Below are 278,914 nucleotides of genomic sequence, written 5' to 3'. Positions count from 1 at the left end.
GTGAGTGGTTTGACTCATATTACATTCAGTTCAAAATTATATTACCTCTTACAACACTCTTATGAAGAGTACGTAAGGATCATTATCGTATACTCGTGGTAAATAATTCACATTTATTAATGGTAATTTATGTATCGGATATCGCTACTACATACAATAGTGCGCAATATAACACCTGTAGGCTGTAACACGATAATATTTTGATAGCGTCTTAGTAACAGGCAAGAGCTCAAATTATTAAAAAAAAAAATGTCTAGCACTCGGAGATTGCCGCGGTAAAGCTATTATTCGCATACGTCTATATATCGTCACGATGTTTGTGTGCGTGCGACTAGATTATCCTATCCTATTATCGCCGCGCTCTAAGCCCGCGTAAAAGCTATGCAAATTGCAATAGTTTGAAAAGGAATAGCCATGCTTTAATTAAAATAAGGAGGCAAATATTATATACAACATATCAAGCGAAGTCCAGTTCCGATATCATCTTGAGGGTAAGGCCAAATTAGCCTCGAAGAAGCTTGGCGTTCTTAACAGAGCGAGACAGTACTTCAGTCCGGACCAACGCCTACAACTCTACAAGGCGCAGGTTCGGCCTCATATGGAATATTGTTCTCGTCTCTGGGCAGGGGCGCCAAAATACCAACTGCTCCCTCTGGATCGTATCCAACGAAGGGCTGCTCGAATTGTTGACTGCCATAATGTTTTAAACAGGTTGGACCCCCTGGAATTACGCCGAGATGTTGCTTCACTCTGCATCCTCTATCGGTTGTATCACGGGGAGTGCTCTGAGGAACTGTTCGGAATCATACCACCTGCAACTTTTCGCTATCGTCCCACGCGAAAAACATACCATCCTCATCACCTTGATGAGTGGCAGTCTTCCACAGTGCGCTTTTCGCGTAACTTTCTGCCGCGCACTGTAAAACTCTGGAATGAACTGTCACCAGCAGTATTTCCGGACCGATACGACCTGCAAACCTTCAAGAAAAGAGCGTATACCCTCTTAAAAGGCCGGCAACGCACTTGCAGCTCTTCTGATGTTGCGAGTGTCCATGGGCGACGGTAGTTGCTTACCATCAGGTGACCCGTTTGCTCGTTTGCCCCCTTATTTAATAAAAAAAAAAAAAAAAAATACAAACGAGCTTTTGCCCGCGGTTTCGCTCGCGTTAAGAAGTATTATTATATACAAACTTTCATCCCCTATTTGAATCCCCAAGGGATTCTTCGTTGGAATTTATCAAAATCCTTTCTTAGCGGATGCCTACGTCATAACATCTACCTGCATGGCAAATTTCAGCCCGATCCGTCCAGTGGTTTGGGCTGTGCGTTGATAGATCACTATGTCAATCAGTCAGTCAATCACCTTTGAGTTTTATATATATATATATATATATATATATATATATATATATATATATATATATATATATATATATATATATATATATATATATATATATATATATACAGGGTGTAATAAGACCACTTCCGATAACTTTGGGGTATGATTATACTACATTTTCTGATTACGAATATGTATTTTTTTTTAATTTTTTTTTTATTTTTTTTAATTTTTTATTCTTTATTTTTTTATAATTAAAACCCTTTAAACATGATAATAAACCACATAGAAAAATATTTTAAAATATTTTTTTAAATTTTATTATTTTTACCCCAATAAGCATTTGCAAGCGCGCGGTCAACGTTCTCGTGTTCCGAGTACATACCCGAGAACGTTGACCGCGTTAATCAGCTGTTAGCTCCGCCCTACGCACGCTAAGTCGAAAGGTCGTATGCGACGAATGACGATACACTACGAGTTACGACTTACGACAGAACACACAGAAACCCTAATGTATGTCTTTTCAATTTCAAACCCATGAAGGTCACCATGACGTGGAACTTAGAACTCTGACCTCTGACCTCTCATCTAAGCTACTTGCAGTGTTAAGAGTTTAATGGTAGCTCATGTAGAAAACTGTAAGTAACTGTCTGTGCATGTGTAACAACTTACGACAGTATGGCAAACTTCTAAGATTATTAGACTAGTTAAAAAGTTCATCGTAAGTAACGAAACCTATGCGGATGAACTGTTTATCCGCAATCGTCACTTATCAATCGAAATAACAGATGATACACGAAAAAACCTCATACATAAAACTGGCAATTAACTTACGTGAAAAATGTTGAGTGCAAGTGTTCTTACTTCTTTATGCATTTTGAAAATAGTCCTTAACACCAAGCAATAAGACCAGTCACCACCAAGAACGTCAAAAAAACTTCTCGTTAACGAAATGTATCACACCACAAAGTATTTTATTACAACTGAAATAATAATCAATTATTAACACTTTACACAATACTACCACGTTTTGATACTTGAAGTAATTGTTAAAAAATCAAACTTATCTCCTAACAACTCTAACAACCTATTACCTCAATGCTCAAATGGCTACTAAATTAAAAAATCTATTTTAATTTTTGAAATAATGTTCGTCGTGTATCGACTTTCGGAAGTAGTCAAAGGACACCGAACGGCGGCGGCTTGCTTTGATCGCGGCGCCGACAAAGCGCGCCGCTGTGCAGGTGCCCGACGCACGTGTCGCTAATCCATTTCAAGGACAATCTAAGTGTTGTACCCTATAAATTCAATACTATTTAGTCGATATTTAAATTACCATTAAATAATAAAAATTATAACTATTATTTAGTAGATCTCATCTCATTTTTTTAAATTCGATACCTACATTACCGTGATAAAGTGATTGTTATACCGTGGTACGCGTTATGCGCGTCTAAAATACTTTAATACCTAATTAATTAAATAACTTTTAATTATTGTCGCTTTTCTTAATATTGAGTAGGTATTTGTTTATTTTTAGTTTGACAGTAATCAATACGTACTCGTATGTAAAACAATTAATACGATTTATCGATAAAAAAATTATCGATTACTCAAAATATTCACATTGCACAGGGATACATCCCTATTATTTTACAAAGTTTTTTCTTCAATTTTGTTCAGTCGGCTGTCTAACACGCGCCGTGCTGGTGTAGGTACTGTGACGTTTTTGTTTAAGTTTTGTAATTTTACGTTTAGATGTTGTCATATTATTGCTTGTTTTGTGTATTATTAACTATTTTTTTTATGTTTGTAATTAATAACGGGCCGTGACAAGATACGTCCGATGAATGTGCGATGCTTTAAGGAACAGGTGAACATCGTCGTCGATAGACGATAGTGCGGTTTAAACAGTGGAATAAAAAGTGTTTAAAGAATTGGAATGTCTCCTGTAATTACTTTTGTTAAGTGTTGAATAACTCTGCAATCTACATCGAGTTAGATGGATCATGGAGCACAGTTCGAACTGCATTTCATAAAAGCAGACAGCTGATCACAGGTCAGTGAACATGTTATCACGTATGTTTTCCATTGATAGGTATTGATAGGTGCAGTAGGTAACTGTGTATGTATTTTTACAGATGTGTAAATCGGATGATGATCGGATGTGAATTATGATTTCTTTTCCTTTTTGGCCGGAAGTAAAAACTGAGTATTTTTGAGTAAAAACCTGAGAAACGGTAATTAATAAATTGTAAAATTTTGTTAAATCGTGTAAACTATTGTAATTTAATAATCATTACAATATTGGTGGTTTATTCACTACCTACGGGCTAGGGTATAGGGCACACCACGATCAGCTGTTTTGTCTTAACTCATGACTAGCGCAGAGCCGCGCGCGCGGTATTCGGCGCGGGCGGCGCGGGGGGGCCGGCTCGGCCCGGGGTTTCATTCATCGGCGGCGGGCGATATTATCGCGCATTAACTGCACGCATTATACATTGCGTGTTGAAAATTTTGACTATTTTAAAAACTGGCGATTACATGAAAATTTCTTGCACCAATGGATATATCTCATGCCCTATAATAACCCCACGAAGTTATCGGAAGCGGTCTTTTGACACCCTGTATATATATATATATATATATATATATATATATATATATATATATATATATATATATATATATATATATATATATATTTATATATATATATATATATATATATATATAGATTAAGATTATTATTGACATTTTATAAAGTTTGGTGACTCGATTCGCCGTTTGGACTGCAAAATGTATGCTTTCAGTTTTATTTCATTACTTACTACAAGCATGTACACTGTACAGTACATAGCGAGACCGGAGGCGTGCTGTGATAGGAGATGATCAGATGACACAAATTGTGCATAAATGAAAATATTTATAGCGTGGGTTGCACCAACTTACTTTAACTATAACTTTAACTATTTCAAAATGTCAAATGATCTGTAAAATCCCTAGTAAAAGTACTTGTACTATTATCTATTCTGTGGTAAAAGTCAATAATGGACGTCATATTTGACGATAACCTTAACCTTCACTAACAAGACCTCTGGTGCAACCCACCCTAACTGTCTAGTGTCTACTGCTGTCAAGCATAAAGTTAATATACCTAGTGGAATAGAGAAACAAATCCTGACCACTCTTTTTTTGACGTCCAGTCGGCACGTACCGCACGTTGACAATAATTTATTCTCATAGATTTCATGTTCAATCTTGCTTGTGTAAGTGTATACGTACACATATTTTTACACACAGATGAAAACAATTTCGGTTTCATTTGACAGCTCGAGATTGTTGCTCTATTCCGCTAGGTATATTAACTTTATTGTCTAAAGTGAAAACATTGCAGTAATACAAATTATTGCAACCTTTTTTGTGGGAGGTACAACCCTAAACACACACACAGCACATAACAGTAGATTTTTTTTAACGGTAATAAAATATTTAGCGCAAAGTAACTGTTTTTTGGCACTAGGTCATGCTATTAACAGAATAACAGTTATCAACTTATCACTTATCGTCACTTAGATGTTTTCAGAATACTCGTTTTATTTATAATCGGCCAAGTGCCAGTTGGACTCGAGCACGAAGGGTTCTGTACCATTGTAGAGAAAAAATAGGGCAAATTTTTGTTTTTTGTATGAGGGGCTCCCCCCTCTTAATTTTTTATTTTATATTAATATTATTATAGAGTAAACATAAAACTAAGGATTGTGTGAAAAATTCTAGTACCTACCTGTTGCTATTATTGATATAGAGCAGAAAAGGCCAAAAAATAACGTTTGTTGTATGGCAGCCCCCCTTAAATATTTATTTTATTTTGTTTTTAGTATTTTTTGCTATAGCGGCAACGGATATACACAATCTGTGAAAATTTCTACTCTCTAGCTATTACCGTTCTAGAGTTACAGCCTGGTGACATACAGACCGACAGACGGACAAACAATGAAGTTTTAGTATTAGGAACCTACATATTTTTTTAGGGATAACCTACTAAGTACTAACTAACCTAAAAAAATATGTAAGTAAGGGTAAGTAATAGGAAAATAATAAGTACTTACTGAAAACTTTACAAAGTGTAATTTTTTTTTTACATTCTTATTTGAAGCCATTAAGGGGCCGGGTGGCGTATTTACAAAGGCTATACCATTAGAGTGAAAGCGCGAACTGAACTGGCTTAGCTTTTGTTACACAAAAACTTGACAAAACCCTAATCTATTACAGTACAGAAAATGATCGAAATCGCCTAGGCTTTGTTAGCTAAATTCTTTCTAACATTACAGCTATAAATGCTGCTGCAATGCAATTTGATACCGATATGATAAATAACGTCATCGTTAGCTTTAAAAATATGTAGGTGGATAGTTACATGGAAATTGTTATTATTTTATTGTTAAATTGCATGTTTCTATATGTACAAATAATAATAAAACTATAATATTAAAATACAAAACGCAGTCTACAGTGTGTAACAAAAATAAGTGACGATCCCGAGCGTTACGAGTTTCCCCATACAAAAGACTAAAAAAAATTTTGGTCTTTCAGCGCTGCTACTTTCACAGTGAACTCTCTACATTGAACACGTACACACCCCAAAGTATTATCACCTATTTTTGTTACACCCTGTATAATCATTTTGGTAAAGGTTTGGAAACCTACCCAAAGATTGATGGGGAGCGGAGGTGAGGGGAGAGTGGGGAGGAGGGGTAAACACCCCCCGTACCAAATCCTCACTGAGAAATCCCCTTAGTTTTGGAGCTACTAACCTTTGAAATTTTCGGAATTCTGAGGCGTGTTTTGTGACGGTCGCCGGCGGTCGCCATAGTAAGTAAGTTACACATAAACACCAGAAAACAGATGACAATTGTAAATTTCTCCTAAATGGAAGGTGGGAGGGGTTTCCGGGGCTGGAAGTGGCATGAGGAGGTTTTTCTAACCCAAAACATCCTTCCTCAACCCATGTGAGCACCAAAAAATTGGGGTAGGTTTCTGAACCTAAGCCATCATTTTTATCAAATTTACGATTAGCTTAGTATTTTTATAGGTTTTGTTCGTACGTAATGTTTGAAAATATATCGACAAAAGCTTATCTATTTGAGTGAATTTGTATAATACAGTACTAGGTTTTGTCCATGCATTTTCTTATAAAAATTATTATTACTTATATAAAATTTCTTCAAAATATCAAGGCAAAAAGCTAATCCACTTGAGTCAATTTTTTTACTGAGATAGAATAGGTATTGTCGATGTGCATAAACAAAAGCTCATCTATTAGAGTCTGGCTCGTGACTCAAATGGTTTATAGCCTTTGTAAATACGCGGCCGGGTGCCATCGAAATTCTAATACATACGTAATAAGCATCAAAATCATTTTCTCATACGAAAATATTTAACGTTTGAGTTATTTTTCAGCTTGAATTTTAAAATAGTAATTACCTAGGTTCCAGCGCAAAAATTTACTACAAAATATTTAAAAACTAAAAAATATTTTTAGTACCTACCCTTCCTTACCCAGATTACCCAAATAGTAAAAATGGGATCTTGTTAAGTAGTTGATCTGATCACTTTTCATGAACCTAAAGTTGTAGATAAAAACGCCAATTTTTTAAAAAAGTCCCGTCAAAATCGCTCCAGCCACTTCAGAGATTAGCCGGAACAAACAGACAGACAGACAGACAGACAGACAGACATACAGACAAAAATTGTAAAAAATGTTGTTTTGGTGTATGTATCCTATATACATTCATATGCATCTAGTAAAAAACAGTTATGTGCCAAAAAAAGTCCCGTCAAAATCGCTCCAGCCACTTCAGAGATTAGCCGGAACAAACAGACAGACAGACAGACAGGAAACCCACCTAAGGAAAAGTAACTCCGTCAAAAAACAAGCTCCACAATACTTGTCAAAAGTGTACCTTAGGTACACATTTCAATACAATATTTGCAATATTTAGGTGCCTTGAGCGGTACTAGGCTGACGTTACATGACAGATCAAAAGGAACCAAATTTAAGACGGTAATAGTGTATGGGAGTTACGATTCCTTAGTTTTTATTATTCGTAGCAATTTTTAAATAATTCGACGTAAACCCGACATGTTGCACTGTGCACACGATCATATTATCAGAATAGTGACAAAAGCGTTGTCGAACGTCGAACAAAACTTTTTGTTTACTGTCTATACTGATGCTGCCTCTATTAAATTAATTATTTATCTAAGCAATAATAAAATATTGCATTATATTGTATGCATAAAAATATTTTTCAACACGCCATCCTGCCTTTTGCTATTACACGTTGACAGGCACTTTATTAATTTCTCGGTTAATTTTATAATTTACTACCTGTTCCAGCAAACGTTGTTTTGCTATATAAAGTATTTCGCCCATATTATTTTATTGAAGTGACTAAACAAGTATGTCACCATGGCAACGTCCATCGCTATCCCGTCGCGTCGCACAAACAATGGTCACTGACTCGCTGTCAGTCTCGAGTTGTAATAATTTACTATTATTTATTCAACAAATGCACTAATCAATATATATAAAGTACCCAGTAGCCGATTCTCAGACCCACTGAATATGCATTATATAAAATTTGGTAAAAATCAATAAGTACTTAGAGCCGTTTCGGAGGAGTACGGTAACTAACATTGTGACACGAGAATTTTATATATAAGAAGATTTAAGCGCCTAAAACATAATATTATCAATCGTGAAAAACATTTTTTAAAGAAGGTAGGTAGTAGGTAGGTAGGCCTAGGTCTACGTCATTCGTCAATATTTTTTTTAGAAATTTTACGAGAAAACCAGTTAATGAATGTAGCAAGCGATTAACATAAAATAATATGATATACATAGTACTTACTCATGATAAACTTGAATATTTTCAAAGTTAATACTTAAAATGCAGATCATTACTAGACAATGTGTTAACTCGGTAAACTTTTAACTAGAGAAAACTTTCCCTAGAGAAATTTTAATAGGAAAAGTTGAGCTTTTAGGGATTATAAATAAAATTTTTAGGGTTCGTAGTCAACAAGGAACCCTTATAGTTTCGGTCTGTCCGTCCGTCCGTCCGTCCGTCTGTCTGTCTGTCTGTCTGTTCGCGATTTTGCTCAGAGACTATAGGACAAAGCTGTAATTTGGCATGAATGCACATATTAATGATGCCGACAAAATGGTATTTACATAAAATCTTAAAAAAATATTTTATCTATGGTACCTTCCCTACACATCAAGCGGGGATGATTTCTTTTTCGCGTCCACGCCATCGTATGGGGGACTGATAGGTTTATTAAAAATATTATGAGTATTCATAGATAATTTTTCGCTTTATTGATCCGTTTGTGAAATATTAAGACTTAAAGTAGAAAAAATCGTTAGAGTCCCCCCCTTCTATCAGCTAAACGGTTGCATATGGAAATGTGAAAAAATTCACGGGAGAAGGAAATATGCTGAATTTAAAAGGAAAACTATCACGGCTAAGAAGACTTCTTATGTTATTGAGTAATGGTCGATCAACTAAAAAAAATGTATTTAGCAAAGTATAAAGAAACTTTTCGTTCAAATTCCTTTGAAAGTAACTGAGATGATGTTGTTAGTAGTGTAAAACACGTTATAAACGAACATTCATTGACCATACAAAAATTAAAACTAGCGGTATTAGGGAACACTATATTGCGCGTGGCCGACACGCACTTGGCCGGTTTTACATGTATTTACTAGAAAAAATTATTCAATACATTGTATAGTTTGAGATAAGTACAAAAATTGATACTTACAGAAATTAAAAAGAAAAACAATGGTAAGTATTTAGGAAAAAATCCAAAGAAGCCAACATAAAGAAAAGAAATAATTTGTAAGATGAAAAGTTATATCTATTTTGCAATGAATTTCACTTGTGGTTTCACTGTATTTTTCTTATGTTTCATGTTATCGTCACTGAGGTTAATCCCGATTTCACTAACTGCTGTTAAAGTTAATTAATTAAACAATTGTGCCATCTCTTTCGTTCTTCGTAATATGAAGGTACATAATCTGGGTAAGTTTGGACCATAAAGTTAATATACCTAGCGGAATAGAGAAACAAAGGCCTGAGCAAGAGAGATGTCACTATCAGTAACACTGCGTGGTAAAAAGAGATGTGTGAATTGTGATACATGACAATTGACAGCAGCACTCTTTTTTTCACGTCCAGTCGGCACGTGCCGCACGTTGACAATTGAATCTCATAGAATTCATGTTCAATCATGCTTGTTTGTGTAAGTGTATACGTATACAATATATTTTTCATACAGATAAAAACCAATTTTGGTTTCGTGTGACAGCTCGAGATTGTTGCTCTATTCCGCTAGGTATATTAACTTTATGGTTTGGACACAGGGTTTAGTCCAGATAATTCAAATTAACAACAAAAGAGGTTTTTGTTAAACAAAAACCTCTTTCTACTTTTCAGTTCCTTCGTTGGAAGCTTCCTGCTAATCTGATTAAGAACTTATTAACACTCTAGAATAAACTACGTAATCAAAGGCGAGGCGTGTGTTTATGAAGTTTTTATGTTCGTTTCATCAGCGGGATAAATAAAATTTACATTTTCATTTGCAGCATCGTGTGTGTTTATTTTTCATTTATAACCTTGGAATGAAATGAACATTCTGAGCTTTCTGTGGATTAAAATGCATTAAATTTGCATGACTTAAATTAAGGAAACACTCCTACTTGTTTCTAGAAGAAAAATACAGAGAAACATTAGATGTAGGCCGGCCTTTATTTTGAATTAAATTAAAAATGCAGCGCTGCTTCGCATTACGTCGCTGTGGAATCTCACCCTTATAAAGGTGTAACAAAACTAAGATAAATCTTTAGGGTATGTATGGGTACCCTATATCGAGTTCGTTGTAAAAGTAGCAACGCTGAAAAAGTTACTTTTTTTACTTTTGTATGGGAAAAATCGCTCGGGCACTTGCCTCCTTATACAGTTTTGTTACACCTTGTATATTTTTAAAGGTGTTATTCTCTATATATTACTTAGGTCAATGACTTCATAAACGATGGCACACCTTGGGAGTAGGATGGCTGCTTGCAAGGCTACTACATTATTGTGACTTACAATATGTACCTATCACAGACCTATGTATGTAATTGACATTGTATAATTTTAAGTTACAGCCTACGAATAATAAAAACTAAGGAATCGTAACTCCCATACTATTGCCGTTTTAAATTTGGTTCCTTTTGATCTGTCATGTAACGTCAGCCTAGTACCGCTCAAGGTCACCTTTGCAAATGTATTGAAATGTGTACCTAAGGTACACTTTTTTGACAAGTATTGTGGAGCATGTTTTTTGACGGAGTTCCTTTTCCTTAGTTTTTATTATTCGTATGTTACAGCATTGTATAATGTATATTTTATTTTAAAAGATTAATTTTTTATCTCGCTTTTTTTGGTAAAAAAGTGGGCCCCCTGTGCGGGCTGCGAGTTTCTTACGCCGGTTCTTCTCGCCAGGATGGTTCCCGAACCGGTGGTAGGCACCGTAGTATATCAACGTTCTGAAAGTATTTTCTTAAAATCTATTCAGAAATAAAACAATTTTTATTTATTCATTATTTATTTATCTGGGGGCACGGGAGTGCCCCCGCCAAGATGAGCCAAGCGAAGCGCGCAAGTATACTATTCTGGAAAAAAGGGATACCCATTTTTTGCAAACGAAGTCGAAGTAATAAATATAGCTGGCATAAGTGTATTGTTTCAGAGTGCTGTCGAATTCAAGAGGCGGAAAGCCGATTTGTCTGCTCAATTTATTTGCAATATGGCGTTTTCACGAAGTTTAATATTCTGTAGGTATGTTACAAGTTGCAAACTTATTTTACTATTTTCTCTCCGGGGCACGCCCTGTCTGAAATTTTCATACTAAATGTTGAAGCGATTTGGATAAAATTTTGAGAAAAATCGGTTTTCTGAAAATTTTCAGAAAAATCGGTTCAGCGGTTTGAGTGTGAAGAGGTAAGGAATAGACTGACACGCTTTCACAGTTTTAATATTAGTATGGATATGGATTAGTAAATCGAACATAATAATGCTAGGCTGAGGATTGAGATGAAGAGAACGGGATTATCGGGAGGGGCTGTAGGAAGGCCGTTAACGGGGGGCTATTCTGTAACTCTATTATTTAATATTTTAAAAGTGTAAATTTTCAAAACTTGGGATGTCGTGCCATATACCCATAATAAGGGCCGATTCACACCGGAATGGCAGCGGCGAGGCGAGCACTTTCAGCGTCATATGATTTTAAACTTTATCTTCATTATTGTAATAAATACTTATTTATTAAATAGTATCGCTTGAGAAGTCTACGGCCGCCGGCGGCCGCGATTTCTCAAGCGATACTCGCTCGTGTGCTCGCCTCGCCGCTGCCATTCCGGTGTGAATCGGCCCTAATATTATTTAAAATGTGAAAATGTATTGGACTGTCTGTCCGTTTGTCTGTCTGTCTGTCTGCCGTCTGTTTGTCTATTACCTCTTCAGGCCCAAACCGCAGAACCGATTTTGATGAGTATGGAGATACTTTGAGTCCCAGGACATAGGATACTTTTTATCCTGGAAAAATGTACGGTTCCTTCGCAATAGACAAATTTTAGCGCAACGGAGTTACCTAGATTTATAATAAAAAAATTCATACAAGTAAAACCCATGCCGTCAATGTCATGGTAGAACAACCATATTATATACTTCTTAGAACGGCTTAACTTTTAGTACCACGCTCTTTGTCATTTCATGTCACGTCTATTATAAATAAGACCTTTTAGTACCACGCTCTTTGTCATTTCATGTCACGTCTATTATAAATAAGACCTTTTAGTACCACGCTCTTTGTCATGTCATGTCACGTCTATTATAAATAAGACCTTTTAGTACCACGCTCTTTGTCATTTCATGTCACGTCTATTATAAATAAGACCTTTTAGTACCACGCTCTTTGTCATGTCATGTCACGTCTATTATAAATAAGACCTTTTAGTACCACGCTCTTTGTCATGTCATGTCACGTCTATTATAAATAAGACCTTTTAGTACCACGCTCTTTGTCATTTCATGTCACGTCTATTATAAATAAGACCTTTTAGTACCACGCTCTTTGTCATGTCATGTCACGTCTATTATAAATAAGACCTTTTAGTACCACGCTCTTTGTCATGTCATGTCACGTCTATTATAAATAAGACCTTTTAGTACCACGCTCTTTGTCACGTCATGTCACGTCTATAATTATAAATTAGACCTTTTAGTTCGAGTTGATGTGAGCTAAAAATCTCCTTGAATGTTTAATTATCACGAAATTTTCTCATGAATCTCTATGCTGATTATTCGAATTTTAATAATTAATCTTCTTATTACATAATTCCGTAACACTTCAGTATTTAGTTTTGTTAAATAATAAGCTTATAATTATAGTTCTTTAATGACCAAACATATAAAAATGTTAATAATATCCCACAAAACGTTTTTAGCTATGCGATAAAATATCGCGCGCTTCGGAATAGCCCCCGCCCGCCTTAGCTCGTGACATGACAAAGCTTTCATGATTACTTTCATTTGGGATACTTGTAGGGCTGCAGGAGCGTTTTTCCGCAAGCCCCGGATTTAACGGAAACTCCGGATCCAGCCTTTTCCGTTTTAAATCATTCACTTATCTTAAGAGGCTAATGCTTCGTAATTTTTTTTTAGTAAAGGGAGTGAAATAATAACAATGATGTACCTATTTACTCGTTATTATGTATTGTACGTATGCCTGTAAGAATTAACTTCATAGTTAGGCACGTGAAACTGCTTTTTAATATTCTAGATATTATCTAGGGCAAAAAAAGTCATAGTAAAGAAGGCATCATAGCGTTGTGCTGTGTGCAGTGTATTTTTAGGGTTCCGTACCCAAAGGGTATAACGGGACCCTATTACTAAGACTTAGATGTCTGCCCGTCTATCTGCAAGCTGTATCTCAAGAACCGCTAGATATAGCTCGACATAAAATCTTTAAGATTATTTTATGCCTAAGCATCTATAGATAAACAAAATATTCTCTGTATTTTAAAACAAATTATACTTTTTTATCGTACTTAATACAGTAAAAGTATAAGCAACAATTACCTTTAAGTTTAGATTAAATTTTCAACTTTAAACTACACGGTTACGTAGTTAAGTTATACTGTAACGCGTAAGAGTTTATAGGTTAAAGTATAAAAGTTAGTTGTAATATAAAATTTTATTCTCTATATTTTGAAGTAACTCGTTTCATTTTATTTGGGCAATCAAAATTTTAAAACGTATTAAGTATAAGCTAGTACTCATAAAGTTAGGTATTAATAATATTATAATCTATTATAATCTCGTACATTTTCTGATCTCAAGTACATAATACGGACGTTCGTACGGTAAAGGAAAACATAGTGAGGAAACCCGCACATAGTTGGTCCCAGACGTATTCACTAGTTCTTTCCTCTGGACTAGGTCGACTATGATGCGAGAATGCCGTATGCGCTTGGGCAAACATACGGACATTTAAAAATCTTGTCCCAGGCACTACAGTATTTGAGGAGTGGTTACTTCGCTCTGAAAAATACTGTATAAATCATCCACAACGGATGTAAAGGCCTAGTTTTTTTAAATATAATCTCGTGTTCTAAATTTTTTGTGCTCCATGACTCGTCTTTACCATGGGCGTAGTCACACTGGGGCGAGCTGGGGGGCTTGCCTGACCCTGGTTTTATCCTATTATTAAGGTGCCTAACTAAACAAAAAAAATTGTTTTTTCAACTAACTACAAAAACATATCCGTAAGAAAGTTACACAAAAAAAAGGGATGGGGGGGGGGGGGTTGGGTAGGTTGACTGCTGCCCCACCCTGAGCCCAAGGCTGGCTACGCCCATGGTCTTTACGTAGTTTGAATTAAAGTAAGTATGTCTCTTTCTTCCCGATGCATTCGTACTGAAGAATTAATATTCTACGATAAATTAATGAAATATAAATTTTGTCGGCGTAACATGAGAAATAAGCTGAAAAACTAGACTATACTGATGACTGATGAGCTAGGAAATATGGTGATGCCTATTTTCACCTTTTTGTGAACGAAGTTTAATATTAAACCAAAATTGAACCTGATATCATGTTGTAAACACTATCTTTTAGAACTTATAATATTTTACGAACATAATATAAAAAAGATTAAACTAGCTAGTATCATAATATTATATTATAGGTTACGATGCAGCGATAAAGAAGCCATGCGATAAATTTGAAGCATTAATTTGTCAAAGAAAATAGGATTTTTTATAGTCAAAGAGCGGTCAGCACTCAGCACACACTAAAATCAGCCTTCACGTTTAGGTATAATTCATGCTATACAGTATACATATTATACGTTTTTTATAGCATATGGAATCTCATACATGTCCCAAGGTTTATTCGAAGGGCATAAAAGGAAATATGCCCTCGTACTTTCCTTGGCATACCGCAGAGGAATGTTAGAGTAGTTCTTAATTAAGAAAATACTGAGATACCGACCTCTTTTATTTAAAAGAGTAGTAGTTTGTAAGTAAATAATTATATTTCTTACAAAATAAGCTGTTTCGATTGATTAATTTTCCTTCTGAAGTTGTAAAAACCTTTAAATTCTGTTATTAATTTACTTTTATAATTTATATCTACATAATCGACTAGTAAGTAAGTAAAGTAAAAAATCAATCTAACAATATTCGTCTTGGGGGTACATAAAAATATTTTTTTTTATATTGAGTGAGCAGATTTTGTTGAATATATATATATATATATATATATAAACAGCTATTTCGGAACTACTGAATCGATTTTGATTGCCTCAGATATTAAAATATAACTCGGGGAAGGACATAGGCTATACCAGTCTTTCCCAAAGTGGTCGATCGTGGAAAAACGAGACACAATATAGAATTTCTATTGTGTCTCGGTCACCAGTGACCGTATGGGGCTTGATCTACGAAGAATTAAATTGAAACAATGGGGGCGCTAAAACTTTCTTTTTTCAAAGTGTCAAAGGCAGTCCGCAGTAGACAAAATAAGTTTGGAAATCCTTGGGCTATACGAAAATATTTTTATTGTGTTCGAAAACGCTTGTTTTCATTGCTTGATCCATCATGGGTCGTTGTAATTCGAACATCAAAATGTTCGTATGTGAAAGAGACAAGCAGCTACGATTTTTAGGTATTTGCAAGGTTTGACCTGCCCCGTTCTGCGCATTTTTGCTGCAAAATCATAATTAAGTTCAGCTACAAGCCGTAACAAACCCAGAACCACAGACATAGATCAAGATAGATACCGCATGTCGCTTTGTATGAAAACGAGCGTGCCACTTAGCTACTGTGTCGTACCGATGATAAGAAAAGTGCCCATTATCTAGGCCAACGTTTCTATTTGAATTTCTACAGCTCAATACGGCACTTTTAGGCATTTAGGCATTTTTAAAATTCCGATTGACGTCCGATTCCGATAGCAGACAAAAGAACAGACTTTCGAAAGATGAACATTGCTCGTCGTTTGGGAGCGCGATATGGCACGCGAAGTACATACACATGCGGTATCTATCACGATCGATGTCTGTGCCCAGAACTAAAAGGTTAATCCTACTGTCTGTTTAAAACTATTCTACCTTTATTTTACCTCTATGTCGACGACAGAAGGATTATTTTCCTGGATCCGCTAGGTAAAATAACAATAAATAGACTACAGTGCAGACGAGTGTTTGTCGTTGGATAAGTTGCATTTAATGGTGTACACATTCGTGTTAGTAAAGAAAAACGCTCTAACCTAAATAAAACATGCATTTGCTTACAGAAAAACTTAACCCTATGTGTTTTTCATATAAAGGATCAGTACCATGGTCAAATCGCATTTAATAATAATTGGGAAGATCGAAGTTAACATCATACGTGTACGGTGTACCATCAACACAGAATATATATTAAGTAGTACCAAAGTAGTAGTACCAACCAGCCAGAAAATTGATTGGCAGTAGACGGACCTACGTCATGTGGGCAGCTTATGTCAATTCAATGTTAGCATGTGACCGGTCGAATGGTTTAACTTAACACGACCAAATTACTTACGTCCGTATCTGCCTAGGAATCAACTCCTCTGATAGTACACATTGCATAGGATTTTATATAATACATGTAGAATGGCGCTTGCAGTATTTTAAAATTATGTCAGCACTCAGCTTATAGTACGAGGTCGCCATACAGTGGCCGTTTTAGAAAAGATGTTGCGTCGAGCTGGAGGCATACCAACCAGGCTGGGCGCTGACTCAGGAGCAGGAGCTGATAAGTGGAAGACTTTCTGCTAGGCCTTCGCCTGGGACAGCATAGGCTAGTTATAACACATACATATTCGCTGTCGAGATAATCGTATTCAACCTGACAAAAAACTCGGGTAACAGGCAGGAGAGAAGTCATACGCAAAAGCTAGTGTTCTTCATAAACACGTACGTAATTGCAGCTTCGTTAAACCCGTCTAAAATCTCGAAATACTGAATGTTTAACGGAATAATCCAACCAACAATAACGCAACCAGTGCTTCCCTCTAATTTCCAGCACAATGCGAATTGCCTGGCGTTCCAGAATAGTTGTGCAGTTTGACGCATGCCGGATTTTGCGAGGTACATTATTAAATGTGGAGATTTGGAAGTTAAATTCCACAGAAAACGTTAGCTACGTTTTTAAATATGGGGCTATGGAAGTTTAAAAAATGCGGTGATGTAAGTAGTAGACAATATTTAAAGCGTAAGTACTAAGTATATTAGATTAATCGATTGATTATTTAAGTAAGGATTAAAGCTTAACTGCCGCAATCAGAGACAAATATTAACTACATAATTGTAATTAAATTAAGCGAAATGAGTAATTAATTAAAAAAACATGTATGAATGTGAAAATTATATTTCTAATAATTTTGTTTTAATGATTTATTTAAATATTTTTGTGAAAATGGAGTACTTGTAGCTATTATCATTTTCTTTATTATGGATTATCTTTCTGGATGTGAATTGACTGTATTGTAAAATGTTACTTATTTTTGTATAATATTTTGTTAACTGTATTACTTACTTTGCTGTCTGTCACTATACCAAATAAATAAATAAAGATTTCACGTGAGCCCCATACATAATCTGTCAAATTCTTCATTTAATTCACTATAGTTTGTGCGTTCTAAGATGATATGGGTGACAGTTTTCATGTTCCTTGCTACGGGTTTTTTTTACAAGAAAACAAAAAAAAATCAAAATGTAATAAGTTATATTCCATCTACAAAAACAAATGTTTCCTATAATTGTAAATGTATAAAAATGAAAAGATGCTAAATGCCAACTTATTAATAAAAATTATAAATATTAACTGTGAAATAGGAGTATACAATTATTGTTACGAAAACATTTGAAAAATGTCATATGCATGAAACGGAACAACGGAATGTCAATAGAGATTGACTCTGTTGAATCGAAATCAAATCGATAAAAATGGGCGGCCATCTTAAATCGCCGGCACCACTGAAATGTCAGTACGAAATCGATAATTTCGATTGCCAAGGGCGTCGCCAAGGGGGGGCAGGGAGGGGCAGCTGCCCCCCCCCCCCCCCTAGAGATTCTAAAAAAGTTGCCAAAATTAAATATAATACAAACAACGACCACTATAATATTAAAATCTAGTAATAGATTGAAGGCTCGTTGTACAAGTGAAAAGCTTCATCTGCTGTCGACTTTACCTACAATTCATACCTACTTTTCTCATATAAATAGAATGAGCAAAGTATGAATTGTAGTAGGTAAAGTAAACTTGCCCCCACCTGCGCCATCGGCTAGCGACGCTCTTGTCGATTGCAATTCCTTTACGAAGTGATTCGATATTTTTAAATGATCGATTAATTTTTGTTAGGTAACTTCCCTACTATTTGTCAATTATAATGTGTCACGCATATCGTCATAAAACGCACAAACTATAAAGTAATTAAGGCGCTGTGGTTGTTGCAACTACGTAAAATTTTTTAAAACACGTTTTTAGTAATTAGTACACAATTTGAAAAATTCTGCTCGATAGAAAAAAATCTCAATGATGACAGTCATCTTATATAACGCTGTTTTTCATAATTAAATCATTTTATCGCTAAATTACACACTTTCTAGAAAAAACAAAAAATGTAGTATATGTGTCGTAACCTAACGTAAACGATTTGATATATTTGATTTGTGTAATACTAAAAAAACAAAAGGTTTTTACTCCTATTTTCTATTATCAAGGCACGCGGCGAGCGCGTAACAGCCACTGTACAAGGCGCGCTGATATGAATGTTATTTTAATGTACATAACGTCGATATTCGTACTGACAGACATCGACCTGCTTATTTTAGGGACTACTGGGCCTTAATATTCGTCTTTCAGTGCCGTGGAAGGATGCGTTTTCAACAGAGATGTGTTCTGAGGAATATTATGTGACACAGAAAACCGGCGTGAAACAGCGCTTGCGCTGTGTTTCGCCGAGTGAGTGAGTTTACCGGAGGCCCAATCCCCTACCCTATTCCCTTCCATACCCTCCCCTATTCCCTTCCCTCCCTACCTTACCCTATTCCGTATTAAAAGGCCGGCAACGCACCTGCAGCTCTTCTGATGCTGCGAGTGTCCATGGGCGACGGAAGTTGCTTTCCATCAGGTGACCCGTTTGTTCGTTTGCCCCCCTTATATCATTAAAAAAAATGTTTTTGAGAACCAATATTATATCACTTCATGTACTCTATCTTGCTCAGCGTAGCGATGCCACTGGATCTTTACACACTCCCCGCAACAAATCCTGATGTTTGAAAAGAATGTCTAAGGGCCTGGTTCACCACTTCCTGATGAGTGCCGAATAGGCTATCCAACACTTAACTTGACAGATCAAGTATGGAGTAACTGTCAAAAAAGTTGTGAATAGCCTATTCGTCACTTATCAGGAAGTGGTGAAACAGGCCTTTTAGTCTATAAAATGTTGGTATACAATATAAGGTAGAGTCTAATGAAATCTTATTCTAAATTCATTCTGATATATTATCAAAATAGCTACTAAATCTACTTAATTCCAATTTAGCTTCCATATAAATTGGAATTACTGATTTATAATTCAACGAATAGAATGATCATCATCAAAATATTTCGAATGAATATATCGTATTTCATGTTAGTTATGAACAAAATGACCATGGAGGATTTTTTTATGTATAAAGACGTCGTAAAGTTTTATTTAGGAGGTTATTTTGATACTTTGAGATAAGTGCAGATCGCATTATGCTTTTAATATACCATTAAGAAGAGAATATTGATTTCAATGATGTATTAAACAACAAAATGTAAGACAGTTGTTACTTAACTATTGAAGTTGCAACACGTATTTTTAAATAAATTAAACTCAAAAGTCTTGATGGAAATATTCTATTCAGAAACATTTTTAATAGTAAAAAAAAAGACAATTCTAACAAGTCGGAGGCTGCAGCAAAAGAAGAAGATTAGATTATAGTTGATCAAACAATCTTAGGAGAAGATATTGAAGGAATATGGCAGCTATAACAACGAATCAGACATTCGCCAGAAGGGCAAAATGCTCACACATTTGGCGAGACAGTATGAGAAGCAAGAACAAGACGCAGAGGAGGATCACAAGAACAGAGGTGACAGTTGGTACGCAGTGGCAGTATATACCTGCTAACACCAATGCTGGGCTCTGGGAGGCGAGTGTCAAGTCTCTGAACTACCAACAGTACCAGCAGTATCAACATTATGGAACTGTCAAGGAAGTCAACGTGTACCAGGCAAACGTAAGAACCATGTATAACGTTTGGGATACTCTGTCTCTAGATGAGTCCAAGGAAGTGAAAGAGACAGAATGCAATATGACGAAATGGCAACATACTCAGAAGCTAGTTGGGGATCTGTGGCGGAGATGGAAGAGCGAGCTGTCAAAAATAAGCACTAAATGTTTGAAGAAGGAAAAGGATGGGGAATATGTCTTTGTGAAAACGGCGAACATCCAACCTAGGAAGTGGTATTTTGATACGATGGAGAAAACGCCAAAGGCTCAACAAAAGTATTAAAGTGAGCCAAATTTTTGTCATATTAAGGGCCTGTTTCACCACTTCCTGATAAGTGTGGATAGCCTTTATCAGGAAGTGATGAAACAGGCCCTAAGTATAGAATCATTATAGAATATATTGTATGTTTAGTTGTTGGTTTTATAGATATTATATTGTAAAGGTGCGTCCCGATTAGATGTGACTGTGACTGGATATTTCAAGAACTTGTGTAGGTAGGCACGGTAGATGTACTTACATATAATATAGAGGTACTTACATATAATATATATATAGGTAGTAGGTACTATATGTCACGACATACAATTTCTGAGTTTTCATCAATCCATCCGCTGTATGCCATAATCATTCATAATATGCAGATGAAGTGGGTACCTAACAATTTGAAATTTGGGGCTTGAAAAATGATTTGAACTCACAAAAATGTGGATTTTATGTATAGCCAGATATAATTTGTCCTAACCCACAATTTTTTCGTTGTTAAATTTTGATTGCAGTCTTGTTATTAATCATATAAAGAACATAACTGCATTCATAACTCAAAACATAATATTTTGTGGGTTAATACACGAATCCTTAACAGCAGCCATAATATATGAGATGATGCAGTTAAAAGGTTGGTTCAAATTATAAGGGAAGAAACTAATAATTGTCTTTATGTTATACATAGTTGTCGTGTTAAATATTAGATATCTACTTTCTCCACTTATGTCTTTCATCCCGAAAACCGTATGTAAGATGACAGTCATCTCACGCACATCTGAACGCACCCTGAGATAATATTAGAAGGTAATTATTATACAGTAATATTGTAAGGTAGATTGTAAGGCTATTATTAACTATATAATTTTGATATTGTCAATGTCTGAGATTGCTAGTCTTATTAGTAGTAGTTATATTATACAAAATAATTAAGATTATGTTTTTTTTTTTTTTTTTTTTTTTTTTTTTTTTGAAATAAGGGGGCAAACGAGCAAACGAGTCACCTGATGGAAAGCAACTTCCGTCGCCCATGGACACTCGCAGCATCAGAAGAGCTGCAGGTGCGTTGCCGGCCTTTTAAGAGGGAATAAAATAGGGGAGGGTAGGGATGGGAAGGGAAGCGAATAGGGGAGGGTAGGGAAGGGAATAGGGTAGGGGATTGGACCTCCGGTAAACTCACTCACTCGGCGAAACACAGCGCAAGCGCTGTTTCACGCCGGTTTTCTGTGAGAACGTGGTATTTCTCCGGTCGAGCCGGCCCATTCGTGCCGAAGCATGGCTCTCCCACGTATAAAATGTGTGAGTGTATTATTTTTATAAGTCAAGAAAATAATAATAATTATCATTAGTTAAAATTTTTAAATAATAAAGTATGCTTTATTTTTAAGTTTATTATAAAATTGTGACGCCAAAGAAGTTTAACCTTTTATTTCTTATTGAACTACAATCTACAGAACACAATCGATGTAAATATCCAAGAAAAGGCATTTTTATGGGCGCCGTGTAAGAAAATATGTGCATATTCAACCCTTGTCGAAATAAAGAAATTGAGGACATGAGTGGATCAAGTGGGTAACTAACAATTTACAACTTACGAGCAATTACTATTTTGTTCCTTATAATTTGAACATACCTTCTTCATCATCTAGATCAGCCTTTTCCAAAGTGGGAGTTCCCCTTGTGGGCGCTGAAGGTCTGAAGTTGTGGGACCCCAAAAAATGCTGGTGTTGTGTAGAGGCCTGGGAGGTGATTTATTTCATCTGGATGCATTTTAAATTGTAACAAAGGGGGCGCTAAAACACAATTTGTTCTCCAAGTGGGCAGTAGACAAAATAAGTTTGGGAACCTCTGATCCTGAACCTCTGATACATAGAATCCAATTTTTTTTGTTTTCAAATCATTTCCCCGGCCCTAAAGCCTCCATTTATGCAATAAACGTCAGTTTTCAAATTGTAAGTTACCCACTTCATCCACTCATGACTTCAATTGTGGACCTAAAAATAATCCGATATGTCGCGCACTTTATTGTCACATTGTTCAACAAATAGGTACAATTTACTACGGGCTCCGGTCCCTCCATTTTATTCCGCCGTTTCTATAAATTAAGTTACAGGTGCAGAATTATCTGAAATATAGAAGTTTGATCCGATAAACCTTTTATACTCGATTATAATAATATTATAACGCTATGAATTCAAACATATAACTATGATAAGGAGTAACTCCCTGTCAGGCTGTCACACATACGTAATATAATAATACTTATATATGTACAGGGTGTAACAAAACTAAATGATACTTTATACTTTAGGTTGTGTACTGTGTATGTGTCCACTATTTAAATAAAGAGTTCACTGTCAAAATAGCAGGCGCACTGAAAGAGCATCTTTTTTTAAACTTTTGTACTTATGGGAAAATTCGTTACGCTCGGGCACTTGCCCTTACAAATCACAAAACAATGTTTGCTTTTTCAGCGCTGCCACTTTCACAGTGAACTTGACACAGGAACCCATACACACCCTAAAGTATTTTCATTTAGTTTTATTACATTCTGTATATTAGTCAGGCCCATTGTTGAGTCAACTAGTAAGCTCTTAAAACAATTAAGATCTATCATATCAGCCTATAATCGTCCACTGCTGGACACAGGCCTCTCTCAATGAGCGCCAAGATGACCGATCTCCTGCTACTCGCATCCAACATGGGCCTGCAACTAAGCGGAGATCGTCGTCCCACCTAGTTGGAGATCGACCTACATACGTAAGATCTATATACTTACTAATATTAACAATGCGAAAATGTGTTCGTCTGTCTGTCACCTCTTCACGTCCAAACCGCTGAACCAATTTTGCTGAATGGTATAGTGATACTTTGAGTCCCCGGAAAGGACTTTTTCCGTCCGTCCTCGTACGATAAACGATTTTTGGCGCAACGGAGTTGCGAGCGTCATTTCGTTTTAAAAATAAAACTGTACTTTCACAAACATAATGCATAAATAAATACTTAATACATAAATTAGGATCACGGACCTGTTTATGTTCATTTTGGAAACACGCAAAGAACAGCAGACAGAAATAAAACAGAAATGGCTGCAGTTAAAAGTTTGCGTGATTTTAAAAGCTGAACCTTTGGAGACAATGTAGTTTAAAGTTTTTTGACTCTATCGAGCTATCTGTCGTTAAGGTTGCAATCTTATGGCACTCATGTATAGATATCATCTGTTATAGGTATTTTTACGCCGTAGACTGGACGTCCATACTATTTACTAATATGCCTGTCTGTTGCCACTTCACGCCCAAACCGATCCGTGCGAAATACGCCCGTTGAACCGATTTTGGTATTTAGTATGAAATTAAATACTTACTTTTAGTTCCGGGAAAGAAACATATTATTATTAAGTTTAACGTAAATAATATATTAAAATATCTAAATGTTTGGAAGTTTATAATTAGGCAATAATTTTTTTACGCACAAAATATGCAGTGGCTTATCTCTTTTAAAAATCATGTATACCATACTTATAGTGTCTAAACACACTCTGCCGAAGTAACGCGGCAGAGTTACGCAGTGTGTTTAAGAGGATTCCACACCGCCATTTTTTCCATACAAACGTTGTCCCCTGTTTCCTCCCTGGATAATGCTAGTAGAGTTATAATTTTTTTCCTGAATATCTACGGCCACTAATACAATGTCCCTATGTTTTCTTTTTTTTCATAATTTAATTATTAAATAAGATATGAACGTTCAAAAACCCAAAAAAATGGCCAGATTTTCCACTGTGTTCAAACGTCCAGAAAACAGATTTGGATAGATTATACAAAAAAAGCAAAACATAGGAACACAGCTCAAGCCTTTTTTTAATCTTTAATGAAAAAAGTACTTAAATCGGTTAAGTTTTGGAGAAGGAATCAGGGGACAACGAATCGTTGATTTTCTGGATTTTCTGCAGTTGTCTCTATCGCGTTCTGCGGTATAGGCTTGAGGTAAGGGAGACAGCTATAGATATTACACGTACTTTTTTTTAATTTTTCTAGCCGCTGTTGTATCCTCTTAATACACTTACACAAAAAAAAGCAAAATTTTTTACGAGATTTCGACTCAGCTGATTTTAGCACTGCTTAAAAGTAGTTCCCACTTCTGTGATGAATAAAGTAACACAATATGTAACACAGGCTCTACAGAAAGAAAAATGCGTGTACCTAAATATTATATCTGATGTTCGCTCAAACAGAATTGTTTGAATAAAATTATATATTAGACGGATTAACAGTATGAAAGCGGCTGTATATTCAGGAAAAAATATAGACGCAGAAGTTTGTAAATTATACATTAAACCCGTAACTAATAAAAATATCTACACCCATAATATATATATACGATACGTGGGAGAGCCATGCTTCGGCACGAATGGGCCGGCTCGACCGGATAAATACCACGTTCTCACAGAAAACCGGCGTGAAACAGCGCTTGCGCTGTGTTTCGCCGAGTGAGTGAGTTTACCGGAGGCCCAATCCCCTACCCTATTCCCTTTCCTACCCTCCCCTATTCCCTTCCCTTCCCTACCCTCCCCTATTACCCTATTCCCTCTTAAAAGGCCGGCAACGCACATGCAGCTCTTCTGATGCTGCGAGTGTCCATGGGCGACGGAAGTCGCTTTCCATCAGGTGACCCGTTTGCTCGTTTGCCCCCTTATTTCATTTAAAAAAAAATTACATCATATAAGCAAAAGTGTGTCTATCTATCTTCTAACTCTCACGCCCAAACCGCTGAACAGATTTCGTTGGGTAGACAGATAGTTTGAGCCCCGGGAACAGTCACAAGATAATTTTTATGTACGCTTAAAATCATAAGTATCTGATCTGGGATCCTATCTGGAAGCACGGCAGTGCCCCAGCCAAGCTTTTTAGCAAAGGCACAGCCGTAACATACTTTTCTCGAAGCGGTTCGAGGCTATTTTACACCCCCCTTATCTTCGATGTTAACAAAGCTAAGGATTTAGAATTTCGGTCACTAGGAGCAAGTATTAAACCCAGCTTAACCTCCAAATTACATGAAATTTCGATAAATAGTTTAATAGTTACGGATGGTCAAAGTTACTACATTTGTCACTCATTGACTGAAAGATCATCAAAACTCTAAGGTACTTCTAGCAGACTTAGAACCTTGAAATTTGGTACCTACATAGATATTTATTGACAATGAAAGGAAAAATTATGAAACCGGCCAAGTGCGAGTCGGATTGACGTACATAGGGTTCCGTACCGTAAATTTGTACGGGTGCCCCCTTAAATAATAAGTTTATTTGATTTTTATTATTAATTATTAAAGTTAAAATACAATTGAGTACATTATGTATAATATTTAAATTGACATAAAAATGTGATACTCTTGACTAAAATGAAATACTGGATTGGTTAATATGTAGAAATAATTTTGTATAAAAATATCTAATTAATTTATGAATAATGTTAAATTTATTTTAATTTGTTCTGTATATAGTAATGACATTCACACACCATTGTTATGGTAGGATATGTAAGAACTATTATAACCTTTGTTACCCTTTTCACTACATATCTGTGAATAAATGATCTTGATTCTTGATTCTATGAAATTTTAAAAAAACCTTACTGTTACCATTATGGATATAGAGCAAAAAAGGGGAAAAAAATCGTGTTTGTTGTGTGAGGCCCCCCATTAATAAATTTATTTTATTTTAATGGACTATTATCTTTTATAACGACACTAGAAATACATAATTTGTGAAAATTCATCTAAAAACTTTTTACGACAGAAGTATTGCATAGCTATGCAATATTTTGCTTGGCTCCTTTTACATTTCATGTTTTTGGTGGGATATATATTTTTAGGTTAAACTACTTACTTCGCATACAGTACAAAGATATTTAAGGAACTGCAGTTAAATCTTACAAAGTTAAGTCGTTTTCGGACTTGCACTAAACTACAGTTACAGTAAACTTAAATGCTTAGTCGACTGAGTATTTTGTACAATTTTACATCTAAAGGTAGCTTTACACATAAGCCATGATGGAAAACCATGATTGTCACCATGATTGGCAAGTCTATAGTATGCATGATCGTTCATCGATTATTATTATTATTATTATTGGCTAACTTAGACGGATATGCCCTTCTGTGGCCTTAGTATGGCCACAGTAGAAATGCGAAAGAATAGAAACACTGTAGACTAAAGGTGCTGTTCCGATCTTTATCGCGGCTAACTGCGACCGACAAAAGTTAAAATAAAATACCACTTTATATGACATATACTTTAGTCTATATTTTATGTCATAAAGTGGCATTTTATTTGAATTTTTGTCGGTCGCGGTTAGCTGCGGTTAAGATCGGAACGGTACCTTTAGTTTATCTCTACAGCGCGCAGCGTTTCCATTCTTTCGCATTTCTACTCACTAGTCACTACTATGGCCTTGCTAAAGTCGCCGGACGTTTCTAATTTCTTGTATTTCTTGTATTGTCTATATTTTCTTAGCCTCCTTACAATTCGGAATTCGGTATAATATGGTATGAAGTTAAATTTTAATCCCTTAAAATCCGGAATGAAGGATTTAAAATAGAAAAAAATGTTTCTCGAAAATTTTTTTCTCACGAATTTCTATGCGACCAAGTTGCGCGAAAAACTTTTTTCAGGAATTCCTAGGGGCCATTCATTAAGTAGGTCACACCTAAATGAGGGAGGTTAGGGGTTCAATAATCATGAAAATCGTGTGACGTAAATATGGATGGTCCCCTATGCGACTAGCTGCCGCACTTAGAGTGGAAAATAAAATATTACTTAAATGTAATTAATTTAACATTTTGACGTAAGCCCCATACATTATCTGTCAAACTCTTCATTAAATTGAAGGTTAATCATAATTAAATGTCCCGTACGGCTGTAAGCTGCGGGCATCGTGTTGTAATGTTGAATAGAAAGTTATAACCTATAAGGTTACGAAGGTTCTCGCCGATCAATCAATACCTTGCTAATATTTTATGTCCAGTTTGTGTACATGCATAGGTAACTGCCTGTCAAAGCGATAAGTAATAGTATCACCAGTCGTCGACAGAATTACAGTGCACTGTAGCAAACAAATTTAATATTTATTTTGTTTTCTATGATAAACAATATAATAAATAAATAAATAATATGTATACAGCATATTTTACAATAATCTAAGAAACAAATACTGTAACAATAAGACCCCAGTGGCCCAAACAAATATTATTTAATCCTTTGTTAGCGATTCAAAATCGGGATTTATGTAATACCTTATTTACTTTGGCTTAACCTTCGCTTGTTTTTGGACGTTGTTAGAGTTATGATAACCCAGGGTTAATTTTAACCGAGCGTTGTACAAATGCGCCTTAAATAACTAAATAGAAGGTTCGATTTCGGCTACACCGCGAGATCACAAGCAAATTGTAGGTAAATAGCCGCGTAATTACCAACCGAGCAGCCTCGCGAGGCAGAACACGCTCGGTCGTTCAGGAAGTGCCTCGCCCGAGGAAAACGCATGCGTGGCCTCGCCCGAGCGTGCCGCAGCCTTGAGTCGAGCTTTGTCGATGCGCCTCGGTAAGTTTGCCGCGCTCTCTAGGCACGTCCTGAGTCCTGACCGATCGAGCAACTGCCTCGCGAGGCTGCTCGGTGGGCGCGACCGCGCCGCTATTTAAATAAATTGTTAGGTACATATATATTTTGCTCGTGTTGTCGCGATGTAGCGGCCAAACCGCGCGTTCACGCGGACGTAATAAATCCAGCCTAATAATAATTAATTTTACGCCGTAACATAAAATTAACTAACGGATCCAACAGACAGAGAGCGGTCACGCGGTCAAGCGGTCAGTTTTGCGTTCTTTGTGTTGTACTACGTTACATAGATCATATTAATATTGTTGTCTCAAACAGGGGGCGTTCTGAACGCGTCAGAATTGCCCCCGTGTGACTGAGTGCTCGAACGTGAAATGCGAACGCATAACGCTTGAGCACGTGACCGCTCTCTGTCTGATAGTTCCCTTAGTCTGTCCTTGACTACCTACTTAAAGTAAAGTAGATTACAGTTTTAAATAACTAGATAATGTTAGGTATTAAAAATGCCTATCCTTGGACCTAGGTAATGGTGTATAGGTATTACATTTAATCAATAGTCATACATAAAAAATGGGGCTCGAGCTCTGTTATGTCCGTTTATGTAATAAAATTAGTTACTTGTGTGTAACTTTAGTCCAAGTATAAAATAAAATTTTCTCTCTGACTCCATCAATCCCCAAACGGCCTGCGGCACCCGGCTGCCGCATACATAATAATTTAAAATCTATTGTGTCTGCTATTCCCACGATTTAGGTGTTAAGAATTGATTAACGTGTCCTGATGCAAGTTTAAAATATTTTATCCAACCCAAAAAAGTGCAGAACGCCTGTAAAAATTTTTCAAAGAAACTTCAAAAATGTAAATTAAAACTACTGTAGTTAAAAAGTGATATTATTAAAAATACAACTTAATCAAAATAAATGAAAGAGCAACAGTCATATCTAGCTTGGTACTACTATGATTATTACTTCTAATATTATAGCTAACTTTATACAATAACGTTTCAAATCTTGTCGTAACAACTTGTTATTTTTAAATATTTAATAATCTCATGTTACTGGCCAGTTGGTCTCTAGTCGTAACTTTTAATGGCTCTGAAGTGGATTAAAACCATTGACTTATACACTACATAGCAGGGACAGGGTCCTGTCTAAGGCCTAAGCATCGAAATGTCTCCAACACAAGTGTCCCATTGGGGCCAACGCGACTGCTCAATATAGTTAGGTACGTCTCGCATGACGAGTCAAATTGTACTCCAAGAAAGCCAATTGTCGAATCAAATAATTTCCACAATAACATCAAATCAAATATTTTTATCAAGAAAAAGTTTTGAACAATTTTGTTTGGTCCGGTGACCCCGGTTCGGGGTCTAGACTCTAGCCTGGCGAAAATGTTCCTAGAGTCTCATCTTTACTTTCGAAACATCACCTGTTTTAATATCTTACTAATAGCTCTTACACGATTAGTGCCGTCAATTTTGTTCGCTTTTTTCCTCGGTTAAGTTGATTAGTCAACAATCATCCATCGCATATTTAGGTATAATTTTGGAAAGAGCCCGCGTTCATTTTTCATATTTATTTCTATAGCCTTAAGGTTTACTTGCCCTACACAGCGATTGCAATTTCAGATCAGATTATGCCATATCCATAGAAAATCCGACACTGTCTCTCACCTCTTCACATATAAACTGCTGAATTTGCGCCAAAATTCGTTGATCGTGTAAACGCCGTGCATATTTCGAGGATAAAAAGTATCCTATGTCATTTGGGACTCCAAGTATCTCCCTACCGAATTTCGACAAAATTGTTTCAGTGGTTTGGGCATGAAGAGGGACAGACAGACACAATTTTGCATATTTTATAATATTAAGTATGGATAAAGTTTATGCATGTGACTCCTTTGATGATGCGTCTGTCCCTTTCCCGTTTTATGTTAAAAGTACGTTTTTAATTAAAATTAGAAACGGAGGCTAAAGTAAAAATTTTATTAAAAATTTTCAAGCAAAAGTAGCAAAGTTTTAATATAGTCAGTCCTAATTCACAAACCTAAATAGTCACCGAAGATGTTTCGAATCATGAAAAAAGTTTCTCTCAATAAGGAAAAAGTTATGGCATCGTTAGATACTCGAGTACTTTATCTACGAGTATTCAGTAAGTTATTATTAAAAAATTCCCAATTTATTCGGGTCTTAATAAAGAATTTATTTGGGTCTTCTTAACATTTTATAGGTAGTAGAATTATACAAATTTTATTCTTATTGCTGCACTCATAGACGAATATTATTTACATAATAATTATTGTAATTAAAATTAACTAAATCCTACATTTTGACGTGAATGCAACAATTATCTTAAATCTAATTTCTTTTTAGTTTTTACGATATTTAAATTTCCTATTATGGACGAGAGCCTCGAAAATATCTGGACTACAGAGCTCGCTTACATTTCAAGTGAAATTGGCAGCTACTCGTTGAGGCTCTGATTCACAAAATAATATCGGATGAAATGAAACTGTTTAGTTGGACGTTTTTAGAAACCACCAATTGAGACAACACAAACGGTCTTATCACAAAATATTTAAACATCTATCGAACAGTTGTTTTGAGACCTTTAAGTACTGAATTTTTTCCTAATCAACTGTTCAACAGGTGTTTAAATCTTTTGTAGTAAGACCATAAATGTTTAACATAATGTATTCTATGCACTTATCTGTACAGTTTTCGGGAAATACCTCCGTGTTCTGGTGGTTTATAGATCGGCTCTCGAATCCGGAGGTCGTGAGTGGTGACTCGTGGGAAACTCCGTCTCCGTCCGTCTGGGTTATGAGAGTGAGAGGAAGAGAGAGTGCTCTTGTGTACTGCGCACACACTTGGGCACTAAGAAAGTACTCCTGCGTAATAGACCTCGTTTCAATAAAACTGGCCACCGTCACCGAAACCGGTGTGGGGAGTATTATTTGTTTCGTAGACACTACAGTTTTCGTAGACAACTTTACAGTTTCAAAGACAGGTAAATAATTCTCGTAGCAACTTGTACAATTCTCGTAGCTAACTGCACAGTTTTTTTCGTAGCTGCCTGTGAAGTTCTCGTAGTTATACCTACAAAATTTCGTAGACATTTGTAGATAAATTACAAGGTTTGTTGAAATTATAAGGGAAAAAATGAGTAATTTGTCTTATGTTATGAAGACATGAGAAAAATGAACCGTGTAGGTTCATTTTTCTCATGTCTTCATTTCGCCAAGGCTCTGCTCGTTCGCGTGTGAATCAGAAGCTTTATACTCGGATCGGTTTCATGTCGATTATCTCTGCCAAGATTTTAAATCCGTTTTATAATATTTCCAATTCATCATCACTAGCATTTTATGTATCTCAAGCGCTGAAAGAAGGGCCTAAGTTAAGGGTTGGTAAACTGATGCTTTTCATGAAAAATATACAGCCTAACATAGAACCTTTCTCCTTTTTGGAAGTCGGTAAAAAGGCTGAATAAACTTCGACAAAGATGTTCCTTCTTTGCTTTTGCGTTTAACATTTATCACTGTTTGTGTTTTTTTTTTTTAATTAAAATTATTAAGAATGCAGGGATCAAATTGTTAAGAATAAGATCGAAATATTATTTTGGTCGACGTTGACAGTCATCCGAATAAATAGCTGATTTGTTCATCCATACTTTAAACTATACCAAGTTTAATTAAAATTAGTTAAGTACTTTTCGTTAGGCAGTGGGTGGATGTGTGTCATTGTAAATACATGTAATTATTATTTAACGTTGTTTTTATTTGTTTGCAATTTAGTGAAACCAATGGAAAGATCTTTAATATAAATCTGTGAAATGTGCGTGGTAGCAAAGGAAGATCTTCCGACCGAGCGAGGTGTTATGCTCGGTCAGGCCGAAGCCCGTACGTGATACATTTCAGCTGTCGTATAATATATACCGACGCGCTTAGAAAACTTCGATAGCGCGATGCAGGATTGTTAGGCGAATTGTGTGTACCGCCACAAATCTATACAGAATTAAATAAATTACATTGCCAAAATTCAAAATTGTATAGAATCTGAAAGTTGCTCATAAAGCTTTTGGCTTGAGCTTATTTACATGCAGAGGTTGCCAAAAACATAAAACAAGCGAGAGCTGTAGCCAATAGCTGCTTAGAGCCAATTTGAAATAGAATTTAGGAAGGCATGACTGGTAACTAGCTAAAGGCCAAGCTTTGTGAGTGCTGGCGTCGTTTTTCTGCGTGGTAATAAACTATAAGGCAGTTTTTATATTTTATTAGTACCTAACCTTGACTGATCGATGATAACATAATTATATCTACATAATATAATTAAAAATTACTGTGTTAAAGCACAAATCAATAGGTGTGATAGTTTTTCCGTAAAATGTACCACAAAAGTGCTCAGGTTGTGGAATATACTAGGATTTGCTTTGCTCGCCCTGATGAAACTAAGGAGATCGTCATCATTATTTGTGCGGTTTGGCGTTGGATACCCATGATTGTGAAGTATACACTGTGTAACAAAAATAAGTTATAATACTTTAGGGTGTGTACGTGTTCCTTGTAGAGAGTTCACTGTGAAAGTAGCAGCGTTAAAAGACCAAATTTTTTTTTCACTTTTGTATGGGGAAACTCGTGACGCTCGGGTCCTTGCCCATACAAAAGTGAAAAAAAATTTTCTTCTTTCAGCGCTGCTACTTTCACAGTGAACTCTCTACAAGGAACACGTATACACCCTAAAGTATAATCACTTAATTTTGTTGCACACTGTATAGCATGCATAATCGTGATCAATTATATTGCCTCTCCACGTAGCTTTATGATGGACAAATATAGGCGATTGGAACATGTGCAGGGCATATCCATACTAATAAAATAATAAATGCGAAAGTGTGTTTGTCCGCCTGTTATCTCGTCACAGTTCACGCCTGATGATTAAACCGATTTCGATGAAATTTGGCATGGAGGTACTTTGAGTCCCGGGAAAGGACAAAGGATACTTTTTATCCCAGAAAAATGTACGGTTCCCGCGCGATAAACGAACTTTGGCGCAACGGATTTGCGGTACACAATTAAACAGAAAATTTTACCAAAATAATATTGTGGTTTAAAATATTGAAATAATTTGTTTGCGCGCAGTTTAATATATTCACAAGTAATTAACGAATTTGCACGTCTGTAATTTTCATTTTATGTTATTTAAAATCAAATTGGTCTGTTTTTTAACCGACTATGGTAAAGCCAAAATTAATTTTGAGCAGTTTATGTTCACAGCATGTTACAAAATTAAGTGGTAATACTTGGGTGTATGGGTCTCTTGTATAGAGTTCAATGTAAAAGTAGTAGTGCTGAAAGCGTAACTTTTTTAAAACTTTTGTATGGGACGCATGACGACACGACGACGCAGAAGCGCTTGGCCATATAAATCACAAAAAATGCTCTTTCATCGCTGCTACTTACACAATGATCTCTTTACAGGGGACTCATACACACTCTAAAGTAATATCACTTAGTTTTGTTACACCCTGTATATGTTTATGTAGTTTGTTTAATCACAGAGTCTGCCGCTGTATAATATTATGCTTTCATACACTTTAAAGTGTGAAATGAAAGCCAACTTTAACGGTGGAGTAGGGTAAAAATTAACCACGGTTTATTTTATTCACAGATTAATAATAATAAAATAATAATTAAACGTTTATTCCCTTCTGATATGACATTCTGATCTATGATCAACTTTTGGAGAAAATAATTGAAAGCTGCCGATTGCAATATTCTTCCCACAGACATAGATCAATAGACATAGATAGATACCGCATGTCCCTCCATTTGTATGAAAACGAGCGTGCCAATTTTTTTCCTACCTACTGTGACGTACCGATGATAAGAAACCTGTAGGACAACGTTTTTTTCGAATTTCTATAGCTCTAAACGGCACAATTTGGCATTTTTTCAACCCGATTGACCTCCGATTCCGATAACAGTGGAGATGGAGAAAAGAACAGACTTTCGAAAGACGAGCATTGCTCGTCGTTTGGGAACGCGATATGGCACGCGAAGCACATACACATGCGGTATCTATCTTGAACTATGTCTGTGATTCTTAACCGTTTCTCGAGGATTTATTTAAAGACTGGTGGATTTCCATATCATTTTCTCCGAAAAATTAAGCAGAATCTTGGCGGCATTGCAGAAACAAATGGAAGTCTTAAAATACAATTAGATTTGTATTCATCGAGGGGCCGTCTCAACAATACACAATTGATTGTATAAAACGTTCAAGTGCGTAAGTGTATACGGCGTGAGGTTCCGTACCTTATTATAAAAATCTAAAATTTATCATACTAATAACATAAATTCTGTCTGTCTTCATACTTTACTACTAAACCGATTTTATTGAAATTTAGTACGTAGATATTTTGAGTCCTCAGAAAGGACGTAGCATATTTTTTATCCCGATATGTTTTTTTTAATGAAATAAGGGGGCAAACGAGCAAACGGGTCACCTGATGGAAAGCAACTTCCGTCGCCCATGGACACTCGCAGCATCAGAAGAGCTGCAGGTGCGTTGCCGGCCTTTTAAGAGGGAGTAGGGTAATAGGGGAGGGTAGGGATGGGAAGGGAAGGGAATAGGGGAGGATAGGGAAGGGAATAGGGGAGGATAGGGAAGGGAATTGGGCCTCCGGTAAACTCACTCACTCGGCGAAACACAGCGCAAGCGCTGTTTCACGCCGGTTTTCTGTGAGAACGTGGTCTCCGGTCGAGCCGGCCCATTCGTGCCGAAGTATGGCTCTCCCACGTATGATGTACGGGTCCCAACGAATTTTTGCGCAATGGAGTTGCGGTAGGTACTCTAGATATCTCTATTATTATCTATATAATATTCCCCATAATTATATTCTTATATTGACGGTTCAAAATAATTATATTCTTCCATTGAGATATAAGTAGTACGTAGTACTTATACAGGGTGTAACAAAAATAAGTGATAATACTTTAGGGTGTTAACATGTTCCTTGTAGAGAGTTCACTGTGAAAGTAGCAGCGCCGAAAGACCAAAAATTTTTTTCACTTTTGTATGGGGAAACTCGTGACGCTCGGGCCGTTGCCCATACAAAAGTGAAAAGTTTTTTTCGTCTTTCAGCACTGCTACTTTCACAGTGAACTCTCTACAAGGAACATGTACACACCCTAAAGTATTATCACTTATTTTTGTTACACACTGTATATCTCAATGTATTCTTCATATATATTTTAGATTCGAAAATTGTTCTATCCTGTTCTATTTTTATGTAAATACTTTGCTTAGTACGGCATTGTCATTTGAAGCCAGCGTCTGTGTTTTACAGTACACAATAGTTTAACGCTAACCCAGAAGGAAGGTTTTGTTTTTGGTTGTATTTTTCTGTGAATATATTTCTTTAGGTACACACATTTATTTTCGCGTAATATTTTAAAATAAATATTCTATCGTAATTCATCTTATTTCGTCACAAAAAATCGTATATTTGACTACGGAACCCTAAACGGAATCGAAGCGGAATAAATGAATCGCCGCAGATAATCGGAAATCAATCTCTGTCGCAGTTGGGTTCCGTAATTGTACAGCCCGGCTGTCATCCGATCATATATTAACTCTTAATGATTCCTTAATAACTAGCTAAAAGCCGAGCTTTGTGAGGGCTCGCGTCGTCACACCTTGACTGATGATAACACATCTACATATAAATAAAAATTACTATGATAAAGCACAAATCAATAGACGTGATAGTTTTTCCGTAAAGTGTACCACAAAATGTACAGATTGTGGGATACACTAGATAATATAGCTCAATACTTAATATTATGTAATTAATTAAACGACGGAAGTTTGATCGACGAGACGAGTCACGAGACCCATAAAGACGTAGTATGTAAATAAAAATAATTTGAAACTTGTCGTTTTTTGCCATGGAGGCTTTAAGATCGGGATAATGATTTGAAAAAAAGTGGATTTTATGTGTAGCTATATTAGCCAGTTAATGAAGTAGGTAAGTTACAAGGATTGTTCAAATTATAACGGGAATAATGAGTAATTTATACTTACTTATTAGTTATTATAAATGCGAAAGTGTGTCTGTCTATCTGTCTGTCTGTCTGTCTGTTACCTTTTCACACTCTAACCGCTGAATCGATTTTGCTGAAATTTGACATGGAGATACTCTGAGTCCCGGGACGTCAAAGTCAAACGATATTTTGTAACTAATATCTTTACTTTAGGGCTAAAGAAACTAGGTTTGAGAGTAAAATAAGTAAAGGTTTCGTTATATAATAGAATAAATCCACAATTCCCATTGGGAAGTTAAAAAATAAGGTTTACATGAGTCGAGAGGATAATAAAAGTTAAGCGATGGCCTTGAAAACTTGGCGGCCTCTCGGAATTGGAAGACGAGATTTAAATACACGTGCGGAGTTGAAAGTATCTTTTTAAGTGCAGGGCCTGTAGACAAGTGGCAAAGCGCTAACGCTAACGCTAATGCTAGCGCTACAAAATGTATACGATTTGACATAAGTCATCGCTTCGCTAGCGAATACTAATGTCAAATCCATACATTTTGTAGCGCTAGCGTTAACGTTAGCGTAAGCGTTTTGCCACTTGTCTACGGGGGCTGAACAACATGTAGAAAAAAGGATTTATTCTACAAAGACGATTTAGGCTCTGTTATAACTTAACAAGTCAAATTTAGAGCTTATAAGCTCTAAACGTAGTCAAGTTTAGAGCTTATAAGCTCTAAACTTGACTACGTGTAAATTTGATTGGCTTTATGATAATGTAACACGGGTAACATCTTCTATTATTATTCTCGTGTCACAGTGTTTGCGCAAACTCCTACAAAACGGCTGAACCGATTTTAATGAAATATTGTATGTATATTCGTTAGGCCTGAGAATATGTTTTTATCTACTTTTTATATTGATACTAGTAATAATTTATACGGCAAAACAACGTTTGCTGGGTCAGCTAGTAAAATTGTATAGTATTATGAAGTTTTTTGAGCCTCATTTCTAAAACAATCGTGAAGGAAGGTTCTAACGGAAAACATTCCTTAAACAAATAGATTTCTTCAACAAAAACATTCTTTTGACCCCGTTTTATACGTGGGAGAGCCATGCTTCGGCACGAATGGGCCGGCTCGACCGGAGAAATACCACGTTCTCACAGAAAACCGGCGTGAAACAGCGCTTGCGCTCTGTTTCGCCGAGTGAGTGAGTTTACCGGAGGCCCAATTCCCTTCCCTATCCTCCCCCTATTCCCTTCCCTTCCCATCCCTACCCTCCCCTATTACCCTATTCCCTCTCAAAAGGCCAGCAACGCACCTGCAGCTCTTCTGATGCTGCGAGTGTCCATGGGCGACGGAAGTTGCTTTCCATCAGGTGACCCGTTTGCTCGTTTGCCCCTTTCATAAAAAAAAACCCCAAAATTATAACAAGATATTTACAGAAAGACAAACGAAAAACCTTGTCTATAATTTTCATTTTAAGTTTCATTTAGATAGGGCGAGTCTGGGAGAGTACAACTATGAACAGGTGTTGGCCTCTAATCAATTTAGGACTATATTAAAAGCACCCTTATAACTATGTTAATTTATTAACGGATAAAGGTTGAAGACCCCTGCCTAATTACTTCTTAAAGGAAAAGGGGAAGCCTCGTCAAGTAATTATAAATACCTTGGCCAGAGTTTCCGAACCTTTGAACCGGATGGCCAGTAAAGGAGGGTAATGTTTTTTAAGAATTGTGTAGTACTTAACAGTTTGTTGTAACTAATAATTAATTTTGTATTTTTAAATATTTTGTAACAATAAGCGATAATATTGTGAAGAGACAAAACGCATTAACGCTTACATATTATATTTATCATTAATTATTGTTTATTATTATTGTTAACACATGTAAGTATACAGGGTGTAACAAAAATAAGTGATAATACTTTAGGGTGTGGACGTGTTCCTTGTAGAGAGTTTACTGTGAAAATAGCAGCGCTGAAAGACCAAATTTTTTTTTTTTTACTTTTGTATGGGGAAACTCGTGACGCTCGGGCCCTTGCCCATACAAAAGTGAAAAATTTTTTTTTGGCCTTTCAGCGCTGCTACTTTCACAGTGAACTCTCTACAAGGAACACGTCCACACCCTAAAGTATTATTACTTATTTTTATTACACACTGTATAAGATTATAGATCCATACTAATAATATAAATGCGAAAGTGTTTATCTGTTACCTCTTCACGCTCAAACCGCTGAACCGATTTCGCTGAAATTTGGTATGGAGATACTTTGAGTCCCGGGAAAAGACAAGGATACTTTTTATTGTGGAAAAAACTACGAATAGCTTTAAAATAAAACGCAATAATATTCCGGTATAATCTTATCTTATATCTTTAAACGAGCAATTCTTGTATATATTATATATAATTGGAATCTCGGAATCGGCTCCAACGATTTTCATGAAATTTAGTATAAAGGGGGTTTCAGGGGCGATAAATCGATCTAGCTAGGAATCATTTTTAGAAAATGTCATTTTATTCGTGTTTTATCGAACACCGAGCAAAGCTCGGTCAAATAGCTAGTATCACTTATTGTCAGCACATAATATGTATAGTTATGACATAAAATATTAAATATGGATTAGATATGGAAACAATATTAACTACTACACTGGTTTCGGTGACAATGGCAGGTTTCATTGAAACTAGGCCAGGTACGCAGGAGTAATTTGTTTATATTTATAGTGCGTCATGTCAATTTGTTGTTATTCTTTTGTATTATAAACTCTGGCTGTGCTCTGCCCTTGTATGTTTAATAAAGATTTTATTTATTTATTTTATTTCTAATTTTATAGCGCCCAAGTGTATGCGCAGTACACAAGAGCACTCTATATTCCTTTACTCGCATAACCCACTGGGACGGACGACCGACACGACTGGCGAGAGATCAGGCGCCGGTCCTGCGCCTTTTTACATGCCCATCCGACGCAAGGATCATCTTACTTGTCAGACAATCAGGTGATCAGCCTGCATTGTTCTAAACTAACTCGGAAATAATAATATATTATTTACCAACGCGGTAATTGAACCCACGACCTCCGAGTCAAAAGCCACGTTCTAAACCACTGGACCACGGAGGCGTTATAAAGATATGGAAATACCATTGCATTATTACATGTTATGTCAATATACATTCCCTCGCAGCTCTGTCTGAACGCTGTACCCATGTCAAAACGCGACAGCTTAATTACAGAAAAACCTTTTTGGTATAAATGTCACTTTATTAAAACTAAATGTGGAATTATTCCTATAACTTGGTAACACCCTCAATTCCGTTTCGCCAAAATCGGCGGAACCGTACATTTTCAGAGATAAAAAGTGTCCTAGGTCCTTTCCCGGGACTGAAAGTGACTCCGTACCAAATTACAACAGAATCGGTTCGGTGGTTTGGACGTGAAGAGGTAACAGACAGACTTGCTTCTTCATTTACAACATGTTTTACTAACGTCGTGCGGCTGAAATAATATAATCCTGCATAAACTGGACACCTTTTTGTGACAAAAGTATAGTCATTGCTCTTTACTTTACGTTATTTTTATGACGATTTTTGTGGCTCAATGGTTAAGCGTGATGTCAGCGCTCAAGCCGGGGGACGCGGGTTTGAATCCAGTCATTTTGGATTTTATCTACCAAATAAACGAAACATTTTATAATAGACTATGCAAATGAAGTTACTACAAAGAAGTAACAAATCATTAACTGAAAATAAACTTACTAAAAGATGACAGTATTTTTTTATTATATTACTACCATGTTAACATAATATTAATTCATAATATACCATGGATAAGATGCATTTATTTCTATATTAAACATGTCTGGATTCTTGTAGTAAGTCGTGATATTAATAATTATAACTAGCCGTCCCGACATTCATTGATCTGTTGTACTTATGACGTATGAAGTTTATGTCATTTTGCCTGTAATAATTAGGAAACACTTGATATTCTCTAATCAAACATTTTATGGCACCGTTACAAATATTTTATGTCTAGACTCCAGACGTAGACTTTTAACACAGAAATTAAGTTTTTCTAACCAAAAACATGTAAATAACAGTGTTTTTTAAGATGTGGCCTACCTGGTGTGAAAAATATTTCACGACTCCCCACTCTTTGTTTCTTTTATCATGTATGTATCTTATATCTTTATGTATATATATAATTGGAATCTCAGAATAGGCTCCATCGATTTTCATGAAATTTAGTATATAGGGGGTTTCAGGGGCGATAAATAATCGATCTAGCTAGGAATCATTTTTAGAAAATGTCATCTTCATCGAATACCGAGCGAACCTCGGTCAAATAGCTAGTGTTTGTATGTTTATTAATATTTTGTTAAAATTCTCTTCATATATCAATTGTTTTATTCCTTATTGTTATTTCTATTGAAATAATTCTTTCGACCTTTGGCGATCAGAAGCTTCACGAACCCCCAGGTCGCGACCCACAGGTTGAAAAACACTGTGATACAAGAAAGCTTTAAGCCCGGCCGCACATTGTCCGAAATTTCTGATCAGAAACAGTTGAACGTCCGCGCTGTCTCTTACATTTTGTACTGAGCCGAGTGAGCTCGAACTCGCCGGAAGGATATTTCAGATAGTGTGCGGGGTGGCGGTCCGGCGAAATTCAACTGTTTCTGATCAGAATTCGGACAATGTGCGGCCGGGCTTAAGTGGAGCTTAAAATTGTTACTAACTAAAAACAATTCGACAACAATTTCATGCTCCCAACCTGTCTAACAAATAATAAAGTCAATATAATATATAATTATTTAGACAATAGAATATCAATGGGAAAGCGTTGAAATTTGAAATTTATAATTTAATTATTTTTTGAGGTAGAATTTCGACCATTGGCCCACAATAGACATAACTACCAGTAGTTCGACTGCAAAGAAACGGACAGGTTTCAATATCTGTCAAATTCGTCGGGTTTCACTAAGATTATGGAATGTGCCTCGCGCTGACTGATATAATTTATTTTTAAATATTTAAAACAAAGATTTCAAAATTGGATTCTGACAATTTTAATCGCATGTGCCGAAACACAAACAACAATACGACCAAAGAGGAACAAGTCCAGCGAATAAGTCATAGTTTTAAATTCGTAGGTAACTATTTAACAACCCTGGCGACGATTTTCGTCATAATACGTCAAATTTAAAAATTTCAACATCAGTTCTAAGTCGGTATACTCTATCATTCTGTCTACTCTGATTGGGCGATCTCTAGTACTAGAAAAAGTTGTAAGTAAAACTTCGCGCGTACATTCGTAGCCAGTGCTACAGCGTCTACGGGCGTAGCCGCACGCTATGCCGTAGCGACGAGTGCTACGGGTGACGAATATTATTACTTTCGTCGAGTATTATTACTTTCGTCGAGAATTATTACTTTCGTCGAGTATTACCAGTTTCGTCTTATAGTGCACTTTAATAATGACTTACACAAACTTAATGACTTTTAACTTTTAAGCGATTTTAAAGTTGATATGGTGTGAATGTGAATAAACTGAAAATGAGTTCTCAACTGTTGACAAAATTGGTGTACGAAACGAAGAAAGAGATTGGTGATTACAGTAAGTTTTTCTATATAATTTATTTACATTTTTTGTAGACATGTAAAAGTTTTAATAATTTGTTTATTTTCCTTCTTAGTACTTAATAAAAATATTTTATATCAAATTAATATACCTACTTATACGTGTCTTTGCCTGGCATATTGAAAAGTCACGCGACAGACAAAAACAGCCGACCTTGAATAACTATACGATGCGTTTTATTAAGCTATTGCATTATTTAGGGCTTTGAGTGCGGCGCCCGAATCAAGAAATTCCGTTACGAAAATAAACCTAACTCGTCGGCACGGTGTTTGTGTGCGTGTGAACGTATGCGAATTATAATTGCCTGAGTTAAAACCCGCGGCATTCTCCGAGTGCTTCACGTATTTTTTTATTTTACTTTTACAAGGTTACGCGATAAAATATGAACATAATTTATTTGAGTTTTATTAGATAAGATAGTAATATTTTGGTACGTTTATAAACACTATACATTGGAATTTGTTTCTAAGTGTTTTCTAGCGTGCCCAGTATTTTGGACGATGACGCTTAGCTGATAGCTTATTCAACGTCAGAAAAATGATGCAATTACAAAAAAAATACTTATAATAATGTTGCACCACGATTATATCTAATACGATGCAATATAATAGTATTATATTGCATTGTAGTAGACATTATCGCCAAGCATATATCTCCATACTAATATTATAAATGCGAAAGAAATCTGTCTGTAAGACTGCCTTGGAAGACAAGCCCAAACTGCTGAACCGATTTTGCTGAAATTTGGCATGAAGGTACCTTAGTCCCGGTACGGTTACTTTTTATCCTTGAAAAATTTACGGTTTTCACGTGATTAATGAATTGTGGCGCAAACGAGTTGTGGGCGTCATCTAGTATGAAAAGAGTTGTTAAGAGTTGATCCGGAAACAGAAATAATTAAAAAATAAAATAAAAACGTTTTATTTCTGAAAAAAATTGAAACAATTAATGTTCTCAGAACGTCTACAATCTACATGTTGCCTACCACCGGTTGGGGAACTAGCCCGGCGAAAAGAACCGGCGTAAGAAACTCGCACGGGCACGCAAATAGCTTTTAACGTGGGAGAGCCATGCTTTGGCATGAATGGGCCGGCTCGACCGGAGAAATACCAAGGGCTCACAGAAAACCGGCGTGAAACAGCGCTTGCGCTCTGTTTCGCCGAGTGAGTGAGTTTACCGGAGGTCCAATCTCCTACCCTTTTCCCTTCTCTACCCTCCCCTATTACCCTATTCCCTCTTTAAAGGCCGGCAACGCACCTGCGGCTCTTGATGCTGTGAGTGTCCATGGGCGACGGAAGTTGATTTCCATCAGGTGACCTGCTTGCTCGTTTGCCCTCTTACTACATAAAAAAAAAAGATAAAGAGTTTAGCGGAAGTAAAACTAACAAGCGCAACGAAAGCCTAGCCTATAGCCTAATAGTATTTTGTATTGTCAAGGCCTGCTTATTGAGCGGCAATTGACTGAATTATAAACAGACACGCACAGCTCGACAAGCAATTTCAATATTATAGCCATCTTCGTTCAATGTACCATCGAAGAAATGGATTCATAGCAGATGGCGTACCTGCGTCATTTGGTTGGGTTATGTCAATTCATTGTTAGTCGTGATCTGTCCGCTGGATTTGATATAATGCAACCAAATTACGTAGGTCCGCCAACTGCCTATGAATCAATTTAATCGATGGACATAACTACCAGTAGTTCGACTGCAAAGAGACGGACGGACAGGTTTCAATATCTGTCAAATTCGTCGGGTTTCACTAGGATTATGAACGGAATGTGCCTCGCGCTGGCTGATATAATTTATTTTTAAATATTTAAAATAAAGATTTCAAAATTGGATTCTGACAATTTTAATCGCATGTGCTAAAACACAATATAATACTACCAAAGAGGAACACGTCCAGCGAATATGTCATAGTTTTAAATTCGTACGTAACAAGTTAACAACCCTAGCGACGATTTTCGTCATAATACGTCAAATTTAAAAATTTCAACATCAGTTCTAAGATGGTTCTAAGCATAGACAATTATAGGTTTATGGTTCTAAGTCGGTATACTCTATAATTCTGTCTACTCTGGTACAACGAGCCAAAGTACACTTGAAAGTTTAAGAGTCTCGAGCCCTATTTGACAAAACGTCTTATTTAAAAATAGATTTCAATTTGAATATTTCTTAAACCCCTAAAATAGCTGGACCGATTGTAAAAATTTTGGCTTATTCTTGGTCTCAAAATAAACAAAAGGAATATGAAATGCCTCCGTGGATCAATGGTTTAGATTTTAGAGATTTTAGAGAGTTTGTGGGTTCGATTACCGCGTTAGAATATTATATAAGTAAGTATTTTTTCTTTGTAATTTTTCAATTAAACAGTATATTTTCTTTACATTGTTTCTTTTTTATACTTTTGAAATGTAAGCGCTCATGATATTAAATGCTTGATACACTTTTCATTCCGCTGTAAACGGGCAGCTTCCTGAGATCGACGGTTCCATCAAAAATATATTATTGCGTCGTTAGGGGACAATATCGCGTGACATTTGCAAAATAGTGTCGTGACGTCACGTCGCAGTTTTGTACTGTCAGAGAAGTTGATTCAGGCAGTTGACGGACCTGCGTAATTTGGTCGCGTTATGACCATAAAGTTAATATACCTAGCGGAATAGAGAAACAAAGGCCTGAGCAAGCGAGATGTCACTATCAGTAACACTGCGTGGTAAAAAGAGACGTGTGATACATGACAGCAGCACTCTTTTTTTGACGTCCAGTCGGCACGTGCCGCACGTTGACAATTTAACCTCATAGAATTCATGTTCAATCATGCTTGTGTAAGCTTTAATTTTCAAAGTTATAAAGTTAAGCTAATAGCTAATAGTCACACAAACAGCCCCCACACGTTACAAGACAGCGCTGTAATTACTACGCTAGAGTTGCCAATTCCTCAAATAAAAGACTGCTCTCAAAGTACTAAGATTTTGTATACGAACGAGACATTTTAATTAGTAAGTATCTTTTAGAAAGAAGCAGTAATGTTACGGAAATACAAGTCAATCCTTTTATGTGTTCTATCAATTAAATAAAATTCTCGTGTCAGTGTTCGCGAACACCTCCAAAATGGCTCAACCTTTTTTAATGAAATTTTGTATGTACATTCTCGTTAGTGCTAAAAATAGGTTTTTAGGGTTCCGTAGTCAACAAGGAACCCTTATAGTTTCGGTCTGTCTGTACGCGGTTTTACTCAGAGACTGTACCTACAAAGCTGTAATTAGGCATGAATGCAGATATTACTAATACCGATTAAACGGTATACAAAATCTTATAAAAATATTTTTATAGTACCACCCCTGTCCATCAAGTGGAGATGATTTTTTTTTTCGCGTCCACCCCACCATGTGTGGGTTGTCGTTGGATAGGTTTGTTAAAAATATTAAGTTCGAGTAATCATAGATCATTTTTCGATTTTGTGAAATATTATGAAATTTCAAAGCGGAAAAATCGTTAGAGTCCAGTGCCCTAAGTTAAAATTATCACGGCTAAGAAGACTTCATAACTTATTGAGTAAAAGTCGATCAACTAAAAAAAATATATTCGCCGAAATATAAAGGAACTTTTCGTTCTAATTCTTTTAAACGTAACAGAAATGATGTTGTTACTAGTGTTAAACACGTTATAAATGTACATTCATTAACCGTACAAAAATTATCAAAAACTAGCGGTACTACGGAACCCTATATTGGGGGTGGCCCGACACGCACTTGGCTGGTTTTTTATCTACTTTTTTATTGATACTACTTAGAAATAATTTATATGACAAAACAACATTTGTCGGGTCAGCTATATATTTTTAAATAGAGACTTAATATTATGGTGATGTCTGCTTTCAATACTAGACTACTGCTATAGATTTGAGAATAATACTCATAAGTTCCGGGGGAGGCTCCCGAACGAAGCGCGCATCACGTGGCCGAAAGAGACTTTACGTGATAAAGTGTAGTGTGATTGTGTGTGTGAATGTGTAAATAATATATATTAGGATAAAATTGTTCGGCGTGCATCCGTTGTCTGATTGCCATAACACAAGTTTTACTTAGCCCATGCTAAGTAAAACTTGTGTTATGGCAATCACGTCATCTAATCCCATGATTAGATGACGTGATGTACGCTACCTAGCTTTTATACTATTGTATATTATTGTATGCTTAATAAAGAATTTGAATTTGAAAATAATTTGAATTTGAAAGTCATAAATTGCCTATCAGTGAATAGTAGTAATAAATATTATTCCTGTTGCATAAATTATTGTTATCAGATGATTGTGTGGTCCCGTATTCGCCACGTGATTATAGGCATTGTTATTGTACAGGCATTGATGTTCATTATTATTGGTTGGCTATTATTAGTAAGCGCGGATTCAGCTAGTTAATATTATATAAAATTCTCGTGCCACAATGTTAATTACCGTACTCTTCCGAAACGGCTTTACTGATTTTTACCAAATTGTATATTATGCATATTAGTAGGTCTGAGAATCGGCTACTGGGTACTTTTTATATTGATAAGTGCATTTGTTGAACAAGTCTATATATTAACACGCAAGTAAAAAACTTTGTATCCCTTTTGACGAAAAATGCGTAAACGTAGGTGAATGAAATTTTGCACAGTTATAGTTTATATGGTGAAGGAGTGCATCGAGCTAATATTATTTTGAAATTATACTTTTATCATACATTTTTTTAACAGAGACAAGAGTTGAAAAAAATATGATAAAGTCAATATTTTTATACAAATTAAACGTAGTAGTCCTAATGTCGTTGAAACTAAGGTCGAATTTCGACCATTGGGCGATCTCTAGTATTGGTAAATTATTACAACTCGAGACTGACGGTGACCATTGTTTGTGCGACGGGATAGCGATGGACGTTGCCATGGTAACACGCTTATTTAGTCACTTCAATAAAATAATTCGGGCGGAATGCTTTATATTAGTGTGAAAAAAAGGGTCAGGGCACGGACGTATAAAAGGTTAGGGTTGAAAAATTAATTAAATAATCATAAATCATCTTCGATCACTAATATACAAGATACACAGTCCGCGGCAAAAAACGACCTCACTAAAAGAGCACCAAACGCAACATTCTGGTGGACTTTCGATTTAGTAGTGCTCGAACGTTCCGCTGGGAAACATGTCCCAGTGCTCGTTCAACAATTGTAAAAATCATACGTTTAAAACGCAAAAAAAGGATGGAATTTCATATTTCCGGTAAGTATTAATTTTATCCTAATATATTTCATACAATTGTATTATAAATATTGGTATTTCGTTATGAAATCAACAAAAAACAGTTTTAAAATTAAGTTGTAAATAAATCAACACGAAGTATAAACCATCTCAATTGCGAATACTCATACTAAAGGTACTTATCGTAGTTTATCATGCCCACTTGAAATGTTCGGGTTATACACTGTGTTTCTGTTCCATTTGGTGGAGTCCCTATTAATTATTATTTATTTTATTGAGGAATATATTTTTTTTAGGTTTTTTCGAGATGCAGTTAGATGTGGAGATTGGATATCAGTTATAGCACGGCAAAGATGCGAACAATTTTTCAAGCCGACTTTAGCGAGCGTTGTATGTTCTAAGCATTTATATTCAATGTATACACGTATATTTTAGTTAACTATAAAATTAAACATGTTAGAACAACATAATTTTACAAGTAAAAATAATTACTCCACACTTTATACATTAAACTTTGGAAAAACTAAAAAATGGACTATTAAAATTATTACAATCAACAAAAAATGTTGAACAGTTCGACTCCACTCATACTTCACTTCACCCTGTTCCAGCGGCGACGTGCGGCCGTAGAATTATTGAAGTGCTTTTTTGGAATTGTAATAATTTAAACTTTAAGACATATACGCGGATGGTTGAATTTAGTTTGAAGCGTGCGTCGTTCGTAAAAATTTATTGCTTTGTAAACACACATTGTACATTGTTTTATAAAAAGATCTTTAATAACTATTATTAAGGTTGATTTTAGATAAATGTATACTTTTTTAAACTCTTTTACTCGGCGACAGATTTTCGAGAGGTTTTGTATGGGACTGTGTATCTTGTATATTAGTGATCGAAGTAAATCATGAATAATAAATTATATTCAAAAAACTTTTTGAAAAAAAGCTTTTATTTTAAAAACACTCTTAAAAGACGAAAATAAATTTCTCCTTGAAATGTATATTAAGGTATAACCTCAATATACTGTACAATTTGCATGATAAGAAAAGCTTGTCGCGCGATTTGTGAATAAACTACCAGGGTAGCTACCAATTTAATTAGGATTAAATTGATATTATATTTTTTATTTCAATACATTTATTAAATACTGACAGATCGTTAAGTTTCGCGACAAGCTTTTCTTATCATGCAAATTTTACAGTATATTGAGGTTATACCTTAATATACATTTCAAGGAGAAATTTATTTTCGTCTTTTAAGAGTGTTTTTAAAATAAAAGCTTTTTTTCAAAAAGTTTTTTGAATATAATTTATTTTTTGATTTTTAGATATCTCTGGGTAGATTTATTAGCCTGTTAGTCTGTTCTTAGTTTTGTTTTGTTTCAAGAATTTGTTAAAATCTGATTAACTTAAGTCCTTTAAAGAAATCGTACTTGATTTTAATCAGTGAAAAAACCCTGTCTATATCTAGCGAGTTGTTTAAATATTCCGTTTATTTCTACATGACTAAAAATTTAAATTTCACTTAACAAAAATTGTCTAAAACCAGACTGGATTTGACTTGACAAAACATGTCATGACACGATACGACACGATACGACACGACACGACACGACACGTCACGTCACGTCACGTCACGTCACGTCACGTCACGTCACGTCACGTCACGTCACGTCACGTCACGTCACGTCACGTCACGTCACGTCACGTCACGTCACGACACGTCACGTCACGACATGACACGACACAACGACGCTCAATGAGCCCTTTTATTTGATACCCATATTATTGCAGAAGTGCTTTAAAACGAATTATTCCCCTATCTTGGATGAGCGTCCATTTTGTATGTAGAATGACATTACATTCGTTTCCGAGTTACTCTCAATGAGCCCTTTCATTTGATACTCATATTGCAGAAGTGCATTAAAAATAACTATGTATTCCCGTGTCTTGGATGAGCCGCCATATTGGATGTAGAATGACAGTACATTCGTTTTCATGATACTCTAAATGAGCTCTTTCATTTGATACCCATATTGCAGTAGTGCATTAAAAATAACTATTCCCCTATCTTGGATGCGCCGCCATTTTGGATGTAGAATGACATTATTTTCTTTTCCGAGTTACTCTCAAAAAGCCCTTTCATTTAATATCCATATTGTAGGACTGCATAGAAAATAACTATTTCGCCATCATGGATGGTCGTGCATGGTCATCCAAACTAAACGTGTATGCAAAATTTCAGCTCAATCGGTTAAATATATCTACTTCAAAATTGAGTTCCAAAATTCCACCGTAACATACATACTTACATACATACAGAGCAAGTTAAATAAAAGCTTTTAAAGACATTAATACTTTATATCATAAAGTTAATATATTCCGCTAGGTATATTAACTTTATGCTTTATATGGCAAAGAAACGTTTGCCGGGGCCCGGGATAGCTAGTACCTAAATATATAAAATTCTCGTGTCACTCGCAGTGTTGGTGGGCAAACTCCTCCAACGAACGAATGATCGATTTTAAACTATCATTCCCCAGGCGGCACCCGGCTGTCAAATAACAATTGAAAATCTATTGTGTCTGCTATTCCCACGATCGAGATATTAATGAAATTTTGTGCGTACATTCGTTAGGCCTGAGAATAGGTTTTTATCTACTTTTTATAAATTGATACTAGAAATAATTAATATGGGAAAACAACGTCAGCTATTATTATAAAGATACATAAAGATAGCTAAACGTTCGCCGAGTGGACCCTTCTCACGGTAAGTGGACCGCAGCGGAGGTCGACTTCTAAAGACTATTCAACGACCTTCAAGATTACACCAAAATTTTTTTGCTTAGAAATCTAGTAGGAGTCAATTTTGTAAGTACGTAGTAAGTATTGATTACATTATTTTAGGACGTCTAACCGCCTTACTCAGAGATATTTAATTATGATTAACCTTTAATTTAATGGAGTTTGACAGACAATGTATGAATCTTATGTCAAAAATTAAAATTAATTTAAGCTACGAACATGGGCGTACCCAGGTTGTGGTGTTGGTGGGCCAGGGGGGGGGGGGGGGCAAATTACCCAGGTTCTGGTGCCAGGGGGGGGGGGGCAAATCACCCAGGTTCTGGGCCAGGGGGGGGGGCAAATCAGATTTTTCATAAGCTAGGTGTTTATAAAGAATAAAAAATTAATAATTTTTAGTTGTAAAAATATTGTATTGCAAGCAAATGCCCCCCCTGCCCCCCCCACGGTACGCCCATGGCTACGAATAATACATAGTTTTTATTATTCGTAGCATTTGTTTTACTCTCAGTGCGGCAGTAAGGCAGGCAGGTTCTCTATCTTATAGGTATACGTATGTAACAAAACTAAGTGTTATCACTTAGTTTTCCACACATCCTAAAGCATTATTGCTTTAGGATGTGTTCCACTGATATAGATTTTACTGTGAAAGTAGCAGCGCTGAAAGACTTCATCAGCATCATGACTTTGCCCATACAAATATAAAAATATCTTTATAATGTACCAGGCACTACAAAATACGTTCTCTTCGTTCAAAGCATGAAGTGGGTAACAAAATTTCATACATTGAAGACATTTCTTTACAAATAATGTAAGTCGTCAAGCTTATAGCCGGTTTATATTATTCCAATTCAGAACTGGATTGCTACTGGAATATTGAAAACGGGCACTGGATTGTTCTGGAATACAATGTTTTCCAGTGCGTTTTAGTACCCGTTAACTTTATTCCAGAAGCAATATTACAGCAGCAGTGCCGGATTGAATCACTGGTGGGATCTGAACTGGATTTATGATATAGATATTTTTTTTTTGACTAAATTACCGATGTCGTTGAACCAAATCTATTTTTATCTTTACCCAAGGCACACAACAATCGGTGTAACACAATCTGAAGTGTCAGGCGTTTGAGAACTCCCCTGGGCTTCAGCCTTCAAAGAGCCTTTCACGCCATGCGACACGATATTTACCCGTTGACACGATATTAAGTACTAAGTAGGTAATACTGGATTTGTTTGCGTCCGCCCTTTTTCGGGTATGTCATTTAAATATACATACTTTGCTTGTCATCTCGCGATGAAGCTACCAAACCGCGCGTTCGGCTGAACACATAATTATATTATGTATTATAAATCCAGCCTAAAATGTTTGAGAAATCCCGAGCATTTTTGTAAGCAAGGGAAATACCTCAGAAAGAGCATAGGATTACAATTTTAATCTATGTGTTCATCAAATCCAGAAAAATCGGATTCGCTGCAACTAAACATAATATAGTCTTAATTTAAAAGTATAGTTTTTAATTTAAAAGTTAAACAATTAGTCATAGTAATAACCATGATTTCTTTATTTACTTCCGCATAAATGATACACAGACTTCCCCGATATCGTGCGGCGATATCGTAACGGATGTTGTAAAAACTGAGCTATCGACTGGAGGCTGTACTGTACACGATTAATTCAATCTTACATGTCCCGTATCAGAGCCAAAGCGATATGACATAGCCAGCTAGTAACCTTGACATTATGAAATAATATTGTTTGGAAATGGGCGATCAGCTCGATCGAAGAGCGGTTTTTAACCGACTTCAAAAACAGGAGGTTATCAATTCGACCCGTACGTATGTAATATTTCTAGAACTGCCCATTTTTCGTATGTTAGTCTGTAACAGCGTCTGAACAAATGTGCAAAATTTCAAAAGTTTTATCTGTGTGTGTGTATACTGTATATTGTATAAATGTATGTATATTTTTATGTTTGTGTTCGCATAATTATCTCCGGAACTACAAGTCCGATTTAAGTAATCCTTTTTTGTTGAATACTGCAAGTTTATCAAAATCGATTAAGTACTTACGTAAAATTTTAAATTTGGTTTTATTTTTTTATTTTTATAAAATTATTACTTAGTATGACGATTTTACTACCTCGTTCGACGACCAACAGCTTTTTTAGACGAGTTCGTCAAAAAGACTTTATGTTTCTATTTCCTGTCTCATGTCATGTCTCATATAATTGTTAAGACTGACTAAAGACTATCGTATCTTAGAAGAGCTATAACTAAAAGCCTTTTACGCGGAACGATATTAAAACTGCATCGGAACTGCATTATTTCATGACTATAATAACACTCCGTTGTGCCAGAATGCGTTTATCGCGTGGGAACTGTACATTTTCCGAGATGAAAAGCATACTATGTGTTTTCTCGAGACTCAAAGTATCTCCATACCACCATACATATTCCTCTATTTCCATACATAGCAGAACCGATTTAGCACTTTAGGCGTGAGGAGGTTATCAGACAGACAGACACGTCCAGCATTTATAATATTAGTATTTTTTTATTTTTATTTTTATGAAATAAGGGGGCAAACGAGCAAACGGGTCACCTGATGGAAAGCAACTTCCGTCGCCCATGGACACTCGCAGCATCAGAAGAGCTGCAGGTGCGTTGCCGGCCTTTTAAGAGGGAATAGGGTAATAGGGGAGGGTAGGGATGGGAAGGGAAGGGAATAGGGGAGGATAGGGAAGGGAATTGGGCCTCCGGTAAACTCACTCACTCGGCGAAAAACAGCGCAAGCGCTGTTTCACGCCGGTTTTCTGTGAGAGCGTGGTATTTCTCCGATCAAGCCAGCCCATTCGTGCCGAACCAAATTACACAAACAATAACAAGTATGGATTTTGTGAATCGACTTAAGTAACAAATTGAAACCTAGCTTTACAAAACTTATCTGCTGACTAATTGGAGTTGGAATTGAAACGCTGTTACTTGTAGCACTTGACCTATTTTACTGGCGAACTTTATTACTGCGTGTTTTAATCCTTCCTCAGAGCGTCCGTGGCTTAGTAGACCTTTGGTTCGCACTCGCAGAGGATGCACGTTCGATCCCGGGTGGTGTACCGGGCATTTTCAGTAGCTCTACCATGAGTTTACAGCTATAGTTTTTATCGATACTCTATACCGACTACGTAAATTTTTAGTATGGCAAATCTTACAGCGCCTCTAGCGGTCACTTGCGGAACTAAAATCGCCATACTAAAAATGTATGAACGCGTTCCATTTCTTTGGTGAAATCGCACCTAAGTAGACAAGTAGCAAGCGATTATCGTAAACGCCAACGCCAATGCCACAAAATGTATGGGATTTGACATTAGTATTCGCTATCGAAGCGATGACTTATATCAAATCGCATACATTTTATTAGCGTTTACGATAATCGCTTGCTACTTGTCTACTTAGGTGCGATTTCACCAAAGAAATGGAACGCGTTCAAAGCACTCTGAACCGGTTCAAAACGTATAAATACATAACGCATAAACACGATTATAACATCGAAACGCATTTCACCAGCAGAAACGGAACGCTTTCACAGCAAATCCGAGTTTTATCTTCTGAACGCCCAAAGTCCGAAGTTTAACGTCATAAAACCCTTTCAAGCCCTGTCATGGCGGAACGAAAAACATAGACAAAAGAAATGTCAAGATGACAGTTTTGACACATGTGTTTATTAGTTTATGTATTGTTTCTTGCTATTTTGTAGTTAAATTAACGTGAAAAGGCTTTAAAATGATGAAAACATGTAAAATAATCGCGTGACGTCACGTAAACTTAGATTTAATAAAAGCGATCAAAAGAAGCTTGTGAAATCCAATCGAAACAAAACGAGATGATGAACGCGTTCAATGGGAACTAAGTTTTATAAAACTAAGTTTTATGTGTGTTTGGTGAAATCCCACCTAAGGCTGCATCATTAGGCCGATTATATGACGACCTCTGTGGCTCAGTGGTGAGCGCGTCGGTAGCTCAAGCCGGAGGTCGCGAGTTCGAATCCCGCCGACGGAACAAAAAGTTTTCAATGTTCCCGGGTCTGGATGTATATTAAATATGTGTATGATATAATAAAAATCTTAAATATATGTATAGTATAAAAGTATTAAATATATTTCCGTTGTCTGGTACCTGTAACACAAGTCCTTTAGGTACTTAGCACGGGGCCAGACTGACGTGGTGTGAAGCGTCCATAGATATATATATATATATATATATATATATATATATATATATATATATATATATATATATATATATATATATATATATATATATATATATATATATATATATATATATATATATATATATATATATATATATATATATATATATATATATATATATATATATATATATATTGCGAGAATGAAAATAGAGAGGAATGAACGATTCAATACGTCTGGGACCAATGTGCGGGTTTCCTCACGATGTTTTCCGTCACCGTACGAGCGTCCGTATTATGTACTTGAGATATGTAGGTAGCTCTACCATGAGTTTACAGCTATAGTTTTTATCGATACTCTATACCGACTACGTAAATTTTTAGTATGGCAAATCTTACAGCGCCTCTAGCGGTCACTTGCGGAACTAAAATCGCCATACTAAAAATGTACGTAGTCGGTATCGAGTATCGATAAAAACTATAGCTGTAAACTCATGGTAGAGCTACCTACATATCTCAAGTACATAATACGGACGCTCGTACGGTGACGGAAAACATCGTGAGGAAACCCGCACATTGGTCCCAGACGTATTGAATCGTTCATTCCTCTCTATTTTCATTCTCGCAATATATATATATATATATATATATATATATATATATATATATATATATATATATATATATATATATATATATATATATATATATATATATATATATATATATATATATATATATATATATATCTATGGACGCTTCACACCACGTCAGTCTGGCCCCGTGCTAAGTACCTAAAGGACTTGTGTTACAGGTACCAGACAACGGAAATATATTTAATACTTTTATACTATACATATATTTAAGATTTTTATTATATCATACACATATTTAATATACATCCAGACCCGGGAACATTGAAAACTTTTTGTTCCGTCGGCGGGATTCGAACTCGCGACCTCCGGCTTGAGCTACCGACGCGCTCACCACTGAGCCACAGAGGTCGTCATATAATCGGCCTAATGATGCAGCCTTAGGTGGGATTTCACCAAACACACATAAAACTTAGTTTTATAAAACTTAGTTCCCATTGAACGCGTTCATCATCTCGTTTTGTTTCGATTGGATTTCACAAGCTTCTTTTGATCGCTTTTATTAAATCTAAGTTTACGTGACGTCACGCGATTATTTTACATGTTTTCATCATTTTAAAGCCTTTTCACGTTAATTTAACTACAAAATAGCAAGAAACAATACATAAACTAATAAACACATGTGTCAAAACTGTCATCTTGACATTTCTTTTGTCTATGTTTTTCGTTCCGCCATGACAGGGCTTGAAAGGGTTTTATGACGTTAAACTTCGGACTTTGGGCGTTCAGAAGATAAAACTCGGATTTGCTGTGAAAGCGTTCCGTTTCTGCTGGTGAAATGCGTTTCGATGTTATAATCGTGTTTATGCGTTATGTATTTATACGTTTTGAACCGGTTCAGAGTGCTTTGAACGCGTTCCATTTCTTTGGTGAAATCGCACCTAAGTAGACAAGTAGCAAGCGATTATCGTAAACGCTAATAAAATGTATGCGATTTGATATAAGTCATCGCTTCGATAGCGAATACTAATGTCAAATCCCATACATTTTGTGGCATTGGCGTTGGCGTTTACGATAATCGCTTGTCGCTTGTCTAGGATATCATTAGGCCGATTATATTGCGAGAACGCCGTATGCGCTTGAGCACCCATACGGACATATAAAATCTTGTCCCAGGCACTACAGTATTCGAAAAGTCATTATTTTGCTCAGAAAATCCATGGTAAATAATAATATTATACAGGTGTACTGTATATTATTGTATATGTACATACCTACTACATGTGCATATGTACATCGTACATTCATGCATGTGCAGGTGAACAAGTGGAAATACAATTATTAATAATAACATGTTGTGTAACCTTGATTCTTAAAAAATAAAAGTAATTGTTAACTTAAAATGTTATGTAATGTAAGAGAAGTCATAAAATAATATTATAATAAAGTAGTGAATTATAGTATGTAAACAGAACGTCTCTCCCAAACCGATAAACCGAAACTAGGTCATGTTTTTCTTGTATATATTGTAATGCTTTGAATAAAGGAATTAATAATAAAAAATAAAATGAAGGTTTTGAGGAGCTCCAGAGCTCCAAGGACCTATGGCTATATGTATATGTATGGCTGCTATGCTTTACTGGAGTGTGTCAACTCAGAGAGGCTCAGGCTTCTTGAGGGCCACTCGCTCAGCCGAAAGATTCTGTTTGCTGGGGCTCAGTAAAGTATTTATCTTTTATTAAGTATTTATTTCTGATTATAATTTTGTAAAATATTTACGCATGCGAATTTAGTAATTTAATAAAAAAAAAGAAAAAAAATATGGCTGCTGTAGATACTAGATACTAGTTATAGTCACGTAATCGAAACGTTATCGAAAACAAAACGTCAAATGTCTGGAAGCTATCAAAATGACCTAAATGTAAACTGAATGTATAATATAAATATTTATAGTAGAGTAACTTAACCGATCCATTGAAATAAAACTACCTCAACGTACAAGCGTTAAGCAAGTATTAATGCATATTAATTTAAACTAGAGATCGCCCAATGGTCGAAATTCGACCTTAGTTTCAACGACATATTTAGGACTACTGCCTATATTTTGTAAAAAATATTTACTTTATCATTTTTTTTCAACTCTTGTCTCTGGGACTCAGCTGACTGGCCGTGTAAACATTGTCTAATAGTATCTTAGATTCAATAAAAAAAACTATAATCCATTTTCAATTTGTCAACTTGTTGTCAACAGACTTCAACCATTAAGTATAATTCGTATGTATAGGCTTGTCACTCAAAAATCTGTCATTTCTCATGTAGGTGTGTTGTAGTGTGTGTAATGATTTATTTGTTAAAAAAATGTATGATAAAAGCATAATTTCAAAATAATATTAGTTCAATGCACTCCATCACCATATAAACTATAACTGTGCAAAATTTCATGCACCTACGTATCCCCATTTTTCGTAAAAAGGGTTACAAAGTTTTTCGTTCGCGTATTAATATTATGATGATGATTTTTTAAGCTCCCTTCCTCCTCCCATCTAAAATCACACTCATGTGTTCGTGTACTGACTCTCGCGGTCTTCAATGAAGATGTTCTTCTGTATATGTTTGTATTGTGGTATTTTAGTGAATATAAGGCGAGTCACGAACCGTCGAGAATTTGTGTTAACGATTACTATTGGGTATATTTGTGGAATGTTAATGAAATGTTCATATAACTTCCACATAACTCACTCCTACTAAGGAAATAGTTGAGGATATAGTTTATTTTATAAGCTATACCCTCAGCTTTATAGGGCTAAGTTATCCCTACTATTATAATTCTCGTAAGGACGTTTGTGCACTACACGGAATTTTAGCATCCGGCGCGGCGCGGCATCTCGATTTCCTACCTTATTTATATGGCAAACATGAAAGGTATGGACGCCGGACGGTAAAATTCCGTGTAGTGCACAAACGCCCTAAGGCTGGCCGCATTTTCCGTATGCGTTTTCCTACTGGCGCAAACGTTCGTTTTTTTTTCGAACTCGCCGGCATGCACTCGAAAGGTACGTGTCGCGTGCGGAAATTGATCCGTTCTGAAAAAAGCGAACTTGTGCGCCAGTTAATGTATTTTCTACTGATACTATGCATTCCGAATACAAACGAATTCGGGAATCGTATGTGGAAAAAGTGCGTATGCGGCCAGACTTATGCTGTGACCTGGCGGTAACGGTCATTGCCCCCTTGTCAAAAAACTAGTTAGATTTCATCGTTTTCTATACTTACTATACAAACTGCGATTGATAATGAAATGACAGATGTTTCCAGTATGAAGGGTGATATTATCATATTTTGCATACTCAGTTGGAACTAAGTATATGTAGTTAATCGCTTCGAACCTTCGATCACTAATATACAAGATACACAGTCCCATACAAAACCTCTCGAAAATCTGTCGCCGAGAAAAGTGTTTAAAAAAGTATACATTTATCTAAAATCAACCTTAATAATAGTTATTAAAGATCTTTTTATAAAACAATGTACAATGTGTGTTTACAAAGCAATTAATTTTTAAGAATGACGCACGCTTCAAACTAAATTCAACCATCGACCATATGTCTTAAAGTTTAAATTATTACAATTCCAAAAAATCACTTCAATAATTTTACGGCCGCACGTCGCCGCTGGAACAGGGTGAAGTGAAGTATGAGTGGAGTCGAACTGTTCAACATTTTTTGTTGATTGTAATAATTTTAATAGTCCATTTTTTTATTTTTCCAAAGTTTAATGTATAAAGTGTGGAGTAATTATTTTTACTTGTAATATTATGTTGTTCTAATATGTTTAATTTTATAGTTAACTAAAATATACGTGTATACATTGAACATAAATGCTTAGAACATACAACGCTCGCTAAAGTCGGCTTGAAAAATTGTTCGCATCTTTGCCGTGCTATAACTGATATCCAATCTCCACATCTAACTGGATCTCGAGGAAACCTAAAAAAAATATATTCCTCAATAAAATAAATAATAATTAATAGCGACTCCACCAAATAGAACAGAAACACAGTGTATAACCCGAACATTTCAAGTGGGCATGATAAACTACGATAAGTACATTTATTATGAGTATTCGCAATTGAGATGGTTTATACCTCGTGTTGATTTATTTACAACTTAATTTTAAAACTGTTTTTGTTGATTTCTTAAATACCAATATTTATAATACAATTGTATGAAATATATTAGGATAAAATTAATACTTACCGGAAATATGAAATTCCATCCTTTTTTTGCGTTTTAAACGTATGATTTTTACAATTGTTGAACGAGCACTAGGACATGTTTCCCAGCGGAGCGTTCGAGCACTACTAAATCGAAAGTCCACCAGAATGTTGCATTTGGTGCTCTTTTAGTGACGTCGTTTTTTGCCGCGGACTGTGTATCTTGTATATTAGTGATCGAAGCTTCGAACCCATAAAAAGTTGGATTATTGTAATTCTAAGAGTTATAGTAAAGTAAGTACTTGGTTCTATTACAAGCCTATTATAATATACAGGGTGTAACAAAAATAAGTGATAATACTTAAGGGTGTGTACGTGTTCCTTGTAGAGAGTTCACTGTGAAAGTAGCAGCGCTGAAAGACCAACATTTTTTTTCACTTTGTATGGGGAAACTCGTGACGCTCGGGCCCTTGCCCATACAAAAGTGAAAAAAATGTTTGGTCTTTCAGCGCTGCTACTTTCACAGTGAACTCTCTACAAGGAACACGTACACACCCTAAAGTATTATCTTTTTTTTACACACTGTATATTCATACCAAGCTTGTTATAAGGTATTATTTTGTTCATAATATAGTACGCCCTGGGAATAGGATCCTTTGTAAAGCTGATTCGATGTACTCTATACTCTGTTTAGACTATAAATTGGGATGTTACTTTGTTTACAATGAATATTATAATTTTTTCAAAGTCAATTTGCTGTTGTTCAAAGAGGCACCGTTGTGTTAAAATGTTAAAGTGTCTGTCTGTAACTGCTAACTCTACTGACTAAATTAAATAAAAGAAAGGTGGCTAAAGGTCAATAGCCTAATTTCTCCATCACCCGCGTCCCGACTATAGCTACCTGCTCGTTTATATTATAGTATTTTTCTTATTCTAGGTAGCTTAGCGCTTTGCAGACGACGGGGCGGGGCGGGCTTTTTGTCCGCGGACATGCCGCGCCGCCATTGCCGGCCGGGCACCTGTAGCGCGGTCTTTTTGCCCGCCGCGTTAGTTTAATATAATAGGATTCCCTTTGTGCTATGGTTCGCGGCGAAATTGACCGACCCGCCTCGCCCCGTCGTCTGCAAAGCGCTTTAGGTTCGATTTATTATAAGTGTCCACCCAAAAGCGAGCTTTGAAGGCTGCACCGCCAGATCACAAGCAATTGTGCGTAAGACATCGCGACCGCGCCGCTATTTAAATGAATCGTTACATTTAAACTATTGTGTTACTATTGTATAAGAATTATATAATATAATGTCTATGGACGCTTCACACCACGTCAGTCTGGCCCCGTGGTAAGTACCTGAAGGACTTGTGTTACGGGTACCAGACAACGGAAATATATTTAATACTTTTATACTATACATTACATAAGATTTTTACTATATGATAGTTGATACACATATTTAATACATCCATCCATCCATGACCCAGGAACTTTAAAAACTTTTTGTTCCGTCGCGCGTCGGCGGGATTCGAACCCGCGACCCCCGGCTTGAGTTACCAACAGCCCACCAACTGAGCCACAGAGGTCGTCAAATCCAGCCTTAGGCGTTATAAATAATAGACATAAAACCGGACGGACCACAGAATAGGGTTTTAAAATAGACGCTCTAGAAATCTAGAAATGCTTTGTTAGCACTAGGAATGTGTATTTTAATCCTAAGCTAAGCTTTGTGCGCTGTAGAGCTGAAATTATAGTTTAGTTTAGCTGTTATTATGACAGATTAATTTAATGTTAGGATAGGTTAGTGTACTTTTGAGTTTTTTTTTCTTTCCCCAAAATAATCAAAGCTTTTTTGCTTTTTACATTTAAAATACTTACATTTTAATTATTATTTTTTCCATTTTTTGTTCCTCTATTGTAAGTATGGATAGCTGTTACCTTCTGCCGTATTTAAACTTGACGAATTATACTTATTTCGAAGGAAAAGGTCTTGATTGACTGTTGGTGAAATTAGTTTTGTTTGAAGTAAGTATATTTGTAAAACAAAGAGAAATAAAACAAAAGTTTTTAAGATTAAAGTTAAGCGCGTGTCTTGCGACGTTAAAAATTCCAATATCTATATATATATATATAAAACTCAAAGGTGACTGACTGACATGGTGATCAATCAACGCACAGCCCAAACCACTGGACCGATCTGGCTGAAATTTGGCATGCAGGTACATATTATGACGTAGGCATCCGCTAAGAAAGGATTTTGATCAATTCCACCTCCAAGGGGTTAAAATAGGGGATGAAAGTTTGTATATGATAATACTTCTTAACGCGAGTGAAGCCGCGGGCAAAAGCTCGTTTAGAATAAACAACCGAGGCTATCCCCAAGGGGTCACGGGATAAAAGGACCTTTCTCCACCAGTTATATAATATGTGAAATATTGTAATAATAGAAGTATGTTTGTTACACTTTGATAAAAAAACTATTCTACAATTTTTATCATATCATACTTAATATTATAAAGGCGAAAGCTTGTGACTTTGTATGTTTGTTACTTCTTGATGCCCAAACCTAATAAACCAAATATCTTGAGTCCCGGGAAAGGACATGGGATACTATTTTTCCCGGAAAAATATCCCGCACGATAAACGAGTTTTGGCGTAACGGAGTTGCGGGCGTTATCTAGTTACTCATATTTTCCCTTATATTGTGAAAATTATATTTGAAATGTAAGTATAGAATTTTTTCCCTCATGTCCGTTTGTTCCCTTTATTCTTTAAAACTACGCAACGGATTTTTATGATTCTTTCAGTGTTAGATAGCCCATTTATCGAGGAAGTTTATAGGCTATATTTTATCACGCTAAGACTGATAGGAGCGAAGAAATAGAGGAAAATATGGAAAAAACGGGGAAAATTATTTGAAAGGGCTAACTTGAACGCGCTAATCTCAGGAACTACTGATCCGATTTGAAAAATTCTTTCAGTGTTAGATAGCCCATTTATTGAGGAAGCCCATTTATTGAGGAAAGAAAGGTTATATTTTATTACGCTAAGACTAATGTGAAAAAAACTACTGCTAACTACTGGAGCAATTTTTATGTTATTTGGCACAGATAAGAAGTAGACCACGTGAAGGATCATAGGCTATCGATTTTAATAATTTTTTCAGTGGCTATATATTTTATACCCGTGCGACGCCGGGGCGGGTCGCTAGTAAACCCAGAAGGGCGTAGTTATCGTCGGCTCATGTATTATGCGAGGGATCGATACGCGACTGATTTGTTTAACTCTGTACTTACAACCTTTTACAATCCCTCCAACTCCCGAAGGTTTTACGTGGCCCTTTTACCTTTCGTAACGCTATCATCCTAATAGAATCTTAAACAATACCTTTCGAATAGGAATTCGTGGATAATATGGACAAAATGACGTTAGCTACAATAGTTTAAATAAAAGCAATAAAGAACAAAAACACACAAAAAATGGTTGTAGGATAAGATCTTGATCGCTCTGTCGTGTCTTCCTTTAAATATCTTAAAAATATTCCCACCATAGCACATGGAAAAAAATCAATGTTTGACGGGTCATCTATAGTCAAAATCAAAACCATAGGAGGTATCATAGGAGCGCATTGCCGCTTGGGGATTGATGGGTTAAATTCATGTCTTGTATTTAACTTATAATTATTGTTTTTCATCGCCCGAGGTCTGTTTGGCTTTGTAGAACTTTCTTCATTATATTTCCCGAGTTCTTTCGTCTCGAGGTGAGCTAGTTGATAGTCGTTCTTACCTCTATAAGGGTCGTATACAGGCAATCTTTCAGCTTTTATACAATAGTGAAAGTATGGCTATCGCTGGCTCTTGGTCACTAGGATCACCAGTATCGACGTCATCAGACGTGGTTAAATCGATACAAATTAAAGATAAAATGGCCCCAAAGTGTTCCAATTGTTTACATAAGAGTTTTAGACTTTACAAACTTGTGCGAAACGAATAAAAATACAAATCACAAAAAATTTGCTCTTTCAGCATTGGTACTTTCACATACTTACCTTGAATTATTATCACTTAGTTTTGTTACACGTTGTAAAAGGGACACATAACATATTACACGCTCTAAAGAACACATAGTATTGTATATTAACTACTTCTTGCTGGAACTCGTATAGTACAAGATCCGATGTCTATTATAGGACAGGATCCATTGTCTGAATACCTCACTGAAGCGTCAGATCGTTTAATAGACAATTCAATAACAACGAAGAATTTCATTTCAAAAGAATATCAGCCCTCTTTCGCAAAGAGGCCGAAGAAAGCTGTATTAAACATTGTTATTAACATACAAATGTACTTTTTGGCTCTAGGGTTAATATAAAATAAGATTATAAGATGGTAGGGATGACGCTTGTCTATAACGATGTAAGTTTTGGAAAATTATTTTTAAGATACTAAAAAAACCAGCCAAGTGCGAGTTGGAGTCGCCCATGAAGGGTTCCGCTTCCGCAGCAGCAATAAGGTTTATTTTTATAAAATGAAAAGGTTTTTGATTTATTTTTATATTTCAGTTGATTTAATGAAACTTAAATTAAGGTTGGAAGTGAATTAAAAATAACTATACCTCTATCTTGGATGAGCCGCCATGTTGGATGTAGAATGAAATTACATTCGTTTTCGAGTTTCTCTCAAAAAGCCCTTTCATTTAATATCCATATTGTTGGACTGCATAGAAAATAATTATTTCGCCATATTGGATGGTCGGCCATATTGGATTTAGAATGATGTCACATACCATATCGTGCATGGTTATCCAAACTAAATGCGTATGCAAAATTTCAGCTCAATCGGTTAAATATACTACCTTACAATTCGGTTAAATATACTACCTTAAAATTGAGTTCCAAAATTCCACCGTAACATACATACTTACATACATACAGAGCAAGTTAAATACTTTAGGGTGTGTAAAGTGTACGTTTTTTTAGAGGGTAGGTACACTGTGACAGCTGTAGCAGCACTGAGATACCTTTTTTTTAATTGTATGGACAAGCGCCCCAGCGTCATTTTCTTAAGAGTTTTTCCATACAAAAGTAAACAAAAAGCTCTTTCAGCGCTGCTACTTTTACAGTGAACTCGAGTCTATACACGGGACTCATACACACCCTAAAGTATTTTCACTTAGTTTTGTTACACCCTGTAAACGAATTGAAAAACCTCCTCCTTTTAGGAAGTCTGAAAAAGTGTAATTAAAAATTGAGAATAATAACTATCATGTTATCTTATTTAGGATTATTTCATATCTTCGTAACACTACAAAGTCAGTTCAGCTTTCAGCTCAGATAGTACAGACTTTACGAGAAAAAAGTAGGTATCAAAAAGACCAATTAGATTATAAATAGATTATTATCAGATTGTGAGAGATATTCTATGTCCTCTCCCGGGACTCAATGTATCTCCATATCAAATTTCAGCAAAATCTGTTCAGAGGTAACAGACACATAGAATGTAAGACAGACAAAAACACACTTTATAATATTAAGTATGGATATAAAAGGGTCAAGGAATCATTGCATCCTTTAAGGATATTGATGTAATTTTGGTTTATTCAAGCGGATAATAACGTTACAAATTGAACTTATTTTCTTTACATCCATATTATATTTATACGTGGAAGAGCCATGCTTCGGCACGAATGGGCCGGCACGACCGGAGAAATACCACGTTCTCACAGAAAACCGGCGTGAAACAGCGCTTGCGCTGTGTTTCGCCAAGTGAGTGAGTTTACCGGAGGCCCAATCCCCTCTCCATTCCCTACCCTCCCCTATTACCATATTCCCTCTTAAAAGGCCGGCAACGCACCTGCAGCTCTTCTGATGCTGCGAGTGTCCATGGGCGAAGGAAGTTGCTTTCCATCAGGTGACCCGTTTGCTCGTTTGCCCCCTTATTTCGTAAAAAAAATCAAAATTTAAAATTGCACGTAGCAAAAACTATCGATAACACAATGTTTGCCTCCCTATTCCGTAATTCGAGATTTGATAAATCTTTTAAGTCCGAGCTTAGCACTTTCTTGTGATGTTAGCGGGACTGTGGATAAGTCTTGAATATTAAATAATGTTCATCTCAACAGCTAAGATGTGAATTCATTTAAAATGTAAGCAGAATTCCCAACCAAGCTACCTCTATGCTGCGTGACTGGTAAGACATGTTCAATACTCGAGGACGTGATATTTGGCTATTATATATTAGATGCAAAAAAAATATATCAATTGATCACTGAGTAGATGTAGCTTAAAGTTAAATAATTATTTACCCAACGCATGGACACCGCGTGCGGGAGGGGTACCGGCGCGGCGCGGTGTTTCTTTGGTGGACTTGCCTGACTTTGCCCATACACAACAAGACAACAGTTTTTGTCACAATTATTATTAGCAACAGTCATGGGCGTAGCCACACTTGGGCAAGCTGGGGCGCTTGCCCCACCCTGGCTCTGACCTATACGGTGCCTAACTAAACAAGAAAAAAAATTTCAACTAACTACAATCATAATATCCGTACAGCTCGACAAGGCTTTAAACGAACGTGGCGAAAAAAGGAACTAACGCTGCCATCATACAATAACGTCATTTTTGACAGTTCTCCTTTACCAGCAGCGCTCCCGCCGCTTCGGTAGGTTGACTGCTGCCCCACCCTGAGCCCAAGCCTGGCTACGCTCATGGCAACAGTTGAACCGTAGTATAAGGAGGGGAAGTAAGTTATCTTCGGCACCGCGCGCGGCTTGTATGTGTGCGCCATAGTATCAATGCGTCGCCACGTACGGCACACAACAAAATCTCGGCCAGTTTTACTAGGCTGGTACCGCCGAGATTTTGTTGTGTGCCGTACGTGGCGACGCATTGATACTATGGCGCACACATCAAGCCGCGCGCGGTGCCGAAGATAACTTACTTCCCCTCCTTTTACTATGGTTGAACATAACAAATACCAATATTATCTTATCTTTAGCTTAGTATTTTCTTTTTTCTTCCTCCTATTTTCTTCTGATCCATTTCGTTGCGGCTCCCAAGACAGCTTTAGCATGTCCCTCGGGCTCCCTGAGATCACATCTAAGGGTTTTCGTGGTTATACACCGCTGTCGATCCTAGCGGCACAGGAGATACAGTGGTGGGCCAAAATCCATTAAAAACAAATTGCCCATACAAAAGAAAAAGAAAACTCTATCAGCGCTGCTACTTTGACGGTGAACTCTATACAGTAGATTCATACACACCCTAAAGTATTACCACTTTATTTTGTTATACCCTGTATAAACATAATATTTATATGCTGACGAATCAGGTAGTAAAAAATTTGAGAGGTGTCAAGGGATACCCGAATGGAACGAAGTTATTTCTTATGTTCAAAAAACCTGTATAAATAATACACTAAAAAATATTTAAAAAAACGCCATCTATTGTCGACTAGGAATACTAACAGCGGGTCGCTGTTTATTCTCAAAAAAGAGAAAACTAGTTGGACGCACAGGAATACTATCAACGCCCTCTGTCCCTACCATGCACGTACTAATAAAGAAGTGTCGAGGTCAAATATCGTTCTGTCTAGCCTCCTTTACGCCGAACGCGCGATAAGGAACTTAGTTCCAAAAACCCTGATGACAGTGGACGATGCGTTGGCATAATATACCAAACTTGAAAATAACACTTTATAGTGCTACTAAGGTGGAAATTGAACCTCTACTGCAGTCTACGTCAATCTCTTTGCAGCTCTGCTTTATACTTTCGAGTGTTTACCAGAACATCACAAAAGTATAAATTTCGATCACAGATGTTATTAATCAAAAGGTAAATGACCTAAACCAAGTATCGATTTATGCTAGATATTAACGTAAAAGATATCGATTCCACGCCCACCGAATTCATATCAATAAATAATTATCAAAATTGTCACGCACAATTATTTCAACAAAGGGTAGATGTAAATAATTTATGTCCAATTAAATATGAACTCTACATGTTCAGTGTTATGGTCGGTATTCATTTGACGGAGGAAGTTTTAATGACCGGTTCGGTTTCGCTGAGCGAAGGTTACACGTGGTATACCGCATAAGGTCAGTTAAGGTGACGCCGCGTTAAAGTAAAAAGCCGTGTTGGATATGTTCATAGAAAACAAGAAATGGAACAGCAAGAAATGGAAAGGGCGTAAGCGACAAAATGGTTTTTGTCGCGTAATTTAAAACCATAAATAATATATTTCATATAAGCTATGGGCAAATTAACGTGTATACTTGAACCAATCTATCTACAAAGAAAGCTTAAATCACTCTCCTCTGTTGGCAAAATTAGAATCCCTTTTTTTACAGAGGTTTTTGTGATTGATTATTATGTGTTATAAAAGATGACCAATCGTGTTATGCTATGTAAATATTATGGGTATTCAAAGACAAAGACATGATGAATACTGACAATGAACTTTAATTTCATTTCATTACTCAGCTTTAGTAATTGCTGAGAAAAATGGATATCGCTACAGCCAAATTATCAAGGTGTCGCCTTAAAACAATTGCTTCAGATACAACAATGATTATAGTAAATTTGGATAAACCTTTTAGATTTATTTGTATGTAACTGAATGTTTAGGGGCGTTTAACTATGAGGTATTTGGTAATATTAGAGATCGCCCAATGGTCGAAATTCGACCTTAGTTTCAACGACATTAGTATTACTACCTATATTTTGTAAAAAAATATTGACTTTATCATAATATTTTTTTAACTCTTGTCTCTGGGACTCAGCTGATCTCAGACTGGCCGTGTAAGTATTGTCTAATAGTATCTCAGATTCAATAAAAAAAAACTATAATCCATTTTCAATTTGTGACCTTGTTGTCAACAGACTTCAACCAAAGATAAAAGAGTATAATTCGTATGTACAGGCTTATCACTCAAAAATCTGTAATTTTTCCTAGTGTGTTTGTTGTAGTGTGTGTAATGTTTTATTTTTGACCGACTTCCAAAAAGGAGGAGGTAACACGTTCGGCTGTATGTATCTTTATTTTTTTTTCTTTTTTTTTATGTATGTTCAACGATTACTCAGCCGTTTGTGGTCCGATTTACAAAATTCTTTTTGTGTTGTATTATGTATAGGGTTTGACTCGAATTTGGTACCATGTTCATAAAAGTGGTGACCTGATGATGGGATCCATGAGTAATCGAGGGAACTCCTCAAAATTTATATGGAAACATATAGCGATTTCGATTTTTTCTGAAGTATTTCAGGCATATAGGTACTATCAAAAAGTAAGATTTTGCACCAGGATGTACCCTGGTTCCGAAGGTACCCAACAGAACTTTTGAATCCTTATAGATACAAGTTCGAGGATTTTGGCTTTATTTAAACTACTCCAAGCAAAAGCCAATGAATCCTACATTATTTTTGCTGAACATAGGCTAAATTTTATTTTGGAAAACATAGGGAATCGTAACATATTTGGGTTTTTCGGACGCCAGGTGTAAATTCAACCAGAAAAGTTACTCATTTTGCGTACGCTGCCGAAACTATAAAAGATAGAACCATAAAATGTTTTAAGTAATTGTAGATCTTATAAATATCTATAAAAAAGTCCGCGACACACTATACTTATCTATGTCGAGTGAGGCACAATAACCATTTTTTTATTTAAAAATTTTGAATTTTTTTTGGACTACATTCAGTACATTTAAACGCGTTTATATTACTTATGCTATTAATCCTTATGAAAATAAATTATTTCATGACTAAGTACAGTTTATGTTGATAACATTTGGTTTTTGAATGATTAAAATTGGACGTTTAGTTTTGAAATTATGGCGAAATTAAAATATAACGATAGTGGGCGTCACCAATCGGGGGTGCGTGTGCGGGAGGAAGACAATCTGTGCAGTGTGCACTATATGCATCCCTTCGGATAATTACTGCGTCCGCGTCGTCGATGTCAGTGTTGGAATTGACCTGGGAATCATTTTGCTGACCGAGGCTTTCCTGGGTAGGCTTTTTGCAGCCGTAGCCGACATCCACGCGGGTGGAGCCGCGGGCGACCGCTAGTAATAATATGTACAACTCTAAGACAACAAGCTATAATATAGCCTTGTGGTCTCATAGGTAACTAAAAAGGGTAAAATTATTATTTTTTAACAAAAATATTAATTAAAAATATGTCTGATAAAAACATAATTTCAAAATAATATTAGCTCGATGCACTCCTTCACCATATAAACTATAACTGTGCAAAATTTCATTCATCTACGTTTCCCCATTTTTCGTCAAAAGGGATACAAATTTTTTGGCTCACGTATTAATATATAGATATACTTCCATTGTCCACACTAATATTACAAATATGAAAGCGTGTCTGTCTGCCTGTCTGTCTACCTCTACAGCTCACGCCCAACCTACTGAACCGATTTTGCTGAAATTTGGTATGGAGTATTCGAGTCCCGGGAAAGGACATAGGATACTTTTCATCCCGGAAAATGTATGTTTCTCGCGCCATAAATGCAATTTGGCGCAACGGAGTCATAGACGGAGTTGCGGAACTACATGGTGGTAAAAGTTCGTATCGCAAACCTTTTCGGACATTTACCATTAGGAATTGGTAGATCTTAGGTTTTACTAGAAAATCTTAGGATTTACTGCAGTTCAATCTTTTACAGTAACATAGTCGTATTATATTATGGAAGTGTTGTATTTTTTAAACAACGCCGTAACCCCTAAACATGTATCTAAGGAGTCAGTTCTGCTCATCACCATGGTATGCCAGTATGCAAAATACTGAGTACAGAGTTAGAATTTGTTCGTTTCAGAATCCTATTGTTTTTTCCTTGGAAGTCGGTTTCAATTTTTAAGCTATTTTATAGCTTTTATCGCGGCGCGGCGACTGAATCAAGAAAATCTGTAACGAAAAAACCTAACTATCCCCCAGTCCGACCGGAACAGCGGTGCGGCGTTGCCAGAATTCGGCGCGGTGTTTGTGTGCGTGCGACTAGACGAATGTGAATTATAATTACATAAGTTGATAAAAAATACCATGCAATAGCTATACCGCGGCAATCCCCGAGTGCCACGCGTATTTTTTGTTTAAAAAAATAATTTATAGGACTTTATTGTTTGGCTTTCCACACAGAACAAAATTTAAGAGCAATAAAACATAATTTTGTAAAGCCACAACGCTGCAGGCTGTATTTCATACAGTTCAAATAGCTGTGCCAAAAATGTTATTATTTATTTCATATACCATTTTAAATGTTTTATTGTGCAGGCTTAACGAACATTCCATTTGAGTATATCTGTTGAACCTAGCGGAATAGAGAAACAAAGGCCTGAGCAAGAGAGATGTCACTATCAGTAACACTGCGTGGTAAAAAGAGTTAAGAGACGTGTGATACATGAGAGCAGCACTCTTTTTTAACGTCCAGTCGGCACGTGCCGCACTCTTTTTTTTCATAGAATTCATGTTCAATCATGCTTGTGTAAGTGTATACGTACACATATTTTTCACACAGATGAAAACCAATTTCGGTTTCGTTTGACAGCTCGAGATTGTTGCTCTACTCGTATTCCGCTAGGTATATTAACTTTATGATAATTACTTATTAGTCGCACGAGTATAATAAATAATTACTATCATGGGACTACTTTACTCTTTGAATTTACTTAATATTTCAATAAAATTGAAAATGATCGTTGCGGAACCGTTCGCCACATTGCTGAATGGGAACCAATTTGGTATTACATAAGATAGTATTAGTAATTGTTAAGTATTATTTTTGTGAGATGTTATAACTTATACCAAATTTTATTTTTCTTTCTTTCTTTCAAAAATATCCTCGTTTGCAAACCAAGTTACTCGAAGAGTATAAAATGAGATAAGATGTTAATTACAGTTCACAATGACTTAATTTACTTAACCTTAATACACAATCATCTATTCTGTTTTTAACCCCCACAATTGGGGTCTGTCTGTCTATATATTATTGTGTGTCTGTCCGTGGCATCGTAATTCGTAGCATCATAAGGGGTAGACCCATTTTGATCTAGTTTTTTTAATGCTGGCATGGTAAATAGTGAAGCCAAACGAGCGTAATTTGTGAGTTGTGAGTCGCAGAATTTCGGCTGGCAGAAATTCTGCTGCATTCAGTTTTATACAAAAGTCCTGTTTGATTAACACGAGCGTAATTTTGTGAGTCATGATTTGTATGAAAATATATTTAAAGCGTGTTATTAGCTACAGTTCATCATCGTCAGCCCGCTCAGTGCTAGAAATTTGGGCTTAATTTACTTAAAATTTATGAATCGCGTGTTGTGGAGTTTATTTTACCCTACCCAGTCACATCAATCCTTTCTTATTATATGAGTGCCTACTTAAAACAGTTATTGAATTAATAATCAGCCAAGTGCGAGTCGGACTCGCACACGGGGATTCCGTACCATTTAACAGCAAAAATATCCAAAAAATATATTTTTTGTATGGGAGCCCCCTTTTAATTTTATTATTAACGAGCTTTTGCCCGCGGCTTCACTCGCGTTTGAAGGATTATTATATACAAACTTTCATCCCCTATTTTAACCCCTTGGAGTAGGAATTGGTCAAAATCCTTTCTTAGCGGATGCCGACGTCATAACATCTACCTGCATGCCAAATTTCAGCCCGATCCGTCCAGTGGTTTGGGCTGTGCGTTGATAGATCACTATGTCAATCAGTCAGTCACCCTTGAGTTTTATATATATAGATTATTGAAGTACAAATACTTGTTAGTATTTTGTGAATATAAATTCAAGTGCATACGTGTAGCTATTATCTATACTATAATATTATAATTCTGCAGAGTTTGTTAGTTTGTTTGTTTGTTTGTTTGAACGTGCTAATCTTAGGAACTACTGGTCCGATTTGAAAAATTCTTTCAGTGTTAGATAGCCCATTTATCGAGGAAGGCTATAGGCTATATTTAATCACGCTAAGACTAATAGAAGCTAAGAAATAGAAGAAAATGTGGAAAAAACGGGGGGAAATTATTTGAAAGGACTTATTTGAACGAATCTAATCTCAGGAACTACTGGTCCGGTTTGAAAAATTTTTTCAGTGTTAAATAGCCCATTGATCGAGGAAGGCTATAGGCTATATTTTATCACGCTAAGACTAATAGGAGCGAAAAAATAGAGGAAAATGTGGAAAAAACGGGGGAAATTATATGAAAGAGCTTATTTGAACGCGCTAATCTCAGGAACTACTGATCTGATTTAAAAATTTTTTCAGTGTTAGATAGTCTATTTGTTAAGTAAGGTTATAGACTATATTTTATCACGCCAAGACTAACAAGAGCGAAGAAATAGAGGTAAGTGTGAAAAAAACGGGGGGAAATTATTTGAAAGGGCTTATTTGAACGCGCTAATCTCAGGAAGTACTGGTCCGATTTGAAAAATTCTTTCAGTGTTAGATAGCCTATTTATTGAGAAAGGCCATAAGCTATATTTTATTATTCTAAGACTAATAGGAGCAAAGAAATAGAGGAAAATGTGGGAAAAACGGGGGAAATTATATGAAATTGCTTATAATCTTAAGATTCTTAAGAACTACTGGAGCAATTTTTATGTTATTTGGCAAACATGAAGAATAGACCACGTTAAGGGACATAGGCTATTTTTTTGCGGAAAAATGTACGGTCGCGTGAAATTCCTAAATTACGCAAGCGAAGCCGCGCGGAACATCTACATAATATAATAAAATCGTAGGAAAGTCAATTCTGTCCATTGAATTTTTTTTGTACAATTAATAATACTTGGGACGTGATCTATTATACTAACGCGGACGAAGTCGCAGGCAACAGCTAGTATTATATATAAAGCAAAAAAGTCCATAAACGTTTATTTTGTTTTTAGTTATAGCGGCAACAGAAATACATAATCTGTGACAACTATCTAGCTATCACCGTTCTTGAGATACAGCCTGGAGACAGACAGACGGATAGACAGACATGAAGTCTAAAAATCTAAAAAAATAGTTTACGTCATAAAATAGGATTTTATTTAAATTTTTAGACTTTATAAGTCTATATATCATAAAGTGGCATTTTATTTGATTTTTGTCGGTCGCGGTTAGCCGTCGTTAGGGTTGACAGGTTGCTAGACCGAAAAGCCGGACAAAGCAGTCAGCTTGGCCGGACATTATTACATATTACTTTGCTATCCAGTACTTAGAATCTAAACTTTTGTAGATCTACCAGAATCTGATGGCAAAAAGTGAGAAAATTGACTCTAGCAACACCGGGGTCATTGGAATAAAACATTTTGAACCTTTTTTTCCTTATAGCGGCTTATTCGGTGTGTGAAATATGCAATTATATAAACATTTATCCAATGATCACGGATATTTTTTGAGAACCTTCCAACAAATTTTGCCATCAGATCCTGGTAGACCTTTATTAGTATCGCAATACATTCGGTAGCGTGTACAGATTTTCTGTTATATTAAAACAATTTAACATCTGATAGCTCCACAATTTTACATCTCATTAGGTCCTCCGTCAACCGTCTATTTGTAGGACTTTTATGTAAAATTATAATTTCTAGGCTCTACAAAAGCCGGACTCCCATTAATTTTGGCCGGACACGCAAGCGAAAAGCCTGACTGTGTCCAGCTTTATCCGGACGCCTGGCAACCCTAGCCGTGGTAAAGATCGGAACGGTACCTTCAGTTCATCTCCACAGTGTTTTTATAACTAAAATTTAGTTTGATATTATTTTTAGCAATATTCCGCGACATAAACCTCAACCTTTAAGTAAATGAGTGAGTGTACGCATAGGCATGCATACAGCACCTCCCTCCTCTCCCACATGCCTATGCGTACACTCGCATGCAAAAACCTGCAAACACCACCACCACACAAGCAATAATGTTGGCAAATCCGCAAGGCCCCTCACTACCATGCAGGTTGAAAACCTCGATGCGCGTTTCGCATAATATTAAGTTACGAACCTTGCAATCTATATCCTCACTACCTTCTCCTAATTTTGAGCCTTTCTTTATTGCCCCTGTCACCGAGACCGAGATTAAAAGGCACATAATGTCTATTACGTCGAATGCAGTCGGGGACGACGGCATTAGTCGTAGTATGGTCACTCCAATTTTAGACATCATTTTGCCCATTCTCTCACACATATTTAATTCCTGTCTAGAGTCCCTTACCTTTCCTGATGCCTGGAAAACCGCATATATTATTCCCTTACCTAAGTCTTCCTGTCCCAAAACTCCGTCTGATTTTCGTCCTATTTCGATCCTTCCCTATTTATCCAAAGTCCTGGAGAAAATTATACATCAACAGCTCACAAAGTATGTCTTGCACAATAATCTGCTTACTCCGTTGCAATCTGGCTTTCGCACTGGTCACAGTACGACCACGGCTTTAATTAAGGTAGCAGACGATGTGCGACTAGGCATGGACCAAAAGAAACTAACTGTTCTCATGTTACTGGACTTTAGCAACGCTTTTAACTGTGTAGACCACGACATCCTTTTAAGCAGACTAGCGTCCTGTAACATCTCGCCAACAGTAATTGGGCTGCTTCGTAGCTATCTTGTAGGAAGGCGACAGAGAGTCAAATCATCCGATAGCTTTTCTGACTGGAGTAATATACTTGCCGGCGTACCACAGGGAGGAGTATTGTCACCGCTTTTATTTTCTCTATTTCTCAACGCTATTATAACCTCAATTACATCTTCTTATCACTTGTATGCTGACGATCTGCAAGTATACATCCAGTCAGAATTAGACGGCCTTCATTCAGCTATTGGTAAATTAAATAACGATCTGTTGACGATCTGTGAATGGAGCAAGAATCACGGCCTTGTTATAAATCCCACAAAAACACAGTTAATATTAATTGGCAGTCCGGGGCTGGTCTCCAGGATTGACTGTAACTCCTTACCTCCCGTCCTCATCAATGGTACTACAATCCCATTTAGTAAAGTTGTAAAAAATCTCGGTGTGTCTTTCGATGACAACTTAACTTGGAGGCCACAACTTCAAGAAATCAGTAGGAAAATATTTTCAATTTGGCATTCCTTAAAACGTCTTCGATATGTTCTTCCTACACGAACTAAAGTAGTCTTAGCACAGTCTTTGTTCCTTTCCGTGCTAGATTATGCCGATGCTTGTTTTATAAATTTAACTGAGGATCAACTAAATAAGCTCGAGCGACTACAAAATCTTTCATTAAGGTTTATTTTTGGTTTACGAAAATATGACCATATCACCGAATACCGCATCAAGCTTATGTGGCTCCCAATCCGATATCGCCGTGATTTCCGTGTACTCTCCTTACTCTATAACATTTTATTTGATCCCCATTACCCTACTTATTTAAAAAACAATTTTGTGTTTCATAATTACGATAGAAAACAGCTCCGTTCCTATTCAAAACTTCTCCTTAACGTTCCCGCCCATAATACTAAATATTTCAATTCCTCCTTTACTGTTAGGTCTATTTTACTCTGGAATTCCTTACCAGATCATATTAGGCAAGCTGAAACTTTGAATCGCTTTAAGTCGTTAGTATTTAACCATTATTTTAATATGTCTATCAATCAATAATAGTTACAGGATACACACAGTATAGTATGTATTATTATTTAATATGTATTAGTATTTATAATATATATTATATACACTTATTATGACTATGCATATTATAGTATTAGTCGAATGTATGTATATTTTATTTTTTTATTTTATGAATATATTATACTATATTATATATTATGTATACTTTTGCACATCACCACTTTCCTGAATTCATCATCTCATAAAATTTGTTAAAGGGTTGCCTGGAAGAAATTGCTTTCAAGTAATAAGGCCGCCCTTGTGTACATGTCTCATTTATTGTTTCTGTTATTGTAAATTTTACTGAATATGTCTGTGCGCAATAAAGTATATTTGTTTGTTTGTTTGTTTGTATTTTTATAACTACTTTTGCATTTTTACTGTGGCCATGCTAAAGGGGCAGGTGTCGCTATGTAGCCTTGGGGTCTATCGTGTCGATGCATATTGTCGTGACATAATATGACAGCTATATCGTGAAACATGTAAGCTATATCGTGACATATGACAGCAGTTTGACACGATAGACCCTAGGGCTACATCTCAGCACCTGGTGGGAAATATAATTTCATAAAACCTCATTGGTTTTTCATTCAAGTGTATTCAAGCATTTTAAATTCGTAAAAATCTGGTGGCTAACTCAAAATTGACGCTGCCACATTTCAAACCAGAATTCGTTGCATTTAAATTCAAAAGTTTCATTTTAAATATTATTCACTGGTGTAAAACTTTTTTGCGATACATTTTGAAATGTCGAGGATAAAATGTGATAAATGCTTGAAAGTCTCCACCGACAGTTTATAAATATAAAATAAGCCTATGGTCTCCACTTTGTTAATTTTGAGAAGATTTTGACATTTTTGACTTTATCTCGCTGTAACTAGTCAAGAGTCAGAGTAATAAAATATATTATTTCCCTATGACGAAGAGTTGCCAGGTGAAATGGCCCTTGCGCGTTCGATATTAATATATGATGTTGACTTTCGACTCGTGTAATGTCAATTACATACATTTTCATCGGCGATTCTATAAAGAAGCGGTAAAGGAAACGTCTTGGCTAAACGGCCAGTTGTTTTAATTTAAAAACAGTCCGGTTTTCAGATTGTTAATATTTTATTTCTGATGATATGTTTATTGATGTATTTACTGTTACACAATTTTTAATTACATTACAATAACATTACACCACTTACTAATTACATTATCCATATATTAAAATAAAGAAAGGAAAGAAGTGGACAACAAGGTATTGTGGACTGTATGATTTTTGTTGATATTATTTATATATCTATATTTGAGCTTTGATGACTTTAAATTAAATCACTTTTAACTCTTCACTTCGATTTATTATATTAAAATTAAACTTTGTGCACTGTACCAAGGCAAAAGGCGGAGTACTCAATATTTATACTCGTTACACCCGTAATCTGACCTATCGGAGCAATTTATATCCGTCCGATAAGAATGGTGTTCTCTGACCAAGTTCCGTCAGAGTTTCTGGAGTCGTAGTTGCCGTATGAGTCCTATGCCCAATTACTATTCTATCACAACGCCACGACGCAACGCCGACCGGCCTATTTATACGTCTAAGCTTCACTCCCGCCATGCGCTAGCGCAGAGGGAGAAGACCCCGCCCACTTATCCCGGTGCGGGGATATACGCAGAAGCCCCCGCCTTATTTCTATCGCGCGGAGATACCATTTCAGCGTACACCTATCTCTTTCCTACCCATTGCTATGACACTGTGCACTACACAATACAAATTACATACACAATAATTATTCAATACATATGCAATACAACAATTTCAATACCATGATATTATGTTCTTAATCTACGTAACATAATATCATGACTCACAGATCAGAGTCTTAGATTAATATACATTATACAAATTAAATCTAATTCAGATGTGTACTAATTAATCACATTCGTATCTAACCCCAAAGGTGTTCCATATTACATACGATAGCCTAGTCTTTATTTATTTGTACTCTACACATATTCCAATACACATAATCAAATAAATAAATCTACCGTAGACAATAAACTAAGCATCTGCTAGCTTTCTAAAATTCTATTCTCACGCTAGTTTCTCAGATATTGCCGAACGTCTGTTCCTAAATATCCTTTATTTATTGTTCTGACAAAGACAATGCTTTATTACTTTTTAAGAGAAACAGCTTTACTCGTTACTAATTTTTAAGGAACACAATAACGTATTTTAACTAACGAACCTAATACAGTCAAAGGGACCGAACATGTGGCGATTTCACTTTAACAATATCTTAGAAATACACTACTTAACTTTCTAAAATATGTTCGCCACCCTTGCCATCGTTGTGTCCACAACATTTCTCCCCCCGGCGCAGCTTGCGTAGCCTCTCCTCCCTGTAGCTCCAGCTTCCTTCCAGGCCCCCGGAACATCCTCGTCCGTGTTTGGACGACAGCAGGCCGTACTTCTCCATCTGGTCCCGGTGCGGTGTTCTCGGCGATATCCTTCGGACCGGGTGTTGCGTGGCGGTGACGTGCTAACTTTTCTGACGTCACCACGCTGGATTGGTCGCTCGTTCTTTCGCGCCTCGCGTCGGGGTACCAACTTAGCCGTAAACCTTTTCAACTTGCGCCGCTTGAAATAATATCCAGCGAACGCAGGATCGGCACTTATTTTCTTTTTTCCGCCTTTCAGTCGAAGAGACGCATCATAGTCGTATGGGAGTTTCAAATCTTTTTGGCGCCATGAAAGTCCAACTTCTGATCGCTCCCGGGTCGGTCTGATAGATCTTGTGACTATCTCCGGTGCTCGCTGGTCTTCTTTACTCTTCCTCTTGGCACCAAAGCCTGATGCCTCCATCCTAGAAACGCTCTCTCGTGGTAATTCATCTTCTTCGATGGGGCTAATCTTTTCATATACGTGCAGCACTCTTTCTGTGTCAGGCACAGCTTCGGACTCCTCCACCCTCTGCTGTAGTTCGGCATTATGCAGCTGATGCGCTGACCTGCATTTGGGATAGCCTTCGTTGCTCTTCCTGTCTCTGACAAACGTTGCGTAAACCTTCTTCTTTTCCACATGCAGCGTTGACCGTATTTCTTTTTTACTCGTCGACATTGACGGCGCATACGAATACCGGAGGGCATGGTCTGCTTCTCTCATCAAAAACTTTGAGAGCATAACTATTTCCGGCTCGGCCGCTCCTTCTCTCTCGTGAGCATAGTCGCACCAGCGCGTTCGTAGGTGCGGACTCAACTTTTCCAACACGTCTCGTGTGAGTAGAGGATTGTGCAGATAGCCTCTTTTGCTCATCGCTTCGAGAACGCAGACGATGTTCTGTAGTTTTATCGCGAAGGCGTTGAGCTCAGTTGCGACAGACCCAGGCCTCTGAATCTTCTTCAAGTCCTCCAGAGCGCGATCAACTATAACTTCTGGTCTTCCAAAACATTGCTCCAATGTCTTAATTATCACTTCCGGATCCGTGGCGGTGTGTAGTAATGCCGCCACGGCATTTCGTGCTTCTCCCTTGAGGCAACTTCTTAGCCTCTGTATATTTTCAGCGTTCGATACATCGTACATCTTCGTTGTGTCTACATACGAAGCCTTGAAGGGGAGCCAATCGGTTATGGAACCGGTAAACGTCGGCAGGTCGCTATGATAAATTCGAGGTCGCGCCATTCGACCAATAGCATCGGCTAGTTGCTCGATATCTGATTTATTTCGAGCAGCGACTGGCTCTGTGAACTGCTGCACTCGCTGATCCTTTTGGCTTCTTTCCTCCCCCCGTGGGGCGACCGGGTTTGTTCGTAGCCAATCTTCAACCCGTGGTCGATCTTCCTTCGTGCCCACGTCCTCAAGGATGTCTTCCTGCTCGTCTTGTATGACAAGTATTTCTGTCTCCAAACGCTGCTCTACAAGATCCTTTTCAATAGCCAGCTCCTTCTTCCTGATAGCTGCCATTTCTTCAGCGGCTTTCAATTTTGCTAGCTGTATTCTCGTTCTGACGCTAGCCGCTGAACTATATGAGGCCACTGACTGCGTCGGTGACCGTAGACGGCGCTCCGCCTCACTCCTGCTCACTGTCGCAGGTACTGGGCTTTTTTCTATGCCGGGGCGTAGACGCTCGTATTCTGCTCTACTTGCACCCGGCTGCAGGTACTCACATTCCGACCTGCTCGTTCTTGTGTCTTGACATTCATCTTCACCCGCTGCATTTCCCTGGCTGCGTGTAACCACCATCCTGCTACGTGAGTCGATAATCGGCACGCTTTTTAGTTGCGATTCACCGACGCGTCGTTCACGCACTCGACGTCACGTAGTGCAACCGTTCGTTGTTGCGATGACTATTCCATTACACGCCTCCTCGCTTGTTCGCGACGCAGATGAAGTTTTGCGGAGTCAGCACACAGACGTTGCGTGGACTCAACGGCAAAACGAATAGACGTTGTCGTTCGAGGGATTCAACGTTACAACGCTAGACGTCCGTTTCTTCAAACCTCTTCGACTTGGTAAACTGGCACTGACAAGTACTTCGTTCTTCGTATTCTTGCGACGAAAACTTGCTGATTATTTTTCGTTCTTGAATGGCTGGTTTTCTTCCTGGTTAACCAGCAGCTCGTTCTTCTTCATCCGGTTCGAAGGACCAGACAATATTGTGGACTGTATGATTTTTGTTGATATTATTTATATATCTATATTTGAGCTTTGATGACTTTAAATTAAATCACTTTTAACTCTTCACTTCGATTTATTATATTAAAATTAAACTTTGTGCACTGTACCAAGGCAAAAGGCGGAGTACTCAATATTTATACTCGTTACACCCGTAATCTGACCTATCGGAGCAATTTATATCCGTCCGATAAGAATGGTGTTCTCTGACCAAGTTCCGTCAGAGTTTCTGGAGTCGTAGTTGCCGTATGAGTCCTATGCCCAATTACTATTCTATCACAACGCCACGACGCAACGCCGACCGGCCTATTTATACGTCTAAGCTTCACTCCCGCCATGCGCTAGCGCAGAGGGAGAAGACCCCGCCCACTTATCCCGGTGCGGGGATATACGCAGAAGCCCCCGCCTTATTTCTATCGCGCGGAGATACCATTTCAGCGTACACCTATCTCTTTCCTACCCATTGCTATGACACTGTGCACTACACAATACAAATTACATACACAATAATTATTCAATACATATGCAATACAACAATTTCAATACCATGATATTATGTTCTTAATCTACGTAACATAATATCATGACTCACAGATCAGAGTCTTAGATTAATATACATTATACAAATTAAATCTAATTCAGATGTGTACTAATTAATCACATTCGTATCTAACCCCAAAGGTGTTCCATATTACATACGATAGCCTAGTCTTTATTTATTTGTACTCTACACATATTCCAATACACATAATCAAATAAATAAATCTACCGTAGACAATAAACTAAGCATCTGCTAGCTTTCTAAAATTCTATTCTCACGCTAGTTTCTCAGATATTGCCGAACGTCTGTTCCTAAATATCCTTTATTTATTGTTCTGACAAAGACAATGCTTTATTACTTTTTAAGAGAAACAGCTTTACTCGTTACTAATTTTTAAGGAACACAATAACGTATTTTAACTAACGAACCTAATACAGTCAAAGGGACCGAACATGTGGCGATTTCACTTTAACAATATCTTAGAAATACACTACTTAACTTTCTAAAATATGTTCGCCACCCTTGCCATCGTTGTGTCCACAACACAAGGCTTTAAATTTTAGTGTAATTAGTAAAATTAGTAATAGTAAAATTTGACAAATTGAAATTGAATGTAGTGTTTGTAAAACTAAACAATAAATAAGGCATATATTTAGTACCACCGACGGCCTGCGAGATATTGCTGTTTTGCGTCCCCGCTGTAGTATTATAGACTGCAATATTCACTGTCGTGTTTTTATAAACAGACCCGAGAGTTGAGGTCTGCTCCATCGTGCTGGTCGCTGGGGTGGTAATTTCATTTATGTTCGTTGTATTCGTTGTATTGTTTGTATTTGATTCTACACATGTACTCTTAACAGGTACTGACCAAAGCCTATAATTAAATATTTTGCCATCATAATCTGAACTACTGGTGACGACCCAGAGGGAGCCATTTCCATGGAGTGTTATATACTCCACGCCATCATCTATCGTTTCGATGCTCGCAACGATTTCGTCTTGGCAGTTTGAGCTACATCGCTCGCTTGTCCAGCAGGGAATGGCGTGTATTCTTTTGTCGTGGATATTAAAGTAGTAAAGAACATTACTTTTTGCATCTAAAGCCGATAAAGCCAAATTAACGATCACATTCCTGCTCCGGACAAGTTCCCTTATATCGGTTTTGTTACTCTTATCTCTTAAGTGTGACGTGGATATGTAGTACACCATGGGTGTGTGATATCTTACGTTGTAGTAGACGAAACCATTCGGTGCCAATATCATCGGGCCGTTGATGTCAGAGGTATGGCGCCATAAGTCTCCCTCCCAGGAGTACGTCCAGATGCCGTTAGCGCTGGAGATGTAGATATACTCGTTATCGCAGTCGAAGTCGTCGACGATCATGTCGAAAGTGTACTCGAGGGTGTTAATATAGTCGCGTGATAAAACTTTATTTCTCACGTATTTACCGATTATTAGATCGAAAACCATCAAACCTATTCTAGTGCCTCCTGATAGCACCCATAGTCGGTCGCACCGATCGACGCGGACTATATGCGGGTAATCTATTAAATATTGATCTGTATACATCGGGTACGGTCGCAGCAGCGGTGACGTCGAGTTGTCTGTAAACATCGAATAATAACAGTGGCAGTATAGTGTATCAGGGTAAGTTCGGATACAGGGAAAGGTCGGATGATTCGAATAAGGCTTCTTACAGGCACGTGTCGGCGGCAGTCGTCGGCAGTGGACGGCAGCCGTCGACAGCTTATTACGCTAGCAGGGGCCTACCACGACCTTTCCTAAAACTATCATGTTTCCAGAACAGTTTGTTGTAAGATTACAATAACATTACCGTACTCACTTTTCAAATATAATTTTACTAAAAAACACTAAAAAATGCAAAACATTGTTAAATTCGCTGTGAAAAATCAACGTTCTTAAGATCGCTAATTTGACGTTAAAGTAATATTGCTCATCTGTCAAATGGTGTCGCTTAGAAGAGGTTGTGGTAGGCCCCTAGTTGTGACGTGCCGCCTAAAGGTAAGCGTCCACGGGTCGGTATCGTACGCAACGGACGTCTCGCATCAAACGGATAATTTTTTCACAGTACATCTGTCACCGTAAGATTGTAAACACCGCGAGATTGTAATATGACTAAGTGATAGATTGTAAGCAACCAGTTTTCCAGTGATTTTTAATTAATTATTTCGTATTTAAAATAACTTCAATACCCAATGGTATGAGATGTATAATATAAAATTTAGATATATTTAAAGTGCTGTTTGAATGTTCGGTTACTAAAATTAAGCGTTGCGGAACCGTTCGCCACATTGCTGAATGGGAACCAATTTGGTATTACAAAAGATAGTATTAGTAATTGTTAAGTATTATTTTTGTGAGATGTTATAACTTATACCAAATTTTATTTTTCTTTCTTTCTTTCAAAAATATCCTCGTTTGCAAACCAAGTTACTCGAAGAGTATAGAATGAGATAAGATGTTAATTCAGTTCACAATGACTTAATTTACTTAACCTTAATACACAATCATCTATTCTGTTTTTAACCCCCACAATTGGGGTCTGTCTGTCTATATATTATTGTGTGTCTGTCCGTGGCATCGTAATTCGTAGCATCATAAGAGGTAGACCCATTTTGATCTAGTTTTTTTAATGCTGGCATGGTAAATAGTGAAGCCAAACAACCGTAGTTTGTGAGTAGTGAGTCGCAGAATTTCGGCTGGCAGAAATTCTGCTGCATTCGGTTTCATACAAAAGTCCTGTTTGATTAACACGAGCGTAATTTTGTGAGTCATGATTTGTATGAGAATATATTTAAATATATTTAAAGCGTGTTATTAGCTACAGTTCATCATCGTCAGCCCGCTCAGTGCTAGAAATTTGGGCTTAATTTACTTAAAATTTATGAATCGCGTGTTGTGGAGTTTATTTTACCCTACCCAGTCACATCAATCCTTTCTTATTATATGAGTGCCTACTTAAAACAGTTATTGAATTAATAATCAGCCAAGTGCGAGTCGGACTCGCACACGGGGATTCCGTACCATTTAACAGCAAAAATATCCAAAAAATATATTTTTTGTATGGTAGCCCCCTTTTAATTTTATTATTAACGAGCTTTTGCCCGCGGCTTCACTCGCGTTTGAAGGATTATTATATACAAACTTTCATCCCCTATTTTAACCCCTTGGAGTAGGAATTGGTCAAAATCCTTTCTTAGCGGATGCCTACGTCATAACATCTACCTGCATGCCAAATTTCAGCCCGATCCGTCCAGTGGTTTGGGCTGTGCGTTGATAGATCACTATGTCAATCAGTCAGTCACCCTTGAGTTTTATATATATAGATTATTGAAGTACAAATACTTGTTAGTATTTTGTGAATATAAATTCAAGTGCATACGTGTAGCTATTATCTATACTATAATATTATAATTCTGCAGAGTTTGTTAGTTTGTTTGTTTGTTTGTTTGTTTGAACGTGCTAATCTTAGGAACTACTGGTCCGATTTGAAAAATTCTTTCAGTGTTAGATAGCCCATTTATCGAGGAAGGCTATAGGCTATATTTAATCACGCTAAGACTAATAGAAGCTAAGAAATAGAAGAAAATGTGGAAAAAACGGGGGGAAATTATTTGAAAGGACTTATTTGAACGAATCTAATCTCAGGAACTACTGGTCCGGTTTGAAAAATTTTTTCAGTGTTAATTTAGCCCATTGATCGAGGAAGGCTATAGGCTATATTTTATCACGCTAAGACTAATAGGAGCGAAGAAATAGAGGAAAATGTGGAAAAAACGGGGGAAATTATATGAAAGAGCTTATTTGAACGCGCTAATCTCAGGAACTACTGATCTGATTTAAAAATTTTTTCAGTGTTAGATAGTCTATTTGTTAAGTAAGGTTATAGGCTATATTTTATCACGCCAAGACTAACAAGAGCGAAGAAATAGAGGTAAGTGTGAAAAAAACGGGGGGAAATTATTTGAAAGGGCTTATTTGAACGCGCTAATCTCAGGAAGTACTGGTCCGATTTGAAAAATTCTTTCAGTGTTAGATAGCCTATTTATTGAGAAAGGCCATAAGCTATATTTTATTATTCTAAGACTAATAGGAGCAAAGAAATAGAGGAAAATGTGGGAAAAACGGGGGAAATTATATGAAATTGCTTATAATCTTAAGATTCTTAAGAACTACTGGAGCAATTTTTATGTTATTTGGCAAACATGAAGAATAGACCACGTTAAGGGACATAGGCTATTTTTTTGCGGAAAAATGTACGGTCGCGTGAAATTCCTAAATTACGCAAGCGAAGCCGCGCGGAACATCTACATAATATAATAAAATCGTAGGAAAGTCAATTCTGTCCATTGAATTTTTTTTGTACAATTAATAATACTTGGGACGTGATCTATTATACTAACGCGGACGAAGTCGCAGGCAACAGCTAGTATTATATATAAAGCAAAAAAGTCCATAAACGTTTATTTTGTTTTTAGTTATAGCGGCAACAGAAATACATAATCTGTGACAACTATCTAGCTATCACCGTTCTTGAGATACAGCCTGGAGACAGACAGACGGATAGACAGACATGAAGTCTAAAAATCTAAAAAAATAGTTTACGTCAAAAAATAGGATTTTATTTAAATTTTTAGACTTTATAAGTCTATATATCATAAAGTGGCATTTTATTTGATTTTTGTCGGTCGCGGTTAGCCGTCGTTAGGGTTGACAGGTTGCTAGACCGAAAAGCCGGACAAAGCAGTCAGCTTGGCCGGACATTATTACATATTACTTTGCTATCCAGTACTTAGAATCTAAACTTTTGTAGATCTACCAGAATCTGATGGCAAAAAGTGAGAAAATTGACTCTAGCAACACCGGGGTCATTGGAATAAAACATTTTGAACCTTTTTTTCCTTATAGCGGCTTATTCGGTGTGTGAAATATGCAATTATATAAACATTTATCCAATGATCACGGATATTTTTTGAAAACCTTCCAACAAATTTTGCCATCAGATCCTGGTAGACCTTTATTAGTATCGCAATACATTCGGTAGCGTGTACAGATTTTCTGTTATATTAAAACAATTTAACATCTGATAGCTCTACAATTTTACATCTCATTAGGTCCTCCGTCAACCGTCTATTTGTAGGACTTTTATGTAAAATTATAATTTCTAGGCTTTAATTTTGGCCGGACACGCAAGCGAAAAGCCTGACTGTGTCCAGCTTTATCCGGACGCCTGGCAACCCTAGCCGTGGTAAAGATCGGAACGGTACCTTCAGTTCATCTCCACAGTGTTTTTATAACTAAAATTTAGTTTGATATTATTTTTAGTAATATTCCGCGATATAAACCTAAACCTTTAAGTAAATGAGTGAGTGTAGGCATAGGCATGCATACAGCACCTCCCTCCTCTCCCACATGCCTATGCGTACACTCGCATGCAAAAACCTGCAAACACCACCACCACACAAGCAATAATGTTAGCAAATCCGCAAGGCCCCTCACTACCATGCAGGTTGAAAAGCTCGATGCGCGTTTCGCCCCAACACCGGAGCATCCTCAGGATGTGGACTCTACGAAGAACGTCTACAGGTTTTTGCATGCGAGTCAGTGAGTCGAGTGTACGCATATGCAGTGTGGGAGAGGAGGGAGGTGCTGTACGCATGCCTATGCGTACACTCACTCATTTACTTAAAGGTTGAGGTTTATTTCGCGAAATATTGCTAAAAATAATATCAAACTAACGGTCGTATGAATAAAAACTTAGCGAAGGTTTACAACAGCTTTATAAGCCTGTTGTAAAATTTAATATGAATAAAGGTTCTCTAACAGTGCTCTAACACCTTTTTAAGGTGACAGCTGTCAAAAAATAGCGCGCCTGTTTTAAACCTATTTTAAGAACATTATAAGCATAATCGATATGAATAAACGTTTGCTAACATTTGTTTAGGCGCGAAACGTCAAATAGGAGTTCGCAAACTTTAGTGAAGCCTCGGACCTACTTTAAGACCATTTTAAGAGACTGAAAATGGACGCAATATCGAATATTATCGCGATTTCTGACATTATGGCAATTTCAAGAATCAGTAAGGGTCTCTACAGACGGACCGCATTTCAACTGCAATCCAACCGCAAATTGCAGTTCAAGTGCAGTTTAAATCCAGTTGACACGATTACGGGTCTACACAGACGGACCGCGTTTCAACTGCAATCCAACCGCAAATTGCAGTTCAAGTGCAGTTTGAATGCAGTTGACACGATTGCAATTCGACTGCAATAGAACTGCAAACCATACAGTTTACACGACTGCACGCCAACTGCAACTGAACTGCAATCCGACTGCGCGTTTAGTTTGCAGTTCTATTGCAGTCGTATTGCAGTCGTGTCAACTGCATTGAAACTGCACTTGAACTGCAATTTGCGGTTGGATTGCAGTTGAAATGCGGTCCATCTGTGTAGACCTTACAATAGAACTGCAAACCAAACGCGCAGTCGGATTGCAGTTCAGTTGCAGACTTGCAGTTGGCGTGCAGTCGTGTGAACTGCATACTGACTGCATCTAAACTGCACCATCCTACCCGCCCGCACGGTCCGCTCTCCAGCAGTGCAGTTTGGATGCAGTCGGTATGCAGTTCACACGACTGCACGCCAACTGCAAATGAACTGCAATCCAACTGCGCGTTTGGTTTGCAGTTCTATTGCAGTCGTGTCAACTGCATTCAAACTGCACTTGAACTGCAATTTGCGGTTGGATTGCAGTTGAAATGCGGTCCGTCTGTATAAACCCTTAGATACATTGTGTCAAATGCACTAATTGTAGGCCTCAAAAGTAAAACAGAATAAAATAGTATTTTTAGTTATCTTCTCCTTCTTTTCATTATTCTTCTTCTTCTTTTATTATGGCGGCCTTAGTGAGTTGCCAATGTCAAAGTCTACTTTGCTCTATGATTTATAAAATCCATAAAGTACATTTATTTTTTCTTTACTCTTTATTTTTGACACATTGAATACAATTTTTAATCTGTGGAATACAATAAATTGACACACTGCCAACATTACCAAAAAAAAATCTTATAAAACGTCATCTAAAGGTATTTTACCTAGCGAAGGCTTAGCAAGCGTTTATTCATATGGAGTGTTATAAGACGGTTTTTAACTTTAGTGAACATTTTAGTTAGAAAGCTGTTAAAACGTTCACTAAGATTTTTTTATTCATACCACCGTTAATTTACAGCTATGGATTTTCGCATTTCGCCTGATTCAATTAACTATTTTTATAACTACTTTTGCATTTTTACTGTGGCCATGCTAAAGGGGCAGGTGTCGCTATGTAGCCTTGGGGTCTAAATTCAAATTCAAATTCATTTATTTTTGCATATGTGTGTTACAATAATAGGTCTTAAAATATTTTATATCAAGTTCAACACATAGGCCTCTGTGGGCATGCAAAATTAAGTACATAATGAAAGTAATGTCATAAAGGTAAAGTTTTAGTTATGTAAAAATAAAATGTCAAAAAATAAAATAAAATAAGTCAAATTTTATAAATTTAAAATAGTCTAAGCAATATGTCATTAATTTCATTAAGTCAATTGGTATGGAATCTACCGCCGGTCTATCGTGTCGATGCATATTGTCGTGACATAATATGACAGCTATATCGTGAAACATGTAAGCTATATCGTGACATATGACAACACTCAGCAGTTTGACACGATAGACCCTAGGGCTACATCTCAGCACCTGGTGGGAAATATAATTTCATAAAACCTCATTGGAAGCTATTCAAGTGTATTCACTCATTCAAGCATTTTAAATTCGTAAAAATCTGGTGGCTAACTCAAAATTGACGCTGCCACATTTCAAACCAGAATTCATTGCATTTAAATTCAAAAGTTTCATTTTAAATATTATTCACTGGTGTAAAACTTTTTTGCGATGCATTTTGAAATGTCGAGGATAAAATGTGATAAATGCTTGAAAGTCTCCACCGACAGTTTATAAATATAAAATAAGTCTATGGTCTCCACTTTGTTAATTTTGAGAAGATTTTGACATTTTTGACTTTATCTCGCTGTAACTAGTCAAGAGTCAGAGTAATAAAATATATTATTTCCCTATGTCGAAGAGTTGCCAGGTGAAATGGCCCTTGCGCGTTCGATATTAATATATGATGTTGATTTTCGACTCGTGTAATGTCAATTCCATACATTTTCATCGGCGATTCTATAAAGAAGCGGTAAAGGAAACGTCTTGGCTAAACGGCCAGTTGTTTTAATTTAAAAACAGTCCGGTTTTCAGATTGTTAATATTTTATTTCTGATGATATGTTTATTGATGTATTTACTGTTACACAATTTTTAATTACATTACAATAACATTACACCACTTACTAATTACATTATCCATATATTAAAATAAAGAAAGGAAAGAAGTGGAAAACAAGGCTTTAAATTTTAGTGTAATTAGTAAAATTTGACAAATTGAAATTGAATGTAGTGTTTGTAAAACTAAACAATAAATAAGGCATATATTTAGTACCACCGACGGCCTGCGAGATATTGCTGTTTTGCGTCCCCGCTGTAGTATTATAGACTGCAATATTCACTGTCGTGTTTTTATAAACAGACCCGAGAGTTGAGGTCTGCTCCATCGTGCTGGTCGCTGGGGTGGTAATTTCATTTATGTTCGTTGTATTTGTTGTATCGTTTGTATTTGATTCTACACATGTACTCTTAACAGGTACTGACCAAAGCCTATAATTAAATATTTTGCCATCATAATCTGAATTACTGGTGACGATCCAGAGGGAGCCATTTCCATGGAGTGTTATATACTCCACGCCATCATCTATCGTTTCGATGCTCGCAACGATTTCGTCTTGGCAGTTTGAGCTACATCGCTCGCTTGTCCAGCAGGGAATGGCGTGTATTCTTTTGTCGTGGATATTAAAGTAGTAAAGAACATCACTTTTTGCATCTAAAGCCGATAAAGCCAAATTAACGATCACATTCCTGCTCCGGACAAGTTCCCTTATATCGGTTTTGTTACTCTTATCTCTTAAGTGTGACGTGGATATGTAGTACACCATGGGTGTGTGATATCTTACGTTGTAGTAGACGAAACCATTCGGTGCCAATATCATCGGGCCGTTGATGTCAGAGGTATGGCGCCATAAGTCTCCCTCCCAGGAGTACGTCCAGATGCCGTTAGCGCTGGAGATGTAGATATACTCGTTATCGCAGTCGAAGTCGTCGACGATCATGTCGAAAGTGTACTCGAGGCTGTTATTGTCGCGTGATAAAACTTTATTTCTCACGTATTTACCGATTATTAGATCGAAAACCATCAAACCTATTCTAGTGTCTCCTGATAGCACCCATAGTCGGTCGCACCGATCGACGCGGACTATATGCGGGACTATATAATCTATTAAATATTGATCTGTATACATCGGGTACGGTCGGAGCAGCGGTGACGTCGAGTTGTCTGTAAACATCGAATAATAACAGTGGCAGTATAGTGTATCAGGGTAAGTTCGGATACAGGGAAAGGTCGGATGATTCGAATAAGGCTTCTTACAGGCACGTGTCGGCGGCAGTCGTCGGCAGTGGACGGCAGCCGTCGACAGCTTATTACGCTAGCAGGGGCCTACCACGACCTTTCCTAAAACTATCATGTTTCCAGAACAGTTTGTTGTAAGATTACAATAACATTACCGTACTCACTTTTCAAATATAATTTTACTAAAAAACACTAAAAAATGCAAAACATTGTTAAATTCGCTGTGAAAAATCAACGTTCTTAAGATCGCTAATTTGACGTTAAAGTAATATTGCTCATCTGTCAAATGGTGTCGCTTAGAAGAGGTTGTGGTAGGCCCCTAGTTGTGACGTGCCGCCTAAAGGTAAGCGTCCACGGGTCGGTATCGTACGCAACGGACGTCTCGCATCAAACGGATAATTTTTTCACAGTACATCTGTCACCGTAAGATTGTAAACACCGCGAGATTGTAATATGACTAAGTGATAGATTGTAAGCAACCAGTTTTCCAGTGATTTTTAATTAATTATTTCGTATTTAAAATAACTTCAATACCCAATGGTATGAGATGTATAATATAAAATTTAGATATATTTAAAGTGCTGTTTGAATGTTCGGTTACTAAAATTAACCTAATTTATAATTCAAACTGCACTTTAAATACATCTTAATTTTATTTAATGTTATACATTAAATTTTCAGTCGATTGAAGTTATTTTAAATACGAAATAATTAATTTAAAACCATCGGAAAACTGGTTGTTTACAATCCATCTCTTAGTCATATTACAATCTCGCGGTGTTTACAATCGTACGGTGACACATCCACTGTATCGGCAGCGTACGGATTACTAACTAGCCTAGTAAATTAATGCTCAAAACCGCCTAAGTGCGTGTCGTGCCACGCGCTATATAGGGTTCCGTAGTACCGCTAGTTTTTGATAATTTTTGTATGGACAATGAATGCACATTTATTACACTACTAACAACATCATCTCAGTTTTCTACGAATACATTTTTTTGGTTGATCGACTATTACTCAATAAGTTATAAGGTCTTCTGGCTGTGATGGTTCCTTTTAAATTGAGCATAATATTTCCTACTCCCGTGAATTTTTTCACTTTTCCAGAAGCAACCATTTAGCTGGCAGAAGAGGGGGGGGGGGGGGGGGGGACGACGACACTGGACTCTAAACGATTTTTTCCCACTTTAAAACTTCATATTTCACAAATGGATCCCTAAATCGGAAAATGATCTAAAACTCATAATATTTTTAGAAAACCTATCCAATGACACCCGACACACACGGTGTGGTGGACGCAAAAAAAAAAATCACCCCCGCATTGATGTGTAGGGGAGGTACCATATTTTTTTTTTATTCCAAGATTTTATATACCATTTGTCGGCATCATTAAGATGTACATTCATGCCGAATTACACTACTACTTTGTAGGCCTTATAGTCTCTGAGCAAAACCGCGGGCAGACAGACGGACGGACAGACCGAAACTATAATGGTTCCTTAATGATTACGGAACCCTAAAAAGGGGGTGTGGATGAAAAAGTCGAAAGCAGGTCTTTTTGATAAATTATTCTGTGTTATAAAAGTTGACCAATCGTGTTATGCTATGGGCAATCCAAAGATAAAAGACATGATGAATACTGACATTGAACTTTAATTTCTTAGCTTTAGTCATTGCTGAGAAAAATCGATATCGCTACAGCCAAATTATCAAGGCGTCGCCTTAAGAACTTTGTTTGGACTAATTAGGAGATAAACATACTGGCTAGTCGATAATCCGTACGCTGCCGATACAGTGGACGTACTGTTGAAAAAGTTATCCGTTTGATGCGAGACCACAGAAATGCGAGACGTCCGTTGCGTACGATACAGACCTGTGGACGCTTACCTTTACACGGTACGTCACAACTGCGAACGTGATAAACTGTCGACGGCTGCCGTCGACTGCCGCCGACACGTGCCGTCGCCTGCCGTCGACTGCCGCCGACACGTGCCGTCGCCTGCCGTCGACTACCGCCGACGCGTGCCGCCGACACGTGCCGTTCGTCTGTAAGCGCTAACTTCTAAACCTGTGCGTATTTATTAGTTTCGACAACACAGCGCGAGTCGCCATCTCATCATGCCCCGCCCCCCGCGCCGCCCTACAGCCCGCGCCTCTCACTGCGATGCGTTGGATGTGTTCGGTGTGCAAAAAATTAAAATCATAACTTTCAAGCAGATTTTCGGCAGATCCGATATTCGACCCGGCAAGGTTTTTGTCAGTTTTCTGCTGATAGACCAGCACGGCTCGGCGCATGAGTACCGAAAACTATTCCACCTCAATTTGTTTATGCGATCCTCTTTAAATTGCCCTCCTGATGATATAAATGCATGTTGCCATGGCGCAACCCGGTAAACAAAACAATTGCAAGGAATTGTTATTTCAACCGGACATTTTTTTTTATATTCTTCATTGAAATACCAATAAAAAAACGTCCTATGATTTTTCACGATAAAGTAAATATTTTTAGAGATATGAATTTTTAAAAGTTAAAAAAATCTCAAAGGGTACTTTCGACCCAAGAAAAATATATTAAAAAAATAATAATGTCTAAGTAATATTTTTTAAATTCTCTACACAATACTTAATAATGTTATTATTAATAGAGATTTAAAAAAAAACATTGTTTATATATTTTTTTTATCTTAGCAAAAGTAGACAAAAAATTGTTTTTGTATGGGTATGTTAAACATTTACTTTATTTTAATTTTATTATTACTTATTAAAGTACTTACAAATATAATTAGGGATTTTGTGAAATTTTCAAGTGCTTCGCTGTTACTATAATTGATCACGAGCAAAAAAGGCCAAAAAAATCACGTTTCTTGTATGGGAGCCCCCCTTAAATATTAACTTTGTTTTATTTTTAGTATTGGTTCTTATAGCGGCAACCGATATACACAATCTGTGAAAATTTCAGAAGCCTAGCTATTACTTGAAATTTTCACAAAATCCTTAATTATATTTGTACTTTATAATTATAAATATAATTAAAATAATGTAAAATTACAAATATACCCCTAAAATTTTTAATAATTTTTCCATTTTTGTATCAAAATCTTAATTATAAAATCTTAAATCTTAAATCAAAATAAAAGTTTACAGACTACATCTACTTACCAATTTTCAATCGTATAGCTCTTATAGTTTCAGAGGAAAGTGGCTGTGACATACGGACGGACAGACAGACAGACAGACATACAGACAGAAAGACAGACATGACGAATCTATAAGGGTTCCGTTTTTTTGCCATTTGGCTACGGAACCCTAAAAAGATGTACACAATGAAATTTTTTAAATCTCTGTTAATAATATTATTAAATATTGTATAGAGAATTTAAAAAAAAATATTACTTGGACATTATTATTTTTTTAAATATATTTTTCTTGGGTCGAAAGTACCCAAAATTGAGATTTTTCAAACCTTTAAAAATTCATATCTTTAAAAATATTAATTGTGAAAAGTCATATAGGGTCTTTTTTTGTTGGTATTTCAATAAAAAATATAAAAAAAATTGTCCGGTTGAAAAATAACAATTCCTTGCAATTGTTTAATTAAACAATATTGCACCGGGTTGCGCCATGGCAACATGCATTTATATCATCAAGAGGGCAATTTGAAGAGGATCGCATAAAAAAATTGAGGTGGAATAGTTTCCGGTACGAGTGCGCCGACTCGTGCTGCACTATGAGTATTGTTTCTTTTTATTAACATACTATGAGTGTTATATTATTTTGTATGAAGTTGTTTGCAGTTTGCAATTATTACAAATTATTTAAAAAGTGGTATGTATGCTGAGATCCGATCTTTGCCGTAACGGTCGAACATCGGATAATATAAATATTGCCAAAGTAAGCAAATCCTTTAAAGGCCAATGTATACGCCTATACAATAAAATCCCAGAAAATATTCAAAATCTACCCTTAAACAAATTTAAATAAGTAATCGGCCAAGTGCGAGTCGGACTCGCGCACGAAGGTTTCCGTACCGTTATAGAGCAAAATATGGCCAAAAATTGGGTTTTTGTATGGGAGCCCCCCTTAAATTTTTATTTTATTTAAATATTTTTATTAATTATTAAAGTACACATATGTATTAGGGCTTTGTGAAAATTTCAAGTGCCTACCTATTGCCATTATTGATATAGAGCAATAAAGGTAAAAAAAATCACGTTTGTTGTATGAGAGCCCCCCTTAAATATTAATATTATTTTGTTTTTAGTATTTGTTGTTATAGCGGCAACAGATATACACAATCTGTGAAAATTTCAGAAGTCTAGCTATAGCCGTTCTTGAGTTACAGCCTGGCGACACACAGACAGACAGACGGACAGACGGACAGACAACGAAGTCTTAGTAATAGGGTCCCGTTTTTACCCTTTGGGTACGGAACCCTAAAAAGCAGTTAAAAAACGTTTGTGTGCTAAAGCGTATTATAAAGTCAATGATTTTATCGAGGACAGCACACCTTGGGAATAAGGTGGCTCCATGCAGCTTACTTTTCTTTTATTTTGTTACATAGCTGTAAGCCATAACATTGTAATTTTCCATTTTTAGGGTTCCGTTGCCAAATGGCAAAAAACGGAACCCTTATAGATTCGTCATGTCTGTCTGTCTGTCTGTCTGTCTGTCCGTCCGTATGTCACAGCCACTTTCCTCTGAAACTATAAGAGCTATACGATTGAAAATTGGTAAGTAGATGTAGTCTGTAAACCGCATTAAGATTTTGATACAAAAATGGAAAAATTATTAAAAATTTTAGGGGTCCCCATAGGTACAACTAAAACAAAAAAAAATTTTTTTTCATCTAACCTATGCGTGTGGGGTATCTATGGATAGGTCTTCAAAAATCATATTGAGGTTTCTCATGTTATTTTTTTCTAACCTGAATAGTTTGCGAGACAGACTCTTCCAAAGTGGTAAAATGTGTGTCCCCCCCCCCCTCTAACTTCTAAAGTAGGGGCATGATAAGTCTAAAAATAATATATGATGTACATTACTATAAAAACTACCAACGAAAATTAGTTTGAACGATATCTAGCAAGAAGTTTTTTTTATACGTCATAAATGGTAAACCTTAAACCAAAAATTTTTTTTTCATGTAACCTATGCGTGTGGTGTATCTATGGATAGGTCATTAAAAATCATATTGAAGTTTCTTCTATAATGTTTTTGTAACCTTGAATAGTTTGCGAGAGAGACTCTTCCAAAGTGAAAAAAATGTGTGCCACCCCCCCCCCTCTAATTTCTAAGGTAGGGGCATGATAAGTCTAAAAATAATATATGATGTACATTACTATAAAAACTACCAACGAAAATTGGTTTGAACGAGATCTAGCAAGTAGTTTTTTTTATACGTCATAAATGGTAAACCTTAAATTAATTTTCATTAAATCAACTGAAAAATAAAAATAAATCAAAAGCCTTTTAATTTCATTAAAATAAACCTTATTACTGCTGCAGAACCCTTCATGGGCGAGTCCAACTCGCACTTGGCCGCTTTTTTTAGTAAAAGATGGCCCCGTGCGAGTTTCGACAACACAGCGCGAGTCGCCATCTCATCATGCCCCGCCCCCCGCGCCGCCCTACAGCCCGCGCCTCTCACTGCGATGCGTTGGATGTGTTCGGTGTGCAAATAATTAAAATCATAACTTTCAAGCAGATTTTCGGCAGATCCGATCTTCGACCCGACAAGGTTTTTGTCAGTTTTCTGCTGAGTATTGTTTTTTTCTATTAACGTATGAGTGTTATGTTATTTTGTGTGAAGTTGTTTACAGTTTGCAATTATTACAAATTATTTAAAAAGTCGCGACCGAGCGAGGTGTTATGCCCGGTCAGGCCGGAGCCCACGTGATACACTTCAGCTGTCGTATATATACCGACGCGCTCAGAAAACTCCGATAGCGCGATGCAGGAATGTTAGGCGAATTGTGGGTACCGCCACAGTGGTATGTATGTTGAGATCCGATCTTTGCCGCGGTCGAACATCGGATAATATAAATATTAGCTCCGTGATATAATCCGATCTTAAGCGCAAAAAATTATCAAACTCAACCTAACCTATCCCATCTCCTTGATATAGAGGGGGGATGTTAGTACGAGATACCTCCGTTTCTTGTGCTACATAAAAAATTAAAAATAGAGTATAAAATACTTCTTGTGCCAAAAAAAAATACCTGTTAGCCATGAGAGACCACAGGCTCACAGAAAACCGACGTGAAACAGCACTTGCGCTGTGTTTCGTCTAGTGAGTGAGTTTAGCGAAGGCACCCTATACCTTATTCCCTATCCCTATTCTCTTCTGCTTATTCCCAGATATATACACAATCTGTGAAAATTTCAGAAGTCTAGCTGTAGTGGTTCTTGAGATAGAGCCTGGAGACACACAGACGGACGGACGGACGGACAGACGGACAGACAATGAAGTCTTAGTAATCGGGTCCCGTTTTTAGCCTTTGGGTACGGAACCCTAATAAGAAGTTAGAAATGTTACCACTCTTATTTTTTTACCAAGTGCAACTAGGTATTCTGTCATTATCTTTCCGTGATCCTTGGGGTCAATTAAGACCGCAACGCGACGAGGCGAGGCGAGGCACGGCGCGGCATTAATTTGTATAGATTTGACAGATTTCAATTGCGCGAGGCGACATGACAATCTGTCAATTCAGTACAAATGCATCTACGCGTCGCGTTGCGGCCTGAACTTTAAATTAAAACACAAGCCAAAGTTTGTAAACCTCTGTCGTAGTTGTACAAGGGTAAGATCGGATTATATCACGGAGCTAATAATAAAAATAAAATAAAATATCTTTTTATTCAAAAGGTATTTTATTGACCGGGCATAACACCTCGCTCGGTCGCGACTTTTTAAATAATTTGTAATAATTGCAAACTGTAAACAACTTCACACAAAATAACATAACACTCATACGTTAATAGAAAAAAACAATACTCAGCAGAAAACTGACAAAAACCTTGTCGGGTCGAAGATCGGATCTGCCGAAAATCTGCTTGAAAGTTATGATTTTAATTATTTGCACACCGAACACATCCAACGCATCGCAGTGAGAGGCGCGGGCTGTAGGGCGGCGCGGGGGGCGGGGCATGATGAGATGGCGACTCGCGCTGTGTTGTCGAAACTCGAAACTAACACGCACAGGTTTAGAAGTTAGCGCTTACAGGCACGCGTCGGCGGCAGTCGACGGCAGCCGTCGACAGTTTATCACGCTCGCAGTTGTGACGTACCGCGTAAAGGTCGTCCACAGGCTTACTTCCTTATCGTTACTTATATTATAAATGTGAAAGTGTGTCTGTCCGTCTGTCTATCTGTATTTGTTATCTCTCTACGCTTTAACGGCTAAACCGATTTACATGAAATTTTTAATGGCGATTCTGTGAGAGACGTTTGCAACTCTCAAGTAACTTTCTATATACAGTATACAGGGAGTAACAAAATAAAGTAATGAATAATGGTACTTTATATTGTGTGTGTGACCCTTAATCTGGCATTCTGATCTTCGCAGCATACGACCTTGATTTAGAAAATTTAAATAAAATTCAATTTTAAGAACTAGGCTACATATTTTATTACCGACCTTTGTCAAGCGACCGAAACAGTCGCTGCTTTGTAGTGGCACAGACCAAAATGAAACCTATTGTCTAGGTCAGAAAGTAGAATTTTATTTGTTTTAGTCGGTTGTGGTCGCATGCTGCTAAGATCAGAATGCTAGTTCTATATTATAATAGACTGAAAATAGCAGCCCTGAGAGAGTTACTTTTTTAAATGTTTGTATGGCCAAATTCATGATATTGGGGTGTTTTGTTATTCCCTGTAGATCTACAGATAACTGTTTGACTTTCAAAGTTAACCAAAGTACCTACCTGTGAGGTAGAGGTAAGCCAAATAATTATTTATCCCTTCAAACTCGCGCATAGTAACGAACAATATCTTGTCATTGTACATGAGCATGGACTTGATTTGAGAGGGCGGGATTGAGTAACGTGTAGACTTGAAATCTTCCAATGTAATCTGCAAGTTAAACGATCTCCAAGAGTGGACTTCAGACAGCTGCGTCAGACACACGGAGACGTATGCCAGCTGGACGCAAATCACGAGCTTTATATGCCACCTGAAACATAGAAGCAGTAGACTGTAGAGCAGGGGTCGGCAAGTAATTTTAGGTGAGGTCCGGATACTGCGGGAATATTTTAACGAGCGCGAGGTCCAGAAAAAAACACATTAATTGTCCTATGTAGCTTAAAATATTTTAATTAATAAAGGTATCGTATACCTTATCTATGTATTCATTGATACTTGGTATAAAAAACATTCGCGGTCCGAGATTCGACCTTTCGCGGTCCGCATACGGACCGCGGTCCGCCTGTTGCCTACCGCGGCTGTAGAGGATCCGAACTAAGACCTCCTAGCCAAGACGTTTTCTTTATCATTTCTTTATACAAGGTATACCATAACTAAGTGATAATACATCATTTACAATATAGGTTTCGCTGTGAAAGTAGCAGCACTAAAAGTGTTTTTTTTTTACTTTTGTATAGGAAAATTAGTGACACTGGGGCGGTCTTTCAGCGCTGCTACTTTCACAGTGTACTATATACAAGGAAAACATAGATACCCTAAAGTATTATCAAATCAAATCAATTCAAATCATTTATTTACATCAAAGGCTCATATAACAGATACCTTAAGTCTAACATACATATTAATTACATAATAATACATACCTTTAAACTAACATACATAAAAGTCGTCGTTACATAAAAGAGTAAAAATCACGGTCTTTCTATTAATCCCATCAAAACTCAATTAATTTTAATTGGCAGCCCGGGACTGGTCTCCAGGGTTGACCTCAATTCCCTACCCCCCATCCTTATCAATGGTGTTACAATCCCTTTCAGCAAGGTCGTTAAAAATCTTCGATGAAAATTTAACTTGGAAGCCACAACTTCAAGAAATTAGTAGGAAAGTGTTCTCAACTTGGCATTCTTTAAAACGTCTCCGGCATGTTCTTCCCACACGAACTAAAGTAGTATTAGCACAATCTCTTTTCCTTTCTTTACTAGATTACGCTGACGCATGCTTCACTAATATTACTGAAGAACAACTAAATAAGCTTGAACGCCTACAAAATCTATCGTTGAGGTTCATCTTTGGTTTACGTAAATATGACCATATTACCGAATACCGTCTTAAGCTTCAGTGGCTTCCAATCCATCACCGTCGCGATGTTTGCATTCTCTCTCTACTCTATAAGATTCTATTTGATTACCATTATCCTAGTTACTTAAAAAACTGTTTTGTATTTCATAATTATGATAGACAAGAGCTCCGTTCCTGTTCAAACATTGTCCTTAACATCCCTATCCACCATACAAAATATTTTAACTCCTCCTTTACCGTTACGTCCATTTTACTCTGGAATTCTTTACCCGCTCATATTAGGCAGGCGAAAACTTTAAATAATTTTAAGTCATTGCTATTTAATTACTATTTTAACGTATCTGTCAACGATAATAATTATTGTCCTTCGTAAAGTATATATCTTATAGTATGTTTGTATTTATAGTATGAATTGTATTATATTTATTAGTATATTTATATTATATTATTTATTTATTTTATTATATAATATTATTACTTTATTTAAAATCAAATGTTATGTATTTTGTTTAATTTAGTGCTTCTGTTAGATTCTTAATTAAAATAATTAACATTAATATTATTTATAATATGGGCTTCTTTGTCTGAAAATAAATTATTTTATTTATTTATTTTATTTATTTATTTATTTATGTATTTATTTATACTTTTGCACATCACCGTGTTCCTGGATTTAACACAGTTAAGAATGTTAAAAGGTTGCCTGGAAGAAATTGCTTCAATGTAATAAGGCCGCCTTTGTGTACATGTCTGATTTATGAATAATATTGTTGTTTATATTTAAGTTTTATTGTAACTTTTGTGCACAATAAAGTATATTTGTTTGTTTGTTGTTTGTTTGTTTGTAATCCTCGTTTGATAAATTTGACAAAACCTCAGTACCTCCTGTGACCGCATAGTGAATAGTCGATCGAAATAAAGGTTATGTAGCATCAAAATCGCGCGGACTACCATAGTAGTCCGCGTATAATTGGTGTACTAAATTCAAGCATGTATGTTTTTAATAATAATTAATTAATTATTGAATAATAACGTTATTATTGTTTACGATTATTATATATTTTATATATTTAAATGCTAAAATGCGTTAATGATAATTTGATTACAAATACTAAAATTGGATTTTTATATTAAGTACTTATATTGACTTAGATGTCCCGCGCGGCTCTGCCCGCGTAAATTAGGAATTTTACAGAAACCGTACTATTTTCCCATAAAAATAGATATACTTCCTTCACGTGGTCTACTCTATATCTGTGCCAAATATTGCCATGAAAATTGCTCCACTAGTTCGTGAGATAAACCCTTTCTAATATTTCCCCCGTTTTTCCCATGTTTTCCTGAGTTTCTTCGGTCGTATTAGTCTTAGCGTGATAATAATTTAAAGCCTATAGCCTCACTCGATAAATGAGCTGAGTATTTATCAAAGCTGCAGTGAGTGGCCTATACCTAATTAAATTTTGTTAAGCACTCAGAGAATAAGCAAAAAATCATTTTAGTGTCGCTAAAATTGGATTTTGTTTGATTTTGTTGCACTCCCCCGTCCCCCGCTTCGGTATCCGTGGTAAGCAGACCTTCTGTTAAGTCTTTTCATTAATAATGAAATGAAATAAAATATTGAAATGTTTTCTCTGCTGACCGAATCGTGTATAATCTTGCTGACCAAGTAATTATTCTGCCGAGTGACTGTTTATTTTGCAGATACATAATAAAACTCGCTGCCAGTTTGTGTTTAAAATTGCTGACCATTGTCATGATTATTTACAGAACACGGATTGCAGCCTGATTTTAATTATTGCTAACAAAATGTTTCTATGCTGACAAAATGATTTATTAACAGTTATTTCTTGTAAACCAAATTTTGAAATGGCATACGCAATTAATTACTTCTCTATAATTAATCAATCAATAAACTTTTTTGTACTTTAAGCAATAAAAATAATTGTGTTCATAAATAGAACAAACGTTTCATAAGCATTTCATCTAGTATAGTTCAGGATTTTTTTAAGAACTTAACATAATTTAGCCCCATCAATAAGACGCATGGCGCGATGTGAACGCTGCATGGTATCCCGGTCACCAACAAAGTGGTGCTAGATTTGAGATTGCTGCCTGTATTCCTGTAAGTAGGATTGAATCTAGGATAACATAAAACAAACAAAATTCTAGCTTATTTTAGTTTCACGAAAGAAAATATGTACGATGTTTGATTTCATCAGTACGATTTTCATAGAAACTATTTTTGTTGATTTTTAGTTAATTAAGTAATTATATTTTTGATTCCATTTGTCGTTTTATAAAATAATAATTATTATTAAAAAATTAGCATTTTTAAAATATTATGGCCTTCCATGGCTACTGGCTAGGCCACGCGAATACCCGTGTAAAAAAAGGGGCGCGTGTATAGTCCGTCAAGAAAGTCATGACAGGCGGGAAAATTTTCTAAACGTAATCACGCTTATAAGGCGTATTTTTTTCTTTGTATTTTCACAGAGAACGCTTATTACATTTTAAATATTTTTAAATACACCTTGCACATTTTTATCTCGAATTAATAAAGTTTTCATATTTTTTATTTCATTTAAAAAAAATCCCGCCTGTCATGACTTTCTTGACAGACTATACTGTTGTTCTCACTTTGTTTTGTTATACTTGCACTATTAGAATCGCCGATCAAAATGTATGGTATTGACATCACTCGTGTCGAACGTCAACTTCATATTATCGAGTGCTTAAATATATCAATCCCATACATTTTGATCGGCGATTCTATAAAGAAGCGATAAATAAAACGTCTTGGCTAAAGGGCCAGGTCGACCTTCATCATTGTGGCAACTAGAATATGGCAACCCCATTAAAATATAATACTTAATATGTTCGGTAGTGGTTCGGTAATATTATTAAAATATACACTGTACAGGGTGTTTCAAATAAGGTATACTAAGCCGAAAGGGGGTGAGTCAGGGGATTATTCTGAACACCTCCGTGATTCTGAACAACTTTTATTCTATGACTTTTGGGAATTCCCGAAAAATTGCTTTTCCGTAGTAAAAAGTCACGTGACCAACAAATATAGTTTATATGGAGAAACAATCTTTTTTTTCGCGATGGCCTTTAGTGGGCCAGCATGGACCATTGTGAAGAGGCACCTTAAGAGCATATCGTATCTTGGAATGCATTTTAATGTAATTTAAATATTAAATTTAAATAGTTTGCTAATAATAATCATTCGTTTATACGAATGATTATTATTTTGTTTTGTTTGTTTGTTTCAAAAACTATTAAAAAACTGTAAAATGAATATGTTTTAACACGTCTTAATATCTTTAAATTAAGTTTATTTTCAGAACACACTTACCCCATACTGGACCAACGCGGCTGCCGGGCTACTACTGAGCTCGCCCAAACCAGTCGGTATATATTATATGAGTATACCATCCAGGATAAATGTTAAGTAGGTACTTGTCGCATTGTCGCAAACAACATATTACGGCTAAATTATTATCAGTTGATTAGAATTAAGCATGAAAATAACACTTTAATTAGCTTATATATCGAATCCTGTGTGTGCCGGACAATATCTGGGGGCACGGTCGTGCCTCCGCCGAGACGAGCAAGGGCACTACCTACCTTTTCCCGAGTGTTTCGTTGTTTTTTTGAACCCTCATAGAGTTGGTTTCCGATGCACCGGATAGTTCATATTCTCAGGATATGATGTCAATAATATATTTATTAAAAATCCAAAATCTCAATTGAATAGCTCTTATACTTTAGATTTTATTGATAAGTATCTAAAATACACCGATTTCGTCACTGACATACTGATGATCTTCTTCCTGAAGTGATTTATCCTTTGAAAAAGATATGAGATCTCATGAATTGAAATTGAATTTGTTGTTGAAAAAAAATAATTTGTTGAAGTTAGGGTCGGTAAGTTAGGCCGTGTAGATTCAGAAGCTTGGCTCTGTAGAGCTGATATTATCTTTTTCACAGTTTTAACCTTATGTGGTCGTCTCGGCAACATTTTACATGAAATGTTTTTAGTGGGATTGTAATTTGTAATCATGTTTCCTGGTTAGTGGTTACCCAATTTGAGTTTTGGCAAACAATATTATTGTAGTGTTTCCTCCTAATATAATAACGGTTTTAACTTTTATAGTTAACGAGCTTTTGCCCGCGGCTTCGCTCGCGTTAAGAAGTATTATTATATACAAACTTTAATCCCCTATTTGAAGATCTTGGGGTTGGAATTTATCAAAATCCTTTCTTAGCGGATGCCTACGTTATAATATCTACCTGCATGCCAAATTTCAGCCGGATCCGTCCAGTGGTTTGGGCTGTGCGTTGATAGATCACTATGTCAATCAGTCAGTCAGTCACCTTTGAGTTTTATATATATATAGACGAACAATATCTATACTTATAATAAAATCGTAGAGGTAAAATTTTTGTACATTAAAAATAAACTTGAAAAAACGAGTCAGGGGCATATTAGAAGAGTAGTAGAATACATTTTAACTGTTTTTGAAATTTTTGTTTCTCTGTCTGTTTGTCTGTTTGTCTGTTTGTCTGTTTGTCTGTTTGTACAGGCTAATCTCTGAATCCGCTGGACTGATTTCAATAAAATTTGGCATGATGATACCTTACATCCCTGGTCAACATCTTAGATACTTTTTTTTAACCGACTTTAAAAAAAGGAGGAGTTAATATTTACTTTGCTGTTTGTGGTCAGATTTTCAAAATTCTTTTTTTGTTGTATAGATTGCCCGAATTTGATACCATGTTTACAATAAAATCGGCCAAGTGCGAGTCGGACTCACGCACGAAGGGTTCCGTTCCGTTATAGGGAAAAAATAGGCCAAAAGTTGTGTTTTTGTATGGGAGCCCCCCTTAAATTTTAATTATATTCCAATTTTATTATTAATTATTAAATAACACATATATTTAAGGATTCTGTGAAAATTTCAACTGCCTGCCTGTTGTAATTATTAGTATCGAACAAAAAAGGCCAAAAAATCATGTTTGTTGTATGGGAGCCCCCCTTAAATATTGATTTTATTTTGTTTTCAGTATTTGTTATTATAGCGGCAACAGATATACACAATCTGTAAAAATTTCAGAACTCTCACTATAACGGTTCTTAAGATACAGCCTGGAGATAGACAGAAGGACAGACAACGAAGTCTTATAGTAATAGGGTCCCGTTTTTACCCTTTGGGTACAGAACCCTTAAAAACGGTGACTTGATAAGTAATGGAATTGAAGAAACTCCTCGGAATTTACAACGACAACCAAAGTGATTACCAATTCTAGCAAAGGTCGATCTTTAAAACTTTTCCTAATATTCGTAAACGCTTATCCAAACACTGGATGGATATTGACCACTGCGTATCTCAATTCGTTACCAGCCATGGAAATTTTAAAATCAAACTTTACGGATCTAAGTTACTAGCATAGGTCGAGCACATAGGTAGAAATGGTAGAATATATACGACCGAAGGCAGTATGTTTGAATCATGTTCTCTGGGAGAGTTTTTTCTGCCAAGACGAAAGAACTACAATGCTAGACAACCTACAGTGTAAATCTGATGTCGCATACTACGGTGATCGTGGACAGCAGGAAATTAATCCGTGCCTTCAAGCGTTTTTGTCATAATTATTATTGGCAACAGTCTAACACAACAAATTCCAATATTAATTTAGCTATACTGAGTACAGTTACAATTTTTATAATTATAGTTTATTTTCGTGGTGCATTAAAAATTTCGTGTGTAATGTAGATCCAAATAAAATAGTCGTAGATGGGTGTTCAATTTTGTAAATCTCGATTTTAATAACATACATTCACGCGGACGAAGTTGCGGGCAACAGCTAGTATATAATATTTTCAATTAGAACAGATCACTCGAAAATCGAGATTTGTATCGATTTCTGTTCAAAAATATATAACATATTATTTACCAAGTTACGAATCATAATATGATTCAAATTATGATACATAATATGATTCACAATATGAATCATAATATGAATCATAATATGATTCACAATAGGAATCATAATATGAATCATAATATGATTCACAATATGATTCATAATATGAATCATAATATGATTCACAATATGAATCATAACATGATTCACAATATGATTCACAATATGAATCACAATATGAATCATAATATGATTCACAATATGAATCATAACATGATTCACAATATGATTCACAATATGATTCACAATATGATTCACAATTTGATTCACAATATGAATCATAATATGAATCATAATGTGATTCACAATATGAATCTATATACTTATAATAAAATCGTAGAGGTAAAATTTTTGTACATTGAAAATAAACTTGAAAAAACCAGTCAGGGGCATGTTAGACTCTTCTAACATGCCCCTGACTGGTTTTTTCAAGTTCAACTACTCTTAGTAGAACACATTTTAACTGTTTTTGAAATTTTTGTTTCTCTGTCTGTTTGTCTGTTTGTCTGTCTTGCTTTCACGCCAAAACTACTGAACCGATTGCAATGAAATTTTGTATACAGTTATTCTAGAGTCTGAGAAAGGACATAGGCTACATTTTGATGTGGGAAAATATCTTATTTCCATGAAAATATCGATGAAAATGAATTCGCATTGCGCGTGGCCAGCGCTCATCCCGGGGGTCCTGGGTTCGAGTCCCGCAGGCGGAACAAAAAGTTTTCAATGTTCCTGGGTCTTGGATGTGTATTAAAATAAAATTTCAAAAATCTTAAACATATTTTATGTATAATATTATAAAAAATCCAGAAATATATCGATGGAATGAACATTTTAGTTCTAATAGGATTCAACAGATGGCGTTTTATTTTTTACTTTATTGTAACATAGAACTTGGTATAATAATAATCAATCTATCTTATCTTATGTAGAACTCCTACTGCATTTCTAATCCATACTATCCATACTAATATTATAAATGCGAAAGTATCTCTGTCTGTCTGTCTGTCTGTCTGTCTGTCTGTCTGTCTGTCTGTCTGTCTGTCTGTCTGTCTGTCTGTCTGTCTGTCTGTCTGTCTGTCTGTCTGTCTGTCTGTCTGTCTGTCTGTCTGTCTGTCTGTCTGTCTGTCTGTCTGTCTGTCTTGCTTTCACGCCAAAACTACTGAACCGATTGCAATGAAATTTTGTATACAGTTATTCTAGAGTCTGAGAAAATAAAAAAGAGAAAAAAACTGATGTGGGAAAATATCTTATTTCCATGAAAATATCGATGAAAATGAATTCGCATTGCGCGTGGCCAGCGCTCATCCCGGGGGTCCTGGGTTCGAGTCCCGCAGGCGGAACAAAAAGTTTTCAATGTTCCTGGGTCTTGGATGTGTATTAAAATAAAATTTCAAAAATCTTAAACATATTTTATGTATAATACTAGCTGTTGCCCGCGACTTCATCCGCGTGGACTTTAGTTTATAGCGCGCGGTGTCAACAAAATTTGTGTCAAATTTAAAAACTTTTTAAAACCCTGGTAAGTGGTACCCCTCTTAGGGCCGCGCTACACCGGAATGGCAGCGCTGAAAGTGCTCGCCTCGCCGCTGCCATTCCGGTGTAGCGCGGCCCTTATTAATCAAAACAGCTGTGCAGTGTGCACATAATCTATACTAATATTATAAATGCGAAAGTATCTCTGTCTGTCAGTCTCGCTTTCACGCCAAACGCCAAAACTACCGAACCGATTGTAATGAAATTTTGTATACAGATAGTCTAAAGCCTGAGAAAGGACATAGGCTACTTTTTTACTGGAAAAAGGGGTTGTAAGGGGGTGAAAATGCGTAAATTTGTTCAAATTGAGTTAGTTCCAACAATTCATAATATATGGCGCCGTGCGTCTTCTGCATCGCGCTGACGCTTGCTCAAAAGTCTTTCTATAAGACGTGGTATCATCTTACATTTAAGTTTCGATTTTTTTCGATTGTTATATTTATTCTACGGTATTAAATAACTCAGTACTTTATCTGTGTAGTGACGTAACCTTAAACCTATCAATGATAAATAGTTTATGGGTAAAGTTTTGTAATTGGGGGCTAAAAAAGCTTTAAAATTTGGCATAAAATATAAAGTTTAATATAAAAAATGAAATACTTATTGTGTGCACACTGGACAGCTGTATTGATTTAAGGGGTACCAGGGTTTTTTTATAAAAGCTTTTGACACCAATTTTGTTGACATCGCGCTTTATAAACTGAAGTCCACGCGGACGAAGTCGCGGGCAACAGCTAGTTGTATAATATATTGAGGTTATAACTTAATAGTTAGAATTTTTAAGGGGAAATTTATTTTTTCTTTTTAGAGTATTTAAATAAAAGTTTTATTTTCAAAAAGTATTTTGCTTATAAGTTATTTTTTGTTTTTTTAGTTAAATCTCTGACTAAATCTCTTAAGTCAAGCAGACTTAAGAGATTTAGTCAGAGTTTGTTTTGTTTCAAGAATTTGTTTAAATCTGATTAACTTAATTTAACTTTTTAAGAAATCGTACCTAATTTTACGACTAAAAAATTAAATATCAACCAGGGATTTTCTATGCCCGGCTGGTTTTGACTTAACATAACAAGACACGACAGGACACGACACGACACGACACGTCACGTCACGTCACGTCACGTCACATCACGTCACGTCACGTCACGTCACGTTACGTCATGTTACGTCATGTTACGATATGACACGATACGGCACGACAGGACACGACATGACTTTTCAATTTACTCTCAATGAGCCTTTTTGTTTGATACCCATATTGCAGAAGTGCTTTAAAAATAACTATATTCCCCAATCTTGGATGAGCCGCCATATTGGATGAATAATGACATTACATTCGTTTCCGAGTTACTCTCAATGAGCCCTTTCATTTGATACCCATATTGCAGAAGTGCATTAAAAATAACTTTATTCCCCTAACTTGAATGAGACGCCATATTGGATGTAGAATGACATTACATTCGTTTCCGAGTTACTCTCAATGAGCTCTTTCATTTGATACCCATATGGGTATATATATACAGGGTGTAACAAAAACAAGTGATAATACTTTAGGGTGTGTACGTGTTCCTTGTAGAGATTTCACTGTGAAAGAGGCAGCGCTGAAAGACCAAAAATTTTTTTCACTTTTGTATGGGCAAGGGCCCGAGCGTCACGAGTTTTCCCATACAAAAGTGAAAATTTTTTTTGGTATTTCAGCGCTGCTACTTTCACAGAGAACTCTCTACAGGGAACACATACACACCCTAAATTATTATCACTTGTTTTTGTTACACCCTGTATATGGGTAATGCAGAAGTGCATTAAAAATAACTATACCTCTATCTTGGATGAGCCGCCATATTGGATGTAGTATGACATTACATTCGTTTTCGAGTTACTCTAAAAAAGCCCCTTCATTTAATATCCATATTGTAGAACTGCATAGAAAATAACTATTTCGCCATCTTAGATGGTCGGCGATATTGGAATTAGTGACATACAATATCATGCATTGTCATTGTAAATATATCTACTTCAAAATTGAGTTCCAAAATTTCACCCGAACATACATACTTACATACATACGGAGCAAGTTAAATAAAAGCTTTTAAAAACATTAATACTTTATATCATAAAGTTAATATATTCCGCTAGGTATATTAACTTTATGCTTTATATGGCAAAGAAACGTTTGCCGGTGCCCGGGATAGCTAGTACCTAAATTATATAAAATTCTCGTGTCACTCGCAGTGTTGGTGGGCGAACTCCTCCAACGAACGAATGATCGATTTTAAACTATCATTCCCCAGGCGGCACCCGGCTGTCGCATAACAATTGAAAATCTATTGTGTCTGCTATTCCCACGATCGAGATATTAATGAAATTTTGTGCGCACATTCGTTAGGCCTGAGAATAGGTTTTTATCTACTTTTTATAAATTGATACTAGAAATAATTCATATGGGAAAACAACGTCAGCTATTATTATAAAGATACATAAAGATAGCTAAACGGTCGCCGAGTGGACCCTTCTCACGGTAAGTGGACCGCAGCGGAGGTCGACTTCTAAAGACTATTCAACGACCTTCAAGATTACACCAAAATTTTTTTGCTTAGAAATCTAGTAGGAGTCAATTTTGTAAGTACGTAGTAAGTACTGATTACATTATTTTAGGACGTCTAACCGCCTTACTCAGAGACATTTAATTATGATTAACCTTTAATTTAATGGAGTTTGACAGACAATGTATGAATCTTATGTCAAAAATTAAAATTAATTTAAGCTACGAACATGGGCGTACCCAGGTTCTGGGCCAGGGGGGGGCAAAGTACCCAGGTTCTGGTGCCAGGGGGGGGGGGGGGAAATCACCCAGGTTCTGGGCCAGGGGGGGGCAAATCAGATTTTTCATAAGCTAGGTGTTTATAAAGAATAAAAAATTAATAATTTTTAGTTGTAAAAATATTGTATTGCAAGCAAATGGCAAAAATTCGTTCTTAATTTTTAATTTTTATAGATAAAAGTACTAGATAATATACTTAGTAGGAACGTCAACATGATCCAGGGGGGGGCAGCTGCCCCCCCTGCCCCCCCCCTCGGTACGCCCATGGCTACGAATAATACATAGTTTTTATTATTCGTAGCATTTACGAGGTAATTGATTGTTTTACTCTCAGTGCGGCAGTAAGGCAGGCAGGTTCTCTATCTTATAGGTATACGTATGTAACAAAACTAAGTGTTATCACTTAGTTTTCCACACATCCTAAAGCATTATTGCTTTAGGATGTGTTCCCCTGATATAGATTTTACTGTGAAAGTAGCAGCGCTGAAAGACTTCATCAGCGTCATGAATTTGCCCATACAAATATAAAAATATCTTTATAATATACCAGGCACTACAACAAAATACGTTCTCTTCGTTCAAAGCATGAAGTGGGTAACAAAATTTCATACATTGAAGACATTTCTTTACAAATAATGTAAGTCGTCAAGCTTATAGCCGGTTTATATTATTCCAATTCAGAACTGGATTGCTACTGGAATATTGAAAACGGGCACTGGATTGTTCTGGAATACAATGTTTTCCAGTGCGTTTTAGTACCCGTTAACTTTATTCCAGAAGCAATATTACAGCAGCAGTGCCGGATTGAATCACTGGTGGGATCTGAACTGGATTTATGATATAGATATTTTTTTTCTGACTGAATTACCGATGTCGTTGAACCAAATCTATTTTTATCTTTACCCAAGGCACACAACAATCGGTGTAACACAATCTGAAGTGTCAGGCGTTTGAGAACTCCCCTGGGCTTCAGCCTTCAAAGAGCCTTTCACGCCATGCGACACGATATTTACCCGTTGACACGATATTAAGTACTAAGTAGGTAATACTGGATTTGTTTGCGTCCGCCCTTTTTCGGGTATGTCATTTAAATATACATACTTTGCTTGTCATCTCGCGATGAAGCTACCAAACCGCGCGTTCGGCTGAACACATAATTATAATATGTATTATAAATCCAGCCTAAAATGTTTGAGAAATCCCGAGCATTTTTGTAAGCAAGGGAAATACCTCAGAAAGAGCATAGGATTACAATTTTAATCTATGTGTTCATCAAATCCAGAAAAATCGGATTCGCTGCAACTAAACATAATATAGTCTTAATTTAAAACTATATTTTTTAATTTAAAAGTTAAACAATTAGTCATAGTAATAACTATGATTTCTTTATTTACTTCCGCATAAATGATACACAGACTTCCCCGATATCGTGCGGCGATATCGTAACGGATGTTGTAAAAACTGAGCTATCGACTGGAGGCTGTACTGTACACGATTAATTCAATCTTACATGTCCCGTATCAGAGCCAAAGCGATATGACATAGCCAGCTAGTAACCTTGACATTATGAAATAATATTGTTTGGAAATGGGCGATCAGCTCGATCGAAGAGCGGTTTTTAACCGACTTCAAAAACAGGAGGTTATCAATTCGACCCGTACGTATGTAATATTTCTAGAACTGCCCATTTTTCGTATGTTAGTCTGTAACAGCGTCTGAACAAATGTGCCAAATTTCAAAAGTTTTATCTGTGTGTGTGTATACTGTATATTGTATAAATGTATACAAGGTGTAACAAAAATAAGTGATAATACTTTAGGGTGTGTATGTGTTCCTTATAGAGAGTTTACTGTACTTTGGTTTTATTTTTTTATTTTTTTAAAATTATTACTTAGTATGACGATTTTACTACCTCGTTCGACGACCCACAGCTTTTTTAGACGAGTTCGTCAAAAAGACTTTATGTTTCTATTTCCTGTCTCATGTCATGTCTCATATAATTGTTAAGACTGACTAAAGACTATCGTATCTTAGAAGAGCTATAACTAAAAGCCATTTACGCGAAACGATATTAATAATACTCGCCACACAGGTTTCGGTGACGGTGGCCGGTTTTATTGAAACCAGACCAGGTACGCAGGAGTAATTTTATAGTGCCCAAGTGTGAGCGCAGTACACAAGAGCACTCTCTATTCCTTTACTCTCATAACCGAGTGGGACGGAAGACCGACACGACTGGCGAGAGATCAGGCGCAGGACCGACTTTTTACATGCCCATCCGACGCATGGATCATCTTACTTGTCAGACAATCAGGTGATCAGCCTGCATTGTCCTAACCAAACTTGGAAATAAAATGTTTCCTCCTCCGGAGTCGAGAGCGACGCTCTAACCACTAGACCACGGAGGAACGATATTAAAACTGCATCGGAACTGCATTATTTCATGACTATAATAGCACTCCGTTGTGCCAGAATGCGTTTATCGCGTGGGAACTGTACATTTTCCGAGATGAAAAGCATACTATGTGTTTTCTCGAGACTCAAAGTATCTCCGTACCACCATACATATTCCTCTATTTCCATACATAGCAGAACCGATTTAGCACTTTAGGCGTGAGGAGGTTATCAGACAGACAGACACATCCAGCATTTATAATATTAGTATTTTTTTATTTTTATTTTTATGAAATAAGGGGGCAAACGAGCAAACGGGTCACCTGATGGAAAGCAACTTCCGTCGCCCATGGACACTCGCAGCATCAGAAGAGCTGCAGGTGCGTTGCCGGCCTTTTAAGAGGGAATAGGGTAATAGGGGAGGGTAGGGATGGGAAGGGAAGGGAATAGGGGAGGATAGGGAAGGGAATTGGGCCTCCGGTAAACTCACTCACTCGGCAAAAAACAGCGCAAGCGCTGTTTCACGCCGGTTTTCTGTGAGAACGTGGTATTTCTCCGATCAAGCCAGCCCATTCGTGCCGAAGCAAATTACACAAACAATAACAAGTATGGATTTTGTGAATCGACTTAAGTAACAAATTGAAACCTAGCTTTACAAAACTTATCTGCTGACTAATTGGAGTTGGAATTGAAACGCTGTTACTTGTAGTACTTGACCTATTTTACTGGCGAACTTTATTACTGCGTGTTTTAATCCTTCCTCAGAGCGTCCGTAGCTTAGTGGACCTTTGATTCGCACTCGCAGAGGATGCACGTTCGATCCCGAGTGGAGGCGTGTACCATGCAGGCATTTTCAGTAGCTTATAATATAGTTTTTAATCGATACTCGATACCGAATACGTAAATTTTTAGTATGGCAAATCTTACAGCGCTTCTAGCAGCCACTTGCGGAACTAAAATAGCCATACTAAAAATGTACGTAGTCGGTATCGAGTATCGATAAAAACTATAGCTGTAAACTCATGGTAGAGCTACATATCTCAAGTACATAATACGGACGCTCGTACGGTGACGGAAAACATCGTGAGGAAACCCGCACATTGGTCCCAGACGTATTGAATCGTTCATTCCTCTCTATTTTCACTCTCGCAATATAATCGGCCTAATGCAGCCTTAGGTGGGATTTCACCAAACACACATAAAACTTAGTTTTATAAAACTTAGTTCCCATTGAACGCGTTCATCATCTCGTTTTGTTTCGATTGGATTTCACAAGCTTCTTTTGATCGCGATTATTAAATCTAAGTTTACGTGACGTCACGCGATTATTTTACATGTTTCCATCATTTTAAAGCCTTTTCACGTTAATTTAACTACAAAATAGCAAGAAACAATACATAAACTAATAAACGCATGTGTCAAAACTGTCATCTTGACATTTCTTTTGTCTATGTTTTTCGTTCCGCCATGACAGGGCTTGAACGGGTTTTATGACGTTAAACTTCGGACTTTGGGCGTTCAGAAGATAAAACTCGGATTTGCTGTGAACGCGTTCCGTTTCTGCTGGTGAAATGCGTTTCGATGTTATAATCGCGTTTATACGTTTTGAACCGGTTCAGAGTGCTTTGAACGCGTTCCATTTCTTTGGTGAAATCGCACCTAAGTAGACAAGTGGCAAGCGATTATCGTAAACGCTAACAAAATGTATGCGATTTGATATAAGTCATCGCTTCGCTAGCGAATACTAATGTCAAATCCCATACATTTTGTGGCACTGGCGTTGGCGTTTACGATAATCGCTTGTCGCTTGTCTAGGATATCATTAGGCCGATTATATTGCGATAATGCCATATGCGCTTGAGCACCTATACGGACATATAAAATCTTGTCCCAGGCACTACAGTATTCGAAAAGTCATTATTTTGCTCAGAAAATCCATTTTAAATAATAATATTATACAGGTGTACTGTATATTATTGTATATGTACATACCTACTACATGTGCATATGTACATCGTACATTCATACATGTGCAATGTGCATGTGCAGGTGAACAAGTGGAAATACAATTAATAATAACATGTTGTGTAACCTTGATTATTAAAAAATAAAAGTAATTGTTAACTTAAAATGATATGTAATGTAAGAGTAGTCATAAAATAATATTATACTAAAGTAGTGAATTATCTATATAGTAATCACGTAATACGTGTGCCAAAAACTTTGTATCCCTTTTGACGAAAAATGGGGAAACGTAGGAGAATGAAATTTTGCACAGTTATAGTTTATATGGTGAAGGAGTGCATCGAGCTAATATTATTTTGAAATTATGTTTTTATCATACATTTTTTTAAACAAATAAAACATTACACACACTACAACACACACACACTAGGAAAAATGACAGATTTTTGAGTGACAAGCCTATACATACGAGTTATTTATGGTTGAAGTTTTTTGACAACAAGTTGACAAATTGAAAATGGATTATAGTTTTTTTTTCTATTGAGTCTTAGATACTATTAGACAATGCTTACACGGCCAGTCTGAGATCAGCTGAGTCAAATATAGATAGTAGTCCTAATGTCGTTGAAACGGTCGAATTTCGACCATTGGGCGATCTCTAGTAGTATGTAAACAGAACGTCTCTCCCAAACCGATAAACCTTTTTAGGTTTTTGTGTGGGAAACTATGTCATGATTTTCTTGTATATTGTAATGCTTTGAATAAAGGAATAAATAATAAAATAAAGAATAATAAAATAAATAATAGAATAAAGAATAAATAAAATGAAGGTTTTGAGGAGCTCCAGAGCTCCAAGGACCACAAGTATGGCTGCTATGCTTTATTGGAGTGTGTCAACTCAGAGAGGCTCAGGTTTCTTGAGGGCCACTCGCTCAGCCGAAAGATTCTGTTTGCTGGGGCTCAGTAAAGTATTTATCTTTTATTAAGTATTTATTTCTGATTATAATTTTGTAAATGTAATATATAATAATAATAAGAACATTGTAACCAATTTCTTGGAAATAAAGACCTACTTACTTACTTACTTACTAAAACGCGTGCGAATTTAGTAATTTAATCAAAAAAAAGAAAAAAAAAATGGCTGCTGTAGATACTAGATAGTCACGTAATTGAAACGTTATCGAAAACAAAACGTCAAATGTCTGGAAGCTATCAAAAATGAACTAAATGAACACTGAATGCATAATATAAATATTTATAGTAGAGTAACTTAACCGATCCATTGAAATAAAACTACCTCAACGTACAAGCGTTAAGCAAGTATTAATGCATAATTTTAATTTTTTAAGCTCCCTTAAGCTATTAAAATCACACTCATAATATACAAGATGTTAGTGTAAACACCGTTATCCTTGAAAACATCAAATGAGCCTGACAAAATGAACAACCTGGGAACTCAAAAAAATCCGTCTTCATACCCATACAAATTGGCGGTCCGGGCCTCCGTATGGGTATGTAGACGGTTATCATCTCTATGGTAGACGGCATATTTTTTTTGAGTTTCCAGCATTGTTCTCATAGAAAAAGTTGTTCATTTTGATGGGCTTATTTGATGGTTTCAAGGATAACGGTGTTTACATATTATAACACACTGTATTCGTGTACCGATTCTCGCGGTCTTAAATGAAGATGTTCTACTGTAAATGTTTGTATTGTGGTATTTTGGTGAATATAAGGCGAGTCACGAACCGTCGAGAATTTGTGTTAACGATTACTATTGGGTATATTTGTGGAATGCTAATGAAATGTTCATATAACTTCCACATAACTCACTCCTACTAAGGAAATAGTTGAGGATATAGTTTACATATCCCTCAGCTTTATAGGGCTAAGTTATCCCTACTATTATAATTCTCGTAAGGACGTTTGTGCACTACACGGAATTTTAGCATCCCGCGCGGCGCGGCATCTCGATTTCCTACCTTATTTATATGGCAAACATGAAAGGTATGAACGCCGGACGGTAAAATTCCGTGTAGTGCACAAACGCCCTAAGGCTGGCCGCATTTTCCGTATGCGTTTTCCTACTGGCGCAAACGTTCGTTTTTTTTTTCGAACTCGCCGGCATGCACTCGATAGGTACGAGTACGTGCCGCGTGCGGAAATTGATCCGTTCTGAAAAAAGCGAACTTGTGCGCCAGTTAATATATTTTCTACTGATACTATGCATTCCGAATACGGAAAACGAATTCGGGAATCGTATGTGGAAAAAGTGCGTATGCGGCCAGACTTATGCTGTGACCTGGCGGTAACGGTCATTGCCCCCTTGTCAAAAAACTAGTTAGATTTCATCGTTTTCTATACTTACTATACAAACTGCGATTGATAATGAAATGACAGATGTTTCTAGTATGAAGGGTGATATTATCATATTTTGCATACTCAGTTGGAACTAAGTATATGTAGTTAATCGCTTCGAACCTTCGATCACTAATATACAAGATACACAGTCCCATACAAAACCTCTCGAAAATCTGTCGCCGAGTAAAAGTGTTTAAAAAAGTATACATTTATCTAAAATCAACCTTAATAATAGTTATTAAAGATCTTTTTATAAAACAATGTACAATGTGTGTTTACAAAGCAATTAATTTTTAAGAACGACGCACGCTTCAATCTAAATTCAACCATCGTCCATATGTCTTAAAGTTTAAATTATTATAATTCCAAAAAATCACTTCAATAATTTTACGGCCGCACATCGCCGCTGGAACAGGGTGAAGTGAAGTATGAGTGGAGTCGAACTGTTCAACATTTTTTGTTGATTGTAATAATTTTAATAGTCCATTTTTTTATTTTTCCAAAGTTTAATGTATAAAGTGTGGAGTAATTATTTTTACTTGTAATATTATGTTGTTCTAATATGTTTAATTTTATAGTTAACTAAAATATACGTGTATACATTGAATATAAATGCTTAGAACATACAACGCTCGCTAAAGTCGGCTTGAAAAATTGTTCGCATCTTTGCCGTGCTATAACTGATATCCAATCTCCACATCTAACTGGATCTCGAGGAAACCTAAAAAAAAATATATATTCCTCAATAAAATAAATAATGATTAATAGCGACTCCACCAAATGGAACAGAAACACAGTGTATAACCCGAACATTTCAAGTGGGCATGATAAACTACGATAAGTACCTTTAGTATGAGTATTCGCAATTGAGATGGTTTATACCTCGTGTTGATTTATTTACAACTTAATTTTAAAACTGTTTTTTGTTGATTTCTTAAATACCAATATTTATAATACAATTGTATGAAATATATTAGGATAGAATTAATACTTACCGGAAATATGAAATTCCATCCTTTTTTTGCGTTTTAAACGTAAATTACGTTTAAAACGCAAAAAAACGTTCAACAATTGTAAATATCATACTATGATTTTTACAATTGTTGAACGAGCACTAGGACATGTTTCCCAGCGGAGCGTTCGAGCACTACTAAATCGAAAGTCCACCAGAATGTTGCATTTGGTGCTCTTTTAGTGACGTCGTTTTTTGCCGCGGACTGTGTATCTTGTATATTAGTGATCGAAGCTTCGAACCCATAAAAAGGTGGATTATTGTAATTCTAAGAGTTATAGTAAAGTAAGTACTTGGTTCTATTAAAAGTTGCCTATTATAATATACAGGGTGTAACAAAAATAAGTGATAATACTTTAGGGTGTGTACGTGTTCCTTGTAGAGAGTTCACTGTGAAAGTATCAGCGCTGAAAGACCAACATTTTTTTTTCACTTTGTATGGGGAAACTCGTGACGCTCGGGCCCTTGCCCATACAAAAGTGAAAAAAATGTTTGGTCTTTCAGCGCTGCTACTTTCACAGTGAACTCTCTACAAGGAACACGTACACACCCTAAAGTATTATCACTTTTTTTTTTTACACACTGTATATTCATACCAAGCTTGTTATAAGGTATTATTTTGTTCATAATATAGTACGCCCTGGGAATAGGATCCTTTGTAAAGCTGATTCGATGTACTCTATACTCTGTTTAGACTATAAATTGGGATGTTACTTTGTTTACAATGAATATTATAATTTTTTCAAAGTCAATTTGTTGTTGTTGAAAGAGGTACCGTTGCGTAAAAATGTTAAAGTGTCTGTCTGTAACTGCTAACTCTACTGACTAAATTAAATAAAAGTAAGGTGGCTAAAGGTCAATAGCCTAATTTCTCCATCACCCGCGTCCCAACTATAGCTACCTGCTCGTTTATATTATAGTATTTTTCTTATTCTAGGTAGCTTAGCGCTTTGCAGACGACGGGGCGGGGCGGGCTTTTTGTCCGTGGACATGCCGCGCCGCCATTGCCGGCCGGGCACCTGCAGCGCGGTCTTTTTGCCCGCCGCGTTAGTTTAATATAATAGGATTCCCTTTGTGCTATGGTTCGCGGCGAAATTGACCGACCCGCCTCGCCCCGTCGTCTGCAAAGCGCTTTAGGTTCGATTTATTATAAGCGTCCACCCAAAAGCGAGCTTTGAAGGCTGCACCGCCAGATCACAAGCAATTTTGTGCGTAAGACATCGCGACCGCGCCGCTATTTAAATGAATCGTCACATTTAAACTATTGTGTTACTATTGTATAAGAATTATATAATATAATGTCTATGGACGCTTCACACCACGTCAGTCTGGCCCCGTGGTAAGTACCTGAAGGACTTGTGTTACGGGTACCAGACAACGGAAATATATTTAATACTTTTATACTATACATTACATAAGATTTTTACTATATGATAGTTGATACACATATTTAATACATCCATCCATCCATGACCCAGGAACTTTAAAAACTTTTTGTTCCGTCGCGCGTCGGCGGGATTCGAACCCGCGACCCCCGGCTTGAGTTACCAACAGCCCACCAACTGAGCCACAGAGGTCGTCAAATCCAGCCTTAGGCGTTAAAAATAATAGACATAAAACCGGACGGACCACAGAATAGGGTTTTAAAATAGACGCTCTAGAAATCTAGAAATGCTTTGTTAGCACTAGGAATGTGTATTTTAATCCTAAGCTAAGCTTTGTGCGCTGTAGAGCTGAAATTATAGTTTAGTTTAGCTGTTATTATGACAGATTAATTTAATGTTAGGATAGGTTAGTGTACTTTTGAGTTTTTTTTTCTTTCCCCAAAATAATCAAAGCTTTTTTGCTTTTTACTATTAAAATACTTACATTTTAATTATTATTTTTTCCATTTTTTGTTCCTCTATTGTAAGTATGGATAGCTGTTACCTTCTGCCGTATTTAAACTTGACGAATTATACTTATTTCGAAGGAAAAGGTCTTGATTGACTGTTGGTGAAATTAGTTTTGTTTGAAGTAAGTATATTTGTAAAACAAAGAGAAATAAAACAAAAGTTTTTAAGATTAAAGTTGAGCGCGTGTCTTGCGACGTTAAAAATTCCAATATCTATATATATATAAAACTCAAAGGTGATTGACTGACATGGTGATCTATCAACGCACAGCCCAAACCACTGGACCGATCTGGCTGAAATTTGGCATGCAGGTAGATATTATGACGTAGGCATCCGCTAAGAAAGTATTTTGATCAATTCCACCTCCAAGGGGTTAAAATAGGGGATGAAAGTTTGTATATGATAATACTTCTTAACGCGAGCGAAGCCGCGGGCAAAAGCTCGTTTAGAATAAACAACCGAGGCTATCCCCAAGGGGTCACGGGATAAAAGGACCTTTCTCCACCAGTTATATAATATGTGAAATATTGTATTAATAGAAGTATGTTTGTTACACTTTGATAAATAAAAAACTATTCTACAATTTTTAACATATCATACTTAATGTTATAAAGGCGAAAGCTTGTGACTTTGTATGTTTGTTACTTCTTGACGCCCAAACCTAATAAACCAAATATCTTAAGTCCCGGGAAAGGACATGGGATACTATTTTTCCCGGAAAAATATCCCGCACGATAAACGAGTTTTGGCGTAACGGAGTTGCGGGCGTTTTCTAGTTACTCATATTTTCCCTTATATTGTGAAAATTATATTTGAAATGTAAGTATAGAATTTTTTCCCTCATGTCCGTTTGTTCCCTTTATTCTTTAAAACTACGCAACGGATTTTTATGATTCTTTCAGTGTTAGATAGCCCATTTATCGAGGAAGGTTATAGGCTATATTTTATCACGCTAAGACTAATGGGAGCGAAGAAATAAGAGGAAAATGTGGAAAAAACGGGGAAAATTATTTGAAAGGGCTAACTTGAACGCGCTAATCTCAGGAACTACTGATCGGATTTGAAAAATTCTTTTAGTGTTAGATAGCCCATTTATTGAGGAAGCCCATTTATTGAGGAAAGAAAGGTTATATTTTATTACGCTAAGACTAATGTGAAAAAAACTACTGCTAACTACTGGAGCAATTTTTATGTTATTTGGCACAGATAAGAGGTAGACCACGTGAAGGATCATAGGCTATCGATTTTAATAATTTTTTCAGTGGCTATATATTTTATACCCGTGCGACGCCGGGGCGGGTCGCTAGTAACTCATAACCCAGAAGGGCGTAGTTATCGTCGGCTCATGTATTATGCGAGGGATCGATACGCGACTGATTTGTTTAACTCTGTACTTACAACCTTTTACAATCCCTCCAACTCCCGAAGGTTTTACGTGGCCCTTTTACCTTTCGTAACGCTATCATCCTAATATAATCTTAAAAAATACCTTTCGAATAGGAATTCGTGGATAATATGGACAAAATGACGTTAGCTACAATAGTTTAAATAAAAGCAATAAAGAACAAAAACACACAAAAAATGGTTGTAGGATAAGATCTTGATCGCTCTGTCGTGTCTTCCTTTTAATATCTTAAAAATATTCCCACCATAGCACATGGAAAAAAATCAATGTTTGACGGGTCATCTATAGTCAAAATCAAAACCATAGGAGGTATCATAGGAGCGCATTGCCGCTTGGGGATTGATGGGTTAAATTCATGTCTTGTATTTAACTTATAATCATTGTTTTTCATCGCCCGAGGTCTGTTTGGCTTTGTAGAACTTTCTTCATTATATTTCCCGAGTTCTTTCGTCTCGAGGTGAGCTAGTTGATAGTCGTTCTTACCTCTATAAGGGTCGTATACAGGCAATCTTTCAGCTTTAATACAATAGTGAAAGTATGGCTATCGCTGGCTCTTGGTCACTAGGATCACCAGTATCGACGTCATCAGACGTGGTTAAATCGATACAAATTAAAGATAAAATGGCCCCAAAGTGTTCCAATTGTTTACTTAAGAGTTTTAGACTTTACAAACTTGTGCGAAACGAATAAAAATACAAATCACAAAAAATTTGCTCTTTCAGCATTGCTACTTTCACATACCTTGAATTATTATCACTTAGTTTTGTTACACGTTGTAAAAGGGACACATAACATATTACACGCTCTAAAGAACACATAGTATTGTATATTAACTACTTCTTGCTGGAACTCGTATAGTACAAGATCCGATGTCTATTATAGGACAGGATCCATTGTCTGAATACCTCACTGAAGCGTCAGATCGTTTAATAGACAATTCAATAACAACGAAGAATTTCATTTCAAAAGAATATTCAGCCCTCTTTCGCAAAGAGGCCGAAGAAAGCTGTATTAAACACTGTTATTAACATACAAATGTACTTTTTTGGCTCTAGGGTTAATATAAAATAAGATTATAAGATGGTAGGGATGACGCTTGTCTATAACGATGTAAGTTTTGGAAAAATATTTTTAAGATACTAAAAAAACCAGCCAAGTGCGAGTTGGAGTCGCCCATGAAGGGTTCCGCTTCCGCAGCAGCAATAAGGTTTATTTTTATAAAATGAAAAGGTTTTTGATTTATTTTTATATTTCAGTTGATTTAATGAAACTTAAATTAAGGTTGGAAGTGAATTAAAAATAACTATACCTCTATCTTGGATGAGCCGCCATGTTAGATGTAGAATGAAATTACATTCGTTTTCGAGTTTCTCTCAAAAAGCCCTTTCATTTAATATCCATATTGTAGGACTGCATAGAAAATAATTATTTCGCCATATTGGATGGTCGGCCATATTGGATTTAGAATGATGTCACATACCATATCGCGCATGGTAAACTAAATGCGTATGCAAAATTTCAGCTCAATCGGCTAAATACTACCTTACTTATACTACCTTACAATTCGGTTAAATATACTACCTTAAAATTGAGTTCCAAAATTCCACCGTAACATACATACAGAGCAAGTTAAATACTTTAGGGTGTGTAAAGTGTACGTTTTTTTAGAGGGTAGGTACACTGTGACAGCTGTAGCAGCACTGAGATACCTTTTTTTTAATTGTATGGCCAAGCGCCCCAGCGTCATTTTCTCAAGAGTTTTTCCATACAAAAGTAAACAAAAAGCTCTTTCAGCGCTGCTACTTTTACAGTGAACTCGAGTCTATACACGGGACTCATACACACCCTAAGGTATTTTCACTTAGTTTTGTTACACCCTGTAAACGAATTGAAAAACCTCCTCCTTTTAGGAAGTCTGAAAAAGTGTAATTAAAAATTGAGAATAATAACTATCATGTTATCCTATTTAGGATTATTTCATATCTTCGTAACACTACAAAGTCAGTTCAGCTTTCAGCTCAGATAGTACAGACTTTATATATGAAAAAAGTAGGGATCAAAAAGACCAATTAGATTATAAATAGATTATTATCAGATTGTGAGAGATATTCTATGTCCTATCCCGGGGCTCAAAGTATCTCCTTAACAAATTTCAGCAAAATGTAAGACAGACAAAAACACACTTTATAATATTAAGTATGGATATAAAAGGGTCAAGGAGTCCTTGCATCCTTTAAGGATATTGATGTAATTTTGGTTTATTCAAGCGGATAATAACGTTACAAATTGAACTTATTTTCTTTACATCCATATTATATTTATACGTGGAAGAGCCATGCTTCGGCACGAATGGGCCGGCACGACCGGAGAAATACCACGTTCTCACAGAAAACCGGCGTGAAACAGCGCTTGCGCTGTGTTTCGCCGAGTGAGTTAGTTTACCGGAGGCCCAATCCCCTCTCCATTCCCTACCCTCCCCTATTACCATATTCCCTCTTAAAAGGCCGGCAACGCACCTGCAGCTCTTCTGATGCTGCGAGTGTCCATGGGCGAAGGAAGTTGCTTTCCATCAGGTGACCCGTTTGCTCGTTTGCCCTCGTTTTTATTTCATAAAAAAAATCAAAATTTAAAATTGCACGTAGCAAAAACTATCGATAACACAATGTTTGCCTCCCTATTCCATAATTCGAGATTTGATAAATCTTTTAAGTCCGAGCTTAGCACTTTCTTGTGATGTTAGCGGGACTGTGGATAAGTCTTGAATATTAAATAATGTTCATCTCAACAGCTAAGATGTGAATTCATTTAAAATGTAAGCAGAATTCCCAACCAAGCTACCTCTATGCTGCGTGACTGGTAAGACATGTTCAATACTCGAGGACGTGATATTTGGCTATTATATATTAGATGAAAAAAAAATATATCAATTGATCACTGAGTAGATGTAGCTTAAAGTTAAATAATTATTTACCCAACGCATGGACACCGCGCGCGGGAGGGGTACCGGCGCGGCGCGGTGTTTCTTTGGTGGACTTGCCTGACTTTTCCCATACACAACAAGACAACAGTTTTTGTCACAATTATTATTAGCAACAGTCATGGGCGTAGCCACACTTAGGCAAGCTGGGGCGCTTGCCCCACCCTGGCTCTGACCTATAAGGTGCCTAACTAAACAAAAAAATTTTTTTTCAACTAACTACAATCATAATATCCGTACAGCTCGACAAGGCTTTAAACGAACGTGGCGAAAAAAGGAACTAACGCTGCCATCATACAATAACGTCATTTTTGACAGTTCTCCTTTACCAGCAGCGCTCCCGCCGCTTCGGTAGGTTGACTGCTGCCCCACCCTGAGCCCAAGCCTGGCTACGCCCATGGCAACAGTTGAACCGTAGTATAAGGAGGGGAAGTAAGTTATCTTCGGCACCGCGCGCGGCTTCTATGTGTGCGCCATAGTATCAATGCGTCGCCACGTACGGCACACAACAAAATCTCGGCCAGTTTTACTAGGCTTCTACCGCCGAGATTTTGTTGTGTGCCGTACGTGGCGACGCATTGATACTATGGCGCACACATCAAGCCGCGCGCGGTGCCGAAGATAACTTACTTCCCCTCCTTTTACTATGGTTGAACATAACAAATACCAATATTATCTTATCTTTAGCTTAGTATTTTCTTTTTTCTTCCTCCTATTTTCTTCTGATCCATTTCTTTGCGGCTCCCAAGACAGCTTTAGCATGTCCCTCGGGCTCCCTGAGATCATATCTAAGGGTTTTCGTGGTTATACACCGCTGTCGATCCTAGCGGCACAGGAGATACAGTGGTGGGCCAAAATCCATTAAAAACAAATTGCCCATACAAAAGAAAAAGAAAACTCTATCAGCGCTGCTACTTTGACGGTGAACTCTATACAGTAGATTCATACACACCCTAAAGTATTACCACTTTATTTTGTTATACCCTGTATAAACATAATATTTATATGCTGACGGATCAGGTAGTAAAAAATTTGAGAGGTGTCAAGGGACACCCGAATGGAACGAAGTTATTTCTCATGTTCAAAAAACCTGTATAAATAATACACTAAAAAATATTTAAAAAAACGCCATCTATTGTCGACTAGGAATACTAACAACGGGTCGCTGTTTATTCTCAAAAAAGAGAAAACTAGTTGGACGCACAGGAATACTATCAACGCCCTCTGTCCCTACCATGCACGTACTAATAAAGAAGTGTCGAGGTCAAATATCGTTCTGTCTAGCCTCCTTTACACCGAACGCGGAATAAGGAACTTAGTTCCAAAAACCCTGATGACAGTGGACGATGCGTTGGCATAATATACCAAACTTGAAAATAACACTTTATAGTGCTACTAAGGTGGAAATTGAACCTCTACTGCAGTCTACGTCAATCTCTTTGCAGCTCTGCTTTATACTTTCGAGTGTTTACCAGAACATCACAAAAGTATAAATTTCGATCACAGATGTTATTAATCAAAAGGTAAATGACCTAAACCAAGTATCGATTTAAGCTAGATATTAACGTAAAAGATATCGATTCCACGCCCACCGAATTCATATCAATAAATAATTATCAAAATTGTCACGCACAATTATTTCAACAAAGGGTAGATGTAAATAATTTATGTCCAATTAAATATGAACTCTACATGTTCAGTGTTATGGTCGGTATTCATTTGACGGAGGAAGTTTTAATGACCGGTTCGGTTTCGCTGAGCGAAGGTTACACGTGGTACATACCGCATAAGGTCAGTTAAGGTGACGCCGCGTTAAAGTAAAAAGCCGTGTTGGATATGTTCATAGAAAACAAGAAATGGAACAGCAAGAAATGGAAAGGGCGTAAGCGACAAAATGGTTTTTGTCGCGTAATTTAAAACCATAAATAATATATTTCATATAAGCTATGGGCAAATTAACGTGTATACTTGAACCAATCTATCTACAAAGAAAGCTTAAATCAATATCCTCTGTTGGCAAAATTAGAATCCCTTTTTTTACAGAGGTTTTTGTGATTGATTATTATGTGTTATAAAAGATGACCAATCGTGTTATGCTATGTAATTATTATGGGTATTCAAAGACAAAGACATGATGAATACTGACAATGAACTTTAATTTCATTTCATTACTCAGCTTTAGTAATTGCTGAGAAAAATGGATATCGCTACAGCCAAATTATCAAGGTGTCGCCTTAAAACAATTGCTTCAGATACATGACAATGATTATAGTAATTATGGATAAACCTTTTAGATTTATTTGTATGTAACTGAATGTTTAGGGGCGTTTAACTATGAGGTATTTGGTAATATTAGAGATCGCCCAATGGTCGAAATTCGACCTTAGTTTCAACGACATTAGTATTACTACCTATATTTTGTAAAAAAATATTGACTTTATCATAATATTTTTTTAACTCTTGTCTCTGGGACTCAGCTGATCTCAGACTGGCCGTGTAAGTATTGTCTAATAGTATCTCAGATTCAATAAAAAAAAACTATAATCCATTTTCAATTTGTGACCTTGTTGTCAACAGACTTCAACCAAAGATAAAGAGTATAATTCGTATGTACAGGCTTATCATTCAAAAATCTGTAATTTTTCCTAGTGTGTTTGTTGTAGTGTGTGTAATGTTTTATTTTTGACCGACTTCCAAAAAGGAGGAGGTAATACGTTCGGCTGTATGTATCTTTTTTTTTTTTTCTTTTTTTTTTATGTATGTTCAACGATTACTCAGCCGTTTGTGGTCCGATTTACAAAATTCTTTTTGTGTTGTATTATGTATAGGGTTTGACTCGAATTTGGTACCATGTTCATAAAAGTGGTGACCTGATGATGGGATCCATGAGTAATCGAGGGAACTCCTCAAAATTTATATGGAAACATATAGCGATTTCGATTTTTTCTGAAGTATTTCAGGCATATACTATCAAAAAGTAAGATTTTGCACCAGGATGTACCCTGGTTCCGAAGGTACCCAACAGAACTTTTGAATCCTTATAGATACAAGTTCGAGGATTTTGGCTTTATTTAAACTACTCCAAGCAAAAGCCAATGAATCCTACATTATTTTTGCTGAACATAGGCTAAATTTTATTTTGGAAAACATAGGGAATCGTAAGATATTTGGGTTTTTCGGACGCCAGGTGTAAAATCAACCAGAAAAGTTACTTATTTTGCGTACGCTGCCGAAACTATAAAAGATAAAACCATAAAATGTTTTAAGTAATTGTAGATCTTATAAATATCTATAAAAAAGTCCGCAACACACTATACTTATCTATGTCGAGTGAGGCACAATAACCATTTTTAATTTTTTTTTGGACTACATTTAAACGCGTTTATATTACTTATGCTATTAATCATTATGAAAATAAATTATTTCATCACTAAGTACAGTTTATGTTGATAACATTTGGTCTTTGAATGATTAAAATTGGACGTTTAGTTTTGAAATTATGGCGAAATTAAAATATAACGATAGTGGGCGTCACCAAGCGGGGGTGCGTGTGCGGGAGGAAGACAATCTGTGCAGTGTGCACTATATGCATCCCTTCGGATAATGACTGCGTCCGCGTCGTCGATGTCAGTGTTGGAGTCTGTGAATTGACCTGGGAATCATTTTGCTGACCGAGGCTTTCCTGGGTAGGCTTTTGCAGCCGTAGCCGACATCCACGCGGGTGGAGCCGCGGGCGACCGCTAGTAATAATATGTACAAAGACAACAAGCTATAATTGAGGTTTAGGCGAAGTCTGAAGACGGCAGTATAATAAGGAATAAGAATTATTTGATTCTTTTTAGATTATTTTTAAGAATATTACTTTTGTTTTTACCTTGGAAGTTGGTTTTAATTTTTTGTTAAAAAATAATAATTAAAAATATGTCTGATAAAAACATAATTTCAAATTAATATTAGCTCGATGCACTCCTTCACCTAAACTATAACTGTGCAAAATTTCATTCACCTACGTTTCCCCATTTTTCGTCAAAAGGGATACAAATTTTTTGGCTCACGTATTAATATATAGATATACTTCCATTATCCACACTAATATTACAAATATGAAAGCGTGTCTGTCTGCCTGTCTGTCTACCTCTACAGCTCACGCCCAACCTACTGAACCGATTTTGCTGAAATTTGGTATGGAGTATTCGAGTCCCGGGAAAGGACATAGGACACTTTTCATCCCGGAAAATGTATGTTTCTCGCGCCATAAATGCAATTTGGCGCAACGGAGTCATAGACGGAGTTGCGGAACTACATGGTGGTAAAAGTTCGTATCGCAAACCTTTTCGGACATTTACCATTAGGAATTGGTAGATCTTAGGTTTTACTAGAAAATCTTAGGATTTACTGCAGTTCAATCTTTTACAGTAACATAGTCGTATTATATTATGGAAGTGTTGTATTTTTTAAACAACGCCGTAACCCCTAAACATGTATCTAAGGAGTCAGTTCTGCTCATCACCATGGTATGCCAGTATGCAAAATACTGAGTACAGAGTTAGAATTTGTTCGTTTCAGAATCCTATTGTTTTTCCTTGGAAGCCGGTTTCAATTTTTAAGCTATTTTATAGCTTTTATCGCGGCGTGGCGACTGAATCAAGAAAATCTGTAACGAAAAAAACCTAACTATCCCCCAGTCCGACCGGAACAGCGGTGCGGCGTTGCCAGAATTCGGCGCAGTGTTTGTGTGCGTGCGACTAGACGAATGTGAATTATAATTACTTATGTTGATAAAAAATACCATGCAATAGCTATACCGCGGCAATCCCTGAGTGCCACGCGTATTTTTTGTTTAAAAAAAAATAATTTATAGGACTTTATTGTTTGGCTTTCCACACAGAACAAAATTTAAGAGCAATAAAACATAATTTTGTAAAGCCACAACGCTGCAGGCTGTATTTCATACAGTTCAAATAGCTGTGCCAAAAATGTTATTATTTATTTCATATACCATTTTAAATGTTTTATTGTGCAGGCTTAACGAACATTCCATTTGAGTATATTGTTGAACCTAGCGGAATAAAGGCCTGAGCAAGAGAGATGTCACTATCAGTAACACTGCGTGGTAAAAAGAGTTAAGAGACGTGTGATACATGAGAGCAGCACTCTTTTTTTAACGTCCAGTCAGCACGTGCCGCACTCTTTTATTTCATAGAATTCATGTTCAATCATGCTTGTGTAAGTGTATACGTACACATATTTTTCACACAGATGAAAACCAATTTCGGTTTCGTTTGACAGCTCGAGATTGTTGCTCTATTCCGCTAGGTATATTAACTTTATGATAATTACTTATTAGTCGCACGAGTATAATATATAATTACTGTCATGGGACTACTTTACTCTTTGAATTTACTTAAAATTTCAATAAAATTGAAAATCAGCGTTGCGGAACCGTTCGCCACATTGCTGAATGGGAACCAATTTGGTATTACAAAAGATAGTATTAGTAATTGTTAAGTATTATTTTTGTGAGATGTTATAACTTATACCAAATTTTATTTTTCTTTCTTTCTTTCAAAAATATCCTCGTTTGCAAATCAAGTTACTCGAAGAGTATAAAATGAGATAAGATGTTAATTACAGTTCACAATGACTTAATTTACTTAACCTTAATACACAATCATCTATTCTGTTTTTAACCCCCACAATTGGGGTCTGTCTGTCTATATATTATTGTGTGTCTGTCCGTGGCATCGTAATTCGTAGCATCATAAGAGGTAGACCCATTTTGATCTAGTTTTTTTAATGCTGGCATGGTAAATAGTGAAGCCAAACGAGCGTAATTTGTGAGTAGTGAGTCGCAGAATTTCGGCTGGCAGAAATTCTGCTGCATTCAGTTTTATACAAAAGTCCTGTTTGATTAACACGAGCGTAATTTTGTGAGTCATGATTTGTATGAAAATATATTTAAATATATTTAAAGCGTGTATTAGCTACAGTTCATCATCGTCAGCCCGCTCAGTGCTAGAAATTTGGGCTTAATTTACTTAAAATTTATGAATCGCGTGTTGTGGAGTTTATTTCACCCTACCCAGTCACATCAATCCTTTCTTATTATATGAGTGCCTACTTAAAACAGTTATTGAATTAATAATCAGCCAAGTGCGAGTCGGACTCGCACACGGGGATTCCGTACCATTTAACAGCAAAAATATCCAAAAAATATATTTTTTGTATGGGAGCCCCCTTTTAATTTTATTATTAACGAGTTTTTGCCCGCGGTTTCGCTCGCGTTTGAAGGATTATTATATACAAACTTTCATCCCCTATTTTAACCCCTTGGAGTAGGAATTGGTCAAAATCCTTTCTTAGCGGATGCCTACGTCATAACATCTACCTGCATGCCAAATTTCAGCCCGATCCGTCCAGTGGTTTGGGCTGTGCGTTGATAGATCACTATGTCAATCAGTCAGTCACAATATATAGATTATTGAAGTACAAATACTTGTTAGTATTTTGTGAATATAAATTCAGGTGCATACGTGTAGCTATTATCTATACTATAATATTATAATTCTGCAGAGTTTGTTAGTTTGTTTGTTTGTTTGTTTGTTTGAACGTGCTAATCTTAGGAACTACTGGTCCGATTTGAAAAATTCTTTCAGTGTTAGATAGCCCATTTATCGAGGAAGGCTATAGGCTATATTTAAACACGCTAAGACTAATAGAAGCTAAGAAATAGAAGAAAATGTGAAAAAAAACGGGGGGAAATTATTTGAAAGGGCTTATTTGAACGCGCTAATCTCAGGAAGTACTGGTCCGATTTGAAAAATTCTTTCAGTGTTAGATAGCCTATTTATTGAGGAAGGCCATAAGCTATATTTTATTATTCTAAGACTAATAGGAGCAAAGAAATAGAGGAAAATGTGGGAAAAACGGGGGAAATTATATGAAATTGCTTATAATCTTAAGATTCTTAAGAACTACTGGAGCAATTTTTATGTTATTTGGCAAACATGAAGAATAGACCACGTTAAGGGACATAGGCTATTTTTTTGCGGAAAAATGTACGGTCGCGTGAAATTCCTAAATTACGCAAGCGAAGCCGCGCGGAACATCTACATAATATACTTACTTAATAAAATCGTAGGAAAGTTAATTCTGTCCATTGAATTTTTTTTGTACAATAAATAATACTTGGGACGTGATCTATTATACTAACGCGGACGAAGTCGCAGGCAACAGCTAGTATTATATATAAAGCAAAAAAGTCCATAAACGTTTATTTTGTTTTTAGTTATAGCGGCAACAGAAATACATAATCTGTGACAACTATCTAGCTATCACCGTTCTTGAGATACAGCCTGGAGACAGACAGACGGATAGACAGACATGAAGTCTAAAAATCTAAAAAAATAGTTTACGTCATAAAATAGGATTTTATTTAAATTTTTAGACTTTATAAGTCTATATATCATAAAGTGGCATTTTATTTGATTTTTGTCGGTCGCGGTTAGCCGTCGCCCGTGGTAAAGATCGGAACGGTACCTTCAGTTCATCTCCACAGTGTTTTTATAACTAAAATTTAGTTTGATATTATTTTTAGCAATATTCCGCGACATAAACCTCAACCTTTAAGTAAATGAGTGAGTGTACGCATAGGCATGCATACAGCACCTCCCTCCTCTCCCACATGCCTATGCGTACACTCGCATGCAAAAACCCCACCACCACACAAGCAATAATGTTGGCAAATCCTGCGAGGCCCCTCACTACCATGCAGGTTGAAAACCTCGATGCGCGTTTCGCCCCAACACCGGAGCATCCTCAGGATGTGGACTCTACGAAGAACGTCTACAGGTTTTTGCATGCGAGTCAGTGAGTCGAGTGTACGCATATGCAGTGTGGGAGAGGAGGGAGGTGCTGTACGCATGCCTATGCGTACACTCACTCATTTACTTAAAGGTTGAGGTTTATTTCGCGAAATATTGCTAAAAATAATATCAAACTAAATTTACAGCTATGGATTTTCGCATTTCGCCTGATTCAATTAACTATTTTTATAACTAAATACTTTTGCATTTTTACTGTGGCCATGCTAAAGGGGCAGGTGTCGCTATGTAGCATTGGGGTCTATCGTGTCGATGCATATTGTCGTGACATAATATGACAGCTATATCGTGAAACATGTAAGCTATATCGTGACATATGACAGCAGTTTGACACGATAGACCCTAGGGCTACATCTCAGCACCTGGTGGGAAATATAATTTCATAAAACCTCATTGGAAGCTATTCAAGTGTATTCACTCATTCAAGCATTTTAAATTCGTAAAAATCTGGTGGCTAACTCAAAATTGACGCTGCCACATTTCAAACCAGAATTCGTTGCATTTAAATTCAAAAGTTTCATTTTAAATATTATTCACTGGTGTAAAACTTTTTTGCGATGCATTTTGAAATGTCGAGGATAAAATGTGATAAATGCTTGAAAGTCTCCACCGACAGTTTATAAATATAAAATAAGTCTATGGTCTCCACTTTGTTAATTTTGAGAAGATTTTGACATTTTTGACTTTATCTCGCTGTAACTAGTCAAGAGTCAGAGTAATAAAATATATTATTTCCCTATGTCGAAGAGTTGCCAGGTGAAATGGCCCTTGCGCGTTCGATATTAATATATGATGTTGACTTTCGACTCGTGTAATGTCAATTCCATACATTTTCATCGGCGATTCTATAAAGAAGCGGTAAGGGAAACGTCTTGGCTAAACGGCCGGTTGTTTTAATTTAAAAACAGTCCGGTTTTCAGATTGTTAATATTTTATTTCTGATGATATGTTTATTGATGTATTTACTGTTACACAATTTTTAATTACATTACAATAACATTACACCACTTACTAATTACATTATCCATATATTAAAATAAAGAAAGGAAAGAAGTGGAAAACAAGGCTTTAAATTTTAGTGTAATTAGTAAAATTAGTAATAGTAAAATTTGACAAATTGAAATTGAATGTAGTGTTTGTAAAACTAAACAATAAATAAGGCATATATTTAGTACCACCGACGGCCTGCGAGATATTGCTGTTTTGCGTCCCCGCTGTACTATAGACTGCAATATTCACTGTCGTGTTTTTATAAACAGACCCGAGAGTTGAGGTCTGCTCCATCGTGCTGGTCGCTGGGGTGGTAATTTCATTTATGTTCGTTGTATTTGTTGTATTGTTTGTATTTGATTCTACACATGTACTCTTAACAGGTACTGACCAAAGCCTATAATTAAATATTTTGCCATCATAATCTGAACTACTGGTGACGACCCAGAGGGAGCCATTCCCATGGAGTGTTATATACTCCACGCCATCATCTATCGTTTCGATGCTCGCAACGATTTCGTCTTGGCAGTTTGAGCTACATCGCTCGCTTGTCCAGCAGGGAACGGCGTGTATTCTTTTGTCGTGGATATTAAAGTAGTAAAGAACATCACTTTTTGCATCTAAAGCCGATAAAGCCAAATTAACGATCACATTCCTGCTCCGGACAAGTTCCCTTATATCGGACGTTTTGTTACTCTTATCTCTTAAGTGTGACGTGGATATGTAGTACACCATGGGTGTGTGATATCTTACGTTGTAGTAGACGAAACCATTCGGTGCCAATATCATCGGGCCGTTGATGTCAGAGGTATGGCGCCATAAGTCTCCCTCCCAGGAGTACGTCCAGATGCCGTTAGCGCTGGAGATGTAGATATACTCGTTATCGCAGTCGAAGTCGTCGACGATCATGTCGAAAGTGTACTCGAGGGTGTTAATATAGTCGCGTGATAAAACTTTATTTCTCACGTATTTACCGATTATTAGATCGAAAACCATCAAACCTATTCTAGTGCCTCCTGATAGCACCCATAGTCGGTCGCACCGATCGACGCGGACTATATGCGGGTAATCTATTAAATATTGTTCTGTATACATCGGGTACGGTCGGAGCAGCGGTGACGACGAGTTGTCTGTAAACATCGAATAATAACAGTGGCAGTATAGTGTATCAGGGTAAGTTCGGATACAGGGAAAGGTCGGATGATTCGAATAAGGCTTCTTACAGGCACGTGTCGGCGGCAGTCGTCGGCAGTGGACGGCAGCCGTCGACAGCTTATTACGCTAGCAGGGGCCTACCACGATCTTTCCTAAAACTATCATGTTTCCAGAACAGTTTGTTGTAAGATTACAATAACATTACCGTACTCACTTTTCAAATATAATTTTACTAAAAAACACTAAAAAATGCAAAACATTGTTAAATTCGCTGTGAAAAATCAACGTTCTTAAGATCGCTAATTTGACGTTAAAGTAATATTGCTCATCTGTCAAATGGTGTCGCTTAGAAGAGGTTGTGGTAGGCCCCTAGTTGTGACGTGCCGCCTAAAGGTAAGCGTCCACGGGTCGGTATCGTACGCAACGGACGTCTCGCATCAAACGGATAATTTTTTCACAGTACATCTGTCACCGTAAGATTGTAAACACCGCGAGATTGTAATATGACTAAGTGATAGATTGTAAGAAACCAGTTTTCCAGTGATTTTTAATTAATTATTTCGTATTTAAAATAACTTCAATACCCAATGGTATGAGATGTATAATATAAAATTTAGATATATTTAAAGTGCTGTTTGAATGTTCGGTTACTAAAATTAACCTAATTTATAATTCAAACTGCACTTTAAATACATCTTAATTTTATTTAATGTTATACATTAAATTTTCAGTCGATTGAAGTTATTTTAAATACGAAATAATTAATTTAAAACCATCGGAAAACTGGTTGTTTACAATCCATCTCTTAGTCATATTACAATCTCGCGGTGTTTACAATCGTACGGTGACACATCCACTGTATCGGCAGCGTACGGATTACTAACTAGCCTAGTAAATTAATGCTCAAAACCGCCTAAGTGCGTGTCGTGCCACGCGCTATATAGGGTTCCGTAGTACCGCTAGTTTTTGATAATTTTTGTATGGACAATGAATGCACATTTATTACACTACTAACAACATCATCTCAGTTTTGTTCCTTTGTACTTCTACGAATACATTTTTTTGGTTGATCGACTATTACTCAATAAGTTATAAGGTCTTCTGGCTGTGATGGTTCCTTTTAAATTGAGCATAATATTTCCTACTCCCGTGAATTTTTTCACTTTTCCAGAAGCAACCATTTAGCTGGCAGAAGAGGGGGGGGGGGGACGACGACGACACTGGACTCTAAACGATTTTTTCCCACTTTAAAACTTCATATTTCACAAATGGATCCCTAAATCGGAAAATGATCTTTAATTACTCATAATATTTTTAGAAAACCTATCCAATGACACCCGACACACACGGTGTGGTGGACGCAAAAAAAAAAATCACCCCCGCATTGATGTGTAGGGGAGGTACCATATTTTTTTTTTATTCCAAGATTTTATATACCATTTTGTCGGCATCATTAAGATGTACATTCATGCCGAATTACACTACTACTTTGTAGGCCTTATAGTCTCTGAGCAAAACCGCGGGCAGACAGACGGACGGACAGACCGAAACTATAATGGTTCCTTAATGATTACGGAACCCTAAAAAGGGGGTGTGGATGAAAAAGTCGAAAGCAGGTCTTTTTGATAAATTATTCTGTGTTATAAAAGTTGACCAATCGTGTTATGCTATGGGCAATCCAAAGATAAAAGACATGATGAATACTGACATTGAACTTTAATTTCTTAGCTTTAGTCATTGCTGAGAAAAATCGATATCGCTACAGCCAAATTATCAAGGCGTCGCCTTAAGAACTTTGTTTGGACTAATTAGGAGATAAACATACTGGCTAGTCGATAATCCGTACGCTGCCGATACAGTGGACGTACTGTTGAAAAAGTTATCCGTTTGATGCGAGACCACAGAAATGCGAGACGTCCGTTGCGTACGATACAGACCTGTGGACGCTTACCTTTACACGGTACGTCACAACTGCGAACGTGATAAACTGTCGACGGCTGCCGTCGACTGCCGCCGACACGTGCCGTCGCCTGCCGTCGACTGCCGCCGACACGTGCCGTCGCCTGCCGTCGACTACCGCCGACGCGTGCCGCCGACACGTGCCGTTCGTCTGTAAGCGCTAACTTCTAAACCTGTGCGTATTTATTAGTTTCGACAACACAGCGCGAGTCGCCATCTCATCATGCCCCGCCCCCCGCGCCGCCCTACAGCCCGCGCCTCTCACTGCGATGCGTTGGATGTGTTCGGTGTGCAAAAAATTAAAATCATAACTTTCAAGCAGATTTTCGGCAGATCCGATATTCGACCCGGCAAGGTTTTTGTCAGTTTTCTGCTGATAGACCAGCACGGCTCGGCGCATGAGTACCGAAAACTATTCCATCTCAATTTGTTTATGCGATCCTCTTTAAATTGCCCTCCTGATGATATAAATGCATGTTGCCATGGCGCAACCCGGTAAACAAAACAATTGCAAGGAATTGTTATTTCAACCGGACATTTTTTTTTATATTCTTCATTGAAATACCAATAAAAAAACGTCCTATGATTTTTCACGATAAAGTAAATATTTTTAGAGATATGAATTTTTAAAAGTTCAAAAAATCTCAAAGGGTACTTTCGACCCAAGAAAAATATATTAAAAAAATAATAATGTCTAAGTAATATTTTTTTAAATTCTCTACACAATACTTAATAATGTTATTATTAATAGAGATTTAAAAAAAAAACATTGTTTATATATCTTTTTTATCTTAGCAAAAGTAGACAAAAAATTGTGTTTTTGTATGGGTATGTTAAACATTTACTTTATTTTAATTTTATTATTACTTATTAAAGTACTTACAAATATAATTAGGGATTTTGTGAAATTTTCAAGTGCTTCGCTGTTACTATAATTGATCACGAGCAAAAAAGGCCAAAAAAATCACGTTTCTTGTATGGGAGCCCCCCTTAAATATTAACTTTGTTTTATTTTTAGTATTGGTTCTTATAGCGGCAACCGATATACACAATCTGTGAAAATTTCAGAAGCCTAGCTATTACTTGAAATTTTCACAAAATCCTTAATTATATTTGTACTTTATAATTATAAATATAATTAAAATAATGTAAAATTACAAATATACCCCTAAAATTTTTAATAATTTTTCCATTTTTGTATCAAAATCTTAATTATAAAATCTTAAATCTTAAATCAAAATAAAAGTTTACAGACTACATCTACTTACCAATTTTCAATCGTATAGCTCTTATAGTTTCAGAGGAAAGTGGCTGTGACATACGGACGGACAGACAGACAGACAGACATACAGACAGAAAGACAGACTTGACGAATCTATAAGGGTTCCGTTTTTTTGCCATTTGGCTACGGAACCCTAAAAAGATGTACACAATGAAATTTTTTAAATCTCTGTTAATAATATTATTAAATATTGTATAGAGAATTTAAAAAAAAATATTACTTGGACATTATTATTTTTTTAAATATATTTTTCTTGGGTCGAAAGTACCCAAAATTGAGATTTTTCAAACCTTTAAAAATTCATATCTTTAAAAATATTAATTGTGAAAAGTCATATAGGGTCTTTTTTTGTTGGTATTTCAATAAAAAATATAAAAAAAATTGTCCGGTTGAAAAATAACAATTCCTTGCAATTGTTTAATTAAACAATATTGCACCGGGTTGCGCCATGGCAACATGCATTTATATCATCAAGAGGGCAATTTGAAGAGGATCGCATAAAAAAATTGAGGTGGAATAGTTTCCGGTACGAGTGCGCCGACTCGTGCTGCACTATGAGTATTGTTTCTTTTTATTAACATACTATGAGTGTTATATTATTTTGTATGAAGTTGTTTGCAGTTTGCAATTATTACAAATTATTTAAAAAGTGGTATGTATGCTGAGATCCGATCTTTGCCGTAACGGTCGAACATCGGATAATATAAATATTGCCAAAGTAAGCAAATCCTTTAAAGGCCAATGTATACGCCTATACAATAAAATCCCAGAAAATGTTCAAAATCTACCCTTAAACAAATTTAAATAAGTAATCGGCCAAGTGCGAGTCGGACTCGCGCACGAAGGTTTCCGTACCGTTATAGAGCAAAATATGGCCAAAAATTGGGTTTAATTATTAAAGTACACATATGTATTAGGGCTTTGTGAAAATTTCAAGTGCCTACCTATTGCCATTATTGATATAGAGCAATAAAGGTAAAAAAAATCACGTTTGTTGTATGAGAGCCCCCCTTAAATATTAATATTATTTTGTTTTTAGTATTTGTTGTTATAGCGGCAACAGATATACACAATCTGTGAAAATTTCAGAAGTCTAGCTATAGCCGTTCTTGAGTTACAGCCTGGCGACACACAGACAGACACGGACAGACGGACAGACAACGAAGTCTTAGTAATAGGGTCCCGTTTTTACCCTTTGGGTACGGAACCCTAAAAAGCAGTTAAAAAACGTTTGTGTGCTAAAGCGTATTATAAAGTCAATGATTTCATCGAGGACAGCACACCTTGGGAATAAGGTGGCTCCATGCAGCTTACTTTTCTTTTATTTTGTTACATAGCTGTAAGCCATAACATTGTAATTTTCCATTTTTAGGGTTCCGTTGCCAAATGGCAAAAAACGGAACCCTTATAGATTCGTCATGTCTGTCTGTCTGTCTGTCTGTCTGTCCGTCCGTATGTCACAGCCACTTTCCTCTGAAACTATAAGAGCTATACGATTGAAAATTGGTAAGTAGATGTAGTCTGTAAACCGCATTAAGATTTTGATACAAAAATGGAAAAATTATTAAAAATTTTAGGGGTCCCCATAGGTACAACTAAAACAAAAAAAATTTTTTTTCATCTAACCTATGCGTGTGGGGTATCTATGGATAGGTCTTCAAAAATCATATTGAGGTTTCTCATGTTATTTTTTTCTAACCTGAATAGTTTGCGAGACAGACTCTTCCAAAGTGGTAAAATGTGTGTCCCCCCCCTCTAACTTCTAAAGTAGGGGCATGATAAGTCTAAAAATAATATATGATGTACATTACTATAAAAACTACCAACGAAAATTAGTTTGAACGATATCTAGCAAGAAGTTTTTTTTATACGTCATAAATGGTAAACCTTAAACCAAAAATTTTTTTTTTCATGTAACCTATGCGTGTGGTGTATCTATGGATAGGTCATTAAAAATCATATTGAAGTTTCTTCTATAATGTTTTTGTAACCTTGAATAGTTTGCGAGAGAGACTCTTCCAAAGTGAAAAAAATGTGTGCCACCCCCCCCCCTCTAATTTCTAAGGTAGGGGCATGATAAGTCTAAAAATAATATATGATGTACATTACTATAAAAACTACCAACGAAAATTGGTTTGAACGAGATCTAGCAAGTAGTTTTTTTTATACGTCATAAATGGTAAACCTTAAATTAATTTTCATTAAATCAACTGAAAAATAAAAATAAATCAAAAGCCTTTTAATTTCATTAAAATAAACCTTATTACTGCTGCAGAACCCTTCATGGGCGAGTCCAACTCGCACTTGGCCGCTTTTTTTAGTAAAAGATGGCCCCGTGCGAGTTTCTTACGCAGGTTTTTCTCGGCGGGGTAGTTCCCGAACCGGTGGTAGGCAACGTAGTTTCTTCGTTAGACTTTCAAAAAGTGTATCATGATACCCCTTTTGAATAAAAAGATATTTTATTTTATTTTTATTATTAGCTCCGTGATATAATCCGATCTTACCCTTGTACAACTACGACAGAGGTTTACAAACTTTGGCTTGTGTTTTAATTTAAAGTTCAGGCCGCAACGCGACGCGTAGATGCATTTGTACTGAATTGACAGATTGTCATGTCGCCTCGCGCAATTGAAATCTGTCAAATCTATACAAATTAATGCCGCGCCGTGCCTCGCCTCGCCTCGTCGCGTTGCGGTCTTAATTGACCCCAAGGATCACGGAAAGATAATGACAGAATACCTAGTTGCACTTGGTAAAAAAATAAGAGTGGTAACATTTCTAACTTCTTATTAGGGTTCCGTACCCAAAGGCTAAAAACGGGACCCGATTACTAAGACTTCATTGTCTGTCCGTCTGTCCGTCCGTCCGTCCGTCTGTGTGTCTCCAGGCTCTATCTCAAGAACCACTACAGCTAGACTTCTGAAATTTTCACAGATTGTGTATATATCTGGGAATAAGCAGAAGAGAATAGGGATAGGGAATAAGGTATAGGGTGCCTTCGCTAAACTCACTCACTAGACGAAACACAGCGCAAGTGCTGTTTCACGTCGGTTTTCTGTGAGCCTGTGGTCTCTCATGGCTAACAGGTATTTTTTTTTGGCACAAGAAGTATTTTATACTCTATTTTTAATTTTTTATCTAGCACAAGAAACGGAGGTATCTCGTACTAACATCCCCCCTCTATATCAAGGAGATGGGATAGGTTAGGTTGAGTTTGATAATTTTTTGCGCTTAAGATCGGATTATATCACGGAGCTAATATTTATATTATCCGATGTTCGACCGCGGCAAAGATCGGATCTCAACATACATACCACTGTGGCGGTACCCACAATTCGCCTAACATTCCTGCATCGCGCTATCGGAGTTTTCTGAGCGCGTCGGTATATATACGACAGCTGAAGTGTATCACGTGGGCTCCGGCCTGACCGGGCATAACACCTCGCTCGGTCGCGACTTTTTAAATAATTTGTAATAATTGCAAACTGTAAACAACTTCACACAAAATAACATAACACTCATACGTTAATAGAAAAAAACAATACTCAGCAGAAAACTGACAAAAACCTTGTCGGGTCGAAGATCGGATCTGCCGAAAATCTGCTTGAAAGTTATGATTTTAATTATTTGCACACCGAACACATCCAACGCATCGCAGTGAGAGGCGCGGGCTGTAGGGCGGCGCGGGGGGCGGGGCATGATGAGATGGCGACTCGCGCTGTGTTGTCGAAACTCGAAACTAACACGCACAGGTTTAGAAGTTAGCGCTTACAGGCACGCGTCGGCGGCAGTCGACGGCAGCCGTCGACAGTTTATCACGCTCGCAGTTGTGACGTACCGCGTAAAGGTCGTCCACAGGCTTACTTCCTTATCGTTACTTATATTATAAATGTGAAAGTGTGTCTGTCCGTCTGTCTATCTGTATTTGTTATCTCTCTACGCTTTAACGGCTAAACCGATTTACATGAAATTTTTAATGTCGATTCTGTGAGAGACGTTTGCAACTCTCAAGTAACTTTCTATATACAGTATACAGGGAGTAACAAAATAAAGTAATGAATAATGGTACTTTATATTGTGTGTGTGACCCTTAATCTGGCATTCTGATCTTCGCAGCATACGACCTTGATTTAGAAAATTTAAATAAAATTCAATTTTAAGAACTAGTCTACATATTTTATTACCGACCTTTGTCAAGCGACCGAAACAGTCGCTGCTTTGTAGTGGCACAGACCAAAATGAAACCTATTGTCTAGGTCAGAAAGTAGAATTTTATTTGTTTTAGTCGGTTGTGGTCGCATGCTGCTAAGATCAGAATGCTAGTTCTATATTATAATAGACTGAAAATAGCAGCCCTGAGAGAGTTACTTTTTTAAATGTTTGTATGGCCAAATTCATGATATTGGGGTGTTTTGTTATTCCCTGTAGATCTACAGATAACTGTTTGACTTTCAAAGTTAACCAAAGTACCTACCTGTGAGGTAGAGGTAAGCCAAATAATTACTTATCCCTTCAAACTCGCGCATAGTAACGAACAATATCTTGTCATTGTACATGAGCATGGACTTGATTTGAGAGGGCGGGATTGAGTAACGTGTAGACTTGAAATCTTCCAATGTAATCTGCAAGTTAAACGATCTCCAAGAGTGGACTTGAGACAGCTGCGTCAGACACACGGAGACGTATGCCAGCTGGACGCAAATCACGAGCTTTATATGCCACCTGAAACATAGAAGCAGTAGACTGTAGAGCAGGGGTCGGCAAGTAATTTTAGGTGAGGTCCGGATACTGCGGGAATATTTTAACGAGCGCGAGGTCCAGAAAAAAACACATTAATTGTCCTATGTAGCTTAAAATATTTTAATTAATAAAGGTATCGTATACCTTATCTATGTATTCATTGATACTTGGTATAAAAAACATTCGCGGTCCGAGATTCGACCTTTCGCGGTCCGCATACGGACCGCGGTCCGCCTGTTGCCTACCGCGGCTGTAGAGGATCCGAACTAAGACCTCCTAGCCAAGACGTTTTCTTTATCATTTCTTTATACAAGGTATACCATAACTAAGTGATAATACATCATTTACAATATAGGTTTCGCTGTGAAAGTAGCAGCACTAAAAGTGTTTTTTTTTTACTTTTGTATAGGAAAATTAGTGACACTGGGGCGGTCTTTCAGCGCTGCTACTTTCACAGTGTACTATATACAAGGAAAACATAGATACCCTAAAGTATTATCAAATCAAATCAATTCAAATCATTTATTTACATCAAAGGCTCATATAACAGATACCTTAAGTCTAACATACATATTAATTACATAATAATACATACCTTTAAACTAACATACATAAAAGTCGTCGTTACATAAAAGAGTAAAAATCACGGTCTTTCTATTAATCCCATCAAAACTCAATTAATTTTAATTGGCAGCCCGGGACTGATCTCCAGGGTTGACCTCAATTCCCTACCCCCCATCCTTATCAATGGTGTTACAATCTCTTTCAGCAAGGTCGTTAAAAATCTTCGATGAAAATTTAACTTGGAAGCCACAACTTCAAGAAATTAGTAGGAAAGTGTTCTCAACTTGGCATTCTTTAAAACGTCTCCGGCATGTTCTTCCCACACGAACTAAAGTAGTATTAGCACAATCTCTTTTCCTTTCTTTACTAGATTACGCTGACGCATGCTTCACTAATATTACTGAAGAACAACTAAATAAGCTTGAACGCCTACAAAATCTATCGTTGAGGTTCATCTTTGGTTTACGTAAATATGACCATATTACCGAATACCGTCTTAAGCTTCAGTGGCTTCCAATCCATCACCGTCGCGATGTTTGCATTCTCTCTCTACTCTATAAGATTCTATTTGATTACCATTATCCTAGTTACTTAAAAAACTGTTTTGTATTTCATAATTATGATAGACAAGAGCTCCGTTCCTGTTCAAACATTGTCCTTAACATCCCTATCCACCATACAAAATATTTTAACTCCTCCTTTACCGTTACGTCCATTTTACTCTGGAATTCTTTACCCGCTCATATTAGGCAGGCGAAAACTTTAAATAATTTTAAGTCATTGCTATTTAATTACTATTTTAACGTATCTGTCAACGATAATAATTATTGTCCTTCGTAAAGTATATATCTTATAGTATGTTTGTATTTATAGTATGAATTGTATTATATTTATTAGTATATTTATATTATATTATTTACTAGATGTCCCGCGCGGCTTCGCCCGCGTAAATTAGGAATTTTACAGAAACCGTACATTTTCCCATAAAAAATATTTTCCCCGTTTTTCCCGCATTTTCCTGATTTTCTTTGGTCGTATTAGTCTTAGCGTGATAATATATTATATAATATAGCCTATAGTCAAACTATTTTTAGAAATAAAATAAAGTTTTTTTTTTAATTATCACTTGACAAACTCGAGTCTCGATCTAAAAGACTATGAAATGGTATAATATGGTAGTGATGATGATGATGATGATGATGAATGTAATTTGCATAGTAGCATATGGTTCCTGTTCTTAAAACAACGCCGAAACTCCCAAACTTGTATCTATAAAGAATCAGGAGTTCTCTCAGCACCTTCCGAACCACGGTATACCAGGTATATCTCGGTGCAAACTTTTACTTGTTGGTAGCATATGCTTAGAATACTTCTCACGAAACCGAAGTCACCACTCGTTTCCCTATAAGTTTTGAGGAGTTCCCTCGATCCTTCATCAGATCACCACTTTTGTGGATATAAAAATCGGGTAACATACGGCGGAGTAATCGTTGAATATAAGAAAACGAACATAACACCTCCCCCATTTTGAAAGTCGGTTAAAATTGTAGCCTATGTGTTATTCATCAGAATAATATACACACATCAGTATAAGCTATATTATTGTAAAGTTTCATTAAAATCCGTTCAGTAGTTTTTGCGTGAAAGAGTAACAAACATCCATACATCCACACATCCATACATCCAAACAAACTTTCGCCTTTATAATATTAGTAGGATGTAGCCTATAATATATTATCACGCTAAGACCAATAGAAGCGGAGCACCAATGAAGAATGTTTCAAAATCGGGTGATTTTTCCTATTGTGCTGCGTAAACGATAAAAGTTTCGCAAAAATTGGCAGAATTTTCTTTATTTACCCATGAATTAGTTACTCTCTCGGGTCTGTGGCTGTTTGGTTGTTCGTTTTGTTCGGTGTTGCTATGTGTCTGTGTGGATGATTTTCTTGCTCTCTGTATTCGATGCCTATCCCTTTCCTGGCTGAGGCGAGCCTCATGCTCTACAGATGATTCTCTTTCTCTCTGTATTCGATTTCTATCACTATTCTGGCTGAGGCGAGCCTCACGCTCTACAGACGATTCTCTTTCTCTCTGTATTCGATTTCTATCACTATTCTGGCTGAGGCAAGCCTCACGCTCTACAGACGATTCTCTTTCTCTCTGTATCCGAATTCTATCATTTTTCCGACTGAGGCGAGCCTCACGCTCTACAGACGATTCTCTTTCTCTCTGTATCCGAATTCTATCATTTTTCCGACTGAGGCGAGCCTCAAGCTCTACAGACGATTCTCTTTCTCTCTGTATCCGATTTCTATCACTATTCTGGCTGAGGCGAGTCTCACGTTCCGTTGACGATTCTTCATCTCTTGCTGAACGTGCTCTTTTGGCATTCACTGTACTACGACCTATGTTCGAACGACGACGTCTTCCAGGCATGATCGTATAGTAATACCCACAAAGCAACAAATAACCCAATCGCAAAGCAAAAACAAAAGTCCGTTTTTCTAACCAAGTCAAATATATTTTTATCGACAATTCAGAAACCAAAGAACCAGAAACAATAAATATCTGAAAGAAAGCGCTGTGGTTGCTCCTCTGCGTTACCGTCTGCACAACCACACAATGACGAAATACACTATCTACTACAATAACATAAGCCCGAAGCTTATGAGAGCCCCCGGCCGGTTCCGCCGTAACCGCTATGTCCCTCGGCCGCCGCCGCGCGACATATTTTTTGATTCCGCGTAAGTTTATACGTTTGAAAACTTCTAAAGTATTGATCGAAATTGTATAGTATAAAAGACAATTATAATCTACATTTAATGTCTTAGCTTCCAAACATGTTTATTTGGATAAGGGTTAATGTTGTAAATTGTTAAAATCGCTTCGTAAATAAGCCATTAACAAAAATGGCTATTGTGAGTTATCCCTAAGAAATAGACATATACCATCGCGGACTTTTTTGTTTACCTTATTAAGGTGTACAATACTGTAGTACATTATTTTGATCTATCTCGTAGGGTTTAGCCAGCGTTTGCAATATAAACGCAAAAAAATGAATTTATTTACGACATAACATTAGAAACCTCTAAAATTATCAGTGTTTCTCTACCATATTATGCATATGTTATACATATAAACCTTCCTATTGAAACACTCAATCTATTAAAAAAAACTGCATCAAAATCCGTTGAGTAGTTTTAAAGATCTAAGCATACATACATACATACAGACAGCGGAAAGCGACTTTGTTTTATACTATTTAGAGATTTATTTTATTATATAATATTATTACTTTATTTAAAATCAAATGTTATGTATTTTGTTTAATTTAGTGCTTCTGTTAGATTCTTAATTAAAATAATTAACATTAATATTATTTATAATATGGGCTTCTTTGTCTGAAAATAAATTATTTTATTTATTTATTTTATTTATTTATTTATTTATGTATTTATTTATACTTTTGCACATCACCGTGTTCCTGGATTTAACACAGTTAAGAATGTTAAAAGGTTGCCTGGAAGAAATTGCTTCAATGTAATAAGGCCGCCTTTGTGTACATGTCTGATTTATGAATAATATTGTTGTTTATATTTAAGTTTTATTGTAACTTTTGTGCACAATAAAGTATATTTGTTTGTTTGTTGTTTGTTTGTTGTTTGTTTGTTTGTAATCCTCGTTTGATAAATTTGACAAAACCTCAGTACCTCCTGTGACCGCATAGTGAATAGTCGATCGAAATAAAGGTTATGTAGCATCAAAATCGCGCGGACTACCATAGTAGTCCGCGTATAATTGGTGTACTAAATTCAAGCATGTATGTTTTTAATAATAATTAATTAATTATTGAATAATAACGTTATTATTGTTTACGATTATTATATATTTTATACATTTAAATACTAAAATGCGTTAATGATAATTTGATTGCAAATACTAAAATTGGATTTTTATATTAAGTACTTATATTGACTTAGATGTCCCGCGCGGCTCTGCCCGCGTAAATTAGGAATTTTACAGAAACCGTACTATTTTCCCATAAAAATAGATATACTTCCTTCACGTGGTCTACTCTATATCTGTGCCAAATATTGCCATAAAAATTGCTCCAGTAGTTCGTGAGATAAACCCTTTCTAATATTTCCCCCGTTTTTCCCATGTTTTCCTGAGTTTCTTCGGTCGTATTAGTCTTAGCGTGATAATAATTTAAAGCCTATAAGCCTCACTCGATAAATGAGCTGAGTATTTATCAAAGCTGCAGTGAGTGGCCTATACCTAATTAAATTTTGTTAAGCACTCAGAGAATAAGCAAAAAATCATTTTAGTGTCGCTAAAATTGGATTTTGTTTGATTTTGTTGCACTCCCCCGTCCCCCGCTTCGGTATCCGTGGTAAGCAGACCTTCTGTTAAGTCTTTTCATTAATAATGAAATGAAATAAAATATTGAAATGTTTTCTCTGCTGACCGAATCGTGTATAATCTTGCTGACCAAATAATTATTCTGCCGAGTGACTGTTTATTTTGCAGATACATAATAAAACTCGCTGCCAGTTTGTGTTTAAAATTGCTGACCATTGTCATGATTATTTACAGAACACGGATTGCAGCCTGATTTTAATTATTGCTAACAAAATGTTTGTATGCTGACAAAATGATTTATTAGCAGTTATTTCTTATAAACCAAATTTTGAAATGGCATACGTAATTAATTACTTCTCTATAATTAATCAATCAATAAACTTTTTTGTACTTTAAGCAATAAAAATAATTGAGTTCATAAATATAACAAACGTTTCATAAGCATTTCATCTAGTATAGTTCAGGATTTTTTTAAGAACTTAACATAATTTAGCCCCATCAATAAGACGCATGGCGCGATGTGAACGCTGCATGGTATCCCGGTCACCAACAAAGTGGTGCTAGATTTGAGATTGCTGCCTGTATTCCTGTAAGTAGGATTGAATCTAGGATAACATAAAACAAACAAAATTCTAGCTTATTTTAGTTTCACGAAAGAAAATATGTACGATGTTTGATTTCATCAGTACGATTTTCATAGAAACTGTTTTTGTTGATTTTTAGTTAATTAAGTAATTATATTTTTGATTCCATTTGTCGTTTTATAAAATAATTATTATTATTAAAAAATTTGCATTTTTAAAATATTATGGCCTTCCATGGCTACTGGCTAGGCCACGCGAATACCCGTGTAAAAAAAGGGGCGCGTGTATAGTCCGTCAAGAAAGTCATGACAGGCGGGAAAATTTTCTAAACGTAATCACGCTTATAAGGCGTATTTTTTTCTTTGTATTTTCACAGAGAACGCTTATTACATTTTAAATATTTTTAAATACACCTTGCACATTTTTATCTCGAATTAATAAAGTTTTCATATTTTTTATTTCATTTAAAAAAAATCCCGCCTGTCATGACTTTCTTGACAGACTATACTGTTGTTCTCACTTTGTTTTGTTATACTTGCACTATTAGAATCGCCGATCAAAATGTATGGTATTGACATCACTCGTGTCGAACGTCAACTTCATATTATCGAGTGCTTAAATATATCAATCCCATACATTTTGATCGGCGATTCTATAAAGAAGCGATAAATAAAACGTCTTGGCTAAAGGGCCAGGTCGACCTTCATCATTGTGGCAACTAGAATATGGCAACCCCATTAAAATATAATACTTAATATGTTCGGTAGTGGTTCGGTAATATTATTAAAATATACACTGTACAGGGTGTTTCAAATAAGGTATACGAAGCCGAAAGGGGGTGAGTCAGGGGATTATTCTGAACACCTCCGTGATTCTGAACAACTTTTATTCTATGACTTTTGGGAATTCCCGAAAAATTGCTTTTCCGTAGTAAAAAGTCACGTGACCAACAAATATAGTTTCTATGGAGAAACAATCTTTTTTTTCGCGATGGCCTTTAGTGGGCCAGCATGGACCATTGTGAAGAGGCACCTTAAGAGCATATCGTATCTTGGAATGCATTTTAATGTAATTTAAATATTAAATTTAAATAGTTTGCTAATAATAATCATTCGTTTATACGAATGATTATTATTTTGTTTTGTTTGTTTGTTTCAAAAACTATTAAAAAACTGTAAAATGAATATGTTTTAACACGTCTTAATATCTTTAAATTAAGTTTATGGTCAGAACACACTTACCCCATACTGGACCAACGCGGCTGCCGGGCTACTACTGAGCTCGCCCAAACCAGTCGGTATATATTATATGAGTATACCATCCAGGATAAATGTTAAGTAGGTACTTGTCGCATTGTCGCAAACAACATATTACGGCTAAATTATTATCAGTTGATTAGAATTAAGCATGAAAATAACACTTTAATTAGCTTATATATCGAATCCTGTGTGTGCCGGACAATATCTGGGGGCACGGTCGTGCCTCCGCCGAGACGAGCAAGGGCACTACCTACCTTTTCCCGAGTGTTTCGTCGTTTTTTTGAACCCTCATAGAGTTGGTTTCCGATGCACCGGATAGTTCATATTCTCAGGATATGATGTCAATAATATATTTATTAAAAATCCAAAATCTCAATTGAATAGCTCTTATACTTTAGATTTTATTGATATCTAAAATACACCGATTTCGTCACTGACATACTGATGATCTTCTTCCTGAAGTGCTAGAAAGCTGAAATTTCGGAAGTAATCTTAGATTCGTTTATAACAAACAATAATATTCATAAACTTATTGAGGATCAAGGAGTTATATGAGATTTTCACCAATTTTATGAATGATGACATAAGAGTTTACACGGGATTGTAAACAGTAACTAAAAATATTTTGTAAGTACCTATTAATAGGTACTTACAAAAACCAAATTACAAAAAGAACTGAAATCCCACCAAAATCATGTAAAATGTTGCAGAGGAAACACTACAATAATATTGTTTGCCAAAACTCAAATTGGGTAACCACTAACCAGGAAACATGATTACAAATTACAATCCTACTAAAAACATTTCATGTAAAATGTTGCCGAGACGACCACATAAGATTTATCCTTTGAAAAAGATATGATATCTCATGAATTGAAATTGAATTTGTTGAAATGTTTTTAGTGGGATTGTAATTTGTAATCATGTTTCCTGGTTAGTGGTTACCCAATTTGAGTTTTGGCAAACAATATTATTGTAGTGTTTCCTCCTAATATAATAACGGTTTTAACTTTTATAGTTAACGAGCTTTTGCCCGCGGCTTCGCTCGCGTTAAGAAGTATTATTATATACAAACTTTAATCCCCTATTTGAAGATCTTGGGGTTGGAATTTATCAAAATCCTTTCTTAGCGGATGCCTACGTTATAATATCTACCTGCATGCCAAATTTCAGCCGGATCCGTCCAGTGGTTTGGGCTGTGCGTTGATAGATCACTATGTCAATCAGTCAGTCAGTCACCTTTGAGTTTTATATATATATATATAGACGAACAATATCTATACTTATAATAAAATCGTAGAGGTAAAATTTTTGTACATTGAAAATAAACTTGAAAAAACGAGTCAGGGGCATATTAGAAGAGTAGTAGAATACATTTTAACTGTTTTTGAAATTTTTGTTTCTCTGTCTGTTTGTCTGTTTGTCTGTTTGTCTGTTTGTACAGGCTAATCTCTGAATCCGCTGGACTGATTTCAATAAAATTTGGCATGATGATACCTTACATCCCTGGTCAACATCTTAGATACTTTTTTTTAACCGACTTTAAAAAAAGGAGGAGTTAATGTTTACTTTGCTGTTTGTGGTCAGATTTTCAAAATTCTTTTTTTGTTGTATAGATTGCCCGAATTTGATACCATGTTTACAATAAAATCGGCCAAGTGCGAGTCGGACTCACGCACGAAGAGTTCCGTTCCGTTATAGAGAAAAAATAGGCCAAAAGTTGTGTTTTTGTATGGGAGCCCCCCTTAAATTTTAATTATATTCCAATTTTATTATTAATTATTAAATAACACATATATTTAAGGATTCTGTGAAAATTTCAACTGCCTGCCTGTTGTAATTATTAGTATCGAGCAAAAAAGGCCAAAAAAATCATGTTTGTTGTATGGGAGCCCCCCTTAAATATTGATTTTATTTTGTTTTCAGTATTTGTTATTATAGCGGCAACAGATATACACAATCTGTAAAAATTTCAGAACTCTCACTATAACGGTTCTTAAGATACAGCCTGGAGATAGACAGAAGGACAGACAACGAAGTCTTATAGTAATAGGGTCCCGTTTTTACCCTTTGGGTACAGAACCCTTAAAAACGGTGACTTGATAAGTAATGGAATTGAAGAAACTCCTCGGAATTTACAACGACAACCAAAGTGATTACCAATTCTAGCAAAGGTCGATCTTTAAAACTTTTCCTAATATTCGTAAACGCTTATCCAAACACTGGATGGATATTGACCACTGCGTATCTCAATTCGTTACCAGCCATGGAAATTTTAAAATCAAACTTTACGGATCTAAGTTACTAGCATAGGTCGAGCACATAGGTAGAAATGGTAGAATATGTACGACCGAAGGCAGTATGTTTGAATCATGTTCTCTGGGAGAGTTTTTTCTGCCAAGAGTCAAGACTGAAATTATTATTGGCAACAGTCTAACACAACAAATTCCAATATTAATTCAGCTATACTTAGTACAGTTACAATTTTTATAATTATAGTTTATTTTCGTGGTGCATTAAAAATTTCGTCTGTAATGTAGATCCAAATAAAATAGTCGTAGATGGGTGTTCAATTTTGTAAATCTCGATTTTAATAACATACATTCACGCGGACGAAGTTGCGGGCAACAGCTATATTTTCAATTAGAACAGATCACTCGAAAATCGAGATTTGTATCGATTTCTGTTCAAAAATATATAACATATTATTTACCAAGTTACGAATCATAATATGATTCAAATTATGATACATAATATGATTCACAATATGAATCATAATATGATTCACAATATGATTCACAATAGGAATCATAATATGAATCATAATATGATTCACAATATGAATCACAACATTATTCACAATTGTAAATCATAATATGATTTACAATATGATTCACAATATGAATCATAATATGAATCATAATATGATTCACTATATGAATCATAACATGATTCACAATATGATTCACAATATGAATCATAATATGAATCATAATATGATTCACAATATGATTCACAGTATGAATCATAATATGATTCACAATATGATTCACAATATGAATCATAATATGAATCATAATATGATTCACAATATGAATCATAATATGATTCACAATATGAATCATAACATGATTCACAATATGATTCACAATATGAATCATAACATGATTCACAATATGATTCACAATATGAATCATAATATTGTGAATCATATTCACAATATGAATCATAATATGATTCACAATATGAATCATAACACGATTCACAATATGATTCACAATATGAATCATAATATGATTCACAATATGAATCATAATATGATTCACAATATGAATCATAATATGATTCACAATATGATTCACAATATGAATCATAATATGAATCATAATGTGATTCACAATATGAATCTATATACTTATAATAAAATCGTAGAGGTAAAATTTTTGTACATTGAAAATAAACTTGAAAAAACCAGTCAGGGGCATGTTAGAAGAGTAGAACACATTTTAACTGTTTTTGAAATTTTTGTTTCTCTGTCTGTTTGTCTGTTTGTCTGTTTGTACAGGCTAATCTCTGAATCCGCTGGACTGATTTCAATGAAATTTGGCATGATGATATACCTTACATCCCTGGTCAACATCTTAGATACTTTTTTTTAACCGACTTTAAAAAAAGGAGGAGTTAATGTTTACTTTGCTGTTTGTGAACAGCAAAGTAAACATTAACTCCTCCAACAAATTAACAACAAAAAAAGAATTTTGAAAATCTGACCACAAACAGCAAAGTAAACATTAACATAAATTGCCCGAATTTGATACCATGTTTACAATAAAATCGGCCAAGTGCGAGTCGGACTCACGCACGAAGGGTTCCGTACCGTTATAGAGAAAAAATAGGCCAAAAGTTGTGTTTTTGTATGGGAGCCCCCCTTAAATCCATACTAATATTATAAATGCGAAAGTATCTCTGTCTGTCTGTCTGTCTGTCTGTCTTTCTTGCTTTCACGCCAAAACTACTGAACCGATTGCAATGAAATTTTGTATACAGTTATTCTAGAGTCTGAGAAAGGACATAGGCTACATTTTGATGTGGGAAAATATCTTATTTCCATGAAAATATCGATGAAAATGAATTCGCATTGCGCGTGGCCAGCGCTCATCCCGGGGGTCCTGGGTTCGAGTCCCGCAGGCGGAACAAAAAGTTTTCAATGTTCCTGGGTCTTGGATGTGTATTAAAATAAAATTTCAAAAATCTTAAACATATTTTATGTATAATACTAGCTGTTGCCCGCGACTTCATCCGCGTGGACTTTAGTTTATAGCGCGCGGTGTCAACAAAATTTGTGTCAAATTTAAAAACTTTTTAAAACCCTGGTAAGTGGTACCCCTCTTAGGGCCGCGCTACACCGGAATGGCAGCGCTGAAAGTGCTCGCCTCGCCGCTGCCATTCCGGTGTAGCGCGGCCCTTATTAATCAAAACAGCTGTGCAGTGTGCACATAATCTATACTAATATTATAAATGCGAAAGTATCTCTGTCTGTCAGTCTCGCTTTCACGCCAAACGCCAAAACTACCGAACCGATTGTATTGAAATTTTGTATACAGATAGTCTAAAGCCTGAGAAAGGACATAGGCTACTTTTTTACTGAAAGAAAGGGTTGTAAGGGGGTGAAAATGCGTAAATTTGTTCAAATTGAGTTAGTTCCAACAATTCATAATATAATATGGCGCCGTGCGTCTTCTACATCGCGCTGACGCTTGCTCAAAAGTCTTTCTATAAGACGTGGTATCATCTTACATTTAAGTTTCGATTTTTTTCGATTGTTATATTTATTCTACGGTATTAAATAACTCAGTACTTTATCTGTGTAGTGACGTAACCTTAAACCTATCAATGATAAATAGTTTATGGCTAAAGTTTTGTAATTGGGGGCTAAAAAGCTTTAAAATTTGGCATAAAATATAAAGTTTAATATAAAAAATGAAATACTTATTGTGTGCACACTGGACAGCTGTATTGATTTAAGGGGTACCAGGGTTTTTTTTATAAAAGCTCTTGACACCAATTTTGTTGACATCGCGCTTTATAAACTGAAGTCCACGCGGACGAAGTCGCGGGCAACAGCTAGTTGTATAATATATTGAGGTTATAACTTAATAGTTAGAATTTTTAAGCAGAAATTTATTTTTTCTTTTTAGAGTATTTAAATAAAAGTTTTATTTTCAAAAAGTATTTTGCTTATAAGTTATTTTTTGTTTTTTAGTTAAATCTCTGACTAAATCTCTTAAGTCAAGCAGACTTAAGAGATTTAGTCAGAGTTTGTTTTGTTTCAAGAATTTGTTTAAATCTGATTAACTTAATTTAACTTTTTAAGAAATCGTACCTAATTTTACGACTAAAAAATTAAATATCAACCAGGGATTTTCTATGCCCGGCTGGTTTTGACTTAACATAACAAGACACGACAGGACACGACACGACACGACACGACACGTCACGTCACGTCACGTCACGTCACGTCACATCACGTCACGTCACGTCACGTCACGTCACGTTACGTCATGTTACGATATGACACGATACGGCACTACAGGACACGACATGACTTTTCAATTTACTCTCAATGAGCCTTTTTGTTTGATACCCATATTGCAGAAGTGCTTTAAAAATAACTATATTCCCCAATCTTGGATGAGCCGCCATATTGGATGAATAATGACATTACATTCGTTTCCGAGTTACTCTCAATGAGCCCTTTCATTTGATACCCATATTGCAGAAGTGCATTAAAAATAACTTTATTCCCCTAACTTGAATGAGACGCCATATTGGATGTAGAATGACATTACATTCGTTTCCGAGTTACTCTCAATGAGCTCTTTCATTTGATACCCATATGGGTATATATATACAGGGTGTAACAAAAACAAGTGATAATACTTTAGGGTGTGTACGTGTTCCTTGTAGAGATTTCACTGTGAAAGTGGCAGCGCTGAAAGACCAAAAATTTTTTTCACTTTTGTATGGGCAAGGGCCCGAGCGTCAGGAGTTTTCCCATACAAAAGTGAAAAATTTTTTTGGTATTTCAGCGCTGCTACTTTCACAGAGAACTCTCTACAGGGAACACATACACACCCTAAATTATTATCACTTGTTTTTGTTACACCCTGTATATGGGTAATGCAGAAGTGCATTAAAAATAACTATACCTCTATTTTGGATGAGCCGCCATATTGGATGTAGTATGACATTACATTCGTTTTCGAGTTACTCTAAAAAGCCCCTTCATTTAATATCCATATTGTAGAACTGCATAGAAAATAACTATTTCGCCATCTTGGATGGTCGGCCATATTGGAATTAGTGACATACAATATCATGCATTGTCATTGTAAATATATCTACTTCAAAATTGAGTTCCAAAATTTCACCCGAACATACATACTTACATACATACAGAGCAAGTTAAATAAAAGCTTTTAAAAATAGCCTAGTAGTTATAAAGCATAAAGTTAATATACCTAGCGGAATAGAGCAACAATCTCGAGCTGTCAAACGAAACCGAAATTGGTTTTCATCTGTGTGAAAAATATGTGTACGTATACACTTACACAAGCATGATTGAACATGAATTCTATGAGAATAAATTGTCAACGTGCGGCACGTGCCGACTGGACGTCAAAAAAAGAGTGCTGCTGTCATGTATCACACGTCTCTTTTTACCACGCAGTGTTACTGATAGTGACATCTCTTGCTCAGGCTTTTGTTTCTCTATTCCGCTAGGTATATTAACTTTATGTTATAAAGTGGAATGGTTTATTTGAATTTTTGTCGGTGACCTCCTGGTGAGGGCGACGACGAACAAACAGCCTGAGATTTGAATCTTTCAAGCAGTCACAAATGATCAAATCTATTAAACTAAAGCCCAAACAGTAGTAGTAAGTTAGTAATTTGAATTATTTCAATTCAAATTTACTAAAACCCATTTTTTTCCTAAAGACGTAAAATTACAACAAGGCTATTTGAAATAAACACAATATAATATCAAAAGCCAATTTCTAAAACAAACGAAGTTCCTTGGAGACAGTTTTAGTACTTATTTATAAAAATTTTATATTATGAATTGATTAAAAAAAGATTGAGCTAGGACCCCTGGGTCACCGTAACTTGTACCCAGCACGTAAACTGGATATATCTCCCCTTGTGTTGCCACTATTCGTTAATCAGTCTACCTATGTACAGTAGAGACTCGATTAACCGGACTAATTATTATTATTGTCGTCGTTAGGCTGACGGATATTCGAAAATTCCGGGTGATTGCACGAAAAGAGGCGGGTTTGAAGAATATTACGTCCCGTACATGATAGTCTCTATTAAATGTGAAAATACACCTTTTTCACCGACTTCCAAAAAGGAGTAGGTTATATTTTACTTTTTTCATATTTGTTAGCGGACTATCCATCTTTGTTATTATACTATGTTGACGCGGACGAAGTCGCGGGCAACAGCTAGTACTATACTAAAATAAATAAATTGTCATTTATATGCCCTTATTTACAGGTGGCGAAAGATGGTCGCAGAGAAAAGCTCGAGCGCAACAGAGACGACGATATGGTGCGAGAGAGAGAAATAAACGACAAATCGGTACGTGAATTTATTTTATTTATAATTATACAGAATGCAACAAAACAAAGTGATAATACTTTAGGGTGTGTATGTATTCCTTGGTAGAGAGTACACTACGAAAGTAGCAGCGATGAAAGACCTTTTTTTAACTTTTATATGGGCAAGGGCCCGAGCGTCACGAGTTTCCACATACAAAAGTGGAAAAAAGATTGGTCTTTCAGCGCTCTTACTTTCACAGTGAACTCCCTATAAGGAACACGTACACACCCTAAAGTATTATCACTTAGTTTTGTTACACCCTGTATACTAAATGACACCCGCGCCTCCATAACCGTGCATTTTTACGGGATAAAAAGTATCATATGTCCCTTCCCGGGACTCAAAGAATTTCCATACCAAATTTTAGCAATCGGCTCAGCAGTTTTGGCGTGAAGAGGTGATATTATTATATTATATGGATGACGCCGGCAATTTCGTTGGGCCAAAATTGGTTAATCACGCGGATTGAAGGAAACTGTGTACATAGTAAAAGGAGGGGAAGTAAGTTATCTTCATATAAAGGCACCGCGCGTGGCTTGTATGTGTGCGCCATAGTATCAATGCGTCGCCACGTACGGCACACAACAAAATCTCGGCCAGTTTTATAAGGCTGGTACCGCCGAGATTTTGTTGTGTGCCGTACGTGGCGACGCATTGATACTATGCCGCACACATACAAGCCGCGCGCGATGCCTTTGTATGAAGATAACTTACTTCCCCTCCTTTTACTATGCTGGGTAGGACACTGGCATATGATATGATGACAGATAGCACCGTTTTATTATTTGAATTTTGTTGGTCGCGGTTGCTTGCCGCATTGATCGGAATCGCAGAACACTTATTTACATCGTCATTAATACTACGAGTAACTAAAAGCCGAGCGAGTCAACTAACTTTTGTTGATTACAGAACCCTAAAACTGAACCCTAACCAGCTGATTTTTTGTATATTGACAGGTGATTAGTTGCATTTAAAAGTAATATTGTCCTACAAATATTAAAGGAACATGAAATCAAAGTATGAAATCCTTTCTATCTCCACTTTCGAGATTTCTCGCAGATAAAAATGTTGTTCGTCTTCTCAAAATGAAGCTAAGCTCACAAAAAAACTAGCTTGATAGTTAAATAAAAAAATATATTCTAGGGAATCCTTACTATTAGGTCCGCCATCTGCCTAGGAAGCAACTTCTCTGGTAGTACATGCGAAGTCGGTTTTATCTTTTTAATAAAATCGGCCAAGTGCGAGTTGGACTCGCGCACGAAGGGTTCAATATTATAATAGAGCAAAAATGGGCAAAATAGTATTTTTTCTATGAGATTAATTACTTAGTTTATTTTAATTTTATTAATAAATATTAAATTATAAATACAACTGAGCATCTTGTGTACATTTCAAGTGCCTACCTTATATCAATAAAGGCAATAGCCTTTATTGAGATCGAACGAATAAAGAAAAAAATCATGTTCCCACTTCAAAATTTTATTTATTTTGTTTTAGTATTTGTTGTTATAGCGGCAACAGATATTATACACAATCTGTGAAAATTTCAGAAGTCTAGCTATAGCGGTTTTTGACATAGAGCCTAGAGACAGACAGACAGACAACGAAGTCTTAGTAATAGGGTCCCGATTTTTACCCTTTCGGTACGGAACCTTAAAAAACTCTTATTATTGAGTCTTAGATAAATAAATAAATAAATTAATTCTTTATTGAGAGCTACTAAGGCCCAAATTGTTAGTCATTAAAACTAACTAGTAAACTCTTAACTCAAACTCGAATGTTGGCCGGCTAACCAAAATTCTAGAGTTCAGATAGAGTCTAGACTATAGGCCGAATAGTATGGAAGAGTGTTTTTCAACATTTTTTATAACGCGACCCTTTGGTATGAACAAAGATTTTGCAACCCCTTTTGCTTTTTAGGGTTCCGTACCCAAAGGGTAAAAACGGGACCCTATTACTAAGACTTCGATGTCTGTCCGTCTATCCGTCTGTCTGTGTGTCTCCAGGCTATAACTCAAGAACCGCTATAGCAAGATTCTGAATTTTTCACAGATTGTGTATATCAGCTATTGCCGCTATAACAACAAATACTAAAAACAAAATAAATTAAATATTTAAGGGGGGCTCCCATACAACAAACGTGATTTTTTGGCTATTTTTTGCTCGATATCAGTAACGGCAGTACATAGGCACTTGAAATTTTCACAAGATACTCCGTTTTATTTGTACTTTAATAATTTATAATAATATTTAAAAAAATGAAATAATCACGAGGGCTCCCATATAAAAAACACAATTTTCAGCGTATTTTTGCGCTATTGTGGTACGGAACCCTTCGTGCGCGAGTCCAACTCGCATTTGGCTGATTTTTTTAATCAAGCATGTGTGGTTATGAATATATTCCGTGTGCGAAAATTCTCCTATCTTATATTATGTGAATCTTTTTAATCTTTATAGTCTTTTTACTTAAATAGTTGTCTCAATCTTCGCGAAACAGAAGCTTCGCAACCCTCAAGGTTGTCGTGAGTTGAAAGACACTGGTCTAGAACAGCTATGTGAAATATTTATTGGCTGTTTTTCCAGGAAATTTAATGTAATAAATGAAAACTTCAATTCCCAACGCGAGTGAGTTTTGATGATTGATCTTTTCGTGGTTCGAATTAGTAATGTGTAATTAGTTTTAATTAAAAAGCCCACAGTCCCAGAGGTGACGACCCAATTCCCAAATTGTATGGTTCTAGTCATGAGAGTCACTATACCTACTTTAGGCCGCAACTGCGTTGCGCCAAAATCAGTTAATACCGAATTTCATCAAAACCGGCTCAGCGGTTTAGGTGCAAAGAGGTAACAGACACACACGTTTTTTTTTAAATAAAGGGGCAAACGAGCAAACGGGTCACCTGATGGAAAGCAACTTCCGTCGCCCATGGACACTCGCGACATCAGAAGAGCTGCAGGTGTGTTGCCGGCCTTTAAGAGGGAATAGGGTAGTGTTGGTAAAAATAGCATTAGCAATAGTTAAATTAATCGTACTTCCTAAAAATGCGATTGCTAATATTACCGTGCGCAGCAATAGTCTGCGATCATGATAAAAAATACACGTCCGCGCTGTTACGCACCGCGGCGCTGTTAATGAATTGCTATTTTTCACTCGATGTGAAATACTCGACGCAAGCGGTGCGATGCGAACCGATTATTCACGATGCCGCGTTTATAGTAAATAGCAAAGCAATAACACGTAGCATGCTGTGACATCAAAATTAGCATGTTAATGAAATTAATAGAAAATAGCATTACTTGATACTTCCCATTACTAGAATAGCGTAGGGGATTGGGCCTGGATCACTCGGCAGTCGGCGACACACACCGCAATTTATAATATGCTTCCACCGCGGTTTGGCCGCTTTAACTTTAACGCGAGATTACAAGCAAATGTAATAGTTTATTTAAATAGCGGCGCGGTTTCGCTGTCATTTACATACAATAGGCTAGTTTGCCATGTTTTTAAGCTATTGGATAGCTTTATCGCAGCCTTCCACCGACCTCTGTGGCTCAATTGATTGAGTGTGTGGCAGCTCAAGCCGGGGGTCGCGGGTTCGAATCCCGCCGACGGAAAATCAGGTACTTAGCACGGGGCCAGACTGACGAGGTGTGAAGCGTCCATAGATATTATTATTATTTCAATTTTCAGCGCGGCGACTGAATCAAAAAATTCCGTAACGAAAATAATCCTTACACGCCAACCGGCCGCGGCACAGCGGAGCGGCGTTGAAAGCCGTGCATTGTCGACTCTCTCAGAGAGAATCGAGAGTCGACAGCTACACTCTAACCATTAGAGCAGGGGCTCCCAATCTTTTTCAACCTTGTTTTTTTTTAATGAAATAAGGGGGCAAACGAGCAAACGGGTCACCTGATGGAAAAAAACTTCCGTCGCCCATGGACACTCGCAACATCAGAAGAGCTGCAGGTGTATTGCCGGTCTTTTAAGAGGGAATAGGATAATAGGGGAGGATAGGGGTGGGAAGAGAAGGGAACAGGGAAGGGTAGGGAAGGGAATAGTGTAGGGGCCTCCGGTAAACTCACTCACTCGGCGAAACACAGCGCAAGCCCTGTTTCACGCCGGTTTTCTGTGAGAACGTGGTATTCCTCCGGTCGAGACGGCCCATTCGTGCCGAAGCATGACTCTCCCAAGTCTAAACAGCCTGCGGCGCAGTTGCACGTCAATATTTTGACACGGCGCCCTACTCTTACCTAGCTATTAGAACAAGCTACATACTTAAATAAACACCTTTAATGATTATAGTAAGTTAATGCAGGTAAATAATAATAAACAAATATTTAATCATCTACCTGCTTCACCTCATTAATATTATAATTGTATTTTTTTATATTTGTGGTTTCGGATAAGGATGGAGGATCGACTCACGGCGCCCCTCTTACCTTTCCACGGCGCACAGTTTGGGAGCCTCTGCACTAGAGTCTAGACCACGGAGGCATTCTCAAAAATAGAAACATCGGTGAAAGAATAACTCTGATATCTTAAAATTTCTCAAATTCGAAAATCACATAGAATAAACCTTTCCAAAACGCTCATCTCCTAATCTTTGACCTTGGCCAAAATTTAATCCCTATTGCTTGTGATTGCTTGGTTAAAACGAGCCTCATCATCCTGACTATTCCTCGGAGCTGGTACCAGTGCCAGAGGTCGCCAGTCATTATTTATCCAAGTCAAACGGGTCCTAACCTAATTTCATAACTGAGGATCGATCATTTTCAATAAGAAATTCTAACTAGATTGATGGCTTTCCAACTTGAGGCGGACTCAAGTCAATGAAAAAATCGGCCAAGTGCGAATTGGAATCGCGCATGAGGGGTTCTGTAGTCTGTACCATCATAGAGCAAAAACAGTAAAAAAAATGTGATTTTTGAAAGGAGCATCCCTCAATTATTATTTATTAAATTTAATTAAGTAATTATTAGATATCTATTCATTATTAAAGTATAGTTTATACCACTAAATATTTTTGAACATTTCAAGCACTGTTTGACATTATTAATATCGAGCAAAAAAGGAAAAAATCACCCCCTTAAATATTTTTAACCGACTTCCAAAAAGGATATGTTCGGCTGTGGAGATTTTTTTATTTTTAGTACTTACTTTCCTTATAGCAGCAACAGAAATACATAATTATTGTATGTAATCTGTGAAAATTTCAACCCTCCAGCTGTTACTGTTCCTGAGATACTACACCTACTTGGAGACATACAGACAGACTGCCTGACATCGAAGTGTTACAATAGGGTCGCGTTTTTACTTATTGGGTATAGAACTATTATACTTATATAAAATTCTCGTGTCACAATTTTAGGCCGCGTACTCCTTCGAAACGGCTTTACTGATTTTAACCAAATTTTATATGCATATTCAGTGGGTCTGAGAACTGGTTGTTATTTCCCGCTCATATTTTTGTTCGGTCTTCTGCTTCTCTATGGGCGTTTGTTTTTTTTATATTAAGAGCAATGATTATTGAGAATAGGTCAAAAGATCTTGATGAGGAATAGGTAAAGTGGAATAAGTTAATCATTAAATTACATTACTGCCCAAGTTATATCATATCCATATTAATATTAGAAATTGCGAATGTCTGTTACGGCTTTACAATAATATTATAAGCTAGGAACAAATTTTCATGAAATTCGGTGAGACGAATAATTTTATCGTGGAATTATGTACGTGCCCTAGCTCTCATTGCCCACAAAAATTATTTACTTAAGTAAGTACTTAATAAATTTATTTTTTGTAACGGTAATTTTTGTATTCATGTTAAACATAAATTAAACACATTTTATACTAAAGTAAGAATAGCAAAAATATTAAATCAATTTCCTCCAATTTTCTTCGAACCTAATAATTTCATTACCAAACTTATCTTGATCGTATATTTTGTTTAGAACCTTTAGAAATGCTTTGAAGTATTTAAGTATCTAAAGTATTTCTTATCAGATCGCGGTACCAAAGTTTATATCTGACATTTTCAGATATTCTGAACGAAAATGGCGTCATATTATTATTGTTATTAATGCGAAAAAACTTTTTATTGGTTAACGAAAAAGGTAAAAGGGCCCCATAGTTAATCGGAGTTATATATTGTATCAAGTGCTGTAGTTTCTTTAAATATAAATATGTACTAATAATAATGTAAATCAACTGACAAAGTCGGTCGTATTCAGAGTCGAGCAGTATATAATATGTAAGTATTATTATGATTAGGTAATAATTATTGTTGTTTGTAAAAATGTTCTCCGAGTGCGGTCGACTCTATGTCAAAATCTTTAAGCGCTCTTACAAGTTACAGACGAACGGCACGTGTCGGCGGCACGTGTCGGCGGCAGTCGACGGCAGTCGACGGCACGTGTCGGCGGCAGTTGACGGCAGTCGACGGCAGCCGTCGTCAGCCGTTGACAGTTTATGACCTTTCCTAAAACGATCATGTTTCCAAAACACTTTGTTGTAAGATTACAATAACATTACCGTACTCACTTTTTAAATATAATTTAACTAAAAAATGCAAAACATTGTTAAATCCGCTGTGAAATATCAACTTTTTTAAGATCGCTAGCTTGACGTTAAAGTAATTATTGTTTATCTGTCAAACGGTGTCGCTTAGTAGAGGTGGTGGTAGGCCCCCAGTTGTGACGTACCGCCTAAAGGTAAGCGGCCACAGGTCGGTATCATACGCAACGGACGTCTCGCATCCATCGGATAATTTTTTTCACAGTTCGCCCGCTGAATCGGCAGCGTACGGATTACCGACTAGCCTAGTAAATGAATGCTCAAAAGGGGGGTGTGGATGGAATAGTCGAAAACAGAAATTTTGACTTAGGAACTTTGTTTGGACTAATTTGAAGATATACATACTGGCTAGTCGGTAATCCGTATGCTGCCGATACAGTGGGCGAACTGTGAAAAAAATTATCCGATGGATGCGAGACGTCCGTTGCGTATGATACCGACCTGTGGCCGCTTACCTTTAGGCGGTACGTCACAACTGGGGGCCTACCACCACCTCTACTAAGCGACACCGTTTGACAGATAAACAATAATTACTTTAAATGCGAGACGTCCGTTGCGTACGATACCGACTTGTGGACCGACTTGTGGACCTTTACGATCTACGTCACATCTGCAAGCGTGATAAACTGTCGACGGCTGCCGTCGACTGCCGTCGACTGCCGCCGACTGCCGCCGACTGCCGCCGACACGTGCCGATAGTCGCATAATACATTTCGCATAATACAAGACAATGCTTAAAAGATATTCCTAAAAAATCTGAAAACCCACTGACCTTTATAATCATAGGGTCGAGACTCGAGAGCTAGTTCTTGTTAGTGTTCTTACTTCAGCCCTTTTCGGTCAAAGCCCTTTTTAGGTTAAGTGCCAGATGTGGACTTGTATCTGTTGTGAAGCTTGTGAAAAATATAATTTATATTTAAGTTCCCTGTCAGGTTTTTTAAAATTTTATGTTATAAGTTATACAATACTACCTTTCATTAATTAATAATGTGGGACCTAAATGTACCTCAGCACATTTTCATTTCACTACAAATATTTATGATATTAAGTTTATCTTTTTGAAATATCGCAAAATAAAGAATATAATTTATAGCCAGATGGTATATAAATCATCGTTATGATTTCACCGGCGAAGGAGCGAATGAAGACCAAAACAAACATCTCGAGAACGAACCAAATGTATTTTTGGCTCTGTATGTGGAACGAACTGAAATAGTCAATTGAATGCTGCAACCGAGTGAAGTACTGGCCTTATAGACCATAGACAATAAAAACGGTTGTGAAAAAAACAATGTTCGAAATTTGAATTTATTTGAATTGTGAAAATTCGGTGACGAAATCTAATGTAAGCAAGGTAATTAATGTGGCGGTGTTTATTTCAATATTACTGATACCTGTTATGTAAGGTAAGAGCACTAATGGTAGACTCGGAACTAATAGATGACACTTACGACAAAAATACCATAAAAATAAGAATTAGTCTAATTTTTTCTCAACACTATAAACTTTATAAGCTTCTCAAGCTATCTGTTGACGTGAAAAAATATATTAGGGACGCCTTCGGGAACAAAATTTCAAAATGGGATCAGTTTTCGTAAAAAATGTGACCGCGTCAACTCGCGCTCGGCAGTTTCTTAGCAAATAGGTTAAGGAAGGCGAAATTTTGCACGTAAGTTTTAAATACATTTATTTGATTTTTTTAATTTCTATTGATTTCATTAGATTAATGGTCATGTTGTTTACACTAATTAATGTTTATTTATGATTTTTTATCCATTTTCCCTAACAATATAAAGGGTGTCTACTATTAGTTCTTGAAAATGTTAAAAAACCTAATAGATGACATGGAACTCATATCATCATTTTGCAATACATACTAAAGTTATTTTGTAGTTTATTCTACTGCAAATATCATCAATATTCTCTGAAAATATAATTCTATTAACAAGCTAACAAATTAAAACTACTGTACCTGAAAATTGACATATTAGACCTTGTCTGATCTAAAAATCGATTGCTTTAGTTTTTTAGCAGTAAAAAGAAGAAAAAGGAGAGCTGAGAAAATAAAGAAGAAAAAAGAAGAGGCAAGAGAAGCATGGAGACTAAAGACTGAAAATAAATTTGCTTGGAAAAAATATATGAAAAATAAAAATATAAAAGGAAAGATAGTTTCAGCATGGAAGAAGAATGGATAGAATCTGGAAACAACGTGGATAATATTTCATATACATGTAGTTACTATGATGAAGTAAATGGAATCTTTTGAAAAAACGGCAAATAAAGACCTGATAATAGGAAAAATGTTAAAATCAAATCAAATCAAAATAATTTATTCATATAGGTCACACGGTAACACTTATGAACGTCAAGATTCTTAAATAGTTACATTAATACATGGTAGTTATCACAATTTGACTTACATAAATTACTGACAAATTCCATTTTATGAAAATAAAATTATTATGTATATAATTCAATAACAAATAGTTGTATGTATATTTTATGCAAAACAATAATGTCAATATAATTTTTAAATATTTTAAATTATTATAGTTATGTCAATTCAGTCAGTCCAAGTAATATAAAATCATGTTCATACAATAATTAAATATTATGACAAGTTAGTTTAGTAGGTACCTACTTATAGTAAAAAGAGACATGGTTAATTATTATTATTAATATTGTCACACTTATTCCCATGGATGAATGTCATCAAAATAGTCATTTATTCTGTAGTAGCCCTTACAAATCAATTTGTTTTTGATACATTCCTTAAATTTATTGAAGGGCAAGGCTAAAATGTCATCAGGTAGTCTGTTATAGAAACGTATACCGAGTCCCACGAATGAGTTTTGACCCTTATGAAGACGTGAATAATTAACGGCTAGTTTATTTTTGTTCCGTGTATTAAAAGAATGCGTGTCGGATTTTTTATCATAATATTGGATGTTCTTTCGAATAAATATAACATTGTCAAAACATTGTTAAATGTAATGTAATGTTCTATGTCAACTATTAGTTCATATTGGTGTCTACTATTAGTGATGTTCGTTTTCTGTGATGTCATCTATTAGTTGTTAAGACTAAGTTTACAAAAAGACCAATAATTTATTTTTTAATTGATTTGTCAGTGAATAATCATAATAGTTTTATTTTGTAAGTGTTACTGAAGACATGGAAGAATTTATCAATCCTTTATTTTGCATAAATATATATTTTACAACATTCAAATGTTCCATGTTTCCTTAAAGCGTCTGCCATTAGTGCTTTTACCTTATTTCATTATATTATTAGGATACGTTTCAGTTTGATTAATTAGTTTTGATTAGACTTAACTGTTTCGTAGGATTTTCGTGTATGTGTGATGTTTCTAGTTAACCTAAATCCATTAAAAAAATTAAAATATTTAGTGCATTAATATTCTATTTAAAATACAAGTTCAAATGTGATTTTGAAGTTTGATACGAAAGGGACTGCGAATGAAGTTGTAATATAATATTGGATTAAACAGCTATACTCAACCTGGGGTCCTACTTAAAATGCTGGCAACGCACCTGCAACTCTTCGGATGTTGGGAGAGTCCACGGCTGACGGTAGTTTCTGTTTCTGTTACATCAGGTGCTCGTTTGCCTCCTAATTTTATGAAAAAAAAGGTGTACAAAAACCATGACAGTAACGACCTACGACTCCGAATCGATTGGCCGAGGTCAATCGCACTAATTACTGATCGTCTCTTAAATCGAATAAAAATATCGATTCTACTGGCCTTGTCATTTACACCTACCTTTTTAATTTTTTACATCAACTATCACGTTCTATATTTTATCTTGTTGAGAATCTGATGTGTCTAGATTCTAGATTACTTTAAATATCATCCAAATAGGTTTGGCGATCAAGGCGTCATCTTAATTTTTTTTGTCCTTTTTGCTACGTACCGTATATTATTATTATTTTTAATGAAGCCAAATTAAATAAGTGACAGTGATTAAAATAACTCTAAATTATAATTAGATCATAGTTGACCCCCTCCGCCTCGCTGGGCAGAATAAACCCGGAATTAACCTAAATACCCGTATACCGGAATAATTATTTCAGAGGTTGTAGTGTCAAATGATATCTGTATTTCTTTTCTACGTTTTTACGCGTTTCACCGAAATTCGTGGTCTAATGATTTGAAAAAACCTTGTCACTTACCTCCTTCATCATCTGGATATTCTGGCTATACGTAAATCCACATTTTTTAATTCAGATAATTTTCCCGGTCCAAAGGCCATCATTCGAGCAAAAAACGAACATTTTCAAATTTTTTGTTACCCACTTCACCCACTTAAGTCTTCAATTGTAAGTATCTAAGTAACTTTACAAATTACAACTTTGTACGTTAATTGGAGACGAGACAAGGTATTCTAAAAGTTTCAGTCGAAAATAATTAAATTACACAATATATTTTACGCGCTGAAAAGCTATATATAAAGGCAACGTGACTAAGGCAAAAAGTTTATAATTTGGCAATCTTTGTCCCACGTTAAAATATATTAATAAATTCACGTTTTACCAGTGATTAAGAGTTTCATTTTTGTATTTTTGTTGAAATCGAGATCGACTGTGATTGGCTGATAAAGAAGAAAAAGAATTTGCGAATAAGTATACAAATTTACTAAAAATTTCTATGTCTCTCTTTCTTTTTCATTCGTCGTAACAACAGGAGAATAACTCTTGCGATCCATATAAAAATAAGCACGTTCGAATTTCGAGCGCACCAACAGCAAAATATTGACGGAGTAGGGGCACGGGGCTGCGCACCGTTCGCGGCACCGTGCCACGGCGGCGGCGTCGTGAGTCGTGACGTTCCACGGTGACGGCGCCGCGCCGGGCCTTGGATGATAGGGACGCGGCTATATTAAGTTGTCAAGTTAACGCCAGCGTTAACTTGACAACTTAATATAGCCGCGTCCCTATCATTAACTTTATGGGTTGACACCAGTGTCAACCCATAAAGTTAATATACCAAGCGGAATAGAGAAACAAAGGCCTGAGCAAGAGATATGTCACTATCAGTAACACACTGCGTGGTAAAAAGAGACGTGTGATACATGACAGCAGCATTCTTTTTTTGACGTCCAGTCGGCACGTGCCGCACGTTGACAATTTAATCTCATAGAAATCATGTTCAATCATGCTTGTGTAAGTGTATACGTACACATATTTTTACACACAGATGAAACCAATTTCGGTTAGATTTGACAGCTCGAGATTGTTGCTCTATTCCGTTAGGTATATTAACTTTATGTGTATTAACTTTATGTGTCAACCTAATCCGTCTCGACTTTGAATGAAGAAGTTTTTTTTTTCAGAATCGTCGACGGACAGTCGGACGACGGAGATGGCGTCGCGACGGCCGTACTCGCGCGTCTTCGCCGGTGAGAGCGGTAAATCCATACTAATATTATAAATACGGCAGTGTGTCTGTCTGTCTGTCTGTCTGTCATCGAGTCCCGGGAAAGAACATAGGACGATTTTCATTCTGTGAAAATGTACGGTTTCCGCGCTAAAAATTAATTTTGGCGCAATTTTTATGTAACAGCATCATTAATTCGTTAAATAATCTATCGTGACTGATCAGTGATCACTGATCACCTACTTGTAGAAAAAGATGATCAATGCATGGGCTCGAATAAAATGAAAACTAAAACAAAGTAATCTTCATTAAAACGCACTGAGTCACACACATGCATCAACCTATGCCACTTCGTAGTGCAATAGCGTAGATAGACTCACACATATGAAAGAACGGTCGTCCTTACATCGTGCTTGTGAAGCTCTTTCCATACTTTTTATTCGACTTATTCATCCCAATGGTTACGAAAGTAAGAAGATGAGAGGCTCTTGCACACTGCCCACACGCTTGAGCACACCGCACAACTAAATCCTGAATAGCTGACCTTTAAGAGGATACACCAGGGGCGAGAGAAATTGAAAATAGGTATATGAAAATATATTGCTGTCTCGCCAATCTCAAGTCTCCCATCGCAGAGCGCGATAGAGACAACACGACAAAAGTTCTAATAAAAGAACAGAAAATCTTCGATTCGTTGTCCGCTGATTCCTTCTCCAAAACTTAACCGATTTAAGTACTTTTTTCATTAAGAATTAAAGCATGGCTTGAGCTGTGTTCCTATGTTTTTTTTTTGTATATTTTAGCCAGTTTTCTTTTCTGGGTGTTTGAACACAGAGGAAAATCTTGCCATTTTTTTGGGTTTTTGGACGTTCTTATCTTTTTTAATAGTAAAATTATGAAAAAAAGAAAACATAGGGACATGCTAATAGTGGCCATAGATATTCAGGAAAAAATCGTAACTCTACCGGCATTATCCAGGGAGGAAACAGGGGACAGCGTTCGTATGGAAAAACGGCGGTGTGGAATCCTCTTAATGAAACTGTCCACCATCCCTAAAACCCGTGTGCCGTGTGGGTGGTATTATTACAGTATCTTTCCTTACTTCTAATTATTCACAAGATTATAACTAAACATTTCAACTTACACCAACATTTTAAGCGCCTAAGGGCACGCGTTTTAAACGCTACAAAAGCAAATTCATCTAATTAAGGTAACTTTGTAGCACAAATTGTTTTACATTTTAACTAAACCCTATTCAATGAACGGGACAATGGACGAAAATTGTGTAATTTTGAATGCTGGTAAATGTTTAGCTTAAATAAATAGAACATTAGGGGCCTGTTTCACCACTTCTTGATAAGTGCCGAATAGGCTGTAATTCACCACTTAACTTGCCAAATCAAATATGGAGAATCTGTCAAAAGTTTTTTTTATGAAATATGGGGGCAAACGAGCAAACGGGTCACCTGATGGAAAGCAACTTCGTCGCCCATGGACACTCGCAGCATCAGAAGAGCTGCAGGTGCGTTGCCGGCCTTTTAAGAGGGAGTAGGGTAATAGGGGATGGTAGGGAAGGGAATAAGGTAGGGGATTGAGCCTCCGGTAAACTTACTCACTCGGCGAAACACAGCGCAAACGCCTTTTCACGCCGGTTTTCTGTGAGAACATGTTATTTCTCTGGTCGAGCTGGCTCATTCGTGCCGAAGCATGGCTCTACCACGTGTAAGTTGTAAATAGCCTATTCGGCACTTTATCATAAAGTGGTAAAACAGGTCCTTGATAAATTATTACATTTTATCTTCGATTTTATAGATAATGCACTAAGTGATTTTTGAATCCGTACTAATATTATAAATTGCGAAAGTGTGTCTGTCTGCTGTTACCTCTTCACGCCCAAACCACTGAACCGATTTTCAAGGACAATACAACAAGGACATAGGATACTTTTTATCACGAAAAAAATTTATGGTTCCCGCGCGATAAACGAATTTTGTGTTGCGTGTGTCATCTATAGTCTTTTATTGCGGTCTGAATTGACCCTATGACAACGCGCCGTGTGGAGTTACCCTTACACGCTGTAGGGATATACGTACTATAGGGTTTATACGTGGGAGAGCCACTCTTTACGTGGGAGAGCCATGCTTCGGCACGAATGGGCCGGCTCGACCGGATAAATACCACGTTCTCACAGAAAACCGGCGTGAAACAGCGCTTGCGCTGTGTTTCGCCGAATGAGTGAGTTTACCGGAGGCCCAATCCCCTAACCCCTACCCTTTTCCTTTCCCTCCTCTCAACTATTACCTTCCCTTCCCTACCCTCCCCTATTACCCTATTTCCTCTTAAAAGGCCGGCAACGCACTTGCAGCTCTTCTGATGCTGCGAGTGTCCATGGGCGACGGAAGTTGCTTTCCATCAGGTGACCCGTTTGCTCGTTTGCCCCCTTATTTCATAAAAAAAAGGGGAAGACCTATAACAGACTCATTAAAAAAGGCAAATATTTAACACGGCAACTGACATCCTTTTTAGGCGACTTTCTATTAAGTCACAAAAACACTAACTTTGCGGTGATATCTTAGCATCTATTAAACTATACAAGCAACAAAAGGCTAGGATCAAAAAAACTAAAAAACGGCTGCTATAACTGCTTACAGTACTGTTGATACCTTATATTTGATACCTTATATTTATCAAGCGGGATCAGTGTAAAACTGGACTAATTTTTCCGAGGGGATATCAAACATTCTTCACTATCGCAGTCAGAAAAATACGGGAAATTTCTGACGAAGACACAGCAAGACTAGTTTATTTCAGTTATTTTCATTGTAGAATGTCGTATGGCATCCTCTTATGGGGAAACGCTGCCGACATTAATACGATTTTTGTGCCGCAGAAGCGAGCTATACGTTCAATTTATAAAATGTCAGCTTTTGAATCTCTGAGAAAAAAGTTTAAAGAAATTGGTATTCTAACTGTTGCTTCTCAATACATTTTGGATAATGTATTATATGTTAGAAAGAATCTTAGTAAATTTACAACCAAAAGTGACAGTCACGGAAGAAACACTAGAAATAAGTACAAACTAGAAATACCGGTGATCAGACTTAGTAAAGTTAGTAAATCTTTTAAAGGTCAATGTATACGCCTTTACAATAAAATCCCAGAAAACGTTCAAAATCTTTCCATTAATAAATTTAATAAATTATAAGCAAAAAACTTTTAAAAAAAAAAAGCTTTTATTTAAATACTTACTCTAAAAAGAAAAAATAAATTTCCCCTTAAAAATTCTAACTATTAAGTTATAACCTCAATATATTATACAATTTGCATGATAATAAAAGCTTGTCGCGTGATTTGTTAATAATAAACTAGTAAGTGCCAATTCAACTGAGTAAACTGATATCATATTTTTTATTTTATTAAAGTAATTAAATATTGACAGATTGTTAAGTCTCGCGACAAGCTTTTATTATAATGCAAATTGTATAATATATTGAGGTTATAACTTAATAGTTAGAATTTTTAAGGGGAAATTTATTTTTTCTTTTTAGAGTATTTAAATAAAAGCTTTTTATCAAAAAGTTTTTTGCTTATAATTTATTTTTTGTTTTTTAGTTAAATCTCTGACTAGATTCCTAAGTCTGCTTGATTGTAGTTTGTTTTATTTCAAGAATTTGTTAAAATCTGATTAACTTAATTTAAGTCTTTAAGAAATCGCACTTAATTTTACGACTAAAAAATTAAATATCACTTAACAAAAATGACCGGATTCAACGATTCAATAAATTAAATATCACTTCACGACACGACGCGACGCGACGCGACCCGACCCGACGCGACACGACACGACACGACACGGCACGGCACGACACGACACTTTTCAATTTATTCTCAATGAGACTTTTTGTTTGATACCCATATTGCAGAAGTGCTTTAAAAAGAACTATATTCCCCTATCTTGAATGTGACGCCATATTGGATGTAGAATGACAGTACATTCGTTAACGAGTTACTCTCAATGAGCCCTTTCATTTGATACCCATATTGCAGCAGTGCATTAAAAATAACTATACCTCTATCTTGAATGAGCCGCCATATTGGATGTAGTATGACATTACATTCGTTTTCAAGTTACTCTCAAAAAGCCCTTCCATTTAATATCCATATTGTAGAACTGCATAAAAAAAGAACTATTTCGCCATCTTAGATGGTCGGCCATATTGGATTTAGATTGATGTCATATACAATATCATGCATTGTCATCCAAACTAAATGTGCATGCAAAATTTCAGCTCGATCGGTTAAATATATCTACTTCAAAATTGAGTTCCAAAATTTCATCCGAACATACATACTTACATACATACAGAGCAAGTTAAATAAAGCTTTTAAAAAAGTAGTCAAAGAGCGTTTGTGTGCCAAAAGGTCAATGATTTCATAAACGATGGCACATCTTGGGGGTAGGATGGCTGCTTGCTAGGCTATTTCTACATTATTTTATGACTTACAATTATGTATGTATATTGACATTGTATAATTTTGAGTTACAACATTGTAAACCTTATTTTAAAAGATTAATTTTTCTCTCACTTTTTTTGGTAAAAAGTGGACCCCGTGCGAGTTTCTTACGCCGGTTCTTCTCGCCGGGCTAGTTCCCGGCCGGTGGTAGGCATCATGTAGACGTTCAGAGAACATTTGCAAAAATTTATTCTGAATAAAAAAGTTTGAGTTTGAGTTTTTTCACTGGCAACTATTGGCTTTCATTATAAAAATACACATTTGGCAGCGATTTTTAGGTAGCTTTAAAACTGAGAATGGGTATTATAATAATGTATTTGGATATTAGAATATTAGAATATAGTTTGCAGATTCGCAAATTCTTGAAAAATTTAAAAACTTATGTATTGTAATTTTTTTTTCAAAATAATTTTTAGTTTAATTTCTAAAATTGAAGCCATTTCCTAAGCCACTGACTGTTCCCCTAAACTTGGGCATTAGTTAGTGCTTATCCTGTCAATAATAGTTACTCGCTCCGAGCGCCATCTTGGCCGTGATCCCCAAATTGATGGCTTGGCGAGAAATCTTCGGGGCAATCTATCATTTGGCCGCCATTATCGGAAGTCTGTGTATTGTTGAGTGAACCCACGTTTATGTTAACCCTAGAAGGCTAATCTATCTCAGAAGTTCACAAAACCTTAATATACCTACGTCTCAGAGGCGTACACATATAATTCACAATTTTTATGTAAAAATTGCATTATTTGGTTTTTTCTTGGGCTGGAAATATAAATTTAGTATGTAGGCTAAAAAAATAAAACGACATTATATCACAGTTTTAACGCAACAATAAAATTATATAATGCGAAAATTGGAACAAGAAATTAGCATCTTAAGGAATTAACAGAAACATAATATTGTTGTTTTTTAAAGAAGTTTTTCTTCTTTAAACTAATCAGATTTCAAAAGACTAGGTAAACCTTAAGAGCAATCTACACACATATCAACCTTGTGCTCGTTACACGCAGATTTTTTAACATTTATAACGGACCAAATTTGATATTCTCCTTTTTAATAGGCATAAAAGGCGCAAGTTACATAACTATTTTCTTCCTTCCTTTGAACGTCGTCGATAATTTGGTCATTTTTAACTTCGGTAACCAAATCTGGAATATCTTCCTCATTTAGGATTGCTAAATTATCGTCTTCATCAGCTAATCTTCGAGACCATGACATTTTATATCTGAAACAACGCCGAAAGAGATATAAAATATAGGAAAAATAAGCAAAAGTAAATTCTCATGAACCTAGTTAAAACTTACACAAAGCCTAAACATCCGTCTGGTAAACGATATATCAAAAATGGCGGAACTTACCTTATCGATAATGATATCGTATGCTAGCTCCTGGTTTCCACTGAGTTAGCGTAAGTGCACGACGTGCCAGCTTCAACCATTAGAAAAAGACAAACGATTTTCGGTTTCGTGTACGCCTCGCAGACGTAGATTAGGCTTCTAGGGTTAAGAACGTTTACTGCCCAGGTTCTGAGGATTTTACTACGCTTTTATTGGCTTGGGCTGTATGTACGTAACGAAATCTTTGAGCACGTTTTTTACCCATCTCCAGTAGTCTAATCAATTTGTAAATTGCGAGCCAATAACAATGCTATCATTTGTTAAAATTTTTGGAAAAAAAAACGTGTTCTTTATATTTTTTAACTGATATATTTGTTAAATGTTTATCTATTCACTACCGCCTTTAATTGGCTAACATCAATATATTAACCAATCACGTTGTTGAGTCTATTCATAAAGCCTCAGAAACCGCACATTCAACAATAATAATTACTGTCTAAAACTCTAAACACACTAGGCCGAAAATACGCGGCTTAAGTGCGGCATGATTTGATTAGACCTGCAATGTATTTTAATTTAATTTTTGAATTACTGATGAGTAATGACATGACGCATATTTTCGGCCTAGTGTGTTTAGACCACGGTTTAGACACTTAAAATCTCTTTATCGGTTGTAAATTATTTCGCTACTATGATAATATTATTAATCATAAAGTAGTTATTAACTAAGGTGGACATTAATAAGTCATTCTTTGATAATATCGTAGAGGCAGAGATCGTAGGTGTAGTTGCTTGTTAGTAGAGACAAAGTGTGTCTATTTGTCTGTACCTTTGAGGTAAAAGATATATTATAATACTTTTTATTCCAGAAAAAAATTCAGTTCTCGCTGGATAAACTAATTTTTGCGCGATGGAGTTGCGGGTGTCAACTATAGTTACGAATAATACACTGACATAGCGCTACATTTGTAAACCTACACCCAAATAGCAGAGAAGACAGAATTATAGAGAGGAAAAGTAACTCCGTCAAAAAACATGCTCCACAATACTTGTCGAAAAAGTGTACCTTAGGTACACATTTCAATACATTTGCAATATTTAGGTGACCTTGAGCGGTACTAGGCTGACGTTACATGACAGATCAAAAGGAACCAAATTTAAAACGGTAATAGTATGGGAGTTACGATTCCTTGGCTTTTATTATTCGTAGGCAATGATATTCTATGTTACTAACGTAACTAGATTGGAAGTTTACGGTAGCAACGCGTTGCCACTTCGAAGATGCCTGCAGGCATATCTCACATACATAATGACATAACGAATAAATGACTTGACATTGTCTTTTGAACAAAAAAGTGGTTACGCATTTCTGAGAATCTTTTGTAAGACATTGCTACTCTAGTATTTTAGAAACTCATTGTTCGTAGGTACACCGACTTAGAACTGAGGTTGAAATAGTTGTTAAGCAATTTTTAAGTTTGCCGTATTATGACAAAAGTCGTCGCTACGTTCGTCACATAAACAGCGCTTGCGCTGTGTTTCGCCGAGTGAGTGAGTTTACCGGAGGCCCAATCCGCTACCCTATTCCCTTCCCTTCCCTACCCTTCCCTATTCCCTCTTAAAAGGCTGGCAACGCACCTGCAGCTCTTCTGATGCTACGAGTGTCCATGGGCGACGGAAGTTGCTTTCCATCAGGTGACCCGTTTGCTCGTTTGCCCCCTCATCTCATAAAAAAATAAAAAAAAATTTAGTTGTTGTTTATATTTTGGCACATGCAAAGAAAACTGTCAGAATTCAATTTCAAAATCTTCATTTTAAAAATACCTAAATGATATCAGCCAGCGCGCCAGCCCTTAACTTATCCTGGCGAAACCCGAAAGAAATGACAGGTATTAATACACGTCCGTCTCTTAGCAGTCGAAGTACTGGTAGTTATGTCTATTGTGCAATAGGCTGCCAAAATCCCAACTCTTGGCTTTATCGTAGTCTGACAAAGGTGTGCTTCTCTCTCCTCGATGCTTCTATTTCTACAATGACCTAACGCCTCCGTGGTCTAGTGGTATAGAGCGCGGCTCTTGACTCGGAGGTCGTGGGCTCGATTCCCGCGTTGGAAACATGTTATTTCCAAGTTTGGTTAGGACAATGAAGGCTGATCACCTGATTGTCTGACAAGTAAGATGATCCATGCGTCGGATGGGCATGTAAAAAGTCGGTCCTGCGCCTGATCTCTCGCCAGTCGTGTCGGTCGTCCGTCCCACTGGGTTATGAGAGTAAAGGAATAGAGAGTGCTCTTGTGTACTGCGCACACACTTGGGCACTATAAATTACTCCTGCGTAGCTGGCCTGGTTTCAATGAAACCGGCCACCGTCACCGAAACCGGTGTGGGAGCTATTATTATTATTCTACAATGACCTATGCTTCTACTTCAGAATGGAGCGGGGCGACGGGGGGTCCTCCGGCCGAGGTGGTGCTACGTTTGCACCCCTCCACACCCCCCTCGGTGGGTCATTCCAACCACTCCAACCTGTCCGTCGCTGATGCCGGTAAGTGTATTTTTTCTTTTATAAAAAAGGGGTAAACGAGCAAACGGCTCACCTGACGGAAAGCAAATACCGTTGCCCGTGGACACTCGCAACATTAGAAGAGACTCGCAACAAGATACATTTTATGTAACTGACACAATTGACATGCGAGACGAGACACGAGGACTAAGGGCCAGGCCACAACACTGCGTTGCGGCGTCGTATCGCAAAAACAACATCGCACAGAAATGCGATGCGATCTCGCAACGCAAAAGTTTCATAATATAGTATAGCACTCTTTACATCGGAAATTTTCACGATGCGTTCTGCGGCGTCGTAGATTTATACGATGCGACGCCGCAGAGCAGTGCTGTGGCCTGGCCATAACTCCTAGTGGGCAATCAGAGATAAAAATTACTTGTGGTAATTAATATAATATTTTTACCTATGAGTGCGGAGAGTGATTTTAATATAAGCCCCATACATTATCTGTCAAAAACATACCCACCCAAAACTCGTTCGAATATAAATCCAGCCAAACGTTTTACTTTTTTATTATAGAAGTAAATAAATAGATTAATAATAATAAGCGCCAACCCACACGTACCACAGCCACACGACAACTACAACCACACGACAACCTCACCACGTGGTCAGGCGTATCTTTCGTATTGTAAATGAACTGAACCATTCACACGTACCACATTTTGCAGTCGTTGTCGACCACTTGTCAAATACCGACCACATTGCAACCACATCGCAACCACAGCGTGACCACGTCGCAACCACATCTAAACCACAACGTTGCGTCGATGCAACGACAAGCCGCCCGCGCTCTTCCCCCCCTCCGTTTCATTGACTTTCGTGCGTAACCACATCGCAACCACATCGCAACCACTGGCGATAACGCAACCACGTCGGCATTTTGTTGGTACCACAACGCAACCACAAAATGCTGCAGCGACACCATTCACACGTAACCACTGCTCGACGACGTTTTGTCGTTGCGATGTCGTGTGGTTGTGGTACGTGTGGTTGGCCCTTACATGTCATTATCATCAAATTCAGTCTACAAATTACAACATAATGATGATTGATAAGGACAGCTACTCGTACTGCGTACATACTGATTTGTATCTTGATTGTTAATATTGTCCATTTGCCACTTATTCCCCTAAGGGTTTAGAACTTTATTTTTAGCGAGCAACATGCATATATACAATTATTTATGTTGCAAAAATGTTATAGCGAAAAAATTCCTATGCAATCTACGAATAATAAAAACTAATGCAATAAATAAAATAAAAAATAAATAAATAAACGTTTATTCAGTAATCAATAGATAGTTTTACTATAATATTAAGTATATTAATAAAATTCACAAAAAATAAAGGCAAACAACACACATGCCTTGCTAGTTGGCGGAGAAAAAATAAAAGAGGTTACTCTAAAATTTCGTCTTTTGTACAGAAATATAATTATGTTGTATTTGGCAACATTTTTCGAATAACCTTTAATCATTATTTATCTTTACTCTGCCAACAGAAAGAACTAAACGCCATCGATCATAGAACATTATGCGAACTTTGTACAAACTGCTAAACTGAATGAAACTATCTGCGACATTGACTGATCGGACCAACTTTGCTAATTTTCGATAGTTTGGTAATTCTAGAAATTTCTTGGAAACACAGTTTTTAAAGCTCTATATTATGCTTTTAAAATAGAAGTATTCCATAACTTATGCACATTATATTATTATTGTATACAGCATGACTGGTGACAGTGGTGAGACATGTACACACCTAGCTTATGAAAAATCTGATTTGCCCCCCACCCCCCTGGCCCAGAACCTGGGCACAGATTACTAAATAGTTAACCTGGGTGATTTGCCCCCCCCTGGCACCAGAACCTGGGTAATTTGCCCCCCCCCCCCCCCCCTGGCCCAGAACCTGGGTACGCCCATGGCGAGCGCTTTCAGCGTCATAATATGATTTTAAAGTTCATCTTCATTATTGTAATACATAGTATCGCTTGAGAAGTCTACGGCCACCCGCGGCCGCTCGTGGCCGCTCGTCAAGCGATACTATGTATTACAATAATGAAGATAAAGTTTAAAATCATATTATTACGCTGAAAGTGCTCGCCTCGCCGCTGCCATTCCGGTGTGAATCGGCCCTAAGTATTGATCATGTCTCACCAGTCACCAGTCATGCTGTATTATCAACTAGATAACGTCCGCAAATCCGTTACGCGAAACTTCATTTATCGCGCAACGGATTTCGTTACAACGGAACGGGTTAAAAAGTACCCTATGTCCTCTCCCGCGACTCTATAAAGTATCTTACTCTAGACTCTCTTACGTGGGAGAGCCATGCTTCGGCACGGATGGGCCGGCTCAACCGGATAAATACCACGTTCTCACAGAAAACCGGCGTGAAACAGCGCTTGCGCTGTTTCACGCCGAGTGAGTGAGTTTACCGGAGGCCCAATCCCCTACCCTATTCCCTTTCCTACCCTCCCCTATTCCCTTCCCTTCCCTACCATCCCCTATTACCCTATTCCCTCTTAAAAGGCCGGCAACGCACATGCAGCTCTTCTGATGCTGCGAGTGTCCATGGGCGACGGAAGTTGCTTTCCATCAGGTGACCCGTTTGCTCGTTTGCCCCCTTATTTCATAAAAAAAAAAAAAAAAACTCTATAAAGTATAACTAAGACATTTTATATTCCTCCCTGCAAAACGAATCTTGGGTTACAATCTCCGATGACTAAAATATTTGCTCAATATCATAAAATAAATAGTATTATTGATCTCGATGTGTACCATGATAAATATTTTGACTTTACGAAAAAATGAAGAGACTCATTTGTTTAAGTTTATATTATTTTATTTAAATATAAAATTTTGATGAATAATAATTACATAATATTATTGTTATTAATGCTATGTACACCGTAGTTGTCGTATGCATTAGATATAATACAAATTGTTATTTTAGTTTTAAGTACAAAATGTATGCGATGTGGTTGTACTTTATCAATAAATAAATCAATAAATAAATAAATAAATCTTCATTCCAAATTTCAGGAAAATCGGTTCGGGGGTTTGGGCGGTAGAGGTAACAGACAGTCGGACACACTTTCGCATTTATAATAATACAAGCTATTTGACCGAGCTTTGCTCGGTATTCGATAAAACACGAATAAAATGACATTTTCTAGAAAAGAATCCTAGTTAGATCGATTTATCGCCCCCTAAACACCCTATATACCTACTAAATTTTATGAAAATCGTTGGAGCCGATTCCGAGATTCCAATTATAATAATAAGATTAGTATGGATCACATTTCTTAGTAAACTTAACTCAAGTTAATAATTTAAGTTAAAAGACCAACTGATTAGGACACATTTTGTATAAAGTAACAAGAAATGAGTAATAGAATTTAATAAGTAGTTAAGGTATAAGTAGCTTTAAATAAACCATTAATAATTATTATCATCTCACAATTTTTATGTACTCAGCATTTTCTTAGCTTATTTTGACAAATTTACCCTTTAGGTACACTTCAAAATACATTTAAAGAATATGAAAGAAAAAAAAAAGAAAAACATACAAGTATCAAAATTTGTTTTGAGCATTTTCCTTTGCAAAAATATTCAAACAATTTTTCCCCTGCACCTAACCGTGTCATCAGGGAACGTCAATTACATCCGACAACAAAATAGCTTCGATTAAAATCGAAATCGTTTGATTTAAAACGATTTTAAAACGCAAAACAACGCCAAAAGCTCGAAACGATTAATTCCGATTGTCAAACAATTCGTATTTCGTATTGGACGGTTAACGTGTGGAAAAATTTGTCATTTCCCTGAAAATGATTTAAATCGGTTGAGGATTTAAAATTCGTATTCAATTTTCCGTTGCCCATTAAGACTGGGAATCTAAAGGTTTTTTTATTCCCGAAAAAAAATTAATCAGAATTCTCGAAAACGTTGACGAAACTTAGTTTTGCCTCCATAGTAGTAAAGGCCGTCCCCTGAGCAAACGACCTTGGCCATACATTTGCCGCGTTGCCGAGATCGCACCAAAACCTTTTTACTGATCTTAGTTCAATATTGACCTAAATAAATTAAAACGGGAATATGTAGTTTATGATATTGTCGATCTATTGGCGTGTGTTTCAATTTTAAAAAGTAATTTGTAAATCCTATGGAGATGCTGAATGTATGCTTGAATTTTAATAAATAGGTTTTACTTTTGAAGCTCATATCATGAGTATAATAAACAAAAATAGAAAATTTAAGACGGGGAAAGGAATGTTGATATACTGAAGGTTTTATTTTTTTATTAAGTATAAGTTTGTAGCTTTCAAATTATGAGTTTATAAGGCTTTAAATACGGTAAACGGAATCTCCGTAGGGAAGGCCCTTAATATTATGCTCAGTTTCTTTGGTTTTTTTAAAGGGGTTTCTTCTACACTGCGTTAATAATTAATGTTTTGACATGAGTAAATCGCCAAAAGCGCCAATGAATAAGTAAACAATATTTTCAAAAAACCCTACAATTTATTATCATACTTAAACTAATTAAGCGTCCGCCCGAGCGCGTGGTTAAGCGACTACACCGCGAGATCACAAGCAATTATTGTACTCGTATGTAAATGACAGCGCGACCACGCCAAAATTATTTTACTTAAATAAATCATGACATACTATTGCTAGTGATCCCGCGGTCTAGCGGCCAAACCGCTCGCTCGCGCGGACGCATCGATCATTATCCAACTTTAGTAATATTGAAAGTCACAAAACATTAAAAAACGTGCAAACGGCACTTACTTCATACTTGAAGTGTTTTGGAAGTCATCCAAAAACTCTTAATAGCTTTCTTTGTGATCTAGGTGCTTTGTCACGAAGAAAGCGAACCTTCAGTTTTAGATTTAAGAAACAGCCATTTAGAAGAAAAGTGAAAATGTCTATTAATTTTAGTTTTAAAACTTTTATTTTCCTTACAAATATTTTTAATTTATATTTTTACTTGATGTCCCGGTGAACTTCGTATCACTTTTCTTCTAATATACAGCTTCCCGTTCTCGAGTTTTAGCGATACTAAAATATCATTTTTATTTATATAAGTACCTAGATTCATTTGCAATTTCTAATTTCATAAGTATCCAGGACATAATGTCTGATATTTATCTTAACTTACAGAGACGAAGCTAACTATGTGTCCGCCCCTAGACGTGTTACTCAGACTTCGATCTACCCCCAATACGACAATAATATCCAACATGACCTTACCATTTGGTTAGTAGCATTCATGTTTGGAAAGTGCATTACCATCGCCATCGAATTCATTGATAAGTTGCGTATTGATTGCGGTTGGAGTTTATACTTTCAGATTACTAGTTTGAGCGATAAGTTGAAAATGGCGAAATATAGAGATAAGGGTCTTAAAAATACGTGCGATCGCTCATTAGATTCGGGAAGACGTCTAGAAAAATGTATCGGAAGCGTGCATGGGCGTACCGACGGGGGGGCAGGGGGGGGGGGGGGGGGGCAGCTGCCCCCCCTGGATCATGTTGACGTCCCTACTAAGTATATTATCTAGTACTTTCATCTATAAAAATAACGAATTTTTGCCATTTGTTTGCAATACAACTAAAAATTATTATTTTTTTATTCTTTATAAACACCTAGCTTATAAAAAATCTGATTTGCCCCCCCCCTGGCCCAGAATCTGCGTAATTTGCCCCCCCCCCTGGCCCAGAACCTGGGTACGCCCATGGAAGCGTGTATTAGCACACAAATTAATTATTATAAATAATAGAGATAGAATTCCGGGAGTCGGGAGTTTTTATGGGAATTTGAGAATCTTTTTTTTTTAATTTCTTAAATGTTAATGTTTCGGAGTTTTTAAAAAAAACGTAATACTTTTTTTTGCAGCCTCATTTGCTTATAAAGGGGTATGAAGATTTTTGTATGGAGCCTGGCCGACCTATTTTCCGCCATTGTGTTTTTCCGCGTTCACGAATACTTTTTTCAAAAATGGATAGCTAACATCAAATTCAAGCAAAAAATAATCTTGGACAAAACCACGTAAGGTGTCACATTTCGAAGATAATATGAGCTGCCAAAGTTTTACCAATTGAAGATATTGCAACTTTGGCAGCTCAAATCTTCGAAATGTGGCACTTTACGCGGTTTTGTTCAAGATAATTTTTTGCTTGTATTGATGTTAGCTATCTATTTTTGAAAAAAATATTCGTGAACGCGGAAAAACACAATAGCTGTACGGTAGGTCGGCCAAAATCTTCGTACCCCTTTGCAATTTTTTGTGTGCTGCACGCTTCCGATACATTTTTTCTAGACGTTATTCCGGACCTAATGAGCTATCGCACGTATTTTTAAGACCCTTATCTCTATATTTCGCCATTCTCAACTTATCGCTCAGACATACGTAAGGGTGTAACAAAACAACGTGATAATACTTTAGGGTTTGTATGGGTACCTACCCGTGTAGAGTTTACTGTGAAAGTAGCAGAGCTGAAAGAGTAACTTTTTTTTACTTTTGTATGGGCAAATTCATGACGCCTATACAAATTACAAAAATAAATTGCTTTTTCTTCAGCGCTGTGATTCGCTACGATAGTGAACTTTATCATCATCATAATATTAATACGCGAACGAAAAACTTTGTAACCCTTTTTACGAAAAATGGGGAAACGTAGGTGCATGAAATTTTGCACAGTTATAGTTTATATGGTGAAGGAGTGCATCGAGCTAATATTATTTTGAAATTATGCTTTTAAGTTTTATCATACATTTTTTTAACAAATAAAACATTACACACACTACAACACACACACTAGGAAAAATGACAGATTTTTGAGTGACAAGCCTATACATACGAATTATACTCTTTTATTTATGGTTGAAGTCTGTTGACAACAGTTGACAAATTGAAAACGGATTATAGTTTTTTTTATTGAATCTTAGATACTATTAGACAATACTTACACGGACAGTCTGAGATCAGCTGAGTCCCAGAGACGAGAGTTGAAAAAAATATGTACCTATGATAAAGTCAATATTTTTTTACAAATTAAACGTAGTAATCCTAATGTCGTTGAAATCGACCATCGGGCGATCTCTAGTATTATTTAAAGGACAATATTATACAAATCCTAAAGTATTATCAGTTTGGTTTGTTAAACCATGCATTAACGTTAAGAGCTCATCTGACTCTAAAAATCAAACATCGTCCTTCTCTCTTCACACTCACGCCCGTCTTTCATATGCCAGGTGAAAAAGGACGGCGTGGAATCATCGCCGAGTTAGATTTACTTGAATAAAAGACGAACTATAATGATTATGAAAAAAGTGTTTTGAGCAAATTTAGGTTTTATCAATACCTTTGTAGATATTAAAAAATATTTAAGAAAAGACAGCAAACTTCGAAGATCCAAGCAAAAATGTGTCTAAAACAAGGTTTTTTGTAAAAAATAAACTATCGAGCATTTTTTGAGTAATCGTGTTTTCGTCTTGAGCATTTAATCTTTATGAACTGAAGTTACTTGTGTCAAAAAATCAGTTTTCTAGACCTTACAGATTTTCAGATCTAGGTTAATGTATGTAGTCAAGTTAGGGTCATATGGGCTCTTAAATACGTCCATTATTTCGTTACCTTTATTTGCTATAGTTGTAAGAGAAACAGCTACATTTTTTGTAATTTTTATATTTTGCGGTCTGAAAAATTGCTACTTTCTTATTTGAATCGGGTATTCAGATTCAGATTTATTTGCTATTGGATTAGAATCATAATTATAATAATATCTTTGAAAGTCATATTTAATTATTCCCATTTCCAATCAAGCCTTTACGAGTATAACGCTCCATCAACTTTTACTTCTATGTCATCAGCATCTTCAGGTATCTCTTTGAGCTTTATCTATTTCAGTACCAGGCTCTTTAGCCAAGACCTTTTCTTTATCGCTTCTTTATAGAATCGCCGATCAAAATGTATGGAATTGACATAAGCGTTCGTTAAAATGACTTTGACGTTCGACTCGTCTAATGTCAATTCGATACATCCTATAAAGAAGCCTTGGCTGCAGGCTCTGCTGTTTCTAATTCTTCTTTTTCTTCAGATGGTAGCGGTGTGGTGGTGAGGGCAGAGGAGGCCCTCATAGTGTCGTTCGTGCTGCTGCTGTGGGTCGCCGCCATCGTCCTCTTCTTCAACCGCTGGGGCAAGATCAGGTGTGTCTATAAGCTGTACGTAGATTTTTGCTTACATTTATTGCTGTCGGGCAGACCTAATACTATGCATGTTTCGTTTCGCATGCGATTTTTGCATTGGTTAATGATAGATGTACTATACCCGTATCGGAATGTTAATGATCATGGTGCGACGCAAGAACGCATGAGAGCTCTGAGAAATGGGAAGCGTAGAAGCTTTGCAAATGTCCCTCACTCCCTTTTGATATTATGTTCTTTCAATTTTTTGCTGCTTGCGCGCGAAGAATATGCTTTATATTATGTTTATTTAGAATTATAACCTAATAATAAAGTTTATATTAATCTACCTATTTATAAGTCCATATTACTAATATTATAAAATATGTAAAGTATTAAATATAATTTCCGTTGTCTGGTACCCGTAACAAAAGTCCTTCAGGTACTTACCAAGAGGCCAGACTGACGTGGTGTGAAGCGTCCATAGAAAAAAAAGTGTGTCTGTCTGTCTTTCTGTCTGTTTGTTACCTCTTCACGCTCAAACCGCTGAACCGATTTTGCTGTTTGGTATGGAAATACTGTGAGCCCCGAGAAAGGATATTTAAAGATACTTTTTATCCCGGAAAAATGTATGGTTCCGTGCCAAAAACTAATTTTGGCGCAACAGAGTTGCAGGCGTCAGAGCTAGTGTTTTATATTCCGTGATTAATATATAAAATATTTTAGTTTAATTGTAATTGTGATATTGATAACCTCTTCTATCATTCCCACTCTGTTTCGAATATATCTGTCGTTTGCTTTTTATAGTTAATTTTCATACAATATGATTTTTGTATCTCTTCGATAAATTTTTAGTCTCTTTTGAATGTTTATAAGGAAGTGCGAAGTGGGTTATGCAAATGACACGGTATAATGATCTAAAGTGGGACCGGTGACCTGCGGTTGGCGAGTCGCCAGCGTTATGTGTGTCAATCATTTCAATCATAGAGATAGGAAGAGTCGACAGAAATGTCTTCGTTGTCCACCATAATATTATATTGCTTTAAAAAAATCTAAATTGGTTCCAGTGAGACTCAAACAATCGTACAAGAATGTTGCGTCCACAGACGTGAAATGACGTTGTTGGAGCAGGACGCGGCATTCTCGTCCGATTGTATTGTTGGAGTGTCAAAACGGTTTCGTACTTCGTAGTAGTCCTACAGGTTTCATTTTTGACATCTGATTTATTGCTATCAGTATGGCGAATGCATTTTAGCTTGGGACCAGAGCCTGTAGCCAAGACATTTTCTTTATCGCTTCTTGATAGAATCGCTGATCAAAATTTATGGAGTCGACATTAGACGAGTCGAACGTCAACATCATAATATTAACGAACGCTTATGTAAATTTTATACATATTTTATTGATCGACGATTCTACATTATAAAGAAGCGATATAGAAAAGGTCTTGTCTAAGGGGCCTGGAGTGCCAAAATTATTAAACTAATGAAGAGAATAATTGCTCTCATGAGATGAAATTTTCATTATAGAATTATATCACATCCAGAATTTGATTAAAGCTTAAAAGCTTTTGTGATGCGTCTATACATTCATTAATTTGGTGGACAAAATCCGGTAGGTAATACTAAATTAATAGCCTACGTACAATAATATAATCATCTTAGTTAATATTATTGAATTAATCAATCTGGCCCTAGAATATACTCACTCTAAGATCAAAATCTTATACTCGTATTAATTTATTTTATGGTAAAGATGATAAAATAATATGCGCGCCAAATAAGATTCAAGGATTTATAAACTTGTATTTTATCCATACTATCTAATATTATTAATGCGAAACTGCGTCTGTCTGTCTGTATATTTCGTCTTTGCGCCCAAACCGCTGAACTGATATTGCTGTTTCATATGAAAATATTTTGAGTCCCAGATATAGTATAAGTACTTTATATTCCAGAAAATTGTACGGTTCCCGCGCAATAAACTAATTTGACGTAACGTTTATACGTGGGAGAGCCATGCTTCGGCACGAATGGGCCGGCTCGACCGGAGAAATACCACGTTCTCACAGAAAACCGGCGTGAAACAGCGCTTACGCTGTGTTTCGCCGAGTGAGTGAGTTTACCGGAGGCCCAATCCCCTACCCTATTCCCTTCCCTACCCTCCCCTATTCCCTTCCCTTCCCATCTCTACCCTCCCCTATTACCCTATTCCCTCTTAAAAGGCCGGCAACGCACCTGCAGCTCTTCTGATGCTGCGAGTGTCCATGGGCGACGGAAGTTGCTTTCCATCAGGTGACCCGTTTGCTCGCTTGCCCCCTTATTTCATAAAAAAAAACGGAGTTGCGGGCGTCATTTAGTGAAACTAATAATATTTTCTGCATGGTAGATGCTACATATGAGCACAGTGAACGTAATAATATTATGACAGTTCCGATTCCGATCAACGCGGCAAGCGACTGCTACCCAAAAAAATCAAATAAAATGCCACTTTATGATCTACGCTATAGGTTTCATTTTGCCCTACGACACTACAAAGCAGTGAGGCATGGGTGGAGCAGACCAATTTCGGTGGAAAATAATCCCTATAGGCTAGGTCATAAGGTTATATTAAAAATTTATATTAAAATTTTTGTCACATTAAGATCTTTGTATCAAAGTGTTTCCTAAAGCGTATACTTTGTTCTAGAATGCTTGAGCCTTATCAGCCGAAGTTCCAGCAGCAGCACCGGCAGAGCTGTGCCATCACTGACAACGCTGTGTCTGTAGCGTCCCATGTGAGTGTACAAGACATTTTCGATCTTATCCGATGGCTATAAGGTTTAATTCATCCAAATATCCATGGTATTACAACTGTTGCAAGAGACTTTATGTATGCTAACAAAGTCTTGACAAATTCAAGGCAGCACTTGACATTTAGGCTGGCCGCAACGCACGTTTTCCGTATTCGATTTCCGAATTGGTTTTCCGTATTCGGAATTCCATAAGCCCAGCGCAACATGTTTGAACAAACCGCTCATCATGTTCTCTGGGAGTGCAGTCTCTGGCAAGACGACAGAACTATAATCCTAAAGAACCTTTTCTGTACATGGAGTCCCATACTACGGTGATGTCGTAGACAGCGCTAGGAAGTAGGAACTTCTGTGCCTTCAAGCGTTTTTGCCACAATATTATAATAATAATAGCTCCCACACCGGTTTCGGTGACGGTGGCCGGTTTCATTGAAACCAGGCCAGCTACGCAGGAGTAATTTTTATAGTGCCCAAGTGTGTGCGCAGTACACAAGAGCACTCTCTATTCCTTTACTCTCATAACCCAGTGGGACGGAAGACCGACACGACTGGCGAGAGATCAGGCGCAGGACCGACTTTTTACATGCCCATCCGACGCATGGATCATCTTACTTGTCAGACAATCAGGTGATCAGCCTGCATTGTCCTAACCAAACTTGGAAATAACATGTTTCCAACGCGGGAATCGAACCCACGACCTCCGAGTCAAGAGCCGCGCTCTATACCACTAGACCACGGAGGCGTTATTATTGGCAACAGTCTAACACAATAAATTAATTTAGCTCTAGCGTAGTAGTCACTTTTATTATAAACGTTTATTCCCGTGGTGCTTCCCCTTCAGTTCTTTGACTTTCGGTCACTGCAACTTTCTGGTGTCTCCCGCTTTATATCGGGAGCGTATCTGGAATTCTTCCTGCGGCTCCTTTTTTCTTCTGATTAATTTCGTTGCGGGTCCCAAGACAGCTTTAGCATGTCCCTCGGGCTCCCTGAGATCATATCAAAGGGTTTTCGTGGTTAGATACCGCTGTCGATCCTGGTGACCCAGGCGATACAGTAGTGGGAATTGTGTGGTGGGCCAAAACCCGTTTAAAAAAAAGCCCAGCGCATCGTTCATAAATATTTTTTTCACGCGCCAACGCGCCGGCTTGCACTTGAAACGTACTTGCAGAATTCGTTCCGTACGAAGAAAAACTAACTTGTGCGGGAGTAACTGTATGTTCTACTGATTCCATGCATTCGGATTTATGACTACGGAAAACGAATTCCGTAATCGCATACGGAAAACGTACGTATGCGGCCGGCATAAAGGTTACTTAGTTATTTTCTACATATTTCATTCATTAGGATTTCCGAATACGGAAAACAAATTCTGAAATCGCACATTTTTTTTTTCGAAAGGGTCTAAGCTACTGGTCTGGTTAAGACCATGGTAGTTTAATCGTGGCTATAACTAGTCTGTTGCTAGTTGGTTTGGAAATAAACAATGAGGGGGGCCTGGCCCCCTCCCCTAAAGTCACACGTGTGACATTCTAGTCGGGCAATATTGAAAAGAGTTACGAAAATAAGCTATTTTTATCTGACGTAGGGACACGGGTCCCCCCTGCTCTTAAGGGGTCCGACCCCTTACTCACTCTCAGACGAGTGAGGCTGCTCGCGCGCGGTAGCACAAACTAGCTGCGTACGAGTTATCGCGGTAGATGAGCTCAAGTTATTAATGTTATTGCTTAAAAGAGGACCGTCCCTCTCCCCTTCCGAGTCCGGTTGGGGTGACATACGCGTGTATGTTCTAAAAAGTAATTGGTAGAGCTCTCTACGACAATGTCGCGGTCGCGGTCATGATTTAGATTCTGAAATCGCACAAGGAAAACGTATACGTATACGGCCAGCCCTAATGATTACTTTGCTTTAATTTTGTGAATATTTTTACAGACATGTATAGAGTGTACGCCATAATTTTCATAAAAGTAATTAGTAATGTAAAACCACTGTGTGCGTAAGACATTAATTTTTCTTGTTTGTTACGCAGCATCGTGCATCTCTTTCCCGCGGCTGCGTCTCGTACGACTGCGGCGTCTCTTTCCCCGCCTACCAGCCGTGTGGGTACCTATCTCATCGACCGCGGCAGGTAACATCCCTATCTCTTTCACTCATCGAACTTAGGAACGAAACCAGTAATAATATTTTAAAAACATAAAACCGAATCCAAAATTATACGCAATAATAATTAAGAATTAAAATTCCCTATCTCAAAAACTACCGAACTTTTGATTGAACCTGCAGTGAGTGATCCCTAAGTTAAACAATACCTGGTATACTTGGTATTGTTTAACTTGTTTTTACATACAACAAAAAAAGAATCACCCAAATCGGACCTTCAGTTCCGAAGATATGCGAACACAAACATATAAAACCAGACACTTTTGAAATTTGTCACATTCGTTCAGACGCTAATATATAGATTAACATAAACGAATAGCCTGGGCAGCTCTGGAATTTACATACATACGGGTCGAATTGCTAAGCTCCTTTTTTTGAAGTCGGTTGAAAATAATGGTTGTTCCAGAACTCCGTGTTCGTAGGCAGCATGGCGCTGATACCAGAGAGCCCACCCAGGAGGTCTCGGTCTGCTGCTGATCTACCAGCTCTGAGCACTCCATCAGAGCACGGCCCGCATACCTCCCGCTCCTCCAGGGCTGCGAGCCTTCACAGCGCTGTGGCCCTGGGCGTCTGCCCCTCCCCCCGACAGTCCAGAGCCGCAAGTCTACATTCATCCGTGGACACTCCCCCCACCTCAGTCCAGGTCCACGTGAGGGGATCCATGACGAACGTCAACAGACCGAAGAGCCCGAGGCGTTTGACTATCACCAATGTATAGCGATTAAAGCCTTAGAGACTTGAAGGACCAATTTTATTTTAATATGTAGAGGCGATGAGAAAAGTATTGCCAATTCGGTCATTGACGCCGCAAAAGAGATGACACTACTTTAGCGTGTGAGAAATTGAGACGGACGATAGAGGTCAATGCTCGAATTGTATTTTGTCGTCGCCTGTAGACGTTTTGATGTGAATTCTCATTTCCAATATCAATTAGTATTGTTGTACTTAATGTAGCTAAACTTGTTGAAACTAAATTCGTCCATTACCTACTCTTTCAAATCAGTAGAAAATCTTTTTTCCTTTCCATCCAATATTTCTTCTTTCTTCTGCCTTTGCTATACCAAGATAATATATTTTCTTCTATAAATTCTGAAAACAATATTTTATTATACCCAGATTTGGATGCAACAATGACAAAAGTATTGAAATATCGATACGAAATAAAGGGCCTGTTTCACCACTTTCTGATAAAGTGCCGAATAGGCTATTTACAACTTTTTTGACAGATTCTCCATACTTGATCTGTCAAGTTAATTGGTGGATAGCCTATTCGTCACTTATCAGGAAGTGGTGAAACAGGCCCTAAGAATTTTTTCAATTAAATGCATGTCCTAGAATAGATGCACAAAACAGTACCCCATAACCATTATTACTTAAAAACTATTCATTCTATTATGTTAACAAAGATATTTACCTACTATGCAAGGTCTGATATCTTTGTCTGTCATGTGAGTGTGACTTTTCCAATGTGTCAGACAAAGTCAAGTAAACTTAGGACCTGTTCTACCACTTTCTGATAAAGTACCTGATAGGCTATCTATAACTTTTTTGACAGATTCTCCATACTCTATCTGTCAAGTCAAGTAGTGGATAGCCTATCAGTTATCCACCACTTAACTTATCAGGAAGCTAAGTAGTGAAACAGGCCCTTAAATTTATTGCTACTGGTAACTCAAAGTTAAGAGCATTAATTCAGGTAAGTGTGATACTAGTAACTAAATGCTCATTGGCTCATTTAAAAAAAAGTCCTAATCATTTTTGGAACTGTATTGTGCATCTTAATATTTTAAACTTCGTAGATATTTTAAAATATTTTAGCCCTGTCGAATTCGTCCTATCGTATATATCTGTAGACCTTTTAATATTTTAGCCTTAAAAATTCAAACCTTCAAGGGAGCATATTCCCTCTTAAAAGACAACGCACCTGCAGCCCTTCTGATGTTGCGAGTGTCCATGGGCGACGGTAGTTGCTTTCCATCAGCGTTGCGTTTGCTCATTTGCCCGATGATTTAAAAAAAAAAACAATTTTAACCTCTCCTGCATTAAAATTGCACATGAAAATCAAACTTACGTAGTCCCAATTTTATTTTCAATCAAAATAATTTCTAAGGCTAAAATGTTTATTAGAAATCTTAGCTTCTTAGCCTATTCTTCTCTCTTCATCTTGTTACAGATAAAAGATACTTGAAATACTGGTAGACTTTTCTCTTTGAATATTGACTTTAAGTGCGTTTTTAGTACCATGCGGATTTGCCTACGCACACCATGGTTTGTTTTAACGTTTGAAATGAAATGAAATGAATGAAATTAAATGATATTTTTTTGGATAAAATATCCAGGTTGCTAAAGATGTTACATATCTATACTTAAATAATGTTTGGATATCCATACTTAAATAATGTCAAGTTCTTTGCGAATAGCGTGATCAAATTGTTTTACAAATTATTTCTTGAACACACATGCCAATGTTAACACAAAAGTTTAAAAAAAAGTTACTCTTTCAGTGCTGCTACTTTGACAATGAACTTTATAATATACAGGGGATTCATACACATCCTAAAGTATTATTCCTTTTTTTTATTAAATAAGGGGGCAAACGGGTCACCTAATGGAAAGCAACTTCCGTCGCCCATGGACACTCGCAGCATCAGAAGAGCTGCAGGTGCGTTGCCGGCCTTTTAAGAGGGAATAGGATAATAAGGGAGGGTAGAAATGGGAAGGGAAGGGAATAGGGGAGGATAGGGAAGGGAATTGGGCCTCCGGTAAACACACTCACTCGGCGAAACACAGCGCAAGCGCTGTTTCACGCCGGTTTTCTGTGACAACGTGGTATTTCTCCGGTCGAGCCGGCCCATTCGTGCCGAAGCATGGCTCTCCCACGTAAACTTTATTTTGTTACACCCTGTATGAAATCCGTGGACTCTAAAATCGCACTTAAAGCCTATTAATTAGTACAATTTACTACTTATTATTAAGGTCAGATAATCTTCTGGCATACTATTAAACTAAGGTTCACTCGGCGTAACTGGGCGGTAGCGGTCATTGTCTCCCTGTCAAAAACTTGTCATTTTCTATACAAAGCCGCGATTGACAACATCTGACACCTTATTGTCAATCGCGGTTTATATAGAAAATGACAAGTTTTTGACAGGGAGTCAATGACCGCTACCGCCCAGTTACGCCGAGTGAACCTTAATAATGCCAAATATGACATTATAATGATAATATCCTGCCACTACATATTGAATGTAACTATCTTGTTTGTAAGTTAGTTAAGTTTAAAGTTTAGTAATAACCACCTTTCCTACTACTAAAAATATTTGATGCTTTCCATTGTCTGGAACATAGTAAACGTCACATGACAAACAAAATCAGCGAAACTTGGATATTTTTGTTAGTAAAAGTGACATTCCGATCTTTGCTGTATTCACTTTAATTAGTGATAAGTGCAAGTGATTAGTGCAGGCGATTAGTAATCAGGAAAAAGTATGTGTGGACAGCGACTGATTAGTGCAAGTTCTATATTTTCTCCTAATCACTAATCACCTGCATTCACACTAATCAATATGAACACATGCTCTAAGCGACCGCGAACGACAAGAATTCAAATAAAATGCCACTTTATTTCTACCGCCGTTCATGCCGCCGCTGCTTTGTAATAGCAAAGAGGAAAATGAAACCTATAGCCTAGGTCATAAGGTGGCATTTTATTTGAATTTTTTAGGTCGCCGCGGTCGCTTGTCGCGTTGATCGCAGAGAGCGAAGCACATAATTAATATATTCGTTATGTTGAAAATTAAGAGGTACCAAGGAATTTTTAAAGCCACGCGCATTAAGCCACGAGAACCGGTTAATTCATTGAAAAAGGTAGCCTATATCTTATATAATCCTATTGTATTGAATGAAGACGTAAGTGGAAGAAGTGGATACCTTACATTTTATAACATACGAAAAATTAATAATTATAGGGGATAAATTATTAAAAATGTATATAATTTGAACAAACTTTTTAAGTTACCTACAACATCATCTAGCTACTTAAATAAGGTTATATCCACAATTTTTTATTTAAGAACATTTTCTAAGTCCTAAAGCTTCCTTTTATGCACAAAAGTGTCAATTCTCAAATTGTTAGTTACCCACTTCAATCACTTACGTCTTCGAATATCAACATAATAATATATCAATTAGCTCAAAATATATATTTGTAAGTAATTATATTATCGTAATCGTAAATATATTTTAGGAGATGATGTACACGACATGTAAATAGAGTTCTCAAATGAATCGTGCCTAAAAGCATTTTATCGGGTACAGTCGCGAATAAAATTGTCTCGAAAGTCGAAATTATACTTTGTTTTGTGAATTAAATAGCATTAAGGTCTCTTGTCGTTGTTTATTATTTCTGCCCTATGATATTGAAGAAAAAAAAATATATCCAAAATCATTTAGTTGCTTTCAAGTCCTATAAAAAAGTAACATCAAAAATTGCTTCATCAAACGTGCTCCCAATTTTAACTCGTTTACATAAATTAATTAAGTCCAAATTTCATTTTTTATTATCTAGCATTAAAGTCTCTCCAAGATGCCGAAATGTGAAAAATAAAGGAACGAGGAAGAATAATTAATTTTAATTTTAACATTATGTATTAAATTGGGAAATTTTTGCGTAGAATTAATTTCTTCGGTTCAAAACGTTAAATTCGCATAACATAATGCGATAAAAACACAATATAAAATAATAATATTCCCTGAAACGAAATGTTTTTGACGTGAAATTCTGACTTGAATATAATCCTTTGTACCTAATTAAAGCTTTGTCGAGAGCAAGTCATGTTATAATATCATATTTCCAGAGTGTAATTTTGAATTGTATAGTCAGTTATTTTGCATTTGTGCTGTTATTTAGAAATGTTTTATGTGTGTTGGATTCTATTAGTTAAATATTTAACTAGAAAATTAGTAGACATATTGTGTAAAATTTACTTGGTAAAAAAGTGTATTTTGGTTAAAACAAAGAATTAGCATTAAATACGCATATCTATGAATAATGTTAATACTAGATTATTTTCATAGTATAAGTTTATTCTGTAAAATCTATTTTTCAATAAAATATTTTAAAACTCTTAACGTATTTTGTGCTCGATTGTCCAACATGGCGGAGTTGTGAGAGTTTTGCATCTGCCTGTACCTGAAGATTTATGATATAAGTTATTAATCTTACTTTGTGTGTTCTGCTGACGTCCATAGGGACAGTTTACTCTAGCGATCTCATCAATTTTAAACTTCGAATCTTTTCTTTCTGAGTTTTCGAAGTCGGATGAGCACCTTACCTATATTCAACGACTCATTTTTAGGGTTCCGTACCCAAAGGGTAAAAACGGGACCCTATTACTGAGACTTCGATGTCTGTCCGTCTGTCCGTCTGTCCTTCTGTCCTTCTGTCCTTCTGTCCTTCTGTCCTTCTGTCCTTCTGTCCTTCTGTCCTTCTGTCCTTCTGTCCTTCTGTCCTTCTGTCCTTCTGTCCTTCTGTCCTTCTGTCCGTCTGCCCGTCTGTCCGTCTGTCCATCTGTCCATCTGTCTCCAGGCTGGAACTCAAGAACGGTAATAGCTAGAGAGTTGAAATTTTTACAGATTATGTATTTCTGTTGCCGATATAATAACACATACTAAAAACAAAATAAATTAAATATTTAAGGGGGGCTCCCATACAACAAACGTGATTTTTTTTAACCTTTTTTTGCTCGGTATCAATGCTGACAAAAGATTGGCACCTGAAATGTTTAGAAAATACCCAGCTGTATTTAAACTTTGATAATTAATAATAAAATTGAAATAAAATAAATAATTAAAGGGGGGCTCCCATACAAAAATCACATTTTTTTACTATTTTTGCTCTATAATGGTACGGAACCCTTCGTGCGCGAGTCTAACTCGCACTTGGCCACTTGTTTTACTTTCTACCAACTGCACTATCTCTTTCATTCAAATGATATTTCACACGAACATGCTGAACACCAGGGCCCCCGCTACCATTTGTGCAATGTGTGCAATGCACACGGGCGCCATCCTCTAGGGGCGCTAAATTGCCATCTTTAGGGGCGCCAACACTAAGGTCCCAAAAAATTGGCCTAAAGGGGCGCCAAAATCCTTTTTTTGCACACAGGCGCCAGTAGCCCTTACGGCGGCCCTGCTGAACACAATATAAATATTAATTGAGCGTCGAGTCTGCTTTAATAGCAGTAGAAACCATTTATTATTAGACAAGAACTGTTAGTTCTATACCATTACTAAACATTATACTAAATTAAAGCCATTTTAACGTCATTTACATCGATCGGCTGGCAAAACGTTACTCGTAGGAAACGTGCAGGAACTACAGGTTCTACACAATAATTTTGAAAAAAAGGTGTATTTTTAGGTTTTTAAACTACCATGTTATTCTTGTTAACAGCAACCACTATGAAGGGATTAATAACTTATTAGGAAACTTTAAAAACGAGAACTTTGGCAAGAGAATTTTGGCAAAGAGAACTTTGGAGTATTAATATGATTTCTGATATCTTCTTGCATATCTTCTTCACGAGGCCCGAGGTCGGCTATCCTGGAACTTAATTTAAAATGAATATTTTGGCGTCTGCGGACCGCTGATGGTACAGGGACCGCTGGTTGGGAACCAGTGCCCTAAGGGATAAACTTAATAGAAAACTATTTTCATCTCATGCCGATCACACAATAGCGAGAGCGAACAATTCGCCGTCTATTGTCATTTTATTACGGCGATATTCGAGTGGACTCGAACGTAATTTGTGATAATACATTACATTTCCAGCCCTTTCCGGGAAATTTTCGGCGAAAACCATATGGGTTTGTGACACTATCGTTATTATAGAGCTAGGGCTGCCCTAAAAATAGTGCTCTTCGACAGAAAATTCATTAAGTACCTACTATAGATGACGCCCTTGAACGCCTCCGTGGTCTTGTTGTTAGAGCGTCGCTCTCGACTCCGGAGGTCGTGGGTTCGAATCCCGCGTTGGAAACATGTTATTTCCAAGTTTGGTTAGGACAATGCAGGCTGATCACCTGATTGTCTGACAAGTGAGATGATCCATGCGTCGGATGGGCATGTAAAAAGTCGGTCCTGCGCCTGATCTCTCGCCGGTCGTGTCGGTCTTCCGTCCCACTGGGTTATGAGAGTAAAGGAATAGAGAGTGCTCTTGTGTACTGCGCACACACTTGGGCACTATAAAATTACTCCTGCGTACCTGGTCTGGTTTCAATGAAACCGGCCACCGTCACCGAAACCGGTGTGGGGAGTATTATTATTATTAGATGACGCCCGCATTTCATTTTAAATTCCTAAAATAATACTATATTATAAAATAAAAAATAAAAAATTACAATTCAATCAATACTCCTAAAATAAATTATACTTAATAAATAATGAACCACTAATTTTATACATAGCATGTCAATTTAAAATACTAAAATTAAATATAACAAATACAACAAATTAGAAATTAATCTCATTCCATATGTCATTTTACCATCCTTAAAATAATAATAATAAAAGATAATATATCACAGGTAAGTTTACGACTCTAAGAATTCTTTTACACTGTAATAACACTTATTCATTAGCATTTTTTTCAGTTCTCTTACAGATCTATTGTATGTTAAACCTTTTAAATGTGCCGGCACCTTATTGTAAATTTTAACACACATGGAGTGGCTATTTTTAAGGAAAATAGTTGTTTTGGGTTTTCTGTCTATAATTAATCTGTGTTGATTACGAAAATATTTCGTGGGGTATTTATCTATCAATTGTGTAAAAGAATTCTTATTTTTGATGACAAATTTAAATACCTCTAGAATGTATATGCACGGTAAAGGCAGAATGTTAAATTTTTTAAACACTGGCTTACAAGATTCATACGGCGGTTTTTTAGCTATTGCTCTAAGGCATTTCTTTTGAGCTATAAATGCCTTGTCTATATGTGAGGAATTTCCCCAAATAATAAGTCCATAGCTAAGAACAGTTGACACATAGCCGTGATAAGCCATTAACGCTGCATGTTCGTTCATTGTTCTCGTAAGACTACTTAGAACAAACACAAATCTATTAATTTTGTTACATACTCTATCTATGTGAGCCTGCCAATTACAATATCTGTCTATCTGAATCCCCAAGAATAAGTTATCATGAACCTCCGTAATTTGTTGATTTTCGTAAGATAGTCTTAGTGGTTTTTTATTGTAATTTATGAATTGTATGTATTTCGTTTTACTTATATTTATTTGTAAATTATTTAACACGTTCAGACCGGGGTGTACCACCGGTGGAGCACGGAGTACTCGCTGACAGGGCGGGGTGTACCACCGGTGGCCACATCACACCTGACTTTTAATGTACTAAGAAATTCGTGCCGCCTTGAAAGAGAGTATTGTAATGACCGTTCCCGCCCTGTAACATCGACAAAGTTTCATAGTGTAGCTCAGGAGATGGATATCATTTCGGGAAGTCAAAAAAAAACAGGATTGAAAAATTGTACCTATTTATTAGGAACAAAATATGACAAAATCACGATAAATGGTACGAAATGCAAATTATTTCTGCTGGATCACATTGAAAAAACGTTTACGCGCAAATCATAAAAGTATATTGTGCAGTAAACAGTTATTTTTCCGGGACAAAATGTATCCTATGTTATTTTTGGGACTCAAAGTATCTTTTAAATAACAAATTTCAGCAAAATGGGTCCAGCCGTTTACGCGTGATGTCGTGACCACGCGAAATATAACGTTCCGCACAGCTTCGCCCGCGTATTAGATATTTCACAGACAAATTAGTCCACAAAAAATAGCCTATGATCCTTCACGTGGTCTACTTCTTATCTGTGCCAAATAACAGAAAAAATTCTCCAGTAGTTCATGAGAATAATTTGCCCTGTTTTTTTTTCACATTTTCCTCTATTTCTTCGCTGATTTTAGTCTGAGCGTGATAAAATATAGCCTATAGCCTTTCTCGATAAATGGACTATCTAACAATGAAAGAATTTTTCATATCGGACCAGTAGTTCCTGAGATTAGCGCATTCAATTAAGCCCTTTCAAATAATTTCCCCAATTTTTTCCACATTTTTCTCTTTTTCTTCGCTCTCATTAGACTTACCGTAATAAAATATAGTTTATAGCCTTTCTCGATAAATGGGCTATCTACCAATGAAAGAATTTTTTTAAAACGGAAGTAGTTCCTGAGATTAGCGGGTTCAAATAAGCCCTTTCAAATAATTTCCTCAATTTTTTCCACATTTTTCTCTATTTCTTCGCTCTCATTAGTCTTAGCGTGATAAAATATAGTCTATAGCCTTTCTCGATAAATGGGCTATCTAACACTGAAAGAATTTTTCAAATTGGACCAGTAGTTCTTGAGATTAGCGCGTTCAGATAAGCCATTTCAAATAATTTCTCCCGTTTTTTCCACACTTTTATCTATTTCTTCTCCTTTATTAGTCTTAGCGCAATAAAATATAGCCTATAGCCTTTATCGATAAATAGGCTATCTAACACTGAAAGAATTTTTTAAATCGGACCAGTAGTTTCTGAGATTAGCGCGTTCAAATAAGCCCTTTTAAACAATTTCCTCCCGTTTTTTCCACACTTTCCTCTATTTATTCAATCCTATTAGTATTAGCGTGATAAAATATAGCCTATAGCCTTCCTCGATAAATGGGCTATCTAACACTGAAAGAATTTTTCAAATCGGACCAGTAGTTCCTGAGATTAGCGCGTTCAAACAAACAAACAAACTCTTCCGCTTTATAATATTAGTATAGATTGATGGTACAGAACGAAAATTATTTTTGATGAATCGTATTGAAACAATCCAAACACATTGGTTTGTTGTCACATGCAGAGCAAAAAGTATTCACGCGTTTTGATTTTTTTCTAGCCATAGCCGCAGATTCGGTTGTTGTAATACGGTCATGACAAGGGCCTGTGTATCTCTTTCGGGTATTTCTAAGCATTCCTTCGGTTTTCGCTTACTTATGTTTTGGCTTCCGTTGAACAATCGGCTCACCTTCCTCTTCGGCGTCATCGGATTGATTATCATTGCTAGACTTGCTAATCATCTCTTTTATAATTTGTTCCCGGAATTCTAAAATAAGTACTTATTTTCTTTCCTTCTCAAAATTTCTGGTGAATAACCTAAGCATTTACTTACATTGTGCCACAAACAATCTCGATGGTACGTTTGCGGTACCACTTTAGGGTTTTTCTAAGGCTGATATAATACTAAGCCATCTGATCTGATACATCCACGCGTGATGAGTGATGAGACAAAACAATAATTGACCTATTATAGGATTATTAGATCGTTAGAAAGAGAGAGAAATGCATAATCGTTGGCCGTGGCCACCGGTTGCGCACCCCGCCCGGCAGGTCTGTTGGTTTATGGGGCGGTGATGTACCACCGGTGGCCATGTGAAGATTTGGCCCGTTTGGATACCACATCAGTTCATGAGGTCCCGGTCTGAACGTGTTAATGTCAGCCAATCAATGATGGTCTTTAGTGTTTTATTAATGTCAGATTCAATTTTCGCTATGTCAATTTTCTTATGTGTAAATAAAATAGAAATGTCATCTGCGAATAATGTCAATTTATAAAGCTTAGTCAAATAGGGAATGTCATTTATATAAAAAAGAAATAACAGTGGACCTAATACTGAGCCTTAAGGCACTCCATAACGATTAAACTTACTTCTAGATTTACATTTATTTAATTCTTTGTATATACTTATATATTCTATTTCAGTATATTGTGTTCTATCGGAGATAAACGATTTTATCCAAGCTAAGGCAGGCCCTCTGATTCCTAGTCGTTCTAGTTTGTTGAGGAGTATTTCATGTGATACAAAGTCGAACGCCTTGGTCATGTCAATAAATATTACAGTAGCATATTCTCGATTATCCATGGCATTTATGATCTGGTTCGTTAGATTGTAACAAGCTTGTAGCGTTGATTTATTTTTTTGAAAACCGAACTGTTCGTTTTTTATGATATCATATTTTTTTATAAAGCTAGTGATCCTTCTATGCATAGCTTTTTCAAATATTTTTGAAAATATAGGAACAAGCGTAATAGGTCTATAATTATTTAGTTGTTTTTTATCACCCTTTTTGTGTAGAGGCTTGATAACTGACAATTTTAATTTATCTGGAAAAGTTCCTTCACAAAATGATTGATTTATTAGATATGTTAGGATTGGGGCCAACACGTGTTTACACTTTTTTATTATTTTTGTGGATATCTCATCATGACCAACAGCATTTGTATTTTTTAGAGAGTCAATTATCTGAAGAGTTTCTTTACATGTACACGGATATAAGAAAATACTTTTATTATTATGATTAGGCATGTCAAATTTTCGGTTATTAATAGAATTAGAATTTATGTCCAGATTTGATGTATCAATAAAATAATTATTAAAAGCATTTGCTATTTCTTGCGGAGTATCTATTATATTCTTGTTAATATTAATTTCTTTAATAAATGTTTTGTCATTGCACTGATTAGAACACTTTTTGATAATGTTCCATGAGGCTTTACATTTATTTTTCGAATTTTCAATATACTTGCTGTGGTAATTTTTTTCGGCGTGCCTAAAACATGTTCTTAGTATTTTTGAATATTTTTTATATCTATTTTTTGCTATTTCAGATTTACTCTTATAATATGTTACTTGTAACTTTCTTTTCGTTTTGCTGCTAATTTTAAGGCCTTTGGTAATCCAATTAGGCACGGTTTTCTTATTAATAGATAGAGAGCAAGCGATAAGGTTGTGCGAAGGTGTCCAATATGAGCGATTTCTGGGATTTTTAATAGCAGTTTTTTTTCAGTAGCGTTGTTGATTGGTTAATTTTTTGACGCTAGCCAATACTAGATGCCCCGATGAACTTCGTATCACTTTTCTCCTAATATAAACCTCCCCTTCCACGAACATTTCAAGACTAAAATCATTCAAATCTACTATTTACATAGATACTAGTTGATAATTTAATACAAAATATCAATTTTGTGATTAGCACTTTAAACACAAAAGTTTACGAATACTTTAACCATTTGTAAAGTACGAAGTGCTTAAACGTAAATACGTATTGTCCTTAAACGGGGTCGTTGGAAATGGCGCCATTTAAAAAACAAAATGTCGGCAATGGAGGCAAATCCCTCGGGGTTTAAAAACCACTAACTTTTAATTAAAAACCCAAACCGAGCCTACACTGACTCAGATATATTACATCAAACTTTAATATCATTTGGGTGTTTCTTTCTCTGGTTGGAAAATAAGGCGTTTTTGTAAACCTTTCTTTTTCTAGAGCACATTTAAACTTTAAATCTGAAAGACTTGAGAGAGAATAAATTTTAGATAATAATCATTGTTTTAAAAGACTGAACATGGAGGTTTTTCATATTTAAGGTTGAAATAAATATTCACATCATTAAGAGTTGAAGACGGCATTAAGAGCCCGTACTATCTTTTCTACTGCTCTCTTCACACTCACGCCCGTCTTTCATATGCCGGGTGAAAAAGGATCGCCAAGTTAGCGGGCAGTCATAGGTATTCTGGTTTTTAAAGGGTTTTTTATATTAAAGTGGTAAAAAGTAATTCCAACATTGTATAGACAACTTTCTCAACAGTACATTGTATTTTTTTTTCATACCGTTAAGACGTCAATACAATCCATAAACAGGTGATATTCTAAACCTTTTACAGCAAAAATCACAAAACTGTCGCGGGTTTGAGTTGGATTATTGAAAGATACTTAAAAAATCTAGCTGCAACATTAGATTATAATTCAAATGATCTTATAAGGCCGGCAATGTTGTGCATTAAAACTTATAGAAATACTGTATTTTAACTGTTAAATCACGTCTGTTAAATGAGCGAAATCGGCAAAATTTCGTATACGGACTCTTAATTTCGCGACGAAGTTAGATGTTACGACGAAAACTGATGCTTTCTAAGGGTAAATTCAGACCGCAACGCGACGAGGCGAGGCGCGGCGCGGCATAAATTTGTATGGATTTGACAGATTTCAATTGCGTGAGACGTCTTGCGAATCTGTCAAATCCATATAAATTTTGAAATGCATCTACGCGTCGCGTTGCGGTCTGAATCAACCCTAACGTTGGCTAATTTTAATCTTGAAAAGGTTTGTATAAGGAAAGTGATACGAAGTGTGCCGGGTCATCTAGTCATCAAACATCGAACGGGATACATTAGCCCTTGTCAACGCAACATCTTTTGGCCAGTCCCTTTTCTGAGATAAGAAAAAAAACAGATTTAGACCTTTTAGGGTCTAAATTCTAATTCTAAAATAATTTTTGTCTGCCACGTGAATTTTTAACGTAAAACACAAAGACAGTAATAGATTAGTCAGTTATTTCTTAATCTTCGTAGAAAAAAACCAGTAAATAGCACACGTCTTCATGTCCTGGAACTAAGCCGGCCCCTAGACGATCAATTGTATTGTGCAATATCACACTTCAATTTTATTGAACAGTTTATTTGACAATTAGATTTAAGGCGCGCGATGTTTAATATCAACCCTAGACGGTCAATAATATTACGCAACACGTGTATATTAGGATAATGTGCAATAAAATTGCTCGTTTAGGGGCCCGCTTGTGATTTTCAATATAATTTTTACCCAAAGTTATGGTAAAGCGAAGTTGGGTCACACCTACTTAGCATTACGACCACGTACCGACCCATCTTGAGGACTGTGTTAATAACATTTTATTACTTACTTATAACACAACATTCGTTGAACACAGATCATAGAATGGGCTAAAAATGGCACTATTGTTTTTCGAAATCGATTTTTTAGGATAAGACATATTATAATGTCATCTTGTATATTTAAAATAAGTTTCGAATTGGTAAAAAGACTTATAATACTACCTATTGGCCTTTTGCACCAATTATCTTAACTTTGAGTATTTCCTAAGCTAATGTTCCTCTTTAAGATTTCGCTTAAGCCCGGCCGGTCCCACATAGCCTCTTTGTTCTTCAGCTAACTGAGATCTCCTACCCAGAACATCTATAAAGGGTTTACCCTTCATCATAAAAAAAGCAGACATCTGTCAAACTCTCATAAAATGAATTATGAAGTTAAGTGTTGAAGTTTAAACATCATTTCTAATTCTCATATCTCACAATAAACCTGGCATGACATGTATTATTTTTTTAATCAATAAATAAAATTATTAATTAACAAAAAAATTAAAAAAATGGGGTTTATAATTTAACCGACAGACGTGCCAGGTTACCTTGACATTATTAAAACGTCCTTATCACACTAAATAATTGATGTACTGAAAAAAACTTTGACATTTGAAATTGGAATCGGCGATGTACAGTCTGTCAAAAAAGTCATGAAATTAAAAAGTGGCAACATCGTAGTGTCATCCCTTTCAAATCAATCTAAGAAAAAAGGGATGACACTACGATGTTGCCACTTTTTAATTTCATGACTTTTTTGACAGACTGTAAGTAGGTACGTGGAAGGTCAATGCCAGATGTCAATCGCATAGGTACATAATAAATATCATGCGTTTTTTAATTCTGACAAATTATAGGATTCTTTTATGTTTAAGTTCGATTTCTTAATACAGGTTCTGATCTTGTAAAAATTAGTCAAGATACATCTTGATTCTTGACTAATTTTTCAAGATAACAACGATACCGGCAACTGTCGTAAAGGACTAACTACTATTAAGTACTACTAGTAACTATTAGTTTTCCTAACCTTAACATAATAGTTATTACACCGTGTCATTTCTAACGCATCTCACGAGGACAAAACAGTTTACAGCGTAACAGGACGCAATGGATATACTTCGTATTCCTTGGGTAAATTTAGCATATATAGGGGATTTTTTGACAGGCAAAATGTAGCTGTGCTGGCAGGGTCGCTGATGTATATCCCGCGTATCCCATGGCTCTGCTAGCGAAGTTACAAGTTACAAGTTCTATAGCAAAAAGTGGCGTTGCAACTTTTGGTCTTTTTTTCCGTCTAGCTCCCTTTGCAACGCACGATAAAGAACTTCATTCCTAAAAGGCAAAGTGTAGGCAGTAGCAGCTGTTATCTGTTGTAAGTAAACTTTAATAAACGACTCCGTGGTCCAGTGGTTCAGAGCGTCGCTCTTCACTCGGAGGTCGTTAGTTCGATTCCCGCGTTGAAAACATAATTATTGTTATTTCCAAGTTTGTTTAGGACAATGCAGGCTGATCACCAGAATATATTCTGACAATCGGAAGGGCATGTTACTTAACTAGCATGGTTTCAAGAAACCGGCCACCGTCACCAAAACTGGTGTGGGAGTTATTATTTACGCCATGTCTCTTTACCGGCACTCTATGGTCACTGCAATAAATTCGGCAATAATCTCCACACCGACATTTACAACACCGAAGCCATCCAATCACGTGTCGGGTGATCCAACTTATCTATGGCCAATAAAAACCATTCCGGTTTCATTACCCTGCTGCAGCAGTGGTTTCGGTGGCAGGTTTCATAAAAACCTGAGTACCTAGTACCTAGCCAGGTTTTAATGAAACCTGCCACCGAAACTCTCCTGTATTGTCCTGTCCTTCTGCATACCTATGCAGATAAGGACAGGACAAGACAGGAGAGAATGACCATTGATGCATCATCTTTCTTTTGTTTCGTTGAAATAAAACGAACTACAATCATAATTTGCGTAAGAAAGGGACACAAAAAAACAGGCGGGGAGGGGGGGGGGGGGGCTTGACTGCTGCCCCACCCTGAGCCCAAGGCTACGCCCATGCTTCCTGAGCTTTTCACACACCGGTCAGCTCGTTACGGCTTTGCATCGGAAAAAGATATCATAAATAAAATACCACTCTGAATTTCAGATATTTCAATACCGGATATCCTCCCATCGGGGGTTCCGCAGAATTCGTTATGCAAGTTATGGGTGTGTGTGACGTCCATCCATCGGTCTTTGACAATTCAACTGTCATCTCAATTGTACTGAAATACTATTTACTAATCACTAATTGTACCATCGAGGAAGTTGATTCCTATGCAATTGACAGACCAAAGTTATTTGGTCGAATATGTCAATTCAATGTTAATTGTGATCGGGTTTGACGTAACGCAACCAAACTACTTAGATCCCCGATTAGCATAGGAATCAACTTCTCTGATAGTACAAACCATACTAATAAAGTACATGAGTGAGTGTGTCTGTCGGTCTGTATGTCTGTTACTTCTTCACGCCTAAACTGCTGAATAATTTTTTTTGAAATTTGGTATGGAGATACTTTGAGTCCCAGAAAAGGACATGGGATACTTTTGGCACAACGGAGTTGCGGGCGTATTCTAGTTGTTAATACATATTAAGTCGGATTTATCTTATCTTATATACAAAATTCTCGTGTCACAGTGTTTGTGCGCGAACTCCTCCAAAACGGCACAACCGATTTTAATGAAATTTTGTATGTACATTCGTTAGGCCTGAGAATAGGTTTTTATCTACTTATATTGATACTAGAAATAATTTAAATGCCAAAACAACATTGGCCGGGTCAACTAGTCAGTAATATTATGTTTTCCAACTTCCGCAGTCATGCCTACTATTCAGGAAATACACGTGCCTGCGAAGTTTTCCAGGAGCTGTTCGGAAGTTTTCCTCAAGTTTTCCATCATCACACAAACCCCGATTTACCGATGTAATTCGGGGTATATTAATATTATACTCTATTGATATACAGTATATTAATATACGCATAATTATTGAACTACCATAAACAGTCTGAGTTGATGCTATAGGTACACGACTATATTAAACCCTGACAGGTTTGCTGTCTTTTTGTTCTTTTGTTTCTTGTAAAGTGTATTAAGTTAAGTTTTCAATCGTTAGCTAAGTCGATATTGTTTCCCGGTGTGAACGGACCTGAAAATACAATTTATTTCTCATGCATAATATTGTACATCCGATAAAGCCCTTAGCCCTACAGGCTACAACCCTTATTCTAACGTTATCGCTTTCACAATTTAGCCTTACAAGTTACAACCTTTGCTCACCTAAAAACCCTTAATATCATTTGTATTGAAAATTATCATGTAAAAATTAGAAGTGTTTTTAAGTCTACCCGACTAGAGCCCCTAGCCAAGAATTTTACTTCATCGTTTCTTAATAGAATCGCCCATCAACATATTGTATGGAATTGACATTAGACGAGTCGAACATCAACTTCATAGTCCACACTGTGCCTTTTTCTGTTCGTCAAGGGCATGCGTTATACCGCAGCCAATAGCGAACGTGTGGCATGCCCGCAACGCCCTCTGACCGTATCCAAAAAACAAAAATGACAATTATGTTGGCGTTGCGTTCGTTGACGCATTCAATTATTTAATGCGCCAAAATGAAAGTTGCATGAAAGAAGATGACGAAAATTGAAGACGAAAGCGCATAGTGTGGACATAGGTGAACGCTTTAATTCCATACATTTTGATCTAATATAAAAAAGCGATAAAGAAGAGGTCTAGGCTAAAGGGCATGATCCGACTATTGACCAGACTGATTGAAATGACTTCTTGAAAAACACATTTTTTTTGCTCTATAACGGTACGGAACACTTCGTGCGCGAATCCGACCCGCACTTGGCCGATTTCAAAAATTCTATTATTATTTTTGAATAACGAATATTATACATCTTGTACCATAACAGTAGAAACTCGATGATCCGGCCTTCAGTTATACGTATTAGTGATTATCCGAACTGTCTTTTGGAAAATGTATCGCTTATAAACATTGATTCTTCTCCGTTTTTTTTTTAAAACACAATCATAATTAAACCACTGTATCGATTGGGCATTTTTTGTATTAGTTTTGTTTTGTAAAAGTTGTACATTTTCTTGTATGACATAAAATCTAGAGCTAAACCAAGGGAGAAAAAAGTTAACGAGGGTAGAAGGTAAGAAAAAATCACAAAAAAATACTCTGTATTATTGCATCAATTTATAGTGTTGCTGTAGATTTTTAAGGTTTTATTGTTTTCCCATACATATCTTTAAAATATGAAAGAATATACTAAAATACAACACTTTCCTCAAGTTTGTCGAAACTTTTCGTGACGAAAAATCTCTAAACCATGGGAGAAAAAAGTTAATGAGGGTCATTTATTTTTTTTCTCCCATGGTTTAGAGATTTTTCGTCATAAAACAAAATGTTCAACTTTTCATGCCCTTTAATTTGGTATATGTCTCAACGTGCTACATTGATGGGTACGAAGTGCCCCTCCTTATTTGGTATGGAGTCACTTTGCGTTTCTGGAAGCAAATACGATAGTTTTTGTTGTGGAAGAATGTACGGTTCTAAGCGCGAAAAACTTGTTTTAGCACACTCTGTGTTTTAGCTCAATGGAATTGCGGGCGTCATCTACTGTTCTATAAATCAAGTCTGACAGAATAGTTTTGGTGCAATAAAGTGTGTTAATTTACTCACTTACACCTGCCGGGCAAATCCTGCTTGTTACATAATAGGAAACACTACAATAATATTATTTGCCAAAACTCCAACTAGGTAACCAGGAAACAATAATAACAATATTGTCCAGCACAAACAGGAATCGATAAGCTAATTAAAATGTTATTTTCATGCCTAAACCAGATAAAATAATATTATGATAATAATTTGTCCGTATTAAGTTGTTTGTGACAATGAGACAAGTACCTACTTAACATTTATCCTGGATGGTATACTCATATATATACTGAATGGCTTGGGAGAGCTCAGTGGTCCCAGCAGTTGCGTCAGTATGGGGTAAGTGTGTTCTGACCATAAACTTAGAAATTATAAACTGAAGCTTATTGTCTAAGGTGTTGGGTACTTTAGTTTTAGTTTTCTTTAGATTGTGTCGTGTTTTATTTAATTGATATACATTTAATTTTCTCAAGTGCAACAATAACAAACCACAGCTGTAGGAAAGAGTTACGGTATTATGAATATGATTGCCAAAATCAAATATTTTTTTATTGACAAGTGACAGACTGATTTATCATAGACAATATTAGCCTTGTGTCATGTGTGTAATGTTGCCATGTGTAATGTGTAATATTATTTAAATCGCTTGTGGCGACAGCGCGTGATAGCTGTTTGTCGTGTGTGCGACATCATCAGTTGTGGGCTGTCGTGTCAATTTTAGTTATATTTTATTTATTTATTTATTGTTGTTGTATGTTATATTATGTTATTTTAGTTGTTTGCAAGCTGTTTGTAAGACCTAATTAGTTTATAATGATATCCATGTCGTCACCTACGGCTCTTGCGGAAGACCGGCGCTGAATATACCTCTGGGTGTACCAGCACATGCCGAGCAATGAGCCAATTTGCGGCTACGTTTAACTTACTACCTACATTATATTATGTAAATCGGTACCATGTATGTAGTTGCAAATAAAGTTTATTATTATTATTAAGCTCTAAAATTATGTGTTAAAACTTATTGCTTTAAAGTTTTTAATTATTTTTTTATTCTTTGCTAAACAAACATTATACAATGTCCCGACACCGCTGTCCGATCCTTTAATGTCATGATCTATGGCATATTTCATCGACAAATTGGCTCTCAATTTTTTTTTTCTCTCTCACGGTTGTAAAATGGCAGCCATTTTAGATTTTCTCGGGCTTTCACACTATTTATTTGACCAGTACTTCTCATGTAAATATCATATGAAGATCACAGATAAGAAGGTCTCATTTGATAGCTAAACTTATGGACTACTCTTACACAGGCAATATGTTATAAATTTCGTGGAATTAAACATAGAAAAACCAAAGTTTAAGAAAAAAAATGGTGTATTTTTTAATTAATGGCTTTTTGTGAAAAATCGAGCGCATTAAAATGGTTCTTTTTTATTTTAAAAAGATAGATGAGGCTTTCATCTTATATAAATTTTATTACTTCAGTGCTCTAAGTCAGATAGAATATTTAGAAGTGATAATGCTTTTCTTATGAAATATAGGTCAGATTAGTATGAAGCCAGAGAATATTTTTTTTCAAAAAGTTGGAGAAAAAAAACTTTTGAAAATAAAAATCACTGACTTCATACTAATCTGACCTATGGTCAACTTGGGGAAAAACGGCATACTTATTTGAGATGGCTTTGAGATGCCCCTATTTCTTTTGTTTTTTTTTCTCCAACTTTTGAAAATAAAAATCACTGACTTCATACTAATCTGACCTATGGTCAACTTGGGGAAAAACGGCATACTTATTTGAGATGGCTTTGAGATGCCCCTATTTCTTTTGTAATGACTCTAGAAAGACGGTGTTCAACAGTAGATGACAAAGTAATCTTTTATAAACCAAATACAGACGTTGGAATAAATAAATGTCCCCACGCATTAATTGTGTGGCAAATATAGTTGATATTTTTTAAAAGAAACATCTTGTAGACGGACTTTCCCAGTCTTTGGGGCCAGTCCGTCTATAGGCGATTTTCGACATCGTATGTACACTAAACAGACCCACACATAATATTGGGGTTGCCATAATATTAAGTATCGTTTAGAAAGTAATATTTAATAAAATTTTATATTGTATTGATTTTTTTTATAAAACACGGGGCAAATGAGCAAACGGGTCACGTAATGGAAAGCAACTACCATCGCCCATGGTCACTCGCAACATCAGAAGAGCTGCAGGTGCGTTGCCCGCCTTTTTTATTATATTATTTGGTTGCCACGACGACGGTAAAGGTCGACCTTAGTTCAGATCCTCAACTGCTACTATGTTTCAGGTGGCATATTAAGCTCGTGATTTGGGTCCAGCTGGCATACGTCTCCGTGTGTCTGACGCGGGAGATGTCTGTTGTTCGCGAGTGGACCTCGTTGGACGTGCAGCTTCCACCGGAAGATGGGCAGGAATCACGTCGCTCCATCGTGCCCTCTGAAATCAAGTCTTGGCTCTTGTACAAAGACAGGCTGCTCGTTAGTGTGGACAGACGTCCAGATTTGGTTTACCTCAACCTCACAGGTACTTACTTTGAAAGAAAGATAAAAAAATCTGCCAAATGCGAGTTGGACTCGCGCACGAAGGGTCCCGTACCGATAGAGAGAAAAATAGCCCAAAAGCCCCTCTTAATTATTTATTTTATTTAAATATTATTATTAATTATTAAGGTACACGTATATTTAAGGCGTTTGTGGAAATTTCAAGTGCCTACTACCTCTTATCGTTATTGATATAGAGCAAAAAAGGTAAAAAAACATGTTTGTTATATGGGAGCCCCCCTTCAATATTAATTTTATTTTGTTTTTAGTATTTTTTGTTGTAGCGACTACAGATATAAATAATTTGTGAAAATCTCAACTCTCTAGCTATTACCGTTCTCGAGTTACAGCCTGGTGACAGACAGACGGACAGACGAACAGACGGACAGACAACGAAGTCTTAGTAATAGGGTCCCGTTTTTACCCTTTGGGCACGGAACCCTAAAAAGGTGTAACGTTCGTGATATCTGTCTGCGTGTACCGGAGCAAATTCTACGACGCGTCGAGGGCGGTCTATAAGGCTTCGTTTACACGTAGCGATGGAAAAGTTCAGATTAAGTTTAGAGGTTTCTTAAAATTGACTTTAAAATAATCATCATCAATCGTCAAGTATACAATTCTTAATAACAGACATTTGTAAACTTTTTTTTTATGAAACAAGGGGGCAAACGAGCAAACGGGTCACCTGATGGAAAGCAACTTCCGTCGATCATGGACACTCGCAGCATCAGAAGAGCTGCAGGTGCGTTGCCGTCCTTTTAAGAGGGAATAGGGTAATAGGGGAGGGTAGGGATGGGAAGGGAAGGGAATAGGGGAGGGTAGGGAAGGGAATAGGGTTGGGGATTGGGCCTCCGGTAAACTCACTCACTCGGCGAAACACAGCGCAAGCTTTCTGTGAGAACGTGGTATTTCTCCGGTCGAGCCGGCCCATTCGTGCCAAAGCATGGCTCTCCCACGTTCTACTTCACTTTCTGCTTATGCGGCATACCCACGTTGGTCCAGGATTAACAAAAACAATACGAGTACAAGCGACCACGAATGTGCGAACGTATTCGTCTATGATTGCTCATGATCTGTAAATCTTTCTTGTTTTATCTTCATGTTTCGGTCGCTTCGGATTTATGTCGGTAGGAAATAAAACCTGTAACTTAGTTCATAAAGTGGAATATTATATGCTATGTGCTTGGACAACCATGCGGAAATACGGCATTCTTGCAGCATAGGCGGCCTAGTGCAGAGAAATGAACCCGCACATGGATGGTCCCAGATGTGCGGGTTTCCTCACGATGTTTTCCTTCAACGTACGAGCGTCCTATGTATTGAGATCTGAAACTCATTGGTGCACGCCTCCACCCGGTTTTGAACCTGTACCCTCTCGATTGCGAACTAAAGTTTTAGCCACTAGGCTATGGACGCTCTTTAATTAATCGATAATATGTTTACAGACAACTCGCCGTCACCGCTGCTCCGACCGTACCCGAGTTGGGAAGATCAAGAGGATCAATACAATATGTACATAGGCATGTCGGCCTTTCCCCGCGTTGACCGCTGCGACCGAATGTGGCTGCTCGATAACGTGTACAACCAAAGTCACATGCTGAATAATATCATAGTTTTAGATCTAAACACCGATAAAATCCTGAGAAAACACTTGTTTAATTGGAACATGGAGGCCAACTTGGACGTGGCCGTCGATGACGTCGACTGCGAAAACGAGTATATTTACATCCAAAGTTTGGACTGGGAAAGCGGTTGGACGTACTCCTGGGCGGAGGGAGACTCGTGGTACCATTCTTGGGACAACGTCACTGCGATGGTATTGACACCGAATGGTAGCGACAGTATCGCCTACTACAACAAGCGAAACCTGTCCGAGGTGTTCTCTATTTCCACGACACACTTAAGAAATAAGACGTCCGATTTGACGGGACTTGAGTGGAGACGAGGACTGAACGTGGAATTGGCTACATCGGTTTTTGATGCTAAAAGAGATGTTCTTTACTACTTTAATGACTCCAACAAAACTGTAATACACAACGTTCCGTGTTGGACAAACGAGGGGTGTGGCCTAAAAGCCCAAAGCGACATCGACGTGGGCTTCGACCCGACACATCAACTGAAGTATATAACACTCGATAAAATTGGCGACCTCTGGGCTATCACCAGTAAATCACGTTTTGAAGTCGGAGAAATTAATTTTAGGCTTTTATCAGTACCTGTTAGGAGTACACACGTAGAATCAAAGGATAATGATGCAGCAAAAACAAGTACAGACGCAAAATTAAACGTAAACGCTATAACAAATACAACGAAAATAATTAATGAAATTACCACCGCAGCGAACAGCACGATGAAGCAGACCTCAACTCTTAAAAACACGACAGTAAATATTGTAGATACTACAACGGGGACGCTACATAATATAAATATCACGCAGGCCGTCGGTGATACTAATGTGAATTATGTAAACATTAATTTGTTTAGTTTTACAAATTTTACTATTAACAATAATTTTCCTTATAACAATTTTCACTAAAGATTAAAGGCTTAGGAGCGTTTACGCATAATTTCAAGTTTCCATATTACTAACCTGCGGCGGACTATTTGAATTGCTTTGCGCGCAGCGATTTAATTGTAGAAAAAAAAGAACAAAAGATTTGTTGATAAAAACATTTTTTTTAAATAATGTGTTCTTATACAATATGAAGCTATTATTATATTAAATTAAGTTAAATAAATAGGTAAAAAAGAGTTTTAATTCCTTGAGTTATAAAAATGTTTATAAAGATAAGTTTGAAAAGTACAGTTTTAAACGTAACCGCTCTTAATTTCTTTTGAATTTAACTAACACAATATAACGTTAGTAAGTCGTGAAATTTTATTGTAATGTATAATAAGTAATTTATGTAAACTCATAAGCTTTATAATACTAATATGTATTATAAAGCTTATGAGTTTGTTTATTTGCTTGAACGCGTTAATCTCAGGAACATACTACATCTATTTTCTCAAAAGTTCTTTCAGTATTAGATAGCTCATTTTTATTAAGGCTAGTAGGCTAAGCTTTTGGTATATATTATTTAACATCTGTTGTCGAGACGCCCTTAGTGAAAACAGACACCGTATTGATCATTGTGAAAAAGTTCAGTGACTCTGTAACTGTATTAGTAGATTTCTCAAATATTTAGCTTATCGCTAGCAAAAGAGAAATTAGTCTAAAATGAGTCTAGGGTCACTAATTTATGAGATTTTTTTATACGTGGGAGAGCCATGCTTCGGCACGAATGGGCCGGCTCAACCGGAGAAATACCACGTTCTCACAGAAAACCGGCGTGAAACAGCGCTTGCGCTGTGTTTCGCCGAGTGAGTGAGTTTACCGGAGGCCCAATCCCTATTCCTTTTCCTACCCTCCCCTATTCCCTTTCCTTCCCATCCCTACCCTCCCCTATTACCCTATTCCCTCTTGAAAGGCCGGCAACGCACATGCAGCTCTTCTGATGCTGCGAGGGTCCATGGGCGACGGAAGTTGCTTTCCATCAGGTGACCCGTTTGCTCGTTTGCCCCCTTATTTCATAAAAAAAAGTATATATTTTTAACTGTTAAGGTATCGAGATTTAATGTGAATTTTTGAATGAGAATTTTTTAATAAAAATATTATTTTTTTTAAGTAAAGGGTGGTAAAGGTATGGTTTTAGACAATAGAAGTCGCGGGTTAAAGTTAGCGCTAGCCCAAAGTAACTATTCCACGTGGACGAAAACGCGGGCGGAAGCTATAAGTGACATGAAGTAAATCAATACAGTTGCAAATATACAAGATACTGTGTTATAAGTGGATTTAATAGTTTTATTTGAAAACTGTAGTGAGAAAAATTCAATTAACTATTTCTATTGTGTTGTAAACTAACTTTTTAATAAACGGAGAATACACCCTTCATACCAATACACACCACACCTTATGCGCGTAGTTGTGTAAAGGAGGAATATATTTTTGATTTGGGGTTTTTTTTTTTTTTTTTTTTTATTATAAAATTGGGGCCGTCTATAGACTGTTCGTCCATATCCTTTTTTTGTTATTTTATTATTTAGATTTTTCGCACCAAGGATAATTGAAATAATATTATGAATTTTAATTAATTGTGGTCCATCACGCCATGGACATGTGTATATGTATATTTAATAGAATAGAGTATACTATGTTATACATATAATAAATAAATATATACATTTATTGTTTTATAAATTGCATAATAATAATATTAATGTTTTGAACGGTGAGGTCCCAGTCGGTGTGGCGGCCAGTAGATCCGACATTTTCCGATTTCCTTAGATTTTATGCTGCTCCACCCTTTGCCTTTAGATGTTGTGACATTGGCTTGGTGGAGAGGGGTCACTCAAGCTGGGTGGAGTTTCTAGGTTGTTAAAAAGACATCGTTCTGTGTCGAATCTACCCGCCATGTGGCTTAGGACTTTATCGTTTCTGTCTTTTATAGCCATTTTTATATTATAATCTTTTATGTGTTCGGTTGACACCTCCGTGGCTCTTTTTATGAAGCTTGCCACAGCGTCTCCATCAGTGTCAGTGTAATAGACACAGGTGTTAGTGTGCCGGGATATAGCTACAACTGCATGAGGAACGCTGTCATGGATTGCCAGCTTTCGGGACTTGGTCTGTATGATGATCACCAAAGGACTCGTTAATCCCTGAGCTTCATGGATTGTGAGGACGCGAGAGTCCGTTCCCGATCCATAGCCTGTATTAGTGAGGGCTGCTTTCTCCTCTTGTGTGTGGACAAGATACAGGGTATTTAGATCGGTTTTCTCGCTCCTGTATACTTCATTAGCTTTAGGGACCGCACAATTTCCTTCGATGAATAGATGTTATTATAGACCATGTTTAAGGCGTATGCCACATCCATAGGGCTCCTGTGTGTGCAAGACAACTCCTGGGTGATGCTGGTTACCAGGTTTGGACGAGTGTAATTAAGTTTAAAGAGGTTTTCACGCTCTATAAACGGAAGTCGGTTAATATCTCCAATGAGGATGACATCGTTGGCGCCTGTTAACTGATTCGCCATGACGATTGAGCCGAAATGGTTCATGAGGGCCTCGTCAACTATCAACCTTTTGTAGGTTCCTTTTGTCCCATTTACCAGCAAAGAGGCCATGGTACGAACTTTATCTTTAACTTTGTTGCCAGTTCGTAGCGATAGCCTTTGCTTTAGATCCTCGGCTGCTTCGATTGTAGTTGTTATTATAACGTCTGTTTCCTCATTGAAGTTATTAATGATCCAAGTTGTCTTCCCACATCCAGGAACCCCATTGACCCACGAGTAGTTGATAGGTTTCGCGAATATGTCCCAGTCCATGCTAGATTCGGGGTCCCCAGATAGGACTTCTGCCATTTCTAGTATCCTGTCTTCCAGCATTATTCTGGTACATTCCGCTATTACCACTATTGGATCCTCAGATTTTGTAATAAATTTGAGTGTTCCCGTGCGTTTTGTCTCATCCTCGTCCAGAACCACGAATCCGCAGTCGGCACTTAATGCCGCCATATACTGCCCTGTCATCGCCCCGGCAATTATTGTGGAGGTGACATTGTCGTATATGGCAGCTTTTGCATCCTCGAGTCTCACTTCTAACAGCTTTTGATTTTTCCGCTGATAGGCCTGCATGATCTTATTGCAGGTCAAGAGCTTTATGGTCTTGTTTGCTCTTATTATTGCCTGGAACTCGAGGAAGGCATTTATTATATGATCTTCGGGGCTCTGGGCCAGTCTGAGTTTTGGCGGGAGCACTTGCCCGAGATCGGCCCTATATCTTTTGTTTTTATTTGCCGGTGTTAGTGTAGGTTCCCTCAAAAAAGCCTCCATTGCTAAAACCTGCCGATTTGTTTGTGACGAAGCCTTGATCCGAGAAAGGGTGTTTTTATCCTCGATCATTCTTTCACGATGAAGTACTTTTTTGATGGATCCCACAAACGCTTTTAATTTGGCCATTGAGTTTAGAGACTTCTTAATTTCATTTTTATCTCTCTCTTTCTCATCCTCTTTTTGGGGTTTACAAATAATTATTATTATTATTGTTAAAGGTAATAATAGCTCCCACACCGGTTTCGGTGACGGTGGCCGGTTTCATTGAAACCAGGCCAGCTACGCAGGAGTAATTTTATAGTGCCCAAGTGTGTGCGCAGTACACAAGAGCACTCTCTATTCCTTTACTCTCATAACCCAGTGGGACGGAAGACCGACACGACCGGCGAGAGATCAGGCGCAGGACCGACTTTTTACATGCCCATCCGACGCATGGATCATCTTACTTGTCAGACAATCAGGTGATCAGCCTGCAATGTCCTAACCAAACTTGGAAATAACATGTTTCCAACGCGGGAATCGAACCCACGACCTCCGAGTCAAGAGCCGCGCTCTGTACCACTAGACCACGGAGGCGTTATTGTTGATTGTTAAACGTATACTTTTAATGGCAGGTGTAATTCTTGCGTCACCATAATAATATTATTATGTTTTAATCTAACCTACGGATTTTGTCATGCCATGGCCCATGACAGACATCACATCCATAGGGCTCCTGTGTGTGCAAGACAACTCCTGGGTGATGCTGGTTACCAGGTTTGGACGAGTGTAATTAAGTTTAAAGAGGTTTTCACGCTCTATAAACGGAAGTCGGTTAATATCTCCAATGAGGATGACATCGTTGGCGCCTGTTAACTGATTCGCCATGACGATTGAGCCGAAATGGTTCATGAGGGCCTCGTCAACTATCAACCTTTTGTAGGTTCCTTTTGTCCCATTTACCAGCAAAGAGGCCATGGTACGAACTTTATCTTTAACTTTGTTGCCAGTTCGTAGCGATAGCCTTTGCTTTAGATCCTCGGCTGCTTCGATTGTAGTTGTTATTATAACGTCTGTTTCCTCATTGAAGTTATTAATGATCCAAGTTGTCTTCCCACATCCAGGAACCCCATTGACCCACGAGTAGTTGATAGGTTTCGCGAATATGTCCCAGTCCATGCTAGATTCGGGGTCCCCAGATAGGACTTCTGCCATTTCTAGTATCCTGTCTTCCAGCATTATTCTGGTACATTCCGCTATTACCACTATTGGATCCTCAGATTTTGTAATAAATTTTAGTGTTCCCGTGCGTTTTGTCTCATCCTCGTCCAGAACCACGAATCCGCAGTCGGCACTTAATGCCGCCATATACTGCCCTGTCATCGCCCCGGCAATTATTGTGGAGGTGACATTGTCGTATATGGCAGCTTTTGCATCCTCGAGTCTCACTTCTAACAGCTTTTGATTTTTCCGCTGATAGGCCTGCATGATCTTATTGCAGGTCAAGAGCTTTATGGTCTTGTTTGCTCTTATTATTGCCTGGAACTCGAGGAAGGCATTTATTATATGATCTTCGGGGCTCTGGGCCAGTCTGAGTTTTGGCGGGAGCACTTGCCCGAGATCGGCCCTATATCTTTTGTTTTTATTTGCCGGTGTTAGTGTAGGTTCCCTCAAAAAAGCCTCCATTGCTAAAACCTGCCGATTTGTTTGTGACGAAGCCTTGATCCGAGAAAGGGTGTTTTTATCCTCGATCATTCTTTCACGATGAAGTACTTTTTTGATGGATCCCACAAACGCTTTTAATTTGGCCATTGAGTTTAGAGACTTCTTAATTTCATTTTTATCTCTCTCTTTCTCATCCTCTTTTTGGGGTTTACAAATAATTATTATTATTATTGTTAAAGGTAATAATAGCTCCCACACCGGTTTCGGTGACGGTGGCCGGTTTCATTGAAACCAGGCCAGCTACGCAGGAGTAATTTTATAGTGCCCAAGTGTGTGCGCAGTACACAAGAGCACTCTCTATTCCTTTACTCTCATAACCCAGTGGGACGGAAGACCGACACGACCGGCGAGAGATCAGGCGCAGGACCGACTTTTTACATGCCCATCCGACGCATGGATCATCTTACTTGTCAGACAATCAGGTGATCAGCCTGCAATGTCCTAACCAAACTTGGAAATAACATGTTTCCAACGCGGGAATCGAACCCACGACCTCCGAGTCAAGAGCCGCGCTCTGTACCACTAGACCACGGAGGCGTTATTGTTGATTGTTAAACGTATACTTTTAATGGCAGGTGTAATTCTTGCGTCACCATAATAATATTATTATGTTTTAATCTAACCTACGGATTTTGTCATGCCATGGCCCATGACAGACATCAAAGTCATAGGCAATACGATGCAAGTCATAGGTCACGTTTTTACCCTTTTTGTATGGAACCCTAAAAAAAGTATAAGTATATCATTATTTAAACTATTTCAGCAATTAAGGTTGGCCGCGTACACACGTGTTTTTCGTAGGTATTCGATTTCCTAATGTGGAATTTCGATTTGGAATTCCGTGAGACTAGCGCAAACGCTCGTTTTTCTTCATGAGCGAACGCGCCGGCTTGATTTCGAAACGCACGCGCGGTATTCGTTCCGTTCGGAAAAAAGCGAACGTGTGCGACAGTCCTGCTGATTCTATGCATTCAAATGTTCGAAAATGGAAAACGAATACGGAAATCGAACACGGATAACGTGTGTATGTGGCCAACCAAAGGAGGAAAATGGGGCAAAATCGGGGGCAAAGGCTGGTAAGTTATAATTTATTGACTCCATAATGTTGTGTAAGTATAACCTTTACAAGTTATACATTTTACAGTGGCTCTGAAATAGAACCTATATTTCTGGTATTAAGTATTCATATTGCTTGTTATGTACCGCGGTTGTTCAGTGGCAAATAATTATATTATTTTTTGAGGTAGGTAGTGAGTTCGATAATACCTCTGAGTAAGAACTTGCAGCTAAAAGGTTGCTTGTGTCCTGAAAAATCAGTAAAGCCATTACGGGGGAGTACGGTAACTAACATTGTGACACGAGAATTGTATATAAAAGAAGATTATGAGTTGTCACAAAGGAACTGTACTAACATGAAAGGTTAGCCTATAAACCTTGAAGCGTTCTCTTACTTTGGTGGATGTCCGGTCCCTTTTGAGGTAGACCGGCCGGTCGTGGAGTGAGCTCTGTGTTTGACAGATCTGCAGGACATCCCACAGTACAGTCCTTTTTTTATGAAATAAGGGGCAAAGGAGCAAACGGGTCACCTAATGGAAAGCAACTTCCATCACCCATGGACACTTGCAGCATCAGAAGAGCTGCAGGTGCGTTGCCGGCCTTTTAAGAGGGAATAGGGTAATATGGGAGGGTGGGGAAGGGATGGGAAGGGAATAGGGGAGGGTAGGAAAAGGAATAGGGTTGGGGATTGGGCCTCCGGTAAACTCACTCTGCGAAACACCGCGCTAGCGCTGTTACACTGTGAGAACGTGGTATTTCTCCGGCCGAGCCGACCCATTCGTGCCGAAGCATGGCTCTCCCACGTAAAAGAAGTTATGAGAGAATAGATGCGTAACCACATACATACATACAGGTCAACATCATAACCCTCCCTTTTGCTTGAATATGCAGTCGGGCAAAAGTTAATCGTGTATGTATGTAAAAGTGTGCATTGATAATCCGCCCAACTATCATTTTTAGGGTTCCATAGCCAAATGGCAAAACGGCGTACCCCTTATAGATTCGTCATCTCATCTGTCTGTCTGTCTGTATGTCACGTGAACGGCGTTAAGATTTTCACAGAAAAAAAGGTGAAAAATCACTCTAAATCCCTTCTAATACGTTACATTGAGATGTAACTAGAAATTCATGATGTTCTCCACAAATCAGAGCCAAATTTCTGAACCAATTCATACACATACTTGAGTAATGGTCCAAACCATACACATTATTAGTGACTAAGATAGAAACCATAATCGTTTGGCTACAACAGAGGAAAATGGACTCTATACCATAAAAGTTAAGATTGGAATTAGTTATAATGGTAGCATCATTAATCAACAAAGGGCTGGGTAACGCAGCAAAAAACGACGCACGTTTTCCTCATATGTACCCCGATTCTAATTTTATAATGCAGTATCGTTTTTTTTTTTATTCTATAGATTCCTTTATTACCAAACAAGAAATAGTATTCTCATAAAATACCGTACGTGAAAGACGGAATTTATTATTCCTGAACTTCAAAAAATTAATTTTTCACGTATGCCGTGCGATGCATGTCTAAAAGTTTTGAATTGTCAGACATACATTAAATCTGTCAATTCAATTCAATAATAATCTAATCTAATATTATATAAAAATAAGTCGGGTTTTCCTTCCTGACGCTATAACTCCAGAACGCACGAACCGATTTCCACGGTTTTGCATTCGTTAGAAAGGTCTTGGGCTCCGTGAGGTCTATAGAAAAAAAAATCAGAAAAAACATCAAGAGAAAAGCAGGAAAATAGGGAAAATCATTTTATGGCAAAACAACGTTTGCCGGGTCAGCTAGTATAATAACAGTTAAGAAAATATGCATTTTAAAGCTGAACTGTTATTACTACAATAGAAAAGACAGCGCGAACAAAATCTATGGCCCAACTACTAGTGATAGAATACGATAATCACCGTGACATAGGTGACACTTTTACATGAAGTGACATTTTGAGTTGATGCCAGTCAGCTTCAGCCTTCAATTCATAGCGCAAAAAACAAGTTCGGTTTGTCGTTTCTATACGTAGTAATAATTAATAGTTCAATGATTTTAAGGTATCTACACGTCACGTTGGAGTCAGAGCTGACCCTAAGAGATTGCTGTTTTTCGACAAGAAAACGCAGCTGCATTGATGAAGAATTGAAACAGTGGAATTAGTGTACCTGAGATTCTATGTAAGTGGTTTTTGTCAGAGTGTACTTAGTTATATGAATTAATTGTATTATCTAAATAAGCAGAAACAGCCTTTTGTGTGGCCCTGTTTCTCAGATCCCAGAGCTAATGGACCAGTTTAGATTATTTGTCTTTCTCTTAATGTTTTTTTTTAATTAAAATACTTAATACGTTTCTTTTATTATATTCATAATTTTTTTTTAATATTCTTTTAATTACTCTCATGATCACTGATCAGTTATCGAATTAAATAATAATAAACTTATTTGTAAATTATTCATTAATTCTGTAACTGACCGTGACCATCCCAAGAGAATTGTAGTTTTTGTTGGAATGAATATAAATATAATTATTTTAATATCATGTTTTACGTTATTGTCTCGTCATGATCTAATAGCCTATAATAATTGGTGTCCACTGCTAAACATAAGCCTTTACGGTGTTGTTACAACATAATATAAAATAAGAGAACATTAATTTAACTTCGTTTCATATTCGAAAACTTTTAAAAAATTAAATCGGCCAAGTGCGAGTCGGGCTCGCGCACGAAGGGTTCCGTACTGTTATGAAGCGAAAGCCGAAACTTGGCAAAAATTTTGTTTTTATATGGGAGTCACCCTTATTATATATTTATTTAATTTTAATTTTACTAATAATTCAAGACGTGAGTGGATGAAAAGGGTAAGTAACATAAAAAAACCTCCCGATTTGTTGTTTTAATGGAGGCTTTAGCCAGGGGCGGATCTACTTAAAGGCTTTTTGGGCTGCAGCCCAGGGCCCCGCGAATACAGAGGGCGCCAAACCGAACTGAAACCAATAGACGATATTGTCAATAATAAAGGTTATCTAGAATTTAAAAAATCCGATCATAAGGTTGGCAGCACTGCGATCAATCAACCCGTGTGCGCATCTATCAAACGGAACGAGGAATGAGGCATTTTCTTAATTTTTTAATTTGATTGTCAAAATGGCAATTAGTTGAGTAATTAGGTAGTGCCCCTAAGCAGCAGAATTTGTGGTGTCCTGGGCTAATAGCCCAGGGCCCCACAAGTTCAAGATCCGCCCCTGGCTTTAGGGCCGGAAAAAATATTTGAAATAGAAAAAGTATGGATTATATATGTAGCCAGATATATTAGCTTGGTTATGAAGTACATAAGTCATAAGTTTTATTAAAATAATTAGGGAAAAAATGAGTTATTGTCCGTATGTTACGAAATGTTACTTGTTCGATTCTTCCACTCACGTCTTCAATTATTAAAGTAAGTATATAAATATAATTATGAATATTGTGAGTATTTCAAGTGCCTACCTGCTACCATTATTGATTACGAGCAAAAAAGGTCGAAAAAATCACGTTTGTTGTATGGGAGCCCCCCTTAAATATTTTTTTTTTTTTCAATATTTATTGTTATAGCGCCAACAGAAATACACAATCTGTGAAATTTTCAGAATTCTAGCTATACCTAGCGGTTCTTGAGTTACAGCCTGGAGACAGACGGACAGACATCGAAGTCTGTCCGTCTGTCCGTCGTCGTATTTTTAGGGTACGGAACCCTAAAAATTAAAAAGATATAATTACTCACACATTATGAAATGAAAAATGTTTTATTTCCAAATATGTTATCAACTAACTCTTTAAGATTATGTTCTTCGTGCCTACCACCGGTTCGGGCACTAACCCTGCGAGAAAAATTACGTAAGGAACTCGCACGGACCACTTTTTAGCTAAAAGATGGAAATTATTTCGTAATATTATGTCTCATCGTGAACTCTTAAATATATCTTAAATATATCTTTAAACGGAATCTCGGAATCGGCTCCAACGATTTTCATGAAATTTGGTATATAGGGGGTTTCGGGGGCGATAAATCGATCTAGCTAGGAATCATTTTTAGAAAATGTCTTTTTAATCGTGTTTTGTCGATAATCGATAAACTGAAAAATATGACTCTTCCTGACATCTATTGGCGAATAATACTATTTTGTGAGCAACTAATTGCTTTAACGACACAACAGCTAACGCTATTCCAGCAGATGGCGATAAGTAACACGAAGTCAATGAGTGTTTGCTATACCGTGCAAAGCTCGGTCACAATAGACATAACTACGGTCATCCAGGTACTATCACATTATTCTAAAACTAGCTGAGCCCCGCGGTGTTATTTTCAAGTGAAAGTGAAAATAAATTGTGATATTTACCCGCAGTGAAAAGTAACCTATGTGTTAACCCAGGGTATCAACTAACTCCATACCAAATATTCATGGGCGTACCGAGGGGGGCAGGGGGAGACAGCTGCCCCCCCCCCTGGATCATGTTGACGTCCCTACTTAGTTTATTATCTAGTACTTTTATCTATAAAAATTAAAAATTAAGAAAACTAATTTTTGCCATTTGTCTGCAATACAATATTTTTACAACTAAAAATAATTAATTTTTCATTCTTTATAAACACCTAGCTTATGAAAAATCCCCCCCCCCCCCCCCCCCAGGCACCAGAACCTGGGTAATTTGCCCCGCCCTGGCCCAGAACCTGGGTACGCCCATGCAAATATTATTAAAATCGCTCCAGTCAACACGTGAAGAAGTAACAAACATACAAACTCACAAACTTTCGCCTTCATAATATTAGTGTGATGGTGTGATTACTAACTAGTCATAGTTTTATTGAACTTTGTACTTTTTCAGAAACCCACACAATAATATGCTCAAATATTCCACGTCCTTCCCACATTGATATGCACAGGACACGGCTGTAACAAATCATATTTCCACGAGGACCCATCACGGTACACACGGGCCCGTGACAGACTTTGTAATGAGATCACAAAATCTTTTATTTCGTAAACTTAAAAGGTTTGTAACACCTGATATTATGTTGGTTTCTAGGGTTGTCAACTTTTAGTTAAAACTTACAAAGTTTAAAAAACACTTGATTTTACGCAAAGTGCGTAACTAATATAAATATAAATGCAAAAGTGTGTCTGTCTGTGTATTACCTTTTCACGCCCAAACCACTAAACCGATTTTTCATGCTACTTTCACAGTGAACTCTGTATACAACGAACACATACACACCCTAAACCTTGGTTTTGCTATATAAACAACCAATACAAAAAATAAGATAATTTAAATATTTAAGGGGGGCACCCATACAACAAACGTGATTTTTTTGCTATTTTTGCTCCATATCAATAATGGCCAAAGCTAGGCACTTGAAATGTTCACAAAATACTTAGTTTTAATAAATAATTTAATAATAAAAGTAAATAATTAAAGGGGGCTCCCATACAAAAATCAAAATTTTTGGTCTTTTTTTCTCTATTTTGCTCTATAAAGGAGCACACTGAGACGGGCCGTGCCGGGACTCATCGCAAAAATCCGCCTCCATACAATTTGTATGGAAGCGGATGCGCGTATCGCACACTGTGTCGGGGCGCAGCGGAATTGTACGGAGGCGGATTTTTGCGATGAGCCCCGGCACGGCCCGTCTCAATGGGCTCACTCCTTCAAGGAGTGAGCACACTCCATATAATTTGTATGGAAGCGGATGCGCGTATCGCACACTGTGTCGGGACGCTGCGGATTTCCGTCAATGCGACAAGGCCCGGCAAGGCCCGACACACTTCACATAGATTTCCACTTTTTGGTAGATTTGACGACGATAGATTGAATGACGATTTAGTAGTCCAAATTTTTTTGTAAATTTTAATAGAAGATCGATATTATAATTAAAACAAATAATATAAAAAATTAAAATGCATAATGAAGACAGTCCATAGAAACATTTACTTTTATTTTACTTTCAACCACATAGAATACATTGCTTAATAAAGGTAGATTTTCGGTAGAAGCTAAGACACGGTCTAGTAGATTTTAGTAGAATATAGCAACGTTTTTGATATATCGAGTCACGAGTGATTTAAGAGTGGTCACAGTGGAGCTATCCAAAGTACTCAAAATCCGTCAATGCGATGCGGCCCGGCCCGGAAATAGTGTGCTATAGCACATTTTGCGCTGCGCTGAGCCCCGATCCGCCCCGGCACGCGCCGACAAACTGAGTGCGTACCTTAACGGTACGGAACCCTTCGTGCGTGAGTCTGACTCACACTTGGCCGATTTTATTTTTTCATAAAGACTTTCAGAGTAAAACTTTACTTTACTTTTTTTTAACTTTAGGTACTTTAGTTAAGTAAAACTTTACTTTACTTTACGTGATATTCAGTGGGAAGTGAACTGTGCGCGCATTTGTACATTCCAACCACGTGCGTAGCTCGGGTACAGTCAGGACAAAAATTTGAAATATGAAAACTCTTTCTTTAATACAGAGTGTAACAAAACTAAGTGATGATACTTTAGGGTGTGTATGAGTCGCCTGTATAGAGTTCACTGCGAAATTAGCAGCTCTGAAAGAGTATCTAACTTTTTTTTCACTTTTGTACGGAAAAAAGCCACAAATAACAAAAAAAAATCTTACTCTTTCACACCCTAAAGTATTATCACTTTGTCTTATTTGAAAAAAATATATATATATATCTGAATATAGTAGCCCGCCAAAGCCCGCCCGCAGTTTGTCGGCGGGCTTTACGCTCATGCTTCATTGTATGAGCCAAGTCCCATCAAGCAGCGGACGCGACACGGCACTGAACTACGGGCACCAAATCATTATAATAGCTCCCACACCGGTTTCGGTGACGGTGGCCGATTTCATCGAAACCAGGCCAGCTACGCAGGAGTAATTTTATAGTGCCCAAGTGTGTGCGCAGCACACAAGAGCACTCTCTATTTCTTTACTCTCATAACTCAGTGGGACGGAAGACCGACACGACTGGCGAGAGATCAGGCGCAGGACCGACCATCCGACGCATGGATAATCTTATGCTGTATCCACACATGCCGCCGGCTTACACCGGCGGCACGGTCGGCGGCTATTACCACACATACCGCTGGCTTCGGTGGCAAGGCAGGCTGAAAGCCAGCGGCAAACCCGGCGGTATAAGCCGGCGGATCAGCCTGCATTGTCCTAACCAAACTTGGAAATAACATATTTCCAACGTGGGAATCAAACCCACAACCTCCGAGTCAAGAGCCGCGCTCTAAACCACTAGACGACGGAGGCGTCACCACGGGCACGGGCACCAAAGAGAAACCACTGACTCACCACTCCACTTGGTAGTTGTAACAAGGCCCTAACAGGGGATCCATACATACGCTTAAGTGTTAACACTCAGTTTTGTTACACCCTGTATGTTTGGCCGCAACGTGTCGTAACGTTGCATAGTGCGGTTTCATAGAGTAAAAAAAAAGACATAGTCTACTCCAGTGTTTTTCAATCTGTGGGTTGCGACCCCTATGGGGGTCGCGAAGCCTCATTCGGGGGGTCGCCGACAGAAAGAAAAAGCTGACGTATTATAGATAAATATACCAAACTAGAAAAAAATCATTACCTAACTTAGATAGCCTTTTAATAAAATTATTTCTTTGGCTTTGTATGACACGAGGGGGTCGCCAGTATATTTCAATCTGTAAAGGGGCGCAAAATCAAAAAGATTGAAAAACACTGGTCTACTCCATCATACTTTTTTGCAAGGTTGCTCTCCAAATCCATACTAATATTATAAATGCGAAAGTGTGTCTATCTTGTTTCTTACCTCCTCACGTCCAAACGGCTGAACCAATTTTGCCGAAATTTGTTATGGGGATACTTTTAATCCCGGGAACAGACAAAGGATACTTTTTATCCCGGAGAAATGTACGGCTCCAGCGCGAAAAACGAATTTTGCTGCAACGGAGTTGCGGGCGTCATCTACTTAGTTAAATACAACAAAACAAAAATTTCGCCTATCGAAATATTCAAATATAACCTCCTCGTTTTTTGGAAGTCGGTTAAAAATAATGTTTGGTTTTGCTGACGGTACCCAATTCTCTTATCTGCGGCCAGCGGGGATTTACGCCGACGTATCTGGATGACGTACGGCGCTGTGCCCCGTGATCTACCTAATTTCACGTGGCAAACGAGCTGGTAACCTGATGGTAAGTGATTAAAACTGCCTGCCCCGGGAAAGTTATTGCGTAACATTTTTTATGAACTTCTCGTCGTCGTCGTCTTTCATACGTGGGAGAGCCATGCTTCGGCGCGAATCGGCCGGCTCGACCGGAGAAACACCACGGGCTCACCGAAAACCGGCGTGAAACAGCGCTTGCGCTGTGTTTCGCCGAGTGAGTGAGTTCACCGGAGGCCCTATTCTCTACCCTTTTCCCTTCCCTACCCTCCCCTATTCCCTTCCCTCCCCTCCCCTATTACCCTTTTCCCTCTTAAAAGGCCGGCAACGCACCTGCAGCTCTTCTGATGCTGCGAGTGTTCATGGGTGACGGAAGTTGATTTCCATTAGGTGACCCGTTTGCTCGTTTGCCCCCTTATTTAATAAAAAAAAAACTTATGCAATTATATTTCGCATACCTACGTCTAGTCGCACGCACACCGTGCCGAAGTCTGGCAAACTGAATCGACGTTAGACGATAGGCAACGCCGCACCGCTGTGCCGACTGGAGTGTGGTGTTAAGTTTATTTTCGTAACGGAATTTCTTGATTCGGTCGCCGTGCTCAAAGCTATCGTCATTTTTTTAATCATTAACAGTGATCGCAGGGGTGAAAATAGGCTACTCTTTATCACGGTGACATTTACAATTCCTGCGCTTATTATGGATTATGACTTAGTATGGATTAAGGGCTACACCATTAATCCATATACATTATAAATTTATATATAATATATATGCGAAAATGTGTCTAAAAAAATTAAATAAAAAATGTTTTATTTCTGAGTAAATTTTGTTCACGCACAAGATATATCTGCTATCCTGGGTCTAGCTAACGTGTAATACCGTAGCAGCCCATTGGTCGTCCATCACGCGATAATTGCAGCTGTAATATCTTCGAAAATATTCATTTAGAATTAAAATCATAATAATTATGCTGTAAAGGGCCATAATCAATAATGTATTTTAAGTATTTAATTGAATAAGGATTATTGCCGTATTGGTTAAAATCGCTTCGAAAATTAGCCATTATTTGAAGTTAAAAGTAAATGACAAAAAATATGTTATTGTGGGATATATCCATAAGAGATATACTTATACGTGGAGAGCCATGCTTCGGCACGAATGGGCTGGCTCGACCGGAGAAATACCACGTTCTCACAGAAAACCGGCGTGAAACAGCGCTTACGCTGTGTTTCGCCGAGTGAGTTTACCGGAGGCCCAATCCCCTACCCTATTCCCTTCCCTACCCTCCCCTATTCCCTTCCCTTCCCTTCCCATCCCTGCCCTCCTCTATTACCCTATTCCCTCTTAAAAGGCCGGTAACGCACCTGCAGCTCTTCTGATTTTTTTCTAAAGTTGCTTTCCATCAGGTGACCCGTTTGCTCGTTTGCCCCCTTATTTCATAAAAAAATAATATACCATCGCGGAGTTTTCTGTAGACCTTTTCAATGTGTACAATGCGTACCCCTGCATTGGTACTTGTACTAATATATAATATCATCAGTTCTATTCTGTGGCATTGGTAGCGCCCCCTTCGAAACGGGCGTAAATCGCAATATTTTAATTTCGCCATAACTTCTAAACAAAACGTCCAATTTTAATCATTCAAAGAGCAAATATAATCTACATAAACTGTACTTAGTGATGAAATTTGTATATGTATTAATTTTGATAAGGATTATTAGCATGAGTAAAATAAATGCGTTTAAATGTAGTCTAAAAAAAATCAAGATTTTTAAATAAAAAAATGGTTGTTGTGCCTCACTTGACATAGATAAGTATATTGCGTCGCAGAAATTTTTGTAGATATTTATAAGATCTACATTTACTTAGAACATTGTATAGATGTATCTTTTATAGTTATAGTTATATAGCGTACGCAAAATAAGTTAGTTTTCTGGTTGTTTCCGAAAAACTATATTACGGAATCCTATATTTTCCAAAATAAAAAGTAGCCTATGTTACTCGTAAATAATGTAGCTTTCGAATGGTGAAAGAATTTTTAAAATCGGTCCAGTAGTTTTTGAGCCTATTCATTACAATTAAACAAACAAACAAACAAAGTTTACCTCTTTCTAATATTAGTATAGACAAATCTTAAGACCTATATGAGGTAGCACTTAGCAGTAGTAAAGCAAAATGAAATGTACCTATAGCCTAGGTCTTAAAGTGGCAATTTCTTTGAATTTGTCGCGGTCGCTTACGGCAAAGATAGGAAAGCCACCTTTTCGGGCGTCATATAGAATACTGAATAACCCATCAAGCCCCAAGCGGCCCCCGGCGGCCGTAAAACAATAATTGAATATCTATTGTGTCTGGTTTTCCCACGATCGAGGTAACAAATGTGATCGCATATTTATCAGCAAGCACGCACTATACGCGCCGCATTTCAGAATTTGTTGTATGAAATTATGTGAAACCCATAAAGTTAATATACCTAGCGGAATAGAGAAACAAAGGCCTGAGCAAGAGAGATGTCACTATTAAACTGCGTGGTAAAAAGAGACGTGTGCGGTGTGATACATGACAACAGCACTCATTTTTTGACGTCCAGTCGGCACGTGCCGCACGTTGACAATTTAATCTCATAGAATTCATGTTCAATCATGCTTGTGTAATTGTGTATCGTACACAATATATTTTTCACACAAATGAAAATCAATTTCGGTTTCGGTTGACAGCTCAAGATTGTTGCTCTTTTCCGCTAGGTATATAATAACTTTATGGTGAAACCTCGCACATTCGCCCGCACCACAGATTTTAAAAGGTTGTTGCTCTATACGCGTCGCATTTCACGTACAATGCGGTGCCTACGGCTCGTACGACGCGTACGACGCGTACGGTGCTGATAAATATGTAGGATCAGCTTTAGGACAAATCGTTCTAACGAAGGTCATTGCACGATAGCTCGTGTTTCTAGCACAAAAAGTCAAAAAGTAGATAAATCAAGTTTATAAAGTTAGTTATTCCAACTAGCTGGCCCCTCGCCGCAAACTAGTGTTGTTCCGCTAATGAGAATTACACTGCGGCGATCCGACTTAACGAGAACAGCAAATTACACGCGTTATAGCGATGAAGTTAGAAGAAATTTAATTAAAAAATGTTACTTAATGTTATTTGTTGTCAAGACTAATATTATATTATACTTATGCGAAAGTGTATTGGTCCGTCTGTCACCTCTTCACAGCCAATCCGCTGAACCGATTTTGCTGGGCATCAGACCGCAACGCTACGCGTAGATGCATTTGTAAATTTATATGGACTAGAGATCGCCCATTGGTCGAAATTCGACCTTAGTTCCAACGACATTAGGACTACTACCTATATTTTCCAAAAAAATATTGACTATCATATTTTTTTCAACTCTTGTCTCTGGGACTCAGCTGATCTTAGACTGGCCGTGTAAACATTGTCTAATAGTATCTCAGATTCAATAAAAAAAACTATCCATTTTCAATTTGTCACCTTGATGTCAACCAAGAAGTTTACACCCTAATGGAGGTATCATAGTGAACAATAGATTGAAGATAAAAAATATGTCCTTGGATGACGTCATTGTTATGTGCTATCCCTTTTCTTTAGGGTAACCAAAGTTTTGAATATTCTAGGACAAACAACTAGCCTTAACTATTAGTACGGGAGCCCTAGAACAAACTTTTAAACAAATAAAAAAATAATTGTTCTAGGGCTTCCGTACTATACAGGGGGAGAACCTTGCTATAATTTACTAATTATTCTAATGCCCGGGCCGCACCTGTGTAGTGCTTCGTGCTTATAACGATACCGTATCCAGGACGATCTGCGTGTATCGTAATCATAGCACAAAGCTTCGTACGATAGACGCATGTACGGCCGCGGCATTAGTCATACACTACGAATAATAAAAACTAAGAAATCGTAACTCCCATACTATTACCGTTTTAAATTTGGTTCCTTTTGATCTGTCATGTAACGTCAGCCTAGTACCGCTCAAGGTCACCTAAATATTGCAAATGTATTGAAATGTGTACCTATAAGGTACACTTTTTTGACAAGTTTGGCGTTTTGAAGCGCGCGTTAGGCGCTCGCTTCAAAACGCCCAATGTGTATTTTTAAAATGAGCCCAGTAGTTTTTGAGTTTATCCATTACAAACAAATCTTTCCACTTTAGAATATTGGTATGAAGTAAGATATTTTTCTTGACTTTTTATATGAAATGGAGTAGAATTAAAAGACAGCTTCATATGAAAGATTTTTTATATTAAAGTCAAACAAAAAATTGGGGATTGATGGGTTTTAAGTAGTATTCTAATCAAATCAATCAAATCAAAATAATTTATTCATATAGGTCACACGGTAACACTTATGAACGTCAAGATTCTTAAATAGTTATTACAAAATAAACATCTCATTCTTAGATACATTAATACATGGTAATTATCACAATTTGACTTACATAAATTACTGACAAATTCCATTTTATATCTCTCTGATCATCTGATTTTAAATCTTTTTAACATTGGTTTTAATATATTTCTGTTATTTTTAAATAATGAGCAAACAGGTAAAACGATAGCTTCTTGCACTTCCACAATTTGTTTCTTTTTAGGTGGTTCATTTTCATCGAGCTGAAAGAGGTAGCAATGTGAGATGAAAATGTAAATGATAATCTAAGTCTCAAAGTCAGCCATAAAATTTTAATGCTTACATATTTTTCAAGTATCGGCATTGCTGACGCTTTAGCGCAAGGAGTTTCTTGTGAGCTTGAAGGAATATTAAGACATTCCTGAAAAAAATAAGTGATATTAAGAAGAAGACACAACTTTAAATGATTAGTTACCTTTTTTTTTATGGAATAAGGGGGCATACGAGTAAACGGGTCACCTGATGGAAAGCAACTTCCGTCGCCCATGGACACTCGCAGCATCAGCTGCAGGTGCGTTGCCGGCCTTTTAAGAGGGAATAGGGTAATAGGGGAGGTTAGGGAAGGGAAGGGAAGGGAATAGGGTAGGGGATTGGGCCTCCGGTAAACTCACTCACTCGGCGAAACACAGCGCAAGCGCTGTTTCACGCCGGTTTTCTGTGAGAACGTGGTATTTCTCCGGGCGAGCCGGCCCATTCGTGCCGAAGCATGGCTCTCCCACGTATAAAATTACCTGAAGTAATCTCATTTCTTTATTCATACTAATGTACTATCTTCATCGTCTGTGTGTCTGTCTTTCTGTCTGTTGCATGCTTTACAACTGAACCGATTTTTATGAAATTTGGCATAAACATAAATAAGATGTTGAGAAAGGACATAGGTTACTTTTATTGTGTATAAATACATACTTCCCATGGGAAACGGTACAACCTAATTTTGCCACAAGGAAGCCGCAAGATACCTCTAGTATTTAGTAAAATAATTCACTATTAGAACTTACCAATGTTTCGCAACACCCACAAATCTTTTGTATAGCAGATTTCAATAAGCGGTGGTCTATTGACATCATAGTCTTCAAGTTCAGATCGAAAGTGTAGGCTACAAATTCTGGCAGATTTATAATAATTTGATTTTAATGGTATTTTAGATAACCAAGCTTGCCTCAGGTCAGGGTCACTAGGGAACCTGTAACGTAAAATAGGTGCCATAAATGTAAAATGCTAAGTAAAGTATTACCATTGAAATACAAGGACAATCCAATCCAAACTAACTAATAGTTATCCTAGCCTAATACATAAAACTTTTGTCCATAACACCTTTATCGGGTAGTAAATCATTTGCAGTTATATGTACGAACTACGAGGACAATCCAATCCAAAGTACAGCTAATGGTCACCCTAGCGAAATGTAAAAAATATTTCATTTAATTAACTTACCCGTGAAATTTCACACCACAATTTGGATACCATACACTTTTACAACCTCGAAGTACACAACTCATTGTATTTTGTATTAAAAATAATATGCTTTATTTACTTTATGTAAAAAATCGAACAGAGATGCTGTCAACAATCGGCAGCCATAATGTTTTGACTACGTTCTGACATTTGCTTGTGTTGCTATTAAAAAAAAACTTACATTATAAAATGGGAGTAATGTGAATAAAAAAAAACATAAGTTTATTTTTCTTTTTGCTTTTGATGTTATGCAACCAAAAAACACCCTTGAATTATTATTTATTTAATTGTGAGGTTTTTTTAATCGTGTATATGGGACGTATTTTAGGCTTAAAAACTAAAATTGATTTTGTTAATAGGGAAAATATAAAACACTTTGGCAACTCTGTGTTTTACAAGTGAGCGAGTGAGAACTATCAAAAGAAAAGAACAGGACATAACAAAAAGGTCAACAGAGTTCAAATATTTGATCTTCACTTTTTTGTTCTGTAGGAAAACTCCATTAGGGTGTAAACTTCTTGATGTCAACAGACTTCAACCATAAATAAAAGAGTATAATTCGTACGTATAGGCTTGTCACTCAAAAATCTGTCATTTTTCCTAGTGTGTGTTGTAGTGTGTGTAATATTTTATTTGTTAAAAAAATGTATGATAAAAGCATAATTTCAAAATAATATTATCTCGATGCACTCCTTTAATATATAAACTGTAACTGTGCAAAATTTCATTCATCTACTTTTCCCCATTTATCGTCAAAAGGGATACAAAGTTTTTGGCTCAGCTTAGCTAGCTTATACATCAGAATAACACATAGGCTACAATTTTAACCGACTTTCAAAATGGGGGAGGTGTTATGTTCGTTTTCTTATATTCAACGATTACTCCGCCGTTTGTTAACCGATAATTTTATTTATTTTTTGGTATATAGGGTATCATCCCAATTTAGTACTATATTCACAAAAGTGGGGATCTGATAAAGGCTCCATAAGTAATCGAGGGAACTCCTCAAAACTTATAGGGAAACATGTGGTGACTTCGGTTTCGTGAGAAGTATTCTAAGCAAGTAATATTTTGCACCGAGATATACCTGGTATACCGTGGTTCGGAAGGTGCTGAGAGAACTCCTGATTCTTTATAGATACAAGTTTGGGAGTTTCGGCTCAGATACAGAAAGCATATTATGCTACTATGCAAATTACAATCATCATCATCATCATCACTACCATATTATACCATTTCATAGTCTTTTAGATCGAGACTCGAGTTTGTCAAGCGATAATTTAAAAAAATCTATACCTACCTAATATTATAAACCTGAAGAGTATGTTTGCTTGAACGCGTCAATCTCAAGAACTACAGGTCCGATTTAAAAACTTATCTCAGTGTTAGATAGATCATTTATCGAGTAAGACTATAGGCTATATTATATTATCATGCTAAGACTAATACGACCGAAGAAACTCAGGAAAATGTGGGAAAAACGGGGGAAATATTTTTTATGGGAAAATGTACGGTTTCTGTAAAATTCGTAATTTACGCGGGCGAAGCCGCGCGGGACATCTAGTATATGTATATAATTGGAATCTCGGAATCGGCTCCAACGATTTTCATGAAATTTAGTATATATATGGCGTTTCGGGGGCGATAAATCGATCTAGCTAGGAACCATTTTTAGAAAATGTCATTTTATTCGTGTTTTATCGAATACCGAGCAAAGCTTGGTCAAATAGCTAGTAATTCATAAATCATGACAGTTCCATCAAGTTAAAAAGTCTTTTCGAAATCTCCAGGCGAGCGAGACAAAACATCTTTTGAAAGTACGCAGAAAAAGTAGTTTCTAGTCCATTAGCGGTCCGCTCCAGTGATTTTTGTGTAAAGCTCAGTTAAAGGTCATATCGTATATCATCGGTAATGGACGGGTCGGGTCGGTGTGAAGAAACGTAAAGTGACACCAGCAGCCGACGCCGTTCTCATTATGACCGTGCCTGGGCGGTGGGCCACATTTTTAACACGCCTTTAGCTTGAGCTGTATGTCATGTATATGCAACGGAATCTTTAAGCACGATTTTACCTATCATCAGGAGCCCAATGACAATGCAATAACTTAAAATTTTTCAAGAAATAATAATAAAGAAACGTGTTTTTAAGGTTTATTTTAACTATTATTATAATATATTTATAAGTCTCGATTTATATCACGAGCAAGTGTATGTAGCGGTCGCGCCGCTAGTTAAATACATCGTGTAGCGGCCAAACCGCTCGTTAACGCGGGTGCTTATAAATCTAGCATTAAGCTTGGGCATCACTATGTAGTATTGCTTGGGTCATACTAATCAGTAATCACATTATTTGGTTCTCCACGTTAGCAAATATTCGACCAATACAAGCTATAAAATATGTAGACCTCTGAAGGAATAATATTCGTCTATCATAATCGATGTCGACTGTGCATGCAGATAGCTTCGCCATCGTAATCGCAATCATGGATATCTATTATTGGCCAACGTGGAGACCCAGAGGGGTCCCATTATCCACGTCATTGGTCATCCTTGGTAGCTAGACTTAACTAATAAATACCTCTATAACTCAACACTTAATATCAATGAGAAAGTGTATCTATTACCACTCTACATTTAAACCACTGCACCGTGCTTGGTATGGAGATTTTTTCCCCTCAGAAGGCAGGTCACTGCAGCTCTGATGTCACTGCAACTGCTGTAAACCTTAAAGATCTATTGTGACTCCTTCGCATTAGAGTACCGTATCCAACTAGTAATAGAACGATTTTGCAGTAGAGTACCGTCCCACGTCCCTAACCCAATGCTGCTCATAAATTGAACGATGGTGTTGAGGTTGGTGCCACAAATTGCCTCTGCAGATGAGTATTCTTTATTTGAGAGTTTTTATTTGCTTCCTGCTCATGGTGATTACTAATTCTGACAGTTTTTGAAGTGAAAACTTCTTTAGCGGCGTTGAGCACTTTTGCTGACTTTTGTGGGATGGGTAAACACTGTGAAACTCGCGTCAGATTCTCGTGCTGATCGAAAAACCGTAAGACGGTTGGAGAGTAGTGTTGTTACATCGAAATCGATTAATCGAGCAATCGATTGTTTTTTTTTCGACTGTCGATATTTTTTAATCGATTGTAAGGGTTTCGATTAATTTAAAAAAACGTTTTTTTTAAAAAAGTGTTTTTTTAATCGATTTTCATAAAAAATTGGTTAAAAAAAATAATGCACAACGTTAATAATCAAGTTTTCACTTCTGCCGGCACTGCCGGAGTGCAACCCGTCTTTTTTTCTAAAGCTAAAGTGGTATGGAGATACTTTAAAACTACTTACAGAACATTGAATAAGGCTACACGAACTGTGTAAACCAAGTTATGGGCAAAAACTAGCAAACTTTATAGTCAAGAGTTCGGCACGAATGAACCGGCTCAATTAGGTAAACCAGCGTTAAAAGGTACTTGAATGGGGATTGTCCATTTTTTTTTAATTTTGCTCATTACAAAAAAATTTCGAGGAATAAGTTCAGTGATCGTTTGTGTGTACGACACACCGTGATAACACTTATGGACTAAAATATCACTTTACACTTCGGAATTATTTAAACTTAAAGTCAATAAAATATATTATTTCATTACTTTTTAAAGTTGTTTGGCGGGGGTTTTTTTAAATTTCTTAATTTTATTTTATTGAACAAATAAATATGTTTAACCTTAGTTTGACCTTCAATGGCGTTAAATTATCAATAAATTCGACCAACATTACGTTTCGAACTTTTTGTAAGCTTCTCGTATCAGCTTTCACATAATGAGGACTTGCATTTGACGAACCAGCCATTATAAATAAGAAAGGAAATTTAAAACATACTGCAGAGGTCAATAAAATGCCGCCGATGATGACGTCAGAGCGAAACTTTAAAAATTTATTGAGAAAAAAACTAGCCAATGAATTTCAAAATTATTTAATTTATATTCTTAAAATACCCTATTTTAAGGAAAAAAAAAGTACATGTGATTTTTTTTGGACAATGCCCATTCCGCCGCGCAGGTAAGTGTGAGGTTACCTGAGGCCCAAGAGGGTTGAGGACAATCCACGACAATAATCAGCTATCCCGAACTGAACCTGAATCTATCACTTACACGGAAACAATACATTGAGAGATTTTTTCTATTTCTGTTATCTTTGTAGGTCGTAATATGAATTGGAATTGAAGGTAGCCATAGAATCAGCGTAACTGAGTATGAACTTACAAAGAAAAAAAAACGTATGGCACTCGGGGACTGCATTTACGGTAAAGCTATACCTATAAATATAGCTATACCTATAAAGCTGTACCTACTACTATACCTGAACTATAAATAGTAGTAGTATGTATGACCTTTTAGAATCTTGGCTCGTACAGCACTCTGCAGTTAGCTCGGATGAGACAGGCATTAGACAGTAAGTGGATATTGAGATCTGAATTTACGACCGCCGTTACGACTGACGTAGGCTGAGATGCACCTAGAAGTGGACTATTAAATCTTTGATATAATATAATATAGCTTTACTGTTAAGGCTATAACAATATTTTTTTTTATAAAATAAGGGGGCAAACGGGCAAACGGGTCACATGGAAAGCAACTACCGTCGCCCATCGACACTCGCAACATCAGAAGAGCTGCAGATCACAGATGCGATGCCGGCCTTTTAAGATGGAATACGTCCTCTTCTTGAAGGTTTGCAGGTCGCATTGGTCCGGAAATACTGCTGGTGACAGTTAATTTCAGACAGAATTTTGCGACGCAGCGGCGCGAACGCGCGGTTTGGCAGCTACACCGCGAGATGTAATGACAATCTGTCGATTACAGACAGACAAACTATCGTATCGCATACTTTTCTTGTAGAAGTAGAGGTATCTCCGGAAAAAGTATGGAAATACTATAAGTATCAAGAGAAGACAGGATAGTTTTGTATATTATAAAAAATGTACGGTTCCGACGCGATGAATATAATATTGTATATATACGTATACCAAAGTTTTGTACGAACAAACTGTGAGAAGTGTGTAATTCATTATTAATATGTTTTTTTAAACGCCTCCGTCGTCCAGTGCTTTAGAGCAGCCTTTAGCAAAGTGGGCGATAGCGCCTCCTTGTGGGCGCTGAAGACCTAAAGGGTATGGGGTACAGAAAAAAACCAGCCAAGTGCGTGTCGGGCCACACACAATATAGGGTTCCGAGTTCCGTAGTATCGCTAATTTTTGATTGGTCAATGACAGGACATTTATAACGTGTTTTACACTACAACATCATCTCAGTTACGTTCAAAGGAATTTGAATGAAAAGTTCCTTTATACTTCGCCGAATACATTTCTTTTAGTTGATCGACTATAATTATTAGTACCTGGATGACCGAGCTTTGCTCGGTATAGCAAACACTTATTGACTTCGTGTTACTTAATAACGCCATCTGCTGGTCGTTAAAACAATTAGTTGCCAACAAAATAGTATTACGAGTATTATTCGCCAATAAATGTCAGGAAGAGTCATATTTTTCAGTTTATCGATTATCGATAATTGATAAAACACGAATAAAAAGACATTTTCTGAAAATGATTCCTAGCTAGATCACACACACACACTGGACTCTAACGATGTTTTTCTACTTTAAAACTTCATATTTCACAAATGGATCCCTAAGTCATAAAATGATCTATGAATACTCGTAATATTTTTAAAAAACTTATCCAACGGCACTTATGTGCATTCATGCCGAATTACCGCTTTGTAGGTCCTATGATCTCTGAACAAAACCGCGGACAGACAGACAGACAGACAGTCAGACAGACGAACAGCCGGACAGACGGATGGACAGACCGAAACTATAAGGGTTCATTGTTGACTACGGAACCCTAAAAATGGGGGCGTTGTGTAGAGTCTTGGGGAGCCTTGGGGAACCTATTCCCTCACATTCGTTTTAATTTTTAGCTGTCAAGTATTGAAGGCCACTTTTTAGAATATAATACTTTGTTTAGTAAAAATCCTGGAATTCTGGGATAGGGTAAAATTGGGGAATGCAAATTAAGTCGGTGGTAAATAGTTAATGGAATCAGGCGTTACTTTGCGGAAATCCATAGTTTAAATTTAGTTTGTTATTATTTTTAGCAATATTCCGCGAAAACAACTTCCACCTTTAAGTAAATGAGTGAGTGTACGCATAGACATGCGTACAGCACCTCCCTCCTCCCACACTGCCTATGCGTACACTCGCATGCAAGAACTTGCAAACACCACCACCACACAAGCAATAATGTTGGCAAATCCGTGCAAGGCCCCTCACCACCATGCAGGTTGAAAACCTCGACGCGCGTTTCGCCCCAACACCGGAGCATCCTCAGGATGTGTTCGTAGAGTCCACATCCTGAGGATGCTCCGGTGTTGGGGCGAAACGCGCGTCGAGGTTTTCAACCTGCATGGTGGTGAGGGGCCTTGCACGGATTTGCCAACATTATTGCTTGTGTGGTGGTGGTGTTTGCAAGTTCTTGCATGCGAGTGTACGCATAGGCAGTGTGGGAGGAGGGAGGTGCTGTACGCATGTCTATGCGTACACTCACTCATTTACTTAAAGGTGGAAGTTGTTTTCGCGGAATATTGCTAAAAATAATAACAAACTAAATTTAAAATCGGTGGTAAATGTTAAAATATGCTTTGAAAACGACAAATTTAGCATTTTGTGTTTATTTTTATAAAAGCGGCAAAAGCCCCTTAATTTAAAGAAAGATAAGAAATTAGGTGAAACAATGGGGCGTCAAAAAAAAATTGTTCTTAAAGTGGGCAATAGACAAAATAAGTTTGGGAACCCCTGCTTTAGAGCGTGGCTCTTGACTCGGAGGTCGTGGGGTCGATTCCCGTGTTATAAACATACATATGTTAGTTCCAAGTTTGGTAAAGTCATATTATACAAGCTGATCACTTGTTTGACAAGCAAGATATGATCCGACGCATGGCGTCGGATGGACATATAAAGAAGTCGGTCCTGCGCCTGATATATCTCTCGCCACTCGCCAGTCGTGGCAGTCGTCCGTCCCACTGGGTTATGAGAGTAAAGGAAGAGAGACGGCACTTGTGTACTACGCACACACTTGGGCAGTATAAAATTACTCCTGCGTAACTAGCCTGGTTTCAACGAAACCAGCCACCATCACAAAAACCAGTGCGGAAGATCTAATTTTGTATTTTTTGCATAATTTTGAAATTGATTTTAAATCTCCAACTTAAAATGGCCAAGATATTATGAAGGGAATGAAAATAAACGACGAACAATTTATTCACAGCGGGGTGAAGCTGGCGCTAGTTGGAAACTCATTTGGAAGTCGGGCCTCGCAATTAGTATTTTATTTTGGACACTTGGCAGCTATTGGCCGAGAGTTTTAGTTGAAGAGAAAGAAAGAGGTCAGAGCTCAAGATGGAAGAAAATATCCAAAGAGATGTTTTTCTCTGTATGTCAATAAGAAGGACGTAGAACCAGTAAGACTTCATTTTTTTTTTACTCAAAATTTTTTATTAACTTCTTCCACAATACAAAATAAAGTTATTTTATTAATGTTTATAGATAGAAAGGGAACTGTTAATTTTTTAAGTATCCACATTATTCATTTGGCGGCAAGTAGATGATAATAGAGCCACAGTAGACATAACTACCAGTAGTTCGACTGCAAAGAAACGGACAGGTTTCAATATCTGTCAAATTCGTCGGGTTTCACTAGGATTATGAACGAAATGTGCCTCGCGCTGGTTGATATAATGTATTTTTAAATATTTAAAACAAAGATTTCAAAATTGGATTCTGACAATTATAATCGCATGTGCCAAAACACAAACAACAATACGACCAAAGAGGAACACGTCCAGCGAATATGTCATAGTTTTAAATTCATAGGTAACAAGTTAACAACCCTAGCGACGATTTTCGTCATAATACGTCAAATTTAAAAATTTCAACATCAGTTCTAAGTCGGCATACTCTATCATTCTGTCTACTCTGATAGAGCTATGTGCTATAAAATGACAAATTGTTCATCTTGTCAACGCATATTTTAGGAGTCAAAATATATAATACTTATTCATAGGCTACCTCATAGGTAGTGCTTTGAATAGTGACTGTGCTCAGTTTATTCTGGGAACTGTAACAGATGTTCATACCAAAATAGAACATAATATAATATGTATATTATGTATGAGTAACACATAGTAAAGGGCTCTCTCAAATCATATTTCAAATATCACTTAAGGGTACAGTCGGTTAAATAACTCTGACAATATAAAACTAAAAGGACATAATTTTATTGGAATGGTTTCATTTTAAAGACAGCACCAGTTTAGACAGTGCATCTAAAATTTTGTTCAACGTTTGACAATATTCTAATACAACGTGTGCAACAATGTCGGATTTTGATTGGATTATTTACTTGATATTATGCTAGTAGCGCCCTCTGTTCCGACCGTTGTCTAGGAAATATTACGTATTGTTTTACAAAGATGTTCATAATGGTGGTCATAATTTCTCAATATAAAATTCGCATTTTGAAAGTAAAGCAATAACATAGAAATTAACTGTAGTATATGAAGAACTCCATTTGACACTGATGAAACTTTGCGATCTATAGCTATCACACAGGTGCAATGTAAGGTTTCAATCGCCCTATCAATTTCTGAAAAGTGCAGTAAAATTCGGTTAAAACACCTGCATAGCTAGCACAAGCACGTAGACAAACGAAAGAAACTAAATTTTGACAGTTTTACCGGAAAAACATTGGAGTAAAAGTTTCTTTCGTATCTCGATATCTTTCGCTTTTGAAAATCTATATGTCAAGCATGACGATCCGCTTTTGACATTTAGTTTCTTGATTCTGTTTTTATTTTTATTATGGCACTTGGCTATAAAACCATGGCCAGTGTCGAATAAATGGTGGCAAATTCAAAAAATCGATGTATAGCAACCCTGTCTATAGCCGGAATTATAGTTTTGATCTACAAACTACGAATAATAAAGTTCCTTAGTTTTTATTATTCGTATTTCGTAGATCAAAACTATAATTCCGGCTATAGACAAGGTTGCTACACGTCGATTTTTTGACTTTGCCGCCATTTACTCGACACTGGCCATGGTTTTATAGCCGAGGTGCCATAATTAAAAAAAAAGAACCAAGAAACTAAATGTCAAAAAAATAATAATTGCCGTTGCTTTGGTTGCTATGGAAAGAGTTTCTTGTCTTTGTCCACTGAAACTCAAGTCGATGGGTGGGGCCATGCTCGGGAATAAGATATGTAGACATGGGAAAGAAACTGCCATTACTTTCTTCCGAAGAATCGACTGGGAAACCCCGTGCTAGCTACGCAGAAGCGACCTAATTTAAATAGGATAAGGCCCACTTGCGCAGATCCAGGTTTTTTTTATGAAATAAGGGGGCAAACGAGCAAACGGGTCACCTGATAGAAAGCAACTTCCGTCGCCCATGGACACTCGCAGCATCAGAAGAGCTGCAGGTGCATTACCAGCCTTTTAAGAGGGAATAGGGGAGTATAGGGATGGGAAGGGAAGGGAATAGGGAGGGTAGGGAGGGACTAGGGTAGGGGATTGAGCCTCCGGTAAACTCACTCACTCGGCGAAACACAGCGCAAGCGCTGTTTCACGCCGGTTTTCTGTGAGAATGTGCATTTCTCAGGTCGAGCCGGCCCATTCGTGCCGAAGCATGGCTCTCTCCACGTCTAGGTTAAAGTTAATACCGGGTTAAATAGTGTGTTATCTCTTACATTCTTCATATATAATTTATGAAAGAGATAACGTTTAATTCGGGGTTAACTTTAACCCTGATCTGTGCAAGTGGGCCTAAGTGTATTACTGTAATGTTTGACGCTAGAGTGCAGCACCAGCAAATAAAATGTTTTGTTCGACGTTTGACAAATGTTTCTGTCAATATTTTCATAAAGAGTATTGGACGTGAGGCATTTCTCAATCCGAGTGTACCGATATGATTCTGCTCTCCATATAGAGATAGAGATGTATGTCTATATTATCACGACATGACAGATGATCGGAGTGACAACTCTATCAAACTCAATAACGGCTGTATTTTCTTCAAATACGTGGGAGAGCCATGCTTCGGCACGAATGGGCCGGCTCGATCGGAGAAATACCACGTTCTCACAGAATACCGGCGTGAAACAGCGCTTGCGCTGTGTTTCGCCGAGTGAGTGAGTTTACCGGAGGCCCAATCCCCTACCCTATTCCCTTCCCTACCCTCCCCTATTCCCTTCCCTTCCCATCCTTACCTTCCCCTATTACCCTGTTCCCTCTTAAAAGGCCGGCAACGCACTTGCAGCTCTTCTGATACTGCGAGTGTCCATGGGCGACGGAAGTTGCTTTCCATCAGGTGACCCGTTAGCTCGTTTGCCCCCTTATTTCATTAAAAAAAAATTAAAAAAAAATGGTGTAGACCTACGAAAGGCACTTGTGTATACTTAATATTATTATATCTATAACCCTCCTTGTTCATAAAAATACTTAGGTACACAATATAAGTACACTTTGTGATATTTTATTCTTGTCTATCAAACACCTTTTCCAATGACAATTTTTATCAGAAAATATGTTTAGGTTAGAATTTGGGGTATGTCACAGGTGAAGTCTATAGAGAAATAGGGAATATGCATGATTTTTTTTTATGACTTTAATTAGTCCTTTATATCTTTATAAATAAGAATAAAACATAAATAGGCTTCAAAATATTCAAATTATTCTTTAAATTGAAATTTAAAACATTGATTAAATTTGTACCGTTCAAACGCCGGCATTTAGCGCGCCATGTGGATGACGTCAGATGTTATGTCCCGTGTTTGTTTCCTTTAGTGATTCAGTTACTTCGTACTTATTTTCGGGTTTATTTGCTATTGAGATCATGGAAGAGGCTAAAAAACCTTCTTACAAGTATTGTGTGATACTGAAGTGCAAAAGCATTACTAGAAACACACCTGACAAAGTATTTTTCGTATTCCAAACGATGTAAAAATACGAGAACCATGGTGTAAGATGATGAAAAGCGATAGTGTATCTCCATAAATCATAATCGTGTTTATTACTATTGTGATGATCATTTCAACGTAAGTATGCTGTGTATAAAGCATACTTATGTTACTCTACATCTTCATGCGATTTAGTCACAAGTAAATTTTGCAATAGAAGATCTGAAACAAACAAGTAGTTACTTACGTAGGTACCTTCTCAACATAAATTGTTCATAATAATTGGAATATCTAATATATAAAAATTCTCGTGTCACTGTTTGTGCGCGAACTCCTCCAAAACGGCTAAGCCGATTTTGTTGAAATTTTGTATACTTATATACATTTGTTAGGGCTGAGAATAGGTTTTTATTCACTTTTTAAATTTATACTAGAAATAATTTATATGGCAAAACAACGTTTGCCGGGTCAGCTAGTCTAATTAAAATCGTATAAAATCAAGATTTGATGCAAAATATTCTAACATCATAAATGCATCTATTTTCGGTAGATAGTCCGATTGTGCTTTGATAAAACCTGATAAACTCATTTATAAAACCTAATATACTCATATAGATACACTATAAATATAGATTCACTTGAAATCACCAGTTTTAAGCTATTTTTCTAACAAATACTATAACCACGGTATGAATATCGACGCCGATATGACATCTGAAGTCACATTTCGTTTCGACCAATGGTGGCGCGTTTAGTAACTTTGAATTTGCCTCCATTAATTTGCATTTTTAAACAACATTTTATGGGTTTAAATGATTACCAATTAAAAAACACACCTTTTGATTATAATGTGAGGATGATAAAGATTACAGAAAAATATATTTGAGATGGAATTATTTTTTTTGCATATTCCCTATTGTCTCTATACAATTTTTTTTGCATATTCCCTATTGTCTCTATTCTCTAGTTTATCGGTATTTCCTATCCCCTATGGATAGGAAATATGATAAACGATGCCAATTAAAGGTCTTCAAGGCTCGTTGAGTACCAGCCAAAATAAGAACGCCGCCATATCACAAACTGTCTACTTTTGTCGAAATCATTCAAAAGTATAAATGTGCGCTTTATACGGGCTACTAAAATTGCTCAATTCCAGTCAATACTCGTCAACTTTATCCCATAAGTAGTTGGAAAAGGAAACTTTTCAAATACTTTATTAACTTGACCATAAAGAAATGTATTATTACCTATACAAACTGCTTTGTTAGACAATTCTGAAAAACGATTGAAAATAACTGAACTAACGTGAAACGTATCGCGTAATAAAATGTTAAAACCATCTTAAAACCAGCGCAATAAAGTATAACACAATAACTGTTTGCTATACATTCGTAAGAATTTATACGTTTATTTTATGACGACAATATAGACTTTGATATACTTCGTAAAAGAGGCTAAAATCGCTTGGACCGTTAAAGACGTATCTTCCAATGCATTGCTTTTTATACTTTAACGGAAAAATATAACAATGGACGTAAAAGTATGTTTTCTTCCCCTTGGAACATTGAACAATATGGCTTTAAAGGTCTTGGCCACCAATAACGATTTTTCTTTTTAAATAACGTGCAAATCTAAGCGTATTTAAAGCAATATAAAAATTATGAGTTAGACTGGATTGCACCAACTAACTTTAACTTTAACTGTAACTTTAACTTTAACTTTGACTACAGTGCAAAATGTCAAATCTTTGGGTAAAGTTAAAAATGGACGCCATCAAGACGCCATATTTAACTATAACCATAGAGCTCGACAAGGTTTTAAATGCATGTGGCGAAAAAAGAACTAACGCTGTCATCATACAAAAACCGCAATTTTTGACAGTTCTCCTTTACCAGCAGCGCCCCCGCCCACGCGCATGTATAACCTTGTTGGATCAGCTGTCATCTGTCAATTTCTCCGGGCAAAATTAAAGTTAAAGTTAAATTTACCTTAACTATAACCATAACTTTAACTTTACCCACGCCTCTGGTGCAACCCAGTCTAAGTATGATGTAATTTTGTAAATATTATTAAAGAAGATGATACTTGCAACTCCGTTGCGCCAAATTTGGTTTATTGCGCTGGAACCGTACCTTTTTCTGGGGTTCAACGTATACTAACCTAACCAAACCTATCACGGGACTCAAAGTATCTCCATACCAAACAGCAAAATCAAAATCAGAAACAAACAAAAAACTCTTGAAGTGTTAAAATCTCAATTGCAGCTTTTTGTCATTATTTTAATGAGTGCTGAAGTGTAATTTTCAGTTTTTTGCATTTTTCATGCAAAACGTTCTGCAGTTGCCATTTTTATTTATAAATTTTAAATTATTTAAATCACGTACTTTGAATAATTTATGATCTAAGACGTGTTAACCGAGAATAATACTTGCAGTTCAATTTTCAGATTATCATCTCATTACACTCCTTTTATTAGAACCAGATAATATTTTGACATAATAAATAATAATATTTACTTATTTTTGTTGGAAATGTATACTAATATCCATACTAATATTATAAACGCGAAAGTGTGTCTGTCTGTCTGTCTGTTATTATTTCTTCACGTTTAAACCGATTATGCTGAAATTCGCTATGGAGAAAGGACACAGCTGGTACTTTTTATCCAGGAAAAATGTACGGTTCCCGTCAGATAAACGAAATTTGGCACAACGGAGTTGTGGGTTTCAACTAGTTACAGATAAAACTAATCTTTCATTAACGAAGTAGAATTTTATACAAAAAGATATCTACAGACTATACAAACTTCTCTTTTTTCGAAGTCGGCAAGAAGGGGTTTGTTACGACCACATCTTATAAAAGATTTTAATTAAAACCAGAATGAGTCCAGGTGAGATTAACGGGCGAGTGCAGCAGATTTAGGAGACAAGAATCCTTGGCGAGTTCTCTGCGGAAACCCGTTTTGCCGACAGTTTTCTACTGGGAAAACACTTTTCTTTTATTTTCCTTGTGTTTGGTAATACCCGATTTCGTACACGTTATCGAGTACTAAGTAGATGGAGCCAGCAACTCCGTTGCGCCAAATTTGTTTATCGCGTGTGAAGGGGGCGCCCAACCCAAAAAATCAAACATCGTCCTTCTCTCTTCACACTCACGCCCGTCTTTCATATATGCCGTGAAAAAGGACGACGCGGAATCATCGCCAAGTTAGCGGGCAATTATATGTATTATTTTTTTTAAAAGGATATCTATTAAGTTATTTAAAAAATATGTTACATAATCCCTGCCTTATCTATAATGTAATTATACTAAAAAGTTAAATTCAAGCTTTATTTTAATGTATTACTCGAATACTAGCAGTTTAACGTGTTAAATATAGGTGATTTCATGATTTGGAAGGAACTTCGCAATTTTTTTCTATCGAGAAAATTGTATGATATCGTGTTTTTGAGTAACATAGTCACTAGTGTTAGTCCTGAAGTTTGCTGCATCTTAATTTAACATTCAGTTTTTCATTAATATTGATATTACAGACGATCGTGTAAAGCAATTTATCAATAATACGCGCCCTGAATAGTTCATTTTCTGAGATAAAAACATCTTATTGTCCTTTCTCGGAATTCAAAGTATCTCCTTACCCAACAAAATCAGCTTAGCGGCTAGCTTAGAGGTAGCAAGCAGATGGACATACTAATTTCGCATTTATAATGTTTAAGTATGAATTGCTTATGCCTATTTCGTACTTTACCTTAGATACCAAATTTCATCAAAATCGGTTCAGCAGTTTGGACGTAAAGAGGTTACAGACAGAAAGACACACTTTCGCATTTATAATATTAGTATGGACTATATGACGCTCTCTGCAACTCCATTGCACCAAAACTCATACTTTTTTGGGTATGAAAAGCATTTTATTTGCTTTCCCGGAATTAAAAGTATCTACTTATCAAATTTCAGAAAAGTCAGTTCAGCGGTTTGGGCATGAAGAGGTATAAAAATCTTTAATGCCATTTTATGACATACACTATAGTCCTAAAAATTCAAATAAAATCCTACTTTATGACTATAGTCTATGTCATAAAGTGGCATTTTAATTGAATTTTTTTCGTTCGCGGCTAGCCGCGGTAAAGATCGGAACGGCACCTTCAGTTTATTTCCGCTGTTTGTCTATACTTCGTATTTCTACTGTAGCCATGCTACGGGTGCTGATAGACAAACTTTCGTATTTATAATATTAGTATGAATGGGGACATAATACAAGTTATTATTTTCTCAAATTACAATTTTACAATTTTTCACATTTTAAATATCATTTTGTAGAAGAGAGATTATACGCAAAAACGACCCAAAACTGTGTTTTTGGTCTATTCACCGAGGGCACAGGCATCCTTGAAGTTTATTTTGGATTCACCACTGTGTATGGTATTTTAAGACGTGTCCAAAATAAATTCGTAAATAAAAAACAACTTAAGTAATCATTACAGTAAGTGGGATCTTTAGAACGGATTCCATAATGAGTGCCAAAATAAATTATACGTATTTAGTGCTACTCAAATTGTAAGAGCCTCTTAAGGGACATTTGACACAATAAAGACCTTCCGCAATAAAAGATGCGTCTTAACTCGTGTCATAATATAAAATGGTCTTTTAATGGTTTCCACCCTAGTTTCATGTGTAAAATAAAACATATTTACTTCAACAAATACATAGTTTCAATTGGGTTCGCAATGGTATTATCCATCAATATCCATACGTACAAATGCCCTAAAACTCGAGGACGGCTGAACCGATTTGGCTGATTTTGGTCTTGAAATATTTGTGGAATTCCAGGAAAGAAAATATTATGAGGGAAGTGATGCGAAGTTTACCGGGTCGTCTAGTTAATATATAGTATAAAAATAGTATTATAAGTTCGTTTTAGTAAAACTTATTCCAAGTCAAAGCTAAACTAGATGGCAGTGGCCGCTGTTTGCACTGGAGAGCAAACACACGAACACACAGACAGACAGATTGTCGAACATGTATGCATTATCAAAGAACCTAAATCGTAGGTAGTAGCGGACCTACGTAAGACATGACTAACATTGAATTGACATAATCTGACCCCCGGGTCCACCATTTGCCTTTGTCGCATTTAAACTTTAATAATGAGGTTTGGTCGTAACGTAATTGGATTATCTATAGAAAAAAACATTTTTAAGTATTACAATATTTAAATGACACACTTACATCCCATCTATATTTTACTTTACACGTCACAATATAATATTTCTGTCTCTTTTGCACATGTCTACCATTTTTATCAGCAGCTTGGTTTGCGTACAAACTTAGGGCCTGTTTCAACACTTACTGAAAGGTTCCTGATAGGCTATCCACAACTTATTTGACAGATAGAATATGGAGTTTTCTGTCAGATAAGTTGTGGATAGACTATCCGGAACTTATCAGGAAGTTCCGAATAGGCTATCCAAAATCTATTTAAAAGATTCTCCATACTCTATGTGTCTAGTTAAGTGGTGGATAGCCTATCCGGCACTTATCAGGAAGTGGTGAAACAGGCCCTCAGTGCTGAATTTTTTTTTTTTAACTAAAATGCATCGCTGAGTCAAGATTAGAAGTTAGGAGGTAACACTAAAAACCTTTCTGTAAAATGTACTTATTCACTGTTCCTCGCAACCGTGTGTTAGATAGCTAACAAAAACCACCGTCAGCTGCGACGGAGGGCTAATAAACCTGCCTACAAGCTTACACTTGCATCTAATGCAGCCAGGGCCGCCAGTTCAACCGGAAATTTAGGAAAAAAGATCAAATGTTGTTCAGGATTTACATAAAAAAGGTAGAATAAAACTTTTTCGGTATACCTCTTATCTTGTTGACTTAGGGCCAAGCCACAACACTGCGTTGCGACGTCGTATCGCAAAAACAACCTTTGAAAAGCAATGTATTTTTTGCGATGCGATGCCGCATCGCAGTGTTGTGGCCTTGCCCATAGGTTGGATTGATATGCGCCCGCCCGAACGTGTTGTTTGGCGGCTACAACACGAGATCACAAGCAAATGTATGTGACGATTTATATAAATAGCGTCACAGTCACGTTGAAATTTATATATGTTACGCTCAAAGACCGAAATCGCTCAATGAGCGAAAAAATGGCTCACAACGCGTTGTGGTCACAGTGAAACAGCCACGACGCGAAATTCGCGTCGTGGCTCTAATGAAAACGGCCACGACGCGTTCTGGCAATCACAAAAAGACCATAACGCGAAATTCGTGTCGTGATATGATATTCGTTTTTCTTGATTTGTTATTGATTGATTAATCGTCCTTAGGTATGGAAGATTATATTTAAATTACCACGCGTACTACAAAATATGTTTTCTTTTACTAAATCACTGCATAACGTGTTTTTCATTATTATTTGAAAATATCCTTCCCTCCCCTATTACCCCATTTCCCTCTTAAAAGGCCGGCAACGCACTTGCAGCTCTTCTGATGTTGCGAGTGTCCATGGGCGACGGATGTTGCTTTCCATCAGGTGACCCGTTTGCTCGTTTGCCCCCTTATTTCATAAAACAAAAAAAAATCCATGGTTCCATAATATCCGTGCTAATATTATTACTGTCTGTATGTCTGGCGCTAGTGATGGATATTTTAAAAATAATAATGATAAACACGTTATGCAGTGATTTAGTAAAAGAAAAAATATTTTGTAGTACGCGTGGTAATTCAAATATAATCTTCCATACCTATGAACGATTAATCAATCAAGAACAAATCAAGAAAAACGAATAGCATATCAGCCACGACACGAATTTCGCGTTATGGTCTTTTGGTGATTGCCAGAACGCGTCGTGGCCGTTTTCATTAGAGCCACGACGCGAAATTTGCGTCGTGGCTGTTTCACTGTGACCACAACGCGTTGTGAGCCATTTTTTCGCTCACTGAGCGATTTCGGTCTTTGAGCGTAACATATACAATAGTTTGTTATCTGGCGGTGTAACCACCAACCGCGCGTTCGCGCCTTTGCATATAGATCCAGCCTTATAGTACGTGCATCTTATGCCGGGCTTTAGAAAGTCGAGGCGTAGCGCAAAGTCCGCTCAAATCGTTTCAATCTAAGACATTTTGTCTCTGGACCGTTGCAAACTGTCTCGAGTCGCGAGGGCTCACATTATTGCGAGACGAATAATTGGTGCCCGTGCGATGTCCGCTCCGCCCCGCTGACTCGTCAACAGTGTACTGTACTAAACAGGAAGCGAATTCTGACTCTATAATATACTAAAATTATAAATGCGAAAGTGTGTCTATCTGTCAATATGTCTGTCTAATTGTCTGTCTATTAGCTGTTTACGGACAAACTGCCAAACCGATTTTGCTGAAATTTGGTATGGAGATACGTTGAGTTCAGGAAAAGGACATAAGATACTTTGTATCCCGGAAAATTTTACGATTCCCGGCGATCAACAATGTTGATAAACGAATTATGGCGCAACGGAGATGCGGGCGTCATCTAGTACTATATTTAATACTACTTACTATAAATTATTGTACTCAAAATCTGTCAGCTATGTCCACACTATGCAATTTCATATTCAATTTTCGTCATCATCTTTTTATTCAACTTTTGTTTGACATATTCAATAATTGAATGCGTCAAAATCCACCCGCGTTGGAAAGAGAAGAGTCATAGCGTCGCGGGCATGCCTCACGTGCCATGTTGACTGCGCTATAACGCATACCCTTGATGAACAAAAAAGGCACAGTGTGGACAAAGCTAAGTTTTAATTGGCATATTAATGATCGCATTTAGTTTACGTAATTTAAAACCTTAAATGCAGGAAACCGCTTACGTATTTAGTTTTAGATGCTTTTAGTAGTAATATTTTATTTTATTATATTAGTTTAGTTTGATAGAGTTACTAATTAAAAAGTAACAATATAAAATAAGTAATCAGTGACTTTTTTTTACGACGAAACTAAGTTTCTTGTTATTAATAAATTAAATATGTGAAGTATGAAATAGGCCCTAATTTAATACACTCTTAGAACTTTTCCAAAACAAAAAAAAATAACTTTACAGAAAATATGTACTTAAGTGGCAACTATGTCTATTTTGTTATTTATAAATTATTGTTCTTACTCAAAAATCTGAGTCATACACAAGACATAATAAACATAATAACTTGCCGTGAAAAACATTTAATATTCGTCATAAGTATATATCGAAATATTTAGTGAACAGGTGTCCCAGTATTTTGGACGTTTATGTCACGAACACAGGCAGAATACTAATGAAGTAGAGCCTCCAGGCTTAATATTAATAAATACAATTTTCTACATAAAATAAGACGAATTACATAATTTAGTTCCAAGATGTGAGCGTTGGGATTTTATTGTTTCCATTTTTATTATAAAATTAATCTCTTAATTATGAAATATGAAGAATTTTATATGATTGCCAAATTAAATTTTATAGAAATGTGCTCCTAGCTAAAATGTATGAATTGAATAAAATATTTAATTACGTAATATTTTGCTTGTACGTAGTCCGTCTACGCCACATCTACGAATCACGTAGCCTGTCTACGCCACAACTACGAACCACGTAGTCCGTCTACGCCACATCTACAAAGCACGTAGCTCGTCTACGCCACATCTACGAGTTACGTAGCCCGTCAACGCCACAACTACGAAATATAACGTATTTTCTTTATTTTGTAACCTCTTCCAAATGTACATTCGGCGGCGATTCGGCGGGTATTTGTAAAGTGAACAGCAATTTTAAGCAGCTCTCTATTTTATTTAATTTAAAAATATTAGAAGTATTTATTTTCGTGCTAATTATTTGTTGTTCGTTTATGCATAAATAGTGCTACTTGCCTGCAGTGTTTTTCTCATTTTTTAAAAAACATACATATTGAATTTTACTTTCACAATGGACTACAACCAAGTACAATCAAATATGGGGGACATGATTAAGATGTTTCACTCAAAGATGGCTGAGTTTCAAGCAGAATTACATCAGGCCACATCACGTAAGCCACCTACCACCATTGCGGCACTGAACACTGATTTTCAAGCATTCAAATCCTTTGTTTGCGGTGCACTCAATATCCTTCGAGCTGAGGTGGATGCTTTGGCCAGAGGACTCGACCTTATGGAGACACGCTCTCGTCGAAAAATGCTGCTCATTCACGGTGTTCCTGAGGCCGAGGATGAGGATACCAATAGTGTTGTAGTGAAAGCCTTAACCGCTAAATGTAATCTTGCCGACATTACTCCCAACAAAATCCGTACTTGCCATCGTATGGGGAAGCTTAAAAATGATAGTGGTAACCCTAAACCAAGGCCTATTATAGTGAAATTTAATGAAAAATCACTCCGTGATCGTGTATGGAACGCTAAGAAGGCATTGAAGGAAACGAAAGTCACCCTCTCAGAGTTCCTTACTAAAATACTTTGTACAAAACAAGGATAACAATGTTGCAAAAAGATCACAACGTTATCCTAATAAATTAATCATGCCCAAATGTAGCAGCACAACGTTCCTTAAAAGTCCTTATTCTATGGCTATTAAAATCTATAATAACTTGCCAAAAGATTTAGAAAAATTAAGTTTCATTCCTTTTAAAAGAAAATCAAATGAATGGCTTTTAAATAATTGTTTTTATGAAGTAAAATATTTTTTCGTTGGTACTTATTTGTGACAGTTCTCCATTAATGACATGTGACATTTAGTATTAAGTACTTCTACTTCTTTCCTTCACCCATAAACCTTACGACAGTATATATTATGTCTATGCCTTCACCTTTTAGACTAAACTTTATAAAATATGACATTTGCATACTATTAGTTTAGTTGAGTGTTATGATTATGTATTTTATTATGAAGACCATCTAACTGTACATTTCACTCTGGCAAATAAATGATTATTATTATTATTATTATAAGCTCATTGCAAATAGCTAGTAATTATAATATAGTGTCTAAAATTTAAATTATTACTGAGAAAAGAGTATTTAAATCCTCAAAATTATCGACAAATCGTACTGCTAATATACATTGAAGATATCTGAGAATGGTTGAATGGTATGAAAACTTGTCAGTTATCACGCCTGCAAAATAAACCTCCTGAAATATATTCGATGTTTGATATCAGGGCCTCTATCATGAGCTCTTAAATCCATTCTCTTTACGTCCTTATACTGACTGTATATTGTATAAGGACGTAAAGTGAATGGATTTAAGAGCTCATGATAGAGGCCCAGGTAATATTATTCAGTCTTTTATTTTATTTATTTATAATTTATAACCAGATTATATTTAACGCGCCCGAGAGTCCCAAAAAAAAACCAATTTTCAAAATTACTTTATTGAAAAATCTAAAATTACAAATTAAAATCAAACATTAAAATTACGTTAAGTACAAATGGACTTGCTCGAGGTTAGAGGCTAAGTGAGGTGGAATCCACAGCGGCGATCCAATTTCGAAGTCAACGCGATGTCAGCAGAATGTTTCCCTGAATGTTACCGATGAGTATGTTGTACGCAGAGGCGACCATAAAATATACCAAAGATTATGTAAGTATGGTATAGAGGCGTTATTAACTTGTGGATTTTACTATCTTGAATCTTCTATAGTTTGTGCGTTTTAAGATGATATGGGTGACAGTTTTCGTATTCCTTGCTAGGGGTTTTTTTTTTATAAGAAAACAATCAAAATCTAAATGTAATAAATTATATTCCATCTACAAAAACAAATGTTTCCTATAATTGTAAATGAATAAAAACGTAAAGTTGCTAAATGTTAACTTATTAATATAAAATTATAAATATTAACTGTGAAAAATTATTGTTACGAAAAAATTTTAAAAATTTCAGATGCATGAAACGGAACTTATGTCAATAGAGATTGACCCTGTTGAATCGAAATCAAATCGATAAAAAAGGGCAGCCATCTTAAATCGCCGGCACCACTGAAGTATCAGTACGAAATCGATAATTTCGATTGCAATTCCTTTACGAAGTGATTCGATATTTTTAAACTATCGATTAATTTTTGTTAGGTAACTTCCCTACTATTGTCAATTATAATGTGTCACGCATATCATCATAAAACGCACAAACTATAAGTGTAAGTAATAATTATCTTCGGATGATAGGCTTGGTGGTATATAACAACCATACATGTCACGTACCACGTCTTTGTTTACTTTGTGTGCTGTTTTTAAGAATATAAACTAAATCGTTTTTGTTGCACCTGAGTACAAATCGAAGAAACGACCTTTTAATTTCAGAAGAAATCTATTAACAACAGACACGCGTAAAAAATAAAAATTAATATTATTTTTAAATATAAGCAGTTGCGATTTTAATGTGTCGCTTAAAGTCGAGAATAGCCGTTCCGATTTTAGTAATTTCAGTCCTAAAATAATCATACCAGTAAAAGACTTAAACTAGATGACGCGGGCGCCAGTAACTCCGTTGTGCTAAAAACGCGATTTTCGCGCAGGAACCTCACATTTTTCTGAGATAAAAAGTATCAGATGTCCTTTCTAGGGAGTAGGGACTCAAAGTATCTACACACCAAATTTCAGCAAAATTTGTTCTGTGGTTTCTCGTAAGAGAGACGGACAAACTGACAGACTTACGAATTTGTAATATAAGTATGGATAGCAATATTAATGTCGCGCTTAAATGCGAGGTCTGCACCGATTTCAGTAATTGACTGGATTTCCCAAACCGCTTTTTTGCACGGCAAGGCTGAAAACTATCTTATTTTTTCAAGATATCGTTTTAATTTTTGATTTTCAAAGTAAAACATAATGCTTATAATTTGGGCCTATCCTTATTTTTTTTAAATAATTATTATTTTCCAAGAAAACAAACATAAATAGGCGATTTCCAATTTTGGTGGCTTGTCGCCGACCTATTTTACTCAATATCTAGACCGATTAACAGAAAACTTGATACTGGATTAGATTTTTATTTTTATGTAGTCGTTTTATATAGTTGACTCTTCATAATATATGAATTTTATTGTACTAACTTCTGTAGTTCAGTTTTTATGACACAGTTTAGGTCTGTCGCGGAGAATTTTTAAATTTTGGTGGGATTTACGAAACGTTGTTTCTACAAAATACCATTGATCCCTTAAGCATAAAAAATACGCCATTTACTTCGTTCAGCCACACGCTAACCAGTTTAGGAGGTGGCTGTGGGCTAGGTCGTACCAGTTTCCAGCCAGAAATGAAAGAAAACCGTTTTATCATAAAACCCCCGATTTTATGCAATTTTGGTGTACTTAAATTATCATACTTGTGGCAATAATATCATGTTGTTATTTTGAATATCGGTAGAGTTTTGGTTTGTTTATAGTTAAGTGAATGTGCTATAGCTTTAGTGCACGTAGTTTTTTTTTAAATATTATTTTTCTCGCAAATTCCAATTTTGGTGGGTGGGTGGGAGGGTGTGTAAAACGCTATTTATACAAAATACCATTGATTCTTGAAGCATAAAAAATACGCCATTCACTTCATTCTCTCACAAGCTAACTCGTCTAGGTGGTGGTTGTCGTACCAGTTTCCCGTAAACACCTAATCCCCAATTTTGGTGGAAACAAAAATTTCCACCAAAATTATATAAAAAATGCAAGTTGTTGAAATCCACTCATTTTTTAGTTTTAAAATAAATGTTAGTTAATTTAATTAGTTAGTTCGGAAAATATTTGGATAAACTTCGAGAAAATTTTATAACTTTAAACTATAATATTTTATAGAAGCGATACACCATTAAGCATTGCAAAAACTAGTATTTATTTAACACGTTCAGACCGGGGTGTACCACCGGTGGAGCACGGAGTACTCGCTGACAGGGCGGGGTGTACCACCGGTGGCCACATCACACCTGACTTTTAATGTACTAAGAAATTCGTGCCGCCTTGAAAGAGAGTATTGTAATTACCGTTCCCGCCCTGTAAAATCGACAAAGTTTCATAGTGTAGCTCAGGAGATGGATATCATTTCGGGAAGTCAAAAAAAAAACAGGATTGAAAAATTGTACCTATTTATTAGGAACAAAATATGACAAAATCACGATAAATGGTACGAAATGCAAATTATTTATGCTGGATCACATTGAAAAAATGTCCATTTACAGGAAAACTAAATCAAACATGAAAAAAAATATAAAGACACTAGCTGTTGCCCGCGACTTCGTCCGCGTGGACTTTACAGTCGTTCCCGTACATCGATTGAGTCGCTTACGCGCATATCAGAAAAGTATATTGTGTGGGAATCGCACATTTTTGCGGGACAAAAACATTCCTTGTCCCAAATTCAAATTAGTATCTCCAATCTCCATGCCAAATTAAATCAAAATAGATTAAATAGCTTAGGCGAGAATCATAAAAGTTTATTGTGCGGGAACCGTATATTTTCCGGGATAAAAAGAATCCCTTGTCCTGTACCGAGACTGAAAGTATTGCCATACCAAATTTGATCAAAATAGATTGAATAGTTTAGACTTTAGGCGATAATCATAAAAGTTTATTGTGCGGGAACCGTACATTTTCAGGAACAAAATTAGTATTCCTTGTCCTTTCTCGAGACTCAAAGTATTTCCATACCAAATTCCATCAAAATAGATTGAATGGTTTACGCGCAAATCATAAAAGTATATTGTGCAGTAAACAGTTATTTTTCCGGGACAAAATGTATCCTATGTTATTTTTTGGGACTCAAAGTATCTTTTAAATAACAAATTTCAGCAAAATGGGTCCAGCCGTTTACGCGTGATGTCGTGACCACGCGAAATATAACGTTCCGCGCAGCTTCGCCCGCGTATTAGATATTTCACAGACAAATTAGTCCACAAAAAATAGCCTATGATTCTTCACGTGGTCTACTTCTTAGCTGTACCAAATAACAGAAAAAATTTCCAGTAGTTCATGAGAATAATTTGCCCTGTTTTTTTCACATTTTCCTCTATTTCTTCGCTGCTTTTAGTCTGAGCGTAATAAAATATAGTTTATAGCCTTTCTCGATAAATGGGCTATCTAACACTCAAAGAATTTTTCAAATCGGACCAGTAGTTAATGAGATAAGCACGTTCAAATAAGCCATTTCAAATAATTTCTCCCGTTTTTTACACACTTTACTCTATTTCTTCTCCCTTATTAGTCTTAGCGCAATAAAATATAGCCTATAGCCTCTATCGATAAATAGGCTATCTAACACTGAAATAATTTTTCAAATCGGACCAGTAGTTTCTGAGATTAGCGCGTTCAAATAAGCCCTTTTAAACAATTTCCTCCCGTTTTTTCCACACTTTCCTCTATTTCTTCGATCCTATTAGTATTAGCGTGATAAAATATAGCCTGTAGCCTTCCTCGATAAATGGGCTATCTAACACTGAAAGAATTTTTCAAATCGGACCAGTAGTTCCTGAGATTAGCGCGTTCAAACAAACAAACAAACTCTTCCGCTTTATAATATTAGTATAGATTAATGGTACAAAACGAAAATTATTTTTGATGAATCGTGTTGAAACAATCCAAACACATTGGTTTGTTGTCACATGCAGAGCAAAAAGTATTCACGCGTTTTGATTTTTTTCTAGCCATAGCCGCAGATTCGGTTGTTGTAATACGGTCATGACAAGGGCCTGTATCTCTTTCGGGTATTTCTAAGCATTCCTTCGGTTTTCGCTTACTTATGTTTTTGGCTTCCGTTGAACAATCGGCTCACCTTCCTCTTCGGCGTCATCGGATTGATTATCATTGCTAGACTTGCTAATCATCTCTTTTATAATTTGTTCCCGGAATTCTAAAATAAGTACTTATTTTCTTTCCTTCTCAAATTTTCTGGTGAATAACCTAAGCATTTACTTACATTGTGCCACAAAAAATCTCGATGATACGTTTGCGGTACCACTTTAGGGTTTTTCTAAGGCTGATATAATACTAAGCCATCTGATCTGATACATCCACGCGTGATGAGTGATGAGACAAAACAATAATTGACCTATTATATGATTATTAGATTGTTAGAAAGAGAGAGAATGCATAATCGTTGGCCGTGGCCACCGGTGGCGCACCCCGCCCGGCAGGTCTTTTGGTTTATGGGGCGGTGATGTACCACCGGTGGCCATGTGTAGATTTGGCCCGTTTGGATACCACATCAGTTCATGAAGTCCCGGTCTGAACGTGTTAAGCTAAATAGAACAACTTGAATATTGTTTTACTGTCTATTGATTTTAACTCGTTATGAATAAAAAGAACTAAAGCTGTGAGTCAGCTGTTACTCGATACCGCCTGCACCCTCAAGGGTATACAGCTACGGAGCGATGAACTGGGGATAATTGATGAATAGTTTTTTGCATCTCTTTCAGATATAATTCGTTATAAAGATATTGTGTTACGTAAACATTTTTAATTAAAGTGTAACACTAATCTGTTAATAATTTTATTAACAGATTAGTGCTTCGAACAAGCTTCAAACTGATATCCCGTTTTAGATCTAGTGTAAACATAGAATATTATGATGTTTTTCGTTTGGCAGACAAAAAAATGTAACTATAGCATCTGTACATCAAAATTCCATTATACCGGGCTTTATTCTTACAACTATAACTAATCTAATCTGACCTCTCGGGTCAAATACGATGATACTGTAAAGTTTTGGAGCGTATTAAAGAAACATACGAAAACTCTGAACACTAACGTTGTAGTTGGTTGAAAATACAGACAAATTATAGTAATACTTTTAAAGAATTAACGCCTAAAATGTATAAGAGCTGACTCAAGCAAATTTATGTAAAAACGACGTGCAAAATATTGTGCTGCAATATTAGAAAAGGCAAGAGCGCGTGAAGCCAAGAGCAGGTCAGGCTTTAGAGGAATACTCGAGAACGCTAATTCGGGATAGCCAAAGACAGCATTTAAATTATTTTAATTTCATATAAGACTAACATAGGAAAAATAAATAGTAGTAAACGTTTAATTATAAAATAAAATAAATCAATATTGGTAAACGCATTATTTAAAAACTTTGTAGAGATATGTCGCGTGGAATAGAAAAAAGTGTTCCCGACTCCCACCTATGCAGTTGTTTTTTCTAATAATAAAAATTCATTCGGGATAATTGCATGAAAAATTTGTATTAAAAGTGCTATATCTCGAATCTTGGTTTGGCAAGAACACGAAAACAATACGAATGTGCAAAAACAAAATTTCTAATTATATTTACTTTATGGTACTTCATCAAAATGTGTACGTGGCTGTCGCAGCAGAAATTAATTTAGCTGTCACTTGGGACTTTCATGCTTTATTTTAATTTATCGCGTCTGACAGTTGAGGGCGGAATCCCTACAAGATGACGGCCATGTTGCCATTGACAGGCCCTATCCCATAATGGAAAGGAACAATAGGACAGATTTGTTAGAACGTAAAATAATATTAAAATTTAAAACCTTATTTTAATGTTATATTTTTTAATGAAATAAGCAGAAATAGATTTGTAATTATTAAATAGTTATAACCTTTTTATACAAAATAAATTTTTGTTTCAAAAGTAGGAAAAACTTTCGAAACTACGCCCTCTAAAAATGAACGTAGTAAAAATATTTCAATGCACATAAATGCATACTGAATATATAATTTTTCTTTGTTGCAAACGTAGAAAAAACTTTCGAAGCTTGGTACTTTAAAATGAACGTAGTAAAAATATTTAAATTCAAGTATTATATGGATTCGTTTAGCTACAGTGTAACTTAAGCTTTCTCATTTGCAATAACACTTTCTATTTTCTTTGCATTTCCATAATGTTTTACTTTTTAAAGGCACTTATAGCCCGGTTATGGAACTGGTAGAAATTCGTCCATTGATTCATACTCGTAGTTATTTGTCTCTTTCATTCGCACATTATGATATCACTGTCGCGTACCTGTAGAAACGAGACAAATAGCTATAGGTCAATTACTTATTTTGATTTCTCCAACATCCGCGTCTTGATTATAGGAAACTAGGTGGTACCCGTAGGCCGTAACTCCGTTGCGCCAAAATTCGTTTACAGCGCGGTACTCGGACATTTTTCTGGGATAAAAAATATCCGTTATCCTTTTTCGGGACTTAGTATCTCCATACCAAAGAACAAAATCAGTTAAGCGGTTTGGGCGTGAATAGTTAGAGACGGCAGACATTTCGCATTTATAATCTTAGTATGGATATTGGATACGTAAATCTACTTTGTCACTTTTCGGCTAGTGTGGGCTATAACTTATAAGTTATAACATATTATATTAGTAGAGTGGGTTTCATCAACTTGCATTTTTCATCTAATTTTGGTGGAAATTTTTGTTTCCATCAAAATTAGAGATTAGATGTTGGCGGGAAACTGGTACGATAACGTACAACCTAGGCTGTTTAGTTAGCTTGTGACAGGATTAAGTGAATGACGAATTGGATCAATTCATTCTGTCTACTCTACTATAATAGGTGTCATTTTCTAGTTTTTATGAACTTTAAACTTTAAGCCTATTGGCAAAAAAACAAATAATATGCCACTGATTTTATTTTAAAAGATTAATTTTTCTCTCACTTTCTTTGGTAAATAAAGTGGACCCCGTGCGAGTTTGTTACGCCGGTTCTTCTCGCCGGGCTAGTTCCCGAACCGATGGTAGGCATCAATGTAGACTTTCAGAAAATATTTGCAAAAATTTATTCTGAATAAAAAAAAATTGAGTTTAAGTTTGAACCTATAGGTTTAAAGCTTAAAGTTCATAAAAGAGACGCGTGATACATGACAGCAGCACTCTTTTTTTGACGTCCAGTCGGCACGTGCCGCACGTTGACAATTTAATCTCATAGAATTCATGTTCAATCATGCTTGTGTAAGTGTATACGTAAGTACACATATTTTTCACACAGATGAAAACCTATTTTGATTTCGTTTGAGAGCTCGAGATTGTTGCTCTATTCCGCTAGGTATATTAACTTTATGGTTTGAACCTACAGGTTTAAATCGACATATTATTTGTTTTTGTCGATCGCGGTCGCTTAGGATCGGAACGCCTCCTTGAGAGCGTAATATTATGTTGTCGATTATGACGCTATCACTCGTTTTAAATCCCTAAGCCCTTAACGCTAATTAAGCTCGTTAAGCATAATCCCTGTAAGCGAGGGCTCGTAAATAAGGGCATAACAGTTTGCTGAGCTCGGCCTACCCGGGGGAATAAAAGTGTTTGTACTACGATTAGCCTTGCGGCTGTAATTCCCAAACAATATAATAGCCGAGAATTTATATTTTCAACTTTGTAGCGTATTGTGGACTATGGACTAGCTAGAACGGAGTAAAAACTTACCCTCGGGCCCGAATTTTTTGAATAGCAACATCAGAAGAGCTGCAGCTGCATTGCCGGTCTTATTTTACACCTCGAGTGTCATTTCGATCGCAGGCTCTCATGCTTAATTTATATGCATCCACGCGAACGAGCGGCTTGGCCGCTACACCGTGAGATCACTAATATTGTAAAAAAATTGATGAATCTTCGTAGTTAGAGTAATGCTAAGTACTCACATATGGTTTTGCTCGATCAAGCAATAACGTCGAGCGAACCCCGCGGCTCGGGCTTTCGTCCACACATTGCTCGATAGTTTTATTCTAAATCGATATATTTCATTCCATCAATCTGGCTCGATCCGGTTCCATCAATCTTTCGAGCGGCTCGATGCGAGCCTTCGAGCTGTCAGTTTTGCGGGCCACTGGCCACACAGTAATTATTACTCGATTTGGAGTAAAACTATCGAGCAAAACCGTATGTGGGTACTTAGCATTAGGTTGGTTCTGAACCTATACGAGTACTATTACCGTATTTACTCGTAATAGAAAAAAGAATGTAATGCGAGAGGCGTTCGGAGCCACGACTAAAATCTAGTAACTTATAAAAATATTACACTCCGTTGCACCAAAAATCGTTTATCGCACGGGAACCGTACATTTTTCCGGGATTAAAACTATCTTACGTCCTTTCTGCGACACTAAATATCCAATACAGAACACCAAATGTCAAAATTGGTTCAGTGGTTTTGGCGTGAACATTATACCTATACGTATTTCTAATTATAGTGAAGCCACTGAACGAAACTTTCAATTACTTCACACTCTCACACTTTTTCTCTCTCACTCTCTCTCTCAAGACAAATATAATTAGATCAGCCGCAACTGGATTCTTGACAGAGCTTGACAGCAATTTGTCCCGCCTAAACCGTGTTTATCTCTTTCTTTATTGAGATTTATTGCGAGACGGAAAATGCCTCTAATGGTCGCCACGATGTGTTTGTTTTGCCGCCTTCAATAAATAGAGAAAACAAAATACATATTATCTAGCATTAAAAAAACGTGCCTGTCTGTCTGACTATCCGCTAGGGGACCACTTAGCGTTAGGAGGCGGTTGGTGAAAACAGGCATCAGAGTCGAATATTAATTAATTTTTGACATAAGCGCCATACATTTTCAGTCAAACTCTTCATTAAATTGACGTTTAGTCATTTATATCTCTGAGTGCGGCGGCGCGGCGGCACTTAACCTTTTACCAAAACAAAAAATGCTTATCCCAACCCGTAAATAACCCCGATCAGATATGAAGACATCCGGTCGTTTAGGCCGTTGGAATTAATTTCGCTAACTCATTAATTATCTCCCATCTTAACCCTTCGTTACGAAGCGGAAGTGGGGTTTTCTTTTGCGTTCTTTTGTTTTAGGGTTCCGCAACTGAAATATGAGAAAAGCAATTTTTGTTTCCTTGGTAAATATGACAAAATTATCTATTCTGTCATATTTACCACTGCAACAAAAAGGGTTACATGAAATAAAAAAATAATGAAAACTTATTTAACAGCGTTTTTGGGATAAACAAAAATGTTAAACTCGCATCAAGACACGGCCTTAATCGAATGTCCGTAAGACGAGAAAGAGAAAAATCTCTCTCTTCCGTGCGGTGAAAATGTATTCCTGCTATTTCAATTTTATTTCTGCTGACACTCTTGGAGTGCCGTTATTTCACAGTCTATATTCAGGCAAAGAACCCTTGAGCGATAGCAAATGGTTCTACGCGTATTTATTTAGAAAATAATGGTACGGAACCCAACAGCTATGCACAACTCAAGAATGTCTTAAACAATTTAAGAACACCCGCTCAATCTTATAACTTCAAAAATTAATCCTTGTTTCATTATCGGCTTCGGAGTAAATTTAAAAATTAGTCCTTGGTTAATTACCGGCGTCAAAATAAACGTAAAAATTAATCCTTGTATTTAATATAGAGGGTGTTAGGTTTAACACCGTTATCCTTAAAACCATAAAATGAGCCCGTCAAAATGAACAACTTTTTCTATGAGAACAATGCTGGTAACTCAAAAAAACCGTCTTCATACCCATACAAATTGCCGTGCCGAGCAATTTGTATGGGTATGAAGACTGCATTTTATTTTTGAGTTCGCAGCAATGTTCTCTTAGAAAAAGTTGTTCATTTTGACGGGCTCATTTGATGGTTTTGAGGATAATGGTAACAATCTTCATATTATGTATATTTACAAACATGGGCTTAGAATGAAATGTTACTTACCTGATCTTTGTATCTGATATGTAGAAATGAATTTTTTTTTTCTAATTTCGCTAAAACTCGCGAAAGGTTGATTTTAGTCTTGAAATATTTGTGAAAGTCCAGGGATGGTTTATATTAGAAGGAAAGTAATAAGAAGTTCAACGGGTCAAAGTTTCGAATAAAAGTGTTTATTCATGCTATTTCTATATTCATTTTATTCATGCTATTTTAGAAATAGCAAATTAGCATTAAATTGATTTTCCGCGTGGTTCAGCGAAAACCAATAGAATCACTAATTGTCTGATTAGATCGCCGACAAAACTCAATTGGCGTTTTGGTTTGTGCATTCCAGTAGAGAAGTTGCTAGTTTACGCAATCCATACTAATATTAAAGAGGTACACTTCTATATATGTTTATTTATATTATGGAAAACATAACTTGAATAGCCATGGTGCACAATTTAAGGATATTTTGTGTAAACAATTTTCATCTATTTTACACTAGGGCTGCATCAGGTTATCGATAAGTAGTATCGATATGAATATTTTTTTTAGTTATACTAATTATCTAGGAATGTTGACATGATAATTGTTTATATTAATGTACTTTCATACATAATTTATCGTTTTTAGGGTTCCGCACCCAAAGGGTAAAAACGGGACCCTACTACTAAGACTTCTGTACTTCTTTCTTCTGACTTTGTCCGTCTGTCCGTCCGTCCATCCGTCTGTCCATCTGTCCGTCTGTCCGTCTGTCCGTCCGTCCGTCTGTCTGTCTCGGGTCTCCAGGCTGTATCTCAAGAACCGCTATAGTAATAGACTTCTGAGATTTCCACAGATGTAATGTCTTTCTACATCCAATATGGCTATGGCATATTCACTAGATCAGGTATCAGATCATTCATTCAATAGAAGATGAGCTCGGTGAAGGGCATCGTCAGTAAATAAGCTAGATATTCTTCCACACATCATAAATATTTGTATGAATAAACGAACCGATTTGTTAGCCTTATATTGTACTATGCCATGAATCATAGTTATTGTTTTACAAAACAAAAATCGTTTAAAATTTTAGAAAAGATTTTAGTTTGTCTGTTTTTATATTGTGTATCTGCATATTGATTTAAATTAAAAAAGTATGATATAGTAGTAAGTAACAGTAACAGCCATTTTTTTGTTATAGATCAAGATAAAGCCTACTGTGTCATCCTACGTTTACAGAGACATTGTACCACCAGAGTTAGCCACAATATGTATACCGTCGTCATCGCATTCTACGTCCTCGCCAACGCTGCCACAACTGTCTTCACCATCGACCTCCTTTCAACTAGAATTTATATCAAAGAAAAGAAGCTTATATTTAAATGCACTAATTTACAGGATAAACTAAGTAAATTTAAAGCTAAAAGTGACATTCACTGTAGGAACACCAGAAATAAGCACAAGCTAGATTTGCCGGTGATCAGGCTTAGTAAAGTCAGTAAATCTTTTACAGGTCAATGTATACGCCTTTACGATAACATCCCAGAAAACGTTCAAAATCTTTCCATTAATAAATTTACAAAAGTAGTCATAGAAAGTTTGTGTGCCAAATCCTATAGTTATCGTTATAAAAGTAATATTTTTCTCCAAAATTACAATATTATTATTATTCTATGCAGTTTTATTTTATCCCATTTTATTATTTTTACAATCTTACAATTATTATTCCATGATCGATATTTTGTCGAATTACAAGATGTATATGTCGTAGGATGATTTGATAAATCCGTGTTTTCGCGAAATCCCTAGAATTTTCGCGAAAATTCGATTTATCAAATCATCCTACGATGTCGTAGGATGATTTGATAAATCGAATTTTCGCGAAAATTCTAGGGATTTCGCGAAAACACGGATTTATCAAATCATCCTACGACATATACAGTACATCACTAACAGACACACGTAAACATAATGGTAAACACAGATGTAAATCAATTTTGGTTACGTTTGCCAGCTCGGGATTGTCTCTCTATTCCGATAGGTAATATTACCTTTATGGGCTAAAATGGTCACATTTACCAATTCCTCTCAATTAATTCAGCAAATGAATTGTCAAAAATGTCAAAGTGACGAATGTCAAATAAGGACGAATTACTAGCCATGAATTGCAAGCAAGTGACTATTTTGCGATTCTAAAAAAATTAATCACATTATGATTCATAATATGAATCTCCAAAGTGACCATTTTAGCCCCGCTGATCAAAATCGGTCCACACGTTTGGATGGTACGACGCTTCACACAGACACACACACAACACTTCAAACTTATATCACCCCTTTTTTAAGGGGAGTTAAAAAAGTAAAAGCGTTTTCCAGATGAATAATAGGCAATATGGGGATCATCAATTCCTTTCACTCGATAAACCTCACACGATGAGAAATAACCGAAAAGGTCTTGAATTCATTCAGGATCTAATATTTCAGACCCTAGTCACAATGGAAATATGATTAATTATATCAAAGGCTGAGAATGGCATCTATACCTACTATTCTATACTAATACTAGCTGTCCCGGCAGATGTTGTTTTGCCATATAAAGTACTAGATGTCCCGCGCGGCTTCGCCCGCGTAAATTAGGAATTTTACAGGAACCGTACATTTTCCCATAAAAAATAGCTATACTCTCTTGACGTGTTCTACTCGCGCTGATTCGCACACCACAATTAGTCACACTACACATCTCAGCTACTCACCTTCTCTTCATAATCATATCTTTCCTTTATTATTGCTTTCAGCTTATTACCTCAAACCACATGATCATGCTACATACAGCCTTCAATCTCAAACCTCTAAAAAAAAACTCTATATCACACTCGTTCTCTAACAATTGTCGTAGATATTATAATTTTAAAAATTGTTTACAGTAATGGATCTATCGGCAATTACATGTGAAAGGTTAGAGAACTTTGAAGCAGGGCATAAATTGTTATCTAAAGATCATGATTTCTTATGCCTGATGCGTGGCCTGACGCTTAATATTAAAAGTATTAACCAGAACTTTGACTCCTTTTTAGTGACTCTTAAACGTTTAAATTTTCAATTAGATGTAATCATATTAACTGAATGTTTTCTGACTGAAGATACGATCGTTCCTCTGATCCCAGGATATGTGTCATTTAGAACATCAAAATATATTAATAAAAATGGGGGTGTCGTCATCTATGTATCGGATAAATGGAACGTCTCATCTTGTGAACCAGACTGTGATGATTGCAATTGCTTACAAGTCACTCTGGATGATAGAATAGTCCAATGATATTCTATGTTACTAATTGGAATAGTCGTTCTTGGCATATATTGTTCGCCCTCGTTCAGATGCATTGACCGGTTTTTGACATCACTTGATAATTTACTGCAAAATAACAGCACAAAGATTCTGATACTGGGCGGTGACATTAATATAAATACGCTGTCAATACAATGATATTCTATGTTACTAACGTAACTGTCAATACCATTAGACGATAGCTGCGCAAAATACCTATGTATGCTTTCTACTCATAGGCTTCTGCCAGCTATTACTCTCCCCACAAGAGGTTCATCCTGTCTCGACCAACTCCAACTTCATACTAATCTGACCTAAACTTCATAGGAAAATCGTTATAATTTATAAACTATCTGACTTAGAGCATTGAAATAAAGAATTTATGTAATATGAAAACCTCTTCTATCTTTCTAAAACAAAAAAGAACCAGTTTAATGTGCTAGATTTTTCACAAAAAGCCATTATTTAAAAAATACACATTTTTTTTCTTAAACTTTGTTTTTTTATGTTTGATTCCACGAAATTTATAACATAATATTGCCTGTGTAAGCGTAGTCCACAAGTTTAGCTATCAAATGAGACCTTTTTTATCTTCATAGCATATTTACATGAGAAGTACTGGTCAGATTAGTGTGAAAGCCTGAGAAAAACTAAAATGGCTCCCATTTTACAACCGTGAGAGAGAGAAAAAATTTGAGAGCCAATTTGTCGATAAAATATGCCATAGATCATGACGTTAAAGGATTGGGCACCGGTGTCGGGACACATTGTATAATATAGTATAATAATATAATATCTATGGACCCTTCACACCACGTCAGTCTGGCCCCGTGCTAAGTACCTGAAGGACTTGTGTTACAGGTACCAGACAACGGAAATATATGACCGGAATTCTGAACTTCCTAGAAAGACCAAGAGCGGTCAAATGACCCATCGTATGTTTTTAAATTTTTTTGTTTGTCTTACTATTTTGCTTTTGCATTTTATTGGTCATGTAATTATTTATAAATGTAACTAAATTAAATAATAGAACAAATATTCAAGAAAATTATTTAAAAAAGCATTTTATATACCTGCTACTGATATAATGACATTATAATGACTCCACGAGATTTATTGGTTTTGTTCCTGTATTTGAGCATAAAACACCGTTTTTTTTTTTTCAGATTTTATATTTTCTCATTTTAGCGATAGAATGGTAAAGTTACTCTTATGTACAGTAATTCACGTCTAGAAGCCATGAACATTTTGATGAAAATATCCTATTGGAGAACAAAACTATTATTTTTTCGTGTCGTATTTTTGGTCTCGATATAAAAATCTTTTATCACTATTTAGCTAACAAAGTACAAAAATATGCTTTAGAAATGAAATATACTTAAAATTAGCATAAATATAACAATTTTTATCATATTTACATAGAACTATAATTCGCTACCTTTAGTTTGTTATTTGCTTCGTTTGTGTAGGTAAAACAAAAAATAAAATTAACTTAGCATAAATATTTCATTGAAATTCGAACTACTTATAAACCCTGGCTGTGTTAGGTCAACTCAGGCAACAATACTATGAAAATTGACACAGATTTTTGTAGTAACGTTGATAATTGTAAATTTTATTTTTTTAAAAGACAAATTTTCCACTTTTTTACTAAAAAGTGGCCCCGTGCGAGTTTCTTACGCCGGTTCTTCTCGCCGGGTTAATTCCCGAACCGGTGGTAGGCAACATGTAGTTCAACATTCTGAAAATATTTGATTCAAATTTATTCAGAAATAAAACAATTTTTATTTTATTTTATTTTTATTTTATAATTTTCAAAAAACAGGGTTTCATTAGGCAAAAAACTTGAAATACGTTACAATATCAAAACAGGCAAGGCAAAAGGTTTTATTTGTGCACATACTATATTTGTAAATATATTACCATTATTTTAACATATGAAAATGTGAATTTTTAGACTATTTATGTAAATAAAAGTATTTATCCCACTTTTGTCCTATGAGTCATTGACAAGTCTATCTCAGTCGAGTTTTTTAATAAATTTCAAATCAAATTTCAAATACAACACACAAACAAAACATAATAATAATAAAAAAATTGAAAGAAAAATAAAACTTGCTAAAAAACCCACTTTCTTTATAAATTTTATTCAAGCGGTCAATTGACCGCTGCGGTCTTTCTAGGTAGGTTGTTATTTAAAACTTATAATTATTGAGCAATCATTAAAAACACGTTTTCACAATTTAAACAATCGCACGCAACTTTCACGCAACGGTAACAAAAATATCGCAAATTAAAAACGAAAATGAGGTCATTTGACCGCTCCGGTCTTTCTAGTGTTAATACTTTTATACTGTACATACATTTAAGATTTTTATTATATCATACACATTCATGACCCAGGAACTTTTTTTGAAAACTTTTTGTTCCGTCGGCGGGATTCGAACCCGCGCCGCGACCCCCGGCTTGAGCTGCCAACGCGCTCACCACTGAGCCACAGAGGTCGTCATAGATTTGACAGTTCTTGTCAGTTTGACTTTGACGGCAAACGAACAGGAACTTAATTGACAGGAAAATCAGTACCAGTGTTCCCAACTTAGGGGTTTTCCCCCCAGATTTAGGGGTTAAATAAGTGAGATCGGATTTTTTTAGGGGTATTTTCAGGGATTTTTTTTCTTTTTAATATTTTTAAATTGTTGATATTCATATTAATTATTTCTTGACCTAGCGACTTCTAGCGACATCTATTACGTAATTCTATGACCACTCTGTGGTGACTGGCGGCAATACTGATGGTCCGATTTACATTAAATCGTAATGATGTCACTTGTGCAACATTTAATCCAACAAATAAAATGTTGAATTTATTCAATAATAAGATGTACGACTTCAAAACATCTGAATCTTCAGATGAAGATGAAATATTTAACATATTACTTAAATCAATTATTATAATAGAAATATTTTAAAACATATTTCAGTATATTATTTCTAAACTATTATACATTTATATATATATATGCATATTTTAGGGGGAAAACAGAAAAATTAAGGCGATTTTAGGGGTTTTTGACACCAATTTAGGGATAAATATTTTTGAGAGTTGGTAACACTGATCAGTACGTGTTTATTCTTATTTACAAATTTTATAGAAATTATTCAAAATATATATAATACATAATATTAATGTTCAACGATCCCACATTATGAGTAAGTCATATCGAATAGATTGGTTTGATGGGAGCGTAATCGAGGACAGACCTACCGCATCTACAACAGTAGAACCACAAAGAGCTCAATCCCCTAAAGATACCAAGGAAGGAAACGTTAAAAAAGCAATAGGATTTATAAAACTATACGAAATATCACAGCTGGAATCGCCAATTTTGAATTTGGAACTCGAGGCAAGGCCTGGTTTTTGGTTACTTTTCTCATCAGGTTTATCCGACGATTTTATAGTCTTAATAGTGAAAACATTAAAGACTCTATACAAGTCTCTGGAGAAAAATGATAGCTTCAAACTCTTCCAGCTTTTAGAAACTAAGTTTATGGAATCAGACTTTTTTAACAAATTACATGACTATGTAAAGAAATTACCAGACGTAAGACTTTCACAAAAAAGCAGAAATTCACAACTGTGGAACGACGTTAATGGATTTTTCTCCGACCTGCTGGACTTTTGCAAAGGAATATTTAATTTTTATAAAAATAGAAGGGAATATTTGAAAAAATTAGAAAAGGTAGTGGAAGTAACATATGTGTCGGCTTTTGGAGTCGCAGAAAACCATTCTGAGAGCATCTCTTCAAATTTTTACCAAAATATTGCAATTTTACAAGAGGATCTAAGGAAAACACTGACTGATACTAGTAATAATCCTTCTCAGGTATGATTATTTTGATTGCAAACCTAATTTTGCATGAAAAATTTATATTCAAAAACATTATATAATAATATTTAAATATAAAAATAAGTATCAAAAGTGTTATAATATAAAAAGATGCATATTATACATGTTTATTTTAATATCATACATCATTATTTATCTTTTCAGATGAACCCATCAACAAGAACAACTACAAAATCAGCAAAGACAACTACAGAAAAGGATATTTCATTAAAAGACTTTTCTGATATTCTAGATGATGGCAATAAACACTATCAAGACCTAAGCATTGTGCCCAACTTAAGCTATTTTAGCTTGCAATATGTAAACAGCATCAAACCTAACATAACAGGTGGTGCTTACGAAAGTGTGGAGCACTATTTAGACATACAGTTTAAATTGTTGAGAGAAGACTGTTATCGAACATTAAAAGAAGGAATAAGTAAGCAATTCTTTTTGATTAAAATATCTTTTGTCATGTTTCTGTAAAGCAGAGCTACAAATGATCCTTCTTATCCTACAATGTAAACTTTTTAGGTCAAAAACCTTTTTTGGTAAGTGACTTGAAAAAATAAGCATAAAACCTTTAACCCAACTGTAATAGAAGGGGTCTGAAATGAAAAAAAAAACAGAATATTCTGTATAAAAAATACTCACACTCACACCTGCACCTTTAAAGGAATGAGCAAACTGAGATGGCAGCACGGCACGTCTCAGTGTGCTCACTACTTAAATCATCCCATACATTTTGTTTTCTGTAATTTTTGCAGATCAGTATAGAGAATATAAAACATTGAAAAACTGCAAAGATGCTAATATCAGGTATGTCAGTTTACCTAATAATATTATTATTAGAGTTCAAAATACAGTTAGTTAAATTTAGTATCCATACAAATATTATTACTTCGATCACAGTTTCCAGGAAATGCATGTATTCTATTGTTGTCGCGATCACCGGTGCTCTTATGGGGCTTGAAGAATTAAGATATACAGTATTAACCTCATGAACCCCACCAACACCTTAACGAGCCACGCGTAAAAATACCTCTGTGTACCACCGGCTCGTTACTGAGCCACCTGATGCACTCGACCTCACACTGTTTTGGAACTTATTTTAGTGTGGTTAAGTTTTAATTTCGTTTGTTCTATACATTATTTTTAAGAGTATGAAGTTGGCTACAAAAAGAATGCACTAAATTAGTTTCTGATTGGTGCAATTTTGTAAGGGCCTGTTTCACCACTTCCTGATAAGGCGATCCACCAATTAACTTGACAGATTAAGTATGGAGAATCTGTCAAAAAAGTTGTGAATTGCCTATTAAGCACCTTATCAGAAAGTGGTGAAACAGGCCCTAAATCTCGAAAAAAAAGAAATTCGAAAAATTTGAATGGCGCCATAGAACGCGGTATTTGAGGCTGAATAGAATTTTGACATCCCGGTATTCGAGTGTCTGTCTGTTATCTCTTCACGCTCAAACTGTTGAATCATTAACAGTTTTCAAAATATGTTAATTGTTACAGGGTCTACAATAACGTTTCCGTTACTGATATACAGTTGGCAATGAATCATCTAGGATATGTTGTGGACTTGGGTCGGTGTCCAGATTTGGAGGCCTACAATACTAAAAAGTCCTTCATGCATGGATCCCTCTTGATATTAACGTGGGATAATTTTGAGACGATGCTGTGTGGAACTGTCATCACCAATATAGGAGATAATAAAGTAAGTAATGTTTTTCAAAATAATAAAATATAATGAATACTCTTTATTTGAACGAAATACTCTTCTCTATAGTGCGTCAAGAAAGTCATCACAGGCGGGAAAATTTTCTAAACGTAATCACGCTTATAAGGTGTATTTTTTTCTTTGTATTTTCACAGAGAACGCTTATTAAATTTTAAATATTGTCACCTTGCACATTTTTATCTCGAATTAATAAAGTTCTCTTATGTTTTATTTCATTTAAAAAATTTCCTGCCTGTCATGACTTTCTTGACGGGCTATAGTCTTGTGAATGCTCCTGGCTGGGTTTCAATGAAACCCACAGGCACCGAAACTGGTGTGTGTTATTACTATAACAATTATCAGGGTGAGCAATGCGAGCCCTAGTATATCCCACAATCTGTACATTTTGTGGTACATGTTACGGAAAAACTATCACGCCTATTGATTTGTGCTATTACTTTTTTATTATATATTTATATTATTTTTTATCATTGTTGTGGTTAAAATCAGTAAAGCCGTTTCGGAGGAGTACGCTACCTAACATTGTGACACGAGAATTTTATAGATTAGAAGATAGATATAGATATGTCATCATCAGTCAGTCAAGGTGTGACGACGTGAGCCCTCACAAATCTTAGCTTTTAGCTAGTAGTAGTAGTAGACATCGGATTAGGTATATGCCCTATAAAAGTATGCACTGTAGGTACTAACATAATATTATGCACTATCAATGAAAATATATTATTACCAAAATATGCACTATAATAAATAAGTCCCATTATGCATATAATCCGATGTCTACTTATTAGGGTTTAGACTCACTGGATTGAGATCCAAAATAATCAGTATAGAGATGTGCCCAATGGGGAACAATCTCCTCCTGCCATAATTCGCTAAACTCATCTGCTTGTGGCGGTACCCACAATTTGCCTAACAATCCTGCATCGCACTATCGAAGTTTCGGAGAACGGCAAGATATATATGTCGCAGCCGACTGGTTTAAATAGCCGTTTAATCAAACAGCTAGCCCTTTGACTGAACAACGCCATTCAATCACACGGCTATACGTCGTTTAGCCGACTTGTTGACTACAACGTTCAACACTACGGCTAGACGACGCTTAGCCAACTGGTTTGTTTTTGTTTTGGCGGGGGGCTGCGCCCCCCGAGCCCCCCTTATATTTGGCGACGGTCGCCGGCTGCTGCCGCAGCACGCTCGCTGCGCTCGCTCGGCTCCCTCTGTGTTGTGGTCTAAGTTTTAACCTAACCTAAGCAACTTTTGGACTTTCTGGATTGTTTTTGTTTTGACGGGGGGCTATGCCCCCCGAACCCCCCTTTCGGGGGAGGCTGCGTCCATCCAGTTCATAATCCCGTAATTTCTCCTCGAATATTTGTTGAAATTTTAATTCACTCCACAATTTTTGTCTCTTTAATAACACTTGTAACTTTTATTAACTACTTTCTTTCCGAAAAACAACCACAAACACCAACAAACACCTGCTAGTTGACGCCATATTGTAAATAAAACGCACCTAGCGCCGCAGCGGTGCGCGCTGAACTGCTTCAATTAGACGGCGGCTTTTGAATCAGCTGTAGTATTGAACGTTTTGAGCGACTAAAATATTCAATATAAAAGCTAGACGTGTGATTGAATGGCGTTGTTCAGTCAAAGGGCTAGCTGTTTGATTGAACGGCTATTTAAACCAGTCGGCTGCGACATATATACAACGTCTGAGATGACGTCAGTGGGCTCCGGCCTGACCGAGCATGCTATCTCTCTCGGTCGGAAGATCTTCCTTTTCGGCCGCCACTAACAACGTTAAATGCTCATACTTCATAGTCTGAAAGACTGATCGCATGATTTTGGAACAGAAAAAAAACTTATTAGGCTTTCATAGTATAAGCGCTGAGTGCAGTTATAACAAAACAAATTAATAATACTGTAGGGTGTGTATTATATGTATATTTTATCATTTTATGTACAAATTCGTGACATTGCATTGAGGGCATTAAATTCAAAATACAAGTCTAAAATCTCTTGTGACCCTTATTCCTCCTCTACATATCGGCGGATGCGTCGGGAGATGCATCCGCAACCATATCTGCGGATAAATTGCGATCTGTCCACACATCTGTGAGTTAATCAGTCTGTGGTCAATCGTGAAAGCGTAACTCGTGCCGCAAAAAATGGATATAGAGACAGTAGCGGCTGCTTCTATATACTTAATTAGCACCTATAATTATTACCTAAGAGTGTAAGAGTGCACCGCAGTAGATTAATAAAAAAAAATGGAGCAAAAGAAGGTGGTGGATGCTGTCTATACACAAAAACAGAACAAAGTAATTGAAAATATATTATTCGAAATAAATATTTTGGCAATATTAACTATATACCTAATAATAATATTTATTTAATTTTGATTAGGGCGAGCATTGAAAAGTAGCTTGCAGAACTTTGCGCTGAACCATCTGGAGAATTTTCTAATTGGTCATGTTAGCCATTTCGACGACAAACACACACGTCCACTCCCACTAAATTTCCGTCGAATACTGATACATCGGCAGTCGTGTGGACAGGTGCCTTGCATTCGCGCTCGATCCCTTTGATCCGTGTCGAAAAACCGACACCAAACGGATGTGTGGCAGATGCATCGGCCGACGTCAAATACCTACCACAGACAAGCAAAAACCGTCGTCTACACATCGGCGGAGGCATCCGCAGATACAATCTGCCGACGCCGATATGTAGAGGAGACTTTAGGGAGATCGCAGACGGCACACTTTTTGTGTGATCAAGTCTGCGGCGCACATACAGTCTGCATGGCGCGGCCATGCAGACTGTATGTGCGCGTTTTTCAAAATAAAATTAAAAACATTTGAGAAATTTCTAAAATGTTAGTATCGGATTGAAGTACAATGAAAACATTTTTAACCACTGGATCTCGGCAAAAATCTGTCAAAAATAGAAATCCAAAATCCAAAAAAAAAAATGGCGCCCGGCCCCGCCCCTTTTTTACAAATAATGTACTTATTTGTTGTTATAGCGGCAGTTCAGAACAGATATACACAATCTGTGAAAATTTCAGAAGTCTAGCTATAGCGGTTCTTGAGTTACAGGCGTTACAGCCTGGTGACAGACATCGAAGTCTTAGTAATAGGGTCCCGTTTTTACCCTTTGGGTACGGAACCCTATAAATGTTATGTCTACAGAATAAACCGACTGTATCAGTTCGATGTTAAATGAAAGGTTGCGTCCACAAACTAAATTCAAAATTGTGAAGTCCCTATTGGAAAACCCTTTATATGTAACTAATATGTAATAGTCTTGATATATCTGTCTATGATAATATACATATATTATGTCTGTCCGCCATGCCTACTGAGTTCCATCTAATAATTTACAAGTACTAACTTTGTATTTCACATAGTTGGTTGTAGAATTCGACGGGAAACTGCGAGTGGACTTCAAGGAGTACACAATGGTTGAGAGTGACGTGTACTTTGAGCCCTACCACAAAGTGCTGAAAGTGCTCAAACAAGCCAGACCACCGATCCCCATGCAAAAGTACATTGTGTACGTCGATGTAAGTGTCGAGTATTAGAGTTTTTAACCGACTAATAGTATTTTAAAAAGATAAAACCGAGTAATTGTACGTAATTGAGGAAAAAATTCGATATCTCAAAAGATACGGAACCGATTTTGATGAAACTTGCAATATACCCTAAGTTTAACAATACCTAGTACAAGAAAAAAATAATTATTTAAATCGGACTTGTACTTTCGGAGATATGCGATCACAAACAAAAACATACATACAAATTTGGCACATTTGTTCAAAGTCTGATATTATAGACTAACATGTACGAAAACTGGACTAATAAAGACTAACATTTTTTATTAATCTATATCACAGTCAGAAAAAATGTGCCTTTTAAAAGTTTATGTATGTTTTTAATTTTTATGTTTGTGTTTGCATATCTTTGGGACTAAAAGTCCGATTAAAGTAATTCTTTTTTTATTGTACTAGGTAATGTTCAACTCAAGGAACACTGCAAGTTTCATTGAAATCTGTTCAGTAGTTTTTGAGATTGGGAATTTTAAGTACAATTTTGAAGTCAGTTTATTTTTAACCGACTTCGCAAAAGGAGGTTATCAATTCGACCCGTATGTATGTAATAGTTAGTCTAAATCAGCGTCTGAAGAATTGTGCCTTTTAAAAGTGTACGTACCTATGTATGTTTTTGTATTTGTGATCGCATATCTCCGAAAGTACAAGTCCGATTTAAATCTATTTGTTTATGTTGTACTATTACTGTATTGTTAAACTTAGGGAATATTGCAAGTTTCTTAAAAATCGGTGCATATCATCTTCATATGTACAACTCGTTTCAGAAAAAAATATTACCACCCGCATATTTGAATCTCAACACTGTCTACACCATCACTAATCATATCGGCAAGGAGCACAGATTTTCAGTGTTGACCCCGAACTGGCCCACGGCAGCTCAGTGTGGCCTTGACGACTCCCAAATGGAGGCATTCAGGTTTTTTTCATTCATTAATTATTTTTTTATACAAATGTACTTTTTTAATATCCATCGTTGACATTTTCGTACAAAATCATTAACTTTTTTAATATTAATCTACAGTCTGTCAACTGTCAAGAAAGAGTAGACGCTGAAATAAATTTTCCAATCATAATCACGATCAAATGGTAATTTTTGCGCCTTGTATTTTCACAGAGATCGTTTGTACACTTTAAATATGAACGCTCTGACACATTTTTATTTGCAATAA

At 36.6% G+C, this 278,914-nt stretch overlaps 3 protein-coding genes and 4 long non-coding RNA genes across 11 annotated transcripts in view; 4 read left to right on the top strand and 3 right to left on the bottom strand.

The window, feature by feature from the left end:
* Positions 1–41,677: 41,677 nt before the first annotated feature.
* Positions 41,678–190,933, top strand: LOC121733204. 2 transcript variants are annotated; one of them, XM_042123380.1, is made up of 9 exons: positions 41,678–41,774; positions 156,154–156,237; positions 168,187–168,261; positions 176,510–176,623; positions 181,812–181,907; positions 184,751–184,859; positions 187,524–187,611; positions 189,653–189,751; positions 190,190–190,933. In XM_042123380.1, the coding sequence occupies exons 1-9, from the start codon at positions 41,714–41,716 to the stop codon at positions 190,499–190,501; spliced, it is 1,038 nt and encodes a 345-aa protein (XP_041979314.1). In that variant the 5' UTR covers positions 41,678–41,713; the 3' UTR covers positions 190,502–190,933. The 2 variants fall into 2 exon arrangements, with proteins under 2 accessions (XP_041979314.1, XP_041979315.1); XM_042123381.1 differs by lacking the exons at positions 41,678–41,774; positions 156,154–156,237 and adding an exon at positions 164,066–164,186 and having other exon boundaries at positions 184,751–184,874.
* Positions 179,301–202,371, bottom strand: LOC121733205. Its single transcript, XR_006036525.1, has 4 exons — positions 202,299–202,371; positions 197,919–197,927; positions 191,350–191,354; positions 179,301–179,313 (listed from the first exon to the last, which is right to left on the bottom strand). It is a non-coding gene; the product is annotated as an uncharacterized LOC121733205 (long non-coding RNA).
* A 6,265-nt stretch (positions 202,372–208,636) lies between these two features.
* On the top strand, positions 208,637–213,246 carry LOC121733338 (major royal jelly protein 1-like). Its single transcript, XM_042123554.1, has 4 exons — positions 208,637–208,641; positions 210,621–210,856; positions 212,319–212,994; positions 213,213–213,246. The coding sequence occupies exons 1-4, from the start codon at positions 208,637–208,639 to the stop codon at positions 213,244–213,246; spliced, it is 951 nt and encodes a 316-aa protein (XP_041979488.1).
* Positions 213,247–216,294: 3,048 nt separating this feature from the next.
* Positions 216,295–230,141, top strand: LOC121733150. The gene is made up of 4 exons (XR_006036511.1): positions 216,295–216,306; positions 225,608–225,617; positions 228,328–228,338; positions 230,099–230,141. It is a non-coding gene; the product is annotated as an uncharacterized LOC121733150 (long non-coding RNA).
* A 2,091-nt stretch (positions 230,142–232,232) lies between these two features.
* On the bottom strand, positions 232,233–233,161 carry LOC121733149. Its single transcript, XR_006036510.1, has 3 exons — positions 233,134–233,161; positions 232,419–232,496; positions 232,233–232,338 (listed from the first exon to the last, which is right to left on the bottom strand). It is a non-coding gene; the product is annotated as an uncharacterized LOC121733149 (long non-coding RNA).
* Positions 233,162–267,160: 33,999 nt separating this feature from the next.
* The window catches only part of LOC121732947, a 13,259-nt gene continuing 1,505 nt past the window's right edge, over positions 267,161–278,914 (bottom strand). Inside the window, exons 1-2 of one of the 3 annotated variants that reach the window (XR_006036464.1) lie at positions 274,010–274,021; positions 267,161–267,242 (exon numbers count right to left, since the gene is read on the bottom strand). This is a non-coding gene — a long non-coding RNA (uncharacterized LOC121732947). Of the gene's footprint in view, positions 267,243–271,061; positions 271,073–274,009; positions 274,022–278,914 lie in introns of those variants that run through there. The other 2 variants (XR_006036466.1, XR_006036465.1) reach the window with 2 other exon arrangements.
* LOC121732943 (NFX1-type zinc finger-containing protein 1-like) overlaps positions 271,674–278,914 on the top strand; it is a 21,538-nt gene continuing 14,297 nt past the window's right edge. For both annotated transcript variants that reach the window (XM_042122979.1, XM_042122978.1), the window contains exons 1-6: positions 271,674–272,391; positions 272,560–272,833; positions 273,162–273,213; positions 273,913–274,114; positions 277,545–277,700; positions 278,510–278,661. In XM_042122979.1, the coding sequence (XP_041978913.1) occupies positions 271,714–272,391; positions 272,560–272,833; positions 273,162–273,213; positions 273,913–274,114; positions 277,545–277,700; positions 278,510–278,661 (1,514 nt within the window). In that variant the 5' untranslated portion in view covers positions 271,674–271,713. The remainder of the gene's footprint in view (positions 272,392–272,559; positions 272,834–273,161; positions 273,214–273,912; positions 274,115–277,544; positions 277,701–278,509; positions 278,662–278,914) is intronic.

This window comes from Aricia agestis, chromosome 13 (genome assembly GCF_905147365.1).
Source record: "Aricia agestis chromosome 13, ilAriAges1.1, whole genome shotgun sequence".
NCBI classification, from domain to species: Eukaryota; Metazoa; Arthropoda; class Insecta; order Lepidoptera; family Lycaenidae; genus Aricia; species Aricia agestis.
This window is presented reverse-complemented; position numbering and strand designations above follow the sequence as displayed.

What these genes read in the sequence shown, in the direction of transcription:
- LOC121733204 (XM_042123380.1), top strand. Translation starts at nt 41,714, where the DNA reads ATGAGTTCTCAACTGTTGACAAAATTGGTGTACGAAACGAAGAAAGAG. An exon ending in CGTCTTCGCCGGTGAGAGCG is followed by an intron (nt 168,262 to 176,509) that starts GTAAATCCATAC and finishes CTTCTACTTCAG; the next exon opens with AATGGAGCGGGGCGACGGGG. An exon ending in CTGTGTCTGTAGCGTCCCAT is followed by an intron (nt 187,612 to 189,652) that starts GTGAGTGTACAA and finishes TTTGTTACGCAG; the next exon opens with CATCGTGCATCTCTTTCCCG.
- LOC121733338 (XM_042123554.1), top strand. An exon ending in GGTTTACCTCAACCTCACAG is followed by an intron (nt 210,857 to 212,318) that starts GTACTTACTTTG and finishes ATATGTTTACAG; the next exon opens with ACAACTCGCCGTCACCGCTG. An exon ending in GACCCGACACATCAACTGAA is followed by an intron (nt 212,995 to 213,212) that starts GTATATAACACT and finishes TTACCACCGCAG; the next exon opens with CGAACAGCACGATGAAGCAG.